This window comes from Simochromis diagramma, unplaced genomic scaffold (assembly GCF_900408965.1).
Source record: "Simochromis diagramma unplaced genomic scaffold, fSimDia1.1 OVJJ01000483.1, whole genome shotgun sequence".
Taxonomy (NCBI): Eukaryota; Metazoa; Chordata; class Actinopteri; order Cichliformes; family Cichlidae; genus Simochromis; species Simochromis diagramma.
Window position 1 is genome coordinate 3,970,151 of NW_024386835.1, and position 288,358 is coordinate 4,258,508.

Genomic DNA, 288,358 nt, shown 5'->3' on the forward strand with positions numbered 1-288,358 from the left:
AACAACACTGTAGCAGTAGACTTGCTTCTGTATGTGACTTTTTCCTTTTGTGGGCTCAGTGAAGCACCAAACATGTTTGTGTGTTAATAGGACATGATCTGATTAAAGACATCTGTTAAGTCTCAAAATACAATCACATCTGTTGTTGTGTGTCTGCACACTTTCATGAAATCATGTTTTGCACATCTATGTAATTAGATTCGTACATCTGTACATTTACTAACATTTCAAAAAGCAGTCTCCAATACTACTGTTTAATACAGATACAAAGGCGTACAATTTTGCAGTCAGTACAATAAAAAGTTCATTTCTTCAGCTAAATACAAACAGAATTTTATAGCGTGACTGCATGTCAAGACAAAGCAAAGATCCAAATTCACCCTGCACAGTGCAAATTAGACATCCATGGGTGAATACTGTTTGTAGTTGGGTGAAATGTTTGTACATAGAGAGATATACAAAGGTAAGAGTAAGGTGGGCTGATTGAGAGCGAAAACAAAGGCCTCAAATTCCCAGTGAGTTCTATAGGTCTGTCACTCTGAGCTAGAAAACACATAAAAAAAATAATAATGCAGCTTGTTCATGCGTAGCCCTGTGACGGACAGACAATCTGTCCAAGATGTGCTCTGCCTCTGGTCCTGTGACAGCTGGTTAAAGCTAACATTTGCACAGAACATACTGTTTGTGGCAAGTAAACACAGTTTTCAACTGTGGCACTTAAGGTGAAAATTTGTTTAATTTAAAAAACTAAATCTACGTTTTGAATGTCTCACCAGGGACCAAACAGCACTGTGAAGTTCTGTCAATAATAATGACTGTGAACCTAGCAGGACAGATGGCTTAAAGCATTTCAATTCATGAAAAAAAACAAGTGGCTTGTTAAAAGAAGGAAATGAGACAGGACTATGTCTCTATGACAAAAAACACCAAGTTGTCTCACTTCCCAATATAGACTGGAAGATGGAGGGGTTTTTTTTTTTTTTTTGCTTGTTTGTTTTTTTAAATAGAAGCAGCTGAGTTGGGACAGATGAAAACCGTTTCAGGCAGTGGATGGAATTATTATAGAAGTGAAATAGTGAAACAGAGACTAATGACATTTAGCAACATTTTGACTATAACCCTTCCTTTTAGCTAGCCTCAGTACCGCCTCCCTTTGGCCACCCTGTGATTCATTGTGTAAATCCCCACCTGCACTTGTGGCTTTACTATATAAATACAAGCAAAGCGGCGTGTTATCAAGTGCTTTCAAATGACAGCAGGCCAACAATGTGACCAGTTCCCGGTTAGTCACAGGTGTGAGTGTGTGAGAGTGTTTTCAGACAGACAAACTAAGGTGTTTAGCAGGACAAGTTCCCAGAACAGTTAAGCTATAAGGAAGTTCCACTCTTTTGCATATTAAGGATCCTTAAGAGTTCAGCAGTTTTATTTTGTTTCACAATTTCAAAATAAAGTTGCACAACAGCAACTTTTGCTTTTAAATGACTATAACTAGCTTCAAATCTGTGAATTACTAGAGTGTTGTGTCACAACTGACACAAAAGCAACAGATCTATGTGATATGTTGCATGAATGAACTCTGAGCAAGAGAAACCACTCACTTCCCGTTACTGTTAACACCATTCAGCACTATTTAACCATGCTGCTTCCATATTAGGAACTGATCATAAGACCCGAGCAGAAAATAATACATGAAGAAAGAACAAAAAAGTGAGGATGAATACATAAAATATGCCCAATTATGTTACATGAAAAAACTAAGAACTTGCAAGTACACAGAAACAGGGGCTAATTTAGTTTCACAAAGTACTGCATCAACTTGGAAATTACTCTGTCACATCTACAGTTGCCTACCTACATCTGGGACCATCTTTCACAACCACAATACCACATCCTTCCAAAAGCACTTCCCTCCACAGAAAGAGATGCAAGAAAAAGACATGGTCAGTATGTGTGGGTGGTTTCAGTTGAAATTTAGTTATTTATTCACAGGGGCCACATTCACAAAGAAGAGATGCACCATACCTCATTTATCTACTAGTCAAGCAACATCTACATCTTTGGGTGGTTACTACACTCGATCACAGACAACATAACTGATTAAATCATATTAGGCCAAAGAAGCTTAAACCCCTGAGATGTTTATGAGGCTTGAGCTAATCTCTTTGTTTGTGGCAAATGTCAAACACATTTTTGGGGGTAAATATGCCACCATTTTGACAGCAATAAAGATTTAAATAATGCTATGATACAGATCCCACTTGTCACTGAGCCTGTGACCTTCAGACTAAACACAAAACAAGCACAAAGAGTAGACAATGGTCTTTCTTCTTAACCTCCTGGCGTCCACATATGTGGAGATCACATTTTGGGTTGTCTAGACCAAAATTCCAATAACTAGTGAGTAACAAAACCCCAACAGGTTTTGTTTCAGCGTCATACCTATGATCTGCGTCATTGTAGCTACTGACTAAGTAATAAGTAAACAGTTGGCTCTCTGCCCACAGATAAAAGGTACATATACACACTGAGTTATAACATCAAGTCAGTTCATTTTATTCTTGCTGTCCAGACATTCCCCTTTTCCTTTCACTCTTTAAAAATGAAAAACATTACTGTCTTTCAGTTTCACACTACCTTCAAAGCAGAGTTTCAGTGGATCAATGTGCCTGTTAGCGAAATTATGTGTTCTAAGAGTGAAAAACATTTTTAGCCAGAAGTTTGGTACATCTGGTATCTGATGGCAAAATGAAAAGGATACTTTTAGAGATTTAAGGATTAAATTATTGAGTAATACATTCTGTTTAACTCACTTTCCACAGCAAATCAGTGATGACTAAATGTATGCTGAAAGCAGGGGGATTTCAATCTTGCTTAAGCAGGTAATCAGATGCATAATGGAAGTAGCTCATCATCAAGCAATGAAAAGAGAGAGAGAGGAGATGGCAAACTCATAGGGGAAAATCATAAGGGTAGAGAAATAACTCAAAGGAGACCAAAGGAGAACCTCTTCCTTCCTCCCCGTCCTTCCTTTTCCTGCCATCTCATGATTAACATGTGAGCAGTTTTTCCTCCATCAGTGATAATACTTAATCAGACCCCTTACCAGCATAAAGTCACAAGAAATTATGATGTTAGACTTTTTGTTAGCAGTTTCAAAAAACACTACTTTTAAAGCACCATTTAGACAGGTTTCCTCTGCTCTGTAGTCCAAGTGAAATTGTGGAAATGCAAACCACAAAAACACACATTTAAACTGCCTAAGATCACCACTTCCTCTTTTCTTTCTTCTGTGTCTGGGCACTCCTCTGGATACTCTTACACCAGAGAAGAGCTCCTTAACTGCAGGACTACAACGCCTGTGGATTTATTTCCAATATTTGTCGCATCTGCGGCAGATTTACTGCAGACTCTGATCAGGAAAGTGAGACGTCGAAAGAGAGGTAAGCGAGCCGGCGTACTCGTGCGTTTGAGGAGACGCGGACTGAGAACGGCTCTTCCTGGGATCTTCCTTTCCAATGTACGCTCACTCGGGAATAAGATAGACGAACTGGCCCTGATGAGAAGCATGAACAGAGACTTTGCCTCCTCCTGTGTCTTATGTTTTACGGAGTCGTGGCTCAGTGAGGACATCCCGGACTGCGCGCTCAAGCTGGAGGGCTTTCATCTGCTGCGCGCGGACCGGCAGGCCGCTCTCTCCGGTAAAACCAAAGGTGGAGGTGTCTGCTTCTACATCAATAGCGGCTGGTGCACAGATGTAACAGTGATTGCTTAGCACTGCTCTCCCTCTCTGGAATATCTTTTTATTCACTGCAAACCGTTTTATTCTCCGCGGGAGTTTGCTTCATTCATCCTGGCCGCTGTTTACATCCCGCCAGACGCGGATGCGCAAGCAGCTCAGTGCGCACTCGCAGAGCAGATTCTCCACATGGAGCGGACATACCCGGACTCTCTCATCATTGCTCTTGGGGACTTTAACAAAGCCAATCTGAGCCATGAGCTTCCGAAATACAAGCAGTATATTAAATGCCCGACCAGAGAGGAGAGGACATTGGACCACTGCTACAGCACGATCAGCGGGGCCTATCGTGCGGTGCCCCGCGCTTCACTTGGACTTTCTGATCACGTCATGATCCACCTGATCCCCGCGTACAGACAGAGGCTGAAGCTCTCCAAACCTGTCGTGAGGACTAAAAAACTGTGGAGCAACGAGGCTGTGGAGGAGCTTCGCACGTGTTTGGAGACCACAGACTGGGACACAATGAAGGCTGCTTCTAACAGCTTGGACGAGTTTACGGACACTGTCACCTCCTATATCCACTTCTGTGAGGACAGCATTGTGCCATCACGCACCAGGGTGAGTTATAACAATGACAAACCCTGGTTTACTCCTAAACTCAAAAAGCTGTGGCTGGAAAAGAGAAAGGCGTTCAGAAGCGGAGACAGGGACTGCTACAGAGAGGCCAAGTACAGGTTCACTAAAGAAGTGGACATTGCTAAACACCAGCACTCTGAGAAGATGCAGCAGCAGATCTCAGAGAATGACTCGGCCTCTGTGTGGAAAGGTTTTAGGAATATCACCAACTACAAGCCTAAAACCCCCCACTCCACTGACGACTTGCTCTTAGCCAACACCCTAAACGACTTCTACTGCCGTTTTGACGAGCCATCAGGCAGCCTTCACACCTCCAACGACCCCAACAATAGAGGCACTTTGGACACTCATTCCCCCACCTCTCCCCCCTCCATAGAACCATCACCACCTTCAAACTGTTCACCTGCAACACCCGCCTCCTCACCCCACACAAAAGAGGATTTCACACCACCTCCTCCGACCACAACTCTTCATATTCATGAAGCAGATGTGAGGAAGCAGTTTAGGAGTCTGAATGCTCGGAAAGCTCCCGGCCCAGACGGTGTGTCTCCTGCCACCCTCAGACACTGTGCAAACGAGCTGGCCCCGGTGTTTTCTGGCATTTTCAACTCCTCACTGCAGGCATGTCATGTGCCTGCCTGCTTCAAGTCCTCTACCATAATCCCTATCCCCAAGAAACCTAGGATCACTGGACTAAATGACTACAGACCCGTGGCTCTGACATCTGTGGTCATGAAGTCATTTGAGCGCCTAGTTCTCTCCCATCTCAAGACCCTCACGGCCCCCCTCCTGGACCCCCTGCAGTTTGCATATAGAGCCAACAGGTCTGTAGACGACGCCATCAACATGGCCCTACACTTCATCCTGCAGCATCTGGACTCCCCAGGAACCTACGCCAGGATCCTGTTTGTGGACTTCAGCTCTGCCTTCAACACCATCCTTCCAGACCATCTCCGAGGCAAGCTTTCCCAGATGAATGTGCCTGATCCCATCTGCCGGTGGATCACCGACTTCCTGACGGACAGGAAGCAGCATGTGAGGCTGGGAAAGAATGTCTCGGACTCCCGGACCATCAGCACCGGCTCCCCTCAGGGCTGTGTTCTTTCTCCTCTGCTCTTCTCCCTGTACACCAACTGCTGCACCTCCACCCACCAGTCTGTCAAGCTAATCAAGTTCGCAGATGACACCACCGTTATTGGGCTCATCTCGGACGGGGATGAGTCTGCCTATAGGAGGGAGGTTGAACGTCTGGTGTCCTGGTGCAGCCACAACAACCTGGTGCTGAATGCCCAGAAGACAGTGGAGATTATTGTGGACTTCAGGAAGCACACAGCCCCACTCCCCCCCATCATCCTGACTGACACCCCCATCACCTCTGTGGACTCATTCCGCTTCCTGGGTACCACCATCACCCAGGACCTGAAGTGGGAGCCCACCATCACCTCCGTCATCAAGAAAGCCCAGCAGAGGATGTACTTCCTGAGGCAGCTGAAGAAATTCAACCTGCCAACACGGACGATGATGCTGTTCTACACCGCAATCATCGAGTCCATCCTCACCTCCTCCATCACTGTGTGGTACGCTGGAGCCACTATCAGGGACAAACAGAGACTGCAGCGTGTTGTGCGCTCTGCTGAGAAGGTGATTGGCTGCAGACTCCCATCTCTGCAGGACCTGTACACCTCCAGGACACTGCGGCGTGCAGCTCGGATCTCAGCTGACCCTTCTCACCCTGGACACAGTCTGTTTGACCTGCTCCCCTCAGGCAGGAGGCTCCGGTCCATTCGCACCAGAACCTCTCGCCATAAGAACAGTTTCTTCCCCTCTGCTGTTGGACACATGAACAATAACCACATGACTGTCCCCGCCACTAACACATGACCCTACGCTGTGTCACTGCATCATTTCATGTTTGGCACCGATCACCACCTGCACTCATGTATATATCTTTCTACGTAGCACTCATAAGTCTTATTCTCATGTATATATCTCATGTATATCTCATGCACATATCTTTCTTTCTACATAGCACTTTAATTCTTATTGTTTGCACTGAAGCACCGCAGCAATTTCCTAATGTTGTAAACCTCAACATCTGGCAATAAACCCCATTCTGATTCTGATTCTGATTAAACAGACCTTGACAGGTGTTTACTTCACTTGAATAAGTCAAGCATTTTTTTTCCTTTTTACCTCAGAAGGGACAACTGTTGGAACAACTCTGAAAATGTGACCAGAGGATTTAGTTTCTCTGTCTACTGTCATTTTCACACGATGTCAAGAGAATCAGTTTGGGATATTGCTCAAAGTTGCTATTTCTGAATAGCAACTTTGCAGAAAGAGGAAGCTTGCCTCTCACTACAAGAAATACTGCAATACACAGACGATGTCCAAGTGACAGTTACCTGCACTACTCACACATGGCCACATCACGCTGACTTCATACTAGGAAGCTGACAATTTAGAGACAGAAAGCATTAGGAATAAAATTCAGTTCATGTGGAAAGTGCTTAAACACCTTAATAATGCACAGTACAGGGAGTTCCTTTCCAGATACGAACAAACTTCAGAGGGATATCTTCTTTTGAAAACATACTGTTAATTTCACATTTGTGGGTCAACATTATGCGAACATCCTAGTCTAGTGAAAATACTTGACTACAGCAAGATGACTGCTTTCTTCCAAAACAGAAAATATAGTTATAATAATATATGATAGACCCACACAGAATAAATAAATTATAAAAGCCATTGGTGATGTATTAATTCCAGAAATCGCTACAGTTTCCAAAATATCTCTGCTCATTCTAAGTCCATATAGTCTAGAAGGCCTAAAGCCCTCTCAGCCTTGTTCTGCATTCCCTTTTATGGTTTTGTTAGTTTGTTAGTGTTCATCTAACATCATTTATTTGTCTTTATTTAAATAATATACAAACTGCAGCCAACTACAATCACATAACACTAAAGTATGTCACTAAAATAACCCTTCTGTCAACCAAACAGGCTTCACTGTAAACTTCACTTCCAGCTGGAACACAGTTCAGTCATAATGTATAACAAGCCTATATAAACAGGCACAATCCTCTGTGATCTAAAAAATAAATGTACCCGGCTAGATCCTACAGGATTAAAACCTCTAAAGTGCCTGCTGTATTCAACCTCTTTAGTTACTGTGAAGACACCACTGAAATTGCACAGCAAGGAGTCCTGACACTGAAGTCCATTTTTTACCACACATTAGAGAAAGAAAAAAAAATGATAGCAGTAAAACTGAAAAACCGTGTAGCATTCTGGCATCGAGCAAGTCTAATGAATGCCTTATCCCATTAGGACTGTATGGAGGCATTTCATTTTCTTATCTGTGTCATGTAACAACTTCACAAATAAAACCCTTTGTGTTTCGATTAAAATGTCACGTTGAATTTAAGCGCTTCCAATAACCTGCTTGCTTGTCAGCATTAAAATGCAGGCATTGTAAGACAACACCTGCAGTGCTTCACACCTTGTAAGGGTTCGCCTGTGTTACGACACTTTAAAGATAAACCAATTCGTGCCCGTTTTACGGTACAGCAGATGCATCCATTAGGTATTTGCCTATGGAGAGGTACTGTCAATGTATTCAAACATGGGGGCAAATACCAGTTGGCTAAAAAGTGGGCCGAAATAGGGAAGGGTACAACAGGCTTCTCCTATTCCAGTGACCTCCAGAACGAAGCCTGTTGCTTCCATCAACAAACAAAATTGCAATTTGATAAGCAAAGACAGTGACTGCAGTGGACACAATTCATAGTTTTTAAACACTTGTTCTCACTTCTCTTTTTATGCTATAATTCGCCCTTTTCAACACCACAAGCACAAGTAGCCTGCGGACCCGGTTGCACCACATATTTTGAACACTGCCTCCAAGAAACGCTCAAACAAGGACACACAACACTGTCTCCCACAAAAGTCAAGAAGTCAAAGCTAGTGTTTCTGTGTTACAAACTATATTAAGCACAATACATCAGAAGGTTGCAACTGATTATTTAAGGGACTCTAGGGCTGCACGATTAATCGTTAGAAAATCGCGATCTCGATTCATACTTATGTGCGATCTCATTTCCAAATGACAACGATTTTTAAAAAAAAGACGACGACGACTGTACCGCATTTTGATCCGGGACGTAATCTGCATGAAAACAAGCGCTCACTCTTCCTGCTCAACAAATGACAAGGGCGGAGCCTTATACCACGTGATACAGAAGCTGGCTGCTAAAATTAGCAGGGAAAAAACAACGGAGAGCACGTCAGGGATGACGAGAAAGTGACAGGAGAAAATCCGTCCCGGTCAACCACCCAAACATCAATAACGGGAACCTTATACAGCGCTTCACGTCGAACTCCCGCAGGCACAAAGAAATTACGGAGGCTATTACTTATCACCTGACCAAAGATATGGCTCCCATCAACACTGTGCAAAACGAGGGATTTAGGAAAATGATCAACACCCTAGACAAACGCTACACAGTGCCGTCCCGCAACTATTTTTCTATTGTTGCACCACCTGCTCTATACACGCAGTGTCGAGCAACGGTGGAGACGGAATTTCAAGCAGTACAACATTTTGCGGCAACAACAAAACGTGAGACATTTGTTGTTTTTATGTTTATTTATTGTTTTTATGTTCAGTCTCAACTGTTACGAAGTTGATGTGCAGTTAATAAGTGCAATAAATATTTATACTGGAAAAGAAAATCGTGAGAGAATCGTGATCTCAATTCTAAGCCAAAAAAATCGTGATTCTCATTTTATGCAAAATCGTGCAGCCCTAAGGGACTCCACTTCTTTATCACAGTATCTCTTGCATGCGCAGCTGAATAATCATGACTTTTTCATCTGTGTTATTACCATAAAACCTGGTTCAAGAAAACATTTTACAAGGTGACGCCACTGTGGGAGATGTCGGCAGAGTCCTGAGGGTGGGGGTGGTGGTTGGGGCTAGGGCTGGGTATCGTCCCTAATTTCTATAATCAATTTGACTCCGATTCACAGGGTCCCGATTCAATTCGTTTCCATTCCATTTTGATCCAGTCAGAAATATTATAATTATGATAATTTATCAGTACATATCCACATTTTTATATCTATGTATAAAAACAAAGCTGACACTTGTGAGACTTCAGAGGTGTAAGCATCACAGCAGATGCAAAGATTATATGACCGCCTTAAAGATATTCTGCAGTAGATCAAAAACGCAAGAAAACCATGAATCAACATGTGAAAATTACCCGATACTGCTGAAGTGAAGAAGAGCAAAGTTACAGAGGTTTTATTAGAGGCGCAGCTAAGAGTTTTGCAATTTGGTGTAATTTTCAAAAAATTTGGCTTCTACTTGTCGGAGGTCATTTTTGAGAAGAAAAAACAACAAAAATCAGCAGCCGACAGTGCTGTACACAACAGTTGACTGGTGCGTAATAAGCAAGCGAATAATGCAGAAAACAGATTTGAGATGGGAAACTGTTCTTGTACACAGAGAGAGAGAGAGAGCAGTGCAGGAAGTTTGATTTTATCGTGCTGGAAGCAGAAAGCAAAAGTAACAGGGAATTAATGACGATGTTTATCAAACATGAAACCTAGATTTGATCTTTTGCTGCTGGTTCAGTGAATTTTGGTCAAAGACTGACAAAACCTGCAGCTTCACAATCTGTGACATCTCGGCTTTCAGCTCCTGTGTAGGGTGAACGATCCGCGCTTTGTGTTTACGTCTTCGTGCGGAATCCGTTTACCTGCGCTCATTTGCTGTTTTAGCTGTTCGGCAGTTGTTGAAATAGTTTTGTGAGCTTTAAACTGAGATTCTGGCGTTTCTGGCAAAATACATTTATATTTAAAAATCGATTCAGGATTTAATGAATCGATATTGCTTTATTCAATTCAAAATCGATTAGAATTGGAAAATCTATTTTTTTTAAACCAACTCCTAGTGGGGGCTCAGGGGTCTTATGAAAGAAATAAAAAGTAGCCTTTTACAATAATATTACTGTTTGAGTCTATGAAGTCAGACAGGCAGCTAACAAAGCCATCTGTCCAGATGCTAAAACATAAGAATATTTATGTGGAAGCATATTTATGTTGTCATTCAAACAGTGTACAAAGATTAGGTAAAATCTTCACTAACTTTCCTGTAGCTGTGATACATAAACAGCAAATCCCCCCAACTTCTGTCTCCGGTTAGGAGAGAGAACAAGTGTTCTGTCCAAACGTTATCTTTCATCACTGCTATTTGTTCTTCCATTTTAGGGGCTTCTTTGCAACAACATGTCTTCTAATCCAATTTTTCAATTGCATTTTATCAGTGAGGTCCTAACAACAGTTTTGACTTTGTACTATCAACAATATAATATTAATTAAGCCATCTGTCACTGTCTGCAGCTATTTCTGGCAAATATTTTTAAATATACAAGTTCATATCAGGGGAAGGACTGCTTTGCTGATGGAAATTCGGGGTTGGCAACATGACCAAAAAGGGAAAATCTACATGGCACCCCATATCTTAGGTTATGAGCCGCAAAGTGCTGCCAGTTGTAATGTGCCTTGGCAGAGATTTTGTAGGTCTCTGAAACTAATACATATTCCCCCATTTGGCGTTTTGATGATGGTGTACAGTACTGTTGAATATGCAACTCCAAAATCTCCAATAGGACTTCAGTTGGGTTGAGATCTAGTGTCTGACAATGTAATTTTCATCAACCACTTAGTGCACTGTCACCCTCGGAGGGACTCAAATCAGGATGAAAATATTTCATTGTAAGATAAAAGTGATTCCTCAGAAACTCTTTGTACTGATGTGCACCAACACCTAAAATTATAAGGCTGCGAGGTCACCTGAATTTAGGAGACAAGTGTTCAGATTTTATAACTTCAGTCATTTTAGTGAACCTAATGTGTGCAGTTAAGAAATTTGTTGTGTTGTGATTAAAAGGATAAAAATGATCCACTGTTGACAGCCTCTTGGACACGATCTCGAGTCTGACGATAACAAACACTAAAGAAAAACCCCATATTGGCCCCTAAAAAGTTGATTGCATTAGCAGATGCAGTATGACTTAGGCGCTGTGGATGTGCATGGACAATGGGGTAGTGGTAGATGCAAAAGACAGGGTTTATTATTGCCCGGTAATAAACACACCCATACCACACCATAATTACTAAGGGCTAACCCCTCCCACGTGAACCAGTCTAAAATTAAATGACCCTACCACCCACCTTCAAACCAAAACTGTTGCTCCACATGATTACACTCAGACGTCAACAACCTTTACAGCTGGCATATCAAATGAGATGTGATAATACTGCGTGCCATAAAACATTCTCAATGTAGCGGCAGTAAAAAGAAAAAGAGATAAAAAACATCTAAAAAGGATGCATTCAAGCCACTATATCCAACAGAAGAAAAAGACATCTAAATACTCAGCTTGTACACAATAACAAAAAAGAAAAACACCAAACTGCAGCATCTTTGTCATTCAAGCAATCACATGACCCAACCTCCCTTTTTTCCCAGTATCTGATGAAAGGCAATAGGTGAAAGCATTAGCGCAATTTGCTTGTTTGCTCAGTCAGCCAGAATAAATTGCTAAAACTAAGATTTTCATTAAGTTTTGCGTAAGGTCCATGTTTTTCAATTGGGCATTTACAGCATTGAACACAGTAACAAAATAGCAAAATTTCCCAGCACCTAGACCAGAATAATGAACACTCAGGACTGAAGGAATCGGGCAAAGTAAATTATAGCGCATGCAGGTAGGAGGAGGGGGGGAAAAAAAAAAAAAATTCCCTTTGGCGTCTTATGTGTATCAACTTCACTTAGTTCAGACTTGTATATTTAGTTGGAGAGATGCCACAAAACAGTGTTTGCTCAGTGTGATTCATTTTAGATTCATTTAGAATTACGTTTTCAGTTATACCAGTAAATGCTTTGGCTGATTTATGGTACTATAATAAAAAAAAAATAGCTTCATAAATTTCACAACATCAGAAAATGACATAGATGCAGACTTTCACACAACTCTCAACACAGGAATGCTTGAAGATTCAAAACAATTATATTAATGTGCAATAATGGCAACTACTCAACTTCACCAAGTGACCAGAGTCAGGAGATGCAGCAGCAGTTGCTTTATTTATTATACCTCATATTAGATTAGGATCATAGTCACAGTTTGAGAATGACAATTTTAGCGTTTTTTGTAGTGTTATGGAAACAATATTCTTATTCTTACAATTTTATCTTATTCTTATATTGTTTCTAGGTGAAACACTGTTCTGGAACCTGTCTTTGGGAGCTCGGGGTGCCATGTTTAAAGGATCCCTGAGTGGACTGTCCTGAACGCCCTGATTCACAGAAACTTGGATGAAGCGTTAGTGTTAAGCAAACAATTTCTCATTTCAAGTTATTTAAACTGATACCTACTTCTAAACCCAACCCAGCAGTTAATTTTCTGCAAGGTAGACAGTGTTCAGGAGTCTGCCTGTACCTCTGGATCAGTTTACTTACTAGACTGATGACAACCTGGGCTGCTGTGTAAAGAAAAAAGGAATATTTTTGCATGAACCACATTCTACACTTTGCTAGCATTTGTGAACAAACAGAGTGGCTAGTCATTAATGCATCCAATTTAACAAGTATCTGTCACCTTAACTAAACAAAGTTGGTAAAAAAAAAAAAAAAAGCAAGAAAGAAAAAACTACTAGGCAGCAGAAGAAAGCTCCTTTGCCATCTAATGGGGTGTTCCAGTGTTAGAGACTATGAATAGTCTGTAGTGGCTTAATGGATTGATTCAGGAGTTTATTGCTCAGGGTTGAGTCCATTTCTCAGTTGAGGGGTGTGACCAGATGGAAGTCTAAGACCCTTACAGTTGCAAAGAAATTTTCCAGTAACAGCATTTAATAAAGATTTGTTAAAAATGCTGGTGAATACCTCTGCTAGTTTGGTATTCTAATGTCAGAATTAAGGATGTCAGAATTAGTTGAACCACATCTAGTGATGTGTCAAAACATGTCATTAAGGATACAGGAGAGGTATTCAGATACTGTCTCTAAGGGGCAAGGACCTAATGTAAAAAAGCAGTTAGAGATTCAAAGATGTTATGACCCCAATGGCCACTAACCTGGGCTGCAGCTCTGACAGACAGATGCCACCCCCTTTCTGTCTGTTAATTTTTCTTTGAAGGGAAGTTGCAAACAAGCAAGGGGAAAAGTAAACAGATGACAGCCGGCTAGCATGGCTGTCACCTCCCCCCCCCAAAAAAAAGAAGTGGCCGTTTGTCAGGGTGTGAATGCTAGGATAAAAGAAGGCCACTGCTGCTAGCACTGCTACGTTTGGTTAGCTAAATTCTACGAACACTGATGTTTTTTTGTGTAGCCATTTCCCTTGTTGCTAGGTTTCAAAAAAATTGTGGTTTTGATTTTTTGTGAAGGAGCTGCTCTCATGATTCACTGAGTGACAACAATAACTGGCCAATCAGTGGCATGGAGTCTGTTGACCTCACATTTTTGGATTATTTCAGATCACTTGGAACCTTGGCCAAGTAGGTATCTGGTGCCAGGTACTACCACATACTGGAAAACCCTACAAAATGGAGTTGAGTCGAGCCAAGCAGGTACTAGGTACTAGTGGAAAAGGTCTATTAGTCGCCAGAAACATCCCTAGTTTTGGTACTGAGGAAATTAAGAAAATAGATTTATTATTACAACATAAAATTATTTTACAATGATGTAAACAAAATTATTTCATTACCAATTCCCAAGTCTCCCTCTCACAGCCTGTCATTTATCCCTCTTAAGCAATTATCTTATAAGGCAGATGTGCAAAATATCTTTCAGTTTTGGATCATTTAAACTGACACCGGAAATGGATTTAATTATATTCATATTCTAAGATGTTATGTTAACCTAACCACTGCTTTGTCACTACTTTTCTAGAAAGTTTACACTAAAATGAATTACTCACTTATGAGACAGAATCTAGCTAACACTAGTTAGTTACCAGCTGCAGTTCATATATCTTTTCTTTACTTCTTTTGAGAAAGAATTTATATATATGTGGTCTGAAACTAATGGAAAATTGACAACATTTGCAAATGTGATTTTACCCTCCAGGACACGTTCAGTCACAACCTAATAAGACTAAGATTTAATAAAAGAATGACCCAATATATTAAATCATACTTGGAAAAAAGTTCTCTACTCCCTCAGCCTTAAGCGCTCAAAAATCCTGGAAACAAATTAAGAAGTACAGAATTTCAGCCCACTTCTGTGTAATCTGTGGACCTTTAGCTTGGAAAATTTTTCACAGGGTGAACATAAAACTGATTTTTAATCGAGTGGCACCCATTTTACATGAATTACTGAGCAACTGCAACAATAATCATGGGAACCTTTTGCCAACTTCCTTTCAGCTTTGCACTTCTATTGGATATTAAATACTGCTTTACTAGAAATGTTTTACACTTCACTGTGAACTGAGTCCACTTCCACTTTAAAAACGACAACTATATTCACATAAAAGGCAACTATAGTTTTACATGCAGCGCTATCAATGTATAAGGCCCCTGCTCACACAAAACAGCTGAGAAGACAATTGAGAAGGCCTGAAAGTTCAACATGACTTTCTAAGTTTATACTTGTTACAAGTGTTTTAACAACAAACAAAAACATGGCTGATTGACGGTTGCGTGGGAGCTTGTGTGAATTTGCTGTTTCTCACACACACACACACACACACACACACACAGCTCACCTGTTTTTTCAGGTTTTAGATTTGTATTTTTCGTTTTGTCTTTCCCTAACTCATTCACTTGTGGAAGATTTTGTGCAACAGTTATGTATGCTGACAATCTTAAGATTACACTCTCTATCATAATGATGGGGGGGGGGGGAGCCTTCAGTGATATTTAGCCTCACTGGATAACATTTCAGTCACTTGTGTGTGTATAGCTGTTGTGACGTTTGTCCTTTATCAATCATTGACCAATACAGAAAATGATCTCTTAAGAGGTAGATCCTGATACTGCAGTGTCACTTTACAGCCACAACCCTAACAACCACCAGCCCCAACCCATACACGCTTTTTTTTTTTTTTTTTAAAAGCTACGCATGACATTCTTACCTTGTTACTCTACGTGGTGAAAGTAGGTGACAAATAAAACAATGACAATGTGAAATAAAAAAAATAAATAAATAAAAAAAAAAAAAAAAAACGCACACAACTGAGAAAAAGCTTTAACATCACATAGCAACCTCCAGTCACAAGAAGCAGCACTGCACACTTGAACTAGAGATACCTGTTGTGTATCAATTCATTATTTGCTTATAAGTTACTCTAGGTTCACTGTGCACCAGCTTATTATGATGAAGTTACATGTTCTAATAATAGGAGTTAAAAATCACCTGTTGGACAACATCGGGACATGTTTTAGGGTAAGAAATTATTGCCAAAGGTGATCAAAAATTTAATTCGTGGATACACTTTTACCAACATTGCCACATCAATGAAAAGGAAGACAAAAAAAAAACAGAAATTTGGTGCTCTGTAAAATGTAAGCACACTGAAAGTCGAATTTCCTGAAAGTTTGAGGTCTTGATATGTTTTATCTAAACAGCAGGCACTAGCTAAATTTAATACTTTGCAGGACAACAAACAAGGAGAAATATGTCTAAATAATAAGTCTAAAAACGACACTGTGGGATAAAAATGAACTGCTCTGATTGACTCTGCTTTCCTATTAAAGCGTCCAGTGGTGTAGAATTGAACTTTAAAAGTCTTCATTGCAAAATAGTGACCACTGCATGAACTCATAGCTGGACAAAATTGTGTTGCTTTCATTACAGATATGACCTACCTTTAGGGCATACTTGTCGCCAGTGCTCTTCTGTACTATTTCGAGCACTTTTCCATTGATTCCCAACCCCAACACCTGGCTGGTCACCTTGTATTCGTCAGTGATTGCGTTCTTCCTGATCTGTAAGGTGGGTCTGGGCTGGAAGGAGTGGAACTGGCCCGAAGGGTTCTGCTGCCCGGCTGGGTTCTGCTGCCCCGCCGGGTTGGGAAACAGTGGTTGGTTCTGTGAGTTTGATAGCATGTTCATAGTTCGGGGCTGAGAGGTAAGCAGCCTCCCCTCAACAATACTGTTCTCAATACAGAGACCGAGTCTTCCTGAGTTAGCTGGCCTCTGACAAACTGCTCACCGCGTCGCGTCCAGGCCCGAGGAAAATCTGGCAGTAGTTCTAACGATACGAGTTCACAAAGTCGCTCGGTTAGCCGGTAAAAAGCCAAGTTAGCTAGCTAGCTATTAGCATCGTAGCTCGAGTCTTTTCTGTGATTCTCGGCTAACAACTCAGCTATCGGTTAGCTTATCCATCTCCGGTGGTGTCCGCCGTCCACCGGTTTCCTCAAAGAAAGCTTCAGGAACTTTTCTAAAACATCCTCTAAGGCGGCAACAGCGGCAGAGTTTTTTTTCCAGTCGATACCGTGAAACCTCTCGAGGGAAGTAAAAACAAAAATAACAGAAACACTTCACGAAAGACAGGCAACACAGGGAGAAAAAAAACTCCGATAGCAATAGCACGACAAACACACTTCACTTTCCAACGGACAGACACCCAGCAGGTTTAGCTTCTGACGTCATATGGCCGGGGCTTTTTTTCGGCGCTTAAAGGAGAAGTGCGCCAGAGGAAACGGCTGGATTCATACAACAGACTGGAGCCTCGGCCAGGAGAGGGCACACGCACAGGCGTTTACAAGAACAGAGACTTACTTTGCCAAAAGATAATCTAAGAGTAGCCTGCATTTTTATTGTGCGTTTCCTGTGTGACAGTATGAAGCGTTACGCAGGTTTTAATTGCCAGTCTTTCAGGCAAGAGACCCCCCTCCAGAGTTTATTAGCAGTCTAACAGGGACGAAAATAGACACACTAATCTCTGACCAGAAGGACCAAAGTGCTATAGGTGACCTCAGTGCTAGAGCTTTTGTGCCTTTAAGTCTGCTGTTCCTACTTTCACATTGATTTGTTTTGAGAAAGGTACGATATTGGCGAGTTAGAACCCAAATCTGCATGAAAGTATTGAAGTTACAGAGCAACCAGGATTGTACACACACACACACACACACACACACACACACATCTTGCTTTGTCTTTTTTCTGTATGTATGTCAAAGGGCAGCAGTATATAAAATATTTTCCATGCAACTACTAATATTGTGACTGTCAAAAAATGAAACCTTATTAATTAGCCTAAAAGCAGCATTGAATGCTAACAATAGCCTGTGCAATCACTTTAATACCTATCATTTTTACATTCTAGTTATTAAATGAAAACTTCCTCAAGGATATAAAATTTCCACTTTCAACACAAGATACAGATATAACATGGTGTTTTGGTCCGTACGTTTTAATTAAACTGTGGTACCTTTACAGTAGGCTGTCTCTGAGCCTAAATCACTGCAGCATTGTTGCATTTCAGAGGGATACATTGTGTTGCTAATCTGCAAGGGAATAAGACAGCACAATAACTGTGGAAAAGAAATGATTACAAAAAATGTTAGGATAGGGGAAGGCTTATGGTAACCAGCATGACTGAGGAGGAAACTGAGCAGATGGGCCTCTGCAGGTCAGTCTGTGTAGGTTCTCAGTTGTCCATGTCAAGGTAGTCTTAACAGCTTTAAAAAAAGGAAGCTGGACTTCTTTAAGTTAGTGGAAACATCATCTAAGAGGCTGGAGAGACCTATGTCTTGAAACCCTAGTACAGTTGACCCAAGCTGTACATCACTTAAAGGAGAAAGGTCACTCTTTGAGGATGAGAATGTCCACATTTTAGACCAAGAAGACAGATGGTTTGAAAGAGGAATACAGGAGGTCATTTATGTCCACTGTGAGCAGCCATTGGTGAACAGGAGTGGTGGCTTACAACAACAGCTATCAGCCACCTACAATGCAGTTTTGATATCCCCTCCCTGGCGCTTTAACCCTCCCTCACACCTTGCCTCAGGTGACCTCAACAGGGTGGGGTGAGGTCTCAGTGTTTTAACCCTTAACCGCCATTGATGGTATTGACCTGTGCATTTTTTCACACCTTGGCTCATGTGAGAATTCAATTACTTCCTTTGGAAGTAATTGAATTCGTGCAAACGAGCTGGCCCCGGTGTTTTCTGGCATTTTCAACTCCTCACTGCAGGCATGTCATGTGCCTGCCTGCTTCAAGTCCTCCACCATAATCCCTGTCCCCAAGAAACCTAGGATCACTGGACTAAATGACTACAGACCCGTGGCTCTGACATCTGTGGTCATGAAGTCATTTGAGCGCCTAGTTCTCTCCCATCTCAGGACCCTCACGGCCCCCCTCCTGGACCCCCTGCAGTTTGCATATAGAGCCAACAGGTCTGTAGACGACGCCATCAACATGGCCCTACACTTCATCCTGCAGCATCTGGACTCCCCAGGAACCTACGCCAGGATCCTGTTTGTGGACTTCAGCTCTGCCTTCAACACCATCCTTCCAGACCATCTCCGAGGCAAGCTTTCCCAGATGAATGTGCCTGATCCCATCTGCCGGTGGATCACTGACTTCCTGACGGACAGGAAGCAGCATGTGAGGCTGGGATAGAATGTCTCGGACTCCCGGACCATCAGCACCGGCTCCCCTCAGGGCTGTGTTCTTTCTCCTCTGCTCTTCTCCCTGTACACCAACTGCTGCACCTCCACCCACCAGTCTGTCAAGCTAATCAAGTTTGCAGATGACACCACCGTTATTGGGCTCATCTCGGACGGGGATGAGTCTGCCTACAGGAGGGAGGTTGAACGTCTGGTGTCCTGGTGCAGCCACAACAACCTGGTGCTGAATGCCCAGAAGACAGTGGAGATTATTGTGGACTTCAGGAAGCACACAGCCCCACTCCCCCCCATCATCCTGACTGACACCCCCATCACCTCTGTGGACTCATTCCGCTTCCTGGGTACCACCATCACCCAGGACCTGAAGTGGGAGCCCACCATCACCTCCGTCATCAAGAAAGCCCAGCAGAGGATGTACTTCCTGAGGCAGCTGAAGAAATTCAACCTGCCAACACGGACGATGATGCAATTCTACACTGCAATCATCGAGTCCATCCTCACCTCCTCCATCACCGTGTGGTACGCTGGAGCCACTATCAGGGACAAACAGAGACTGCAGCGTGTTGTGCGCTCTGCTGAGAAGGTGATTGGCTGCAGACTCCCATCTTTGCAGGACCTGTACACCTCCAGGACATTGCGGCGTGCAGCTCGGATCTCACCTGACCCTTCTCACCCTGGACACAGTCTGTTTGACCTGCTCCCCTCAGGCAGGAGGCTCCGGTCCATTCGCACCAGAACCTCTCGCCATAAGAACAGTTTCTTCCCCTCTGCTGTTGGACACATGAACAATAACCATATGACTGTCCCCGCCACTAACACATGACCCTACGCTGTGTCACTGCATCATTCCATGTTTGGCACTGATCACCACCTGCACTCATGTATATATCTTTCAACGTAGCACTCTTAATTCTTATTCTCATGTATATATCTCATGTATATCTCATGCACATATCTTTCTACGTAGCACTTTTAATTCTTATCCCTACTTTTATTTTTTCATGTCTATTTAAGTGCTATTTATGACACTATGTTTGCACTGAAGCACCGCAGCAATTTCCTAATGTTGTAAACCTGCTCAACATTTGGCAATAAACCCCTTTCTGATTCTGATTCTGATTCTGATTCTGAGAGAAATCCCACTAGGCGCTAGGGGTTAAATACCTGGGTCTCTCCATCCTTTATTTTCAGAACTGAAGACGCTTCTTAGATGAGAGGTGACGCGTCTTCACAAACCTAAAGATGTCCACTTTCCTTCTTTCCCAGACTTTGGGGTGTATTCTTCATGTGTCCTTGAAACTAAAATATAGGTCATTGAGCAACTTTTAAAGCATCACTCTGCTCTGAAGTTCTGAAACAAGTGGAAGTGTGTTGAGGATATTCCATGCTTACATTCAGCTGTTCTGGTGAGTTCACTGATGCACTTAAGCACCTGGAGAAAAGGTCTCCTCTTTGTCTCCTGTTTGGCCTCTGAAATATTAAAAAGATAAAGTGTATGAGTGCAAGCAGTTTTTTGTTGTTGTTTTGTTTTGTTTTGTTTTGGGGGGGGGGGGGTTGTTCCAAAGGAACAGCAAAGTGACTTTAGCCAAATCCTGTCAAAATTGGTTCCCTTTTCAAGTTAATATGGTGTAGTACTGGCCTTGGCACAATAACAATGAGCCTGCAATTTGAACAACAAACAAACAAACAAAAAGCGTGCAGAAATAGATGAGCACATTATTTCTGTTTATTTTTCTGCCTCTTTAATTTCTTACTACAGTGTCAAGCACTTGGTCCGGAACTAATGGCGGTAGAGAAGCTATAAATTGAATGCAGCGCCTCTTTTTTACCAGGAGATGGCAGACAAGTCTTAACGAAACGCCTTCCTCAGAGCATATTAATATAGTGTTGTTAATCTCACTGGAGAAGAATATGAACAGTGTATAGTGTATAATGTGGGTCACATTAAAATGTTTTAATATTTGTTTATTTTTTAACTTTTTCAAAATGTTAACAGTGATCTGAAGAGCTTGCAATGCTTTTTCCATTGAAATGCTTTGGTATGTAGTTGTGTAGTTCAAATGGTAATTAGCCAAATCTAAAAACAATCTGAAAAATCAGTTTGGAACGCCATCTTCCAACAATGTATATGCTTTGGTTTCCTTTTGTGCAAAGTATTGTTTATTTCAATCATGCTGCACCGGCTCTGAAGATTTCAACTTAAAAAGTACCTTTTAATAAAAATTGGACTGTTATTGAACACAAACATTATTGCAGCATTCATATGTAGTATACAAAAACTTCATGTGGTCATTCTCATTGTGCTTCCATCAGTCGCAGGTCAGTTTGGTTAACTTTCTGTCTGTGAGTGGGATAGATTTCACCTGAAAGTGTTGCTGAATGAAATCAAAGTCTATTTCACTGCCATCAGAAATGAGAGAATAAGACTAAGATATGTTTAATGTGTGAAATCAAGATTTTAAACGTTTATCCAAAGTAGTGCCACATTATTAAAAACCTTAAATGGAAATACACATACACTCATCTGCCAGTAATTGGCTCACAATTATGTAGAAATGCCGCATTTTATTCTAGTGACATATGCTCAATGACCACAACTCTTATTGGTGGAAATCATGCTGGTCTGAATATTTCAGAAACTGATGATATGCTGGGATTTTCCCAGTAATCTTCTCTAGGGTTTACAGAAAAAAGTCTGAAAAGGAGAAAATATCCAGTGAGGCAGTTCTCTGGACAAAAAAGTGTGTCTCGTTGATGTCAGACGTCAGAGGCAAATGGTGAGCATATTTTGAGCTGATAGGAAGACTAACAGTAACTCATTACAGTCAAGGTATGCAGAAGAGCATCTGTGCTATAGCAGCAGAAGACCACACAAAGTGTCACTCCTGTTAGCTAATAACAGGAAACTGAGGCTGCAATTTTACGCAGGTTCATAATAAAAGATTGGAAAAACACTGGCAGCATTCGCAATATTCTCAGTCCAGAGCACCTTCACTACAGAAGAACAGGGCAAAGAACTGTGATGCTATCATGTCAATATGGACCCAGATCTCTCAATAGGTTTCTAGCATCAATCTTTGCCACAAAAATAGGACTTTTATCACAGATCAAGATCCAAAAATGGTAGCTCCTATAAGCTTCACCATACAGACTTAAATGGTGGCCAAGCTCTGCCAAAGCTGATTTTATATACTACCTGGACACAGCAGAAGAAATGATACAGCTGTTTTAACCAACTGCTTCCTATTACAAGTAAGCTAATATGCCAGGGATAAAGGACATCATACAAGCTTCATAAATTTCCAACCAAGAGAAATTTTCTCTGGCATGGTGTACAGGCACATCTCTGTCTTTATGCCTCTTTATCCACAGTTATGTAAGAGAAGCACATCACATGTCCTGACGGACCACCTATATATATGTATGCAGAGAGTACATCTTATAAAACACTTTTGCACAAGCACATGAACACACATACAGACTCCATATACCACATGCGGAATATTTGAGTGAAGGCTCTGAAAATGGAAACGCTCGCCTGAGCTTTTGACAGCTTTGTACTGATGAATTAACACAGTCTCTTTACATAACTCGTGGAGTACTTATAGTGTCTACCCAGACACTGGTCTGACCTGTTTATAACAATATTCACCTCGGGTTTAGTGTCCTGGCTCCAACCTTTCTTCATTATCAAAGCAACCTGAGTGACTATATGACACCAACTAAACATAGAAGATTTCTATCCATGGGTTATGCAGCAGTGTCCCAAAGTTTATCCTGTTCTACAAGAATCAGGAATGCGTGGCCGGTGCACAGGGCTGCACAGTTTGGCATGTTGACATTTTCCTTTTCTCCACTCTTTCCCAGAATGCTCCCTAGACACTCTCTCCTGTTTCACAGCACCTCTTTTAACTTCCTGACAGGGGCAGGAGGTGCATCTCCTTTCGTATTTCCTGCACCCCTCTCTGTTCTTCATTAGAGTGCATAAGTCAAAGCAAGTTTGGATCAGTTATTTCAGGCTGGCTAGAACCCGTCTTTCTCAGAATAATCCTCCGCGCAGGGCTGAAACTCTAGCCGACTCTTGATATAGACCCATGGTCAGCACTGGCTCTGATATAGGATTCTAGCACCCGAACACTTCCAACCCTCCTGCCCAACATGGGACCCGATGAACCTGCTCACCCCACTGATGCACTCAAACACACACAATCAGACACACACCCCTTATAATGCCCTCTTATGATCTTTGTCTCCCGCCAACTTCGGCTCTTTTCTCTTTGACTCTCATGTCTCTGTAATTGTTATGTGAAACAACAAGAACCCATAAATTAATGTTTTCCCATTTTACTCTGATTTAGCTGCATCTGTTTGCATGCAGTCTGATTTCACTTAGCCAAAAAACAATAATCTGTAGAATCTTCAACTAGAAATTCAGTTATTTCCATGCTTATGGTCTGGTTTTTCAGAAAGCCAATAATGAAATGCTCTCTCCTCAGGAGATCTGGTTTCTCTGTTCTAGTTTTGTTAGAAACAGATATACAGTAGCTTTTAAAGACAGTGCATTACTAAAATTTCCCTTTCTCTAGCCTCCTTTCTCACGGTATCCCTCTCTTTCTCATGTTCTCAAACATAGTAGGTTGTAAATATCACAACGATAAGTCATAGTCACTAGCTATGAGGCAGTCCAGTCATGTGGCTTGTGGTGGAGTGATACAGCGTGTGCAAAGACACGTGCAGTCTCACAACATACATTTCTGGAATATGTCATGGTCTGTAGATGATAGTGTAAGCGTGAGTTAATTCGTGAGTTGGTGTGCAAGTGTGCTAACGGAAGTGAAAATAATTCATTAATTCAGCTCATAAAGTAGTACAAGTTCTTTCACAATATTCTCATGGAGCACGTTTGTGTAGAGGGTTTACACACTCACTTAACCAAGAGGAGACACAAATCGGTGGGTTTACATCAGAAAGGGCATCCGGTGTAAAATCTGCCAAATCAAACATACCAATCATCAAGAATGAGACTTCCATATTGGGTCAGTGGGGCCTATGTTAAGAATGAACAAGGTCCTCATTCTGTTCTAGTATTGGCCGAAGACAAAGGAAGAGGAATGGGGGAGGCATGTTTGAAGCCAACTAGAGGGAAGGAAGAAGAGATGGTTGAAGTGGTAGAGAGTGTCCCCAGGGGAAGAGAGTGGTGATTGGAACAGATGTAAGCTGATATATATTCAAAAAAGAAGGTGGCAAAGAACAGTGGGATAGTTAGGGAGATGAAGAAAGTAGAAAGTGTAGTATCAGGTAAATGTTAAGAGGTAGGAACGTTTCTGCTGGGTTGTTGTGGGGGGATGAAAAATAATAAAGGACACTCATTGGAGTAATGGCGCGTCTCGTGTGTCTGTGAGTCATGCCTCCAGTCAAATAACATCCATAACCTCAACTAACGGAACATGGTGTCAGAAGACAACTGGAAACGTTAGTTGGGCATAAGCGAAAGGTTTCGGCGTCGGTGCCAGGTTAAAGGTCAGCCATAGAGGAGCTGCGCGAAAAGAGACGTGACGTCATGAGTCAGTTTCAAGTCACCCCGTCGGAGAGATTCACTTTTAGGTCCGACGACTGGACCAAATGGATAAAGCGTTTTGACAGATTTCGCATCGCGTCTGACTTGGAGACGCAAGCGGACGAAAATCAAGTGAACGCCCTTATCTACACTATGGGCGAGGAGGCAGGTATCCCTGCACCTGACTCCCGAAGAGGCGAGCAATTATGAGACCGTTAAAAGGAGGTTGGATGCTCACTTCGTAGCCCGAAGAAACATCATATTAAAGCGTGCGGGTCTAATCTGTTTTCTTGGTTATATCCCAGCATCACATTCTATTTAGTAGGGGGGTGTAGTATCAGGTAAATGTTAAGAGGTAGGAACGTTTCTGCTGGGTTGTTGTGGGGGGGGGATGAAAAATAATAAAGGACACTGTCTGTGAAGGTTCTCAGTCATCCAGGTCGTCGTAGTCAAAGGACACTCATTGGAGTAATGGCGCGTCTCGTGTGTTTTTGAGTTTTGCCTCCAGTCAAATAACATCCATAACCTCAAATAACGGAACAGAAAGAAAGAACAAAGGTGATATGCTGATAAAGCTGATGTGGCATACTTTGAAGATATGGGAACGTGTTGATGAAGCTAGGGTAAGAAACTATCAGTGAGAGTGACAATCAGTGAGCTTCATGCTTTGAAAGGACACTCCAGATGTGCTTTTTGCTTTCAGAGTGTTGATGGAGATGTATAGAGAACATCAGAAGAAGTCGCACTGTGTCTTTCTGGATCTAGAAAAAGCCAATGGCAGGATGCCAAGAGATAAACTGTGGTACTGCGTGAAGGTGTCAGGAGTCACAGAGAAGTATGTGATATTTGAGGACACGGTGTTGAGGTGTGCAGAAGGAGTGACAGATGGGTTCAAAGTGGAGGTGGGATTACATCAGGGACTGGTTCTGAGCCCCTTGTTTGCAGTGGTGGTGATGGACAAGCTGGCAGATGAGGTCAAGCAGGAGTCTCCGTGGACTATGATATTTGCAGATAACATTATGATCTGCAGTGAGAGTAGGCAGCAGGTGGAAGAGAGCCTGGGGAGGTGGAGGTATGCTCTGGAGAAAAGAGGAATGAAAGTCAGCAGAGGCAGGTCAGAATACGTGTGTGGATGAGAGGAAGAAAGGTATAAGACTGAAGCTGCAAGGATAAGAGGTAGTGAAAGCAGATGAAATTAAATATCTGGGGTCAACCATCTAAAGCATAGGTGTCAAACTCTGGCCCGCGGGCCAAATTTGGCCCACAGCCTAATTACATTTGGCCCGCGAAGCCATACCAAATTACTATTAGAGCTGGCCTACTGGTATTATACAGCTAATATATATATTGTTTAGTATATAGCAGCAAGAGTGAAAGTGAAGGTTTACAAGGTAGTAGTGAGAGCGGCTCTGCTGTACAGTTTGGAGATGGTGCACTGACAAAGAGAAAGGAAGCTGAGCTGGAGGTGGCAGATCTGAAGATGTTAAGGGTTTCACTGGGAGTGACTTAGTGCGTTAGAGAGGCAAAGCTGAGATGGTTTGGACATGTGCAGAGGAGGGACAGTGGATGCACTGAACTAATGATGCTAAAGATGGAGCTGCCAGGCAGGAGGGAAAAGAAGAAGACCTTAGAAGAGATTCATGTATGTAGTAAAGGAGGACGTGCAGAGGGTTGACATGACAGAGGAGCATACGGTGAGATGGAGGCAGATGATCCGCTGTGGCAAACGCTAAAGGGAGCAGATGAAAGAATAAAACATAAAAGCCCTCATGACAAAGACCAAACATTAAACTCACTTCTCTCTCTCTCTCCCTCTAACACACACTTATGGTACATACCTGTGGAACTAAAGACAAAAAAGGAATGCGTTAAGCGTAGACTGACATTGACCTGCACAGCGCTATAGAAATGCTGTATGCACATGCATCCAGACACAAAGGAAAACCATGTACGGCTTATTTTCCATGCAGTAGTTGGCCTCTTCTATAGCGCCGCAGGAAGCATGTGACCGTCACTGGAATCCCCCTTTCATAAGCGAACAGAGACTATATCACAGAGGTCCCTGCAGAGGCACGAGAGCCCTCAGGGTCACATAGTCTGGCCTTTTTCAAACTGGCCCTCTGTGGAGCTGAGGAGGGATATTTTTAAGCTGGTAAAAGAAATAAGCAGATGAACAAGACTTCCTTCTTTCTTTCTTTTCTCTTTCATGGATAGAAGGACAACAACTTGTGGGTTTCATGTGTGACCAGTTGCTCTCACGTTTTAGTCACATGAACATTCCTGTCCCCCTCTGCCCCCCCCCCCCCCCCCCCCGACCAATAAACAAGAGACTGTTTGATGATAGGACATGATTATTTAGCCTACTTCTGCTGCCAGCTCCTCTTTTGCCCTGCTCAGCTGTAAAGAATGCCCTAATTTCAGTTCCACCCTACTAACAACCAGCCTCACACGCCCCCTTTTCCTTTTCATTTTACAGCTTTGGCCATCTCTTGTTTCTTTCTCACTTTTGGGCACACACACAGATATGCAGGTCTGATTCTGCTGACCCAGTGGCATGTGGCTGCAGGATGCTCCAGTTATTCTGCACAGAGAGTTTCTGCATTTATTGGTTCACTGGCATAAGGCCCACTTCCAACCAGACACAACAATTCCATGCTGCTTTTTTTCCCAATGATTCACTCCTGTCCACTGACCCAGTCTTGGAAAGAAGATACACTCTCACACTCACTCAGTTATTGCTGGTAGTTAAATCTGTCTGATACGACGCTAGGACACACTCAGCACCTTAAGATGACTCAAAGGGCTGCTTTGACCCCAGGCGGTTGTTATTTTGTCACGGATGGAGATGCATATGCAGAATATCCAAACAGCATGGTACACTAACCGCAGTTCTGCTTGTTCCTGAGATATCAACATGAAGCTCACAGTGTATGTTTATGTTTACATATTCAGTTCAGTTCAAGTTTCCATGCTTTAAATCAGTGTTCTCTCACTGAGCCAAGTACATGGCATGTTTATATATCAAACTTGGCCCGTTTCTCCTTTGTTCAGTCGTCCATTTAAGATCAGTTACAGCTGTAATAAAACATAATTAAGCTTTCAGAAGCCATATAAAGGTGCAATACCTTAGGATCCAGCTATAAAAGAATTTATGCCAACCTGGCAAGTTGTTTCAATACATGATCAAAATCTAAGCGACATGGATGTCAGTAAGATAAAAACTCATGGTGACGTTACAGAGATTCAGTAACAGAGTTCTCGAAGTCAGTTTTAGTGATTAAATGTTTGGCCCTAGCAGATCAGCTACAAGTCCATCCCATCAGGCATTGGTGGAGGTGGGTGGCGTCCCTTGCCATTGTGGGAACTTGATTATGTGACTCATTTTTGTGTATATTATAGGTAATTTTGAAAATGAATGTGATGTCCTCTGTCCTCTGGAAATTTAATATTGGTAATCACAGGACTTTTGAAAAAGACAGTGATTCCAAGCATATTTGTTATTCACAGTAAGTTTCAGGAATCGGTTCAGGAATCTCTTTGAGCAGCTGTCTCAGTGCTCAGATATGAATCCCATGAAAATAAAAAAATCTTTCATGGTATTTAAGGCTGGCTCGTAAATCACTTTATGCTCTGCTTCAGCGTAAAGTCCAGTTCACCATTAACTTTTTATAATTTTTTGAACATTTGGCAGAGACACAACTGAAGAAAAAACGCTTTAAACTGGAAAACAGGAGAATCTCATTTGTGTTGGAAAATTTAGAAAAAAAATATTAGAACCTTTAAATGTAATGTGGACCAAAACTTTATTATTTTACTACACCAAAGTTCTGTGTTTCCTTGACTGTATACTAACAGCTTATATGATGTTCTGATTAAAACTCATCTTCTGGCAGGTTAGCATTGTCCTGTCTGTCTGCTACATATGAGCCTGCTTAGCTTAGCTTAATAACTTTGTGTTACAGAAACATGCCATTTTAGGTTCTATACTAAATTATTTAAACAAGTCACTGTATGAATTTTAGTTCAGTCACTTATTGGAATTTGTTACCCTTTAAGAGCCAGGTTAGCTATTTCCCCAGCTTCCTGTCTTTATGCTAAGCTAAGCTAAGCTAAGCTAAGATATGTGGTTACTGGTATCAGCTTCATTCTGCAAGTGTAAGTTTCAGCTGTCCATCTTTTTTTCTCTCAGTCTGTGTCCCTGCCTCCCTGCAGGGGGGGGCTCGTAATCCAATAATCCATCTTAATCCAAACTGAGATTACATGAGGTGAAAGAGCCACTTTGTCCATGGGAATATGGTCCAGTTTAAATCAGCCCGACATTTTATATAGATTACATTTGCTGCATGTTTTGTACATAATCAAATGTATTAACATCTGTGCATGAGTGTTGATTTGTTATGGAGAAGAGCGCTGTGCTTCTTTTTAATGAACAGCTGTTCCTGCAGCCTAGCGGTGCTTCTTCCTCCCTCCACTGTGTTCTGCGTATTAGCAGAGGTCAGCCCAGCCAGTGCTCTTTAATCCTGCCAGTCTGATCCTCATCACGTTTCACCTCCTACACTCAGCCTACTGCCCCACTGCCCTAACACGTCTGATCGACTAGATTTGCTTCAGAATATTCCATATTCTTGGCGTACTTGCTCTGTTAATACAGCCCTACCTGACTTACAGCATCACCTTAACCTGCCTGCATCACACTTCTGCTGGTGTCTTATGATTGAAGAAAGAGAGCTGAGATGAATCCTAGGACATAACTTGGTTTAATGATCATCCTCTTTGTCTCAGCAGACATCACAAAGCTGAGAGAAATCTGCTGTGATTTACTGGACTTGCGGTCATGTGTTCTTAGAGTCCCATGCAGTTGCAATCCTCCACTCGGCACTATTTTTAAGCTGCCCAGCTGGCACCACCACCCCCCACACCACACATGCACACACCCACACTGATGTATGTGCTTGTGCAGGGCTGGTATGACCATTGCCTCTACTATGTCCTTGTATGGTTGTGTGACCCACACACCCTGCTAGTACAGCTTTCCATTCCTGGAGTCCACTCCTAAAACATACTGTATATTCCTCATTGCCAATATTATGTCCTGTCACGCCTCTTGCTTACTATTTGGCCTACCCCTGACATGCATATACAGTAAACCATCATGGGCATGCAGCACTAACAGAAACAACCACACCTGCTTATCTAGATGATGTGAACCCATGCCATCTTTACGGATAGATGACATAAATAGACCATTTTGGACTTTTAGTATATCCATACTGTATATACATAATATCTCCCTCCCTGCCTCACGTTTCCAGTGTATCTTTCACCAACTGACAGGATTAGTAACATTAAGCCCTGAACTCTTGAACCCAGGACTGTCAGGGAACACGACCAGTGCACTACCACTGTTAACTGCAGCAGGCCTCGCACACTGTTGTATGCATGCTTTTTTGTTCTGTGGTGAAGATGAGTCGAGGAGATGCATGCCACTGTCATATCTGCCCATTAAAAGTGAAGAAGATACAGTCAACTGCTAGTTAGCTTCACTTAGTCTGAAGACTGGGAACAGTGGAAAGAGCAAGCCTGGCCCTGTCTAAGCAAAATGTTGTGGGTTATGTGCCAGACTGTTTCTTGGCTCTGTGTATTTTCCAGGAAACCAGCAGACACTCCATTTAATTACTTGCTCCAAACCAAAAAAAGAAAACTAAGGAGGAAAAAAAGTCAAAGGACACATAAAACCAGGAACCAGTAAACAAGGAACTGTCTTTTTTTAGTTAAAAAAATAGATTCATCAAAGAACACAATCTGCTGTTAGGCGGTTTTAGAGGTGCTCTACTGATCTCTAGCTCTATAGCTACACTAAATGGCTAGAACTAAAACTAAAGGACTTACAAACCAAATGATACTGCCACGTCTTTTCTGTTCTGTTCATTTCTTTTTCTGTCTCTCCCTTTATTAGGATTTTTTTTACCCTGCAAGGCTTTCAGAAGCCAGTTTGCCTCTTAACACAATGCCTTAGGCCTTAATGTAGCACTAAGTCTGCGCTCAGCCGCCAGTGAAACATAAACATTAACACTTTGCAGAGCACTTGAATTATTAATGCTCAGCTGATGGATTGTGTTCAGTCGTTGCTTTAGCCTCTTCCAGTGTGTGTGTATTGGTGTGTATAAGACAAAGGGGTAGGATAATACAGAAAGAAGAGGCTAATTCAAAGTGTGCTCTTCACTGTTTTGGCTCCTGTGGGAGACGCTGCTCTCCTCTCGTCAGTAGGTCAGGATGTTTCCTGTCAGAAGCAGACAGTAACAGCAGCTCCTCACACTCTGCCATGGAAAAAACTCTTAGGACAACAATCCACTCAGCAGCTGCTAACAACAGAGAGAGAGATCAGAAAGAGGACATAGAGAAGAATGAGGCCAGTGGGGCTTCCCCTGAAGACGCAAACTTACAAACATATGCACAAATATCTTTGTACAACACTGGTGCCACCCTGTCCCGCAAACGCCAGCATATAATGTACTGTGTAATACCTTCAGGGGTGATTTCAGTGGAGCTTTTGTCCCTTGTTACAAAGTAATGCAGTATGCCCTCTTCAAACTAGATTCAGTGTAATCAGCATTGAGCTGACTTCTCAAGTAGCCACAGATAAAGAATTACGGGTGGTTATGAAAGCGTTCAGAGAACAGCTGGCCTGACTAAAGGACACTAAATCGATTATCTTGTTGTCCAGTAGAAATACAAAATTGAAATTTCTCAGAATTCTTTGTTCCAACACAACAACACTGGAATACACAGATTCCCATACTTGGAAAGCGGACTCTGTAGAAGTACAAACAAGATAAACCATGTGACAGAAAGTGATGAGTCAGTGTTTACTCTGTGCATCTACTGATGCAAAGACAGTCACAACACACATGAATGTGTTAAATATATACAAGCAGCACCCGAAATTACTTTATTATTTATTTTACAAATGCCAAACCGCTTCCAAAACTATAGGCCAGTGAAGGTGGTGTAAACTGATTGTCAGTGCTGATGTTTACTAAAGGTTCACACCAGAACATGACTGTCTTCCAAACTCCAAAAATTCCCTGCTAAAGGTTATCCTGTCTTTTAAAGGAAACCCGAAACCCACCATAAATATACCATTTACCCAGCAACAGAATAGATGGGACAAGAGTTTCCAGGCTGCAGGTGCCTTACCAGAAAACACGAGTCTGATGTTTTACTACAGATAACCTGCAGGTCGCGTTCTCTTAGCGACAGCTAAACATCGAGCACAACGTACAATGATTTGCTGTGCTGCCGTGACATGTTTAAAGGGGACAGACTTGGGTCACCAGGCTTATCGGAGCATACAAGGGAGTGCATGCATGTTTGATGGGGAGGGAAAGAAGATAAAGAAAATAAAAGAGAATAGATGGGTGATATCATTTAGGAAGACTTTTAAGGATAGGAGCTTGCCACCACTTGGTCAAGGAGCCTTTTATGGCTTTTAGAAGTAATTTTGTAGGTGTAGTTATCATAAAGCCTGAATGAGTCAACCACATCAGCATACATTCCCGATCACACAAGATAAATATCCTTTATGGTGGTTTCTGTCCTGAAAGTCAGGGACTAAAGCTTCCCTGTTTATTATCTGTTTATTTACGTTATCTGATACTGAATTTCAGTGTTTCTTAATCATTTTATATAGTTTTAAGATCCAATTTGAGTAAACAATTTTATACAACCTCAAGTTTATCTTATATTATGTTTTTTCATGCAAACTACCTGTTGTCGAAAGACACAACACAAATACACATGCCTGACACGTTATTGGGTGGATGAAAACAAAAATGTCAGAAGAAAAACACTCTCGAGCGCCTGGTTAATAATAAATATGTTGAGCAAGACCAGACTGTGGAAAATTTCCCCCACCGCGAAGCATTTGAGTAGGTGGGCAGACAGATTTTGAGATAGGATTGCTTTGATGCGCCCTTGGAGCGTCTTCCTAGAGTGTTGCTGTGCAGACCGGTTACTTAAGGCTATAAGAAAGCACACACTAACTTACATACACATATAGAGAAAAAGACACACAGTCAGATTCACCTCTGCAGACAGGGGGATGAGTCATCCTCTATTCCAGTCCCAACTGTGATCCAGCCGGGGTCATGTAAACAAGTCTAGCAAGCTGGCAAACTAAATATGGGGGCTGTATGTACAGGCAGCAAATACATTGAGGAATAGATACAGTTTCAACCAGAAAGATTAATTTAAAGGTTGCAATAGGATGCTTTTTAAAATAAATTTTAAAAAATGGGGGGGAACAAAGTGTGCACACGGTGTATCATGCAGTCTGTGTGGAATGTAGATTGGTGGGTTGGGTGGGCAAATGTTCTTGAAGTGCTACCCCACCTCTCGCAACGATCTGCATCTGTTCAGCCTGTATAGACATGTGCTCAGCTGTGCATGTGTTTGTGTGTGTGACTAGTGCGAGCTCAGCTGTGAGTGTGTCATTGTGTGCACATGAGTAAGGAACAGTGAGCTGTAGTCAGTCTGCTTTTGTGCATGTGGAGGCATGTGTTGTGTTTGTGTGTGAGTTTGTGTACTGGTGCAACAGCAGGGACTAATGTGGCATTCGCCTGCTGCTTCCCTCGCCTGGTTCGTACCTCAGCTGTTCCAGTGGACCGAAGCCAGACGACACTCATAGCTCTGGTGTGTGTCTGCACTCCGTGACCTGGGGCTGTGTCTGTGTGTGTGTGACAGTATTGTCCATTCCAACATCGTGCAAAAAAAGAAAGGTTTGTGTAACTGGAGAGCTGAAGTGAGCCTACTGAGGAATAAGAGAATGAGCTATGGAGTTCACCAGAGAATCACCATTCCCGTAGACAGTTCAGTTCAGGCAGCGTTAATAGGCTGCCGCTGGCGGATCATCACAGAGCTCAAAATTACATAAAACGAGCTTCGTAACGAAGTTTTGTAACATGCAAATATGTGAACAAAGTAAATCAAAAAGAGGCTCGACAGACTCCTAAGGGCATCCTTTTAATTTACCAAGAAACATCAGTCTCTGTCTCATCCTTAAACACTGGCTAGAGAAGTCTGCAGTCACAGACGACTGTACTAGAAAATAAAAAACAAATTCTTGGCCAATTCTTTGGGTAAACCTGATATTCTACTTAATAAATCACTAGAATTACTAATGACCTCATTCTTTATTAAAACCATGTTTTTCTTATTTATGTTTCTTAATATCTATCAATGAATCCAGCTTTGGCATATCCTCTTGTCCCTATGCTACCCCGAGTGTCTTTAGAAACACCATTTATTTTAAAAGAAGGAGGTGCCAGGGCCTAACAACTGCTGCTGAAACTCCAGCCAGCAGAACCAAATTCTGGTGCAGATACAAGTTGCAGATTAAGCCCTAAATGTATTCTTGCGTCGACTGAAAGTTAGCGTTCTATGTCCAGTCTAACTGCAACATTGTGTTTGATTAAATGTCATTTTTCACACAAACTAAAACTTTTATTTTATTGGGAGCAAGACAGAAATCTGAGACAAATGAACTGAATTTCTGAAAACTGGCTACATGGCAAGAAACAACTGGAGGCAAGGCTTCACTTTTTATGTATTTGTACTGCTTCCACAGGTTTTAAGAGGGTATAAGTAGCAGCCAGGAGCTACTAATCAAATGCATTTCAGCACCTGATCATCAGCAAATGTGAGCATTTTTGTGAAAGCAGATATTTTGTTGTTTGCAGTTTGCTTGTCTGGAGCATTTCCACCTGTGAGTGTCGCAACAAATTCAGTCTATGGCTGTATAATAATCTGCAGAAAACCCACAAGCTACATATCAGAGCCCTCAGCCAGCAATGTTAAAGTTGATGACAGTACAATTAGCAAAAGACTAAACAAGTACAGCTCCTTTGAAAGGGTTGCCAGGAGAAAGGCTCTTCTCTCTCAAAAGAACGTGGCAGCACGGCTTAGCTTTACAAAGCGGCATCTGAACAAACCACAAGACTTGAGTGTCCTCTGGACTGTAGAGCAGAGATGTTGGACCACGAAGGCCTTTACACACTGCAAACAACCACATTTTCTGGTTGTGTAACACGTATATATGATCCCGATGTTTCTAAACAAGAAAAGGAGGAAAAGGAGATTCTAGGTTTATCCAGTTTTCACAAGAAGGAATCAGCAGGGAGAATTTCTAGGTTTGATCCAGGAGTTGAAGCGGGATGACTGCTGTCGTAGATAGTGCATGATTTCAGTTGGGCAGTTAAGCTTTTCTTGGTTCAGGACTGCATCTGAGGAGGCAGAGAAATAAATTCAGAGAACCAACTGACCCAGAGCAGCATTTAGCTGTGTGTCTGAGGTAAAATACCATTATTTAAATATTTCTATATAATTATATAGTCAATACTGGTGCACATTTTGAGCTACGAATACATTTACTTATTCACATCTGCAAAAAATGGGAAAAATCTAGCTCAGAAAAAAGGCGTGAAATATTCACACGAATCTTTTTACACGTCCAGTGTGTGAAGGCCTTAACACACGGCGTCGTGTTTGCTGAAATTCAAACACATATCGGCACAAACATGTCATACCAACTGTCAAGCACGGTGGTGGAGGGGTGATGATTTGGGCTTGTTTTATAGCCACAGGAGCTCAGAAACCTTGCATTCATTGAGTCAACCTTGTACTCTCTGTATGCCAAGGTGTTCTAGAGTTATATGTGAGGTCGTCTGTCTGACAGGTAAATCTTGGCTTAAACTGGGCAATGAAACAGGGACAATGCCGCCAAGCACGGCAGAAAATCTACAACAGATTGGCTGAAAAAGAAAACGATCAACATATTTCAATTTCCCATCACAGTCCAGACCTCAACCTGATTGAAATACTGTGGTGAGACCTTAAGAAACAAGAAGAAACATTTTAAGAAGCCAGGCCCAAATCCCTCCACGATGTGAGAGACTGACAAAGTGACATACACAACCATTACTTCAAGTTACTGCTGATGGAGGTGGTTCCACAGGCTACTGAATCATGAGGTGATTTATCTTTTTCACATGACTGTAAGCAACATGCCTAAATTATTAAAATCATTGGCAGATGACACTAATTTATATTGCTCTGGCAAAGGTTTGCAACAGCTTCTGCACACAAATAAAGAACCTGAAAGTCTTAAAGGAATTAATATGTTTTCACTAAACTACAGGGAAACCTATTATGTATAATAACAGGCAAATAAAAATAAAGTGATCCGATCGAATCTACGGCATAGCGGAGCTTGTAGAGAGACAGAAACACATGTTTACACTTAGAGCCAAACTTTTAGAAAGAAGCAGGTCAAGATTTCCTAACCTGCAAGGTAACCAGAAACCTGTCACCACTCTGCCCCTCCTCGTTCAGACTCAGCACCAAAAATCCTGCTGTGGCTCCATATGGTCTGCAGGGTTAGACTCACTGGGAGATTCTCGTGTGGGAGAGAGATGTGTGGGGTTGACAGAAATAGAAATCAGTGTGTCAAAGTGGATGTAGGGACAGAGGAGCTTTACACCATATGGTCAGAAGGTGACTGGGTTGATGTCTAATGGGATTGGTTTAATCTGCTTTTACATTAATCAAAAGAGATGAAGAGAGAAAGATTCAATCACTTAGCTTTAGAGTCTGTCAAGTTCGACTAGCTGATTGTACGAATCATTTTAAAGGGAAAGCTGAATACAGGAGAAATGCATCCCTGTAAAACCTGTTCTTCTGCTACAGCGCAAACAATGTGAGATGAGAACGTTTTTACAAGGACGGGTTACCACATCAAAACAAAGACAGAAGAAGTTTTCTTGTAGGCTTAAATTCCCTGAACAATAAAATGCGATGGTCTGTCTTTTCGCATGCATTGTCTGCTTGCTTATTTGTTCTGCTTAGCCTCATATTTGAATAAAGATTTTAATAAGGGCACCCTTACCTACTGCTGATGGAAAGAAGGTGCCACACCCAGGCTCAGGCAAAATAATGGTACACACATCATTTTTACCCTAAGGCAACCCTTGTATTTTCAAGATCAGCTGGCAATAAACACCTGTGTCAAATTCTGTTACGTATACCCGGCTACCTAGTCATCACAAACCACTTCTCTAGTTTCTGTATCCAGTCATTGTATCCAGTTGCTCAACCGGTTTCTCCTCCTCCTCCTCCTGTTGCGTGTGTACCTGACTTTTTCATCCCACTGGACACCAGCCTGCACAGTGTAAACAGCCATGAATCACCAGTGTCTGCGATCACGCTGCCTTCGTTCTTACGAAAGCAGGCGTCTTCTTCCAGATTTTTCTTGACAGGATTATTTTTAGCAGTCTTGTGTTTTGGTTTTGTGTCACATCAGGACACGAGACACAAAGGACATAAAAGGACATGAGAAAAGTTGAGAAATATCAGGAGGAGGGGCAATTTAATCTATATATAATGAGATCTAATCAGCTAATCACATGACAGCAAATCAGGCCATTCAGGCATGTAGACACGGTCAAGACGATCAGAAGTTCAAACTGAGGATCGGAAAAGGGAAGGAAGGTGATTTAAGTGACTTGGAATATGGCATCTTTGTCTATGTTAGATAAGTGTTGTCCAAAAAGGAGAAAGCATTTAGTGAGCTGCTGCACTCCTGCCAAAAGTCCCCCGCTGACGTCAGAGGTCACACTGCATCGAGCTGGTAGGAGGGCAGCAGGTTATTGGTATGCAGAAGAGCATTTCTGAGAGCACAACACTTAGATCCGTGGAGCAGAAGACCACACCGGGTGGCACTTTTGTCAGCTAGGAACAGGATTCAGACAGCAGGGTCATAATTTAGCATAATCAACATGAAGTTTCACATGTCACAGAAGCTGTAAATGAACAATAACAACAAAATTACTGTCAGCACTTCCTCATCAGTTTACTAAGATAGCCTGTACTCATTGTTAATTTTGTTGGCAGAGCAGCTGTTTCGGCTCTGGCACAAACACAAGTAGCAGGTACACTTACTTTGTTTCACTACCTAGAACTAAAACGCAGTCCAATAGCCTGGAAGACTGAATCGTCTTCCCGTATGTGTGCTGCGTATTTTCTCACATCTGTTCCTTATATCTTTATGACTTTAATAAAGGTGGCATAATAACAAGGCAGCCTCAGTATAAAAGGCTATTGACTCATTCATTACCGTCTGTAACCTGATCGCTGACTGAAATCCAGTTCACTTAAAAGTGATTCATTGTGCTGACTGCAGTGTAAGCCACTGTTTTCCTGACACAAGCTCCTGATGTCAGGCAGAAAAAAGACCCAAAACAACCCCCACCCCCCCACACCTGGTTTCTTTGGAGATGAGAGCTTCACACTAGGTGACAAATGAGCAATACATGTCTCATGGAATTAAAAAAATTAATTAAAAAAGCCCATTTCAATCCAGAAATCACCCCAAAGCCTAACAGTTCACTGAAATCATTTTTATTTTTTCTTAGAAAAAGAAACTATCACAACTTCATTTGGTTACTGTACAGTTTCTCTCATAGTCACTCAGTTTTGATAACAGGTTGTGATTTCATGCTGAACACCAAACACCCTCCCTACTAACTCACACCACTAGTACAACATGACAGTATATGACTTTTTTCTTTTTTTCTTCTTCTTTTTTTCATTTTTTTTTTTTTTGCATTTGACATCCTTTGATATTTAGGAGTGAAAAGCATTTGAAACCACTTCTATAAAAAAAAAAATGGAGACAGAGTAGAAATCCCTGACAGTTTCACTTAGAAAATGAGGGACAAGAGAAAGAACTCTTTGAATGGTGTGGTCCATACCAACATGCACCTGACATGTTTCTGTGTGCGCGTCTGTACGTGTGCATTCTGGACAGCACCATTATTCACTGTGTATGTGAGAGTTTAAGAGGTTCCCTGCCCTACATGAGACAGAGTGAGAAAAAAAGAGGAGTGATAAAAGTGAATGTGGGGGAGGAGAGAGAATCTAGGTCAGATTGTGGAGCATGCAGACCCCCTTCACAGACTCTCGTAAATGCTCTCGCTCTGAGCGGACTGGGCTTGCATGCCATCTTCATCCACAGTCGGGATACATGACTATAAGTGGAACACAGTAAATTTTAAGATTAAGGGATGTATCAAGTATGTCTCCCTGAGAAACGTTTCTTTCAACAGTACCATTAAAACCGTTCGTTTTGTCACTGGCTCGTCTTCCACACATCTCTCCTCCAGAGAATAAAATATCCTGGCTCATATTGAACATACTGCTCTTTATTTTATCCCGTGATCTATCTTTCCTTGCACTACCCACCCATTAGGACCACTACCGCTAACAATCTCGGCAGCCAATTACAGGCACGGGCAGGTGACATTCATACAAAACTTTCCAGCCAATCAACCCAAAGGTGTTTAGGTGCTTTGACTTACGGCTCTCTCCCTCTCCCTCTCTATCTTGCAAACCAGTTGTGAGGTACCGAACGCGACGCCTTTGTGACCGAGTCCGAGTAGCTCTACTGTTCTTCCGATTCCCCATTTTTTCCCCACTCGTGTACGGTGAAAATAGGAGGACAACAGTGGGCTATAAATAGGTTGTCCTATGCCCTCTCAGCGTTTTCCATAGTATTAACATCACATACTGAGCTGACACACAAGCGCAAGGGATGAGGAAAAGTGGTGTATGTGTGTGTGTTTGTGTGTGTTTGTGGGGAGAAAAAGGAAAGAGGAAAAAAAAAACTTCTTACTGCTGTTTTCAGAATCTGTCGCTACATAAAGCCAATCCTGTATTACCAGTCTGAAGGCATTTTTGTTGTATATATGAGGGATAACTGAGTTAAGTGTTCGCAGAACCCAAAAACTAACAATTTGTCTTCTAGTTAAAATCCATTGGCTGAACAAATCTCGCTAAGTCTAACTTGATAAGAGTAATCTCTGTAGCCCTTTTCAAGTTTAAGAGAGTGAAGTGAGGCAAGTGACAGTGCAGGTGTGCTTCAGTGCGTTTTACCAAAACACAACACTTACGTGAGATCGCACACAGGTTAAAGATATTTTCTCATTGAACAAGCTGTCCACTCACACGAGGAAGTTTTCTTTTGTTTTTAAAAAGCATTATCTAATATCAAACCACGTCCTGTGGCTGTAAACGGAAAATCCACAGCCGCTGTATAAAAACTTTTGAGTGTTTCTTTTATTATTCCTCTCTTTCTCTTTTCAACTATTATTAAAAACCAAAGACTGGGGTGTCGACACCTCGCAGTAGAAAACAAATAAAAGAACAAACAAAGCTGTTTTAAAACCACTTTCTCCTTTACTCTGACTCCTCCTGAGGAGTGGGAAAACGTGGCGAGGGAGGAGATTAGAGGATTCTATCTCTCGCTTTCTCTCTACGAGACAAGTTTAGGTAGGACCGTGCGAAGAGGTATGGCCTCTCCTGAATCTCCCATCATGTTGCTTCTAAGTTTGTTGTTACTGGCAGTTGTAGAGCTTAAGCCAGGCCCCCCCTTGGCCAGAATAGAGGGAAAGGAGGTGCTGTGGTGCTCGGGGAGTCGTTTCACAGAAGCTCCTTGGCTCTTCTCTGTCCCGGGTATTGGTTTGGGAAGCCTGCGATACAGCCAAGGGTGTCTGAGGGCCTGGCTGGGGGTGAGGCGAGAAGACGGGTCCCAGTCCAAACACTTCTTTATGAAGTCAGTAAAGGCAGGGTCCTCGCAGCCCTTGAGTGCAGCACTCCAATCCTTGCTACCTGGAGGGCCTCTCATCTTGCCACGGCGCGAGCGGGACCCTGTCAGCACAGTGGCTCCGGTGGGCAAAGTGTTTGCACCGCAGTACCGAGGGTGGCCCTTGGAGTTGATGAAGTTTTTTGCTCTTTTGGCCTGCTCCAGGACCTTCTGCGGCGGCATCCCCAGCAGCTCCATAACACAGGCCAGCTGGTCGCCCTCATCTTCGCCAGGGAACAAGGGGTAGCCAGTCAGCAGCTCGGCCAGAATGCAACCAAAGCTCCACATGTCAATAGGAAGGCCGTAACGTGAACCGAGGATCACCTCCGGAGCTCGATAAAAACGAGATTGAATGTAGGTGTAGACCCGCTGGTGTTCAAAACAGCTGGAACCAAAGTCAATCACCTGGTAGGGGCAAGAGAATAAGAAATGATATAAATGAAAATGAAAACCAAACGCACAGACCCATTACAGCACAGACCGGGACGAGAAGGCGCCGCCTTTACCTTGATGCCGCTGCGACCCTGCTGTTTGAGCAAGATGTTCTCTGGCTTGAGGTCACAGTGGATGATTCTGTGCCTGCTTAAAGCCTCCAGGCACTGCAGGATGGAGTGCGCAAACTTCCTGACCAGTGCCAAACTGAAGCCCTGGAACTTGTTGCGTTTGATAAGCTCATACAGGTTCATGCTGAGCAACTCAAAGGTCATGCAGATGTGGTTGCGGAAGGTGAAGTTCTCGAGCATGTGCACAACATTCATGGTGCCGTTACGATCCTGCTTCCGCAAGTGCTCCAGGATGCGGATTTCCTCCTGCGCCTGCCGGTGGAAACGCTTCTCGTTGCGCACCATTTTCAGAGCCAGGTGTTGCTGCAGTTTGTGGTCATATACCTTCGCAACCTGGCCAAAGCTACCTTTACCAATGATCTGTAGAGAGTAAGAGAAAGGACAAGCATTTGTTTAGCTAAAAATGAAAGAACAAATTTAAAGCCACAAACATCAGAACACATCTGACCTTGAGGAACTCGTAGCGGTAAGCCAGGTGGTCGTGGGCGACGTGAATATAACCTCCTTGCTCGTCATCGTAGCCGCAGTTGTTGCTACCTCCGGCAATTGCGGGCCTCTTCTTTGCATTGGGTCCCACAAAGTAAATGTCTGGGTAGGAGTGGATCTCCGCCTGTTCCAAGGTGGTGAGCTGAGTTCGGTACAGTCTCAGAGCCTGATCAGGAGTGAGTGGGCCGCACACTTTGCTGCTGTTGACGCCATTCCCGGCTCCATGCGGGCCAGAGGATTCGACAGAGCCCTTACTGGATTCAGTGCTGTGACAAATGAGGATGGCACAAATGTGTTAACCGACAGCTTGACTGGTCATCATCTCGCCTGTAACATTTTACTTAGTTAGCATGTCCATCTTTCTCACCTGTCCACACTGTGCTCTTTGGACAGGCTGGAGGCTGGGGCAGGTTTAGTGGGTGTCTCATGGGTGGTCCCACTGTTCAGTGTGGTTGCTGTGGTTATGGCGTTGACCTTGCGGTTGCTAGTCGAGTCATCATACAGGTACTTCACCTTTGACGGGGCACCTCGGATGGTCACCTGATCCCTCATTACAGCCTTGTTACTGACAACCTATTGACACAGAGGCAAAACAAGACTTTACAAGACGCAGTCGGTGAATATCAGAGCAAATGCAGTTTATTTAGAAAACAGTTTCTTAACTGAGGGTCTTCTAAAAATGACTCAAAACTCAATATTATCCTGCATCATTCCAGCTCCACATATAAGACAGAGTCTGCAACATTTTTAAATCCTGATTATTAACAAGAAAAAAAAGGTTGTATTTGATGCAGATCAAAATATCAACACCCAACTGTAGAGTCTCAGGTGGAGAGGAATGAGCAGACATCCAGTTTGCAGTTGGTTAACCAGCACGACAGGATCCAGATCCAGTCTGGCAGCAAATGCTAATGCGCAACGTCCCCTCTTCTCCTACCAACACATGCAAAACGACCCAAATCCCCACCTACTTGTTTGTATCCTTGCTTAGATGAAAGATACCACTAATCTTTGTTAGTGCTGTCATAATCTTGCTATAAACATTTAACTTCTAAATTACTCCTTAATTACTACAAATGGCAACTGCGTACAAAATGAAGTTCAGAATAAAAGAAAGTGATCGCACAGTCACTAGGCGATTTCCCCCCCCAATATAACTGTCCACAAACTTTAAAAGTGCCAGTTCCACCTTTGCTTGGGGGTGAAGGTTAAAGGAGTTTAAAGAACGGTCTCGAGTCTCGCCGGAGAGCAGCTTCGTTTCAGCAACCCCAAGAATTCATTCCTCCTCGCTCTCTCTCTCTCTAGCGGAAAGAATGCTCCGCAAGATTATGGAGCGCAAGGGAAATGACGGTCATTAAAGTTGAATTATATTGTTAAACTATAGAAGATGTGTGGCTGTTAAGACATGAACTCACCAAAGCCTTCGTACAAGGACTGGAGAGGGATATATCCTCGCGCTTTTTGTCTCTCTCTTACACATGTACACTTTTTACTCTAAGGGCAGACCGATTTTGCGAAGATTGTTTTGTTTTGTTTTTTTAGGAAACGTGAGTGTTGATCATCCACGGAGAAAGGACTCAGCTGAGAGTGTGTTTTTGTACCAGGTTTGGGCTCTCTAAAAATAGAGTGGGAATGCGGGATGGGTTTCCATACATGTAACTATATAGTCTTAACTTATTACAACAGCTCTGCTGCTGACCCAGGGTCTCTTGCAGCTGTTGTTCCAAAGTACACAGTGAATGTCATTGATCGAGCCCCTTCACCCAGACACATACACAAATATTGACATACATATCAAAGCTCTCCACACGGGGAACAGCGTCTGTGATGGATTACTGACTGACCCGGCTGAAAAATACAATAAAAATTCAAACGTAAGAGGGCTCCAAACGGGAAGAGAAATCTTCTCTCACTCAGGTATTACAGAGGGTGGAGTCCCCTGTGTGCAAATCTGCATGGTGCAACAGATGGAGGAGAGCTAATCCCTTTCTGCTACAGAAACACCTCAGTATCTTTTTCTCCTCTCTCTGAAGCTCACACAAGGTTGCAGCAACCACACAAACCTCTGTCACAAACAAAGCAAATGTTGGTATTATTACGCTGCCGTAATTTGGGTGACAGTCAGAACACGGCTATAAAAGGTGGGGGCTCATGAATTCAACTTACTATGAGTACAATTTATTAAAGCAGATCAAGCCCTCATCTATCAGTTTATTACTTTAATAGAGCATGAGGCTAGTGTCTGAGGACTGAACACGCTGAACTGGGGCGAGTTACTGTCAGTCACATTCACCGGAGGACAGTAACTCTGTGAGCGTGACACAAAACACAAAGGAAGAAGGATGGGACTAGAATAGAAAACTAGGCCTAAACTCTGTCCAAACCCACTGATGGAGGATTACATGAGCTAGGGGAAGGGGAGGAGAGGGGGAGAATGCTGATTGGTGAGTTTGTTTGTGGGTCACATTTTCAAGCCCAATAAATCTTTACAATATATCAAACCAGCCTTTTTCATCTACTGACATGTAGGCCTGTGGACTATTGTTGTTTGTGTGTATGTGCATTTTATTTTGCCATAGGGGACATTTATAAGATCACATATATATATTTACCTAGGCTAAAACAGATCATTTATTTTTGGTAATAACCCTCTTTTAATGTAAAACTGTCTAAAAAACTCAAAGCAAATCCCTAATTATCTTTCAGAATGAATTAACAGAACTGCAAAAAGTAATTATGGTATATGGGTCAACTTATTGAGATTAATGAGGTCGTATCCTCAATGAAAGTTACCGTAAGCACCGTAAACATGCATATATGACCTGCACATTAACATGGTTTGAGTCAAATGACGAGTCCAAAAACAGATGAAGGCAAGATAAGCGCACTCTGTATTCACTTTAGCCGAAGAAACAAATTGGCCAATTCACCGTAGTTTCCCTGACGCAAGCACCGAGAACTGCCGGGGCACCAAACTTTGATGCCCTAGGACAATAAATGAGTCTTACTCACACAATGCTATTAAATGAAGGGTATAAAAATCTACTGAAAGTCACATGTTGGAGATAAGGAAACAGATAAGCTGCCCATCCTACGCAGCCAGAACACAGTGGAACGAAGGGGGGGGGGGGTACAAATGTGATGAACAGGAACACAGGCAAGGGAATATCTCTCAGAGGAGCAGGAAGTCTGGAGACAGAGTGTGCTCCAGCACAGGAAATAGGGCTTAACTGGCTATGCGCGTATGCGTGCGTGTTTGTGTGTGTATACTTACTGTGTGTTTGGGCATTGGGGGTAGCCCAGACGGACTGTTTGTGTCTGCTTCGTCTTTCAGGATGTGGTCGGTCCTCATGTACGAGTCGTACAGACCGTCACCATGGCGAGCTGCAGGGACAATGATGAACAAAGTCAATCAGTGTGATGATGTGAGGCTATTAAATCTGCAGCAAACGTGCGCTCGGTGGTAAAAGCACAGAACGATCCTCGAAGGTGACGTCAACAGAATGCAATTTAATTTTCTCCACTGAGACGCACTATCCTTGTTTGACCAAATCAGGCAATGTCCTATTAATCATCTCATCAATCACACCAGCAGTTCTAGTTACCCTGATGCTAAAACAAACTGCATTGTACAACTAGACAAATCCCTTGAGCCACCACAGCAAGACATCTTGCATTACACCGATCTCTGTATGCCAGTGGGGATGAATACGGTCTCCCACAACAGGCTAGCTCACAGTTGCAGTGAAAAGACCACCATTATCAGATACATCACTGTAGCTATTGTACCCAATACATTGTGTCTAAGGCCAGCGCTCCAACCTGACCAGCTTACACGCGGCTTAGGGTCCCAGATCGCTAGCGCTGCAAGTGGTATTATTGGCCTAATGGGGGTAACAGATGCCTCTGTGACGACAGCATCTTTCCGTCTGCCCATCTGTCCATTCAGCCCAAATCATGTGGTGCACACACCAGGTGTGTTTGGAATTAGAGCTAATATAGAGGGATGCTTGTGCCTGTCATTCAATAGTGCTGTGTTTCATGCTTACCTCTTTGGCATTGAGCCAAACACCTAATACGAGATGATACGGCCACAGTAGATGGACGACCACGGCATTTGGGACTGTGGGTGGAAGCCAATTACAAAAATGGCAATCGCTCCCATTGGCCAACTGTTTACCACAACAGTCATCGAGCTTACATGCTAGCTGATACACCAACTGATTAAAACTAACTGTGTAAAGTGCAGCTTGAAATCAGGGTGAGTAGCTCATTAGCCGAAGTTGTGGCGAGTTTGGCGTTCTCCCTCGTGAGTCCCAGAGAGTGCTGTAACCATGTGTAGGTGCGTCAGAGACTATGTTCCCAGCACAGGCTTGCTTCTGGACAGATTAGACCTGCTGCCTGGATACGCACGCATTAAACCTGCACAGCACTGCAAACAGTGGCATTAGGACTACACACACAATATTAGCCAAGCACAGACTCCATTAGCCCTTAGCAAACTCCTAATCGCTCAGTGGGTGCTCAGCACTTTTTGTACAGAATCTGAATTTGTTGTCCAAGCAAAGCTTGAAAGGGAAAAAAAGAGAAGAAACAGAGAGCAAACATCTGTGTAACCCCAAACATCCAGCCCACTACGTCCAGCTCTCCCCACTATAAAAACTCTCCTCGGCACTGTAAAGGATAGAGAACAGGGTTCAGGCAAACAAACACAGCAGCTCATGTGTCATAAAACGTGTGAGCGTGGCTGTGGTGGGGGAAAGGCTCAGCTTTTTGTCCTCTTCCTGGCATTCTGGACAAAGTGTGTTTTACAGAGGCAAGGTAAACCACAGGGTTCATATGACATGACATAACGATGACAGCCCTGTCACTTTTTCATTCTTTCTTTCTTGGCTTCTTTCTTATTACCAGCTAAAAAAATAAAATTAAGAAAAAAAATCAGCACATAAGCAAACAAAAACAGATCAGTCACAGTGTCATAAAACAATAATAACACTGGTCATAGTACAAATTCCAAAACCGCGTCTTAAAAGGATGCCAACTGAGATATTACTGCTTATCAACCCTTTGATAGAACAATAAAAGTTTACGAGAAAGATGAAAATAAGAAAATAAAAAAAGCTTCCTGGTGTGACATTCAAAACCTTCTTAGATAAAAGTCTTGTAACTGATCAGGGTAAGCAAAAGGAAAAGAAAACTTGTTAACATGTCGGGTCTTGTGAGAAGCCCACGGCACTGTTACAGTAGCTTCATATATACGTGCTCTATCCCCACAGACGCGACGTGACCGCGAAGACACTTGTGAAACTAACCAGTTCTGCAGCTACTTGGAGGGCATTTTTTAAATCCCAATCATATTCACCTCTAAATTACCCCCAAATAAATCCTATTCACACGACCACGAGGAAGCGAACGTACAGACAAACAACGTTTTACTTTGTTTTGGTTACCTGTTGCTATTGGGCCCTCTGGTTTCCGGCTTATTATCATCATGATTGCAATTAATATTAGATGCCAGCATCCAAAGTGAGGGGAAAAATCAGATTTTAAAAAAAGGAGAATAAAAGTTCAAACTAGCAAACTGAGCTACTAGTATTAAAAAGTCTGCTGTTAGTGTTTTGATAGCAGTCCGAGTACTCGTTAGTTGTCTTTTCGACTGAACTCAAGTTGTTTTCCTTTCTGTATCAGCAAGCTTTCTTCCCAGTGTAAGCAGTAGTTTCTTCTTAGTTTTACTGTGTTTTCATGTGTTGCTCTCACACTCGTCTTGGCTAACATGGGCCAAGCTACAATTAAAAAAATGAACAGGCGGTGGGGGTCGTTTCCCTCAGCTAACTAGCCAGCTAGCTCGCAGAGCCACGAAACACTCGTCCGCCGGAGAGCCGCTTCCTCCGTTAGTTTGAGTCCAAATATCACAACTCGATGGTCTGACCCATGTGCCCCTCGCCTTTCTCTGACAGTACAATGAGTCGATCCAGAGCACCATTCCCGTGCCTATTCCTGGTAAGCTGGCTTGGTAGTTAGCAAACAAAAGCCCCCAGGATTTGTCCTCCTTCGGGACAGCTTGGGGGATGCTTCGCTCGTCTTCGGGGATGGCTAGCCCAGAGCAGGCTAACTGTATTCACGCCTCATGTTTATACTGCACTAATAACCGGAGCAGAATCCCCGTCGCGTAAAAGCTTCACCTGAGGTCAGTGCAGTAACGCTGCACTGTTAAATCCTTCTCCTGTGCGCTGCGAGTATCTTATTCGACGGTGCAGCTGTGTGTTGTTGCTAAGGGCGTCTTCACTGAGCTCAGAGTCAGCAGGCGGACGGAGGGAGGGAGCAGGGCGGCGCTTACCGGGCATCCAGACGGCAGGCAGAAGGGCGCCCTGCAGCGTCCACATGGAGGTCTACAGAGGAGCCAACAGGAAAGTGGTCGAGCTTCTGCATGCATAAGAACATCACAGGTCGTTTTTTCTCACATCACTGCGCGAAAAAGCAAGGGGGAAAAACAAACAAACAAAAGACTGATGTAAAGAATTAGCAAGTGGTGCACTTGTGTAGAAGAGAGCCATAAGTTTCAGAAACACCCGGGCTATTCCTGCGGCAAGAGTCCTGTAAAAGGCTTATAAGCAACACTCATTAGCAATGCTATTATCTCAAAGTAATTATTACATATTATAAAGCAATTATAAAAGTGGTTTTTATTAGAAAGTGGTGCAAAAGGGTCAATAATTTGCTAATTCCTGTATTTGAACTGTGGATACATGCTAAATGTGTTTTTTTGTTTACTTGTTGTTGTTGTTTTTGTTTTGTTTTTTACTGTTTTCAGACATTTCTACAGCACAATAAGTCCACTGATGGGCTAATAAAGTCAGATGCACATATATGGCATAATATACTGTGCCAATACCCTTTTCGTGCTTGTTTGTTAATGTTTTAAGAATATGATTACCTGTGATCTGCAGCCCAAGAATTAAGCATGGCTTCTCCTCTCCCTCTCCATACCCTATGAGGGAAAGCTGTGGATTGAAACCGGAGTGTGTTTGGAGATCTATACAAGGCTGGATATAGTTAGAGGCAGGGCAGAGGACAGACGGAGTGAGACCCAGCAGGCATGAGAAGGGGAGCAGGCTATATTCAGATAGTGATACATGCTGGGCAGAGGGTGATTCTAATCTTAGCTCTTTCTCAGAGGTGAGAAGAGGAGGTCTCTCTATATTTGCTGCCACAAATACATACACTGACACACTTTCATTTAGACCCCCCCCCCCCCGGGGCAGCAACCGACCCTTAAAACCTGTTGCTTATTCTTAGATGGTGGTGTATAGAGTGAGTAGGGTGACAATGCCTATAAACTGATCTGCTTATTGCACTTGCCTCTCAAGAGGTTTCAAGGTGTAAGCTTGTGGACCACGTGCCACTTTTAATCGCAGTGAAGTGAATTTAAAACTGCGGCCCAATGGGACCAGGTGCAAAGCTACCTATAGGTCCTCGAGGTGGGGGTCTGGGGGGGTCTGGCTGTATTTAGTCTGAGGCTGTGTGACAGACACTGACACTTGTGGGTTTATTCACCTGACACCACATTTTAAATGCTCTTGAAAACAATCTCATCTGGGAGGATACGTGTCAAAATGTGAATACTTTCTTACCAGAACATATAAAAACAAAATAATGGAGCTGTGCATGAACTCACACTACCTGTTACTACACAGTGATTACTAGTGATTGCTGTTGTTATAAGAACCCGCCACCTGCTGGTGATTTTGCAGCAATGCAAGCTGGTTCTGGCGGAGAAGGCATAATTGTCCTGTTAGAAACAGCAAGACAAGAAGAACAATTACATTTTTTAATATTGGTAATAGTAAGGCTATTTTTATGCTTATATGTGTAACGGCAGTACACTATTAAAATGTAAAAACCAGAAACTCATTATTCAAATATTGATCATAAAAAATGATGTCAAATTTTATTTCCATTTCATTCTTTTCACCCTTTAAGATCTTTAAAACTTATAGTACCATCTGATGGGTGGAGTATCCCACAGAGTTCACAGAGCAAATCTTAAGTGGTTCAGCAGTTCCTTAAAATGAACCACTGTGCATCACCCAGTTTATGGGAAAAGGGAAGCAAAGGGACTGAATGTCACCACAAAGGTTTATTTCCTTAATGCTGCCTCTGATGCGCTGCATACAAACCCAGCTCTCTTATGCCCAACAACAAACAAGGAGTTTCTCCGGGTCAGTAGTGATCTCATCTTTCTTTTGCTCTTCTTGAGAAAAACTATACTGCCGAGATCAGACAGTAACTGGGTCAGTCTTATCAGCTACTACCTCTGTGTTGTTATTTTGTCGTTGGTTTGTACACAGGAAACAAGTTTCACGCTGCATGTACATAAATCTGCCAGTAGGGGGCACCAAAAGATGTATTTTTACACACTTTTATGTGTTTTATGTTTTACGCAAACATTTGATCCGTGCTCAGGACCACTTTATGTTCTTGAGCATCTTTTCACCCAAAGTAAAGTCCACTATGATGGTGTTAAAATGATTTTTGCAACAGTTTATTCATTTACTCAGTGTAAATAAAGCACAGATTGTGTGGGCCGTTATATTTTCATTAACATTTAATAATGCATCTGTATCCTCAAACATCATCTTTGATTATTGTTCATTTTTACTTAAACAGTTGCATAATGAGTGAATCATAGTGCAGTGGCATAACGCCTGCCTGCTTCAGCATGTGCCACAACTCTCATTCACAGGGTGTAAGATCATTGTACAATCTACACATGTCTGTGCTTCGTATATATTTTACTTTGTCATCCACCATCCACAGAGCCTCTTTATTCATATCAGAATATCAGAGTGCTTTGTGATTTTTTTATTTATTATTACATCTTGAATGAGAATGTAGGATGTTCCTCCTTAGAGAGCAGCACTGGATGGTGTTCATTTACAAGGTTTTCATCCAACCGTGGCCGGGTAACCTCTGCTCTTTGCTTAAATTTGAATACAGTGCTTAGAGTGCAGGTCACAGGACTTTCCAACATCAGCTGGGCTTCGTATTGACACTGAACTTGGAAACCCTGATTTTAAATGTATAATTGCTCCCTCAAATTTGATAAAAGACACTGTGTCTGATTTGATTTAACACTTTATAAGGTTATATTTATGTGTCTGGAATTACTCATGCATGTGCTATTTGTAACTGATGAGCATGAATGTGCTTTATAGTTTTTTTCTGCTTTTATGTAAAACAGTAAATGTGAAAAGCCAATGGATAAAAACAATAATCATATTTTAGCATTAAAAACATCGATAACACTTTATAATAAGGCCTGCAACTAAGGGCATACTTGGCTTTTTAAGTCTTTACTTAATGTTCACTATGTTGATGTGCATGATGGATGTTTTACTGTTCAGTTGTCCATTTATTTCTCCCTTATTAACCTACAAGAAAAAATAAATACCATAACATTTTGCAGGGCTATGTGACCTTACATTGATGGAGCTAAGGCTAATGTAATGTTTTCCCTTTCACATCACTGTTCAAGCCATCAAAAGGATTTAACAGGAAAGGAGTGTCTCTTTCCCTGTAAAATACCTGGAAGTCAGGCAAAGTTAAACCACTCCCTAAAACGCCCAATCCAAAAAGTACAGTGTGTTTACAATGTAAGCCTGGGAAATGTTGTTTGTTTTTCCACAAAATTACCAAGAAATTACACAAAATTACCAAGTACTGTATAAAATTATTCATGCAGTACTTACAATTGCAGGAGCATCAGTATAATTTCTGTCTCCTTTTTTGTAAAACACCCAGAATTTAGGCAGAACCTAAAATTACTTTTGCACTACTTACACTTACTTACAGTATAGTTATGTGTTTTGAGGGTAAAAACAAACAAACAAACAAACAAAAAAACCTTACTTGTTACGCCCTTATTCTAGCATACCTACCATTAGGTAAATATACAAATTCATAATTCAATTTAATTCCAGGGGAATTATGACCTTAGTTATGGGACATATTATAAAGTGTTGCCAAAGTATAATTTTGATTAAGGAGCTTGCACATACTGGTGAGTACTGTTGATTTAGAGCAGCTGTGACTTTACATTGAGCGGTGGTATAATAAATTTGTTAAGCTCTATATTAGGCCTGCACAATAAATCGAAAATTTATTGTCATCGCGATATCAGCCTGCGCGATGGGCCCATCGCAAAAGACGACGTAAACTGCGATAATTGGGTACCTTAAAATGTTTACACACGTGCTTTAAAGAATTTACCAATCAAAGAAACCCCTTTACACATTTGACCAGTCGAATAGAGCCCTTCACGGCATTAACCAATCAAATGGATTAGAGGCCCGCCTCCTACTAGGTGGTGAGCGAACAACGCTGCAGCAACGAGTCAGAGTTGTAAAGGCTGAGAGCGAGACGCATGACGAGAACGCTACTGACTATGAACTCGTGCCTAAAAAAAAAAAAAAAAAAAAAAAAAAATAGTACCTCGCTTATTTGGAGGTATTTTGGATTTGATAAAGACGACGTTCTCCAAACACATGTACTCTGCAAAACTTGCCGAACACTCGTGGCAACCACCAGAGGAAACACGACTAATCTCCACCATCATCTTCAATACAACCACAGAGAACTGTTTGAATAGTTCCAGAAAGACAGGGCTAGCCAAACAAAGGTTGCTAATGTTAAGACAAAGAGCGCAGCAGTCCAACAGCAGTCTCTGTATCCGAGTTTTTCAGGTGGAACTCCTTATGAGAAAACGTCAAAGCGCTACAAAGAAATAACAGAGACCATTACACATTTTTTGACAAAGACGTGATGCCTATAAATACAGTTAGCAGAGAGGGCTTCACCAGTCTGATACATAAAGTGGACCGGAGATACCGCATCCCCTCACGAAACTACTTTTCCCATGTCGCCATTCCACAAATGTATGAAACATGCCGCAAGACCGTCATGTTTGAACTGAGCCAAGCTGAAAACTACGCAAGCACTACAGTAAAGTTTCCTCTCCAGTTTTGACTTGCATCATAACTACTTGGTGAGTGGTAAAATGATGAACAACTGCACTGAGATAATTTGCAGTATAATTTAAGTTATGTTTATTTAAAACTAATTCTAGAGACCGGGAAGGATGTCTTTCAGAATTCAAGCCTCAATGTTTTTTTATGGGGGCAATGTTTCAATGTTAAAGTGCACTTTGTTGTTACACTGCTAATACAGCAGCTTTCATTAAATAAAACTGTTGCAGTAAAGCGGAAATTATGTATTCGTTTTTTGTTTTTATTTTGCTATTTATTTTATCGCAAGTCATATCGTTATCGCAGTATTGATCACAGTTATCGCACATCGCAGGTTTTCCTAATATCGTGCAGCCCTACTCTATATGTCTTTTGTACACAGACCTCTCTTGTATCGCAGTAAAGCATTTAATAAGTATTGATTTAACAGTATAAGATTGTTCACTGAAATATTTTATACTGCTGTAAAGAAAAAGAAAAAAACAAACAAAGGAGAAAGTTTCAATAAAGGAATTTCCTTTTTTTTTTTAATTTCATTTTCAGATTTTGTACAATTCTACTGATATACACACACACACTTCTTCAAATAAAACAAAATAAAATCGCAATAAAAGCATCAGGTCTACACATCCCTTACATAATAACAATGTGGATGGTGTGAACCGTGAAATAAATAACACACGCACACGCAAACACACACACACACATACACACACACACATTCCCGCAGAGGGTTTGGTGGAAAGACATGAGTGTTACAGGACAGAAAGAAAAATGAGAGAAACAGCACCACCCGAGGGACACAGGTTTGCACACATGCAAAAGCACCCATACATTTAACTCGGGCACCTGTGTGCTGAAACACAGTACATAGATACACAGGGGCACAAGAAAAAAAAAAAGGCACTGCCAGCAGGAACAGCTCAGGCTTTGGGTGGTGGCGTTAAAAATAAGAAAAAACAAACAAACACACAAACAGTACAGAGGGACGCATGTGCTCATGGACAACAGGCCTCGTGTATCAGTACTTTTTTGCACTAAATGAAGAAGCATAAGAACTTCTCAAGGCTGAATGTTTTCTGTGATGCATGCACTCCAGATGTTTTAGCAGCCAGCTAATGTGCAGTTAGGATCTGTTACATTATACGTGCACTAAATGCACATCTTTGTAAGTGAGGCCCAATGATGGAGCGCTGTTGACAGACACACTCATTTTAAAACACTATTCACATTATCCTCACTGCCCTAAATGAGAGTGCAGACACACGCGCACACACACACAAACCAACTAGTAGGAATGATACCTAAAATGTTCATTTCAACAGTTAAGTTAAACCTTGTCACTCTTTTTCCAGTGTCTACATAATTCATATGCATTGCAAACACATCATTGGTACATCATAGCCATGTTCATGAATTTTATATATTATTATTTCCTCTTTTTTTTTTTTTTAGGTTGGAAGGCAGGTAGATTCAAGAAAACCTAAATGCATGCCCAGCCCCAGATGTTTGGACCATCATTAACCTGCGTCTGCTGTAAATGTGCAAAACAGAATCAGTTTTCCTCACATACACCACCTTTAATTCAACAAACTTTTGTCTGTAATCGCTTTAATCACTCTCGGCAGATGTGCCCCCTCTAAGCTTTGGCATCAAAGTCCTGTAACATTTAATATACAACTCCATCAGTGTACATAAAGTGTGTCCATAAAGGTTTGTGGTTCACCTCCCTCGGCAGGCTTTTCTCCGCAGGTGGGGTTCATGCAGTTTGCAAGTGGAATTCATGCAAGTTTGATTGCGATTAAAGTGAGAGGGGAAATGGAAATTATATGACAGTTATCATCTTGGAACATGTCTGGATTATGTGTATGTTTTGCAGGAGCATGGAGAAGGGTGCCAACTGGGTGTGGCTGAAGAAGCACTGACTGAATTTAGCAAATAAGAACAGATAAGCAGGGGCTAAAACGAGCTTGTTCTATGTGGAACAGGGCTATCTTTTTCCTCCTTTAGCTTTTCTCTGTTCCCAATTCATGCTCCCTGAGAAAAAGCCCAGAATGGATCTCGCTTTCTTATACCTGTTCTGAGATTTCGAAACTCCTTAAGAAAACATTTTCTAAGGAGAAGCACGGGTTGCCAGTACTTCAACTCCCACCCTAAATACCTCCCTTAGAACTCCAGAGAGATAAAATAGCACATCTGCTGATAACTGATATATCATTTCCAGGAACAACACAGTATGATTGTCCTTCCATCCCTGCATGATGCAGAAAAAAAGTAATCATGCCTACTGTTCTAATCCTAAGTCTATGTGCAGGGAAGATGAGCTCAGACTCATGCATAAGTAACACTTGCAGTAGCAGCAGCAGCAGCAGCAGCGGTAGCAGAAAAAGAGGGAATCTTTACAAACACCACTTATTCAAATCTATCAGTCTCAACTCGAGTTGAGTTACAGTACAGATCTTTCTGTGTGTATGTGTGTGTGTGTGCAAGCGTCCTTGGCATTATTTGTCCCATCAGCTAGAAGACAACACACACTCTGTAGCTTTTTACAACACTTTCGACTCCCGATCCCCTTCACAAGGAGGCAACGTATGGGGGGTTGTGGTGGCGGTGAGAGGGGCTCATATGCGTCCTGAGAAAGGCTATGCAACCACGTGTGAAGATGTGTGCACGTCCGCTTGTATATCTGGAGCTCCAAGAAAAGCTAGTTCGGGCTCCGCTCTGTGAATAGATCTCAAAGGTGTCGGAGTTCAAAGGGTCAGTCTCTCCCTGGGTTAAAGCCATGACGTTATGTGTGACGGGGGTCAGGGGGTATGTTGTTGAAGGGCCTGCTGTAGTTTCTTTCGGTAAACAGTGTATTTTTGCTCCACTGCTCTAATGCGCTCCGTCTCCTCTTTCTGAAGGATGACCAGGAAGTTTTGAAGCTCGGGGACAGAGAATGCATGCCACTGTGGGATTAAGAGGGAAAAGAGAAGGAGCAGATTTATAACACTTCTGGAGGCACTTACCCTCTTACTTAACATTTGCAGCTTAGTAATAAACTTGTGCATGTTTCTGTGCCTTCTCACCTCTACTTCTCCGGTCTCATTTTCCTTAAGCACAAAGCTGAGCTGCTCTGGATCTGGTCCCGCAATCAACCTTAGAAGAAGAGGGTGGTCGGAGAGGGGAAGCTTCTGGAAGAGGTCTGCAAAAAGAAAAACATAGCGTTGATATCACCAGTTACTTTTCTGGAAACCACGCGAGCTAGCGGCTCCACATGTGTTGTCCTCACCCTGTCCGTCGCGGTGCGTCTGCCTGTACAACGCAAACTTGCGTGGATCGTCCAACACCATGAACTTCTTCAGCAAGCCCTTGATGACCTCTCCTGTGGTGGTTTGAGAGCTGATGTGGAGCTGCTTCACACTGTCGCTTGGTAGATAGAAGGACGTTCTCTTCTCTGAATGCTCAGAGTCTGTAGCTTCCTGCTCCTTCGGCGGAGCTTGGAGGCGGTCGCTGACCTGCTTGGACGCACCCTCTGAGGCTGACGGGTCCACGCCATGGACGGTGACTGGTCGATTGAGCCTCAGGTGGACTTTAATGAAGCCTGTGTATGAGCCGTCTGAAGCCTACAGCAAGAGAGGGAAAGGTCGTGCATTAATGTGTGCAAAGTAACAAAATGCAGCCTAATGATGCTGTTTAGGATCTAATGTCCACCAAACTTGTGGTGGTTTAAGATCTTTCAATTTATAGACAGGTTAATGCAGTGAAACATGGAAATTAGGAAAATGTGAAAGATGTGTTTTTTTCTGAACTTAACTTACAGGTTTTAAAAAAAATGACTCTTTAGTTACAGTTATGATTTTTTTTCTAATATAAGTGGAAAAACATGACAGAGCAGTTAGTTATGAAAGACCTACTGTAGTTCAGCATGAAAATTCACAGGCCTGTCAAAAAACAAACAACAAAAAAACCACCAACCACCACCCCGAAAGCACTCTAACATGTTCAATCTTGTTTGCATAGTTCATGAGAAAAATGTTTCTCGCCGGCAGCAGCCACTTCCTGGTGAGTTGCTATTCTTGTGATGTTGCAGACCAGCAGACCAAAATGAACTTTGAATGGTCCCAGGTGTTTGCACCTGTAAGCTAAGTTAAATCAAGGCTTCCAACAGGGAAGCAATTTTTATCACCTCTTTTGTGTTTTTCAAATCATTCCCGTACTTTCTGTTTTGTTTTTGTTTTTAACAGTTAAAAGCTACATATATAAAAGTGTGTTACTTTATTTGATCAAACTAAGTATTCCGTAATACTATTCCTAATTTAATATTTTACTTTCTACACTACATCCAGGTTTGTTTGGTTGTTTTTAATATGTGTGCATTTATGAAAAAAGGGAAGCTAAAATAATAAGGTTTCATTGTGACTTTGAGACTGAATAGTGCAAATTTATAAATTTGTTTAAAAAACAAAACTCTCACCAATTTCATTCCATTTTCTGTGACTTGAGCGTTATACGCTTCAATCCTGGCCCGCACTTCTTCCACTGATAGGTCTTTTGTCGCTCCCTTCTCTTCTTCCTTTGCTGCATTCTGCTGTGAGGCAAAGAAAAAATTATTATCAGCACTGCACCACTGTCGCAAGCAGCAGGAATGTTTTATCTTTAACCAGCAGATGGTGCCGCTTCAATCTATCCAGAAAAACAAAAACGGTCTAATAGTCTTTGCTCAAGTTTCTGAAGAAAGGTGAACCACAATCAGGAAAAACCCTTTCACCTTCCACACAGACTTGCAGACCTAGTGGGTGTCATGCTTGGCTCACAAATAAGACTAAAGAGAATCTAGGCCAGTTCCTGCAGGGTGGTCTCTCTTGACACTACCCTGCCCTCCATCTTTGCCATCCTCACACAGAAAAAGCTGACTCTGACTGCAGCTGATGGGCTTTGAAAACGCGCTAAAGCATAGTTACACTAGCCCGCAGCTCTGCACGGGGACAGGAAATGTTGTGAATGGAGCTAATCGTGCATTCAGCATCTCAGTGCAAGAATATTGACAGCTTTGCCTCCCTCTTACTCATTTCCCTTTGTGAATAAGGATGAGAACGAGAGAGAGAGAGAGAGAAAGGAAGGATGCAACGAAAGGAGACGAGGGGGAGTCAAAGAGTGGGAGGCAGCGAAAGAAGGGGTAAGGAGTGATGAAAAAGCGGCTGCTGAGCCAGCCTTAGCAACACAGAGTTTGACTAGGTTATTTATAGTACAGTGGGATGCATCCTCTCTATCTCACAATAGCTTTTTTTTTTTTTTTTTTTTTTTTTTTTTTTTTTATGTAAAATTTCCTCCCTTCTACTTGTTCGTTTGCATTTTCCGGGGAGGTGGGAGAGAGAGATTATGTGTCTTTGTGTGTGTGTGTGTGTGTGAGAGAGAGAAAATGTGATGCAGCTATGGTTTCTAGAGGGAAGTCCTCAGGTTGAAGATGAAGTCACTGTTTCTTTTTTCAATGGAAATGCAATAAGTGCACCCTTATGGTAACAAACGACACAAATAAAAGGACCCATTCTGGCTAAAACTGGGCATCTGGCAGGGGAAACGCTGCACTGCTTATTCTTTTTGTTGCTCTTCTTATTGCTCTACCAGACTCTGCCCAATTATAGTCCCACAATTATGTAAAAATGCCAAAGTTGCAGCAGTGCAGCAGAATGAAGGTGGCGCCTTTGAGAATAAAATGTTTTACTAATTAGGACCCAAATACGAGTGTTTTTGCCTCATATCTGGATCATGAATGTAAGTATCTCTGTCATGAGGGAATTTGAAGCCTTCTGTTCTGCATCTCACAAGACCCATAAAAAGCCACTGAGTTTACTGACCCAGCTGCATTCATAAAAACATAAATAAAATACAGAGCACATTGTGCAATCCAAGGTTAGGAAAGGAATCTGAGGGATACGGAGGAGCGGACTCGTATCGAGAATTCCGTGCAGTGGAAAGCAACAAAATGCAAAGAACCTCGCAGGAATTCCTGCGTTTGTATGTGAGTTTATAAATGTATCAGAAGCAGTGCCCTGCCCTGCCTGTCTGCATACCAGCGAGAGTGATCAGAGGACAATAGAGCCGGACAATAGTACAGTTTTCGCTCCTGTGAGGTCGGCAAAAGCCCTGACTGTGACCAGGTCGCAGAGGCGCACAGAGTCTGCAGAGACATTCCAGGAAAACACATCTGATGGACTTGCACTGTAGATTATTGGCTCCAGAGCTAAGTGTTTCACTACATTAGATAGTTAGATATCTTTAGACTGTAAGTGCTTGAAAGTCTCTTAGCCAATGTGCAAGCACACTTCCATCATCTAATGCATACATGTAATAAGTTATCTGATTATACTGTCTCAGTCTCAAATGAAACAATCAGCTCTTGTTGCCATGTTGGTTTTTAAACGCTCCTGTTTTCATAATTTAGATCCCACACTTTTACCACATACACAGCTTTTATTATGCTACTTGATTGAGCTTCACTGTGTTGGCGAGGGTGCTTGAGGCAAACCTGAAGCAAATCAAATTTGTTCTTGTTGCTGAATGCATCTAAAAAGGTACTGTGTATCTAAAAAGCATGAAAAATATAAATAAAATATCTCTGACTGTTACATAAGAGTCTCTCACATACACAGACACAGTCCCTCCAAAGTGACGCAGATAAGTGTTGATGCTCTCACTCTTGTGAAGCTGGACAAGAGGTTTTACGACTGCTTGAAATATCACGGGAGTGTAGTCGATATGAAATCATGTATCACACCTGTCTGTGTGTATCACCTGACCACCTTTTTAACTCAAACTTGTAAGACCGACAACATGACGAGTGATGAGCGTTTTCACAAAAATACAAACATTTTGAACAGTGTGGGATGGTCACATGCAATCACATACATAAAATACACACATGGACCTATGCACACGCAAACTGTCAGCAGTTTGTTTCAGAGCGCTGTCTTTACTGGGTCAAGTGTCAAGGAGAAGTGCAAGCTGATTCTATTTCACAGCCCACAGAGCGCTGTGTGTGTGTGCCATCACTGCCAGCAGTGCAGGTCTGTGCATGAGTGTGCACTCACACAACAAACACACACAAACCTAAGCACTAGCATCAAAATAGATTTACTACCACAACTTATTGCATTTTTTTATGATGACTGAAACTGCAAATATCTACGGTTGTTGTTCGTGGTCTCACTGCGATGCTAATTTAGAGCAGGATTGTAGCTCAGTTTTTAATATGTTGTATGTTTGAGTGCAAGCAGTAACAATCATCTGTGCAATGACTAACTAACACGAGAGCTACAGTTGATTCAGCTGGTTTGGATTTAGCATCACTTGATGCTCTGGACTGGGCCCCACAGGTAGCTAGGTGGCTAATAAGGCAAGCTACGTGACACAGTAACACTTGGTTGTACACTGAAGGAAGTGAGAGATTTCACGACAGGTTGATGTGTTTGGATCATATCAGAGTTTCTATTGGCTAAGATAATGTAGGAGGAAGTAATAGACACAATATTCTTGTTTTATTAGCATAACACGGTCTGTTTCTGAATAAAAGGTTACAGGTTTCCGGGTGAATATCAGTGTTATAACTCATTTATTTGAACTATACCAGAGAACGGCACATAGCAGTTCTCTCTCTTTCTCTGCCACACACACACACACACACACACACACACACACACACACACGATGGCTGGCTAATCTGGAGCAAAAGGCTCAGCTCTGGAAATTCATAGATAAAAGAGTACATGAACTCCATTCAACTGTTTGGATGAATATGTGTGTGTTTGTGTGTGTACCTAAATGCAAACACAATCATAGAGTAAGCTTTGCCTGCACAGTGACACTTCAGTTCAGTTCCTTATGCACAAAACTTATGATAATGTCTCTATTTACAAGATGCAGCTCAGATCTTTGCATACTCCTTTTCCATATTCAAACACGAGGATAAACAGAGCACTTTGCTCTTTAAAGACGCACTGCCCCACAGGGCTGCATTTAACGCAAGCACACAATTCAGTTTCTATTGGGTATGTAGACTAGCTACCATGTTGTCTAGCTAACAGTGCTACTACATTATAATTCATATAATATTTCTTGGTTACAGGGCGTCAGGGTCATCAGTCTCAATCAGCTGGCAGCTTCTGTTCTCTCAGATCAGGCAAGTCAGCCTCCTTACCCTCCTGTGTGAGCCTGGCTGCAACCCTAACTCCACAACCTGACAGCACAGCTGGTCAATTATTCAGAGATTATACCTTCTCCAAGTCAGACACCAAAGGCAGCACAAGGCAAGGACAGCAAAGAAGGGGGATGAGCAGGTTTTACATGAACACCAACTGTCTGTGTTGGTTTGTCAGGCCGCCTCCCACTTCCTGGGTCTCTTTTCTCTTTTTCATCTATAGTATTGACAGCGCTGCTTTTCTTTCAAGTGCTACTTTAAATACTTTGGTTATGGTTTGTTACACAATCAGGTCACCGAATGTACAGTAGAGCTAAACTAAATCTCAGGAAGTGTGAAGACTGCCAGTAAAACCAGCAATGGGTTGCTATGGTAACTAGAAAAGTGCAGTTAAACAGTATACACACACACACACACACACACACACACGCAGGCTTGCTCTCGTGCAAAAGTATCAGCTTTGCCTCTATGGAAACCTCTCCACTCCCACACACTGTAGAGAAGAAGCCTCCATGAAATCAGTCGGTTAAAAACAAGCAAAACCTGACAAGCCAACAGATCAACGTTGAACAATACAGCTGTATTACAGTAACCCCTTCCTACTTTCTCACACACACACACACACACACACACACACACACACACACACACACACACACACACCTAGAGGCCTACTTAACCATGCACAAACGCCACCGCTTCCTCTCCTAACTTCTCCTTTTTGGATAAAAGTTTTGTTTTTTTAAATATAGAAAAAGTGCAGTAGAGTTTGTTTGCCAGCACGATTGGCGCACCGACTGAGCTTGCTCTGATATTAAAATTTCAATTATCAGGTTGACTGTACTCCTGATTCTGTACCTTAGTTGTTTGCCTAGGCTTGCGGAAGAACGAGGTCTTGGCTGTGAAGAAAGTGAAGTCCTCGCTCTCGTCATCCAGGCTGCAGTACCCACTGCTCATGCTGTTACTGCTGGTCATGGAGGGAGTCAGCACTGTTTTGACGGTCATGGAGAGGTCCGAGGACAGCCTCTGGCACCAGAAAAGCACCAGAGTAGCACGTTGGCAGCTCGAGGAAGCGATGGGTTGTCTCGAAGTGACGCTTGGCCACAGTCAGAGTCTACACGCGTACAACTGCCCTTTACTCATCCAGAAATAGTCTGCGCTCCTGTGCTGATGCATCCAGAGGGTTTAGATCCCACCTGCGAGGGCGAAACAGGTGAACTCTGCTTCGATTCGGCACTTTGGGTGCTACCGGAGAGACGACCAGGAAATGCAAGAGCGAGCAACAGACGTGTCACTTCCTCCTGTCATGCGTGTGAGTGTGTGTGAGAGTCACAAACAGGCCAATCTGTATGTGCACCTGAGTATTCTCAGCTAGACATACAGACACTTTTACGCAAAGCTTGTAACTACCTCACATGCACGCACGCACAAACGTAGGCACACGGCGGAGTGATGGAGTCAGCTTACAGACTGGTTTCAAGTTAAGCTCGCTCACCTGAGAGCACCTGTTATGCCCACAAACACACACTCGTTAAGGCATGCATGCAAGCAACACCACATCCTGCTTTGATCCTGCTCTGTGTCTCTGTGAAGACCCACTGAGAAGGAGCGAATAACAGTCCAACTAAAGTCCCTCATGCACAACCAAGTCAATTATGCTGGCATTTATTTGTGTAAGCATCCATCCGTCCCCAGGGTCTTGGGTAAATAGCAGCAGCAGAGCTCCTCGACTGCAGAAACGAGATGCTCACAGATCCCCTGCTACCTCCTCTCTGCTCTCCTTCCCATCGTTTTGACAATGTTACCAAAAAAAGGACAGAATCCTCACACTCAGCTCCTCTCTTTCTTATCCTCTCCCTCTTCTCTCAGCCTGTCTTTGCACCAGCTTCACTGCCTCACTCTCTTGCAACCTTGCTCAACCATCTGTGGTTGAGCGTGTTATCAGTCTGCAAGCGCCCTCCCCCTTCTCCCTCCACTCTCTCTCTCCCTCTCCCTCTCTCTCTCTCTCTTCCTGTAAGCGACTGCACCCTGCAAAGCATGGCCACTTCCTCTCACAGAGGGGAAAGAGAGAGGTATGTGTAAATAGAAAGAGAAATGCTGATGAGTGAGAGATATGAAGGCCCGTAGCTTCTGTATGACATACAAAACACGAGCACAAACAGGAAGCAGCACAGAAGCCGGGCAAGATGGCTGCTCTGCAACTGATATTCGGGTGCAGCGTGCAACGGTTGACTGGAAACCATCATAACCGCCGTAAATGTAACTTTTATGTAGAACCATCCCGACTCTTAATTTGTCAGCACCGAAACACAGGCAGGGACAGACACAGTACTACAACAAAAAGGTGCACAATCATTGCTGTTTTGGTGATGAGGGATAGGCTTATGGTGCCCACAGAGAGAGAAAGAAAATGAAGAATGATGGCTGTTAGCATAGAGATTACCGTGACCCCTAACCTCAGAGCGACCCTACAACCTGCCCTCTAACTCTGGCAGCGACCCCCTTGCCAAAAAGCAGCCGACGCTTGCTGCTGCTGAGATTGATGTGCCCATCTGTCTGTCGGCTGCTTCAGTGCATGTAGCAAGATTTTAAAATCACACAATAAGCTTTGGGAGAACTGTGGCATGCACCGACAGTGTGTCAGCCTTTTACTGGGGTGTTTTTCATCAGGTTTAAGTCAGCTGATGACTGATAACCTGCAGCTCTGCTCCTCGCTTCCATCAGCGTAATCAGTATAGGAGAAGAGTGCTAGCAGGGGGTGCTGCACACAAACTAGAACAACACACACACTACTGGTCTCAAGTCGATGAAACCTGGTCAGCGTGATGATCCTTTGTGTGGCTGCAGCAGTCTCCGTCCATATGGGGCAAAAGGCGATCAATTTCTGCTGATGTACACACAAAAAGGACTCGTACTAACCACACACACATGGTTACAGTTATAAAACAGAGCAATGGAAAAAAAGGGGGCTGCAGGAAACAAAGTGTCGTCTCTCCTCTAGCCATTCAAGAGGCTTTGTTTGAAGCACACCAGTCACTAAGTTCATATGCCACTAAAACTGACATAATCTTTTAATGCTGACATGCTGACTAATGGCCTAAATGTAAAATACATAAAAGCAATTTTGTCGTTATTTTTTTGTTCGTGTGTAGCTGGACAGATGACCTGAATGTAGGACACCAAGGCAGATGAAGTAAACACAACAGGAACCGGTAATGGCGATTACAAAAACACAGAAATACAAAGTCCAAACAGCAGCAAACCAAGAATCCAAAATAAGAGCACAAGAAATGCAGGGGAAAAGCACTGAGCACAAACAAAGGGAAACACAAAGTCCATATGGACAGATAAAGACAGGGCTATTAACCCTCCTATGAGAATTTCAGTTTTGATTTTGTTCTGGGGTCTTTAAACACATCTTTCACTAGTTTTCTTTCCAGAGTCTTTGAAATCTTTTGCTTCCTAACTCTGCCAGGCTCGTTCTGTACTGTGTGGCTCTCTTCAGTTCTTGACACTTTTTGTGACAACTTTGTATATCTCTCTCTTGTTATATGAGCATCAACAATTCTTTTTCTCGAGTCTAAACTGATGTCTTTTGCTTTTGCCAAATAGAAATAATTTATAATTTCTAAAGAAAACTAGTGTTTGTATAAATAGGAGCTGGTGTGATGAAAATCCCTTGCTCTACTAAAAATAGCACTTGGGAAAGTTTGACCAAAAAAAAAAATAAAAAATTCATAATGATTTTGTCCTCTGGGGTTAACTGCAAAATGAGACACTGGTGGGGACAAGGAGCGGGTGAAGTAAACAAAGCACATATAAAACTAATGAAAGGCGAGCAGACAATCACAAAGAAAGGAAAGCAACAAAAACAGGAAGTACATAAAACAACACCACACATGAGAAAATAAACCTTCAAAGTAAAACAGGAAATAACTGAAAGACAAATAAATAACAAACACGCTGAAACAAGGAAACTGATGCTAAACATGATGCACGGAAACAAAATGACACCAGAAACAACTAAAAACTAAGGGAAACAACTGGGACTGTGGCATTTATGTTCCACTAGAGATTTTGATTGAAACCAATAGAGAACAAGTGGTGCTATTGGATCAAACGACAAACACACTTTGCTCCAATTCTGTGCACGCTGTTTTGATCATATTACTCTCTATGCATTCGCTCACACTCTCTAGATGACCTCGGGACATAAGAGGAGCTGCCAACATTTTGCTGCAAGCCTGCTTGGTTAGCCAGAGTACTCTTGTGCCTGATATCTGTGTGTCTGTGCGTGTGTGGATGGACCACATTGCGTGGGTGACTGTGGATGGCATGCCAAGAGCAGCACACTCACGATCTTATAGGTCCCTAAACACAACCATGTGCTTACACAAAGAGTGAATGAGGCACTATTTTGAGGATGGATTTTACATAACTACTGTATCACTTGGACGCCTCCGGACTTGTACAGTAGGAGAATAGGAAATAAGGCTAAAAGCTGAAACTTTGAATTTCAAGTTTAAAACTGTTGATTTCTTCTTTATATAGGTTACTGACTTACCATCATCCATGGATACTAAAAATTACATATTCCTTTAACATCTAAAAACTCTGATATAGAGCAAACAACAAATAAGGTTCCTGTACACAGAGTTAGTGCTGTGGACAAGGAATGTCCACTAATTGCAGTGTGAGTGGTTCTCCGGCTCCTCCTTTCTGTATGCCGAACTGATAAAGTGCTTTATGGGTGTGTGAATAAAGCCATTTGAGTGGTCAATGCAACTAAAAAGCACTTAATAAACTCATTAAGCAATCCAAAAGTTAGGACATCCAGAAGCAAACCTCTACACTTCTGGAGAGAGTTGGTGGAGAGCCAAAGCTGGGAGAGAGAGGGCGGCAAGAGAAGTCATGAAAGTGGGAGAGCAGACGCTAATGTGACGTAGCATATTTTGTCCTGGGAACACTTTGTGACCAAAAAAAGCAAATGAGTGCATAAATACATTCATAAGTGGAGAGCCAAGGAGGAGAGACCGCATGCAGTCAAAGTGGAGGATGGTTATGTAAAAGTGTGGGCACGGAAGGAAAGAACTCTTCCATTACCCAGCCCTGACTCACGTACACCTCTGCTGCACACGTCAAAGTGCTTACTCTTCCTCTGTACCCCCCCCAAAAATGGCACCCATTTCCTGTCATGTCTTTTAAAATACTTACCCTGCACTGAGAGCCTGTGGAGGAGCTGTGCCGTCTGGGAGAAGGAGCTTCCTCGGGCTCTCTGTCCCTCTTGTTGCAGTCAATCTGTACTTTACTTTTACACTCCAGGTGACATGTGTAGCTGCAGTCTGTTAATCACACACACAAAAACAAAACACTCCAGTCAGAGACAAGAACAGAGGCGCAGAACCGAGAGGGAACAGCAGCGAATTTAATCATGTGGTGATTTAATAATGTGGCCCCTGTGAAAGTGTGAAATGGTGATTAGTCGCATGTAAGTTATAAATGAGACCCAGTTCTGACTTAATCAAAGGTGAAATCATGCAAAAGATCCATTTGCACAGAAATCTGGCTCCATCTAGTGGCTAAGGGCAGACTCGCAGCTTATACAGTGTTAAACTGCTAAGAGATTATATGCATGTGTGTAGTGATTCAGGAAAACTGGAGGCATTGATACCTGAACATGTGCTCTAATCAAGCAACTTTACCTGATACTGACTAATTTAAGGCCCGGTGAAATCTGGCTGTCATAATATTACTGCTCAGAGAAGGGATCAGAGAAGTAAATTCCCCTCCAGTGGAACTACATTAGTCAGTCAATAACGAACATGTCACATCCATTAAAAATCAAATGCATAATGTAACACAGTTTTAATGCACCGCAACAACTGATGGGCTTACTCCATTTAAAGGGAACAAATGGTGCAATGCTGCCATTGGTCAACTCCTATTGACCGCCCAGCTAGAAAAGAATAGATTCAACCCCCCCCCCTTAAAATGTCCCCAAATAGTCCATCGTTGTTCTTTAATTTCTAGGTGGTTCCACGTATGTCAGCGTCTGTTTATTTATGCCCTGCTGACTTTATTGTGGTCAGAGACTTTCCCCATTGCAATGCGCAGCCTCAGATCTCACTTCTCCTCCGCCGGTGAGATAATCCATGCACGAGGATAAAAAAAAAGAAAAAAAAAAAAGATTACTATTATAGAGCTGCACGGACAAAGAGAGAAGTGTATTTTGTGGAAGCTCTGAGTCAGACGCCTTTCATGGTTTTTGAGCTTAAAGCTTCATAAAGGACACACAGTGGGCTATACTGCATGCGCTCGGCGAGATCAAACCTCAAATCAGCATGTGTTGTTTTCTGTTACACCTCTTTGCTGCAGCTAGAGCTGAATGAGTAAGCCAGGCTGAGCCCTGCATGTTGTTTTTCTGTCTGCTGTTCTTAGAGGAGGGAGGGAGGAAAGAGGAGGGGGGGGGGGGGGGGGTATCACTGCGTCTCTCACACTCAGCATCAGTAACCATAGTAACAAGCTTCTTAATGAAGCACCTTGAGGCGACTTTTGTTGTGATTTGGCGCTATATAAATAAAATTGAATTGAATTGAATTGAAATTGAATTGAATTAATGACCACTGTTAAAGAGAAGGGCTTTAATTACAAAGCTGTGTGTGGAGCTTTTCTTATTAGAAAATTAGCTAGCAGTTTCACATTATTATCTGCTACTGATTAAAAAAACAAACAAAAAAAAAAACAGAAAGGTCTATGTGGGCATTAAAGACACTGGATAATGGTGGGCTTGCTTTTTAAAGCCGGGCTACGTGGGGAAAAAGTTTTCCCATGACAGTTTAGAAGTCACTTCAGATTGAGATGCCTCTCTGCAGTGACCTCTAAACTGCTGGTGTGTGTCTGTAGCTTCAGCAGAGAGAGAAGGACGTCAGTGCCTCACCGGCAGGAGGGATGTGTTGAAGCGAGAGGAGAGTTCAGATAGGGGATGCTCTGCTCGTGACACTTTAGAGGTCACTGCAGAGAAAGAGAGATAGAAAGGAAGCACGCAGGGGAAGGAAAAGGAGAAACTCCTTTCCTGCCCTGCTTTTCTTCATTCACTCCCTCCATCCACACTCTGGTTGGCACGCTGTGCCTTTTTTCCTCTGCATTTGGCTATGCTTACACAGAAAAAACACTGCTGGTGTTTGGTTGGGTGACAACTTAAAGACGGACCCCACCCTTTTCTCTGATAAGTAACTGCAAAAGTTGGGACATGCTGAAAGGAAAACAGAGCCACACTGTAAGGGTGGAACGTCTTTCCCTGCTCCACACCTACATGATACACCGCTGTCAGCAAGACGTTGTTCACCTAAACTCCACGTTATTCCCACGCTGATAGCATACCTCTGCCTCGCACATAAACAAACAAAGAATGGAAATGGCATTTCAGCGTTTTGGAGTATTTTGAAAATTCACAGAAGTGTTCCTGTACAGGTTTCAGCACCTTCCTTATCCCATTCTTTTGAATTGCTTGAGCTCAGGTTTTTCTTGTATGTTCAGGGTAAATGTTTGAGCGTCTGCTGGCATGCTGGTGCATGCAGGCCTGGTATTACATGCGACTCTTTCAGATGAGTGCTAATGAGCAGGTGGAAAAAAAAAGAGTAGCAGCAGATCCAGTGAACCAGAGGGTTTCTGAAGGTCATGCAGGCGTGCTGACGTACGCACAGGCAGAACAGAAAGAGTAAGTAGGAGAAGAGTAAGCACTTTTCTTGTGTGAGTTTTCTAAGTAATTGCAGTTGAATGCAAATTGACCCCACCAGCCCCGAGCTCCTCGCTGGGACTTGCAAAAGGGGCTTTCCACTTTCTATTCTGGAAAGTACAGTACACTCTTACACAGTCCACTCAGTGGAGAAGTTCCTCAATCTTAAATAGATTCCACCCTGCTGGAGTTTTAGATTTTTGCAGTAGGAGATAGTTACAGGAAATGCCATTTTACTTCCATATCTTTATGTGAAATTAGGCTGGAAACTACCTTTCAAAAACAAAACAAAACAAAAAAAAACTTCAACCACTGTCCACATTGGACTCTTCTAAAGCTGTGGGGACTTTTTTTGGTGCTTTCTCTCCCATCATTATAGGGTTCAGGATTTGAATTGTTGTTTTTCCCCTGTAAAATACTTCTGATTAAATGGGGATGAGGTGGAGACACTTTGCTGGCAGAGAATGCAGAGCAGGTACACGATACTCAGAAACTTTCCTGAGAATGTAGCAAAGTACACTGTCATCAGCCTAGCTTCCTTCTGCGCTATTTCTGTGCTGTTTCAACGTGAAGAAGGGCTCTGGTGTTAAGTGTCACCACGGATAGACCAGTTGAGCTTGGGTCGACAACAGCCGCTGTGAGCAGAAGAAGGAGGACGAGCTCTGATTTGTGAAGTAAATTCTGATCTCAGAGGAGGATGAGGCTGTTTTGTTTGTTTTCATTCTTTCTGGGGGGTTTTTCTTCCTTGTTTAGTTTCAGTTGAAGTACTTTGAGACGTTCCTGTACGCAATCAAAAAAATTTGACTATGCCAAGAATCGGCAGGTAGGGCATGTGGGTGGTTGTGGTTGTTTTTTCTGCGACATGGTGGGTGTGGGAGAGACAGGCGTGGGTAAAAACAGAGATTATCAGTGAGTCTTTGGTTATGGAGGATGTCTGTATGGTCCCAGATAGAAACGAGTGGGGGGGGGGGGCATATTGTATTTACTCCTTGTCTGGCTGAGGATGAAGGGGTTACACAGGGGTTAGGTAGCGATAAAAAAGGGGCGAGGATATTAACACACTAATGAACCTGAAGGGAGCTCTGTAGGATTTAGAGTAGCTTTGGGGGTCTTTGGGGGGACTTTAGCTAGTCTGATCCCATCATAGCTGATTTGAAGCAGTTATCCATGTTCTCCTACTGCGTAGCTGTTCTTCATCTCTCGGCACATTAGTGAATAAAAATATTACCGTTCCGTTTTTATACTTGTCTCCATCTCTGCCTTATTCATAACTCAAACCACCCCTCCATATGCTGCCAAATCGGACATGAACAGATCTAATCTAATCCCAAATCTGAATTTAATCTGACCCTCTTACCCCTTTGACATCTGTTTTTATTTGTGTAAACAGTCATTTCATATTTCGTTCTGACATTTTTAATCTTCATCGCGGCAGAGTCTGTCTTCTCCTCTCGCAAAACTCCCATCTGCGAGGTTACAGATGCTCTGAGAATAAGCAAAACAAACAAGACAGGAAGTGGGCTTTATTTTTGTTTGTTTTTTTTAGTCTGTGCTGTGAGCTGTAAATAAATACAGCTGAATATTTTTGTGGGTAATGATTACATCGTTAGTGAATGTTTTGGAATGACGACAGTTAGGCTGCACGATAAAAAAAAAGCAAAAGCACATTTTTAAAAAATATGAAGTCCATACATGCATGTTGGCCCCATAAATGTCAAATAAGCAAAATTTCCATATAAAGTTATGGATCCCAACCTAACCATCACCCTACTATTAACTAAATGAGTCAATCTGAAGTGCGGTCATAAATGGATGGATGGATGGATCAATACTACATGCTAAATGAAATACAGTTACGGTAAAGCAGACTGAGTGTACAGTATGTCCATATAGCGTTTATTTGAGGCTTCTTAACACATGTCCCCATCTGTTGTCACGAATGTAAAGCTTCATTCTGAGATTATGTGCTGACAACTGAACAAGCAAGCAGGCCTTGAGAGTTTTCCCATCATTCTATGGTTTTAATATTTCCCGGTTTCTAATTCACAAATGACTCTCAAACCTCAATAGAAGAACGTCCAGCGTAGTAAACTGCACTAAACTGCGTTCCAGTGAGGCAAAACTTTTAAAATGCACGACAGAAGCCTTAATAAGCCATTAATAGCTTGACTCAATGAGTGCTCAGATTTGATACTACTTGTACTTAGACTGAGAGAACAGGAAGATTTTATAGCAGCGCAATAAATTTGACACATTTTCATAGCTATATGGTGTTTTATATGTTGTGCAGTTTCTTTTTTTTCATGTTCTGTGTGCTAATGCTTAAAAAGTACTTTATGGTTAATGGAATGGCCTCCATTTGGCTTCTGAGCACAACCTCTGATGGGCTACGGATACACAGACGACGTGGTTTTAAACTGACAGAGTGCCCTTTTTCTAGTTATTTCTGTAAATATGCAGTAGCGCTAAATTATAGCCCCGTGTTGGCAGGAAGAACTGTCAAAAGCCTCCCCTGATATAATTATGTAACTGTGTCTTTTGTTTCAGGTCAGTTATTATATTCTCAGCAGGTTACAGCATCTAAGAAGACGCCCCGGGCATCCTCCACCATTTATAAGACTCTTTGGCAGACAAATATAGACTAAAGATGCAGTAGAAGACAGAACAGAGGAATCCAAATTGGACAGGTTCATTCTTAAAAGGATGAATTGGGTTTCCTTAGAGGGAACACCATCCAAAAATAGCTGCTATCTGTCTGTGGCAGCTTGTACTACTGATGGTGTTTCTAAAGCTTTTGAGGCCGCAGCATGACGTTACTCAGGTGGTGCAATGATGACCTGCTCCTTGAGTCATGTTTAGTTAGGCTCTTATCAGGCTCACACAGGAGGGCGCTCCTACACCTTCCCCCAAAAGATGTGCACACACATTCACACACAATAAGCTGAAGTTTTCTTTGTTTTTTAGTGGTGGTGGGGGTTTAAGCAGCTGCTGTCACTCCCTGGCTGAATCAATGATTCTGCAGCACCCAGCCATTTCACTCCCTGCCTCTTTTTTTTAAACCCATTCACACTTTGTGCTGATGCTACATTAGTCCTCTATTTGGAGAAAACATGGGAAAAATCAATGGCATGCAGCCTCAGGCAGGCTCACTTTAATCTCAAATTTCTGCTACAAATATGAAAGTCAATATGATAATTGACTTACAGAGGTTTTTCCAGGCAGACTGAAAATGTGCAGGTTAAGAATAAACTCTAGATACTGTGTGCTGTACACAAAAGCACACAGGGGGTGGATCACCCGTTAGGGGTACTGACAAAGACTAACACAGCTTACCGGCTCATTTCAAAGACAGATGGCTCGGTGCGCACAATACACAAATATTTTGGCCCATGGCCGACCTCTGAGGCCAACCCAGCTCAACCTGTCTACTCATCATCTTTCCCCTTGTCCAGAGCACTGACCCTAACTAATCAACGCCCTATGCCCACGTTTCCAGGTTTCACAACTTGTACACACTCTGCGGTCATCTTGATCATCTCCATACCTGAGGTGTTAAGCAGAGATCCATTGGAGGATGATCGTCGGAGGATTCGCAAACTGTCGCTCCAGGAGCGAGACTTGGGCAGCCTCTTCAGCAGCCGCCCCAGCCGCCGCGACACGTGACCGAAGCAGGCGCTGCCAGCCTCCCCTTCCGATTCACCAGTCACCTCCTCCAGACACAGTGAAACCTGGCCGAGAAATGTCCTGCCCACCCTAACGCGCTCTGCTCCCCCAGCCCCAACTCCAGCTGCTGCCTCCCCCTTTGCCTCCTCCTGCCCTGGGACGGGAGGTGCTATCTGTGCCATGGATGGAACATGGTGGCACCATCCGGCAGGCACCGTCCTGTGTGCGTAACCCTCGCTGGAGGACCTCCTGTCCTGCCGCCGGCCGCCCCTCTCTCTCTGAGGACTGCACCAGCGCCAGCCCCCCCACTGCCCCCCTCTGCCATCCCAGCGCAGCCACTCTGCCACCGGTGCCACGCTCCGAATAAACAGCCCCCTCTCCACACGCTCTGCCACCCCTCCACCTGTACTTCTCACACCCTCCCCAGTGCTCAACCCCCTTTTCTCGCCCTACACTGTCCTCCTCGGGTCTACCCCTGAAAACAGTCGTCTTCAACCCTCAGCGTGAGGACACGAGCCCCAAATCTCTGCGGTACAACTTGTTCCTCTGTCGTCCTGCTGCTTCTCTCACCGCTGCTCTCTCATCCTCTCTTCGTCTCTCCCTCTGTCTGTCTCTGCTGCAGCACCCACACACTCCGCAGTGAAGAACGGCCAGCTTAAAGAGACAGAGACCCCCAAATGCAACCACTGCCCTAGCTTCTCTGAGCCTCTCTCTCTCCTCTCTTTATAGCAACAGGAGTCTTTCTGTCCCATCAGTGGCTGACTTTCCTCACTTCATTCAGTATCTGAAGACATCTTCAGACGTCACAGGCATCACTGCAGACGCCCCCAGCGCCGCTCCCCACTTTTCTGTCTCCTCGGTTTGAAATCCACATCCTGGCGAAGAGGAAGTGAGTCAGCCATGCTGTCTAACCCCTCAACAGTGACATACTGAATCTTGTCAGTGTGAGGGATATGCTTCACCTTGTGTGCGTGTGTGTGTGAGTTTGTGTGGGTCGCTGTGACACGCAGTCCGTTGGTTCTTAATATGCACTGTGAAAGAGAAAGAGTGAAAGCTCCTGAGAGTTCTCGTCCTGCCCCACTTACAGAACTGAGCAGTACAAAGGAAAGAGATGCTCACCATTCTCACACAAATCCATTACATTACATGAATTTTCATCTATTCTCACTGCTTTTTCCCCACTGAGGTGCCTGTTTCTTTTTTTTTTTTTTTTTTGGGGGGGGGGGGGGTTAACCTGTGATGTAATGTGTGTTGCTAAAGTCTAAAATCCCCCGAATCGACCTCGCCTAACAGGTTCTTGAGAATGTTTTCTTGAGAATTGGTCCTTACTGCTCTAACCACCTCTTCCTACACAGTCCTGCTATCAATATCCACCAAGGGCAACCTAAATATAGCCTGCTTGAACCCCCCATATACATACAGCAGAGTGGCGATGCAAAGTGAGGCAAACACAAAAGACCACACGGGTCTTTCTGCAAAAATACAACAAAACCCTTCATGTCCTACATTTCTGCTTCTATTACAGCTAAATATATTAATCACCCTGATGTGTAAAGCCTCACTGAAATGACATTAAAAATAAACAGATTATAATATAGGTGTTCAATCAAGCTCTGTTCAATACTCAAAGCAGCTTTGTACTCAGACTCAACTTGATTTCAACTTTAGACACATGAGCTCCAAAGGAATGCTTTGGATGAAGTCTTATTCAAACTATATTCAGCTCAGCGCTGGCAGAGTGCAGCAGCGGTATGCAGGGACAAGAAGGTTATGAACCATTTAACACAACCCTCCTCCCATGTTTTCTTCTTCAGTGGTGAAAAAGGCCAAAGGAAAGCAGTTGCTGAGACAAGGCCTGTACTGTGTGGACCACAGGAAGAGGTAGGATAAGGATGGAGTTCAGGGAAATAATACAGTCCCTAGACAGACATGGGGTATGCCCTGAGGTGAAAGGTGTGCATGTGTGTGTGTGTGTGTACACTTACACAGGCTTCCTGTTAGACAAATACAGAGACGTGTGTGGGCTCACACACTTGTTCATGAATGTTTTTGCTGTTGTCATAAATTTGAGGATCACTGACCTCTCAGGTGCTCAACTTGTCAAACAGACCTCTGACATGAGAAGCAGAGACACGCAGAATAACCGATAGCAAAGCTCACAAACGGTGGTCGAAGTACAAGTTCATGCAAACATGGCCACCGTGAACAATCTCTGAAAAACATATTGATCTAAAATAGTTGAATTACTTGAGTAATCTAGCAGTTAAGTAAAATGAGGATTCAGGTTCTCTGGTTGTTGCTTCAAAACTTTGGGGCATTTCAGGGGTCTTTTGTTCTTTTTCTATATTATTGCACATCATACTGTGCTGGGACAACATAACCAATGAGGAAAAATGCTAACTCTGACAGTTTTCTTTTCACTTCCTTCTGGTTTCTCTTTGAAATGTTTCGTTTCTATCCCTTCAAACTGTTTATTTAACTGAATGTACAGAGAAACATAAGGACATTTAAGGGCATCCCTGCAATTGTCAGTAGTCATGTTTTCTCCTCTGAGGCTCTCATAGCCCTCTTATACAGCATATAATGGTCCCAGATAACACATTAACAAATCCCAAAGCATGCTACGCTGCATTTGACACTTATAAATCAGCTTACATCTACATTAAATTGCAAATTGTTCATCTGCTGCCTGGATGTTACGCTCAGGGATTAACTCCAAAGAGGTTAAAATAGCATTTAGGAAGAAACAGTGTAAATACGGACAGTGCCACATGTCTTATAGATGACCAGATCCAGCATATCAGTGTACGAGTGCCACAACAGCACGCTTCCCTGAAAGCTTTAATTAAATATTAATCTGACGTCTGATCCTGTCTGTTTGTAATCCCAGTGATTCCACTCTGGAGAGATAATCCCAGGGCTGGAGACACTCAGAGCTGAGATTAGTGGGAGTGCCCTACCCCTCCTCCTCCTCCCTGGTATAGTGTATAGATTTACAGATGTACGTATGTATCTGCTACACACTCATTTCTTTTTAGTGTGTTTAAATTGGCATTTTATAACAAGTCGTAATAGTATGTGTAGTGCAGCGGTGTCAAACATAAGGCCTAGGGACCAGCGTCAGCCACAGCAAAAGAAGCAGTGCATACATTTTTAGACATTTGACTGTTTTTCAGCTTTTCCTGGTGATAAAGAACTCTTCCATGGCCAGTCAAGCTAAACCAAAGGAATTAAGTAATAATAATTAAAAAATTAAATGACAGAAATGTTCCTTTTTAATCACCATCTATGGAAATATCAGTAAAGTTTTCAACATTTATCAGATAAAAAACAGACATGCTGTTAAAATTGTACTTCTTTTTCTTATCGTAAGATATTTTAAGGGTTTAATGTTTAGTTAAACATCTTTATGGCCCACTTAAGATCAAAGTGGGCCGTATGTGGCCCACAACATAAACTGTGTGCATGTTTTCTGTCTATATGACAATGAGCTTTGAAATTTTAAGATACTAAATGGAAGAACAGGGGTTCAACGGTAAGGGGGGGGGTGTCTCCTAATGGGACAGACTAGCGCCAGTAAAGCAGCTCATAAATGTCCTGACTGTCACAGTCATCAGAATCTGTGTTGGTCTTTATGCTTTCATATGTCGTGCTCCACTGAAGCCTGATGTCACATATGGCTCATATATGTGAGTAAAGTCTTTAAGCTTTACCACAAATCACATTCTCATCCATCACCCAAGAGGCGCAATAAAGATAAAGAAAACATAAACACAGAAGAAAGGCAGCAGAAGAAAGTTAAAGGCCTGTACACCAACAGAGCAGCAGACTAGAAGACTGGGAACTCTTGGGAGATTGACAGATTCCAGTGCAGAGCAAGGCCACAACTGTCCCAGGGGTGCACGCTGCACAGCTGTTTGGGCTTCGTATGCAACAAAGCAAACACAGACAAGAGTGAGGGTGATAAATTAAAGGAAGGCCGAGCGAGTGAGGCAACCAGACAAAGATGGAGAATGATGGTTGTTTATGGTTGCAGGGCCTCTTGTCTCTCACTCCCTGTCATTTGCAGGGAGCGGGGTGCGTGCGTGCCGTTTCTATTTTGGCAGTCACGGCTGCATTTCTTCCACCGCAAAAATACCTTAAAATGCCTACATTTGTATTGCCTGCTGAACTTCACGGCTGTTCACCGCATTCACCTCTGATGTCTTCTGATAAGAGAGAGCAGATGTACAACTAATTGGTTTTATCCATGAAGAGAGTAATTGTGAAGGGGAGTGAAAAAGTTAGTGAAGTTTTTGAGATGTAAAGAAACTGTGTGTTTTGTGTGTGTGCATGTTTCTGTGGGTATATATGCTCCAGTAATCTTTCTGCTCTTGCCTCAGTGAGCTCTTGCTGATAGCACACTAAATCAGACAGCTCCGCAGTGCCGGGAAAACTTGCGCTCTTTTTCCTCCATCCCTCTCTCTTGTGCACTCTCTGCTCTTAGCTCTTTGTCTCTCCTGATTCCCGTCACTTGCCATCACCCACTGTTTGCAACCACATGCCATCCTTTATTTTTCTCTTTCATTTCCTCCTGGTTTTGTTTCACTGTTTGTTTGTTTTTTAACCTGCTTCATTCATTATCCCTCCCTTTCCAATCATCCTTTATCCTGCCTTATCTCACACTACTCTGCAGCTCCAACCTCGCCATGACAAACTACTGCTGACACAATGCCTGCTCAGCAGCCGCAGCCGCATACACACACACACACACACACACACACACACACACACACACACACACACACACACACACGATGAACGCATGTGCAGTGGGTGTGCAGAGAAGCACAAAGGTACCTCAGGTTGAGTTCTAGTCCAAACTGTCTGTGACAGAGCCATGCAGATATGTTAGGAGTGGCATCGTCAGATGCTGCTTTCTGTCTCTGAACACATTCTCACATCCCACAGCATCAGACTGATGTATTTAATATATTGTCCCCATTAAATGTGTCTGAGCAGACATTTCCACTACTCAGGATTTCACCAGTACACCACTGTGGATTCCATCTCGCCCTCTTTCCCTAAGTCTGGTAGCAAAGTGGGAACTCTGGGAGGCACAGCTGCAGAACTAGATAAAGCTCTTTCCGTGGAAGGATTTTGGCTGCCTGTGGTGAAAAAAAATCTTTGGAAATGTCCTTCCCTGTCACTCACAAAGGCACATGCAAAATTTTTGTGTGTTTATCTGTGTGTGTGTACAAACACACAACCACAGCTATGGTTTGGCACCCAGCTACAACGTGCCCTTCATAAAAACTGCGCTGCAGGAACAAGACGCGGATCTCTAATTCAAAACACTCTGCATTCACGTGCGCAGTTTGTTCCACGATGTCTCGTGTGGGGAAATGAAACAGTAATCACACAAGTGAATGAAGCAGGTATACACAGAGTGTGTGGCGTGGCACCACATAAGCCTATAATCACTCATTTCCACGGGGAAAGAAAAAAAAGCAACTCACTTGCAGTAGCCTGCTTTAACTACTTACTTTGACATTTGAGTGCCTCCACAGTGACCAGCCGGCTACACGCGTCACACCAGTCCTGCTTAACGGGCTTGGCCTCGAAACGGTGTCCTTCACCCCTTTCCGTCTTCACCCGGGGGTCCGTCCCCTGAGAGAAGATGGACCAGGCCTCCATGCGGTGAGGTTCGGGACGAGCCAGCTTCACCACTCCGGTTCTGCCCTGCGTAACCCGCTCCAGTGGAATACCGCCGCTTTTCCCTGGCGCTGAATGCCGCAAGGAGATGCTCTGACGTCCGCCGTCTCCGTTCACAGAGTCTGCCTGCGTCGCGCTCCGATGCCGGTGCAATCTTTTATGTCCACTCGCCAGCGATTCGCTCGGTATGACATTAGTGCCCGGTCCCTTCAGCGAGGAGCTCCTCCGACCCCCGCGGGCGGTGTGCTTGGCGTGACAGTCCATGTAGCTGTTGCTGCTGCAGTCGCCGGTGATGTGCCCGTTGTGACTTTGCCGTGCCCCAGCGGCGGTGCCCGCGCCGCTGTCCCGCTGCTGCTCCGGGCTACGTGGCGCAGAATGGGCGGACGGAGCCCCGCATCCTTCACCGGGCATCATTCCTCCTCTCACCACCGTCCCTGTGTCTCCTCCAGCAGTGACAGACACATCTTCCTCCCCGCTCCCCGAGCTTCTCCTGAACATCTCCCAGGACTTTTTCCTCGGCAGGATGGTTTTCTTCCTGCCACCGAGCTGCCCGAAGAACTGCGGACCCGGCTGCTGCCCCACCACACTCACAGACGCCATTATCCTGTCAAACCCCCTCCTGTAAGCGCGTGTGTTCGTCTGTTTGAGGGGTGTCAGTGTGCGTGTTTTCACTCCGTGCCCTGACTGTAAACTCAGCTCTCCCCGCCGTGTCACGCCTGTAGTAGTGACGCAAGGGAAACGACACTTTTAAAGCGCGAGCGCGCTTCCCCAAAGACACGAGGGATAGTAGCGCGCATGAATTTCTGTTTAACGTTTTAGCACGCTAACCAGCCCGCATCACTGGGTGATATTGAACTTGATGACGAGTCAGTGAAATTTGTTTTACTCCAGCCGGCCACTTACTGTAAATGAAGGGAAAGCAACAATCTCCTGAAACCAGAAAATGCATTAAAGAATCACAGTTCAGGGATATGCAGAGAAATACCACGGACTGGATGTATAATGAAACGAATAGCTTAAAAATGATAAATTAGGTCTCTTATTTAAATAGTCAGTTTCAAGTGGGGTTTTTTTTGTTTTGTTTTGGTGTTTTTTCTTTTTAATGGGACAGCAAATTAAAGGCCACGATATTTGACATGCCACACGTTTACCTTAATTTTATTTTTTTTTAAGTGGAATTACCACCCCGAGATTGTATGCTTCCGCCATCCAGTCAAGTTCTGTTTATGCTGTGAGTCCAGATATATGTTACGGAAGAGGATTAGATATGTAGACTTTGAATTTACACCAAAGATTATTACCACCAATTTAGTTCACCTTTGACCCCTCAGGTAAATATTTTCATCTTGTGTCAAATCCCTTTTATATTTAAGGTTTAAATTCTTAAATTATGGACAAAATCGCTTTTTGTGATTATGTGTGTTTATTTCTAATGGGGGCTTTCGATTCTAAGTATTTTCAAATGATTTGATTTCTGTTTTGAGTTTTTTGTTGTCGAGTCTGTTTTGTTTCTGTTTGACTCTGTTCAGTTTCACTATTATTTTTAGTATTATTTTGCATGGAGGGGATTTGTCAGGGGCAAAATGAAAGGTTCTGACTCAGTACTGCAAGACAAACAGCATTTTTTGGGCAGCAGACTAACAAGTCTCTAACCCACAAGACAAGTCTCAACAGACCTTAGTGCCAAAGCCTCATCAGGAAGGGTGTGAAACCAAAACTGAGCAAACTGACAAAAACTCAAATCTTGTCCAATATATGTATATATTTATTTTAGAAGCACAGTTTTTATTTCACATAACAAAAAAATAAACCCAGAATGGCTCAGGTTACAACTATTACTGACTGGGAGGCGTAAAAAACACATTTGATGAATCTGATTTGTAGGCCTCACTCTGGACTGACAGTATCGCAAATTTTGTCTCAATGTAAAATATCACAAAGTCTGTCTGTTACACTTGTTTGTGTGGGCTAAAAACAGTAAAGTTTTCCAATTTGCCAGAAACACGTCATGAGCTGAAAAAAATAACCACAGAGGCAGCTGAGCTCATCGCCCCCAACTGATCTGAGAAAGTCCACGAGGACGCCCACGCCCTGCCCACACACTTTCTTTCATTTTCAATTTCTCACACTTGTTTTACGTTTTCACTTCAGGGTTTTTTGGTGTTTAAGAGCAACGATATTCGTTCACACCCACCATAACCTGACATTAGGGGCCAGGAAAGGATTTCATCCACTTTTCTGTTTGAAATCTGGCTCTGACTGAATTATTTTTAAAGACTACAAAACAGTCAAATAAATAAATAAAAGTTGAAAAAACAGCAAGTATTTCCCCCCTAAATACCGCCTTTCATAATCAACAAATAACAAAGCTGGGATTTCCCCAGCATACACCACAGTGGCTAATGTCACTTTATAATGTCATTTTGGTCAGCTGTTATCAAAGTGTTAGCTTTAATGCCCTTCTGCAAAGAGAAAGAAGACACTGTGGTGAGTCCTGAGTTCCCCATGGTCGTGCTTCTCTTTTACAGGGATTCCCATGATGAAACACACAGAATTATTTTATCATTCCACTTAAAAACCAACAGGAACAGAAACAAATGTGGGTTAAAAAGATGAAATAGAGCAAATTCATCATCAAGTGGAATGATCAATCATTGGAAGGCCTTTTTTCATCAAAAACACACAGACACAAAGAAAACAGAGTGTACAAGCACAACCATTACCCTGTTTATAAGCAGATTTGTACAGAAACATTTTATACTGTTTTTTAATAATGTTATAATGTTTCTATATCCCAAATATAATCAAAAACCTGCATACTAGTACACACTGTCTGGATAAATATACTATTCAAGGTTCCCCAGAGCCTACTCTTCCTCTTCTGTGAAACAAAGGACCACAAAAAACAGAGTAAGAGCTGACTATGCATTCATTTCATCCTGGCCGTCTATCTCTATGGCAGCCTATTACAAATACAATAACACTTAAGGCATTAATGAAGATTTTATTGATCTTATTACTGCTATACTCAGCCACACACACACACACACACACACACACACACACACACACACACACACACACACACACACACACACACACACACACACACACACACACACACACACACACACACACACCTGAAGCCTATCCTCCTTTCTCTTTGTGCTTATCTTATTTCTAAATTGATAAAAGACATTTCATTGATTGTTAAAGGAAGAGGAAGCAGATAAAAACAAACACTGTAGATGGTCCTTGAAAGGCCAGTACATTCATTAATGGCACTTAAGATGAGGTGATTTTCAGAGAGTGTGCGTGTGCCTTTCAGAGGCAAGATCCAGAGACAGTGCTCTTGTGTCACAGTGTAGAAGGTCTGGCCAGAGTCGGCTCCAGAGCTGCAGGAGAGTTCACGGCTCCCAGGCTATGGAACCACAGAAATACCATCAGCATCATGCTGCGTGTGCTTTGACAGATGAGATTTGTTAACAGTAAGGTGGCCACACCACTGACCTCTCTATAATACCGTTGTTACACTGTAGCTCCCTCACCAGAATCTCCATTTCCTCCTTCAAATGGTGCATCCTACAAAAAAGAAAGAAATACTGCAATGGCACTCGGGAAATGTCTTAATTTTACACACACACACACACACACACACACACACACACACACACACACCTGGAGACCATCTGGTCATTGTCTTTGGGTATGACTGCTGACTGTTGTTCTGGTCTTTTGGACTGCAGAGTGTAAAGGATTCTGTCCATAACCTGAGGGCGACAAATGAGACATGGCATGCGCGACATCACTAATACAATAACTACTGAGCACAAACAAAAAGGCAGCACAGGAAAAATGCATGTCAGACTCCATGTTTATGCATAAGGTGTCAAGACTGTGTCTAATAGGCATGAAAAGAGTGATACTGACCTTATTCTGGCACTGCTCACTCATCTCTAAGTCTGCTATTAAGCCTGCAGAGAAAGAACTGAAGTCCTGCAGTCGGGTCTGCATCTCCAGCATAAGGCTGCAAACAAATGTAGAAGCACACTTGAGTAAACCTAATTGGTAACAGACAGGTTTTCAAACCCACACCCACCATCCTGCACCATTCTTGGAAAGACCACTCTGCTTTCAGGTATTAAACACCATCATTAGGCTGGTAACTAGGCAGGGTTTAAGGCTCAACGACCTCATAGAAATAACCTTTTCTTCAAATTTTTAACCATCAAGTGAATACCAAAAATGTTGTTCACCCTTGTGTCCTTTTGGCCTCGCACTCCTTCACCTTCTTTTCCTAAGCCAGAGTTTCCTGCTGCTCCAGTTATTCCACTGCCTGCCATGGGAAAGCTATCGCTGGCCACACGAGTAAACAAAAATGCCATCCTGTTCCTGTTTTAGTTGCTCAAGCATCAAGTAATTTTCCACGGAGATTGGATATCCACTGACAGACAGTGCTGCCAAATGAAACAAATGCTTATAGATAAACAATCATGGTGGTGGTGGGTTTTCTTTTTCATTTTTATTGTCCAATCACTTTATAACGATGATGAAAGATAATTTAAAAAAGCATTACTGACAAAATGGTGGTTTGTACATGTGCAGAGGAGTTGTGTTTTGGAGATGATCACACAGGATTTAATGATATTAAAGAAGTGGTTTGATATAAAAAAGATTATCATTGAATCTAGATAAAACCAAATTTATGTTGTTTGGAAACCAAAAGAAAAATATCAAAGTAAAAATATGTGTTGACAATGTATATTTAAAAAAAGAGTAAATTAAATAAAATTTCTTGGTGTGATCATTGACCACAAGGTCTGTTGGAAACCACAAATTACTTATGTTCAAGGGAAATTGGCACCGGGCATGGCCGTCCTGGCGAAAGCAAAGCAAATACTGGAGAAAGAAAGCACTGCACATATTATACTGTGCTTTACTACTGCCGTATATGAGCTACTGTGTAGAGGTCTGGGGAAACACATACAAAAGTAATACACAAACAATAACAATAATACAAAAAAGGGCCACTAGATTAATAAATAATCCAGGGTACAGGGATCATACAAATTGACTATTTTTCAAAATGCAAGCTATTAAATTCCAAGACTTGGTGGAGTTTAAAACAGCGCAAATAATATATAAAGTAAGAAATAAAATGCTTCCAGGTGACCCTGAATCCTCCCTTAGTTATGCTGCAATAGACGTAGGCTGCCAGGGTTTCCCATGATGCATTGAGTTTTTCCTTTCCAGTCACCTTCCTCACTCACTATGTGTTAATAGACCTCTCTGCATTGAATCATATCTGTTATTAACCTCTGTCTCTCTTCCACAGCATGTCTTTTATCCTGTCTTCCTTCTCTCACCCCAACCGGTCGCAGCAGATGGCCGCCCCTCCCTGAGCCTGGTTCTGCCGGAGGTTTCTTCCTGTTAAAAGGGAGTTTTTCCTTCCTACTGTCGCCAAAGTGCTTGCTCATAGGGGGTCATATGATTGTTGGGTTTTTCTCTGTATCTATGAAGCGCCTTGAGGCGACTTTTGTTGTGATTTGGCGCTATATAAATAAAATGGAATTGGATTGAATTGAATTCCAAAAGAAATCTGATAATTGTTTATAGAAAGAGAAGGTGAGTATAACTTAAGAGGGAAATGGAATTTTAAAATACAAAGTGTTAGAACAACTTTAAAAAGTATGTCTATCTCCATAGCAGGAGTTAAATTATGGAACAGTCTAACAGAAGAAATTAAAGAAAGTAACAACATAAACCAGTTTAAAATAAAATATAAAAAACACATTTTAAACAAATATAAGAATGAAGAAAACAGGGTTAACCCGGGGCGGTAATGTTGTTCGTAATAGTGTTTTAGTTTGTTTGTTTCATAATTTGTGAATCTGCCAATGTAACCATTATGTCTTTATTTATATGAAAGTAACTATACTGTGGTGGGGCTTGTTTATTTGTTTTGTTTTATTGTTTGTTTGTTTTGTCTTTGCTTTACTTTTGCTTCATATGTTGTTTGTTTAATTTAAGACTAAAAGAAAATTAAATCAATGAGACGTAAAACTTGAGGGGGTTAGGGACTAATAAGTGTAGACTTCTGCCTACTCCTTTCAAACAAAATAATGGAATGATCTTTTGAAATGATTGTGAATGCACGTTTGAAATAAAACTGAACTGAACTGAACTGAAGGAGGGACTGTGGATATATTGGATAAAGGATATAGAATACTGAACTGCCAGCCAGGGGGAAAAGAGGAGGACCTCAGAGAAGTCAAACCTTAAGATTAGGCTTAAAACCTTCCTTTTTGATAAAAATTATAGGTAGGGCTAGATCAAGTGACCCTGAATTCTCCCTTAGTCGCGCTGCAATATGCCTAGGCTGCTTGGAGCCTCCTATGAAAAACTCACCTTTTTCCCTGTCCATGTGTTTATACAGCACTCTGATGTAATTATTAATTATTATTAATCTGTGGCTCTCTTCCACAGATTTCCTTCTCTCACCCCCAGCCGGCAGATGGCTGCCCTTCCCTGAGCCTGGTACTTCAGGAGGTTTTTTCCTGTTAAAAAGGGAGTTCTTCCTTCCCACTGTCGCCAAATACTTTCTCATTGGGGGTTTTCTGTTTGTTGGTGTTTTCTATGTTATTTCTGTGCTTTCTGTGTTATTGTAGTTTTTTCACCTTAAAATATTAAGCCTTACCTTGAGGCAACTCTTGTTGTGATTTGGAGCTGTAATAAATAAACCTGAAGAAAATTTCACTGGATTCAGCTGAAATCCAGCAACAAATTGCAGATGGCTAAATCAATCAGTATTGTGTGTCAACTATGGAGACAACTATGGAAGTAAGAATTGTTTTCTTTGTGTGTGTTTTTGTTTGGAACACATATTGTGTATTATAGAGGGTGGATAACATCTTTGCTTGCTGCTGGTGATGCTATCGTCCAAAGGAGGACGATTGGAGTAGGGAGCGAACCACCCAACCTTATTATGGTCATTACTTGAGCCAAAAAGAAGGATAAGCCACCATGTATTCACTGGATAATGACTTGTCAATCACAATAGTTTGTCTGGTCAAGGTGGCAAAAATTCTCAGTTTGAGGCTTCACAAGCTGCGTGGCTCCACCCATCTTTTATACCATATATGTTTTTAACCTGTATTTTAAATTAAAATGTTTCTACTCTACTTAAACACATCTGAAAGACAGAGAATCAAAGTGCATAAAGTACGTAACCTGTATTCCATGTTACACAAAAACACAGTGATGATGACCAGGGTTAATCAATAGCATACAATATCAGCTTTGATCAACTGTTTGAATGACTGCTAAAGGTTATTTTAATGAAGGAGTAGCTTGCTCTGACCTGTTCCATGTTTTTGTTGAGGTTAAAACCTCTTTGTATCTCTGCACACAGTCTTCTCTGAACAGAGATTTCACTCGCTTAATGTGGCTCGACAGGTGGATTCTGTCAAGGAAGAACGACAAACAGATTACACGACAGCGCAGGTACTTTACAGGCTGGGGCACAGCTGTGCGAACACAAATCCATAATCACACACACGCACTCACTTCTCAAACTTGTGGATTTGCTCATCATTGTATGCTAGCTCTGTGGGAAAAAGAAGAAATCTGTCAGATGAATAATATGAAACACAAACAAGAAATTTATAGTATCTACAGAGAAGTTGTGCATACTGCCAGTCAGCCTGTCTTTACGATAATGCTGATGAATTGCTGTTATCTTCTGTAGCAGCATCTCTATCTTCTGGCAGCTATAAGAAAAGAAATTAGTTCTAATAAACACTTAAAATAAAACCAATTGTCCATCTTGCAGGTTTGAATCCCTGCCCCCGATAGTACCTCTTATCATTGGCCAGAGTCTCTGACAACTTGGCCTGTTCTATCTGCAGTTGATCAAGTCGGTTCTGAAACTCTTGGATACCAGCGCTGTACACAGGTAGGTGTTGATGAACCTGAGGAGACAAGCATCTCAGATTCTTACACACAACACATCAACAAAGCACAAATCTGTGCAATCAGTTATGATTCAAGCTCTCACATTTAGGGGATTCAATATGAGACGCATCAAATATAAGCTATGCTGTCTGCCTGTCTCTCGTGATATTCAATTTCAGTCAACTGCGAGGGAACTCTAACTCCTTTGCATACCAGGTTTAAATCTTACTATAACACTAAGGCAATGTGCCTGTTTATATATAAATTCATAATAAACCTAAATTTAGCATCCTCTAAAATTTGAACTACAATACAGTACCTTATAATTCTAGTAGCAACTAAATATCCCTCTCAAAGACACTCAGTGTTAATATTTGCCAATAGATAGCATAAAAGCAGGATGATTATATCTGCTTTCCCTCTATGATGTTTTTAGAATAACAGCATGTAAATCAGGTGCACCACAAACTGCAGCATCCAGTACTACTACTACAGTGCCAGCAAAAAGGTATTAAACCTTCACAAAGACAAGACATAATTCGAGTTTTAATTGTACAGTTTTAATTGGGACCTGTATAACTGCATCAGTCGAGCTCGTCTCTGTTTTTTTGCTCTTGGTACTCACCTGCCGCAACCTTTGAGCATTAGCAGCTGAGCCTTGATTTTCTGAAGTGTAAGGGCCTCTAAGAAATGTAGCAGATATTGGAGGAGAAAGGAAGGTTATAGGTTAAAGAAGGCATTATTACAGTATCAGGAACATTAGAAGACCTAGCCTCATTTGTCAAGATAAAAAAAAAAAAAATCTACCTCAGGTAACAAGTATGCCTGAATTATTGCAAACAAATTCGTGTAAAAGTGCACTTTACCATCTCAAGTGCACTTTTACAGAATTAATTCTCTGTGCTTATTCTAAAAACACTTACAGGTGCCAGTGCTACCCTTCAGACTTCTAGTAGATACACTGTATGTATTCATTTGAAAATCCCAGGTGACTTCCTTCTTGAGCTATCACATTCACAAGATTTCCAGAAAACTTCCTACAACAACAATACCTCTTCAGCCTTTTACAGCTTAGGGTTAAAAAGTGTGCAGACAAACTTACAGCGTGCGAATCCTGTGTTCTGCATTGAGGCAGGACTGCAGTCTAATGGTGACCATGGCAATACTGTGCAAGGCTTCTCTGCACTCGTTGCGCAATTTCATTCTAAGAAACAAGAAAAATAGGGAAACGCAGAACATAAACTGAAGGTAAAAAACACCCGGGAGGCACAGAATTCCAAGAAGACTAACAAATAATTTTTATCTGTGTTTGTGTCTCACATGTAGCTGTAATATCCCTGCAGCAGCAACTCCCGGTGCGTGTGCAGCAGCTGTACTATCCTCAGATACTGGTGGACTACACCTACTACAATCTAAAAATAAAAGGGGATCGGGGGGGAAAGAAGGCAGATATGAAAAGTGTTTAGTATATAAAATAATATATTAAATAATATTTTAAACTAATAACAGGGAACATTTTGGAGAAATTTACTTTGGAGAAATTGTAATCTGCCATGACGTCAAACCTGGCTGGGATGACGGGACTCTCTGCTGCAGAGGACAAAAGAAATACATCGCAAAAAATATATAATTCATGAAAATGTGCAATCATGTCTGTGCAACTGTGTGATAACAACTGCATGCTCACACATTTCAAGTGTGATTGCTATGTTATTAAAACAGCTAAAATATTTCTGTTGAGACAGAAACTGACACCTTCTTTTTCCTCAAACTTAACACACACATATTTCAGTTATGCAAGTCTCGGTCTTACGTTCTCTGAATGGCAGGCTGGTGTTTGCTTCAGGTGCATAGTTGAGCAGAATGAGGGGCTGAGAAGGTGAAGTTCGTGGAAGATTGACCACCTTCATGCTGCCCTCCAAGAGCAGGTCATGTCCGAGGTACATGAGATGTTGTTGCTGTACCCCTATACCTGTTTGAGACGCCACCTCTTCGAAGAAGATTGATACTCTGGTTGAGAAGAGAGACAGATTTTAATTTTGTTAGACACATTTTTAAAATTTCAGGAGCAAGTTTCCTCCCAAGACTGTTCTCAGTGCGCCTGGTCGCTGCTGTTTGGAATGAAGCTTATTTAGTTAACGTCTTTCTTTTTGACACACAGTTTTCTCCTGGTGCTGGAGGCTTTGAATACCCTTTTGATTTGTTCTTGTCATTGGTGTTTTTCTTATTAATGTCCAAATCCCCACAAATAAAGTGTATTAAATTTCGGTGATTACATGTGTCAGTAAGTCTTTTAAACCTTTAGTTCGCTTCATAAACAATGACAAAATAATAATGGTCAGATTACCATAAAGCTGAGTTGCAGACATATTTTTATACAAAAATAAATGTAAAATAATTATTAATAGTATGTGTTTTAGCTTTTTGTCTTTTTTTCAGTGCTGGCAGAGACAAAAACAGGAAACGTGGGGTGAAAAAAGATGAGGAAATAGCAGCAACAATGCCTTACAGTTCTGTTTGCATTAAAATCACGATTTCTTAAATTACAAACGTAATATACAAATCTACTCTGTCCTCAAACGCCCTGAGTTCTACTGCACAGATTCAATGAACTGAGAGTGAAAGGCTTTAAAAAAGCAATTTGAGATTACAGATATAATCCACAGCTCAGCACAGAATTTACTGGCATTACCACATTAAAACTATAACACCTCATTATTCTGCGAGTTCTTCTGCTGCGTATTTCTTGTATAAATTCCAGAAAACAAAATGGTTTCACGTCATTGTCAGTAACAAATTCAAACTCTCATCAAGATACTGAGCTTGCACTACATTTTTTTAATAAACAAAAACAGCCAAAGGGGAAAAAAGGCCACCCATAAAGGCCTCTGCAGACATACGTGTTGTAGTGGTGTATGTAGATGCAATGTGCCATGGCCTGCTGCAGAGAAAAGAGGTGAACTGCTTGCCGCTGCAATACATCTGTGGTGGCTGTGAAGAACTGGTCAAAGCACCAACACTTTTCCTGGTCAGCCTCCATTATACCTGCTAGTACTGGAACCAGCTGCACCCTTAGACCCCTACAGCCACATGGACAGGGAGAGCAAGAAAAGGGAACAACAAAGAGAGACAAAAAAAACATGAGGGTTTGATGGTGACAAGGTGTGTATAAATAGGATTTAGTTGTTTTTATTAGGTGGCATACTGTGACAGCTGGCAGCTGTGAGGTAGGTGATAGCTCCATTCTATAGGTCCGCCCTCTCTCCGTTGTATTCCAGCTATCGCCCCCATAGGTTTCTCTGTGGTTATTTTGAACCTATAAAACAAAACCCCCAAAATGGTTCAGAGGAAATACATAAATATATGTCCTAAGGCACAGTTACTAACATTGATCATGGCTGGTACATGTAGATGTACAGATGTTAGCTGTGGTTTCAGTTGGGGGCTTGAAGAACTCTAATGTATTAACTTACATAATGGGCTTGTTCCTTCGTGGCCCTTCATATGGTGTGAAGGGAAGACTCCCAGTGGCAGCGTGGTATAAGGTCACACCAATACTCCACAGGTCGACACTCACCCCGTAAGATTTATGATGAGGCTTACGTAGCACTGCGCGCTCATACATGTCTGGGTGCTACACACACATGAAGAAGACAAAACAGTCAAAGCACCTTCATAGTGAGCCACAGTGCGCCATTTCGATCCAGCACTGTGTATCAGTCAAGTCTACATAGTTCACCTTTTGTTCTGATAACGCAGTGATTCCCCGGCTGGGGCCCCCTTGTGGGGTGCAAAGGTACCACAGATGGGCCGCAGAAACAACAGAAGTCAGTTTGAAATTCCTCAGATGTATGTACTTTTACATATTTATATAAATATATTTATTTATATAAAAAGGGACTTAAAACTGGTGATAAAAGCTTGTGAGTTTGGGATATTACTCACTATTTTAGCCTAAAGTCGCTGCTCTTGTATCAAAGTTTGTGTGCCAGTGGCAGGTGGGTCACACATTGGCCTTTAAGACGTTACGTATGACTGACTGGATAGCATTTGAAATTTATAGCCATAATCATGTTTTTTATGGTTTTCTGATAAAATTTTCAAGAAAATACATCACTTGTATTTTGATTAGTGAGTGAAGATTTAAGACTAGATGAGCCCCATGGGATTTTCTGGTTTTTAAGTGGGCTGCAGCACTCTTGATTTTAGGAATGGCTGTTATAACTAATAAATTTGACCACTAGATGGCTACCTAGTCCTGATCATGCAGGCTGCCTTTAAATATTCAAATTTGGGCTCCTGAAAATTGTCATTTAAATGTCACTTGGATACTGTCCACTTTGCTGTGAAATCGGACCCTGGTAACAAAACATTTTCACATCTACCTTAGGTTAAATCACTCGCAGAGGTGTTGGTCTCAACCTAATCTAACACAACACAGAGATTCAGATCAGAGTTTACAAGGTAAGATATTCCATTGGGGAAATTGGGAAAAGCAAAATAGTTTAGTGGGGACAAGGCTGCAAGCCGAGTGCTGAAGGAAGCATTTTAATTATTGCAATATGAAAGCGTATCGATTTAAAGCTTTTACTTTAAAAATCAACACTCCTTGCAAACATGTTATGTTATATACTTTTTATTGACCCCAGTTATTAGATGGGAATGAATGCACTCTTTCACCACTGTCCCTACAGTAAGCCAGTAAAAAGATTTTCTGATGGAAAAACTCATCATCATAAATGTTTTTAACTGTAGTGCAAATGGAGCATAAATGCAACGGACCATGTCAAGGCCACCTGCAGGCTAACCCGAACCTGAAAAAAATAATATAAGACAACTCTATGTCCACTACCCACTGGAGACAAAATTCAGTAACACAGCAGGAATGTCCAAATGTCTTCTATCATTTCATCTGACCTATTTTTATATCTTGGTAATTAAATTACTTCAAAGATTAAAGTGAAATATGGTGAGAAGATACAGATTTCTTTCATGTTATGTTTTATTAAATCTGATGCATACGGGTTTTTATATAAAGATTGTCGCTCTCTTATTTTCCAAGGGTTTGCCACAGCAGATGGATCTGCTTGTTTGATCTGCCACAGATACCCTTCCTCACTCCTTTCATTTGTCCAGGCTTGATCATTTATTTTTGACCCCTTGAGTCTGGGTTTGTGTCTCCTCCTGGTCTCAAACAGGGGATGTTTTGGGGGATGTGTCTAATGCTTGTTTTATTCTTTAGCCGGGATAGTGGACCTGCAGAGAGCGCTTGCTGTCGATGAAGGCAGTGTAAAAAACATGTATTTCAGTCAGTGAGTGGGCTACTCTTCCCTGTCCTGTTGTTCATCCCACAGACAAAAACGATGGTAAGTATCCACTACAGCTATTGTCTGTGCGTTTCCTGCTGTATTTTTTTTTTTAAATCTTTGATTTTTTTTTCCACATTCTCCCTTTTCTATTCTGGTCCACTCGTCAGTGAATCAGCATTCGACTGACTCCTAGGTGATTCAAGTCCAGTGCCGTACAGTAGGATTTTGAAGGACTGCACGGCAGCACGTGTGCGGTGGCTAAAAACTTCTCTGTTTGCTGTCCTAATGGAAGCATGTACATCTGCTGATATCCCAGCATTGGTGTTGTTTCTACATCATCATAGCAGTGTCGGTCGACAATCACCATCGCAACTGACCAATCATGTTGTCTGAGCATTCATTTAGCATTAGCCAAGCAGTTATCTAATCAGGGCTTTAGGTGCACCAGCACAAAAGTTAGGTGCACCCAAATCTTTCAACCGCATCACTTAACACGACAGTTTTACATGTTCACTTTTTTTTTTTAAAATTGCTGTCCATACAGACATATTGATTTGTAAATGATTAACTAACAATCTTGTCAGCACAAAGTTCTCTATTTTGAGCACAGTTCTACAAGAAAGATAAGTTACTGAAAAAGTGCTTGTGCTTAAAGTGCTTTGGCATTTTGCCACTCTTTGGCAATATTGTAGGCAATGTTAAACTTAATCATGATCTCTGCCTCCTCTGATGACCGGTTTCCTGCTGCCTGCTGTGAAAGGCAGTGGGGAGAGGGGACACTTGGGCAGTGCATTTATCGCGGCATATAATGTGTTTTCTGGATACACTGTGCTGTCTCAGCATTTCAGTTCGAAACGTATTAGCACCAGTCACAACTGCAGTATTGCCGACCATGGTCCTTCCACACTCACGACAGTAAATGCAGTGCATCATGTTGTCAGCTTTACTGTATCTTAGCCAGGGAAACTGGTCAGGCCACTCTCTTGTATTGTATATACTTTCCCCCTTTTGCTTTCAATGAGCTCTGGCTCGGAGTCAATCGTATGTGGCTCATTATCTGATGCTGTCTCTGGACCAGTGTTACAGAGGTTTTATTAGAGACACAGCTAGTTTTGCAATTTGGCATAATTTTAAAAAAGTTTACATTTCTTCAGTATTAAACAGCAGAAATTCGGTTTTCTTGTCAGAGGTCATTCTTGGGAAAAATACAATTTAAAAAAAAAACAGCGGCCGACAGCGCTGTACACGACTTGTTTGTAACAAGCGAACGAATAACGCAGAAAACAGATTTGAGATGGGAAACTGTTCTCAAAATAGAGAAAGAGCTGTGAAGGAAGTGTTATTTTATCATGGTGGAAGCAAAACAGCAAAAGTAAGAGGGAATTAATGGCGATGTTTATCAAATGTGAAGTGTAGTTTTGATCTTCTTCAGTGAATTTTGGTTGGAGAGAGACAACACCTGCTGCTTCACCATCTGTGAGCTGTCGGCTTTCAGCCCCGACAGCGTGGGGGCATAAGTGCCGTTGGGTGAGAAAGCCGACTGTGGTGAGGCGTGGGGTTGTGGGTTGGAAGTTGTGGTGTGATGTGATGCGTGGCTGGCAGCTTAAGAGCTGCAGCTGATAACAATAAATGGCTCTAAATGATGATCTGTGGTCCCGCCGTGACTTATTCACACCACACAGACATCTCACAGATTCTGATGCATCGGGTCCATGCTTTGTGTTTACGTCTTTGTCCGGAATCCTTTTCCCTGCTCTCATTTACGGTTTTAGCTGTTTGGTGGTTTTTGAAATAGTTTTGTGAGGTTTAACTTGAGATTCTGGCGTTTCTGATAAAATATATTTATATTATATCAGGATTTAATGAATCAAATTGATTATTGACTACTCACCTCTCTCTATCCGCCTGCACTTTCAAACGTACAGACACCTAGGCCTACAGGAATATTTGGACCAGGGCCAACCAGAGAGGTCCCGCCCCTGACTATCTCTGATTGGTTTAGACCACGATATGGGCATAATGTGTGTCTGTTGTTGACCACACGTAGACAGAGTTGCGGAGACTTTTTTTTACTCAAACGGCTGATCGCACCGGTGTGACCTAGGATATTTTTTAGTCGCACCATTCAGAAATTAGGTCGCATGTGCGACCTAATTGGTCGCACTCTAGAGCCCTGCTAATGCTACTATCACAAGCAAACCAGCACTAAAAACATAATAAACTGTAATCAGTCTTCACTTATTTGAAGGTCCCCAAAGTATTTAGGAAACCTGGCAGAGGTATGCTCAGTGAGTCCACTATCTTACCAGATACTCTTCAGTTCCATAAATGGAGACAAACTTCTCGTCATCTTCGAGCTCTCTTGCTGCTCCAAAGTCTGTCAGCTTGTAAACAGACCTGCCGTCCTCCCCAACCTGCCGCATTATGTTCCCTGGCTTAATGTCCCGGTGTACCACTCCATTTTCCCGCAGGTGATTCATACCTTGCACTGAAGAGAACAGAGGGTGGAAAGTTTCAGAAACAGGTGCATAAAATTACAGACCGATACCACGTATACACACCCACCTATACACTGCAATACTGTGAGGAACTCTGTTTCAGCGAGACCAAAGGCGTTTTCCGGCTCCTCGAGCAGGCTTAGGAGACTCCCTCCTGAACAATACTCCATCACCAGCACCTTCTGTTTAGAGGGCAGCTGAAAGGTGAGGGATTAACCGTGAGGTGTGCTTCTTTTACATGTTGCTAATATTTTTCTTTTTTTTTTTTAATATAGATATCTTTTTGTATTCTTACCTCTTCCACGGTGAATAGCTTGATAATATTGCTGTGATTGAGCTTCCGGAGCATCTCGAACTCCCTCATCTGGACCTCGTGGGGGCGGTTGTAGCTCATTATGTTAAACACCTTGACGGCCACCAGTTCACCCGACCTCTGCAAACATGCATGCACATCTGCATCACAGATACATCACAGCATTGCGCAAATGTGTCAGCAATCAACAGCATCTCTGAAACCACAGCTTTTCTTATCGTACATCCTGGTATTGCTCTGAGCAAAAGAAGAAGAAGAAGAAGAAAAGCAGGCTGAAATTTCAATAATGACGGCAGCACTGATGTGAATGACTTTTCCTGTGAGTACGATGAGATGATAAAACCATCCTGTGGTTACCTTATGGCGTGCTTTGTAGACGCTGGCAGTAGCCCCCTGCCCGAGGACATCGTCTACAGACCACAGGTAGCTTATTGTACTGGCTGTAATACCTGACATACTGGAAGAAATGAGAAGGGAGGGTTACTATTATTAGACAAGCCTTGGGAGACAGAACCAAGGTTATCCAATCATAAAACAAACAAATGCTAAAATAAAGAGGTTAGTATACTGCTGTTGTAGTATTTGTCAGTGCATTGCCATACTGCAAATTCTGGTGTCACTCTGATACCAAGTAATGCAGGGCCAGCATTACCTTTTGACTTGGGTATAGCAGTGTATCATGACATACGAGATGCACCAGGATCAATTTGCATATTCTAAACAAAACTCCTCTGTTTGCTGTCCTAATGGAAGCATGTACATCTGCTGATATCTCAGCGTTGGTGTTGTTCCTACATCATCATAGCAGTGTCAGTCGACAATCACCATCGCAACTGACCAATCACGTTGTCTGAGCATTCATTTAGCATTAGCCAAGCAGTTATCTAATCAGGGCTTAAGACTAACTTTTTGCCACGGTTGCACTGGTGTGCCTAACTTTTTTCTTAGGTGCACCAGCACAAAAGTATTCTAAACAGATTTAGAGATCACTAAATCATGGTGGTTTTTACTTTCTACAATAATTAGTTGTTAAAACAAAACCTTTCGGCTTTTCATTTATTGTGAAACTGGGTTGTTTTTTTTTTGGGAGGCCTGGAATGTAAATGTGCCTGTCTGTAAAGCACTTTTGGTCATCTGTTATTAATTAAAATGTGCTGTAGGCTATAAACAAAATCAATGTGACAGTCAACACAACAAGGTTGAGACATCTTTCATACTGCATGACAGGCTCCAACCCACACCCGAGACACTAATAAGGTTAAACGGAAAGGAAATGTTGGATAGATTGATGTTTGAGGTGAGGTTTTTTTATATTTCTAAAATAAATAAATAATTTAACACAATGCAGTGGGCTACATGTCAAACTGAGAATAGAAAAAAAAGTATCGATCCTATTATGCTAGTATCGATCTGACACCAATACCGGCGTTGGTATCGATACTTTCAATTTTTGAATCGATCCGCCCACCTCTAGTATTTGCATTTATTTATTCGCTTTAAACAGGCTAGTTGAGTTCATGTCATCACAGCAGCCATTTTTCCCATTAAAAGCAGGTGTTACATTAATTAAAGCTCTGTCAGTAGACAAATACCTCCACGGATATCTCCACTAACACGATTTTTTACATTTTACTAAACTTCTACATCAAAGGCTCTATTAAAACGACGTTAATACGCGGTTAGCTACTTGAAGCTAGGTGTTTAATTAGTTTAGCAGGGCTCGCGCTACTAACCTATGTAGGAGCTGTAGCCGTAGCTCACCTGGACCCGGTGCTGCTGCCCGTCAGTCGTCCTTTAATTTAGCCCTGACGGTAACGTGGCAGGAGCAAGAAAACAGCTTTTTTCAGCCGTGCCGCCACAAATAACTCCTGGTAATGTTGGTTACTAACTCCAACTGCCCTGTGGGTTACTGTAAATCCAGCTCGTCTGAAAACAAAATACGCCTACGTGTGAAACTTCTTCCGCAGTTAGAAGCAGCTTTCATACCTGGAAGGGCTCCTTTCCGAACAGGTGAGACGCGGAGAGGAGCTGCTGCTGGACACGGGCTCAGTGTGCCGTGGGTCACTTTTTGTAACGGGGATCCAGGAGGGTTCGTTCAGAGCCAGCAGCTGGCCGCATTGCGCTGCGGCGTTATCGTTTAGGAAGTGCGGACTTCACGTTGTGGGACGGACTTTAGATGAAGGCGGAAATGTAGTTTCCCTCTGTGTGAGTGTGACTGCCGTGAGAGTACGCAGATCAGATCAGAGAAACTGGGGCTGGAAAACCCAGGAGCCATACTGGGAATATGTTTTTGCTAGAGGGAAGTTGTAGCAAAAAATAAATAAAAAAAACTTTGCTACTCTCTTACATAACCATACAATAGTTTTAAGTGTACTTGGTAATGAATGCTCTTATTTATCTCTGTGCATTTTGCTCCTTTCACCACTGACTTCCCCAAAGAATTAGATTAAAATGAAAATTGCTTAATTTTGCTGTTTGTATGTTTTTAGCACTTTATTAGCAAGTTTCATTACAGTTTCATTACTCCTCCTTAGCATGCCATTTGTGTTATGTTTATCCACCTGTTACTCTTACACCATGTACAGCTATCACTGCTGTACATGCTGTAACTATGTACAGCTGTCACTCCTACTACATCACTGCCAGCATTAATCATAATCATCATAGTATCAGATCTGTATTTATAAATGGCATACTAAGGAGGAGTAATGAGATATAAATGATGAGTTAAGCATTTGCTAATGGAAAATATGCTGTAGTCAACTGGATTTACGGAAGGGTTATATAGAAATTACTTATTTTGCAATCGTCTTTATTACTGTGTTATTGTGACTACATCATAATCCATCCAGTCCTTATCAGACCTTTTTAGACTGATGGCAATATGATATTTTTTAATACTTTAATAAAATATTGATAATTGGTGTCCATGTATAAACATAATATCACCACACAATGCTACATTGCCCCCATTTAATGTTCATATTTGACCGACTCTTCTCCCGTTTCACAGTCTTTTCTAATGTTGAAGATATAATAATGCATTCATCCATCCTTCTGTGTGGCACTTTGCAGAGTTCTTTGAGAGTTCTGCACGGCTTAAGGGATTTTCTGACTTTCTTAACATTAAATCGATTAAACTCCCCTTTGGACAGCTGTATCTTCGTGCCGTGGATATTTGTTTATTACGTCTTACTAATGCACAATAGTAAGACGTAATAAACAAATAACAGTGGACAGACATAAAATTGGAAATAACGTTTTAAAGAACGACTTCCTGGAAGTTTCATGTTGTCAATTTATTGTTACAAACAAATCAAGAATCTTTATAGCAAGCAATGTTTATTAAAAAAAACAAAACAACAAAAAAGCAGATCTACAACAAGAACTACACGTGGAGTATTATATAAGGCCTATTTGATTAAACTACTATTGCTATTACTGTACAATATTGTACCAAAAAAAGAGTGTACCTCTGTAATGTACAACATTGTATTTACAAAGTAAATCTGAACACAGGATTCTCCAGTAATACAGAGACAACTATAAATAGATTTGACATTACGGTCTTTTTTTTGTTTTGTTTTTAAGTTCTGCCATTTTCAAACTGACACAAAAATGCATATGTAACAATATTCAACGCCTACATTATCATCCCCACACAGTTAGTCCACATGCAAGCCAAGTTGTTCAAGTGCACGATGATTGATTTGAGATCAAAAGAGGCTCCCAGTTCCCTTTGGACAGCACAACTGGGACAAAACACACCAACCACCCACATGCATGGTGTGTATGTGCGAGAGTGTTTGTGCAGACAATGTCATTTCATGTTTCTGCACCACAACCACACACACGAACACACATGCATGCACGCGCGCACAATCCCTCCAGTTCTCATGATGAGGTAAGAGCAACACAAATACACCAGGTAACACACAATCAGTATACAGTGATTAAAAATAAACCTTAACACTAACAAATCATTGCCTGGGAGAGAGAGAGCATCCATGAGTGCACTATGTGCTGGGTAATGTGAGTTTAGCATTTGTTCAACACGGTTACAAAAAAAGGCTTTCTTTCTTGGATCTGGGTGAAGACAACTGGCAAACGAAGACATTTTAAGTATCCCTGTACGCTTTTTATCTGGCGACATTTATACAGTGCATATTTGTTCAGCGCTTAGGCGGCCAGCACTCCAAAACACCGGAGAAGTTTCTGTGTGTCTCCAGGCAGTCGCTGTTGGTTGGCATCCATTTTTGCTTAGGCAAGGGCTGGGTGAGGTGCATACATACTCTGCCAATGCGTGCCTGACACAGGAGCACGCATGTGCATTTACCCAGGTGGCTACAAAACTCCACAATTTACAAATTCTGAGCATAAAAAACCCAACAAAAAAAACCCCCAAATGAGAATATAAACAAACTTTGCTTAAGAACGTATTCGATGAGGTGGTTGGTTGTGCTTTTATATAAACACACTCAGGAGGAATCTCAGCTCCGTGCTTCCAGTTATCATTGTGATTATTAAATATACACACACACTGTTAGAATAATAAAAACTCCTTTTTGTACGGCTATGTTTGAAGGATGTCGTTAAAAGGAGCAAAATGTAGCTCTGTTTGGAGTTGGACTCGGACAGCTGCTGCTGCAGTGGCTGCAGTCAGCGGCCCCCCAGCATGCAAGGAAAACCTGAAAGGGGTTTAGCTGCCACAAAACAAAAGCACTGCCACGCACATACGTTTAAAGAAAACGTACGTTTGCATGTACAGTCCAACACTACATAGGAAAATGCTGGGTCTTCAGTGGTCCCCTACACACAAAACCGAGCTGCAGGAGACGAGCAGCACATAATGCCACAAACTACCAGGGTTTAGCATTTGTATTGCTTTACGTAGACTTAAAATTATTGTTGGCCATGTTATTTTATGCTCCTGTTGTGGTGCGAATACAAAAAAAAGAAATATTAAAAAATAAGAATATTTCGAAATGATATTGAACACTGAAGGAAAAAGGCAAAGTAAAGCTCTCCATCATATGACTTGCACAGGTATTTGGACCAGTTTTCTTTTCTTTTTGTTATCATCCCAAAAGTCTGCCTTCACCTCCAGCTTTCCACTTCTGAAGCAGCAGGTCAGTGTGTGAGTTAGAGGTTAGCATTTCACAGTCTGTTCTCTGAAATCTGGTCTGCTAGTCACGGGGTCATTAAAAAGATAAAAACGCTGTCGTGTCTACTATACAAAAAACCAAACAAATAAAAAAAAAACAGTGCTTTTTATTCCTCACATAAATCTGTGTATAAAAGGCAAGTAACACTCTTGCACGCCCACTCAAATGGAATTTCATACAACGCAAACTAGTGTATGCAAGCTCCAGGGCCTGTATGAGTCCACCCTGAGTCCTGCTCCCCTGTACAAGATTTGAAAATCCAGCAAAGTCTGGAATCTCTGTGGTGGCAAGAAGGAAAAAACAGAGAGAGAAGAAGTGTCTTTTGCTTTATCAGCAATAGTTGAGCTGTAGTAAAGCAGAGCTGGCAGGAGAGGGCAGATTAAAAACTTGACACTAAATTGAACATGGCATCATAAGGAACTCATCTGGTCTCCAAGTAGTGAATGCTACATGTGAGAATTGGGTTATGGGTCCTATGTGTAACAAGCGAAGTGCTTTTGGCACCTGACAGAAGAGCTGTAAGAATCTTAAGAGTTTGCAAGAATCAGGATTTCCATTTTGGGACTTAAGCAGGGCAAGATTTATCATTAGACTGGGATGGAGGGGGAGGGGGAGGCGTGTGGGGGAGAGAGTGTGTGTGGCCTGCAGGTGGAGGAGGAGGCGTAGGGGGAACAGTGGAGGTTGGGGAGCCCATTGCTGGACTGCCGCTACCTCCTCCACCCTTTGGGAACACCACCGGCTTGGGCCTTGTTGCTGGCGGGCGCGACTCTCTGAAGGAAGATAGGGATGAGGAGTGAGAGGTGGACAAAGAAGGGGACGTGGCAGAGGGCAGGGGGCTCCGTGGCTGGCTCTTGGCAGGGCGGAAGGAGGAGGGCACGTCGCTAGCTGAGGAGGCGCTGCGCTGGAGTGAATGGGCGTGTGAGCCTCCCTCATTGTCCCGCAACAGACGGGAGTGGAGTGGACTAGAGGGCTCTGAAGCTCCTCCTCCGCTTTTCAGCTGCTCCAGGGTGTCCAGCACCACGTCAGGGGTATGTGTATGTTTCGGGGTGCTCTGTCTTTCCAACTTACTGAACTCATTTATGGTTGTTTCAATGTCCTGTAATGAAGGAATCAGACATAAAGTAAACACACACAGACAGAAAGCTGAAATGTTCCAGATGTTTAAACTTGAAGCTGAAATGAAAGCAGTACCTGTGAGAGGGGATCCACCTGGGCTATGACTTCAGGGTCCAGTGGTCTGTGGTTGCTGAAGCTCTTGGAGCGCCCTGCTGTAGTTGTCTTCCGCAACTGTGGACTCTCCACCTAAAAGCGGCACAATGGCCTCAATTAAATGTTTTCCCAGACAGCAATAGTCCAGTCACTCCATGTCTGCATACAAAAGGAGATCCAGTTACAGTACCTTGGTCTTGAGTGAGGAGTGGCGAGTAACTGAGTTGAGGATGCTATGAGCGCTCACGGGTCGCTTGTCCCCAGTTTCTTTTACAAGAGCGCCGCCAACAGGAAGAGAAGCGGTCCTCACTCCTCCTCCCCCGCCTCCGCTGGTTCCTGGACTTGTGCTGTCGCTCTCTGAGCGGAACGTTCTTCTGATGTTCCCGGGCTCCGGCCGTTTCCTCAGCCTGAATAACACAAATGTTTTACTCATTTCTTTTCTATACTATTGTGAATCATTTGGAAATGTTCAGGGAGCTAATGGAAAAACAATCTGAAAAGAATAAAACCACACACGACTAATGTCACGAACTGACATCTGACTGAAACGTATATATTATGAGACGTATCTGCACACAATACACACTTGTTCAGGTTGGCCAGATAGATGTCAGCTACATGAGCTCCTGTAGGAGAGGCAGCACTGACTCGAGTGGGTACTCTATCCTCCAGCAGATCCCTGCTGTCCAAGTCCGGCTTTGGACTTCCTCGCCCCACATCAGACCTGGAGGGAAAAAGAAAAAATGCAGTGAAATCGCATTACTCCCGCTCTGCCTCTGCCTTGCATCAAACCTACAAAGTAGAGAATATAACACTGACACATCTGCAAGAAAAAGCTCATTTTAAAGCTATATAGCAGCTGCTCTTTACTTCCACGCGAACCACGAGCAGTCAAAAAAACAGTCTTAGCTGCATTAAATAAATAATAGAAATCTGTCTTGACCTACTCTTACATTTATACTTGTACAAAAGAAATAAGGTATTTCTCTATATAAATCCCAGATCTCATTGTAGTCATTTGCAATGCAGTTGCAGAACAGTTAGCAACAGCAAAGTGAACATGAGGTTCAGATTTTTGTGCTTGGGTAGCAGGGAGGGAAAATCCTTACACTAACGCAACAAGCCACTCTGCATGCTTGTATATACAAGAGGCTAAGCTGAAGAGGAAATTGATCTGCTATGATATGCAGTCTGTATGACTGCACTTCCTTAGCAACGGGGATTTCCACTGGACTAGTTTCTGTATTTACTCATGGTCAGTGTTTGACATCATTCCAGTTTATGCTTTTGACAGAGGCCTCTTTGTTCTCTGGGTAAAATATTATTATTATAACCAACATTCATATCAGACAAAAATTTTAAAGTAACATCTAATTTAATAAATACAAAAGTCAGCCTCTTAAAATGTATGACGCTTATATTAAGATTAATTACTAGAACAGATCTTACGTGTCTTGGACCACAATATACTGGTGTGGCACCAGTCCATCCACTCCATTGTGTCGTCCCTCCCACCAGTCATCAGAGGCTCGGTGGTACAGAAGCAGAGAGGCACCTTTCTTGAATGACAGCTCCCGACCGGTCCGGCCTGTATAATCAAACCTAGCGATGGCTTCGATTGGATCAGACTCTGAAACAGCCAAGGAGCCTGAGATTCAGAGAACGGCGGAGAGACAGGGGACGTGGCAGAGGAGCGGAGGAGCAGAGGAGCCGCAAAAATGAGGGAATAGAGAGGTGTAGGAGAGAGGAAGCCTGATTAGCGCATGGCAGGTTAGTGCTGTTTCATTCAGTGACTGCAATCACGTTAAAAATTGCTGCGCAATAACAAAACAGATTAATGGGAGCAAGACGTGAGCTTGCACAAAAAAATTTAAGCCACAGTAAATGGTTAGGAAAGCATGAGATCTCCTAAACTAATGAAAAACAAGCCAGTATATAAAGCACATACAGTGCATGTAGTTAGTTTTGTATGTTACTTACCATCTTCGCTGTTATGGCTGACAGAAACAGTGTCAGGTGCTGGCTCTTCCACAAGAGGGGGCTCACAGTGTTGACTGTCACTACAGTAAATGGAGGGCAGCAGGAGTTAGAGGATGCCATACTTCTCTGATAACTCACAATCTGAGCTCAAAATCCGGCACCAAGTTATAACTGCAGACCAAGTTGTGGTCTGCAGTTATATAGAGCCTTTTAAGGTTAGACAGGTTCTACAATGGGTGTTCACCCATTCTGAGCTGCCTGCCATCAAAAACAAATTAGAGTTTTGGAAGGTTGGTGAATTGAATGTAACAGAAAAACACTGACTGCTGGAATTTCTTTGTCATTTGCAGGGATTGTTACAAGATGTTTAAAATATTGAAATGAAACTATCAACTACCCTGTGGATATATTTTCTGAAGCGATGACACAAACTCACAGAATCATTCTGGTCGATTCAAATAAAGTTAGCATATGCTAGCGTGAATGTAGTCACCATACTTTGTGTGACATACAGTCTGTACAACCGGAATGACTGCCAGCAATCATAATAACTGGTGCCCGGGCTTGTTATTATAGTAAAACTGAAAGTAACCATTGTGTGCGTTGTGGTGTGTGAGTGTGTACACGCTGTGCTCTGTGGTTAGGCGGGGCTTTAATCTTTAGTGTGACAGAGGGTAAGCTGATCCTCGTGGCCCCTTACCCAGAGTAGGGCAGACAAGCTGAGCCTCCATCACTCCCCGGCAGCCTCTAAATCAACCCCCACTCCCCATTTCTGGCCTACTCATCATCTCTAAGTCCCTTCTACAGCATTTTGAAAAAACAATTGGAAGATATATCCAGTTAGCTTCAAGAAGCTTTAGCAATTTAAGTTTCATCCCATTGTGATTTGTGGGGTTTCTTCCCCAAGCCTCACCAGAAGTCATCTCCAACTCCAGGAATAGTGTAGATGGGGCCTTGCAGGTCTTGCGGTCCAGGAAAGATGGTGTCATGGTGGATGATGATAGTTTTAATGAGTTCGTTGACATGGGCCTGGCAAGAAACCTGGTCATGACCCTCTGGGACAGACATCAGGGTGGGGCCAAAACAGATTGCCAGGTTGTAGGGGTCCATCATGTTTTCCTCGCTGTACTGAGACAGGCTGGGCAGAAGAGAAAGCAGAGTCTCAACATATAAACCCAAACAACCATGACAAGTCATTTATAACCTGGTGATGGAGAGACTCCGACGATGTGTGTGCGCGTTTCAGTGAGTGAGAAGAAGCAGGAGTTTAGGGGGTGACTGTAAATCACTCACGTAAAAGAAACTCCCCTTCTCCACATGAGCTGTCTGGGACCACTTGGTTTACCCATGAGTCTCAAATGTCACGTCTCCCACACCATATTGCTTTTTACCCTTTCTTCCTTTAACTGAAGGGTTTAGTCACGGCTTTTAAGGACGGACTGGACAGAATGGATTGCGTCTCTGCGTGCCGTACATGCACTCAGACAGTTTTTTTGTGGTCTTGCTCTTAGTTTAATATTTCTTTGAACTGATACAAGATTAGTACCTTTGTTAAAAAAAGCTTTTTTGTTTGCCCTTCACTTTTTTTTTTAAAGAGATTGGATTTTTGGCTAGTGTGATGAAACTGAGTCCATTTCAGAATATTGAACTACTAAAATAAACTCAATGGAGGAAATTAATTAATTTCACAGAGAGGAAGGCTTACAGTTTCTTGAGTAATAAAGGGCTTGTTATAGTTTCTTTTGTGGACTTTTATGACCCCGAACTTGACTTTCCATGAAAGTTGAAGGATGTTTTGATTCTGTGTGAGATGGCCATATAAAATCGGATGTTTACCAAATAATCAGGTGACTATAGGTCAGAGGTTCCCAAAGTGTGGGGCCCGCAAAAAAAAAAAAAAAGAACCCTTGGACACTGCTAGCATCATTGACAGTTTTGTGACGGGGCTCCCACACAAACGCAAAGCTGGAGATGAAGCATCGCCAAATATGTTTCCAAACCAACTTCATTCCAAGCCAAAGACTAGAAAATATGGTGAAGCATATCTTTCCTTTGCCGAGGTAGGTTTTTGCAACAGAATTAGTTTCCCTTGCGTTGGGAGCACACGCTGGGCTCTCCAAATCACAGACAAACAGTCCGTGATTTGTAATTACAAACTATTACAATAAGTGATTTATTACACTTCTTGTAATGACTAACTACTCCTGACATTTTGGAGATGTTAGCTCTTTATACAGTAAAGTTAAAGTGGGATACAAATAATATCAGGCTGATCCTGCCACGATTTGTTCCCCCGGTTCAAATCACGGACAAACAGTATCCCACAGTTGTTTATGTTTTTAAACCTATTTTGCACAGAGAGGCATTTTTTGAGAAATGTATTGACAGCAATGTTGAATATTATTACACAGGAAAAAACAACTACACGTAAAATAATCACACCGTGACGCCTCTGCCTTTCTAAATTGAGGGACAGTAACTGCGTGTGTATATGTAAGCGTGTAAAACCTGAAGATAGAGACAAAATTCTGTTAATCTGACTATCTCCCATTCTGCAATTCATCTCATGTAAACAATAACGTGCGCACAGCGTGACGTGAAAAAAGGCACATACCTTTGACGTTGCGTGACAAACTCTGTATTCCTCGTCCACACGTAAACGCAAAAAGAGGAGTTTTAAAAAATCTCCGTTTTCGGTGATTTGAAACGCCGTTTACGTGTGGACGAAACAGCTGCGTTTTCAAAAATACCCGTGTAGGTGCGGACGTAGCCTAAAAGAGTTAGTTTATTATATTGCTGCCTGTAATTTATTGCAGTTTACTTGTATTTGCTTAATTTTTTACTAAATATTTGAGGTGTGAAATAAACCGCAATGAAGTTTGAAAACAAAATATGGGTGTGTGTGGTTGGAGGATGTGTTTGTGCGGGGGGGGGGGGGGGGGGGGGCAAACACTTTTCTTGTAAAACAAAGGGGGGCCCAGCAAAAAAGTTTGGGAACCACTGCTATAGGTCAAGTGGATCAGAATAGTGCTGATTATAGTGACTTTTACACGTGGTTAAGCAAGTTTTAGATTTTATGTAGTAGATATTGTTTTTAACCATACTTCCTTTAGACTTCTGCTCTGTGGACTCTTTCTACATTGATTGATTGAACGTACATGTCAATCAATACTAATTGATTGATAGTATATTTCAATCAATTACTTAAATTTTTATACATACATTTTGAACTCTGTTGTCCAAATCAACAGTTTGATGACATTTAATTATTAGCAGTAGCTCTGTGATAGGTTTGCATGCCTACTTTTGTGCTGTTTGTTTTAAGATTAGTGAATCCACTGTTCCTACTGTGTCAAGGAGCAGGAGCAGGTAATGTGCAACACAGGAAGTGAAAACACCTGAATTCAAAGATTAAAAGGTGTGGCCCAGTATGTTTCCCAACAAAGCGTTACACTAGACTGTGCTACCACATTAATACACACCATCTATGTTCAAAATTGTAGTTAGTGATACATCTATAGCTTAATCCCAAACATCTGGCCTCTGAGCGCTCTGGTACTCACTGGTTGAGGAAGGCAAAAAGGTATCTCATGATGATGAGGGTTTTACTTGGTAGGGACTGCAAAACCTTCTTAATATGAACTGCCCGCTCTGTGAGGCTCTCCATTGCTGAAAATGAAAATGAACCCCCATGAGATTACTCACACTCTCAAATTCATAAACACACAAACAGGCAAAAGGAAGTAACACTTACAGACACAGGATATGAGGTCATGGAAGACTTCTTTAGGGAAGAGGGCGTGATCCAGGCCTCTAAAGTAAAGCTTGAGCACACCAGCAATTGAGTCCATGTCATGGTCATTTTGGTCCCCTGCGAGCGGGTCCTCACCTACACCGGATGAGAAGAGGAGGGACCGTGGGACACAACGGATAATAACGCGCTAGATAAACACAACAGAGGGGAAATGCTTGTTTTTCCTGCAGGACAGTGTTACCTCTCTCAAAAGCATTCTTGATGTCATTGACTTCCACTTGTGAGCCTGACACTCTGAAGATTCCCTCATGCTGCAGACCTACACACATACACAACCACACACAAGTCAATATCAGTTCCCTTGTTCAATTTCAGAGATTCGCAAATCTGAAATTAGAGGGAAGAATTCTGATACATTTTTTCCAGTTCAAAGAGATCCAGAACCAATCGCATTTGTAGTAGTTTAACCAATGAGCAGACAGAAAAAAGCTGATCCTAAACCTATCACTTCACCGCAGAATTTCCTCACCATGGCGACTGATGAAGCGGATGCAGCTCTCAACCATCAGGGGAATGGTTTCGCCCGACTCCTGCAATAAGAGGGAAAAGAGTTACTCCTGTCAGAGGAAGAAAACGGCACATTTCTTTCTTCTGACATGTCTGCAAATGCACATGCATGGGTGCACACATTTAGAAGGAACGGGTATCAGACATGGGGGAAGGACAGTGGGCACTGGGTTCCCAGCTGTTGCTAGGAGACAGCACCTTTTCCTTTTCCCTTTGTTTGTTTGGGGATTCCAAAAAAATCTCTGGCAGTGAGTCCAAGGAATCCATATTAGACAGTACATGCTCAAAATATAAAGATATTTCATCACAGTTATGTTTTTGGTTTTTTTTAGATGTAATTTAAAATTAACAATTACTGGGATTACATTTTAAGGCAGCGCTTTAAACAAACACAACCACAAGGGGGAGCTACAAACACCAGATTCTCTAATGAAAAGGTTGCCTGCTGATCAGCTACTACAGATGCAACTGTAGAAGCAGACATGTACGTTTGTGCATTGTTATATCGGGTTACATTAAAATGAGTAATACGATACAAATAATAGGTACAAATTCACCCTATGGGAGGAGGATGTTGTGAGAAATCACGTGGCCTGAGTTAAAAACAAAGCTGCAGTGGCTCTGACTGAGAAGCTACCCAGCCACACACACACACACACACACAAAACGCTCAAAAAATAATTACCTGCTTCCGTACTGTTGAGTTTCTCCGTCCGCTACGCAGCAGAGAGAGAAAAGGGAAAAAAAAAGAACGGCACTCTGTCATTATGTCTCCAGAGAAAGTCTATTTATACTCCCAACTCTGGTAATACTCTATTTGTATACACAGACACACATGGACATGTGTTGAGGATATCTATAAACACTGACAAGGAAAATAATAACCCTGCCTGCCAAGAAATCAGGCTTTAACACTGCTTTGGTAAATATGTGTGTGAATATATGTGTGTGTGCGCGCATGTGTGGGTCCCTATATGTGTATATTAGCATATTTCCTTCCTACGCCACACCTACCTGGCAAGGCAACAGTCAGTCTTCTGACCTAAAATAGGGAGAAGCAGGAAGGAAAAGGGGATGGGGGGGGGGGGGGGGATGGAGTGGGGTAAAGGGAGTTATGACAGAGAAGAGAGAGATAGGCAGTTATAGCAGAAACAGGACACATGAGGAAATTTGTCTGATGGAACAGAAAAAAAGAGAAACACACTTCCCACTTTTAGCTTTACACGCACACACAACTCAGGAGGGGTTCTCCCACAACGCTGTGAACTGGATGGCACTTTCAGCCCACTGTTACACCTTCCCCACACACAAACTAAGTTAAGCAAACAGCTGCATCCACATATGGTCACTGTCACTTTGACCTACCCTTGCCCTCTGTCACACACACTGAACGTGTGGATATTAGATATATTAAAGTGATTCTGCTTCCCTGCGTTGCTCACTGATGCGCCCCACTGCACCACTCATCTCTCAGATTTGTTCCCTGTTTAGCCTCTGGGCACCAGACTGTTCATGAATCCTGAATCCTGCTCAGTCCCACTGGAGGACTCCCAGCACGTAAACACTCACCCAGATGGGAAGGAAAAAAGATCAACTTCTAAAGGATATGAAGGACATTTTGGCAGTCATACTCACCCTCTCCTAGGGTCTTCTTGATGAGGTCATGCTTGGCCTCCAGCTTGGTGATCAGGTTCCTGCCTTCCAGAAACTCCTTCAGCTTCTACAATACAAAGACACACATGATGAAGTTACAGTTTGTGCAGATTATCCTTTCCAGCCAACACAAATGAACATTAATGACCAGAGTCATTGCTAGATAAATGATAGCATTAATTGGAACTGACTGTGAAGTAAAATTGCTCCGTCTCCTGCTGATTGGCCCGTCGCTTGGCCAGGCTGGGTTTGCTGAGATAGGATTCACAAGTGGATTTGACTGACTCCATGCTGTTGCTGTGCTGGAAGCACTCGGAGACATCATAGTCCTCCACAGTCACCATGTCTTGAATGGTGGACAGAGTAGCCTCCATGGTTTTCTTCACCTGAATGGCAGCAATGATATAAAACAGGCTGGGATTAACACGCAGCGCAGGTGGAAAGTGTGGGAGGCTAAATGTATAAATAAAACGAGAAGAAGAAAAGAAACATGCCCGACCTCATCATTCTCAATCTTAAGCGTGGAGAGGCGGGATTGCAGCTGCTGACACCTCTGGATCAGGTCGCTTTCAAGCGGCGACTGTGCACACATCACTCCCATCTATAAATGAAAAAAATTAAAACTAAACATATTAGAACAATCACATTTATACACTTACTCTAACACACAAACGAGCAACGGGAATTTACCGTGTCTCCCATGTGGGACTGAAAGTCAAAGCGAGCTGGTGGGCAGAAGACATTGTTGTAGGTCTCCATCAGTTTCTGTTTGTCCCCGTTGGCTTCAAGACTCTCTGTGGCTCCCTCTAGAGCACCAAGCCCTGTTTGTTTGGATGTTTCCACATTCTGTTCAGCAGACAAGTAGGTCCTCAGCGCTCGGTGGAGGCTGGCATGGTAGCCCAGGTCACAGCACTATCACACATGCAGACATATGGTATGAATAAACATTATTGGTTAAAAAAAACCCACTGTCTTTAACTTTGTAATTTTTATAGTTATGCCCCTTTGTTCTGCAATTCATTCATTTATTCAGAGGCACATGGGAAATGTTTAGAGAGAAAGCCAGAAACAGACCAGAAACACTGAATTAACATGGTATATGACAGTGTCACTAGACTTCTCCCACACACTGCTGACCTGTATTTTTATGTCAGCATCATTTATCAAATACATGTGAAAAGTGCTGTACGATCAATATCGTCTTACTACAATAACCGTAGTCTACCCTAACTTCTCCTTAATGGTATTCATTCAAAATATATTTAAAAAAGGCTGTTACAAAGAACTGGTTTAAACCTGACCCTCAAAGTCTGATGAATGAATGAACATTGTGATATTGGAGAGGAGGAATATCTTGCTAAAAGAAAAAAGAAGTGCTGATAATAATATTGGTTCTGCTGTTTTACGATAGCATATGTCCCTCTCTCTGTACCTGCTACTATTAAGTGATTTCATGGTTATTTATCATGAAGTACCATAAAGATGTGTCATTTTTAAAACATAAAACTGGATATAATCTAATACCTAAAGGTGTAGTAGCTTACTTACAGGATGAATAAATACAGAAAAAAGGCTGAATACATGCTGAGATAAGTATCCTCTTTTCCAGCAACAGGAAGCTGTCCAGTGCCATCAGGGCCGCTGGAGCTTTCTGTGACACTCAGGTCATGAGCCTGTTTTGCTGCCCTTTCAGCTCACCCTTGCAGAAACTGTTTATGCATACACATGAATAATTGCATGATTACTGCTTCCTTAATTTGCTTCACAGGCATGATAGGAACACTGTCTCCAGCTGGTACCTGCTTGCTGGTTCCAAGCAAAATTATACACAATTATTAAACTAAAACAAAACAAAAAAAAACTGTAAAAAAACAAACAAACAAATAAATAGAACTGATTTATTGCTACATGCCACCTCCTACCTAGTTAAGTGTTGCTTGTCCAGACACGTGTCAGTTTCTTCAGAAATGAAACGTGCTGATGACTGCTTCGTTATTTCAACAGGCCGTGACGCGTTATAATCAAGCAGAGAATTAACAGCTTCCGTGCAATTTAGATTTTTTTCTTTTTGCCTCTGGCTGTCAATGGAGAGGCACAATAAACCCTGTGTTATGCACTTGGGAAGCATAAGGACTTAAGAAGAGAGCCAGTACTGAGGCTAATGTGAAGAGACTGACCGAGGAGCCACCGCTGGCTCAAACGCAGACACAACAACAACGCTGTGCGCTTATACTCACATCAATGATGTCAGAGAGGTCATGGATGTAATATTTGAAGACGCAGCTGTTGGTGGCCTCGAGGGCGAGCAGGTACTCATTTCTGGCTTTGATGGCCTTCAGTCTGTTCTCTGTGTACTTAGCTTGCCTCTGATAAGAGAGAAAAGAAGAATGGGGACAGAATGAGAGAAGGAAGAGAGAGGGTTAATATGTGTTTCAGTGTAACGTCTCAGTATTGATTGCCGGTAATAAGAAGAGAGGAACCGTGCTGGTGTGACAGGCTCCAGTAATAATAAACAGGGTTAGCAATAAGCCAAGCGCGCACTTATAAATCATTCATGAGACACAAACATAGATCTGTCTGACAACAGGTGGGGAGCCCAGAAACAGCCGTCATCTATCTGCTCGCTCCTCTCGATTTGCCCTCCCCCCTTAATCCCACGCAGGCTTGCTCACCTTCTCCTTCATCTTCTCGATTTTTTTGACGCTGGAACGCCGGACGGGTTTCTCGTCCATCTTTATGTTGGCCAGGGTGTCTGGGGAGCGCGGCGTTTGGCGGTCATCCTGTCGACCAGAGCGCCCCATCTGCTTCTCCTCCTGCTTCTCTGCCTCCTTGAGCTTGGACTCAGCATTGATGCTGTCAGTGTTGTACATGTGGTATGTCTTCATCACCTGGAAACAAGGGTCGAGATTTGTAGACAAACACAGATGTGTGTCTCTTCGCTCACTTCTGGCTCCGTATCAAAAGCGGGCCTTTTGCCAGTGAGCTGCCAGTGACCTGGATAAACCTCGAGCAATGGCTGGTTTCAAAATATTGAAGAGAACGCGTCACAGCACCGTGCTGGACGGCAGAGGGGTGTGGTTTGAGTTTACCGTGAAGAGTTAAACACGTGAAACGAGAGCGTGTGCAGCGTCAGCCTTATTCAAGCGACCACCACTAGAGCCATCATTATGCTGTTCTGCTCAAACCCTCCAGCAACACTGCAGACAGACACACTGGTTTGTCTATGAGCAAGCATGTGAGCGTCACTCAAACCAGATCTATTCCTATCTCTTACTATAGACTATAATTACAGTGCAAAAGTTGCTTTTATGGGCCTGGCTGAGCCTTAGCTGAAGCTTTAAGCTGTAGTAGAAAACCCACACACGCAGACAGTGAAACACACTCAGACTGCTTTAGTGCTTTCGGCAGTAGCATGAAAATGTGGAGCCAGACTCTTAGATGCCCGTGATGGTGGAAGAAGACAGTGAGGTTTGGCATTTCTAATGTTTAACACGATCACCATTTAGCTTTGGCACATCCGCTAATTAGCTTTAAAAACAGGGTACAGTTGAATTTGATGTCATTAGTTTCGCAGGCATTTTGGTGGTGAACCAAAGGAGTAGATCGAGCAAAATATTAAATATGAATGTGACGATACTGCTAACTAAAAACTTTAGGGGCCCTGAAGGTACCATAAAGCTGATGACTGCAAGAAATGCTGCTCAAATTCACACCTGCTGGTCGTACTCCACAGAACGTAAGGAAATGACTGAGGTGACTGTAGTTAAACGGTTTACTTTCTTATGAGCTCATATTTGTCTAAATACACTGTGAAAAAGGGTAAAAGAAAGCAGTTTTAGTGTCTGCTAACACCTACCCATAGCACAACAAGGGCAGGGCTCTTTCTCATTGTTCTGTATGAAATGCAGGCGATCGTGAGACAAAAATATAATCTTGCTTGTGACTGTAATAAAAAGGGTTTTCCTTACCGAGTAAAGCTCATTAAGAACTTTCAACAGGTCTTCTTGCAGCTGTAAGCCAACCTCTTTGCTCTGATGAGACAGAGAGAGAGACAAACAGAGAACACATGTGGTGAAACAGTCCCAACCATTGACACAGTGTTATAACTTGCAGCTTCTAAGGGCTGTCCACTGATGGGGTCCCACTATACCCACTCAGCCATGTGGTCAATCAATAAATCAAGAGTAGATTATCTGGCCAAACAGCAGTGGAGAAGTGTCTAATCCAGACAAATGAGTGAGGCGGTAATGGTCCCGATGGATGTGGAGCTACAGATACTGATCTCTACATGATGGCCGAGATGGCGAGAGGACAAAAGAGCTAAGGACAGGGTGGGATGACGAAGTGGCAAAAGACAGAAAAAGAAACAAGAGAGGGAGGACAGAGAGTAATACAGGCGCTACCATTCTCCAGACATAACTGCCAGGGGCCACTACTGACTGATGACTTCACAGCAGCCCACAGATGAGTAGACTCCACACACATTAGTGCACACACATGAATAAACACACACATCCATTCAAAGCCCTTCTCAACATTTCTATGTTAGGACTTTGCTAATCTGCTAAAAGGGCACCATCCAGACTTGGGTTTAATATTATCACAAACCGAAACATAAAATTTTAAAATCACTCAGTATCACAGATTTGCCTCAAAAAAAGAACTATTTTAGAGTGACAAGAAGACACTGGAGTGTGATACATTATCAATATTTGATATTTCAAGACCATCCCACAATTTCCCATCTTTTATGCAACATATTAAACATTTGGTAGCAAATGTGGGCAGCATGGCGGTGTAGCTGTTAGCATTGCTAGCACTGGCCGGCTGGGGCCTTTCTGTGGGGAGTTTAGATGTTCTTCCTGTGCCTGTGTGGATTGTCTCCGGGTACTAAGGCTCCCTCCCACAATCCAGAGACATGCATGTAAGGTTAAGCAGTAATTCTAAACTGACAATGAAGGAGCTGTAATTGTGAGCGAGAGTAATTGTTTGTCTCTCTCTGTGACAGAGGTGCGACCTGTCCAAGTGGGTATCCCAGCCTTTTAATCAGTTTGGAGTAGGCTCCAGTGCGCCCTCGTGGACCTGATTTAAATAAGAAAAGGATGATTGGTGGATGGATGGTTGCAATGGCAGCTGAAAATATGGAAATCATGTTGTTGTTTTCTCTTTCTTTTGTGATTTTCTACTTTTTCTAAATTCATAATTGTTTCTGCAGAAAAAAAAAGAAACCGAAAAGGCCAAAAAGGCCGTTGCATTCCATTGTGACATAGTCACTGTAGCTCGGACTGGTGATTGAATGACATGAAATTACACTGACAGGGTTCAGAACCCACTCAACACAAACTCACACATGAGCTTCCTCTTTTGATATACTTCAATTGCATTGCAGCCTCTTGCAGATATGCTTCAGAGCATGTGTGCCTTCTGTAAAACGTGGCATGTACCTCTGTGATAATCTAGCCGTGGGAGTAAAAGGTCAGATTGATTGCCACTGGAACTCATAGAAATAAGGAAACCAATATCTGACACATTAACTGAACAATATCCCTTTCACTATTGGAAGTGTTTGCAGTGGTTACGATATGTGTGCACACAGATTTACACATAATGCAAATCTGTGTACACAATCTGGCTTCAATGGTGAGAGACAGCAGCAGATAGGGAGGGGGGGAATGAAAGGAGGAGAGAAATAGGACAGTGAAAGTAACAAAAAAAGAAGAGGAATGCAGACTGAAAGCAAAAGCAGAGCATGTTGAACATCTGTCTTCTCCTGGATGAGGGCGCAAAAAGGAGCAGACAAGGCTCGGAGGCTTACAGGTCAGCGAAAACAAAAAAGGTTAAGGGTGGGAGGTTTGAAGGTGGTATATGAAAAAGACAAGGCGAGGTGTGTAGGGGATCAGATATCATAATGTCGAACCTATTTGACATCATTACAAGGGACAAAAAGGTCAGGAACAGAGGCGATAAAGTGGTACGGAAGGAGATTTAGGATAGCACGGCAGACAAAAGAGGTAACAGGATAACTGTAGTTTTCCTGCCCTCTAAAGAGGTACACATTAGGTGACAAAGCCCAGACCACAGCCAATCAAAAAGCAATAGTCATGGCTGAGCTCTCCTACCGTGGATGTCGACCTTTGAACTTCCTGTTTTGCCTGTGGTCGCCTACTTTACACTCTACAGGTACTACAAAGCAGAAACTAGCAACGGCTTCATTAGTCCTGATGTTTGTGGCTTAGGTGGAGATTGTGTACGTGTTAATAGTGCAGCTTGATTCATTATTGCTTCCTGTTGGCCAGTGACTAAAATCTCACACACTCCCACTCTATTTCAAGAGCCTGAGATGAATGTGTTAGCTTCTCTAATACGGGTTGTGCTTTGCATCTCCATGAGTTGTGTTTGTGTATAACAGCCCCTGGCACTACTGGTATTCATGCCACTGACTGGAAATGTTATAAATGAACCAATTATCCACTTAATTAGCCATCAGAGCATTCTCTGTGCAGCCTGCTTATGGCCTAGACATGATGGAAACAACCCACATGCACATGCACCCAGTATTAAAAAAAAAACGTGAAAAATTTAAATCAATGTCCAAGAGGCTAGAGGGCAGGAATGAGTGCTGCATGTCGGACAGGCAGAGAAATGAAAGTAGAGGTTTGTGTGCGCTCCTGCCACTTGGGATCTGATTGTAAATGTAGTTCAAAGACAGCCTATCGGGTTGGAAATCAGCAGCCTCTGCCGTGACATTCCACTCACAGATGGCCTCACTTTGCTGTCGGAGCAGACACTTATCTTTCTATACTTGGAGCGGCTTTCCTCTGATTAAATTTTTTCCCTTCGCCCATCCCTAGCCTTCTTCAACGTGACCTTTACCTTAGAGTCAACTCTTAATATCCAAACTAACACTTACTGTAAATTTAAATTCAGCCCTTTGTGTCCATCGCTCAAAGCTCCAATACGGCTGCTAAAAAATGCCAGAATGCCCTGCAGAAATGTTCACAATCTGAAGCTCACACAGAGCAAAAAGGAAGCGCTGGAGAAAAGTAAGTGGTTGTATTAAACAGATTAGAAATTTTATTTGCATTTTTGTCACTAAGGGCTTGTTTATTTGGTCTCATATCCTGGAGATGAGCAGCAAACTCCCAGGGGAGAATACTTCCTTGCCATTTGTTGTCATGTAAAGCCCACTCGCTCTGTTCCAGTTCTTTCGTTTTATTCTTTTTTTTTGTTCTTCCTCCACATTTTTACTCTTTCATCTCTCAGACTATAAAGGCAAAGATCAGGGCGGACAAGGAGGAGGTTTCGGTATGAAACAGACAGTATAAACTCTCCTGGCCTGAGGTTCTGCTGCCTCGCTGTCAGTCAATAAATCAGCCAAGACAGAAAACAGATGCTGGGGGGGGGGGTTGGACATGGCAAAATATGACATGGATGTAGCACATCGGGCTGAATTCTTTCACTTCTTTACGTGAAGTGAAAGAATGGGGAAGGAGCATCTACCTAGCAGCAGCATGGATTTAAAATGTATTCACACATGAGAACGGCAAATCCTTACGCCGTTAGGTTCCCCACATAAATCAAGCTAACCGCGATGGACAATTAAACAAAATTACAGTGAGGAAAAACAATCAGAGCGAGGCTCTGATGTTTCTGCGTGTTTGAGTGGGTGCTTACCTTCTTGAAGAGGCGCCCTGAGTCCTCACTGATCTGTGCAAAGCGGGGAATGATGTTGTTGAGGTAGAGGTCAGACAGAGTGGCGTGGTCGCGGCTCTCCCTCTTCACCTGTTGCAGCAACAGGTTCCAGCAATTCACCGGAGATAAAATGCTCTGCTCCTTCCTGTACGCACAGAGAGAAATGACATGTCTTTATTCAAGGGAAGCTGTAATCTAAATTCCTTCATCTAACGTTCACTGCAAACTTGTACACACAGGTCTACTTTATGTTATATGCAAAATCAAGCAAACGGTACACCCATAATACAGCTTTTACAAACATGAGACAGGGCACTGGGATAACAGGGATAGACAGAGAGTTTGTAGACAGACTCTCTTACACACATACATACACAAAGGGTTGGTAAGCCAGCCCCAACGCAGGATTCAGCCAGGGTACAAAACCCAGCAGGAAGAGGTAAGGCTCCCCTGCAAGCACAGCTGTTGTCGAGGGAAATAAGCAAGAGCAGAAAAAGATGGAAAAAGAGGGCAATCTGAAGACTGTAATCATTTCACTAACGATATAATGGTTCAGTGGTGTTGCGCTCTTTGTTTCAAAGCCATTACACAAATGCAAAGCTGTTAATGCCCTGCTTACATGACAATACAACAGCTTTTATGGGGTGTGCACACTATAAAAGTGTGTGTGTGTGTGTGTGTGTGTGTGTGTGTGTGTGTGTGTGTGTGTGTGTGTGTGTGTGTGTGTGTACTATAGTATGAGTTATGGATGATCTAGTGGGTAAAATGGATTATGAGTGAGTGTAAGTGGATGAAAGAAGGCCTTTGTGTTGTTAAGAGGAGCTTTAACTGGATAGAGACAGCAAAGAGCTGCAAGGCAATTATATCACACACACACACACACACACACACACACACACACACACACACACACACACACACACACACACACACACACACACACACACACACCATAGGGGTCAGGGAAAGTAGAACAGTGACCCCAGCACAGACGATGCCAGACAGAGAAAGTCTTTGATTTGACTAAGTGGGGGTATACAGCGGGGGTGGTGAGGGGACTGTGTGCATGTGTGTGAGTAAAGAAGGTTTTCTGGGGGTGTGTAAGGGTGGTTCGAATGAGATGACTCAATGGTGGTGATGTGATAAACTGGTACTGGGTGACACTGGTCTCAATGTCATATGACTAACTACATGAGTCTAACAGACAATCCATCCGCACCACCTCAATACTGAAACCCGTCTCGCACTTGTTATGTGGATGTACCTCACTTTCCTTTCAAACTTCTCTCTTCTGTCTGATTCATGTCCGGTGCGTCTGTCTTTACTGGTTGCACAACAAACACAAAATGTGACTCCAGTTCCTCCGTAAGCTCAAGAAGACAGCCTCAACGCCACCATGTGACTCGTCACCCTGAATCCACCAGCGATAACCATGGCAATGACACTGCGGCACTGGGTGAAATATCATCCAAATCCCTCTCTGACCTTCAGCTACTGCAAGGTAAACACTGAAACATAATTGGCCCCCCTCAGGTCACATGGTGCAGATGCTGTTCCATACTGTTACAAAGGCTTCATCCCCGCATGAAGTTATTTTCATTACTTCCTCGCAGGCATTACAGCTTTTGCAGCAATGCATCTGTGCGTGAGGATTACTTGAGCGCCTGATTTAGACAGTGACACTAGACAATACAAATTACAAAAAAAGAAAAACGGGGCAATCTGTGAAATCTGGGAGAACTAAAATGTGCTTTCATGAATCTGTGTGAAAACTGATTTTAATTCCTGGTGCATGATTTTTGATTTTGTGGTATTTTAAAGGAGCAAATAGATAAAGCCGTGGACTTAAACTTAAAAAGTAACAGCACATGTAAAATGGATTTTTACTTTTTTCATCCCATGGGTGGTCATGCAATCATGTGATCAGATCTCAAAGAATCTCATTCAAGTACTGGACTGTGCAAGAGGCTGCATCGTATTAACAGTCAAACTGTCCTAATATTTAACATAAGGGCAGGCTTTGAATGAGTGCACAACTTGTGAGGGCTTCTCCATGTGACCAATCAGCCTGTCAGCCTAAGGGCACGCACACACACACACACACACACACACACACACACACACACACACACACACACACACACACACACACAAGGACATACACAATACGGCTAAACCGTGCAGTCACCCCCCAACCGCTGCTGTATGCAGTCTGCCAAATAACTCGAATACCAGGGGTCTCCACGGGATCAACACACTGACAACCCTCACACCCCACATTGCTTAGAGCACCATCAACGCCTGGCTGTGCCGAGAAACATCCACAGCACCCTTCTACACACACCTACACACACATAAATAAGCACAAATAGCCGGAAAATAACTGAAATTCCAGCATTGCACCCAGACTGAGCAGCAGCAGATGCAGCAAGACTGTTAAATACACAGATGTTGGGAGAAAAGAAAAGCAAACGGGGTGGGAGAAGAGCACAGAAATGAATGAAAACTACAAACTGAACAGTTTTCAGTCATACTTTTGGTGCCTTACGAGGACTTAGTGGATATGATGGGAGAACACCTGCTGCTGCTGGAGCTCCAGTCGAGCAGGTAACCTACATCTTCTCTTCTGTTTATTGCTCTCCCTTTTCCTCATCATCTTCTTTCCCTCGCCCACCCCACCAATATGCATCGCACAATCTGAAACTGTCTCAGTATTGATCAGGGCTGGAGGGTGTGTATGAGGCCGAGTGAATTTGTGTGTGATGTGGGGTATGTCCTCACGGTCGGAATTGGGTTTCGTTTAGAGAACCTATTGATCCTTTTGAGTCTGCGAGAGAGCACGTAAACATGGGTTTGCCCCCAGCAGGGATATTAATATCTCTGGAAGGGTGCATGATGCTTAAGAAAAGGGAACAGTCACTCTATGGAAGAAAGAGGAAGGCTGGTATTTAGGAGGTAATAGTTTAGAGGAAGTCAAAGAAAATATAGAAAAGCTGAGCAGGAAAAAGTCCCTGTCCTTTGTTACAGTTTCAGTTAACTTGGAAAATCCAGAGTATCGAAAATTAAAAAGATCATTTCTGTAGAAATGAGCTATACCTCTAACACTTCTAAAACCAAAAGCTGGTAGCTAAAAGCGCCTCTGCTAATGATTTTTTGATTATTGTTATTACCAGTTAGTTTCACAAACACAGGGTTAAACACTGTATCTGTCCATTATTATTAACAAAATGCATCAATTAGCATTTGAACATAAGCTGCTGCTCCATGAATGAATTCCCATTTTCTGAGCATGACAGACAAACATATTAATCTGTACGATAGCCTTAATTACATCAAGGCAATGCAAATCAAAGTACTAAATTATGTTTCTGTCTAATCAAATGCTTGTTTTTGTCCCTTAATGTAAAACCTTCGTGACAAACATAAAAAAAAAACATAAAACCTGAACGCTGGTTTGAAACCCTATGAGGGTAAATTTCAATTTACAGAATCTGTGTGTCTCTTTGTTTTCTCATGTGACTCTTTTAATTGGGCCTTCAGTCCTAGCAGGGAACATGAAAGAGACAAACGCACAGAAGGATGACGATATTGTTTCTGCAGAAAGGGCTGTCTCTGCTCATTTAGGAGTAAGCAGTTACAGATGACACACAGCTGTGTGACAAGTCATCAGACATTTAGTGGAGCTATTTGTGTCCCTATGGGTTGGTTAATGACGTATTAATGATACTGCAGTAACGACAACAGGAGCTTATTGCTTGTTCAGCTAAACGGCAGGGATCGCCCATTATATGTACTATTGCATCTAAAGGCTGTTGCCAGCATAAACCTGTGTATTATATCTCAGCATTTAGCAATCCTCAGAGTTGGCGGTCAAATTCCTGTTCACAAGGTAAAAGATGGAAGTGAGATGCAGTGAGGCAGTACTATCCAATAGGATATGTTGTGTGTGTAGTTTATGAATAGCTAGCAGTTCAGTGAATCCTTCCCTACAGGGAGGCAGACTGCTAAATCATTCCCCACTCAAAAAGTGACAATTCTACAAGAGCACCAGAGGCTGCTAATGCCCATGAGCAACTTATGTAGTTTCATAAAGAGAGAGAGAGAGAGCGAGAGCGAGAGAGAGAGAATCCTTGGTTTGGGCAATGATCCACTCACAGCAAGACACTACAAAATAGTCAGAGCACAAAATCACCACCTGACCATTTCTGGCAAAAGTTGTCATTTCCCTCCCTCAGACACGAACACTGACTCACAGAACCGCACAGACAATCGAAAGGAGCCCTTAAAATGCAGTGTGCACGCAGCTACAAGTCAAGTAGCTATTTCACATTTATCAGGAAGGAAGTCACCAGTCTCTGAAGCAATGCTGTTTTTTTTTTTTTCTTTAAATGCTAAATATGGAAGCTGGGTCAGTTTTGTCTCACTTGAGACTTTTACAGGGGCAGGATATTAATTGCCCCAGGCACTTAAAAATACACATATGCGACCAAAAGCCATAACCTGAGGCTTACTGTCAAAATAAAACTACGTGTGTTGTCTGTGTGATTTTCTCATACTTGAGTAGATGGTCCTTGGTGCTGCGCGTCTTTGTGAGGAATCTTTCACCCAGCTTCTCCAGGTTGCGGCTGTAGTCCATCTCAATTTCTGCCTTCTTTCGAAAGAAGTCCTGCAGGTCCTGAAGCAGCTGCACCCTCAGCTCGCACTGCTGGTCCAAACACTTGAGCTGCTCCACCAGCTGAGCACGGACCTCTGAAAGGGTAAAAGGAAAAGGAGTACAGAGTCAGAGATGACGTTAGCTTTTTGGTTAACATAGCCATGGGCCAGGTGAAATCAACACACGAATCAATGTTTAATGTGCAATCGGTCTTTGCTAAAAATCAAAGGCCTTTTCATATGTTGCTGTTGGCTATACACCACTACCATTAACACACATTTCACAACGATGTGTAAGATGTTAAAACAACCCCTTTACAGCTGACTGAATGACTGGATATTCCAGTAAAACACCTGGCACTGTGTTGGCTTGGCTGAACTCCATTCCCCTCCCACCCGTCCGCAATGCACAGACGGCTAAGCGTGCGTGTGCATCATCATATTTATAAGTGTGCATCTGTGAGTGCGGGATCAGATATCATCTTCCACACAGACATATCTCCAGAGGCAGTCATTTATCCCAGCTTATCACTTTTCATTTTCCTCCTGCCTCCTCCCTCCTCGCCCTCCTCGCTCCTCCATGCTGCTCTCCAGTCTGGCCCTCAAATTAATAGAGTGCACTCAGTGCAGGCACATTCAGTAACCGTATTCAATCACGGGCCGCAAAAAAGTTCTCTGGAGAATCCTGCCCATTGCAGCTACAGAACAGGAGACACAAATCATACACAGCAGCACTTCTGCACAGCCAAGGACACACACACACACACACACACACACACACGCACACACACACACAGAGGTGATAAGCTGGATCAGTCCTGACAGCTGACAGATTAATGCTATGCTCCCATAGCTTCCTGCCAATGCCGAGCAGTCTGCATCCCTTAAACGAGTTAGGAAACAACACACGCATTTCTCTAATTGTCATCATGGCTAATCTACCACAGCTGTCATACCTCTACAACGCTGGCTGTACAGAAAGCGGATGGTTTTGGTCTCCATCCTGGCTTCAGTGATGTATGGATTCCCTTCAACAATATTCACACACTCAGACACACACATACAGACACACACGCGCAGTCATGCAGTCAGCTGCCTGTCCAGCCAGCAGCGACTGTTGATGCTGCCTTTGTGTTTAACAGCTGAGAGTGCAGTTTCTCATTACCACAAAGAGAAGTGGGATCTCTAAATGTGTCTGTGAGCGCCCCACTCCTCCCACTTCTCTCTCTCTCTCGCTCTGTCTCATAAACATATCCCTAAACACTGTGCGACCAGCCAGCGGCCACTGTCGTTCTTTACTGATTCAAAAACCAGAGTTAGGGAGTTTTAAGACACTGTGGGCAGGGGGGCAAAGGAATGCACACACCGAGCCTGTATCAGTGCTAATGACCTGGTGTGAACATTTGCTTTCACAACATGTGTTTTTGTCTCGCCGGCTGCATACGTGCGTGTTTGTGTGCAATTTTCTCGTCGCACGCCGTTGTCAATGATCCAGAGTGAGTCAATGTCCCACCCCTTAAGGCTGTGACACAAAACCTTGTAATTAGCCCATCCACGACGACAACACACAACACCTCCAACAAAAACAAACCTGTCCATCCATAAGGAACGTAAGAAGGTGACAGAAAGCATATGGTTATCAGCCTGGAAACAGCTTGAGGGGTGGAGGATATGTACAGGAGGGAATTAAAAAAAAAAAAAAAAAAAAAAAAGCGACAGGTGAGTCCCATGTGATCCAAATGTTTAGAAAGCAGATTTAATGGGGGGGAATTAATTTAATAGGGAGGCCGTGCCCTGAGCCCTGAAACCCCTCTCAGGCCCCTTACATTTACATTAGGATGAAGAGCGAGTTTGACGGCATGCTTCATTTATAAAATATATGGCTGCGTTACATGAGCTCTCCCCACTAAACCCTATTGGTACTGGCTGCTCGACACAATTTCCTTAAGGGGATGTAAAAAGCACAGACGGGTGACAAATTAAAGGAAAAATCCACCATAAAGTCTCATCACATGTGAGCAGAACTGCTTCATTGAGCTTTGATATTCATTCTCCAAGCCCCTGAAACTCTACTGCAGGGTTATGAAGCCATCCTGTATTGGGGGAGGGAGGCACTGTAAAATATGCCTATAGAAAATATCCCATCAGTGTTCAGCTTCATAGAGCACAAAAGACATTACGTGTAAGTGAGAGCATTTTCATACCAGTCACTGACCTCTCGTGCCGTGTGGATAAAGTAATCACTCAGATGTGTCAATACAAAGGGTCAAGTGGTCCCAAACCATGTCAGCATGACTGATAGGGGATAAAACATGCGGTTTGCCTTTTCATTCGATTTGCCACCACTATGCATTTCCGTTTTTAACCGTATAAATACCGTTACGACCAAAAGAAGCCGTTTGCTTAGTGAAAGGGAGTTTGCTACAACAAAAAGGAGAGGCAGCAAGTCAAATAGATTCAGCACAGGTCTTCCCTTCGGTTTCATCCCTCTGCAATGACTATCATCCCCCAGCAAGTAAGAAATGGGATGTGAAGTGGGATGTGAACTGGAATGTGACGCCTCCACCCCCTCCAGACAGTCCAGTCACATTTTCCAGGCAGATGAGAGCAGGTCTTGTAATCAGGCTCTGGGATTCTACTTTACTGATGCTCTTCTCCTTGTTTTTCTTCCCTCTCTCCCCTCCGCCTCCTCTGTCTGTAGTGCTGAAGGCTGTCTGGCTCTGTTTGCACGAGCCTCGTCCATACGCTTTTCAGTCTGTTCGCCCGTCCAGCCACACTCACAAACAGGATCAGTTTGGAAAAGGCAGAGATGACTGCTACCTTTGAAGCAGCTAATCCTCTCTTTGGTTTCTATTAACATACATAGTGTATTTGTCTCCCAATAGAATATAGTCACACTACTGCATTTTTCTTTTTTCAGGATCAGTCTTTATTATTCATTTATCTCTTTGACTCTCTCCAGACATAGCAGCCACTTGTTGGTGTGTTTGGGCAAGTTAGACGGTTGTGTATAAATGATATCAGGGCAAATCATATGCCTGGAAGATTAGTGAGCTCACAAAGTAGCAGTGAAATCTGAGAAGTTCAATGTCTTTTTCCCATTTAGATTATTCCACCTACACCCACGTCTCCCTATGGTACATCAGAGCTTATGATACATCATCATAGGAAAAGGAAGACGGCAAAAATAGATGATGGATGAAGACAGAATACTCTGAGTAAGGTGGCACTTCATTGGACTAAGAGTGCAGGCAGCTTGTCTGTGTTGCTTCAACTCAAACCGGAGACAGATGTGTCGCTGCATATTAATGCGTGGATGGCCACTGAGGAGGAAATTAAAGTAGAAAAAAAAAGGCATTACAACCATCGACCTGAAGTTCATGGCACATAGACAACCACAGCGTGAAGGCTAAATATGGCTTTCCCCCATCATTTCCTTTGCTTAGAGTTATTTCTGCAGCAAATTTCCCACCAGCTTAACGCCGTTTTGTTTTGTTACTGACAAAAGTGATGGTTGCCCTGGATGCCATTGTGTACTGGCCTACATACAGAAGCTACACATAATGCTACAAGGACTCATTATACCTGAAAACACCCTGGGCTATGGGCACACACACTCACACACTCACGCACACACACAGCAATGTGACACTCTGAGTCCAAGTTGTCACTTTGAGCTGTTTTGACAGCAGCTTTCAAGCCTGCTCCTGGAAGCCCCGCCCTAGTTCTGTCCCCCTCCGTTACTATATTATTATTCCAGACACACACACACACACACACACACACACACACACACACACACACACACACACGCACAACAACTGTTTACAAGTATGTGATGAGTGTTTGAGACAAGGCTTGAAGTGGCTGGAGGAGGAGTGTGACAGAGAGTACAGACAACAGAGGAATGACAAACTACGACAGTCCACACAGTTGTGTTGATTTACAGGGTGCAGTAAAGTTCTGGTTTACGGCTCCTATTACTTTTGGTAACCACGTTCTATGTGTGCTCAAGTATGGAAATTCCCATTTCCTTTCTCTGCAGACATTATTTATGTGACATTATTTTGTTGGAGCAAAATAATGCAAGGTGAGAAATATGTTAATATAGAGTAGAAAACCTGGCTGTATACATCAGGATTATCTCTCTGCAAGCTCTGGGCCTACAAACTGTGGGCCAGGTAATCAGTAATCACAGCAGGAACACAAGAACACACTCACACAGTACAGTTAACTAGGACTAAGAAATCCAAGTCAAACATTAGGAGATGTAGCTCCCAGCAAAGTACAATATTACCCATTCTTCTTGCTACGTTTGTGTTTATGCAGTAAGGCCTGGTCTTTGTTGCTCTGGGGACTGATACTGCAGCACAGGCTACGGAGAAGCTTATAAAAGAGGAGGGGAAGCAGAAGGGGGGTGGTAGTGGTTTTGTACCACTGTGAGCTCATACCATTGTCCTCACAAGAATGAAAGAAGCAGAGAGAAAAGAAGAGAGAGGGGGACGAAAAAGCACAAAGTAGTGTAAAGGGTGAGTAAGAGGGCGGGCACTGCGTCAGTGTGAATAATATGACCATTCATCCCATACACACAGGAAGACAGGACACAGTTGACAGGAAGTCAGTTGGACCAGTTCATTACCAGCAGGGAGCAACACGAGAGGGGAGGGTTATACTAAAACAACTACAGGAAGCATATGTGTGTGTACGTGTGTGTAAGAGGGAGTGTAGGGGTTGGACTGATGTGTGTGTGTGTGTGTGTGTGTGTGTGCGTGCGTGCGTGCGTGCGTGCGTGTGTGCGTGCGTGTGTGTGTGTGTGTGCTGTGTTTTTCTCAGACTAAAAGGCCCTGAAGAAAAACAGGCAGCTGTGGAGTTCACCAGTATAACCCACCAACCCTGAACCAGGCAACCAAAGAGAAGATGGACTGAGGGAGAGAAGATGGGCCAGGGGCTTACAGGTTGAAGGCAGTCAAAAGTGTGTGAGTGAGAGTGAAACAGAGACATGATGTTTAGGCCGCTGAATGAGTAGGTAGACTAAAGCCTCAAGTTGCAGGTAGTATTTCCTAATAAGATTCTTCAGCAGGGTGGACTCTATTAGTTCCAGACATGTCAAACTAATACTGCTTTAGTGTATATACACACACACACACACGTACGTACACGCACTTGTGGAGAGGGGAGGAAAGGATAGAGTTACAGTACAGTAAGTGTTGGAGGGAAAGCTATTGCAGGAATGGAAAGATTCCAGCCAATGCCTTTTTCTTGGGTCTGGACATTTCCTCCAAAAACAAACACACACACTCTCACTCTTTCTCTCTGCGTCTCACTCTCTGTCACACACACACACACATGCATACATTAAAAGTTATAGAGGCATTTCCTCTCTCACCCAGACCGTAAAACTTTTAGGAAAAGTAGTGTCGTCTTAAGAAGGCAAGTTAACAAGCCTCGCGACTTGTAGACATGGAAAACCATCCCGAAGCCAAACCGCTGCAAATGTACTGTTCAGCAGAGGAGAGGAGGGACCGACAGTGAGTTCGACGGCAGAGAAATAAACGCTGGGCTATGGTCGGGCATAAAACATCAACGTTTACTGGTGTCACTATGGTACTTTATTAGTTTCCCTTTTCAACTAACGTCATAATGCTAGTGAATATATAGTGATACTTTCGGGAAGGCGAGGATGCAAGCTCCTGACCTTTCTCACACGCACACACACTTTCATATAGCAAAGCAGCATTAAAGCTTGATTGCTTGGCAGGCAGGGTTATCATTTTCTTTGTCAGCGTTTAGAAATCCAAAACACGAGTGCACGTGTGTCTGCATTCGAACAAACTCAAGCAGTGATTGGCCCCACGGCCGGACAGCTATGGGGGAGTAGCTGTTCATATTGTGCTTATTGCTTATCTGAAGTCTGGAGAACATATGCATAGTTGCCGCATTATAGCAGAGTGACATCTGCACAGAGCCTCTTGCCGACTCTTTTGATGACCAAATTTACGTCACTCTGACCCAGGCGATAATTAAACACTGCCGTCAGAGAGGCCTTATTTATTTCACAATTCTAAAGAAAGTATTTTGGATCTCCAGCAACACTTAATGGATTTCTTCATTCTTCATCTCCACCAACCTACTCTACCTCTGCTCTCGCTGTAGCAAAGTCGAATATTACAAAAAAATGTTTAACATTATATTAAATCTAAGGGTGCTTTTCATAAAGCCTCTACCCTGGAAGCAAGGAAACAGCCTCTAAGGCATGGCTGAGCGCTAACAGGATTTGTATATCAGCACTCCTAAAACTCACTAATCAATAGGCAATCTTACTCTTCATTTATACGATCTACAAAAGACCCAAAGGGGGCAAATGATGTATTATGTGTGTGCTGATGCGGTGACTTCTTCTAGGTTTCCTATATTAACTTTCCCATCCAGCTCTCAGCAATAAAGGGGGAAAAGCATGCTTCTCTCAGTGACCCAGATATAAACAACATCAGAAGATTAGACATCAAATGGGAGTTTTTAAGTATCAAAGTGACCGAATGCTAAAATAAGACAAAAGCACTTCTGAAAAAACTACTAGTCATACCATGATATTGGAGATACGCTTCCCCTCCCCACTGAGTTTTGCTTGGTAACTGTTACTCTTTGTCCATGATGCCCTCTTTGGTGGTGGTTGCGAGGGAGCAGGGAGAGGGGGAGGCAGTGTGAGAGAAACATGAAAAAGAGGTGACGAGGAGGAAGGGGGGGATGTTTTTGCAGGGGGTTTAGTGCTCAGCGGGGGTAAATTCCACGGCACTGCTCCACACCTCTGTGGTCAGATCAGGAAGTCATTAACCCTTTACGTGACAGTAGGATGCTTTATGTCCAACTGTAGGAAAGACAGAGGACGTTTCTATGATCGATTACATTTTTTGTGGCCATGCAAGCTACCGTCAGGGTTCCTTGCACTCTGTGAGCAAAGAGCACAGGTCAAGGGTCAGGGGTCTGCAAAGTTACTGGAGGGGGTCAGTCTCCCATGTCAACCAGCTGGTTACAACTATTGGTTTCAGCTCCAAAGAACGCTCAGCTTGTTTCTAAGTATTCCTGCAGAGTCTTTTCTTTTACCAGATCGTTATTTCTTTTTGCAGCCATGCTTTCCAGGAGTATGTTCTACTTCTTTGCATTTACCTCTCCTGACACCCATATCTCTTTCTAGCCATCGCGTGCACAGCACACAAGCATTTGTGTGGTGGCAGACAGAATGTGGGGTTAAAGACTGGGGGCTGGGGGTTTCTACGCATAATAAAAAAGGCTGCTTATCAAAAGTTAACTAGCTTCTTTCGCTCCCTTTCAGGCACCGCCTGCTCCACTAACCCAGTCGAGAACGGCACTGGGGGAGGGGGTAGGTCCCACACATGCGGGAACTGGAGGGAAGCAATTCTGGTAAAGAAGCGAATAACGATTATCTTCCAGTTTAGTTTAAAATGCTATTGAAGTGTAGGTACTGGACTCTGACTTCACAGACAACCTAATCAGCAATCAGATATCCAGAGTCTGTGATCAACTTCTCGGTTCAACCGAGATGAGCGGCACTAAATGAGATCACACGTTATCCTATAATTTAGCAACTCGCAAGATTTGAGACTGACCATCTTGAATTCTTGGCCTCAAGGCTAATTTCAGTGTCCTTTCTGTGTGTATGTGTGTTTGTGGATGCTGTTCATGCTGAAGGGTACCATCCACCTGGTGTCACCTCTATTTCCTGTCTCTGTTGGACACAGCCATCTGGGCCTCAGTCTGTTCCAGCAGGCCTCATCTCTGTCTCTCTCTCCCTCTGTTTCCATCTCATACACTCTCCAGCTTTGGCAGGCACACACACACACGCGCACACGCACACACACACACACACACACATATATATATGCACTCTCCACAGGGATCCAAACTATTACAGTATAGAGCTCTATGCCATCTGTCTGAGGAGGTATGGACAGGTATCAGACAAAAACCCACACACGCACACATATCATATCATATCACTCTGAGCCAACAGCAATATTAAGCTGAGCTCTCCCACTGTGCATGTGTGTCCACACCCTTTCCAGTGTTTCAAAATGGCCAGTGCATAATGCGCCCCCCCATGTTAATCAGCTTAGCAGCCAGTCAGGAGATTTGACTAATCCAAAACACAAGCATGGGAAGAAGCCCACTGAGTGTATGTCTGTCTGTGCAAGTGGTCTTGTCTGACAGTGCGTGGAATAACTTAAATCAGCCTCGACATTTCCAGGCAACACTCTCTTAAAGCAACAAGCATTACCACAATCATCCAAGGCTAGTTTCAAACAGCAAAGGATGGGGAAGAGGATGCCTTTCATGTGCGGAAGCATCACTGGGTGGGTAAAGGTTCTTCCCCGTCTTTATTAGCGTGTTAACACTTGTCATAATCCCAGCGATTGAGCGGCAGCGTGTAATCATTTCTTACTTCTAGATTAAACAGTCATCAGTCGTGCAGTCATCTTCATCTTTATTTCACTCCTCAGTAAGAATTAGCCCAGTCATCACTAATGATTCACAGGGACCTTGAGGGCTGTGTAGGCATGTGCACGTTAAGGCCCCCCCGAGAGGAGTATCAGGGCTTTGAAGCATAACACAGTGCGTAATGAAAACCTTTCTGTCATTTAATAAAGAGCTATGACAGCATTTGCCGCACAGGAGAGGGGAAACACACACATGCATATTCTCAGCGAGGAAATGCTGCATGATACTAAACACGTGTGAGTGACTCGTATGGATGTCCTTATGCAGCAAAGTCTTATCGCGACACTGCATGAGAAATCAGTGGCATGTTGAAAATGGCTGAAGGAAAAATGATAGAGATCAAGATAGGACGCAGTGAGAGCTGAGAGCAGAGGCTGGGCAGCAACACATGAGTTAAAGGCCGTATCTGCTGATGGCTGCTGATCTTTATCCGAACGCCGGCGGAAGGCACGGAGGCCAGGAGAAAAAGAGCAAAGGGGACCATCACACAAAGGATGAAACCCAGAGCAGCAGATGATAACATGAGATGCTATCAGCGCATCCGACTCGAGGTCAAATCGCCACAGCCTTCAGCTGCAGCTCTCTCCGAAACAGGAGGGGCACATACGCAAGATAAAGGAATGCAGAACTACATGAGTCCTAATATAAAACGACAGCTCACCCCAAAAATCAAATAGACGTTGTTTTTATATTTTTAATCTTATCCATCTATCCATGTTTTAAACCACATATCCAGCTTATGATAGTAGGGTGCTGTTTATACATACATATCAGTCTAGGAGACAACAGCTCCCGAGATGTCTGCTTTCTCTTAAATATAATGAAACAAGATGCCACATGCCTCATGGTGCTGAAAAGGGAGCAGAAATATACTTAAAAATCTCTGCAGCATTCTATTTTTTTCCTGGAAGAATCTTTATTCTTCCATTATTAAAAAAAAAAAAAATCCCTGAAGAACAACCACTCGGCTGTGAAGAGCGGTTTAATAATGAATTCGATTATCAACAGAAAAACAACAGCATATTTTGACTGTCTGTGTTGTTTATGGAGAAAGGAAATGCAATTTGTTCCGGCTTTTAAAATCTGCTTCTTCTTTTTTTCTGTTAGTTTTTTAAAATTTGGTAAACCGATGGTAAATGACACTCTAGGAAAAATGTAGTGATGTTTTTACTACTATTTTCTTCACATTTTACCGATTAAAACAATAACGGATAAGGAAAGTAATCACTGGTTGGGGGATAGAAGTATTTAGAACATATATGTACACGTGTATTATTAAAACATCCTCTGTGTGGATGGAAACAGCGTATGTCACAATTAGACTGCAGTGCAGCTAATGCGGTCACCTGCCTTTCTGCCTCTACGCATCTCTCCAACCCGCTAGTGCAATGGTAATTTCTCTGCTGTGTGCAAGTGTGCATGCATGCACTTTTTACACATTATGGAAATCAGACATGAGTCTAACTGCTGCAGAGGGACTGGGAGTAGAGAGAGAGAGCGATAGAAACTGGGCCATGCTCCAAGAGGAGGCTACCAGCAAAGACAACAACTCCACACCTCAGCACAACAAACCACCACACGCAGTTCTGTGTAACGGCACAAAAACTTCACAGGGGATTTTTTTTGTTTCTCCTCTTCTTCTTTTTCCCTGCAGCACTGTTCGGGCTTTAACTGGCTTTCCACTGATTTTCACGATAAAAAAAAAAAACAGTTACTCTTCTTCCTTGGGGCGGACCGAGAGAGTAGACGGTGAGGACAACTTTTTCTTACACCCCGAGCAATCAATGTACGTCTGCGATTAGGATGGGTAACTTGGGGGAAAGCAATTAACCAGCTTTCATTTTAGACACTTGGCTTCCATCTATCACATTTACACCCCTTTTTTTTTTAAGCATAATTATTTCATGTGCAGACATAATGAGATGCTTGCAGCATCAACTGGTTTGGATTATCCAATCATCAACGAAGGGTTACAAAAGAGACTTCTCACAGGCGGCCAATAAATGCACTTTTTTACAGTATTTAAATACATTTTTACTGAAGGTTACTGCTTCAAGTGCGATGGAATCACAGTGTCCTGAAGACAAAACCAACTATTTGAGGCAGTGACTGAAGGAGGGCAGGAAGAGTCACAAGCGCACATACTGACCCATGAGGCTCGGATCATGGGTTATCAGATTTGGTGTATCCAAGTACCCATGTCATGAAAACAGATTCTTTTGTAAAAGGGGGAATAAAGAAGGGCCTAGGTCATTGTTCAGTTGTCCACACTCTGTCTGTTCATTTTTCCCTCTTCCATTAGCGCTGAGCCCTTTAATGAATATTTTGGGCTTCTTGACCTACCAAGGAAAGCAGCAAATGAGATTACAGAAAACACATAAGTCAGGTTATTCATTTCAGCAGGCTTAGGAGAGTGCTATGAGAGTGAAACAAGATTACAATAATCATAGACTGCAAGCAGTACTGTGCAAAAGTCCTGAGTCAGCCCTCAATTTCGCTGTGCAAGAAACTGCACAGTGACAATAAAAAAGTCTAAGTCTCATTTCTTTATATTTTGTGTCCATGGAGCCAGATTTTCTTGTAACTTTTTAAAAGCGGTCTTGCACAATACTTCAGTCCAGTCCTCACCATTTTTAAAGGAAAATTTCTCTTTCGTGAGTTCAGCAACTCAAGTTGACCTGTGAACCATTAAGCATAAAAAAATCATCTAAATTAAGCGATGAACCAGTGTTGTACATAACAGACAACGCAGCGCAGAACCAATTTTAAATTGTATCTTTAGCCATTTGCTACCAGCAGGCTGCCACAAATGTACACCATTAGTTCACACTTTTTTAGCAGAAATATGTCTGAGAGGCATAAAATAGTATGAGCTTTTAGCATTTTAGCATGCTGTGCAATTTGCCCAGAGAAACAAAACAACACAAAAACCAAAGAAGAAACTGAAAAAGCAGCTGACCTTAAAACACAATCTACAGCAGAGGAACAGTATATCTGAAAGCCCCCGTCACTGTTGGGGGTCCATTTCAGCCAGCAGTGCTGGGGCTCTTAAAATGAATTGTGTTAAATTAAAACTCATAATTATAAACACAGATATATGATCAAATTCTGATCCAGCATGCAACACATTTGGAAAGCATCTGATTGGCAACAGCTTCACTTTTCAGCATACCAGTGATCGAAAAAACACACTACCAACATACCTAAAAACATACCTAGTAAAAAAAACCACCCAATGCAACACTATCAGTCATGGACTGGCTTTCCCGCAGTGTGGGATCATCTCAACAGAGAACAGAACAAAAGGCAGCCAACATCCAAACACGAGCTTTGAATGTCCTTCAACAAGTCTGGATAATTATTCCTGAACACTACTTAAAATACTTAAAGAAAAACAAGAAAGCTGCCTAAGAGAGTTCAAGCTGTGTTGAAGAATAAAGGTGATCATACCAAATACTTCTCAAGCTTGTTAGAACTCTATACATATATTTTTAGGATTTGAGGTACAGAGATGCTAATGCAGTATGCTGATGCAAAACCAGAAAAAAAACCAAGAGACCATGCAAGAACTTCCTGACCTGGCCAGCAGTATAAAAATAATTTCTTTTCACACCTTTCTAAGTTTGATATTCTGTAACAGTCTGCAGCTGGCCAAATGTCATTAAAAGCACAGGACAGGTTGTCATTTGAACTTCTTCATAATGAAGATACAGCATCCTTTCATACACAAATGCATCAAACTAAAGCAGACTTTTGCACACCTAGCAGGACATTCTTGCACATGGCAGATTCGTGATTGGATGTTTACCAAATAAAGATCTAAAAAAAAAAAAAAAAAAAATGAACCTCCCTGCAGCAGAGCAAATTAGGGTCAGTTAAAGTTCAGTAACTTAAGCTCTTTTCTGTTGCTGAGTGAATAAAGTAAGAAAGTGCAACTTCAGGCAATTTCCAGACCTGATTCTTTCGATACCGTTTCACTCTCAGGACAAAGACATTGTATAGGCTAGTGTTACAGGCTGCATGTTTTCACTGTACACTCAGGTAAGCCTTAAGCTAATCTTCACTGTACCTCTGAAGTAAAACCTAGAAAAAAAAGAAAAAAGAAAACACGGTTCAGAAATAACTCACCTGTCAGAATTCTCTCAGATAAAGTCTGAGAGAAATGATACCTGGAGGATGTGTTTATAAGCCACTGCAGGGTAAGCCTGAGGATATGCTAATACACCGTGTCACAACCTCTGTGCTCCTCAAACACACAAAAACACTGTTATTTTTACTTTCTCACACATACTCATAACACCTCAAATCAGCATCTCAAATATCACCCTCTAATTCAATGTCAGAACATCAGCACAGTCAGACGTGCTGGATGAAAAGTCTACTTCACTTTAAAAAAAATTGACTATTTGAAAAAAGAATCAATTAAAAGTATTCATTAAACCCACCGTCTGCCCTTCTCATGCTTTTACTTTGTTCCTTGAGGTATTTTTTGCACTTGTCCCCACAGGTGGTGAACTCTCACACACATAGCATCACCCCCATCAGGCTATTTGGTACTCGGTCTGCACAAAGCACGTCTGGTACACATAATCCTTCACTCTTTGTAGTCAGATACCTAAATAAACCAAGACACTGGTGCTCCCATATAGGAATGACATCCACTCAATGCTAATAGTAATCAATCACACAGACTTGATACCAGGGAGCCAGCGGGTTAAAAACCATTTATCGTCCAAGTCTTCATGTCTACTTGTAGTTTGCTGTCACAGTGGCAGATTTCTGTGTGATGTAGACTGTGGTTCATGTTTTTGATCCTTTTAACCAATAAGCATTTGACCTATAACTAGGATCACTGACCAAACGCAAAATTCTGGGACTGTACAAACATGAGTCTCTGTAGCCTTTGTGTTAGTTGTATTCCCTTAATTTGCTACGCTAGGTCTTGAGCCAGTTGTGTTGCTGGTCTGCTAGTCTTCACCTACCCATCTGGACAGGCTGTGGATTGAAAGCTCTTACACATATTATTATGGACTATTCTAACTTACAGGTCCAAAAAGACAAAGGAGAAAATTATATCTACTTTGATACATATGAGGACTGCTGGTCAAAATAAGTAGAACCTGCTGAGCAGTGTGGTCCCTTCTCATGAGGCTTCACATTCATGGATGCAGGATTAAAACTGGACTTCCAAGTTCTTTTTTCCCTCAGTACCTTCAATAACATGTCCCAACCCACACACTTGCTGTTAGTGTGAAGACAGCCTTAATGATTAAACTTCATGTCTGTGTTGAATCCTCAATAAAAGCAAGTAAACGTCCACTAAAATGTGCATAAGCAAGACGCTGAGCAGAGGATCGCCTCTCGGTAGCTGACCCCGAGCGGTGACTTCCCCGAGGAGGAGAGACAGTGACGAGATAAACTTCTGGAAGCGTCAGATTTTTTGATTAAACTGCCAATTGTTTTCGGCCCTGTGGTTAAATGCGACTGGTCAACTTTCTCATGCTTTCTGCCCTTTGACACTTTGGAAGTCTGCTATCTAGTGAGTTTCAAACACATGACAGAAAACAAAGCTATCTGTGCTCAGGAATGGACAGCCCTGATACCAAGAGAGAATATACCTCTTGAGTGAGTGAAGAGTGGAACACGAGGTCAGTGACTCTGCACTGAGTGTGTGTTTGTGCGTGATGTCATGTGTGTTTATCAGAGAGAGGACATGGTGGAATCACTGCAACACAATAGAGTACCGCAGTGTGGGTGGCCACACCCTTTCCTCTTAGCTCCCCTTAACAGACTTTTCTCCGGCCCCCAAAAAACTGCCTTGACAAGATTTTTAAAAAAAGAAAAGAAAAGAAAAGCACAGAGGTGGGAAAAGAAGGGAGGGAATGGAATAAAATCCCTGACAATCCCTTTTTTAAACACAACAAGAGCAAAAGAAAACCATGAGAGAGAAGAGGGGAAAATAAGATGCTAATATAAGTAAGAGTGAGAGATTTGAGAGCTTATTAGCTTTAGTGGAAACTTGACAGCAAGACTCTAAAGACAAAATTGAGTAGAATGGGAGAGGGGATGGAAAGAAACAAAATGGGTGTACAGTAATAGTCTAAAAAGCCATAGATAAATACAGGGGAACCTACAGGGAAGGTTAAGACCAAAAACACAGAGCTGTGTCCTGCAAGTGTAGCTGAATTATTGATGATGACTATGAGTTAAAGGATGAGAAGAAGGAGCACTTTCAATGTAATCTCCCAGTGTACCTGTGCTCATGTACGTAGAGTCACCTGGAAAAGATACCATGACATTAATGCTTGACAACCGGATGGGCTCCAGAGATGGGAGCAGATCCCCAGGCACAGTCTGTGGCTGTCAGGAAAACAAAAAGGTCAAGGGTTGCAGCAGAACAGAGGTAGGAATGTGGTCAACACCTGTTCTAAACTTGCAATAGCAGACTCAGACAGAGTATTAGGAGTAAGCCACAAGGTACACAAAGCAAATAAGATGCTCATTAGGACCGTTTATTATTTGGCAGTTCTCATTAGCTTGAAATACTACAAAGAGCAGTCTTCTTACTTTGCTTTATCCCTTCCCTGCTCATGTTTTTTCTGTCTCCCTGCCAGGTCCTCTTTCTTATCCGCAGTGGAAGCCTGTTTGATCTAACGGAGTCCTGCTGTTCTGGCTCTTCAGCTCCCAGATACCAGGCACACACTCCTCCCTCACTCACTACAGAGGAGAGCTCCCTTTTTCTTACTCCTTCACAAAAAAAGAAAAAAAGAGAGAGAAAGAGAGAATCACAGGCCCTCCACCCCCCCTCCTTTTTAGAAATCAGACACATTCTCCCTCTTGCACAAGAAACAACTAAATAATTCATGAATTCAAAATGGCCTCGCTGCTGTAGAAGCTGCGCTGAGGCCAGCTGCACTGCGTGCATATGGACCATGTAGCTATGTAAGCTATGTTGACGATGTATTTCAATCAGAGGACAGTGGCTATCATTGTCATCACCAGCAAAGCAGGACACAATGGAGAGGGATACAGCCAGGGACCTGACTCACACATACTGTAAGGCTTCCTGGCTGTTTTCGGTAACAAAGGCACTGAACAATGTCAACGTGTCAACGTGCTGTGTGGTGATACAATAGCGGCTTTACCGCACAAAAAAAAATTGTACCCGCCTGTTATTCCTTGGTTTTACTGGATTTCCACATGCTGTTGCCTGTCATGGCTCATTAACTACAGTTTTTGTATATTTAACATAACTCTCAGCTGTCTTTAAAAAGTACAGCATCAGGAACAGACGGTGAGAAACACTGTCGAGTTTATCCACACAGCCATGTTCATTTCTCATTAACGTCCAGATTTGATTCGATTTTTTATTTTTAGTATCAATATTATTTAAGAATTAAACAAAGAAACCAATGAATACCATAAAAATATAACGCAAATTCAACCCCAGTTCTAATAGAGTGGGACACTGAGTAAAATACAAATAAAAATGAACGCTATGATATGATTCTAGCTGCTCAATAAGCCCTTGGTCTTCTTTGTAGTAGATCCCACTTCATGATGCATTGAATGTTTTCATTCAGTGATATGTTTGGACTGCAGGACGCTCAGTTCAGCACTTGGGTTGCTGTTTAGCATTACCTTGCTGAAATATGCAAGCTCTTCCCTGGATGGGAGCGTACGTTGCTCTAAAACCAGTAGAAGTCTTTCAGCATTGACAATGCCCTTCCAGATGGGAAAGTGGCCACACAGGGCTTCGTCTTTGCATGAACTAGATCCATTTAGAGGTCTTCCAGTGATTTCTATGATACAATCACTCACGCCTGTTTTTAATGCAGTGCAGCCTGAGAGATCGAAGATCACATTCGTCTGATTTTGATTTTTAGCCTTGCCATTTGAGATTTCCTCATGTTCTATCTTTTGATGAGAATATGTACTGTAGATAATGACACATTCAAAGTCTTTGCAGTTTTACACTTAGGAACATTATTGTGAAATTATGCCACAATTTTAAGGATACAATCTTACAGATTTCTGAATGTCTGCCCATGTTTCTGCCTTTCAAAGACGCTCTTTTTTAAACTCGTACACTGAGCTCATATTTCTCATTGAATAGTAAAATGTCTCAGTTTAGACGTCAGATATGTTTTATTTGTTCTCTTGTGAATAAAATACAGGTTTAAGAGATTTGCAAATCATTGGAAATGTGTTTTTAATTACATTTTACATTACATCCCAACTTTTGTTTTGCAGTTGGGGTTGTATAATACAATACTTGTAACAGTTGTGACTTGTTGTTGGTTTGGATACTCAAAATAGCCAATCTAGGTGGCACATTTTCAAGTGAACTCTTGAACCTAGGTTATTAAAAGTTATTGCCAAATTAACCAGCACTTAAGTCCTAATGCACATCTGTCTGCATAAAACTTTCTGGGATGCCACAATTTATCGACAGGATCTTTAAAAAAAAGAAAAGATAAAGCTAACGGTACAATAAATGTGCAAAGCGACGCGACCATAATGACTCCTCTTGGTCCACATTCATACTCAGACTCAGCAAGAAGGAATCCACCATTCCAGGCTGGGAAACTCTCCTCTGCATTCTTTAGAGGGAATACCAATGACACATGACAAGAGCCCCACTCACACTGAGTCACTTGCCTGCCTCCCACTTCAGCCTTTACATTACAGAGAATGCCTGTGTAGATATGTGTTATGGACAGCAACCTTTACCACGCAACACTGCCCTCAGACAGAAAGAAAACAAAGAGATGTGGGTGAAGCAAGTTACTGAGGGAAAAAGAAGAAGAGAAAAGGGATAGAGGTCACAAGAACATGCTTGTGTCAAACAGCTATGCCACAAATGTGCTGAAGTGATTGATGGGAAGGTTCTCTGTGCTGAAGGACATCCTTCATCTTCCCCCCGCCTTTAGGTTTTCTTTGGCAAAATCTCTGTCATCCAGAATTTCAGGGCTTTTCATTACTGAGTTTTGTTTGGGTTTTTGGATAGCTTTTTTTTAAACCTCCTGGTCTCAATTTTCAGTTTTGCACAGATCCAAGCAGAAGCTGACTCCCTACTTCTGTCTCTTAGACATAAACCATTATCACAGACCTCGAGAGAATCAGGTCCAGGCATTATCTCTCAGATGTAGAACACAAGAGCTTCTACATGTATTCTGGATCCTCACTGCTTCCATTTGGATTTAGTCAAGAGTGACACCTAAGCAGAGGATACAGGAGGCAGGACGCATGACACCTGTGAACACTGTGAATTCTCAGGACAGTTACCTGCTCTACTCCCACGTGGGCTCAATTGGACACGATGCACTCTTTGTACTAGAGAGCTGTCAGTGCAGACCAATAACGTCCAGCCTGATTGATTCAAATGTTTGCATTCCCAAGTACAACTTCACCAGGTGCTGTCTAGACAAGTTCAGGGCTGTAATACATGTGAAAAACAACTTCTATTATAGTACACACGGTATATTATCTGTATGGAAAGTTATATGGAGACCCACTCCAGCCCCTGTCCTGCATGCGCCACTGCACAATAGGAATGAGTGTGTGCACACGTATGAGGGGTGGGATGTTCCCGTTTCCACTCTGTTTGAAGCACATGGGCTGAGTCGGAATGTGAAGGGGGAGGAAGCAGCAGTGGGAGGGTCAGGGGATGGGTGAAGGCAGTAATCTGAGAGAGGTATCCCACGGTGATAGGCCAGCACATGGTCTTTACACACTACTATGAGCCTGGTGCACAAGGAGAGCGATGCCAGCAAAAAAGTCTTCACTATCAATCACAGGCCTCAATAGAGGAATACAGCAACGCATACTGAAGGGGTCACCACATCATACTTTAACCACCTACGATGCTTGTTTAATGACAATATGACAGTCATTGCTTCCCCTAAAAATATCCAAGTCATGTTCTCGCCTACACTTTAAACTTTAACTCAGTATTCTGCTGCTTCCAACTTTCTTCATGAGGGGATACTTCTCCTTTAATAAACAAAAAAAGGGCAAAGTCACTAGCTTTAACTTATGTGCATGTTTTGGGGGGTTTGTTCTTCTATTTTTCTTTAAATTAGACCCAGGCCCAGATATTTTTCTTCTGGCTAATAATTTGCAGTTGCATCACTGCAGCTTCAAAACTCGCCTGAATGTATGATGCGGGATTCTTCAAAACACCCTGTTTAAACCACTTACAAAGGGAAAAAAGCAGCACTAAAATATAAATAACATCTAGTCTGACAAGAGTGAGAAATGAACTACAATCAGTTTTGGAAAAAATAATGGTTCATAAATTGTTTTTCAACAAATCCCATAGCCATACATCAAAACACGCTGCATTTCCCCCAAGCCCCGTCATGCAAAGCATCTAACTCCAGCCTGAACGAACACACGTCTACCACACAATCAATAAAAAACTGACTGTGGCTACACAGTCAAATGATTGCAGGGCATTTGTGTTAAATGGCATCTGGTTGCATAAGTCAACAATACAAATGGCAAATCAGTGTATGCGATTATTGTCTGTATCAACTGTACTCCACAGCCTACAACCAGCCACACTTAAACACGTGAAGAGCACATATAAGCAAGCTCTTCTTACAGGTACACACAGAGTATTGCCCCCTGGCCATGCTCAGTGACAGTCAGCTACAGCTCCTGCATTCAGATAAATATCAGACCTTAGGTATGGTATATGTGCTTCTGCCTCTAGCCTCTGACAGCTGTAGGACAACGTGTACTCAAGGTAAACCACATTTTAGGGTGGATCATCCACCCCAGGCCTGGCACCAGCACCGACACGTCTTACTAACACAAATATATAGATGCATTCTGCAAGGTAAGCAATCAGAGGTGTTAATACAACCACACCCCCAGAAGTGTACCTGAAATAAGGCTGGAGAGTGATTAAACAATGCACATCCTAGAAGGTGTGTTTGAACCACGCTGGACCACATTCAAAAACTTGACTGGTCAAAGGTTTACATTTGTTTGCCCGGGATACACGGGTTCCTGAACTCTTCCACTTTGCAGTAACACCACTTACAGCTGGAGGGAGGAAATTTCATGAAGTGACTTGTTGCAATAGTGGCATCCTATTACAGAACAACGCTCCAATTCAACGGACTCTTTGCAACAGCCCATTCTTTCACAATTGTGTGTAAAGTCAGACAGCATGTCTGGGCGCTTTTATACACCTGTGTCAATGGGACTGAAAACACCTGAATTCAAAGATTAAGACTCCAGTATTTTTTGCTCATACAGTGTTTCGTTATAGAAACATCACACATGTTAACCAAACCCGGAGGGCACCAGAGCTACATTCCCAGATTGGTCGGATGACTGTGGGAGAGATCGACCCCCGCTGTGTCATGCAGAAAAAGCAAATGAGCCTTTAGCCTTTGTGGTTGTTTCCTACTCACATGCAGCCATGTTTTCTTGCCGGCAAAGCAGAGCCCTCTGTAATGAGTTACCGTGCATTGATGCAATAAAAGTTTAAGGCAGAGTTTAATTGACACATCTATTTCCTGCTCCTAAAAAACCAGCTAACCTCAATGTAACCTCTAGATAAAGTCAGAATGCGAGCCATTCAGCCAAAACACTGTTTAAGTAAAGCGAGTGTTTGCCTGTAGAGGTGGTGCATATGGTCTGAGTGTGGGGCAAGGGGCCTAAATGTGAGGGCTGCCTTTTTGTGTTCTAAGGATCAGAGAGCAGGGGATGCTCCCTCTTCAGAGCAGCAACCTATCCCCTAAACATTTTTTTATCATGATGCCAGCAAAAAAGCATGTATTGACTGTGGGAAAGAAAACGACAGTATTCCCACACAACAGTAGATTTAAACCAAAGCTAGGAATCAGCATTTTAAACAAGCCTACAAGAGGGGACTAATCTCCATCGGAGGAGCTCTGACGCTGGGAAAAACTAAAATAGAACAGGTTCACATAGCAGGGGGAAGAACTCTGTGTTCTCACACTCGGTTATACCGAAGAAAAGAGAGAGGAAGAGGCTGTGTGTGTATGTTTGTGTGGGCATCAGCGTGTCCGTGTGTGGAGTTTCAGAGAGAAAAGGTGATGAATGGCTTCATTAAAACAGCATTAGGAGAGGTGTGAACCCGAATGGCGAGTGCCAAAGTGCCGCGATTGCTCTGTTCCAACACACAGACACTTGTCACAATACTGAAATTCTCTCCTTGGTACCTGTAAAACTCATCCACCCCCTATTAATACTACTACCGATTTACAGTGTTTGATCTTAATGCAGGTTTAAAACACAACCTCAGGCTTTAATAATTTTCCTGCTTAAAAAAACTGATGGGAAGAGGGAGCCAGAGGGAGATGAGGAAACAGCAGTAACACCGTGCAGAAAGAGAGCAATGAAAAGAGGGAATAAAGGCAGCAGATGAGAGAAAACACAAAGCACAAGGATGCAAAGCAAGAGAAAAAAACCCCTGAAAGGACTGAGGTCTGAAGGTTCAAAATGGAACCAGCGTGTGTGTATGTGTATAGGAGTAACCTGATTAACCAGACCCTACAGGCTAGGCAAATCTACATTATTCTTTCACATTTTCCCTCAGCTCCTCACAAACCTAGAAAAATGGGGGCAATTCAGTAACCCTAGCAACCAACTCTGCCTACGTGCTGAGAAAAGCTGCTGATGGAGGGGGAAGGAGAGGCAAGAGATATGGAGATGGGGAGTGAAAAGGCTAATAAGTGTGCATACTAGACACACACGCTTATTGAGGTAAGCAGATGGATCTTACAGTCTAGTGGGGTTTCTTCACTTTTTTTCTTCACAATCCTTTGCTATTCAGCCCTCCTCATGCAGATCCCTCCTCCTCTTCTTTCACCTAATTCTCCTTCTTCCCAGCCCTGCTCCTTTTCCCCCCTCCACGGTTAGAACCCTTGCTTTTTTCTTCTCCTGCTCTCTGGTCAGTATGAGAGCTGTTCAAACACAACCTGTTTCCTCTAGCATCCCTTGGGAGTGTTATCCAACCTTCTACTGTTGTGTTTTCTCTCCTTTCTTTCTGCCTCCCTCCTATTTATTTACAGCTGGATCTCTCCCCCCCAATTGATTGTTTTATAGAGGATATGAGTGGGCTTTGTCTTTTGCGTGCTCAGCTTTATATAGATCCCTCTGTTCTTAAAGATGTTCTCACACACACACACACACACATCCTCTCTCTCTCTCTCAGCTGGTTGTGAGTCAGTGTCCGGTAGTGAGGCTCATGCACGCACAGTCCGTGTGCTGTAATCATAAAGGGATGATTATAGGTTTAAGCTGCCATAGGAGGTGTGTTGAAAATTGAAAATTTCATCACTGCTGACAAACATCATGAGAAAGAGCAAGGAGAGCAAAATAATTTAAAGGGGTGGGGGGGGGGGGGGTGGGGGGGTAAACATTTGCCTTTGGGACTGGTAGTTTTCACAGTGGTCTTGTGAAACTTGTGAAAACTGGAAGTACAATTTGGAAAAAAATGTGTGTGTGTGTTGGGGGGGCTGTTATTGACTGCTCTGCTGGTGCCATGTGTGGCAGATAAAGAAAGTAAACCTGCAAAGAGGCACCCAAACAGAGGTCAATACCTCAAAGGTGCTTGGGTAACATGCACATTCACACTGGCTGATGTGATTCTACAAACATCTGTAATCAAGAACTTGGTTTGACTCGATTTTGGTCTTTTATGCAAAAATGAACAATTACTTGGATTAACTTGGGCTCTGGGGAACATGTCTCGCCTTTTTCCTCTAGATTTTGATTATTTAGAGACAAAAAACCCTGCAAAAAGGCCAGGGTATACCCTGCCTTTTGCCCTATGACAGGTGGCAAAGGTTTCAGCCTCTACATGACCTTGAATTGGTTAAGTGAAAGAAAATGGACAGATGGGTGGATGGAGAGCAAATAATAAAAAAAAAAACCTTTAGCAAACTGATAAATACTGAAAAGAGCCTTTTGCTTCAGAGCGTGTACACAAGCAAACATTCTGACCCACAGTAATCATTGTTTGAATGTCAAGATGTTGCATCCTGGTTGAAAAATAATTACAAAATGAAATGTTGTTCTGGCTCCTGTTTACTGAATCTCCTTCATCATGGTCCTTCCTGGGCATTCTCGTTAGGAAAAGCTTGCTTATCTGAGGCTTGTTTTTTATTTTGCTTTTATAAAATTAAACAAAAAAGACAAATGATAAGATATATAACTTTTCTTGCTTTGCAAAGTGGAATTGTACCTGTAGCTTTATCATTGCTATCATACCTCAGGGGTTAGATTGTTTACAGAGGAATGATTATGCGATGTTGCACCGTTTCAGGTCTGTACAAATAAGCTCATCATGAAATAGTTGTGTTTAAATATGTCTTTTTGTGACTGTGTTTTGTTTTGTTTTTTAAAGAAATGTTAGGAACTTATTCCAGCTTAGGCACCACTACCAGCAGCACATCTGTAGAAAAGAGGAAGCAGATATTTGCGGAAATCTTTTATTGCAACTAATACATGCCAGCTGTTTTATTCTAAGGTAACCATCTACTCCATATCTCTGGTTTAAAAAAGACAGATTTATGTCATTACTGGTTTGTAATGAAGTATGATTCGACACCGATTGCATATCTAGTAATTTCAGTATCAGCCACAATCGAGCGCTTCCATCTGGTTATTTTATCTACAGAAAGTTTATCTGTTGAGTTTCTTGGAAATATATGATACAGCAATAAAAAAAACAAAGCAGATCAATATTTAAAAAAAAAAGGATTTGAAACGTATTGCCTGCACATGCACAAACATAGGCAAGTAGTAACTTCTCCAACACAACACTGTTCAGCTTCATCAGCTTACAAAAACCAACTGTCTGGGTGGAATGCTACAGTTGAAATTATGCAAAAACAAAATCTACAGCAGGTAACAACAAAGTCTGCAAGGCTTCATCTGTGTGTGTGTGTATGTGTGTGTGTGTTCTGCATGAACAAATAGCTTCCACATGTTTCAAAATGTCACAAACGAGGCAACATATTGACCAGACAAACAAATTAAGTTCAGGTGCACCCAAACACACACATGCAAACACACATGCACATGCACACACACACAAGCAGCTCTTCAAATAAAAAAAGCAGAGGCACCTGAAAAGAGGGAGGGAAGATTTCAGCCAATCACAGCATGCCTCAGCACTGTTGGCCTTGTATAGGGGTATCAGCCAAACTGTCGGGAGTAGCCAACCAGGGCAAACACAACATCTGTTACCCAATCCTTGCATCTGGAACATCTGGCAGTAGTGAACAGCAGTCATCTAGATGACTAGATGACCTCTGTCCTTACCCACTTGGCCCCTCTAACAGCTATTTTATTTCTTGTGTTTATCATTCACTTTAAAGCACCGTACATGTCATCAACTCTCTGTCACAGACATTAATGAGCTGTCACATCTTAGATCTGCTACTGCACCAGGTAAGAAACAGACATTCCTCTTTTATCTCTCAGCACTCGGCTGCGTCGTTGGTGAGACATCTCGGTCCACATCGCAACAAAACACTCACTTACTAGTGATCTGTGTTTACATTTGTGTGTGTCTGCACTGAAGGAGGCCAGATCAGCACTTACAGAGTTAGTCAATTTAATGCTGTGTGTTTTCTCTCAGGTGCAGCAGGAGCATCACGGTAAATTGTCATACTGAATAGTGAAGAATGGGGAAGCAGACAAGCAAACAGGAACAGAAAATCAATGCGATTTTTCAGCCACGTTATGTCTGCCGCTGACATGGCACAAGACGACTGCTACTGCGCACTGTCCCACACACAGAACTGAAAGGACAGTGGGACACCTGGTTTGGAACACATTGTTCTATTGTGACTTTGCAAAGAGAACTGAGGAGATATATGTGTATATATATATATATATATATATAAACTTGTTTTTAAAAATCTTTCTCTCTGTTCTTTTATATGATGAAAGGCAAATACGGTAACTGCAGGGAAAACGACCCTCACGCATGAATCGCGGTCACAGCATGTGTGTGTGTGCATGAAAGACATTTGTTTCCTTTGCCCAAACACAAAGCCATGGGTCCAAACAGGAAGCTTCACACACTCCTGTATGATCCCTGTGTGTCCCGGCCTCCGAAACCTAAGTTGCACACAAACATCCTTCCTGAGTGATTATTTTAAGCTCTGTCAGCATTTTTAGTCAGCTTACAATACAACATTCAAATCCAAGGCCCCCCTCCTCTGCCCCATTATACCAACACACACTGATAAATAAACACACACACACAAAAACACTGACACAGGATACGCCAAATAATGGCAGAGACTTGTGTGACTGACTCACGGTTGATAATTGCACCACTAAGTCAATGCAGTCAAGCTCTAGTTAGCCAGAACACACATATGAAGCTTTTCCTCGTCCTCACAACCACACACCCACAAACAGGGCCTGTGCTGCAAACAAGTTCAACACAACCAGGATATCTTTTCATCATCTGACTTAACTAAACTTAACTACAGTCATGCCAAATGGTCAAATGACACTGGTTATAAGGTCAATGAGTAAACCCAGGTTTTCAGAATCTAGGAATGAGGAGCCAAAAGAAGAGCAAACTATAATCCTAAACAAATATGAGGAAAACAGCATCAAAAACCACAGACTGAGTTAATAGATTATTGCTATCACTTCCCTGGCATTAAGCAACAGGTTATAATTTTGTTTACTGTTAAACTGATATGACACCTAGACATGTTCTTGTAGCACATAATAACCATTTCAGACTCAGTTTATCAACTGAAATAACAGATATGAGGAAGAAAACATTATTTAAAACCATAAGTAGGCTTTAACTATCTTTTATAAAGTCCAGTAGCCTAAAGAACTTGGAACTCTCCATTTTCCACTTGCCATGCCACAAAATAAATGTGACATATAGAACAATTAAATGTTTGAAATGTTGGATTCCCAGCAAGTTCATACCATTTAAGACCTGATGTTCCTGCAGTACAGCCAAAAGGTGGAGACATTCGCTAAAAGGCCTACGGTGTCTTACTATGGTTTGCAAGACCTTCAACTAAACTTGACTGGTCAGTAAGCAGTAGTTAAGAGCTTAACCCTGATTCCTGGTTCATAGTACAAACCATTTGGTATGAAAGCCATTGCAAAAGTGGGTCAGTGTTTCAAGTGTCGTTTCACTTTTCCTTCTGCCCCTTAATGTCGATAAAGACAAAACAGAGATCTCCACACTGTCCCTGCACCTTCTCTTCAAATAAACATCACTCAACAACAATGGAGTCGCAAAGAGAAATACAGGCCAAGCACAGAACCTCACATAAAACAAAGACAGAGAGCCACAGTCATGCAGACAAAACCTCTTGCTGTGACACCACCTTTCCTATTGTGTGCTAGTGAAAGCAGCCATTTATCCTAAATCATATGTTTCTCTGGCAACCGTAAACACGCAGTTTATATGTACACGTAGACAGACACACATCACACTTGCAGAGATGACTGAGCTTATTAGCCTGCTAGGAAAAGTAAGTAAAGTAAGGATACTGTTTCTTTAAATGGGTCTCTCAGTATTTACTCTAAAACTCAGCAACAGTTATTCAGTTTGACGTCAAATTGAATGGCCACTCGTACACTTTTTGTATTTTTTTTCAGCAGACCACAAAAACACCACGGCCAATCAAAATTGATCAGTGGCAACAAAGGCAGATAGTTATTAACATTCCCAGATGTGTAAAACACCAACAGCTGCTTAAGGGCTGAGCCAAAATGCATTTGAAAAATGAAACATCTGTTAAAAGACTCGGCACACCTTAATTTTCCACTGAAATATTTCTTGCTCCTGATATTAAAGGCTGCCACTGGAATAAAGGAAGTTGCTCTGTAGTGTTTGGTCAACACACATTTACAGGCTTTCACCCTAACCCTCGTTTACCTGCCTGCAAACACGTGTGGATTTTTAAAATTACAATAGAAAGATCTACTTAAAGTGCTGGTGAATAGTCACAGCTTTTTTTATTTGGTTCCCAAAAAACTCAATACTCTGAAGTCATAACCTCTCTATCCCTCTGCAAATATGTCGTATTTTCTCTTCCTCTTTCTCCATTTCTGATTCTCTTTCTGTCTGTCTTTTACTTCTCAGCACATCTGTCTGTGTGTGTGTGTGCCTCTCTTCAGGCACTTATATACACACACACACCCTCTTCCAAACCAAGTAGGAAAATTCCTTTCATCAGCCAGAATCCAATATTAGAATATCAGGACTCTGTCTGTGTGAAATAACAAAGACAAAGAGATGACAGCATTCGAGCGCCGGTGTGCATTTAAAACCTTATTCAGGTACCCTGTCAACAGATGAGGTGACCACGTCCACTGACATCGCCGTGCCTGTGGTATCGAGTCACAACATCATTTTTTGGTAATCAAAAGAATACAGAGGATTACAAATCATAATGTCAAATACAAGTATTTTCCATCTGTAAAAGTCAAACAGTCACCAGTTACTGTGTGTATTTTAAGCTTTAAAACACTGAGCCATATAAAGGGGACAAATAATCTCAAAATCTCACCAGAGCTTTTGAGGATTTTTCATCTTTTTCTGCCCAATACTGCCTAATGTTGCATGGAATACTAAAACTACATAACACGTGGATACCGTCTCTATTTCCACCAAGTAACAACTGTGCTAGAACACAGTATGATGGCACAGATGATTATTGTATGTATGTATGTATGTATGACAATACTGCAGAAGTGTGACCAGTCTGTAGACACAATAAACCACAGGCCACAAACACAAATTTATAGTAGCTAATAAGCCAGAATAATCAGCAGAAATCCATTCACCGTGTGCTTGACAAACACTGTCAAGCACACTCATCAGTGAGAGCGTGAGCATTCATGCCTCTCCCTCTCTTGCTGCAGAGCTTCATGAATGTCATCTGGGGAGGATTTAAATCCATTTCCCCCATGATGCTGCAGTGCATGGCTGCGACATGTAAAGTCTATCCCTTATGCCTGATAATAGCAGAGTCATGCAGGTACGCATGAGCCCTTCTTGGCTAGCAGGACTGAAATTTGTAGAGCGGATCTAGCGAAGATTTGGGAAACAAGACAGACACGCGTTAGCAAACACAGAGAGAAAAAGAGTGAGAGCTGCCTGATGCTTTCTACAAGAGAGTCTTTAGCAGCAGCGCACAGGATAATGACAGGCTGTAGTGAAGGCATGCTGTTGGGAATGTCACAGAAGAGACAGCATCTCGATGCATCTCTACACACACACACCCCTCAAATAGATATGAGGATGCACAGATTTACCCTATAATCAGTTCATTCTAGATAGGCTGGGGAGCAGTGAGGTAAGTGACAGGAGGAATCAATGCAGAGGGTCGCTGGGCAAACATTAAGTCCACAGTCTGACAAACCCAGCAGACAGTGCCCACAAAACAGCACAGACAGAAAGTCTTTACACATGCCGCAGGGCATAAACAGCAGTCTAAAAGGACACAGAGACAATGGCGCTAATGCCACTGTGGTGCCAGGTAAAGTTTTCAAATGAAGCAAAGAAGGAAGAAATGGTTAACTGTGAGCCAGGTTACCCTGAATTACTCTGGTGTTTTGTTCAGATGCCAGAAATACCTGTTTTAGTGCATCGCCAAATCAAACCTCTGCCAGGATTTGTTGCAGATTTAGTGTCAGAAAAATAAAATAAAGAATATTGAAAGGAAAGGTTTGAGAGGTCTAAAATAAACCTCAGTTCAACTGCTCAAATAAACAATAGCTTATGGATGACTAGCTTCAATGACCTGAGGTTCCATAAACTTGTTAAATCTATGCCAACGGGGACATCAAAGGTGTGTTTTGTCTGCTTTCCGTTGCTCCACACCTCACTGAGACACTTGACGAGCGCTCTTCCTTGTGTTTGCCACTCATATGTGCATTGACACCAGTAATTCCAGTTTAACAACCTTGTGATCTCCGATAACGCTTCAAAAGTATTTTGTTCCTTACTGACTATCAAGCTTTGTCAAAGAACGCCATGGGGAATTTCTTCGGCAGAAGAGGAGTGCTGAGAGGTGCCAGTAAAGAGGCGAGGGCGTGAAGTGGGCTGGTGTCTTCTCTTCGAAATGAAAATAAGAATCAAGCAGTCGTGGTGGTGGTGTTGGGGGATAAGCCAAGCAGTGGCCCATCTTATCTAGTCATCTGGCACTGCAGTAACAGTGCAAACATGCTGTAACACCCACTCCCCTTCCTGGTACCTCTGAGCCTGTTCCTTCCCTCTCCAGCCTCAAGTACATACCACACAACCCCTCACCCCCCAAGATCTGATAAGCACACACTGTCACTCTGAGTGACAGTGGGTGCTGGATCCAGTGTGACTGCCTGATGACAGGAAAAAAAAATCAACACACAACAATCAGCTAGCGACTAGTTAACAACTCAAACGATCCTTCCTAACAGCTGCAATCTGCTCTCCCAGCCCTCTCGTGTCCTTGATCACCGGCAGAAGCTGCACCGATGAACTGCGATCGATGAACAAGCCAGGGCACAAATCGATCATTTAATTGTAGTCTGCATTTAACGCATGAGCGAGCGGTGCCGGTGCACAGCAGCAGCACAGACACGCAGGAGACACAGAAGGGGAAAGAAAACGCCCTGCCTTGTGCAGTGTCGAAACCTCAGCCCTGTGGGTCCTCTACGCAAACATACACACATCACCTTAACGTATGTTTTGATAGGAGGCCGCGGTGAGACCACATCTGGACGACACCTCTAATTTGTGAGCGTTTCCTTTCGCCTTTTGTTGACCATCGGCGCGTTGCCTTAAAGGAGAGCGATCACACGCTTGGGGGCACGCTGATCATCATGTACCATTTATGATTGCCATTATTTATACACACAAAAAGTGATCCGCCACGTCTGCACAATCACAACCTTCTTGAATGGTTGGTGAAATGCAAAGGCAAGTCTGTCCTTTACGCCTGATAGGATAGGGTAGGATAGGAGAGGTGAGGGTAACAGAAAAAAATGGGATGCATTACGCCAAGTCAGATCAAACACAGCACGCAGTAAAGTAAGCACAGATTTAACGCTAAATCTCTCCGGGTTGTGCTGCATGAAAACATCTGAGGGGCTTTGAAAAGTTTTACCTTTAACTTGAGTCTCATATTCGGCCACGATCTCCTTGTCCTTTCGGAATTTCGCTGGAGACGTCATGGCTGAGTTTGGAGATCAACCACTTGTCCTCGCAGTAAAGTCAAATTTCTCTTAATAATTCAACAAATCAGCCGTAGATGGAAGGATTGTCAATCTGGAGCCGGTTTTTCAAAAAAGGAAAAAAGAAACAAAACAGCCAAAATGAGATATTTACAGCTCTTCAGTGTTCCCGTGGATAAGTATTGTCTCCCTGCCTCTGCTCACTCAGGGCGCATTGTGAGTTTGGCGCTGCTGCTGCTGTGTGCTCCTTCCCGACGCCGCGCCTCACCGCCTCCTCAAGAGTAATGGTGCCAACAGCTTCATGAGAAAGGAGAGTCATTCCCTTTACGAAAAAAACCCGATTAACTTCTTACTCAGCACTTTGGAAATTTTTTTCTTTTGTTACTTGCCCCGAGCGAATCTCGATGTCACTGCTGCCCGTGTGCTTGTCTAAACTAAAGTGCTGCCCTCTCTTCCACCACCCACCTCCTGAAGTGCGAAAGAGGAAACCAAGTGGAGAGATGGAGGGGCTGGCTGCTGGTCAGCCCCCAGTGCGCAGGACAGGCATGGATGCACACATTCACGAGTACATACAACTACATCTGCTACAGCAAGCCTTTAGCTTGCATGCTGCAGGACCGACGGCTATTTATTTGCCTAGGTGAGCTTAGTTTAAATGTGTTGGTAGAGGAACACCTATTTAGGAGCAGGTCACTGCGAATGTGGCTGAAGTAAGAGAGCCTCGTGCTTTATTTAGCTATGAACATTAGCGTAAATGGATATAAATTCTAACCCTTAAACTGTAACACGCTAGTTGTGAATACATACATACATTCCTTCATAAATTCAGCTTTTATAAGAACAGAATACCTGTATACATATATTAAAATGCATTCCATCTTCAGCCTATTACTACGTCAACTTTCTTTTTCTTTTACACTGACTAAACTACGACCCCGCCTCATACCTACCACTTCACCACGATTGGTCAAACGGTCACACGTGAACGACATTCAAGTCCACCAATCAGCTTTTTTCAGAATTTTGAATCAGGGTTCGTCAACTTGAATTTTTACCCAATCGCATTCAGAATCCGTAATGAATCTGACCAATAGCGTTGGTTACTATAAAGTGTATATCCAATCAAAATAGCGTATGGGGTCTTTTAAAGATAGTTTAAGGAAGTCCCGTTAAATACCAGGAAGTTGTAAACAAAGCTGACAGCTATTTAGTTAGCTGTTAAGTACATGAATGGATGCCCAGTAAGCCGTGAAAACAGGCCAGTTGTTCATCGATATCGTGGATTAATTAACAGTACAGCTTGTTTTATACATATAGAGCGGGTTTCGCGAGAATATATATATATATATCCCTCCGTATGTTCGTTTCACAAGCTAACGTTAGCTGCCTTCCGTTTTATCGTTAGGGAAAGGCTAACATTTGCACAAGGACATTGGAGCTAGCGTTGACGCTTGCAAAGTTGATTTACAGCTATATTAAACCGAAGTGAACGGTTGGTGAGAATTCTCAGTGTCTGGTTCTTTTTTCCCTTTCTGCGTTTGCTGTCCGGAGGCAGAAAGAACGTGAAAAAAAGGGCGAAGTCCGCATTTAGCAAAACAACAATGTCTACTTCAAACGCTAATTTTAAAAACAAGTGTGTGACCCAGGTGAACTGCATATTTTGTGACAGCCTGCTCTGCACGAGAGGCATGAAGGCAGTGCTACTTGCAGACACCGAGGTCGAGCTGTTTTCCACTGACATACCTCCCAATAGGTAAGAGCTAATTTTCTTAGTAGTGCTGCTAGTTTTTGTTTATGTCGGTTTCCAAGGCAAGTGACAAAACTGTGGCAAAGTGATGTCTGTCTGCTTAACCAATGCTCTGGCCAAGCTGCCGTTATAATTGATAGGGTTTGTTGTTTGACAATATAAAATGAGTGTGTGTGTTGCTGTGTTTTTTTTTGTCCTTTAATGGGTGTGTTTGTGTCTCCTTGCACGGACCCTCCCCGCAGAACTGTTGACTTTGTGGCCAGCTGCTACTCCACTGAAAGCTGTAAATGCAAACTGAGAGACATCGCATGTCTCAAATGGTATATATTATATTATATTATTCCTTTTCGTCTTTGCAGTGTTTACTTTGGAAACATAATCTGTTGATATTCATAAAAAGGACACCAAACAGGCAGTTGCATATGTACACATATCTGTACAAATTGTCGGGCCTGTCAACTGTAAGTTTATATGCTGATTATTTTATTTTTGAGCCTGTTGCTATACTAAAAATTAGGTAGAGCTTGAAAAGCCACATTACAATTTATACACTTTAGCACAAGTGATCAAATGATACCGGAAAATACTTGTTTTTACTTAAAAATGTCAGTTAAATAAATATTAAAGCCATTGCCAGTTATGTCTGCACATATTAATTTTAAATCATATTTACAGCACAGCACAGTAAACAGTGAACCTTTATAGAGTTTCATTTGTGTTCATGGGCTTTTGTTATTGTACACAGGGCAAACACAAACATGTGTTAGATAATGGAAACTCACTAGTAGTGTTGGCACTTTTCAGAAGTGCCCCCAGCAAATAGCTGACTCACGTTTCTTCTTTATCCTCGCTCCCTCCCTGTTTTAGTGGAAATGTTGTGGGCTATCATGTTGTAGCCCCCTGCAAACCCTGCCTGCTCTCCTGTAACAACGGCCACTTCTGGATGTTCAATAGCGATGCTGTTTCTACTCTCAACAGACTGGATTCAACGGGTCAGTATAAACTCACCTTTGATAAAACTGAAATGCTATGCAATTGCATAGTCCATGAGATGTGTACATAAGACTTCATAAGTCCCCTTCACATGTGCCTGCAGGCCTTAATCTGCTCCTTTGGGGAGATCTTCCCGAGCTAGATGACAGCGAGAATGAAGAATCAGAAAGCCCATCAGAGGAGGAGTGTATTAGGTAGAGTGGGATATGGACAATGTGAGAGACCTGGAGTGCCAGCTTTTGAGAGGTGGAGATTTAAAAAAAAAAAAAAAAAAGTGTATAATCCATGCTGGGATGAGACAAAAGAAGAGGAACCAAAAGGGTAAATGAACACCCAGTTACATGGGACCAGCAATCCTGCTGTACTACTCTGTGTGGGCTGAAAGATTAAACCATTGTTCACTTATGACCCTACCTGGGAAAAAAAGTGGTGTCACAGCAGGTGTTTTCCCACTATAAGCTGGCAGAGAACACCTGCCTTGACATTAGTGATTTGGTGTGTGGCTGTAAATACTGGAAGGTTTAAACCCAAAGAGAGCGGTACAGGGGAAGCTTTTGGTGCTCGTAATTGAGTGTTTTAATTACCCTTTAACCTGTGACCATGCCTTTCCTGATCACTTTTCACTGTTAAAAGCACAGACACACACATTCACACATTCTTTTCAGTCTTTCTCTCATTTTTGTAAATTTGTGTGCTATTATTTTAACAAAAAAAACCCAAAAAAACCCCATGCAGCTGAATTAAATTGAAAATAACAGACAGCTAGACTCCATAATCTAGTGTGTTCTGCTTTTCAGAGCTCATTGTTTTGATCAGCCTTATGAAAAGTTGGGTGTGGTGTGATTAATTAATGGTACATACCAGTGAATGCTGTGCTTTTTCACACCATTAACACCATCAGATTTTTCTGGGTAGGAGGTCTGAAATTTACCTATATCCTTTTTTTTTAATAGCACTTATCTTTATGTTGAATGTGCTGTAATAAGTAAAACTTCTATTAACGGTAATGTTTTAATCTCTGGAGGCCTTTTCAGATATGGGACATTAAAATGTTAAAGTGACAGCATTCTGTTCTTCAGACATGGGTGACTTTTACGTTCATGTTCCTCGAGGTTTTATTAAGATATACTAAGGGAACTGACAAAGAGACAAACGTGTGTTTGTAATATTTTGAGTGATATGTCGAATTATTGGCAGCAGCTATTGATGCGTAAAGAAAAAAAAGCTTTCTTATGAATTAAGAATGGCAAAAAAGCATCATACAAGAATATTTCTGTCTTATTGGGATCAACTCGTGAGATACTCAACTCGCACAGATGCAGCAGAGGCATGCATTCAGATTTACGCCATGTCGAATGTGACACAAATTTTTTTCTACCCGGAAAAATTACTGTCACGACTTTTGCTTAAAAGTTATCGGAGTGCTCATTCAGACACAAAGCTAACATGCTCAGATGCTGTCAAATTAATGAAAAGGCGCTAACTGAAACTTTGAGTTCTTTTTGAATCCCTCATATTGAAGAAATAGCACAATTACAGAGTGATGTATCTATTTATGTTCCTTGGTCGTAAAGGGCATATTTAATTTAGGTTACCTTACAATCTGCTCTTCTGTCATTGGTGGATTTTGAGATGCTGAAATAGTGTTTGCTACACTTGTGATAGCAGCATTTAAGTGTTTAACACCCAGCTGAGTCTGACTGTAGCAGTGTTCCTTACTAACTTACTAACCTATGAATGGGTTGTGCTTTCACACAAGCCTGTGGAGCAGCTGAGTGGAGTATTCACCCAGAGCTCAAACAATAAATAGCTCAATATAAACAAACGCTTACATTTGTGACAATTTAAAAAAGGATGCCGATCATGAAGCAAGATCGTGAAAACATGAGCTCAAATGGGTGCGAGCGTCCTAGCTCTGTTTCTGTTGCACAACTGTTCACTTTTTATGTAGCAGCATACCTGTAGCAACTGAGGAGGTGGAAAAAGTGAACTCCAAAGAATCACGGGACATATCAGTGTTTAACTTACAGGTTGCCTCCTAGTCTAGAAAGATAATTACTTCATGTGGCGCCTGATTTATAGAAAAGCCTTTGACTTTTTTTGTGAGCTGTTTGAAATGATGCTTAAACCAGTGCTACAAAGCTCCCAAAATTGAATATTTTAGCCTTACTGAAATGAACCTCTGTTAAACTGTAACCTCTGGGCTGTTGCTGTATAGTAACCTGTCATCACTGAGTGACCAGGCCATTTACTCAGCAAGCTACAAAATCCTCCATTCACAACAGACTCAACGCAAAGCCTCTTTTTCGCAGTGCCATCCTTAAGCTCTTGTTATTGTTTCACTGCTGTGCCCTGCTAATACTATGATCCTGTCTTAAAGTAACAATGTTTCTGTGGATGATTGACAACTTCCTGTGTTGCCGGTGAACATTATTTTTAAAAAAGAAAAAGGAAAAAATGAGCAAATGTTGAATGTCCCACTTTTTAGGTGAAGGAAGAGGAGAAGAAAGGAAGCAGCTTTTTTAAATGTTTAACTGGCCTGTTTGTCTATGCTATAGCCTTTAGTTGTGGAAATACACCCATAAACGAGGAAACTTTTCTGTATTTTCCACATCTATCACCGTTTAAAAATTATAACTGACAGTCTGTCACACTTTCACACCAAATACTGTCTGTGTGGATACCATACAGTGCATCAGCTAGGTATTTATTATATCCACAAACCAAATATCTATCACCACATACTTACTTTGGGGTTTTTTTTTTGTTTACAAAATTTGTTTACAACTGCTTGTTTTGTTTTGTGCTGTAGTACTTATGTTTCTGTATTTAATATTTAATTGTGTAGTGCTTTGTTTTGTACATTTAAAGACTGAATGTGTGCAGTTTTACCTCAAGAAGGTATTACTCGTGAGCTTCCTCTGGCTAGGACAATTGTCAAATGATAATCAGAAGAACTATTTAAATGGCTGTGTCTGGAGGTGAATAACTTTGATTAACATGCCCTGCTGAAAATGTATATTTTGGAATTGCACTGAAACTGCATTGGTAGTTTGAAGAAAATGATTTGTTGTTTTGTATGCTTGTTAAATTAATAAAGTTTTTTTTTTTTTTTCTCAAAGTTTCTCAGTTGCCCCAAACTTTTTTTTGTCAGTTTTTTTTTGAGTATATAACAAGTGGACACTTTATTAGAGATACTGCTCAACTGCAAATACAAGCATCTGTTTAGCCAAGACAGACAGCAACTCAATGCACCATGTTCAAACTGAGCATCAGTGAAGAAAGGTGATACAAGTGACTTTGCATATGGAGTGACTGTTGTTGGCACAGGGATCTTGTCTGAATATTAGACAACAGTAACTCAAATGATCTGTTGTTACAACCGAGGTATGCAGAAGAGGATATAGCTACAGCAGCAGAACACCACATCAGGTGCCACTTCCATCAGCTAAGAACAGGAAATGAGCTACAAATCCCACGCGCTCACCAGTATAGGACAATAGAAGACTGGCGAAACATTCTCTGGTCTAATGAGTCTTGATTTCTGCTGCAAAATTCCGATGGTAGAGTCACTGTGGGGGATATGTTTTTGGAGTATTTTGGACTACTTGGCACCAACTGAGCATTATTGCTGATGATGTCTTTTGTTTTTGTACAAATCGTCTGATTGCTTCTTTCTGTAGGATAACATGCAGCGTCACAAAGCTCATATCATCTCAGACTAGATTCTTAATATGACAATGCGTTCATTTTGCACAAACAGCCTCCAGAGTGTCCAGATTTCAATCCAACTGAGCACCTTTGGGATGTGGTGGAAAGGGAGAGTCACATAATGGATGTGCAGCCGACAAATCAGCAACAACTGTGCTATTTACCCCATCTTTTACTTATTTATTTGTTCTGTCAAATTAAGCAGATGACTCCACTGCCTTTATCATTTCACATTTTAGTCTTATTGAGCCAGGAATCCATCCCATGTCTCTGAACACCCCAGTTAGGATCCAGAAAAAGCGTTCTGCTCTGTTTTATATTCCGTAAATCCTCCGCATCCCTGGAGTATCATTTAATTATAGGGAAGACTTGCAAGTTCTTCACATATTTTTAATTTGCTGACAACAGACCCCAACGCTATCCCGGCTGCTTCAGCCAGAATTTTTAATCCCGCTTCTTATCTCATAAATTTATCATATAAAAGGTATTTCATGGCCTGTTCACTTGAGCTCTATTACAGAATGTTTTGACAAACTCACAAATCATTTAGTACGAGCCCGCCTTGAATTACCCTTTAAAACACTGGTGCACATTAAAACCAGAGAAAAAGACTTTTGCAATAGTGAAAAAAAGCGTAATATAATTAATTTTATAAAGTGGAATATTGTACTTGTTCTTCTATGTTCATCATCATAATCATCAAAACACTATCCCCCAAGTCTCTCCAATCCACACAGCTGATATCATTATCATGATTATGATAATGAATTTGTCAAATGAATATTTAACTATGGGCACAAATCACAAAGTTCATCACCATGTGTGCATAACAGAGCGCTTCCCCATCTTTAAAGTGAATGACAGAAAAAAAGCGAAGAGCAAGATAAGTTGGTGTCATTCCAAATTATTATTAAATATTAAATTATTAAAGGAGGATATCTTCAAGACAGCAGGAGGGTTAATATGCTACAGGCTGTTTACTTTGGAGACATGCTGTGGATATGGATGCAACCTGACACGACACCTTGAATACTGCATAAAAATGAGAAAAGAAATATCACCTGTAACTAAATTTGATCATTTTGTAACAAAAAGCAATTAAAAACTAATTATTGTAATTAATAATTTGCTTTGTTGATTTAGTCTTAATTCTTAGAATACATTTGATGGTGTCAGCACGCTTGTACCGATGGCATATTTTTACCCCCCAAAAACCTGTATAATCACGAGGAAAGCAAATTGTGTTTTGACTGTGAATTATTTTATTTAACAAGCACAATACGAAATCTGAATGCTATGTTTTATGTTATACCTCAGTGCAAAGGTTTGAAATTCGTAACTAACATGACACCAAAGAATATTTTTTTCCACATATTATTACCTGTGAAGTCTGTGAAATCTCCTCCACAGACAGGTCAAGGAGAAAGCCTTTGTTTGGAAAGTTTACAGTGTAAGGAGAGCTCTTTTCAGTGATGGGGATACTACGCCAGAAGATGGAGAAGCATGTCAGTAGACATCTTAACTACAAAGAGAAAGAGTATTTGCCTTGAAAGAATACAAGTAAGAGAGCATATCTGGGATAAGGAAAACTCCTTTCGTCTGCAGTTTTTAGTAGTACAGGGTGTGCAACTGTAAACTTCCACAAGAGCACAGAGGTACTCACTTCTTTTCTGGAACGGTCTGCCTGAAGTTTTGGAATTTGTTTTTGCATGCCTTCATATGAAGCATTCTTTGTTGCTGTTGGGACAAGTACTGGGCAACTCAGGTAGTGAAAAAAAGAGAAAAAAAAGATATAAATATCTGATTCTTGTGCCTTGCCCTGTTTTCACATGTTTTTGTAGCAACTGCATACATTACAGCCCATGCCCATACAGCGTCTGCCCTTTCTTTGAGTTTATCGCTTCGCAGAATGTTTCAAGCTGTCGATTCTTATCTGCAATTTAAACAACTCCACCATAGATGTCACCACAGGTCCAAATGTTAGGTTGCATCTAAATTTGACTCCATCTGCTAAACCATTGTTGTACTTTTGAAGTACAAAGTAGTTAAAAGGAGACCAGTTTTCCAGGAGAGCTTCCAGGTATCTGTAAGACTGAATGAATGTGTAGCAGGGCAAATGAATAGTGCGTAGTCTCATTTCTTAGAAAAATAGTGGATAAATTAAATCCAATATTCTGTCTTTGCCTAAGTGTCAGCTGAGCTGGTTAATCAGGCAGAACCAGGTTTACAGGAAAACGGGCTAGTGCAAGTCTAACAGTGTTGGTTTGGTTTACTGCTGTTGACACTGTGTTGATCTTGATTTATTGTGATTTTTCATGAATGTGCAAAAAATCTTCCTAATATCAATTTAGGAAAGTTAAAGTTCAATATTGAAAACACTTCTGGAAACACCAGATAGCCCTAATTCTAAAATTTTCATCCCACATGAACAACTTTCAGATGATAAAACAAACACATTCATATCAACTAACTTTCTTTAATGAGAGTTTCGTGGTGGCAAAAAACTGACATATGCAACCCCGTGGTATCCAACTATGGGTTTGCTACTTATAACGTGTGTTCGCTGCCATGTTTTCAAGGCTGAATATGTCTGTTTGTGCGCAACGATCACTTTCATGCTCTGTAAGCCACAGTTCTGAGAAAGTTTGGAAGTGAAGCCATAATTAATCTTCATAATTAGTCCCGTTCTTCTTGCTATGACTTGTGAAAAATTTCTTCCATTCAAATATTCAGTGCCTCTGGTGAACAAAGAGAGCATGTTGCTCAATCAAATCCACAAAGCAATCATAATTACTGCAGTTCAAAATCCGTTTTTTTTTCTTTTTGATGGTAAATCAGGATTGCTTTTTAGATCGCTCCAGAACTTAATTTAGTAAACCTACTATAGGTATACTTTAAGTATTCGTATAAGAAAGATAAAGATATGTGTTTTTATTTACTGCCTGTACCAATAAATAAAATAGGGTAATCTGACTGCAGCGCAGTCGTCTGCAGCTACTTCGTCACAATCACACACCTCCAGCATTTAGTTGTCCAAGCATATGATAGCACATACCTGATTCGGTGGACAATTCTCAAACAGAGCACAGTGGCTCCCTCTGTTGGATGTAAGGTGGAATAACACCCACAGAAACTTCAACAGAAACGATCTGCTGTCAATGGTGGACATTTCAGGCAGTAAATATAAATGGCATCATATGATTTCTATTTGAGTACAGACTGACCTCTTTTACAGTACACTAAAACCACACTTTTATTGTTTGTTATTCTTTTCTCTCTCTTTCTTTTCGTTTCTTTTCTTTTCTTTTAAAACATTACCTATTTTAAGTATTAAAATCTGAGAGTATTAGATTAATTAGTGGGAGAACCTATAAGATTTTTGTTCCTGTATCATTTTGGTAATCTGAGAAAAAATACAATAATGTGGTGTCATCTCTTTGATCTTTAAGACAACGACTGTAAATCAAACCTGGACTGTTGGAGGTGTCCTTCAGGGAAAACTTTTTTTTTGGTTTCGTAGGTGGACAGGTTTTTGTAAAAACGTACTTTTGATTCAGTTATGATAATTTCATGGTGATGACCTTAGTATTACTTTTATTAATGTTGTGGTGAATGACGCCCTGTCTAATCATTTTTGTGTTTTCTTTGATGGGCTGATCACCTCAGTCACCAGAGCCAGACGGAAAACTATCAAAAAGAGGCATTTCAATGAGCACACTAGTACTGTATTTATGGAGGCCATTGCTATGATATCCAATATAACAGCAGAGTCTGTGGATGACCGGCTCCATCATTTTAACACTAACATCCTCGGGGTTTTCTCCACCATATTGCACCTGTGAGGGTTAAAATTGCTGCTGTTAAACAGAAAGTATCCACAGTGCTTCATTTGTTCCACATTTTGTCACGTTGCAGCCTGATTCAAGATGGATTAAATTCATTTTTACCTCAAAATTCTACACACAACCCTGTAGTGACTAAATGAAAAAAGTTTGCTTGAAATTCTTAGATAAATATAAATTACTCTCTGACAGTCAATATGGATTCAGATCAAAAAGATCAACATCTCTGGCATTAATCGAATCAATTGAGGAGATTACAAATGCTATAGATCAGAAACAGTATGCAGCTGGAGTATTTCTGGATCTCAAGAAAGCATTCGACACAATCAATCATGACATATTAATTAATAAATTGGAACGGTACGGGATCAGGGGGGTTGTACTGCAATGGGTGAAAAATTATTTAAGTGACAGGAAACAATTTGTGAAGCTGGGTGTCCATTCCTCATCATGCTTGGACATTGCTTGTGGTGTTCCACAGGGCTCTGTACTGGGTCCAAAATTATTTATTATTTCTATAAATGATGTTTGTAAGGCATCTGATATATTAAAATTAGTATTATTTGCAGATGACACAAATATTTTTTGTTCTGGGGGGAATCTAAAGGAGCTGCTGGATACAATTACTTCAGAAATGTGCAAAATTAAAAAAATGGTTTAACAGGAACAAACTATCGCTAAATCTAAGTAAAACTAAAATTATCTTATTTGGGAATTCCCTTAGAAATGCACAAGTGCAGATTCATGTAGATGGTGTGGAAATTGAAAGAGTACTTGAACATAAGTTTCTTGGTGTGATTATAGATGATAAATTAAACTGGAAGTCTCATATAAATCATATACATAACAAAATTTCAAGAAGTGTCTCAATCTTGAGTAAAGTAAAACACATTCTGGACCACAAATCACTCCACATTCTCTATTGTTCCCTGATTGCACCGTATTTGAATTACTGTGCAGAGGTTTGGGGCAATACTTACAAATGTTCGCTATCATCAATCTTTATATTACAAAAAAGGGCCTTAAGGATAATCCATAAAACTGGTTACAGAGATCATACAAATCCACTATTCTTAAAATCAAAAATTCTAAAATTCACAGATCTGGTTCATTTTCTCACTGCACAAATTATATATAAAGCAATAAATAACCTGCTTCCTGACAATATTCTAAAAATGTTTTCTAAAAGGGAACGGGGATACAATTTGAGGGGGGAATTAAATTTAAAACATCCTCGTATCCGTACAACATTAAAAAGTTTTTGCATCTCTGTGTGTGGAGTGAAGCTGTGGAACAGACTAAGTAAAGATATGAAGCAATGTCCAAGCATGGCGCAGTTTAAAAAGCGGTTTAAGGATATGGTTTTTACAGGGTACAGGGAAAGGTAGAGATTTGATAGGGTGTTCTTGTCTAATATTTTCATGTGTGTGCGGGTGCACGGGTATGTTGGTATGGGTATATATATATATTTGTAGGTTGTGTATCCTTGAGGTGAAAATGTGTATATGTGCGTATGTGTATATACGTATGATGGATAGACAGAAACATATATGTATATATTAAAAAAAATAATAAAAATTACACATGACATATAATGTAATTGCAAGGAGGTATTTTTGTAGTCTATTGATACTATATAGTGGAAAAGGGGTGGGATTAAATAAGCTTATGCTTCTTCCTGCTCCTTTTTGAACATGAACTTTATTTGGAGTTGTGGTTGCTCGTTTTCCTTTTGTTTTGCTTTGTTCATTTGTGTCTTTTAATTCTATTTTGTTGTACTTTTTCAACATGTTCAAAATAAAGATTCAATCAATCAATCAATCAATCAAATTCTTGTAAATGCATTAAAAAACAAAACAAAACTGTGTCTCAGTTTGTTATGTATGGGACTGCATGGTCACAGATCAGTCAGGGTACATGTTATATTATACAGAAATAAAGCATTGCTGTTGCCAGGACACTCAAACGCTAGTTCAGGTGTGTTCAGTTGATCTGTTTCCACTGATCATCTGCTAGACTTTTCTAAAACTTGACTCGAGTCCACCTGTGGTAAATTCAGTTGATTGAACATGATTTGGAAAGGCACACACCTGTTTATATAAGGTCCCATAGCTGACTGATCATGTCACAGTACAAACCAAGCCGTGAAGTCCAAGGAATTATATAAAGGCACAAATCTAGGGAAGGGTACAGAAAAGTTTCTACTGCACTGAAGGTCCCAGTGAACGCAGTGGCCTCCAACATCCATAAACTGAAGAAATTAGAACTCACCAGGACTCTTCCTGGAGCTGACAGCCCGACCAACCTGACTGATACATATACAACATATCACGCCCGTATGGCAGAGTGGCCAGACAGAGTAGTCACTTCTCAGTAAAACTAGTTTTCCAAAAGGCACCTGAAGGACTCTCCTACCATGAGAAACAAAATTCTTTGGACTGATGAAACAAAGATTAGAGTCTTTGGTCTGAATGCCAAGTGTCATGCCTGGAGGAAACCAGGCACTGTTCATAACCTGCCCAATATCATCCCTGCATTGAAGCATGGTGGTGACAACATCATGATGTGGGGATGTTTTTTAGCAGCAGGAACTGGGATTGAGGCAACTAGTTAGGATTGAGGCAACAATGAATGCAGCAACATAAAGAGACATCCATGAAGATATCCTGCTCCAGATCTCTCTGGACCTCAGACTGAGGTGACGCTTCATCTTCCAGCAGGACACTTAGCCAAAAATAACAAAGGAGCAGCTTCAGGCCCACTCTGTGAACATACTTGAGTGGTAGACATATCTGAAAACGGATGTGCACAGACGTTCCTCATCATTCGTGATGGAGCTCAAGAGATTCTGCAAAGAAGATTGTGAGAAACTGCCCAAAACTAGTGTGCCAAGCCTTTAACATCATACTCAAAAAGACTTAATGCTCTTTGTGCTGCCCATAGACTGGGGACAATCTGAGCTCAAAGAACTCTTTCTGTTAAATGGAAGTTTAGTTTTTCCATCCCGCTGTTGTCAAATGTTAGCTCACAGGGACCGTTTTTTTGTTCTCATTTGTTTTCATTTTGCTTTATTTCTTTGTGTTTTATATATATATTTTTTAATGCTATAGGATGTGTAGCCTACACAGCAATTAGTTTGAGCTGTTGACTCGGCTTCCAGTTTCCCCACATCTCGATCCAATCGAGCATCTGTGGGATGAGCTGAACAAGCAAATCCGATCCATGCAGGCTCCACTTACAGGAACAGCAACTTATAGGAATTAAAGGATCTGCTGCTAAGATCTTTGTGCCAGACACCACAGGACACCTTCAGCTGTCTAGCAGAGTCCATGCCTTGATGGGTCAGAGCTGTTTTGGCAGCAATAGGGGGAACCAGCCAGGTGTTAGGCAGATGGTCCTAATATTACGCCTGATCGGTGTATAAACATCTTTGCATGTTTTCCACAGACTGTTTGATTGTTGCTGGTTCCTGTACAAAAAGAACAGCTAATTGCTTCCTTGCATTGATTGACAGTGTTTACTGTAGAACATTAAGAAAGGCTATCATCTCCAAACAATCCATAAAGGAGTTGCTCATCAGTGTTGTACGTCTACTTAAAAAGAAAAGTATAAAAATTTGGTTTTTGACACTAGATGGTGCAGTTGTACCATAAATAGAGGCCATCATTAGCCCACATGGGTAGAGGGACAGCCCGATAAAAGAACCATTTTAGAATAAAGACACCATCACTAACTTTGGCTGACTTGCCACACTGGTGCTGAAGTTATTGTATTTGGAGGATGCAGGGAAAAAAGAACCTAAAGGACAAATCTCATAGATTCTTAATTTAACCCCCCCAAAACAAAACAGAATCTGATTTCTCATTAACAGGTTGTGTAATCTGTAATAAAAAAAAGAAGAAGAGAGATTTCTCTCTGCGCAAAAAACACCAGCTTATTTTTCAGAAAGGTCGTCAGTGTAAAAAGACTGAGTTACTGCCCTTTTCACATGGAATAAATAATTTTACATTCAGACACTCCAAGCAAATGTCATAATTGCACTGGCTAGGACAGATGAAGAGGACTGCCATCAAATTAGCGGTCACCTTGATCATCAGTGGGAGCAGAATATTTTATAATATTATATTATAGCGCTGCAGTCTGTCATGGTCATCTCTTGATAGCAGACCTAAAAGGCTAGACTAATGTCCAGCTTTGCTTGATTATGCATATTAATGACACCTCAAGAATTCATCACAAAAAAAAAACTTTCTTCAGTGGGCGAGGAGGGCAAATGGTAATAAATGGCTGAATTTATTCACTTTAGGAATAATTCCTTTAATCAGGGGAGGAAACTTTCATGAGACTGGTAGGCAGGCTGCTTGAGTTCTTAAATAATTTAAGAAAATCGATTTTTGTCTGTGTGTGTGTGTGTGTGTGTGTGTGTGTGTGTGTGTGTGTGTGTGTGTGTGTGTGTGTGATGGGCTATGATTACCTATCCACAAAAACACATCCTTTAGGAACTAATCAGCCCCTGAGCTTGAGAACACTCGTTTTATGATTAAGGCATAATAAAAACAATTGCTTTTCCAAGCTTAGTCTGGGGAAAAGGAACTGCAGGTGGCATGTGCAACAGTGCAGGTTTTCAACAACTGGGCTGCCTACTGGCCCAAGATTATACTCTCGGCAAGCTGCACTGGGCTTTTGTTGAAGTGCTAGAGATAACACAAAGAAAACTTCAAACAGGCTTCTTATTGTGTTCTATTCTTCTGGGCAAGCTGATTACAGTTAAGGATAAAAGTTGTTCCTATACAGTAAACTAATGCGGAGAATCAGAGAGCACTAATTAAGTCATGGGGGATCTGAGGCGGTCGGCTTGGATGTGTTCCCCAACACCCAGACCGTAGGGGTTTAGTAGGAACTTTACAGCCCAACAGCAGTCAGCATCAAAGGTGTTTATTGTCAGCTGAATGTCCGGTGGAGGCATGAACCGCTGGGTGTTCAAAGCCAGAGGGGAAAAAAAAAAAAAGCACTAGCTACAGCTTCTTACCCTTGCTTGTCTTTACTCCTCTTTTTCGACTCTCCATCTCACCGCCCCAGCAGAGCTGAGAAAGTTGCACTAAATAACATTTTGTGTCCAAATGAGTACAGCCAGTGTCTATCTAACATGTAAATAGATATTAGCATAATGAAGCAAAAACCCCTTCATTTAACCTCTGATTTTTTTATTTCTAAAACTAAACAGCATTTAATTGGTTTTCAGGCAGGAGAAAAAGAACCTTTAGACTAATGTTTCTTTAAAAATCTGACAAATTATGAATTTATGAACTTGTCTTTCAGGTCAGTGTCAGCATGTTACATTCAGTTTTCAATTTTAATTTCAATAGAATGGATATTACTATGTTTAAGTGGAGATGTTGCATTCTTCATGATCACAGCTCTGAATAGCTGAAGCATCATTGTTTGCTCTACGACCTCGGCAGACACTGAATAGATTCATTTTGTGCAAAATTGAGTGCGCGCATTTGTGTATGTGTGTGCAGTTTATCCGTGTGTCTGTGTGTGTGCGTGCATGTGTATTTACTCACCTCGTCTTTGAAATTGTATCTTCAGTGACTGTTTGTTTGCAAAGCCACTGATGAAGGTGACCAGACCTAGAACAGGAACACTGCCTTTAAAGTGTTGGGCTGTATTTGCTTTTCTTTTCAGTGCCAGTTTTGTAATTTGTCCTTGTGTTGGCCTGGCCTCTGTGTGTACTTACATGCATCATTCTTACATTTTTTTCCCTTGTACACCTGCCTTCTGTTTCCTTCTATGCAGTTTTTATATATTTTAACTGATTTGAAGGTCTGTGAAGGCATCACCTGCCTCCCCCAACATCAGTTTCTGTATGAATAAAAAAAAGAAATGATAAAATATTCTTGATAGGACTTAATGGCTGTAATTAATTAATGACAAATTTAGTTGTTTGGCATCCTAAAGAAAATTGTGAATAGCCGAGGAGGTTCTGGATCAAAGTCAACTACGAGGTTATTAACAGTGTAAGCTAAATCTGGAGATGTGTTTTCTTTTGTTTTTTTTTAGTGTAGTGATGTTTTTAGTTTTACTTATGCCCAGTTGTTGCAGAACACACACATGCACATGCACATGCACACGCACACACACACACACACACACACACACACACACACACACACACACACACACACACACACACACACACACACACACACACATATTTCTTAACCCCTTTCCTCATTAATGGGAGGGCTTGTCCTGCTGGCTGTAGCTGCCTGCAAATTACAATTTAGTACTCCAAGAGTTAAGACTGTGTTCTTTCAGCCCATTGTGTGTTTGTGTGTGCGCGCGCGTGCGTGTGTGTGTGTGTCGGGGGAGGGGTAGAGAGTGTCTGGTAGAAAACCTTTAATCCGGGTGCTGTCAGGCCCAAACCCGGCTTGACGTCCCATTGATGTGGAACAGAACAAAACACAGGGCCCCTTGCTAAGCTCTGACTGAACTCAAACACACACACACACACACACAGACACACACACTCTGGGCTCCTCTCTAAAGCCCCCAGCTTGGGCCCCCACTCTCTAACCGGGAAGGGCATTCCTCAGCCCTTGTACACGCGTGTGCATACACAAACTCTCTCACACGCATGCGCAAATGCATGTGCCTGCACAGACACACAAACTGAGCGGAGTGAACACAATATTAACCCCTTGAGTGCTGCATTGTAATTTGCAGGTGGCAACAACTTTAGGGTTCCCCACTCTCATATAGAATATATGTCCATTCATTATCATCCAGAAACCTGAGTGTGTGTGTGGGTGTGTGTGGGTGTACTGAAGGGGATGACGATTTGAGAGTCTGGCAATCTATTTAAATAACTGTGATAGATAACTGTGTCCACTGCACGCTCACACACACACACACACACACACACACACACACACACACACACACACACACACACACACACACACACACACACACACACACACACAACATCAAATGTTTGTGAGAAGCTGGGTTACAGTTAACAGAAGCCAGATGCTCTAGTGTGTGTTGGCAGTAATGAAAGTATGTATCCGTGGTGACAACAAACAGTTATTATTGTCCTGCTGTTTGGACAGCTCCAAGCCCCCAGCATCTCTGTTTACTATTAGCTTTGAAAGAAAGAAACAGAAAGAAGAAGATGGAGAACAGAGACAGTGAAAGTGAGAGGCAGATGCATGGCTGAGCGGATACAAAAAGTGACTTTTATTAGAATAAACATGTGTTTTAGTTGATGCCGTGGAACTGTCGAGGACCTCAGAGTTTATCTGCCTGCTGTTCTCTGGGTGACCAGGAGGTGGGGATATGGACATCAGGCAGTCGTGGAGCTGAGCGTCTTGCTCCAACTTTGACCCAGCGATAGCTTTAAGGTTGAAGCATTTCACTTCATCAGTTCAGTTTCAGTCTGTGCCCTGAAAACTGAGGAGGTCCCCTTGCACTTCTCTCTGCTATGAGGACTGAAGGAATCCACTTGCCTACAGAGGGTTCAAACATCCCCTTCTGTAATACTGAGCCACCCACACCTACTTGGTGAGCTTGCTCCCCCCTCCTTCTCCAGGACTAAACTTACCCTTGATTTCCGTTGTTAAATTACACAGAACTTTATTCCTCGGTGCTAGAATTCTGCTGCTTCCGTTTCGGAAAGTCAGAACTCCGTGTGAGCTGTTTGTTTGGGCCGGGCTTCAGTCCAGAGAGGCTCAAGCTGTCCCAAGCAAAATGTTTTTATTGACGGCTGAAAGCAGTTAGACCGACAGCACCGATTGGCTGTAATTGGTCGGCAAGTCAGTGGTGTGTTTGAAATACCCTATGTAAAGTGGCAGTCTTAAGAGAACGCGCACACATATGCCTGCCACCATTCCCCCCTCACCCCCATCCAGTTCCCTTAAGAGAAGCCAGATGGGCCACGGGGAAGCAATCACCTCTCTATTTGTCTTGGTGCTGATCAGGTTAGTGAAGTGTTTTCAGGCCTGGCCAGGAGTCCGCATACTACTGCCTGTTGTCCCTGCTGCTCACTGCACTGCACTCCACGACTCTAGCCAGCTGCCTCGGTCAGATCTCTGAGGGACTGTTTAAACAGAAGTACACTAAGAGTGGGGACATGCACTATCAACTGGTAAAGGGGCAATAAAGGACAGAGAGGATGATTTTTGTTAGTTCTGGTGCATTTTTGATATATCAGGGCCAGCTGAAAAGCAGATTTTGAATTTGAGCGGTGCACAAAAGCAAAGCAGCTGACAGTTAATATATTAATATGAGGTCAGCATGGAAGCTGGTAGCTAACATCTTTCATCTGTTGATATGGACACCGCCATTTAGCACCGGGTCAGTGGATGGGAGGTGTTTAGGCAGCAATATGTGTGGAGAATATTCCACCCACTGAATACACAGATGGTTTGGTTTAAAGCAATGAAATGAGCACCAGACACAGAGCAGTGTCAGTGAATGAAAGCCTCGGTGATGCACATACACACACATACATGCGTATACATGAAGCGCTGACTGCTTGGGTTAATGGAGTGATGCAATCCAGAAGGAATTTACTCAAGGACTCGGGGAGTCAACCATAAGGTAGCCCCTGGACTGCCCTGTACACATTCTTCTTTTCACATTACAATGCATTGTCTTTGTCATATGTCTTAACAAGAATCAAGTCCAAAGACAAACAGCGGTATCAAAAAGACAAAAAGGCAAAGAATGGAAAAGACTGAGAAGCACAAGATGATCCAGCGAGTCGCCCCGCGTCTGGACAGAACCATCAGGGGGACTCCTGGGCAGAGAAACCTGATCTCGCTCAGACTTGCCCACCTCCTGATTGGCTGGCCCTCCCGTGAACCCTGACCCTTGACTTTGTCTGGGGCTTGTGACCTTGAGTGAAGTGCAGGCAGAGTGTTGAATCTCCTCCCAGACTCTCATCTGTCCTCTTTTTCCTCTCTCTTTCCTCTGGCTTTTCCTCTCTGCCCATTCGTTTCCAGTGAGAGAGGGTCGGTGGGGAGGAGATGGAGAGCAGAAATGTCAGTGAGACATTAAACAGAGTGCGTCTGTGTGTGCTCTCATAGTCCAACCTGTCTTATTTCCCTCTCCTCCACCCCAACCACCTTCCTCCTCCTTGCGTCTCCTCTAAATACGCTTCTCTAAAGAGCAATAAATTCATCCTCTTTTCTACAAATCTCCAAATCTCTCTGTCTTTTTTTTTTTGCTCCATCAACACTCTCATCACTTTTTCTACTAATCCATTCTGCCTCCCTTTGCTATCGTATGGTTTATCATACCAAGTGGCAAGGCCAGTGCCAACAGTAATTCATAAAAACTGCTTTATTTTAGTGACTTTTAGCAAAAAAGCTATCACAGATCAATAGAAATCATCTGTAAAGGTCCCATACTATTTGTGCAGTCTTAAATGCAATTCAGTCAATAATTAAGTGGAAAAGCTTTAATTTAACAAACAATGTCACAGCAGCAAGTAAGTGTCAGTAAATACAAAATAACTTTAAAGGTAAAGTGCTCTCTCTTTTGCATTGCATTGTGGGATATTTATTCCAGCGTATTGTGTTTGCATAATGGTATACACGGTATGTGTCGTTGTATTCATACTCAGATTTCAGATATAAAAAGCAGCCACATAAAGAAAAGAAAACTAGCTTACTGCAGAGTTTAGGACAAACTTTGGAAGCAGCAGGTGGAACCAACACCTGCTTGCAGTATTTCTCTGATCCACATAAAAGCGTTACAATGGCACATTATAGTTCCTGAATCAGACCAGTAATAACCTTCAATCCTGCTCTTACCAGGAGCCCCTAGCAAAGCTCAGCATCAGCAGTTACTAATCTGTCGCAGGGCTAATACAGAGAGATGGCCAACCACTCGCATTCACATCTACGGCCAGTTTAGGATCACCACTTATAGTGTCCTAAAGATACTATACATGTCTTTAGGAGAAAGTATGCGGAGACACGGGGAGAAAATGCAATCTCCACACAGAATGGCCCCAGGCCCCCTGGATAAACCAATTCATCGGTGAACTCATTTATTTATTTTAAATAAAATCAATACATTTATTTAATAAAAGTCAGTCTACCTTTATATTTCCGCACCACATTAGTGCATTAATACTAACAGACTCTTTGTCTGTTTTTTTATGGATTAATAAACTTTTTGGTTTTGTACTCGAATGTACTCACCTCTCCCACCTGTGGACACCCAGGCACGTATACCTACATGTCGTTTAGATGCACACAAAGGTCACTTTGTGCTGTCTCAGTGCAGAACATGGCAGCAGTGTGCAGCGGTGCACAGCTGAGGGGGTGTTTATTTTATTGGATGTTTATTTCGCTCTGTAAAACATGCCACTCAGGGACCTCGTGGAGCGATGTACTCAAACCCCTTTCTCTCTCTTTCTTCCCTCTCTCCTCCAGTGTAAACAGTGAGTATACTGGGAGTATTTCCTACACTAGGCTGTGTGGACATGTAATCCATCCAGTCAGACATTGTAAACAACATCTCTGCATGTTTATAAATGCTGCCCAACCACTCTAATGAATTTATGGTAATGTCTTGTTCTACTGCTCCTGCTGTATGCTTCTGCTTATGTGTGCGAGGTGTGAGTGTGCATGCATTACCACTCTTCTAGGGAGTGCTGCACACATTTTACTGGTTTCTGATGTTTCTGAAGGAGGTTTTATTTCCTGGTGCATACAGCCTGTTTAAAAGCTTAAAACCCGTGACAGCATCAAGCATTGAATGACTGTTATGAAGCAATGTGCCACAGTACGAAGTCCATTAGCAAACCAACTCTGTTTTATTCCATTTACTTCATTTCAGCTTACCGCAGCAAGATCTGATCTTTTAATAATGAAGCATATGATGATTTGACGATTTTTTTAAACACATGGCGGAGACAGCTAATACCACTTGAAATGTGTGCATATTATTAAACTTGCCATTTACTTGTTGGAGTCTTAGATCACTGCTTTTCCTTGTTTGTTAAAAAAAAAAAAACATGTATAATAAATGTTTCCAGTGATGGAAAGCACACCAAAGAGCAAACCAAGGTATGCTCATTAAAAAAGCAATTTTAACTGGACTGTGTCTTTCACAGAGTGATCCTGCCTGCTATGTTACTTTTTAAGTACAACTGTTACTTAAAAGTTCCAGTCCTCTTCCAGAACTTGGAAGCGGCATATTGGTTGGGTGGTATACCACAGCTGGGCTGTCCTGAATTAATTTTAAAAATCCTACGAGAATGACTCTGAGATTTTTAATTACTCAGTCGAAAAGAGTGCGCTGTGAGAGCACTGCGAGACATGTCTACCAAAGGCCCATTAAGAACTTTGGCAACAAAGCCAAACAATCAAAATAAAACTTTAAATGAAGCAGAAGTCAATTACTTTTTTACATTTCTCTCAAACTTTGCTAAAAAAGTTTAGCATTTTTCCATTTGACCACACATTAGCTGCTCGTTGGCAATCATATGCTGATACAGATTGCAACCATATATTTATTAAGCCCCTCTGCTGAACAAATTAGTTTGCAGTCATCACAAATATGTCTTTTAGGCCTCTTAAATTCTCTTATTTAAGTATTTGTTACTCCTACTCTGTGTATCAGTTCGAAACCTTAGCAAAACTAAAGTCCCACAGCCAGTGTCATTTGCTAGGCTCTTAATAAACGCTACTGGTGCAAATAAAACCTGATTTGAAAAAGAAAAAGGGGTTGCACATTTTGTGTAGCTGTCGCCAATCAGTCCAGCATTTATGTGACAGTACAACAATGACGTGCATGTCAGAATTTTATTTAGGCTTGTTTCCATGTGATGACGTGTGAAAACTAAAGGGGACTAAAGGAGGCTGTGGCCTCTAAACTATGGAATGCACTGCAATTATAGTTAAAGTCTATGGATGCTACTGAAAATTTTAAAGAGCAGAGTTGTGAAGCACTGTGTAATCCTTAACACAAAGATTCCTTATCACAAAACAAACTTCCCGAAACACTGTTCAATGCAAAGTGTTTGGAAGTTAAAGTTAAACCCATGCCATCTAATTGGTGCAACCCACTGGTGAGTCCTCAACAGCTTGCTTTTGTTTTTTAGGATTTTGTGACTATAAAACTGTCGTCAGTACCACACCAGTAGTTTATCCCTTGCCCTGCGTACTCAGAGAGCAATACAAAATATAATCACCGTTACAGACTGAATATGTGATCATAATGGAGTTGGACAACACTCAGGCTTTCAAAGCTAATATGATATGCGACGGGCAGATGAATACGCCTAAACACGAAATGCTCGCCATTCCCTTGATCCTCTAAATAATAATAACAAAAACATGTGTTTTGTTTATTTGATTATTTTATGTGCGTATCAGCACATGTGTGACAACATGCATGAGAGCGTGGGCGTATTGCTCTGAGACTAAGCCATCATTGCTCCCCCATCATCGGGCCTGACAGGTGTTATTACATTGAAATGAGAGCAGTGATGTATGCATCTGTAATGTGGACCTGTCCTCTTCTGCTTGATGGAACCTGACGCTTCTCATTAACGTGACACATCTGAGAAAAGAACAAAGTAGCGACACTTCGCCTGAAGTGCGGCTCATAAGGCATTACGAAGCATCATAAGCACATCTCATAAAGACGCTGACGGGAAGGGGCACATCCCATTTTACGTTTCTTTCAAAGTGCTAACAAATCTGATGTCAGTTTCATTTAGTGCAGCTAAATGAAGTTTCTGTTGCACTTTTGGTGCGGGATGTTAAAATACTTGAGAGGAGAGTGCAGCAGGGAATAATTCTTTTTTTAAGGGTTCAACTTGTGAATGTCTTAAGTTAATTATATCTAGAATAACAGTCACGAACCACAGTGATGTGAATATTAAACTAACAAAGACATGTACAACTTGTGCTAATGTTAACAAAACAGCTCCTCTTGTCTTTCAGAGAAATATCTTGACTAAATACAACCTGATATGTGACAAACACATTGCTAAGTTGGTATTTGCCTCACTATTTACCAGCTTCTCCTCTCTGCACACCACCTTAAAAGAAAGCTTCATTCAATTCATGCCTTGCCTCATTTGATTACTGATTTGTAAAAACCACAGCACTCTCTTTTGTTACTTGTTGTTCATTAACAGTGCTTTCACACGGTGTTGTCCCATCCAGTTGAAAGACTGGTGCGCCACAGAGACTAGAGAATGAACCGTGTTTTGTTCTTAACGTGCCGCAGCAGCAAACTTGACTGCCATGTTACTGTGGTCACGAACAATGAGAGGTGATAAAATAAAAGACAAAGATAAAGGTATTGTTTGGCACATAAAGAGAAGACAGAAAAGGGCAAAACAAAAGAAACAACAAACTTAGCGAAGCCTCTAGAAAGCGGTGCCAACCCATTCACTATTTGTTGTCACGGCTTTACTGTATTTACATATTGTATTTGCTTCTTTCCCACTCATCCATGTATGTTTTACCATCATTTTTTTTTATTGCTTCATGCATTTCTGGTTTCACTCCTCATAAATGAATGTTACATGCTTTAGGAAACTTTCAGATAACTCTTATGACTGGTTAATAATATCAGCAAGCAAATGTGTCACACAAAACATCCAGCAACTGCATCCAATTTACCAGTGAATTATGCAGTGTTCATAAACACAACCATGCACTTAATCCCCCCCACTTATCTTTGAACATCTAAACACTCATGAGTGCTCTTTCAAAATCATGTTCAGCTCTGCCTAAACATCTCTCTCATTTGATTTCAGTCTTTAATTACCTTTATTTAATGCAAAACAGATATGATGCCATGTCTACAACACTTTAACCTAAGCAGTCCTAGTCAGACACTAAGTATTTTAAAAACCCAGTTTACATGTAGAAACAGTTTGCAGTGAGATGTAATTGTGCTGTGGCAATATTGAAGGTTGCTTGTCAATAACACATATTATTTGCATGTTTTCACCTGACATGAATGAGATGAATGAAACATTTGCTGAACTGAGAGAGCTAGTGTGACTGCTATACAGTTTGTGCAGGAGGGACCTGTCCTGCAAACCTCTTATTTTGCAGAGACAACACAGGGCCGTGCATAGTCTCTGCTCTCTTTCATGATACCATTTATCAAGTTGACCCTGACAGCTGAGTAAGCTGACCTTTGATGAAAATCTCTCTTGTGCGTTTCTAGCAGTAATTCAGAAAGTCAACATATTTAGCCAGCTCCTCATTCATCTACCGATCAATAGTTACATTGTCACTCTAGGTTTATATATAATTTTTTGCATAAAGTTTATAAGATAACTGGAATTCAGTGCGGTCTTGGTGAGCTGAAATGTGTCTGCGTGGATGCCATGGAAGTAGATAAATAATTCCAACAAAAACATTCTGCCAGAAAATGTGTGGTTACTGTATGTAACCACAGTTCTATGATTATGAGCGTAGCTACTATCAAGCATAACTCTTTGTTTGGGTGGCTACCGGTCACCCCTCGCTATCCCTTCATTTGACAGCTGGAACTAATCAAGCGGATGTTTGCTTCTATGTAGTGAAGACAGGCTGAGGCTTGTAGAAAACATCAGGTTTAGTAAAGCTGCCCCTTAACCTTTTTGATATAAACTGTCATCACATCATATTCTGCTAGACGTTTAGCAGAATTTCTTCATCCATTCATCGATTTCCATCCAACCACCCATTTCCTTCCGTTTATCCAATGGGGGCTTATGGGCTGTGCTGGAACCTATTCAAGCTGCCATAGGCAAAATGTAAGGTACATACTGGACAGGTCACAGGGTTTTTTGGGTCTCTAAATAATCAAAATATTGAGGAAATGCAGCTGACAGCCAGTTCCTCGTGGATGTTCCAGGCTTTGATTGCCTTGGTAACCTTCTAATTTATTTCCTACCAGGTGATATTTCAGTTAATGGTATTCTTCACTTCTGTTGGTGGTTGCTTCAGTCACTCACCTTGGGTACATTAGAAGCGGTTATTTCACTCCGTGTCACTGGAAGTCGTCTTTGGTCACCACATGGCGACCAGTGTGTACGCCAGTGTTCTTCAAGTTACTTGAAAAAAGTAATTTGTTACTTATTACTAATTACTTCTCCAAAAAAAGTAATTCTGTTACATTACTGATGACTTATTTTCAAAAGTAATTAGTTACTTATTACTTAGTTACTTTTTAAAAACATGACACACAACCTGAATACCTACTAATGCAATAGACCTTTCAGCCCAAGTCTTTTTTTCTGCATCATATAAAATTGAATGAAATGAAAATCAAAATTGTTTTATTAGTTTTAATCTTTTATTTTATGCACATTGCATTAAGCAAAAATGTAATTATATGTAACAGTCTTTAACTTGAAGAAATTGAAACCATTTTCTGGTTCAAATTTCCGGTTAAAATTATTTTATATAAAATAAAATGTTTTTTTGTGTTTACACTCACTCTTTCAAAAAGATACAAGTAAAACACAGCAAAAAATAAATAAAATCAAAGATTCAGCAGCACAGTCCTGTCGCTCTTAAATCTATAGCTGTAGAAATAAGTTTTCTTCCCACGTAGAGTGTACAGCGGACGCTAATATTTTTGTCACTTTTTACGGAATCAAACTTATTTAAGTACTTCCACACTTTTAACGCTACGTGATCGTACTCTCTCCTGCACTCTATATTATCCGTTGTTGATCTACACACGCCTTTTGCTGCCACGGATGTCAAATGCGCTTACGTCAATGTCATGAGACACTCTCACAAACAAAATCACGGTTTAGTAACGCAGTAATGCAGCATGCTTATGGGAACGTAACAGTAATCTAATTACTTTTTTTGCAACAGTAATCCTTACATTACTTGTTACTTGAAAAAAGTAATTGGATTACAGTAACGCGCCCATCTCTAGTGTACGCAACTTTACTTTTTTCCTCATTATTCTGTCTTTAACCTCATAATTCTGAACTTTTGCTTGGAAAGGGATCAGGACTACAAAAACATGACTTTTTTCCCACAGAATTCTGAAAAACAAAATCATGAGCGATATTGGGGTTACCAATACAAATACATTACTGATTTGAGTCACCGCGTGCTCTGTCGCAATGACTCAAATCATTGCATAGCTTCTGTGAGTGGCCAATAGGATGTCTGTTATTATTAAATAATGGTTGCGCACCAAACAAACCGATCAAGCAGCACTTGGAGTAAAGTTTTTCTATTGTATTCAGGTCTTTAGCTTGGTAATTTGTCGTGAGTGTCAGCATGTTGCTGATTCCCTCGGAGATGGCTCGGATGAATAGCATGAAAGGACAACCCAAGTGTACAAGCGAATAAAGTATACACATTTTATTACCCTTCATCCCTTTATCTGTAGATGTGAAAGGGTCTATTCACTTGGCTGGGCTTATGCAGTGCACGAACAAGCAGCCAGTCCCATGTGTGCTAGCTGAGTTTGTCCATGTTCACTCCAACAATTGAGAGGGACAAAGGTGAACCAACTGATTTGTTGCAGTCGCTAAAATAATAGAGCAATTTCTTTCCTTAATGCTCACGATCTGCTATTGACTCACACACACACACACACACACACACACACACACACACACACACACACACACACACACACACACACACACACACACACACAGAAATACATAGATGACCAGGTCCACTGAGAACGGGCTGTTCGCTCAAATCATCCTCAAACAATGAAGTGCTGAACAGATCACATCAATCTCTCTCAAGAGAAATATTAGTTTCCCCCACCTTCCTTCCCCCCCCACCCACACATAGTGGAAGAGGGCTGGGGTTGCGTATGTGTTTTTCTGCCTGGATTTGAAAGTGTGTGTACATGGCGTCTGGATGAGTGTAGCAGTGTGCAGTGAGCACAACGACAGAAAAAAAACAACATTCTCAGCTTGTCTCAAATTTACCTCCAGTCCCCTACGAAGCTTATACAACTGGTAAGAACAGTGAAAGAGATTCCACCACCACGAGACATAAAACAACCTCTAACTGGCAGCTTGTAGCACTTCAGTTATACCTTTATTTGTTGGCTGGGAGTGAAGTGAAAGAGGCCTTATTTTCACAGATGCCTCGAAAGAGATTTTACTACAGTAGTAGTATTTAAATGATCTCAGTTAAATCAGATGAAGTTTATTTTTGTTTGTTTTTTTGCATCAAATGTCTTTTTAACATGCGGGAATCACATGGAGAGTAATATTAACTTATAAGACTTGTTTAGGGTTTAAAGAATTTTCCATCTTTATGCAGTTTTAACTTTCTTTTGTCTCTTTTTTGTTTCCAGAAAGTCATTCTCCCCCATCTTTTCCCCCCCACCCCCCACTAATCTCTGTATATTAGCTCTCAGGAAGGGAAAGCTCTCTCCATGTGTTCTGGCTGTTTTAATATCTGTCATCTTCATCCTGTGCTCCATCCCTCTGCTTCCTTCTCTCTTATTTTGGCTCTCTGTTTCCTCTTGTCTTCATATTTCACTCCATTGTTTGACTCCTCTGTCCTCATCTCCGTTCACTCTATCAGTCCTCGTCAGTGACCGGCCGTAGACAACTCTGCGAGTTAGCGTGTGCGCGAACGCGTGTGTATGTGTGCGCGTGTAGTTACGAGGGAGTACGGTGAGGTCTACGCCATGGCGAGTTGTCTTCGCATTCCTCATTTAGCTTGGTGCTTTTTGTCAGAGCTACCCAGGTTCCTTGACACTCTGTATAAACACACTGATTAGAACTAGAGCTATGGGACCAGTATGTGTGTGTTTGTGAGCATGCGTTTGTGTATATGTGTGTGTGTGAGAGGCCGGTGCCAAAAGCACACCTGTGTTTAGGTGTTAGCGCTGCAGCAGCATCTTTCAGCGGGCCATCTATTCCATTACGTCTGCTTCAAAAGCACAAAGATACACCCTTTTTTGTCGGGTTAATTTCCAAGAATGTCTAATTAACTTTGAGACTGCATAAAACACACCTGTGCATCATACTTTGATATCCATTAATCTCAAGACTGAATTGACAACATGCCCTTGGAGGCATGGGTTGGATAAATGCATGATGAAACATTTTTTAGCTGAATGAAAACTGAACTGAATCAAATGTTTCTCTTTAGAAAATAAATTCTGTGCTATGGGCAGGTTTTTCTCTCAACATGGCAGGATATTTGACACCGAGGCGTTTAGGTAATAGTGCTGCAAACTTTGTTTCAGAGACTCCGATAGCCACTTTATACACTGAATCTAAATGATTAGTTAATAAGGAAAACAGCAGGAATGTTTTCTGCATTTATCCTTGGCACGGTCGATCTCTGAAACTCGTTATTTAAACAGAGCCTAACACACCATGTTTTAAGGAACAAAGAAAGCTGGCTTGTGTTAAACTTAATGATAATGTACTTTTGTTTCACTCTGTTATGTTTTGAAAGGATTTTTCGTGAGCCTAGCAAGTGGTGGAATTTGCTCAGGACATGAAAGAGCATGCAGTCCTTCAAGTATATTGAAAGCTTCAAAATAACCATACTTGGAGACACCTGAATTTCGCTGGAAAGTGATGATACCAGGTATTTATTGGTGGAATTATCTTCTCCTCTAAATTTAGTCATAGCCAGTTTTGTGTCTCGTGACACTGCATTTAGGTCTGCACACAGGCCCGAGCAGGCGGTAAAATGCACCATCTGACAGACCTAAATAAGAAGCTGCTGCTACTTCTTTTCTTTTTCCCTCTCATTGCAGTGATTGACCCGGAGAGCACAAAGCCAGAGGTTAATATTATCCACTTGAGATCGCCTCTCTAGTGAATAGATGCCCTGACCAGACACTAAAATTGTTTTCATACGTTGTGGTTTTTTTTAGCACCTTTGCACAGGTTGATCTGTATAAAAGCTGCAATTTTTTATTAGCAGATAATTTCTAAAGATTTGAGCGAATATATAGAAAATATTTAAGTTTCTGTAAAGCATATATTTTAGTTTCTTGCTTCTATTAATATTTACAGAAATATTAATGTATTACTGTAGGGTCGTTACCTTACAATATAAAGCACGGTGAGGTAACTATTGTTGTCATTCGGTGCTATAAAAATAAAATGGAATTAAACTCAATTTTTTAGTGATGGTGGAAATCTAAAACACACCATCTTCTATGTGGTACGTGACATTTCCACTCTGCATGCGTATATTAGTTGTTGAGGCTTTCAGGATTGGCAGAAGGTTGAATCAAAAATAAAGTATTTCTATTTCAACTGAGCCCTAAAGAAACAATAGACCTCATTACCCTCCTGATTGATTTGACTGCAGTGTATTGATAGTTTTTATTGTTTAATATGCTGTTGCTGTTCTAGCCTGGCATTAATTGCACAATGAGTGTTAAATAAAGTATTCGATTGATAAATTACTTTGACCCTATAAATACATATATTTTTTCACTGTTTTCAACTTTTTTTTATTCAGTCCACACTCTTACGGCTCTGTCACACAAGAGTAACAATAGAAAGGGAAACTGTGGGTGTAAAAATTGGTGCTAGTCCAGCGATTCTCACATTTGGCAACTGACTGCAAGTAGTTGTAGTGATTATTTGCACAGATCATCTGGTATCAGGCAACCTTTTCCCTAACAATAATTCTCAGGTTGGTTTGCAAGTATTTGCTGTCTAATTTATAATCACTGACAGATTGTCGTAGTCGTCTCGTTGCAACAGGGGATTCAACTCATCTGGTTGCTACCTGGTTGTATTCTGGGTATATTTTTTATGTCATTTTGCAGTTAAATATCTTGCAACAATTACAGCAGACTGATCTTATCTTATCAATATTTTATTGCCATTTTGATGCTTCAAAGTTGCTTAAAAGATGGCAGTTGGCTGTGAGAAATTGAAGACCTGGTCTCTGTCTTCAAAGCAACCATTTCTGAGACGATGAGAGTGCAAGTCTGTTGCAAATTTTTGTCATAGTTATGGGTCTCCAACCACTTTACCCCCCAGTGTGTGTAGAGAAAACGTATAACTGATCACATGTTACCCCGTGATAACATAAGTCAATCTGCAAACGGTTTCAACCCCCATAATAACAATTTTAAAAAAGCTTTCGAAAAAAATGGTTTTGTGCCCGTCTTGTAGAGTTCCAGACTTTAATAATCAATGCCAAAGTTCTGGTAAAAAAATATTGCTCAATAAACGTATCAAGAAACGTCCCGTTTTGATTTTTTCTCTTCTGTTGTGTTCTGCTCTCCTGTGTTCTGCTAATCTGAGCTTTGGCACTTTAACATATACACATTATTATTACATTCATCAAGATATTACACACTCTTGATGGATTTATTTCCATAAACATTAACAAAAAATAATAAATATGACACATAACAATTACTCCGAGTGTTACTAGGTTATCAAACTGGGTTATCTGGCCTATACATAATAACTGTCCACCAGCAGGAATTACACTGTGCTGCACACACACACCATCTAAACAGTAATCAGTGCTCACTGGGTGTTTAGAAAGTTACACTGGTGATTTAAGAGTGATTATGTTTTACTTTGAGTAGCTGAATATGTTTTAGAAGAGATTATTGTTCAGCTCACGCAAAGAGAGTTTGGGATTTTTTCACCCAGCCCTTTGCATCACCTTGAATAGATTTATTTACGCGCCTTTCAGAGCTTTAACCGTGAACAGCCAGCAATCCACACAGACCAATATTGATTCCATTCTTAGACTATCACCCCTTCTGAATATCTGTGGTAACTGTTGTACTCTTATTGAAATTCAGTATTTTTCGTGTTCTGACTGTAAAACCTGAAAAGCCGAGGTGGAACTAATTCTCTCAGCCTTGTTAGCGAAGGCTGTCGCACTTTGTTTGCGCGCTGCAGAAATGTGTCTCTGCCTTCCAAAGCTTGCCCATTCTCATTTCTCTATTTGCTTTTATGTCTCAAGTACATTATTTTGTTATTATCATTAACCAAAAAAGCCAGGCTCTCTCTCGCTCTCACTTCCAGGAGTGCGAAAATTGAATATTGCATTTAAAAGTCAATTTCCACGATGGGATTACGCAAATCAGCCTCTCCCTGTTTCACCCTTTTGCTTCCATTCATCTCTCAGTCATCCTCCTCCACCTTGATGCATCTCTTCATTTGCCGTGGTTTACTCTATTCATTTGAAGACATCTTTTTTCACGCTCAACAGCCAGACTCATGTTTTTCCACTTTGCATTATTATGTTGCTCCAGGCCAACCTATCTGTGTGTGTGTGTGTGCTGCTTATTTGTGTGTGTGTGTGTGTGTGTGTGTGTGTGCATATACAAATATCTTGTCCAGGCCCTTTTAATGGTTAAAAAAACCCTAAAAGCAATTACAACTCTAAAATTTAATGCTTTTGGTCAATGCAGTTTTATGATTAGAAGAGGGAGTTATTTATTTATCTTTCTATCTATTCATTAGTATATATCACCTTGAAAGAGTGGGAAGTGGTGAAATTGTGTCTGTGAAATGAGTTAGGACAAGAAGACGGGGGTGCACAAAGCACACATTATTTTCCCACAATCCCATCTCACTCTGAATCAACCTTTCTGTCATTCAGTGTAGGTGAAAATCTACTTTTGTGCATTAAGAAATTCTGATCATAACAATCTTTCAGTCTGGTAAAAGATGTCACTATGGTACCGGTAATACCTGATGCACAGTGGATAGATTATTTTAAATTGTCTTGATGTGAAAACAGATTAATTTTTACTTGCGATTGGTGGCGGGAAGATCTGAAAGACAAGAGACCAATTTAAAGCATTGCAGTTGTTTACAATAAACTCATTGTCTGATCTCATTGCCTTTGAAATGGTTGCCTTGAAGATGGCACAAATGTCTCTGACCACTTGCATTCAGTTGTCCTCTTTAAAGCAACTTTGGAACGCCAGGACGGCGATAAAACAGCGATTATAGGAAGTCACACTGCTATCAGTTTGTGACTGAATGGAGTTGAGTTGCATAGTCAAAACCTCATAGTTCAGGTTACTTTCATTTATATACTTCAAAATCAGAACAATAGTCACCTCGAGGCACTTTATATTGTAAGGCACAATAACACAATCAGACAACCCCCTATGAGCAAGCACTTGGTGATAGTGGGGAGGAAAAACTGCTTTTCTTTTCTTTTTTTTTCTCACTAATGACTTCATGGCTTTAAATATATTATCTCCCCCTACAGGTATTTTCTGTATACAATAACGCACCTTGTGCATGGGTATCCATTTCACATTTTGGAGAGACAAAACATGAAATGCAAAAAGGTGAGTGAAGAAGAAACAAGTGCATCATGGGAAGCTCTCAGCAGCCTAGCCTGTTACAGAATCACCCGATGCAGTGCTAGCTATAAACTTTATCAAACAAAAATTTAAGCCTAATTTTAAAAGTAGAGAGGGTGTCTGTGTTCTGAATCCAAGCTGGGAGTTGGTTCCACAGAGGAGCCTGAAAACTGAAGGCTCTGCCTCCCATTCTACCACAAGTAAACCAGCAGTCTGAGAGTAAAGTATTTTGATGGGGTGATATGAAGTTATGAGGTCTTTAAATAAGACGGGGCTTGATGATTCAAACCTTGTATATGAGGAGAAGGATTTTAAATTTGATTCTGAATTTAGTCAAATAAAATGAAGTCTGCATTTTCAAGTGAAGGTGTTTCAGGGAGTATTTAGGACAAGCTGATAATGATGAACTGCAATAGTTGAGCCTAGAAGTAATAAACAGATTTCATGCAGGGTGGTGATTTAACTGCAAAATTACACAGGCCCCTTGGTATCCTGGCTTTTGTTTACCAATACATCAAGATGGCAACCACTTGAATCAAATCCCCCACTGCAAAGATGCAAATCACAGACCAGTTGTACTCATTGATGTAGAAGAAAACAAAAAAATATATCTATTTATAGGGTCAAAGTAATTTATAAATAAAAAAAAAGTATTTAACTATAATGGTGCAATTAATGCCAGGCTAGGAAAACAACAGAATAGACAAAAACTATAAAACTATCATTAGAGTGCAGCCAAATCACTCAGGAATGTAATGGTAATTAGGTCGGACTGATTGCAAACTGGTGGAAATCTGGCTGAATTTATTAATCAGACACGAATTAAACCTTTGCCAATCTGTCTGTGAGTGACTGCATCCTAACAGGTGACCTAAGCAATGGCTATCACCCAGAGGTTGACGGTGTTGCATGTTCAAACTCTGGGAAACCAGCTGATCATCACAGGTGCTTACAGTTTTTTGCCAAAGTGAATAAATTGCACTGGAGAGCCATCGTTTTTTTTTTCTTGTTGCAAAGAAATTGTCATCCTGAGCCAGTAGTAAGGCTTTACACCACCACTCCCCACTGGCTTTATTGCACCTCAGCGATTACTTTTGAGCTCTGCAGCAGAGATAAAACACATCAGTCCAAAATCTAACAAATAATAAATATAATCCATATTATTTTCATACTCATCAAAGCATTCAATTACTTTTCCTTGCTTTTCAGGTGGGGGCTTCGTCATCCTGGAAGAGATCAGCCCATAGAAATGCTTTATCATAAGATCAGTCTTTCAGGATAATTTCTGTGGGGAATGCAGTGACACTTCCCTCTAGTAGAATCAGCAGACACAAACCATGCCTCCTTCACAGCAGGACGATCAATAGTTGTGAATTTAAGCGATGGATAGACTCATTTTGTTGTCATTTTTAAATTCATACACAACATCCTGGATACAAGATATAAATTTGAGTTGCATTTAAGTCCATCTAGGCTGTGCATATATGTATCCCCAACACAATAACAAAAACCTAATTCAGTCACACGCAGCATTAAAGTCCCTGTAGACTGAATGAACAAAATAATTGTGTGATAAAAAACAAAAAGATGATTGAATTAACTGACAGCTATGGCCGCATGTATGCAAAATTAACTCTGCTCGTGGGAATTGGCGCACAAATTGACATTCTCCCTGATCTTTGAACTTCTGTCCACCTGGAAATTGAGGTGCAAAATAATGTAGTGGAGTTGATTTGTGTGCATTGCAAGGAAGGTTTGTTATTGCCTTGAACTGAGAAAAAAAGTCAGATAAGGCCAAAGCTGGCTCAACATGCGGAAAAAAGAAAAAAATAAACATATTGAGTGGAAAATGGAAAGAACGGTCTATTCATTATGTAACGTAAAGCAATTCACGTGGATGCTGTTTCTATAATGGTTTTCTAACTGAGGAAACATGAGTGAGAAGTTTGCTGCAATTTTCTACTTATATGTTAGTTGAGGTTATGTGGTATAAAACTGATAATTGACAACATTTTTTGGTAAACATTCATTTGATAATCAAAATTTGGTTGTGTTCTTTTAAGCACTTAAATAAGACTTTGCCACCCGGGTGAAACAGCTTTCGAACTCTGGCCTCATCATCAGCGCTGTGCCCGTCCCCCCTCCCCCCTCTCCTCCACTTCTTGCTGCTTTCTTCATTTTCCGCACCTCTCCAGACGGCATCTCTCGCCCGCTCCACTTTCCTCTCTGCTTGTTTACAGTAAGCAGGTCTGAGCAGGATGGTTTTACCTTTTATGGCCATTCTTCATCCACGGTAAAAGTTCGCTAATACAACGGTATGTTACCCACCTCCCCCTCCTTATTCTGACCTGCTTGACGGGGTACCAAGGGTTGGGTGTGCGTGTGCACTTGCGCGTGTGTGCGTTTGAACGTGCACAGACCATGCCTGCGAGGCATTCAATATCTGATGTATGGTAAAAGCACCTTTTAAAAATGTCTCACTTGTCTACATAGACAGATAGTGGCTGAGGCAATGGTTTGTTTTGAATGTCGGGCTGCATAAAAAGCTTCTCTCTGAAGTGTTTACGTTAGATTGGGGGTCCCTGTGTCTGACATACACATGCATTCACACATGCACACGTTCACAAAGCGGACAGGTGTTATTGAGTGGGACCTGCTGTGAACGTGTCCAAGTATTCAAGGGAGGAATGAGCATGAGCAGGAGAGAAAGAGACGACATGCAGCATTGTGCAGGCATAGTAGGCACGCAAAAGAAATGTCATGTTTCAAAGCAATGTTAATTAATATGTAAAGACAGAATTAACTCCCTTTCTTACTTAAGCCCTGTAATTCCACCATACACTGCATAGCATCAATTAAAACCCTTCAGACCTTCTCCACTGATGCTCTTTGCTGCGTGTCAAGGCCGGCATGCTGGCAGGATTCATCTCCGTGAATTCTCACCGCCACTATGAGCTATAAACATCTCTAGTTAAACTAATTCAGGAACAAAAAGTCTTATGCTGGTGTATATATGGCGCTTTTGTGAGTTTGTATGCTTTATTAATATGACTGAATAGTTGTTTAGGGGCTAAGTGCAGGAGAGGGTACTTAAGTTAGCCACAGGGTGTGATGGGATTTGACCTCCAGTGCTTACAAAATGCTGACCTGCATATGTGTGTGTGGTTCTGGAATGCCAGTGTCAAGGGCCTGAGAAACAGCCATGTACAAACAAACACAGGCTCGTCTTTCCCTGTTGCCCTCCTCCGGTCCCTATCACTCCCATGAAAACACACACGGACACAGTGTGACTGCATGAGAGCGCTGTTTATTGTCTTAGTGTTAACTCACATTGATGCCATATCTGCCCTGTGTAATTAGATTTACCTTTCCTTGTTTTTCTTTCTTTCTCGTTCAGCCCTTTTCCTGCCTGTTGCCTCGCCTTTCTCCTTCAAAGCTGTTTTTCTTCCATGAGTGGCCTGCAAGCAGGAGAGAAGGATTCAAGCTCCACCCACTTCTCTTGCATTCCATCTAATTTTATTTTGTCCTCCTCAGTTTATTTCTCTCTTTTTTTCCTTTCCTTACCATAACTATATCATCTGTCCTCTGCTGCTTTCATTTTCATGGGATTAGCAGCACCCTCCGGTTCCTCCCAGAGCACCGCCAGCGGGATCAGCTCTCTCCATTTCACCTCACCTCACCTCACCTGAGGGGGATGTCACCCTTACCTGGAGGGGTGGTATACCTTGCTGTGGGGCATACCCCCCCCAAACACAAACATAACGCTACATTTCAGGGTGAAGAGCCTCCGCTGAGAGCGCAGTGCCTCTGTGGCACAGTTGAGAAAGAAGCACGTTAGCGTGTTTTCCCCGCAGAGCTGAGGTTGCAACCCGCTGTCAGGAGACATGTTGCGATCTCTCTGTAGTTGTTTTGCCTTTTATGCATTCCCTCCTTCCATTACATCTTTCTTCTCCTCACCAGTAATGCTCTCTGTGCTTTTAGATTGGAAACACTCACACTTTGAGTCTCCTCAGGTACTCAGAGAAACATGCACATGGCAACAGCAACCCCAAAAGTTTATTTTAATAGTCATTATCTTATGACAAGAAGAAAACGCTTCCTCACAGTTTAGTTTAAAGTAAACGGTAGTGCGTCTGTGTGTGGACACGAGTGTTTCTGTTTTTGTGGGTTGGCAGCTGATTTTAGCAACACTCTTTTTCAGTGATACAGTCTTTGGCTCTGTTTTGGAAAGAATAACTAAAAATGTCCCAGTGCTGGTTGAAGTCACCCGACATGCCAGCTATAAACTCCTCTTATGGTAGTGTGTACAGTACTCTGTGTGTGTGTGTACATCTATGAGGGCTATGCCACTTTGTTTTTCCCTCTAGATTTAAAGCCTTACATGGAGACAAACAGACACCAGAAGCTACATGGAAGTTCCCCAGACAGGTTTTTGTTGTGTGTGCATATGTGTGTGTGTGTGTCATTCTGTGTCGTTGTATACACAAACCTTAGAGGCCCATGGGTGAAGGCTATCATATCAAAGGTTCAGTGAGTGGGGATTAAGTATCACTCCCCTGCTAGAGGAGGTTTGGTCCAGTTTAGATGTGACAACAATAGCTGGCAGAAGATTAGACTGTCACTAGAGGGGTGAAACCCAGTCTGTCATGCCCTGAAGTGCATGTGTTTGATTCTCTTTAGTGAAAATGTGATGGGCCCTGTGTTGCCAAAAATGAACATCTATCACATCATTGCCCCCCCCCCCGTTACTCTCACCTGGTCTGCTCTTGTTTTTTAATATGTCTTTGAATAGTAAGGTCTGGAAATGAAAGACAGGAGAGTTAAGTGCAAGAAGAAATGAAAAGAGAAAACTACTTAAGCCCCCCCTCCTTTTCTCTCTCCCTCACCTCTTCCTCCCCAGCCCTCCCCTCTGGGGAATGTTTTGGGGCCCAGCTCATATTTTGTTTGCACAATGCATTCCTGCAGGCTCTTTATTTATGTCAATCTTCCTTTTGATCAGAGTCCGGTTACCACCGGTTACCCACTCGCTGCTCCTGTGAGTGAAGGAACCCACCTGTGATGCAGGACTTGTGTGTTTGTGTACGTGTGCGTCTTTGTGTGTGTGTCTGCTGGAGTCTGGGGCCTTCGTTCCAGGGCAAGTTTACCATCAATTAATATGGCTAAATGATTCCCTCACGTGGTAAAGTATTTATGTAAGGTGATCTGGTTGGTGGTGGAGCCCCGGACATCTGGCTGTGATCTGAATCACAGATGGTTCTACCTGCACGCAACTAGGTACACACACACACAGACACACACACTGCAGTGAGGTATGTTTTGTGTTTAAGTGGAGAGCCCTGTGCATGTTCTCTGTATTTCGGGCACTACTGCTGCTGGTTAAAAAGAAAGGTTCAGCTTGATGCACGTACGCACTGCTGAGAGCAGAGGTCACGCATGCTTGCTCTCTAGGCTTGGTGAGCAGAACCACTTAAAAACAAAGGAAAAGCAAAAGAAGCATGCAAAATCAAAAACTAGAAGATCCATATTTTTCTAAACAACTACATCCAGCTGCTCATATTAGACTATAAATCTGCTGCGCAGGTCATGATAATAATAATTTTAATGATAGTGGAGAAAAGTTATGGTTTTCTAGTACAGAAAAGCTTTTTTTCTTCTTCTTATGCAAGCAAGTTTCTGCCTTGCCGTGTTTATCTAGCTATAAAGTCTTCCTCTGACAAATGACAAATGCTAAATGTATTTAAACAAAAGAGTTGTGCAATGTCTGTAGTTTCTGCGTGTTATTTTACAGTCTGACTTGAAATGTTCTTATCCCTCCTCCTTGTTTATTTTTGCTCTTTCACGTCCCGGCTCGCATAAAACAACCCGTGTCACACTTACGTGCACATTCGTGTGCCGATAAAGAGTCTTATCTCGAATGGCATTTACTGTACATCGATCAGTAACCTTTCTATTCGTGCCCAGATGGAAATAATCTCATAAATAGAACAATTAAGGTCTTGTAAATAGAACGACACAAGGAGCATGCTTTCACCTCTTACATTAAATGTTATGTTATTAGCGACATACTTTGTATATTTGGTGACATATATGGACATAAATACTGCGATAAGTTTCTGTATATTTTCTCCTAAAAGTTGTGGTGAAGGTTAAATGTCAATAACAGCGACACAGACTGAACTTCGGGGGTTTGTTGATGCAAAAATGTTCCCTTCTAAAAACTTTAAGACCACCGAGAGCATCAGACATTACATACATTGATGGAGTAACAGTCAACCCCTAAAATGTCACAATTTTACACTTCAGCATAATTTTTTTTTTACATTACATTGAAAACGCTGCTCATGGAAACCAGAAGAAGGATGTGGCCGTACCGCACAACTCCCGGGTGTGAAAGAGAGAGCTTCTACAAACATGGGCTGTTGGTGAAAAACTCTAGATGAATAAAGGTGAAAATACTAAAGTAAACACGACTAATTTTAATTTGCTCCCCTGTTTTCCCCTCATGGACGATCCTGTAAGTGTAAAAAATAAAAAGGAGGCTGTTCTTGGCTTGAAGAAAGATGAATGCCTGTGAATCTTTCCTTGAAAACAGCCCTCTCTTCTGCACTCTTCCTCATCTCCCCCTCCTCTCCATCCCTCCATCCTGAAAGAGCCCTCAAGAGATGTGTGTACCCTCTCGCCGCCTGTATCCAAATAATTAATCCAAAGCAATTACTCTCCTCCTTCATCTGTCCGTCGGCCCGCTAACAAAACATTTCGACACGTGTCCTCATCACTCCCCTTTAATTAAGGCAGAACTATTTATCACTCCCCTTTAATTATCCTAGCCTGTTTATCAGTCCGCCTTTAATGGAATAGGCACCAGAGAGATACTCGTACAAAACACACCCCGCTACGCTTTCCTCGCTTCTGCCAGTTTTGAACTCGAGAAGGGAAAGAAAAAAAATACCCAAAACAACAAAAAACAATTAGTCAAGGAAGGAAAGAAAACAGAGAATTAAAAAGAGAGAAAATCAGAGAGCTGAAGGAGATATAAGTTGTTGTTTTGCTTCCTCTCCTGGCAATCAGGGTGATGGCCACACTCACACACTCTGCTGTGCTTTTGTTCCCCTTGCAGAAAGCTTCCGCAGACTCCATGCAGTTCACACTGAGTTCAAACGCACACACACACACACGCACGCACATACAAACGCACACACACAAACTGAGATCAAACACACCTCCACAATAGTTCTTTTGTGTTCAGTAACCATGGTTTCTGTCAGGTTTAATGCCTAGCAACATGTGTCACAGGGCAACCACTCACTGGGAAGGGGAGGGCGCCTGATACACTTCATAACGGCACAAGTGTTTGACCATGAAACAAATTTTACTGTGGCGGTGCTAGCTTAGCGGAGCAGAGTTTAAACGCGGAAGTAGAAGTTTTGTTGTTGTTTTTTCACTCTCAGCCTACACATAATGCATGATGTCAGCACCGTCTGACATCATGCATTATGACACATACATTTGTGTATGTGTGAACAGCACACACTGATCTCTATCACAACCACATTAAGGATGTTGTTTTGCCTGTCCTCGCGAGCCGTATATTAACAGAGTTGTCCATCAGCCTTTAAGCAGCTCAGACAGCACAGAAACCCACAGCAGCTCCTGAATCACACCCAGATAGAGTGCTCCTCCCCTGGATCCAGAGCTCATAGGCCTGGCTGAGGCTGGCTCTGCCTGGGAGCAATTTGGTGAATGGAAATTGTAACCACACACGGACTGGGTCGCATACATACACACCAGGACAAACATACATGTACATATACACACACACAGACACACATGCAAACAAGCTGTTGGTAGGGTCAGAAGTCTAGGTGTCACACCCTGTCATTGCAGATTAAGTTATGCAAAGTGAGGTGGTCAGGCAGCCAACCCCCAGGGCTTAACAAGCAGGAAACACTAATTGGGTCGGCTTGCTGATTGCCATAATTGCTCCTGTGAGTGTGCGTGTATATGTGTGTATGTGTGCATGTGACTGACTGAGGGAGGAAGGTTGAACAACCTGCGAGGTGGCAGCTTTCAGCATGGACTGTTACCCTCTGAGGGGTAGAAGAAGAAAAGGAGACTCTGAGGAAAGAGAAGGAAGGAGAAAAGCAGGGCTAAAAATGTAGGAGATTCACAATAAGCCTTAAAAACTAAAAACATTAAAAGGTAATTTATTTAAAAAATGTGAACAACGTATGCCACAGGAGGCAAATGTGCATTTTTTAAATGCTTGATAATATAATATATGATGCGATCACAGCACTATGCGCATGGCTTTGTAGAAAAGCCCTTTGAATTTGCAGTATTTTGCAATTTGAGAGCTTGTTTTCAACCACACTGAGTGGTCAAAACGTGTGATTATAATTATTTTATCTCATAGTAACCAACAAAAGGAGAAAAATAATCAAGGGATGAATACAGACAGAACAAACTGTGGTATGTAATAAACTGCAAAAATACATTCTGAGAGTCGTTTTACCTGAAAACCTTAAAAGCCGATGCCTTTGAATAAAAACGATTAAGAGCTAGCTCAGAAACAATCACAATTTTGGTAATCACCCACATCCAGCTAGCATTTGTTTTCAACTTGTGTGTAAAAATGTTGAATAGACGGTCACATAATGATGTAAGGAGTGGGGAAATGAAGCAACAAAACAAAATCACAACAACAAAAAGAAATTCGTATTTCAGGTCACATTTCAAGAAAGTGCTGCGGTAGTTTGATCAATTTTAACAGCACTAAGTTCATGGATATTAGCACGAAACACTCTCACACTGTAAACCTTATGCTCTTTATAGTACAGCAATATAAGATTTTTCCATTAAGAGTTATTGTAAATTATAAAATGCTGACTGTGAAATAATACTTTCTCTTTAGTTTTGAAATAAATAAAGGAATAAACAGACATAGAAACAATACCATAAAAGATACTGCAACACAATAAGAACATCATTTTTTCCCCCTTATACCTTCTCTGTTACCCTTTCAGATATGTTCTTACCTTTTATTGTTCTGTAGAAAATGACAGGAATTGTGTCAAAAAAAAAGTTTCCCAGTCCTTCAAAATGTTTGGACACGGCACCATTATTATAGACATAGTGGGGAAAAAGCTGAATTTCTAATTGAAAAGCTTTGAAAAGAGAATGAGAAAAGCATCTCATGTACACTCATCTGTCTTCTCTAGGACTGAAGAAACACAATGCTTACATAAAAAATAAGAAATACCTAACATATATGTGAGGTGACTTTATTAACATAGTGATTAATTCAAGGCTGAAAAAAACATTCAGTAAATCGAGTTTTAAATAAGCTAAATTATGGCAAATTACAGCATAGAAACAGCTGGAAAAGCCACATATTTTTCTATTGAAATTCCACAAGTAATCAAACAGATGCTTCATGTCCTCATGGCACACTGTTTATTAGGAGTAAAATAACCCTTCAGTTCATTTATCATTGATTGTTATAGTAAAATGTTGCCAAACACTCCTTTAAAGCTTTATTCTCTGGTATTCCAAGTTGTGCCTTTGACCTAGAAAGAAGCTTCCCACTACTAGTATTCATCAGTATTACAGCATAAATAATCTCTATATTTTTATTCTAACACATGTCACTGCATCTTCTTTGCAATTTCTTGCTTTTCTACTTCTTTCTCCCTTGCCTTTACCTTAATCTCTCTCTCTTACACACAGTAGTACACACACGGATGTCCCCTCCCGCACTGCCTGTGTCTAACTTCCTCACTTAAAGTGTTCTGGATAGTTCAACTTGTGAAGCTGAAGTAACCAGCACGCTCCACTAATTGCCTGCTTTCGTCAGCCCTACTCTGACATGCACACACACACACACACACACACACACACGCATACGTGCACTTACACACTTCCTATGAGTTGCTAGCGCCCAGTGTGGCTAACAGCGCATAGCTACAAAGGCAGCGTTGGACCCCTTTACTCGGTTTGCCGGTCTCTGTGCAAGTGCTCCCAGCAAGCCTGCTGGATTTTAGGGTTTAGTATCCCACTGAGCGAGAATAATAAGTGTATGTTTCTAATCTGTGTGCATGGTTGTATGTGTGCAGGTGTGAGTGTGTGCGCATGTGTGTTTGTGTGCAACTGCAACGCTGGAGAATAATGAGTGTGTGTTGCTAATCTGGGCCCTAGGAGACTACCTCTCTTTGCTCCTCGAAGACTGTCTCAAATCAGTGGCCTCTCTCTCACTCCATCTCCTCTCACTCTCTGTATGTAGGCTAATTTAGCACTGGCTTTGATGCGTTTTCCTGCGGGCCTGCTTTTCTCATATCCAAATGCAGGGATTAGCCGGCTTTTATTCTCCAAAGCCCATCTCATCCTGTTCTCCCTTTTTCTGTCTGCTTGCAGTCTTCCCGACCCTCGGAAGCAGTGGCAGGGACTTAACAACCTGACAACAACTGCTTTGTTGTTGTGTTTTTGTGTATCGGTTGTTAGCTTAGGCACTTAGCCCTTTGTGGGCCTGGTATTTGCTTGTGCGTTCTGGGGATACATGTCAGTAGGGAGCAGAATGGAGAGGAGATTTACCAGGGATGACAGGAGAAAGAAAAGATGAGTTGAGGTGAGGAGAAACGAGTGTAGGAAATGAAAAAGGAGAGTAATTTAACAGCCACTATCTTGTTTTAAGATTCATTAGGAGGAATAATGGGAAATTATGTGGAACTAAGTTACGTCTCTGGGTGACATCATGAATCCCTTTGTAGGGAGCTTTGTGCGGGTATTTCTGCATGTTTGTGTGTGTGTGTGTGTGTCTGAAAGAGAGAGAAACGGAAAGAGATGGCAGGTCTCTTGGTGATATTCTAAATCCCTTTGTAGAGACAGGGACTGTCACTTCTGAGTGTGTGCGTGATGAAAGTGAGTGTTAAGCAGCAGACGCAGCCAGCATGCTCCCACAGCGACAACACACACACACACACACACACACACACACACACACACACACACACACACACACACACACACACACACACACACACACACTTAGATTGAGAAAAAGTCTCTTGATGATCTTTCAACAGATCTGCAGAAGTGGCTTAGGCAGCTAGGGCACCTCTGGGACTCTTCACAGACACACACATTATGTACCACACATAAATACACTCACCTTTCAAACGTATCCAGCACTCTGTCACACGGGTGGAGATTCATTTATATATGAGGATGACAGCGATGGGGATGAAGATCCCACTTTCAACAATCATCGTAAATACTGACATGTTAAGCACACCTCTAAATAGGATTGATTTTTCACTATAAGCATGAACTACAGGTAATAAAGGAAATATATCACAATGGTCATATGAATTGTGCTGATTATATTTGATAGTTTGATCGGTTTTGATTTGATTGTACATTTCTGATAATGTGAGTTCCCATGGTCAAGAGTCTGAAAGAATGGACAAATTCAAAATAATTACATAAATACATAAAGTCGCTCCATCTCGCCCACCTGACTGTTAAATTAAGTTTTGCATGCAACATCTAAACATTTAATAAAAAAAATAATAACATACATAATTAGCAATTTTGGGAAACCATCAACTAGTCAGCTGACCTGTCATCTGAAGGAGTGGAGCAGTGTTGTGGGGGAGTTCCAGTGAAGTCAGTTTATCCAAAGAGGGGATTATGGATATCTGGCTTCAGGCATATGGACTGTTTACCTGAACAAAAAGCATACTGAAAAGTGATTGGTCAAAAGCACTCTGCATATCAATATGTATAATCTGTTTATAGAGATCATGTGACAATGAGCAGTCATAATGGTTGTATATGTCAACATGCTGCAATTTTTAATCACACCCCCTGATGACAGTGCTTTTTTTTTAGGTGTTGGCGCAGGCAATGTTTGAGATGAGTGTCAAGAAAGAGATCCGAAACAGGGTGCTAGTTTTCATTAATGTAACGTTAACCTGTGATGTTTCAAGGGAATAAGGGGTCAAGTGTTTAGAGCCATCAGCTATGAAGGTAGCCGACCTGTAAATCATGTTCACGGTCTTTGCATTTATATAATGAACAATACTACTTATGCACTACTTATTCTTCTTAGTGTTTTCTTTTTGTATTCTCCTGTGCTCTTGTTAGATCTTGTTCCTTTTTTGGGGATTTTCATAATAGCTTATGGCCTTTTGAACAATGTGGCACGGAAGGCTGGGAAATTAGGAGGTACATCTGCGCAGGTTAATAGTGAGCAGTGGTATTTACCTTCATCCTTACATGAAAAAGCTCCCTGGTTCAAGAAGCCAGAGGTCACAAGCTAATGTAGTCCTAGTGCTGGAGTCAGGTCTGGGAAAATGGGAGTGTTGTGTCACAAAGACCATCCAGCTTGAAAAGTCTGTGCCAAAGCAGATTCCAGCAGGTTTCAACAGCTTACATATAAATAAGCTAATGTATTATAATAAATGATCACTAATCTGAAATGTAATTTATTTGTAATGTGCCAGATCATACTGGGAGACTAAAGACCCCGCCCTTCCATCCACGTTCAGATAAATCTGTATAAAGTCATCATCTCAGACTATTTTTAAACATCACTTACCCATTATCGCCCTTCTGCACTAGCATGCTGTCTCTTTCTCCCTGTTGTTGTTGTGTGCGTAGCCTCATGATTCTATGCTCTGTGTTGACGGTGATTGAGAGCGACCTTTGACCTCTCCAGCTCTATGGAATTCCATACATGGTATGTCTGTGACCCTCTAACCTCCAGCTGCGCTATGATTCTATTGGCTGAAAGGCTCCCTGTGCTGTGCAGCAAAGTGCCACCAGTCAGAATCCAGAGGTCAGAGGTCAAGACTTGTGGAAATGAGGCAATGAAGTATAGTCTGCCATTTACAGCAAAACCACAATACCGTCATTCTGTACTGACAGTGAGAAGAGCATGACAGACAGAGGAGAGAATTTAAGAGCAACAGAATGTAGAAGACTGTTTTTTGTGTGGTGAAACTAAATTGACATAACTGAGAGTTGTTGGCAAGCCTTTTTTTTCTATGATCCAAACCAGGCTTGAGTTTAAATTGACGGTGCTGGTTTTCTGCAGCGTGCATCTTTTTAAAAAATGTTTTGTTTTCTGTAGAAATATCGCAATGAAACATCTTCAAGAAAGACACAAGCTGTTTAGCTGCATTATCTAAATATAAGGTGGTTTAGGTTACCATATTTAGTGGTAAACCCAAAAGTTCATTGAGTTCATTGTGAAAATTGGCAAGCTGTCACGAATATTTACAGCCAATAATGACGGACAAGGGTTGAAGTTTTATCTAGTGGTGTAGCAGAGTAATTGGATTCATCTCAGAATAACTCCCGAGTTGAAATGTTTTCTTTGTGGACAGTGACCTGGGCTGCTGCTGTGGCTCCGAGGTTCACTGCTCTTTGTGGAAATAAAGAAACTGCACAAATTGACCACATCTGAAAGAATTTCCCGTAAGTGATGTGATCTTTTACCATGCAAAGCTCATCTTAACATATCAATGTTGCATTAAAATCAGACCTTATTAACCAATGTTGTCGTTTCTTGAAACATCTACTTCAGTAAATAAAACAGTGCATGCTCCATACAACTCCATGCTCATTTAACCTCCAAATGTACATCAAGTCCACAAAAGCTGTGACCTCTAAGTATTGCCTTTGAGGTTATAGACACTTCAAAGATATAATAACTTGCGCACACAGCACAGCATCAGTGTCCGGATTGTCCAAAACTTTTTATGATTCCTCTGTAGTCAAAGTGTACATCAAGCACCCTCTCCCCCAACAACCCCACCCCAAGCCCCAAACTTCTTCCTTTGTCAGAATGAAATTGCCCTCCATCTCCCTGACGGAGGCACGTGGGGGTGGAGGTGAGGCTGTCAGTAGTGGCAGCACCTTGCTTTGGAGTAGCCTTGATCAAGGCCCTAGATTGGACGTGAACACGAAACGCTCGTCTCCTCAAACCGCTCGGCCTGTGACACTGTTACAGGACAGGTTGACAGACAACGCCTTCACCGTCTCTCTTCAAGGCCTTTGAATGTCCTTTAAAACAGGCAGGTGAGGCAAGTGGAGGAGAAAGAGAGAAGTGCTTCCTCTTTTTGTGTTGAATCTGACATGTCAAAGAGTAAAGATTCTTCTAGGTCTGGTCTTGGGACTTGCTTTTACTTCTTCTCTCTATTCCTTTCATGTCCTCTTAAAGATAAGGAGTGATCTATCTATCTATCTATCTATCTATCTATCTATCTATCTATTAGGGGTGCAATGATACACAAAATTCTCGGTTCGGTTTGATACTTTGGTGTCACGATTCGATATTTTTTCGATACAAAAAAAAGTTCATGCCTTTTTAATTTGTTATTTTTTTATTAAAATTATAAATATATATTTTAACTCAAAGGTACAGTTTTTAAATTTAATGTTCCTGAAACAACAAAATAATAATAATAAAAAAATCTATCTGATCAAGAAATCACTCATCTTTGGAAAAGAGAGTTTATTACAGAGAAATGGCCCTTTCCAAAATAAAAGCTATACTATAAGCTTCTTCTGAGCTATATTCTCAGCAGCATATTAAACATATCAGGTCCCCATAAGGAGAATCATGTGCTAACGGCTGTCTAAATGACTCGGGTAAAGTTTGTAGCATGCGTGCTTGTTGTTTTTGTCTGCTTCCACTTGTCTTTGCACTAGGATGATGTCGGCATAAATGTGCAGTCATATTCATTGTGTTCCCACTAGTGCTGTCAGCGTTAATCTGAAATGACATTAACGCCACAACACGGCAAATCTCCGTTAACGAGCTACCCCCGATCGCTCCGTGCGTGGGGCTGGACGGCGTCAACATGTTAACGAGCAAACTGCGCTAACGCAGTAGTTCCCACCCATGTAATTGAGCATTGCGTGGCACATCCGACATATTGTTTTACTTTTGTCCATGACGCGCTTACCTTCAGGGTCATACTTCACATGAAGACCAAAATAGTTCCAAAGTCCAGATCTGAATGAGGGTGGGGGAGGTTCAATTTGCCATGTTGCAATGAGCTTAGCTTCTGTCTTGCTAGCTTGCGCTGCGCTCAGTGGATCTGCGCTCGACAGTGCAGCCTAGGCGGAGTAGTAGAACGCAGATCCACTGAGCTCTCAACACAGACAGCATCATCAGAAGAAAAGTTGATAAAATAAATTAAAAATTTTATATTGTTCGATACATATGCATACCGAACCGAAAGCACTGTATCGAATGGTTCAATATCGATACGAGAATCGTTGCACCCCTACTATCTATCTATCTATCTATCTTAGGTATATAAGTTACTCCTAAGCACTCTGGGCTCCACAGCATGCTGTTTTCTGTTGCTTGTGTTGGAGGGAGGCAGTTAGGTGGAGAGCTAGAAAGAGAGAGGAAAAGGTCCAGAAAAGAGCCCTAAAATAACTGTCATGCAAGTGGACAGGCAGTGATTAAGGATTTAACTGATCATCCTGCAGCTGACAGTGAACTAGCTATTATCTAGCAGGAATCAAACACAGCTCAAAGCCCTGGGAGGCTCTCTGCGCCTCTCAGCATCTCTCAGCTCCTCTCAGAGGCCTGGCCAACATGAAAGGAGACGTCAGGGTCTGGCAGCTGACAAGCCATGGATAGTGAGAGAGAGAGAGAGAGAGAGAGAGGAAGAGTAAAGTAATGAGATCTTTATTTTGGCCGTTACCCCTGGGACTGTTGATCTTTGTTGTGGTGATGTGCTGCGGATTACAAAGACCCGCACTGTTTGTTTATGTGGGAATCCACTGCCTGTGTGTGTACGTGTGCGTACGAGTGTGTACATGTTGCGCGTCACTCAAAATTAGTGAAGTAAAAGTCATTCATTAATCTTGCACCGCCTAAGAAATGACAGGAAACTAGATGCTACCAGATGAATAAAAGTAAGTCTTATTGAGATGGTGGTGAGAACATAATTACAGTCAGAGGGAAATCAGTGAATTGGTCTGTTTGTGTGAGTATGTGCGTCTGTGTTATGTTGGTGTGGTTACGCTGTTTGTATTCTTCCTCATCAAAGGCCTTTCCATTACACAAGAGACTTTACACTTGATCCTTCTGCTGATCTCCCTATTGAAGTATGTGCTTCTGTATGTGTGTGTGTACTATGCAGCACCATGCAATGCTTAAATCTTTGCACTCCAGTCGTTCGAGTTTGCATCTTGTAGTTGTTATACGTTGATTAATACCAGCACTGGTTTTCCTCCATTTGAGATAAAGCACTAGTAATTGGATAGAAGAGGCAGTGAAGAGAAACCCACAGGATTTGCTGAAATCTGAACTATAATGTGAGGTAATAGGGAACTTTTTGATGAATTACTATCACAGTCTTCACGTACTTGTACTGTGATGTTTTCGTAGTATACTAAGTGCACTTTGTAGCGTATTCTCTTTTGTCGTGCTAAAATTTCGACAGGGGTGGCGTTGTCTTAAATTGAACAGAGCGAGCTGTGCACTTAGCAGAAAATAAGACTGCCAGGCTAGCTGTAACAGTCTGTGAAATTTGGAAACTTGTTGAGCCTGTGACCACACATGATTCTAAATGATTCTACAGTGAAGACAGCAATTTAATTTACAGCATAAACACCAAACAACTCATCAGTGGTTTAAAAAAAAACATGCCGCTTCTACTTGTGGCTCAGTCACACCAGACTGAAAATAGGACAGTGACCTTTTTGTGACTGGGAAAAATTGGTAGTTACTTAATGATTGCATTCAGTGTTGGGAAGGTTACTTTTAAAATGTATTCCACTACAGATTACAGAATACATGCACCAAAATGTATTTTGTAATGTATTCCGTTACGTTACTCAATGAGAGTAACGTATTCTGAATACTTTGGATTACTTAACATATTATCATGCTTTTTTACAACTACATAAATGTACTATTGCTGTGTGATTTATTACTATTACTGAAGGCTATTCGCCATCCCAATACCAACTAGATTTTTGAATCTTAATATAAAATGAGTAACAGTAGGGTGGACATTAGGTAAGGCTGCACTTTTTGCAGCGATCTCGTACAGAAAACTATTCCACGCGTATATAAAACAACAGAACTTATTGTTTCAGAGGAAAACACGAACACAGTGTACAGTTGAGTCTTAATAGCTTACTTACAGCTGGGCTTGTCAGGCACTCTTTTTGGCTGCAGTGGTTGTTATTATATTTACATGCTTCCATCTCTCATTTCCGGTCAGTGACAGCTCAGACACATAACGTGTATGGCAGTCCATTCTCCCTGCAGCACGGACTACACTGCCCATGAGGCTACATTCTTTAGGGCGATGCCTGTAACACTCTGCTATTGCCTTCATATTAAATCATTTTTATAATATTTCTTCACATCATTATGAGACGCGAGATTGAGACATGGGCATTTGAGCCTCTTAATGCGTGTTTTGTTTGGGTTTCCACCGGTGTGGAATTACCAAAAATAGAGAGACCATAGCCTAACATATGAAACAGGAAAAGACCGCCATGTAATCCCTTTATTTCAACAAAGTAACTGTATTCTGAATATCACCATTTTAAACGGTAACTTTAACGGAATACAGTTACTCATATTTTGTATTTTAAATACGTAACGACGGTACATGTGATCCGTTACTCCCCAACACTGATTGCATTGGATCTATTTTTGTCGCTGGTTGAGGTTGATTTTAAGCGTGCAGATTGTGTATGTTACCTGGTTGGTTGTGCGCCATTGTCTTTGAGGTTCTGTAGTTTTTGGGAATTTTGATGGCAGATGTTTGATTTTTATCAATTCATCACAGTTAATCTCAATATTACTGCTAAACGATCACCTTCTGACAGCAGACCGACTCCCTCTCATGGTTGTTTTATCGCAGCTTTGTCACTTTGACGATCGTAACTGACCTCAAGAGGTTGCAGACAAAATCAATGAAATCGGCAGTTCATTGCACACATAATAATAATAATGATAATTGTCATAATAATCATAATTTTGGTTGTGCTGCAGTCTCCAGCCAACGTATTCCTACGTGTGACTGTAGCATTAGTTATCTAAAAGAGGTGCTGCCTTCAGTGCTGATGAGGGTTTACATTTTTTTAGTGCTCCTTCATAGCCAGATTTTAACCATTTCGGTAAAAAGTGGTGTACACCATTCCAGGTGACCTTTTGACCATTATTGACTGTTAATTTAAATTTACCCACTCACTCAAACTAGCAAAAAACCAAACCAAATTCTACTCACTCAAACTGAGAAAAAAGCAGGCAGCAAAGGTCACCAGCACAAAACATAAAGCATCCCAAAGACCAGACCATCCTACACATTTTTTCTTTCATGGTTTCTTTCCTTAAGCTATAACAGGTTAGATAAGAAGTGGAGATTTGTGTATGAACTTAACTTTCAAGTGCATTGCAGTAAGTCTCCAAAAAGACTATTTATAGCTAATTTAAGGTTTAGCTAAAGCACTGGAGTTTGAGTATCTAAAATCTGCTCCATGTACCTGACTGATGATCTGCTGTCAAGGAAACGGTGTTCTGGTCAAGAAAAGATGTTATAAACAGCATCAACTCATGACACACTGTATGAAAAAAGAAAACACACAGAAGAACTTTTTGTTTCTGGTAGCGGGGTTGGGGTATGGGTGGTGTTTCAGGTGTTCCAGGAGTGAATGGCAACGTTGCAATGGGCTTAGTGCACGACATCTTCTCAGCATGCTTTGCCTCATTGTGGCCAGTGCCATTTTTCTATACCAGTTTATTCTGTTGTTCACACAACAACAGCGCCACATTCCTGTGCAGCTGCTTTGAACTTGGCATTTCTAATTTCTCGGGGTCTTCAAGGACCATTGCATTTTCAGTGTTTTAGCTGCAAGAACACCAACACGCAAACACACACAGACATACGCCCATGTAACCACATAGCCATACACACAAGCTCACTTGCTCATGCAGAGATGAGTGCTGTGTTCCTTCCTCAGGTCCCTTCACACATTAGACCAACTCTAATAATAAAAGGGAGAGGAGTCAGAGTGGCTCCTTTGAGTGTTCAGTTAAGGGCAGGTGACCCACTTATCCATTCCTCAGGCTTTGTCTGGGCCTCTGGGTTAACCCACTTACCCACTCCCCAGGCTTCTGCCGGGCCCCGGAGTGAAGGCCGGCTCCTTTTCTCATCAAACAACTGCTCTTAATAAAGGCCAGAGGCTGGGGAGCCTGAAGCCCGTGGAGCCCTGTGTGCTCTCCCTCTCTCTCTCTCTCTCTCTCTCTCTCACACACACACACACACACACACACACACACACACACACACAGTGCATCCAGAGGATCAGAACAAAACCCATTTACATGGTCCTCAATAGTTTTTTCGCTCTAACAGCAAATTTGTTCAAAACCTTTATCGTCGTTTGCTGTTCTGACACACGGAGCTTCAGAGTTTCTGCTTGTGCATGTTTTCTGTAAGGGTTTATCTGTGTTTGTGTGTGTGTGTGTGTGTGTGTATTTCTCCTTCTGCGCGTCTGTATCTGTGTGCATATCAGCTTAGAGATCTCTCTCTGTCTCCTTCACCACCAAACTGCATTTGCATTTTAATTATGTCAATGTTTGTTCAAAAGCATGACAGGCACTCAGACATGACAAAATGGAAATAAGGGACTTAAACTGGGGAATTACAGCCCATTCGCTCATGTTTTGTGCGACACTAACATGATGTCGATTCCTGTGTGCCGCATGTGAAACCCTTCTTTTTCACGCCTCTTAATCCTGCTGTTGGGGTTACTGAGAAGGCTCACTCAGGGGAACCTGAACAAAACAGATACACAGGGAGGGATCTATTATCTATTCTCTATTAGTATTGTTTAGTATTCTTTTCTTTCTTTACAGTCTATACTTTACTTTCTTGTGGTTCTTCAAAAGTGAATGTGGGCTCCTGTTAAGTTCAGGCTTTTTTCTTGATTTTTTTCACCCATGCAATGGAGTCAGCATAAACCATATGGCTGGCATATAGTTTAGCACAAGGGCGTTAAACACAAGGTTGAGGGTGATAATAGGCCAATAGAAGACTCCAATATGGCTCATTGAATGACTTTGGAAAATACGAACAATATAAATTTTGGACTTTTACAGTTTTACAGCTTTTCCTACTGTTAAAGACCTCCTACATGGCCATTTATAATACACCAAAGTAAATAAATTATAGATTTCTATAATTTTGCACATTTACTTCTGACAAGTTCAGCCCAAAGAGTCTGCTGACAGATTTCTTTCATTTACTACAGCAGCATTTCTTTATCATGTCAAAAAACCGAGACATATTGTTGAAACTGCACTCCTTTGTCCTATATTAAGATATCTCATTGATTAAATGTGCAGTTAAACTTCTTTACACTGACTGGTTCTATCTAATTAAAAAGTTTAGTTCTCTACTTAAAATAACTTTTCTTTAAACTGTTTGATTGTTGAATTTTGTGGCTTGAAACCAAGACATGAGAGTGACCTGACAATCTTGATGAATCTATAAATAACACTCAACAGAAAAAGTAAAAAAAAAGAATGAAAAAGTTTTTGAGAAAAACAGTTCATAAGTGGTCTGAAAAAATGTGTTTATGCATTTATACAGGGTGGGCCATTTATATGGATACACTGTAATAACATGGGAATGGTTGGTGATATTAAAGTCCTGTTTGTGGCACATTAGTATATGTGAGGGGGCAAACTCCTCAAGATGGATGGTGACCATGGTGGCCATTTAGAAGTCGGCCATCTTGGATACAACTTTTGCTTTTTCAATAGGAAGAGGGCCATGTGACACATCAAACTTATTGGTAATGTCACAAGAAAAACAATGGTGTGCTTGGTTTCAACGTAACTTTATTCTTTCATGAGTTATTTACAAGTTTCTCACCACTTATAAAATGTGTTCAATGTGCTGCCCATTGTGTTGGATTGTCAATGCAACCCTCTTCTCCCACTCTTCACACACTGATAGCAACACCGCAGGAGAAATGCCAGCACAGGCATCCAGTATCCGTAGTTTCAGGTGCTGCACATCTCGTATCTTCACACCATAGACAATTGCCTTCAGATTACCCCAAAGATAAAAGTCTAAGGGGGTCAGATCGGGAGACCTTGGGGGCCATTCAACTGGCTGCTACACTGTGGGCTCTTGCTGAATGAAGCTAGGACAGCCACTGATGTTTCTTCATTAGTGACAGTTTTCTTGTGTCCACATTTTGGCAAATCCAACACTGAACCAGTTTCATGAAACTTAGCAAGCAGTTTGCTAACTGTAGCATGAGAGATGGGTGGTCTCGTAGTGTGTCTTGCATTGATATCTGCTGCAATGACCCGGTTACTGCGTTCACCAGATATCAACACAATTTCGATCCGCTCCTCACGTGTTAACCTCTTCGACATGTCAATGGCTGCGAACAAAGAGAAACTTGTAAATAACTCATGAAAGAATAAAGTTATGTTGAAACCAAGCACACCATTGTTTTTCTTGTGACATTACCCATAAGTTTGATGTGTCACATGGCCCTCTTCCTATTGAAAAAACAAAAGTTGTATCCAAGATGGCCGACTTCTAAATGGCCACCATGGTCACCACCCATCTTGAGGAGTTTACCCCCTCACATATACTAATGTGCCACAAACAGGACTTTAATATCACCAACCATTCCCATGTTATTACAGTGTATCCATATAAATGGCCCACCCTGTATTATGACTGAGTTACACTACTGTAGAAATAGAAAATGTTAAAAAATGTAAAAAAAATAATAAGTAGTACTAGGGCTATCTTGTGACTAGGAAAAATCAAATGCTAAAAGTGGTTGTTGGGACTGACAGAGGTTGAAGGTATGACAACTTTTTATCGCAAAGCGACTACACATGTTGCCTGGTGGGACGCATGCAGGGGCGGAGCGGGGGGGGGGTGGCTTACTGGGCTTAAGCCCGGGTTGTTTTGTCAGAAGCCCGGGGTCTTTTGGAGTGTAATTTTTTCATAGTTAGATGCCTGGCTGACAACTGTATAAAACAAAAAGTACACACAATATTCGAAGCACATAGTGCACACTGTGGGAATTTACGACTGTGCGTGAATCCCCCCTGATATTGGTATGATCGGAGCTCAGGCACTAAGCGACTGAGCGAGGGGGCGGGGCAGCTGCCGCCTGTGAGTGCGCTGTTGGAGAAACGGAACCAGCCATACTAAGGAGAGCTTAAGTTTGACCAGGTACCAAAGCAAACCATTCATACCGTACAAATAATGTAAATATGGCGGTGAATCACGAAAAATTGATATCAAACTGATCACTTGACCAATATTACGTTACTTGCTCTTCAAGTGAATCAACAAATGGCGAAATGAAAAGCCGAACAAATGCTATTTTTTTTTATAGAGTCTTATCTTACGTGTGTTTATTTCATATTTTCAGTTCTTACCCTCCCCGACTAAATCGGTTTCAGTTATGTACTGAAATATAAGAATGGACATTAGAGGGTTCTTTCAAAGAAAAAACTCAGGTAAATGTTATTTTATATATTGTGCTTTGTATGTTGTTCAGTATATTTCTATGCAAAACAAGAGGGATTTCAGTACACAGCAGGATATTCAGAGTTGTAACCAGATATTTACATACACTTTAGGGATAAAACATAAAACATTTTTACTGTACAACATCAATTTAGAGTAAACTTTTGTTTTAGATAAATATTGAAATATCTTTTGAATTAGTTAAATGTCAGAATAAAGAGAGACAGAGCTGTCTATTTTTATCACTTTGATCAAATTTAGGAGTACATATACACTAAGTTTGTTAATTAATAAGAAACTCCAGACGATTCCATTCTGAGCTAAAGAAGCTTCTGATAGGTTAGTAGAGTCCATGTGAGTAAATTGGTGGCACAGCTGTGGATGCATATAAGGCAAAACACAGAGCCTGTTTTTTTGAAATGGGAAAATTAAGAGATATCAACCAAAACACCAGGAAAAGAACTGTGGAGCTCCATAAGTGTGGCTCAAGTTTGAATACAGTTTGGTGCCATTTACAATTAAGAAATACAGATAGTTTCTCTCTTTACTCTTAAAGTTAACAAATATGTTTTTATATTTATCAATCTAAAAAAATAAACATTTAGTCTGATTTGATGTTACAATTAAAAAAGTGTTTGTGTTTTGATCTGAAGAGTACATAAATATGTGGTTTCAACTGTATATTTGATGATTGTCAGCACAAAGAGGGAGAGAGAGGAACAGAGAGGGAGAGAGAGAATGACGACAGAACAGAGATGAACAAGAGCAGGTGAGACACACATGTTAGTCAAATGGTTGTTTACCAAAAGTATCACCGTATCATAGGTACTCATGTATCTCGTACCTAGTGCTTCTTTTTAGGTTTGCTATTTTTCAAATTCTATATTTATTAAGTTATGCAGGCTTGTTTGCACAACAAGGCTAAATAATTATATAAACTTTTCTCAGTCTAAATAGTGTACTTTGGTAGAATTAAAAAAAATAAGTGTAGTGCAGGTCTATGATGATTTTTAGTGCTACTATCATCTAGTTCTGATTCTGGTTCTGTCTTGGTTAAATCCTCAGTAGTCCTGATTTTGAACTGTTGCAGTCCTGTTTTAATTCCGGATCAGTTCTGGGTCTGGTTGAATTGGGGTTTAGTCCTCGTGTCTTGATACAGCCCCGACTTTGTTCTGCCTTGCTGCTTAATTAAAAAACTAGTTTAAGGTGTCCTGCACATGTGATATATATTTTTCCCTATATGAAGTCATTCTTTTTTGAACAAAACTCAAAACAGAGCCTATTAATCTTTCAGTCATTTCTAACCCCCCCCCCCCAAAAAAAAAAATCCCACATGCATACTAGGGCTAAGCCCCGGGTGTTTCAAATGTCTGGCTCCGCCTCTGGACGCATGTATGTACACAGCAACAGGTTGGCAACGTATGGCTACATATTTGCTATTTTTGATGTGCTGGCAGGGCCAGATTACCAATTACAATTCCCAATTTGACCTTACTGAACTGTAAAAGAATATCTGACTCCTTATTATCATTGTACTGCCGACTTGAAGCACTAAAGTTGCTTTAATGGTCAGCTGACCACTAGTGTCTGCAGACCTGGCCCCCATATTTGAGGCAGTCATTTCAATGTCAACAAGATCGCATGTTCAATCCATGTGTTCTTAATAATTTCTATAGTGCTGCAATCTCCAGCCATTGTTTTCCCAAGTGTCTCTCTAGAATGATCTAATAGCAGTAAATTCCCTCAGTCACTGACCTTGTACTCAAACAGAGCATCTCTTACGATATATAACATTGACAAGCAGTCCCCCACACTGGATAAATACCAAAACAAGAGAGTACACAAAGTGTCCCTGAACTCCTGACACATAATCCTCCTTACATTTTATAACTGCCTGTTTTTCCTCCCTCCTCCTTCTCTTCCCTTCCACCAGTGAGTGGCAGGGCCAGGATGGCGCTTCTGTTGTGTCTAATAAATGCTGTTGTATTGAGCCCAAAGGGAAACCCTACTCTCCTCTCCCAGCCATTACTGTCTAATGGCCAGATGATGGGAGAGACACACACAGAGCCTGTCACAGACAAGCTGATCTACTGCCTCGCTATGTGTGTGTACAGGCATTTGTGTGTGTGAGTGTGTGCGTGGTGCATGTGTCATATAGAGGTTGATATACCACCTTGGCCCCTGGGCAGAAGGAGGGGGAGGGGGTAACAGTAGTAACTCACTCGCAACCTGATCAAGTAGTGATCAATCTTCTGAAGCCATCCTGTTTCCTGACACGCACGCACGCACACACACACGTGTGAACTCACAGACACAGCTCCACCCTCTCACTCCCGCCCACTAAACCCTTTGGGCGACAATGAAAAGGATACGCACATCACTTAAACTGTCCCCTATGAATGTGCTACATTAAAGGAGCGCTGTTATGCTTCTAAAACACCAGGGGTAGCTCAGAAGTTTTGAAGCAGAGGGACAAAACTCACTGTCTCATTTAAGTTGTCCTCATAATCAGTAGAATTTATTTGGATTTTTAAAAAACATGTTGATGTTGTAAATTTATACCATTTTAACGGTTAGGGAAATAGCCTTGCTTCTCATTACAAGCACTGGGCACACTTTCAACATTGTAATCACTGAATAGAGTCTGTAATGTATTTTCAGTTACTAAAGGCTGGTAATATTCTGTCTGGTGCTCAGGTGGTTTAAAGATCTCAATCTTTGCTCATGGCTATATTTTGGAGGGAATGTATCGATGTTATTCTGTACTCCAATAATGCTCAAGGACAAACAATTTGAGATGTTTTAACCAGGTCCATTCTTTGTCAACAGTTATCTCGAATCATGAAAAATCTTTTTGAATAATGCTGCAGAGAAGTTGTTGGTATGCACTGATTATTTGCGCTCGTGACAAGATAATAGCAACCTCTTTTAATTAGGGGTTATTTGTGCCCGCTTGAATATGTTATTATGTGCCGAACTGAGTTTTGGTGAGGAAAACTGTTTAAACTTTTCAAGCATGCAACCTGTATTCAGTATTTGATCTTGTTGTCTTGCTGAATGCTAAAGTGTCCTTAATGAATTCCAGACTTGGAACTCAGACTTCTTTTGTATTGGGAGCACAGTGGATGTCGATTAAAAAAAACCAAAAACGTTTTTTATTCATTTGTATATTCCTGCAAAGCACATGCATAGGAAAGCGCACACACCCACACACACTCGTGTACACATGCAAACTGCCGCACACACACCTTCACAAACACTAGAAGAAATACAAGGACTGGACAGTGCAAGGACACCAAACCACTTCAACTACAATCAGACCAACCTTAAGAGGAACTAGTTCTTTCTCCTCATCCAAGCTTAAAAATAATTTGAATACCTATATAAGGTAATAACATTTGCTTGCTACGAATGGGAAAAAAAAAAAATTATAAATACCCAAACAGTTTTGATGTCATTCGTTTAAAACCTTGTCTCTAAAGGTAAACATAGAAACGGCTTCTTTTTGAATGTAACTGTGACTTAATTTACAGCACCAGTTAAAGCTGCTTAACCCTTTAGAGCCGGTCGGAGCGGGCACGCTCTGTTTTGCGTAACTATTTTAAAATCCCGGTAGCTCTGCAACCACGTAAGCTAGCGCAATAAATTTTTTTGCATATGAAACCAGAGGAGTTGTACTTACATCTTATGCCATCAGCTTGTCCTAGGTCACAGTTTCCTTCCACATATAGCTTTGCAAAAACTGCATAAAAAGCACTTGCAGCAACAAAAACATAATATTCCAGAAACACGCTTTGCCGATCCGATCAGCTGTTCATAACACTTCCTACGTTGGAATAGACGTCAGCGCGAACTTTTGCATGTCCGCCATTACCTGCCTGAAACCGGAAGTGACGTCATTTTCGCGGAAATGTAGGTTTTTTTTTTACCCTCAGGGCCTATACTGGTATTTTTAAAAGTTATCTTTGACTTTATGACTTTCTGTCTTTTCTGGGATGCTTAGGACTCATATTGCACTGCTGGAAATAGTTTATTTTGATGCATATGCTGATTTTTTGCAAATTTGCATTATAATATTTATTTTCGTTTTTCCTGCAGTATATAAAAATTGGTGTATTTCAAAAATAAAACTATGAAGACACTCAAAATAAATTTCCTGTGGTGGGAAACTATTTTGTGCAACTTTTTTGTATTTACAGTTTTGAGGGATAAGCCTCTTAAATTTCTCTAACTACAAATATATGTTAAAAAAGCAAAAACGATTTTCAATTTTTTTGTAGTTTATTGCACTTTTTTGCAATTTATGTAATTACTATGCACTTAATGCAGACATATTATTAAAATCCGGGCTATAATTGTTGTATTGATGTGTAGCAACTTGAAATGCTCCCAAAAATGGCACCACACCATGTAAAAATATAATATAAGCTCTGGCGGACTTGGTTCTATGGTAGGTCTTAAAGGGTTAAACTAACCCCTTGAAGAAGCCAGTCGTGCAGCCCGACAAAGGACTCGCTGCTTTCAGTGGCCGTGATAAAGCCATCATAATAAAATCTCGGCACGTCCGTTAACCACTGATAAATATGTTTTTCAACGTTTTGAGACCCCCCCCCCCCCCCCCCCCCCACACACACACACACAAATTTTTTTTTTTTCAAATTTCTATATTATTAAGGAGATAACAACCACTTGCTACTGCTGAAATAATATTAATCATAGACGCAGGAGCACACCACATGGTTGAATAATGTGACACTGACATATATTTTTCTTCTGAATCTGCCAACCCTCAGTTCTATGATTCCTTGTGGTTTAATACAAGTTAATTAAATAGAAACAGAATGAACTGATTTGCAAATGTCATAAACCTCTATGTTATTCACAATAGAACATAGAGAACATATTTGATGTTTAAACAGAGACGTTTTATGATTTCATGAAAAATATGCTGCCTGTGGAATGTAGTGGCCAGTGAAAGTCAAGGATACATGTAGTTACATAAATAAAGGAAAGAAACCCTGACATGACAGTTCATTCTTCATTTGCAGTATATGGATAACAGGGTTGCACTGGCAGGAGTGACACATTCAGTCATTCAGTTTTTGAAAGTATTTGCTTGTATGGAAGTTTGTAAGTTAGAATGAATGTCTGACCATTTGTCCCGTATGTCTAAACATTTATACTTATTTATACTCATTTATACTTTTATTCAAACTGTAAGGGACTGTGTAACTATGTTTTGAAAAGTGCTATACAAATCAAATGATCATTTTTATGAATCTAGTCAGAAAAAATGGGAAAAATACAAAACATATCAATTAGGAGGCTTATAGGCTAAAAAGACTTTAGGAACAGGGTTGTTCATATGTTGTAGGACACAACATGCACTGCCAAACTACTGGTCTTTAAAATATGCTGATGTTAAATAAATTGGTTTAACACTTAAACCAGTTTTCTTCTATATTTACTTCTATATAAAAATGTGCTCTATCTTCTCTAGATACTATTCTGCAAACTGGTTCCCAGGTTCCCAGTTCAACCCTTCTTGGACTCATGTGACCAAAGAATGATTTCCAATATGTTATACGGCAAAGCTTACTCAGGATGTTTGTGCCTAGCTAGCCATCAAGTTTATATGCTGGTTGCTGTCCATGGAAGCTGACATTATGCTATGTCTTTTGCAGTTTCTGAGCTGTTACTGAAACTCATATTTCCATTAATAACTGCCGTGCCAGAGCTTGATTGTGCATGTAGCACAGTGCCTGTGGTGTCCTTTAGGAGGATGTTCACTGCATCTCTGATTAGTGCTACTGTTGCTCATTTTATAAATCCTGATTAGTGCCACAACTGTTTTTGATTTCTGATTTGGTTTCTGTTGGTCAATGATCTTCTTGTATTATTACATCCATATTACAGACATGTAGATAGAGCCAGCCTATGAGTTCAAAGTCACGGTCACTTTGGTGTCATTGAAAGGTCATGAGCTGGGTTCATGTGATTAGGTTAATTGTAAATCACAAATGTAATCAGCGTTTTGGCATTGGCATTCTGCACTGAAGCCTGTTTTTTCAATATAATCTATTTAAGTCCTAGTTTTGATTGTTCATAAGAGGAAATACTTAGTAATGAATTTATACCTGCTAGCAAATATTGATCTGTAGTACAATTTTTAATCATTTACATTTGAGTGATATCGCATAGGGGAGTACTTAATCTGTTGTTGCTAGAGACAGACTTACTGAAGAGAGACACCCTGCATGTCATCTTTACATTAACTAATGTTTCATCATTTTCAGGTATCCAGGTATTTCTTAAGAAAATGGGCTGAGACACAATTCCAAACAAATACTTACATCTGACCTGGGTGATGCAAGCAAACTGATGAAGGCACCTGGTCCACAGCAACCTTTTTTATTCATCTGTTTGCCTTTTTTTTTTTTTTTTTTTTTTTATTTGTTAAATGACATCAGAAACAGCAGTATGCGACATTACGTGATGGCAGAGCTTCAGTTCATCCTTTGTCATTTTTTTTTTTTTTTTTTTTTTTTTTTCCTTTTTTTTTTTTTTTTTTTTAATAAATAGGACAGGGGGAATGAATGAGAGAAAGAGAGGGAGGGAAAGAGAGAAAACCAAAGGGGAGAAGAGACGGTGAGAAGGGGGGGGAAGAGAGAGAAAAAAAAAAACCAAAAAAAAAAAAAACCCAAAAAAAAAAAAAAACAAACTCCTGGGTCACCTGTATGGAGAAAGAAAAAACAAACAAAAAACAAACAAACAGAGGAGACAGCAAACAACAAAGAGCAACATAATAATAAAGAAAACAAAGCACCATCACAATAAACTAGCTAGTCATAGATATCAATAGTTACTAAATAATAAACGATATTGTGCAGCACGCAAGATAGACAGCGCACAATGTGCTTTGAGGCAGCAGCCAAGAAAGCTGTAGTCCGCGTCTGTGAATACCCGTGTGTACACCTGTGTGCATACCTGTGTGGATCAGCATGCTTGCATTCCAAAGGTTTCTCCATGTAACGATCTGCTAGGGAGTGTGGGGAGCCACAGCCCCGTCCTCCAGGGCATGAAGCAGGTATGGAGGAGATCAAGACTCCAGACATCCAGAGGCCCCCAGAACACAAGAGACCAAGGAAGACCAACAGAGGGGCAGCCGCGCCACTGTCCCAGTAAGAGCTGAGGCACTCCCACCCTCCGCGACCCGCCATCTGTTTGCCTTTAAATGCTGGTTATATATGTTGTTAGCACTAGCTAGCAGCAGTGCTTACAGCCTATGCTAGTAACCTTTGGCTGGAAATATATTTTGTCCTCCAGAAGGAGAACTCCAGTAATGCCATATATAGTGGAGTACCTATCTCCACTATATATGGCAGGCCAACATTTTTCCATGGCAGATATGCCTCACTATCTGCTAGCTTCTTCACTAGATGCTGGTGAGTGACATTTTCTTGATATATCTGCAATATCTATTGTTTACTGAATGTCCAGTGTAGCTGTGCTGCTCTCCCCTTGATGCGGCAACTCTGGTAAAGATTTAGGGACTCTAGTTGAGTAGCTTATGGTAAGTACGTACAGCCATCCACAACTCTGTTTAATTTATTTTCTCTGTGTGCTTTTTTGTCTACCTGGTGGCCAAGTGTTTTATGCCTCCTTTAGCGGCACAGGAAAGTATGCACCTTGCCCAAACAAGTAAATCAGATTGCTTGCCAAGGTCACACATGTGACTTTGTTGGTTCGATATCTGCACATGCACACAGTGGCTATCCTGCTATTTCATGCCATCTCTGGGGGTCATCTAGAATTCATAGAACCTTAGTTACGTTTGTAACTCTCATCTACAGGATTTCATGTTTTTTTTTTTTTTTTTTGTGTGTGTGTGTGTGTGTGTGTGTGTGTGTGTGTGTGTGTGTGTGTGTGTGTGTGTGTGTGTTTTTAACCTTAAGGACATTTCATGTGCCCTTGGGGCATATGAGATTGCAGGTGCACTAAACAGGTACTTCTTTCACTTTTATGTTGGGTCATTCCCATAAGTTCTCATATGCAATTATTAATAATAATAACTTTATTTATATAGCACTGTTCAAAACACAGAGTTACAAAGTGTTAGTCACTTTGCCTAGAGTACCCATTCAAGGACATGTCCTCATGTTTTCAAACCTTTTCAGTTTAACAGTTATTGAGATGACTGTGTTCATGGTGATACACTAAGATGTGTCCATGTCTTGGTCTATAGATAATTTGGGGGGTTTATGGTTGCAATTTTGTCCTGGTGTCAGTGTAAATTGTAATATCACATAAATAAGTGCCTTTCTAAACCTTGTGTAGTTAATTTCTAAAGAAACAGAAAAAGAGACAGAAAAATACAATCAATGAATAAATAATTTTGATTAAAATCCTTGTAAGTTTTGTTGTATGTGGGAAATTTAGTTTTTAAACAAATCTGAAAAAATGTGTCCAAAAACTCACACATATCCACATATTCAACTCTCCTCACCGGCAATACTTGTGAGTATTGCAGATTGCAAAGAGGACATGAGTAACTGTTTAGGGTCAGATGATTGTGTGCATTTCATCCTGTCTGGACAGTTTTATTCTGTAAAGCTCTTTTCTTACAAGAAGATTATGTGGATCAGACAATGACTGACAGATGTTCGTTTTCTTCCTCCCTCTCCCTACTCTGATGTGATAATTGCTGTAAACAAGGTTTCACGACTGTATTATTTGGCATTTTATGTTGTACAAATAAAATGATCGATCATCAGCTTGAAGACAGTAAATTGAATGTAGAGTAAAGAAAAAGTGTCTATTTAGGGAATATCAGATTGTAAATGCACTAGGCATTATGTGTGGTACACACTAATGTGTGCAAATCAATAAATGTGTCCTTGTATGGTGAAAAGGGGGAATGAAAGAAGGAGAATGGCACTTTTAATTGATTTTACTGTGATTTGTGTACAGAGTTTGTGTCTGCTGCTTTTTTGTATGTGTGTATCTTGGTTTAGTTCTGTGGATGTGTGGTAAGTTTGGGCCATGGGCAATAGCTATTCCAGTGAATTAAAAGCCACTTTTTTTTTAGGTCAGTGAAAAATCTATCAATACCAGTGTAACAGCAATGCTTTTGGATGTTTTGAGTGGTGGTGGTTTTCCTGTCTGTGTATCAACTGTGAATTCCTCTTGGTAGCATTGATGCAGAGCTTTTCTTTTGGGCATGAATTGGACAAGGATGTAGTCTTCGTGTAGTCTTCGGCCCTTTCATGAATTACAAATATATTTTTTTCCACTAGGAAAATAAGATTTGACTCAACAACATCAGTCGTCAAAGCTAGTTGTAGCTCTGTGGATAATAAACTGTTAGACAAACATTTGGAGGTGGAACTAAATCCTCAAATAGAAGGAGCTGCACAGCAAACTAACTGTCAGTACATTTATTTCCCTGACTTCTGCATTTGTTTGAGCATTGATAGCTTGGTAACATATTCAAGTTTGGTATAATTGTTCAAAACGTTTTCTGAATGTTGTTCAGCAGCTAGCGCTCACAGGCCCATTTACTGTTCTTTTTTTATTGGCTCAAATTCATTTTGAGCATAGCAAAATTTCAAAAGTCTAGGCAGCATGTCTCTGTTATAGGACATCCCTGTCTTTACACATGAATATACATAAACTCTGAGGGCAAAGAACACAGACCATAGGGCAGGACAGGCATCGGTCACAACCAGCCAGTGTTGGTCAAGTTACTTGAAAAAGTAATTAGTTACTAATTACTTCTCCAAGAAAGTAATCCCATTACTTTACTGATTACTTTACTGGTTACTTATTTTTAAAAGCAATTAGTTACTTAATTACTTAGATACTTTTTAAAAACATGACATAACCTGAATACGCTGTAAAGCAATAGGGCTTTCAGCCCAATTCTATTTTTTCTGCATAATCCATGATACAAAATTGAATCAAGTGAAAAAGTATTTTTAAAACTTGTTTTATTAGTTTTAATCCTTTAACTTAATGCACATTGCAACAAGCAAAAATTAAATTATTTGCAACAGTCTTTGATGCAAGTAAAACAGCAAAAAAATAAAGACAATCAAAGGCTCAGCGGCACTAAGTCCTGTTGCTCTTATGTCTATTTTCACCTGATCAGCAGGCGGAGGTTTGCCCGGTGCTGCAGCAATCACGTCCGTGGGGGGGGTTCTGGGAGTTTCTCTGTGAATTTCACATTCCCGTGGAAGCATGCTAGGTGCTTGCTCAGATTTGAAGTTTAATTTTTCGCTGTGGAAAGAAGTTTTCTTCCCATGCATAGTGTGCAGAGGACGCTAATGTTTTTGTCTTTTTACGCTGCATGGTCGTACTCTCTCCTGCACTCCATATTATCATTGTTGATCTACACATGTCTGCTGCTGCCACGGATGATGCACGCTCGTACGTCATCAAAAACAAAATCACTGTTTAGTAACGCAGTAACGCAGCGTGCTTACTGGAAAGTAACAGTAATCTAATTACTTTTTTGCAATTGTACTCCCTTACTTTACTCGTTACTTGAAAAAAGTAATGAGATTACGCGTTACTGCCATCTCTGCAAGCAACATGACATGAAATCAGACTAAGGCTAAGTAGCTTGCTGCTGCAGCAACTATGATGCTAAAGCAAAAACTATGTCTAATTATAGTTATATGTTCTTTTTTCTTAGTATTAATTTTCAGGTCGTATTTTTTCAGTTCTTTTTTGTTTTTCTCTTTATTCTTTTAAAATATTTACATTTAATATTTATTAATTTAAGTGTTTTAGTTTGTTTTTATAATTAATATGTTGTGGGTGATATTTCTAAGAGGCAACACTATGAAAATCAGATGTCAACAGTCCAATGATGACAATAAGAGATATAACCTTAAAATAAGGACATTTCATCCATTCAGAAATTTCAGTATGACAAAAACAGGTATTCATTTCCGCTCATCTTCTCTGCTGCTCTGGTCCTCAATGTTGTCCATCAAATTGTTTGGAACAACGGGATTGTCTGTTTTAATTGCAGTTCGTAGTAGTTAACATATGAGAATCTAACATATGAGAAGGTTCTCAAGCTTTCATTTGCTCTACGGTTGAGCAGCATAGCTAGCTACATTGGTTGCTTCTGCATTTGTCTTAGGTGCTCTTGAAAAACTTATCATGTAATTTTTTCACTTGCTGCTAAAAGTTGACACAAATTTTCCCAAACTATCAACACAATCATCAAAACATTTTATTTTCAGTACTTTTGTTCAATTTCATAACACATACCTCAGGGTGGCATTGCAGCTTCCGGGCTATGCTGTAGCTACTGCTTAGCACTGTCCCTGCAGATGTTTGAGTATACTTGGCAATAAGCATTTACATGTCTGTGTATATGTGGTATTTGAATGTCTGTGTGTTGGTAACAGAAGATGAAAGGTGTGTGTGTTGAGCCCTGCTGTCAGTCCCTGCCATGTTTTACAGCCTGTCCGCTCTGCACAGTGATTAGAGCTGTCGACTCTGATGTGATGACACGGGCTGAAACCACAGCAGGGGGGTGAGAGAGGGAGAGAGAGGTAGACAGTGAGAGGCAGTTTGGGTGTCAGATAAAGATCAGAGGGAAAGTTTGAGAGAGGAGGTTTAAGAGAGAGAGTTGACCTTGACAATAGCTGCAGCAACAGCTCATAAAAGTGCGAACTGGCACTAAGCTGTGGCTACAAGCCTGATAGTTCTCAGCATGCAGGTCCCCACCTGCCACTGCAGAGTGCCTGGGCCACCCATTGCTCACGAAAAGTGAGCACTCAGAAAAGCATCGCATTTCAAGGTGACAAGCAAAACTGATAACATAGGTGCACCTATGTAACGGGCATTAGCCTTTTAAAAGAGAGGACATTTTTTAAGTGCATAAACTTGTGCATTAGTGCCTATAGGAAGGCCAATGTAGTTGTTGGCATTACTGCTCATATGTGGTCTTCACAAGCACTCCCCTCTCTTTCACCTTTAGGATGTCCTATTTCCATATGTTCTTAATTGAGCCAGAAGGAGGGGGTGGGAGGTGTGGGGGTGCTCAGGCCCATTTAGGGTTTAACGTCTGCTCCTGCTCTAATAGTAGATAAATAAACACCGTTGTGGAGTGCACAGCTCCTATAGAGACACACGCTCGCACGCAGGCCCACAAGACTTACCTTCTGGTTGCATGTCCAGTCAGGGCTAATACGGCAGAAAATGGCTTGCTCCCCTGTCCCTTGCCCCCCCCCAAATTCACCGGTGCTGTTATTACTGGAGCCTAATAAGGCCCAGATGCCTAATATTAGACGTAATCTGTCAGGATAGTTTTGTTTATGTAATTTAATTTTTCCAGGCAGTTGTTTCCAATTAGGTTGTTTGAAAATTTTAATTGAATTAAATGGGAGATATCTACATGGCAAAAAAAAAAAGAAATCAGGGCAAGGGCCAGGGTAGACATGTGGAAACAATGCTTTTTTGGCTTGTGTGTGTGTGTGTGTGCGTGTGTCTATCTGTATGTGAGCACGGGTGCCATGATACACACCTATCATTACAGCTTTCCCATTATTGTCAAGCCTCTCAAAAGTGAGGGCTGCAGCGTCTGTGGTAATTATGACGTTATGAGGTGGCAATTACATTGAAATGTGTTTGACTGTCAAACGCCCACTACAATGACATGTCAGCCTGCTGAGATGGGCATAAAATGGTTGAAATAGAGAGAATGAAAGAAATAATGTTGAGTGACTGCTTGGCTAAGAAAGTGACACAGAAAAAAAATCGAGGCACGAAATAAAGAGCCTTGCATTGTACAAGGTACCATTTAATAAGCTCTGGTTATGACAGCCTAAAATAAAGCCTACTTGTAACTTGCAGTGTGTAACTTTGTGTTGAAATTTCACAGTTCAGTGAGGGTTTTTTTTTTTATTAAAGCACAATAAAACTACATTATGGTTATATTCTATAGCTGAAAATTTAACACCATTCTCTGTGAACACGGAATTGTGATAATTTTACAAGAAAAATGGAAAACAAAAATCTTGACCTGACCCTAATTTGATATCTACTCTATACACAGGATTGAGTAATGATCCTTTATAACCACGAGGGGCAGTCATGAACAGAAACATGTGACTACCCATTCCCTCAGCTCAGGCCTCGGGCCTGCTGTAGAGCCAGTAGAGTCAGTGTAGTAGAGTGTTGTGTTGGTGAATGCACCTTCCCATTCAATGTACTAAAAATGTGATGTTACAGCTCAGTGGCAGAAGTGGGGGTAGGTAGTTGGTGATGAGACAGCGAGGAGTCAGCTGTGCGGTTTACATCTCAAATGCCCTGAAGAAGGCATAGTTGAGCAATTGTAAGAGTGAATTCCACAGAAAAAAGAAAAAAAAATAGAAAGACAAGCATCCTTTCAGCAGTCAAAGCAGTGTTGCGTGACTGGTGTTTTATAAACACACACACACATACACACACTGAAACAGAATTGTGCTCCGATGTGTTTTCTCTCACTGGTAACTGTAGTATGGATGATTTAACACTTAACTGCAATCAGTGTTAAAGCGTTCCACAAGGCTCACTCAGACATAGCTGCTGTGCATATGTGTGTGTGTGACTCTCCCAGCCATAACACACTCCTGGGCTGTTTAGAGAGGCTGGCTACAATGCGGAGGACAGATGTGGAAAACCCCTGGCTCTCCAGACAAGGGCCTCCTTCATCCCTCCTTCTCCTGTCCTTCTCTAAGACGGAGGGATGGAGTTACTGAACTAACTTCCTGGATTACATCAAACACCCTTCTGGAAGCAGGGCAGCCGAACCTCCCTCCTCCTCGCTTGCGCTCTCTATCACTTTGTGTCTCTCTCTTTCTTCCCATGGCTTCCTCTGCAGCGAGTGTATCTCTCCATCTTTCCATCCAGACACATGCACAAACAAAGCAACGTCCAGCTTTTCCTACTCTACAAACAAAAAAAGCCCATATGGCCTTTTTCAACCCCCGCTATGCGAGTATGTAAGTGTGTCTACGAGCACTTCAGGAAAATACTTACTCATTATGACATCATCACGAACTGGATGAGAGCAGTAAGATTATACAACTGCCCGTTGAAGACGCACATTAGAAGCATGCCCGAAAATATACACGTAGAAAAGTTTTATGGTACTATTAGAAGAACAACTTTGCAGTTTGACAAGGGATCATGTAGTTGAATGAGCTGAAGCATTAAGCAGCAGGTGTTTGTGCTGTGTAGAAGGCATGGCCAAGGCAGCGAGCTGCAGAGGGCAGTCAGTAGCCACTGAGCCACGGAACAAGTTGGGGATTGGGATTGGCTGTTATCTGCCCAGTCGTCTGCAGCTGTATTTACAGCCTTTGTTTGTTGTTCCCTAAGCAGTCGGAGATATGCTTATGTGTGTGTGTGGGTGTGTGTGTTTAAGTGTGTGTTTGCTGTTCCCTGTGCGGCCCAGGGAGGACTGGGAATTTTCTGTGTCAGTGCGTCGGAGGATTTTGGCTGGAGCTTTGTTGATCCTGTCTTTGTTGATCCCGTGTTGTTGTAGCAAGGGGGGCAAGAAGATTGAAGCATTAGCCATGGCAGCCAGGACTTAACCCTCTCCCTGCCTCTTCTCTGCCTTTACTCCACCCGTGTGACTGGCCACTGGGCAGGGCCTGACACCCTCTCTGACCTATCCCAAGTACTTACTAACTCCCGCATACAAGCGGTGCGAAAATGCTCTTGGTTCCCCTCTTGGTTTTGTGTCATGCTCTCTGAAGCGAGCCAACTTTCAATTATTGTCCCTCCGGTTCACCCAGGCACCAGTGGCCAGAGGTGTGTGATGCTGAATGTGTGTGTTAACGCAGAGTTTGTTTGTGGCTGGGAGCCAAGTGATCCAGACGCCTTTATGCTTGTCTGACCAGTTAAGAGATAGTGAGAGTTGTATGTTTTTGTGATTTCAGATAAAGCCTCTGTTTTTATTAAACTACAGTTCTCCACATCTGAGGGGCATTAAGGTCTTGGCACTATGTTTTTGGCATTGTAAATGCACATACATACTGTGACTTGTTTTAAATTGACTAGTTCTCAAACCTCTGTGAGCTGTGACCTATCCCAGGTCAGGATAAAAAGTAGTACATCTAAAGTTGAGTGGAGGTTGGAGGCTTTAGCTTTCCAGTGTGACCCAGCAGTTCCGACCCAGCAGTGGAAGACACACTGCTCTGCTCTACAGGAAAATCCTAATAACACAGGAGCAAGAGGAGATGACAAAAAGGAGCTTCGGCACCTTGCAGTTTAGGCTGCATGTTTGTTAAGAACCCAGTAGAAAACATAAGTGTGAGAGAAAACAGTAAATGACAGGCAGAGACAGAGAAAAGTGCATGATAGCAAGATTGTTTTTTTTCCTTTTTAAAAATAATTTTGTATCTGTAAACTACCACTATCAATGTTAAATCAAACAATCAAGACGTGACTGAAGTTCAAACATTCAGCTTTAATGAATTCAATTAAGCAATTACAACCATTTATACAGTTCTGTGGAAAAGTTGTGACAAACCTCTAATTCCTGTATATTTTGTTAGGAAGATGGGTAGTAAGTGCAATGATTTATTGAAATGTGCTTACATGGAAATACAGCATGTACGGTATAATTGGCCAATTCTAAGGAGTTTGAAAGTCTATATCTGGTATGAACACCTTTATTCTTCAGCACAGTCTGAACTTTCTTAGGCAACACTTCTTCTATTTTTTAAAGTAGTCTTCAGGAATAATTATCCAGGCTTCTTGAAGGACATTCAAAGCTTTTCTTATTTGTATGTTGATTGCCTTTTGTTCTGTTCTCTGTCAAGATGATCCCACACTGGTTCAATAATGTTGAGGTCTGGGCTGTGGGAAGGCCAGTCCGTGGCTCATAGTGTTCAGATGTGGTTTTTTCTATCCTGGTATGCTTTTACTACATTAGTGGTGTGTTTGGGATCACTGTTATGTTGAACAGTGAAGGCGTTGCTATCGATGCTTTCTAAATGGTATTACATGATGGATCAAAATCTGACTGCACTTTCCTGTGTTCATAATTCCATCAGTTTAGAAAAGGTAAAGGTGTAACAGAGCTTCCACTCTGCTTTACAAATGGCTGCAGATACTCGCTTTTATAATGAGAACAATTTGAACCAAACAACCAAAACAATTTGATCCTTTTCTTCCTGTTTTCCTTCCTTAAGAATGGCTTAAGGAACAGCCACCCTTCCACTGAGACCATTTCTGATGAGGCTACAGTGAATAGTAGATGGATCAACTGAAAGGCTGGTTACATTTCTCAGGTCATGTGTGGGTATTTGCTGGATTTTTTTTATTATTTTCTTAAGGACATGACTTTCAGGTATTGTTCATGTGCTACAAATAGTTTTTTGAGGGGTCTACCACTTCTTTTGTCATCCACGTGTCTAGTTTCCACAAAGTTTTGAGGTCATTGGTTTAAAACTACTAAGCTCAACTTTTCAAAGTGGCATTTTCATAGATAACAGACCTGAAGAAATGGAAACAAATGAGTGTTTTTTTCAATAGGACACTAATAACAAAGTGCTTAAAGCTATGACAAGCTATGATTTAACAAGAGCTTTGAAAGTTATTGGACAATTGACTGATGGACCATTTCATGGACGCATGATCCTTCATTATTCCATTATAAAATGAAGCAGGTAAAAGATCTGTAATTGATTCTAGGTGTTGAACTTGCATTTGGATGCTTTCAGTGGACCTCTCAATGTGAGACGGAGAAACATGCAAGTGAAGGCGGCAATCATGATGCTAAAATAAAAGAAGCAAAAAATAAACCAGCCAGAGAGAGACCAAAAACTTGAGAATTGGCCAAATCAAATCAAACACACTCTTATTATTATTATTATTATTATTATTATTATTCTCAAGAAATACCTCCATGAATGAAGTTTTGAGGGTTTACAACAAGGTGTAAACCATTGGTTACATTCTAGAAGAAGGGCAAAAACGCCTAAAAGAGCCTGTGCAGTTTGGGGAAAATATATATATTTTTTTGCTCAGCTAAAATTACAATAAATGCATACCAGTGTGATGACAATACATTTATATTTACATTTTTAAAAAGAATATTTACAGAGATCTCCAAAATGGCCATTTACATGAAAAGGGAAAGACCATCTCTGAATCGAGGAGGGGGCCTAAGGGTACATCTTTCACCATCTTACAATGCTGTGATTGCAGCCATTCCCCAACTCTCTATGAATGGTACTTATGGCCATTGATCAGTGGGTTTTGGTCAGTGGTTGTTGATCAATGGTCATGAGAATTTGCATAATTAAGATTAAGGAACTGACCTCCCAGCCCATTGTTCCTTCAGTGGGCTGGTTTCAGTCATTATGCAAATATACTGTTTATAAGATTGGGGAAACCTGCAGTCAGCTGAGACTGAAAAAGTCACTTGGATGAGTGACGAAATGTTTCTCCCACAAAACGCTACGTCCAGATGAACAGAATCAACTTTTAGAGATTTACTTTCCTGGATGATTGAGAATGCATCAAGATATTTACAGAGATGTTTTATTTACATCTCAGTAAATGTTTGACTATTAATGAGAGTGGCTGAGATTCTGTACCAGTTAACACAATACTTTTGCTAAACCCCTTGTATTAAACTTCAATTACATCTACTTTTTGAAATGAAACTCTCTGGTTTTTTTTGAAAAGAGTACATTATAAAAAAACAAAAAACAAAACAAAACATGCCACTGTCCAAAAACTTATTGATCTTATTGTAATGCAGGTGCAGTTTTGGTATAAAAAGTCTCTTTGTACAGTCTTGGCCAAGTTCACACATAGATACAATTATATTTGTCACACCTGCTATTTGTAAAATGAACACTGTATAATTTTAATTACTTAATTACTTAATTATATATAATTATATATGTATATATACATACATATATATATATATATGTATATATACATATATATATGTGTGTGTGTGTGTTCATTTTACAATAATATATATATATTTTATATATATATATACATATATATTTCCAAATTTCATTGTTTGTTCTTCTCCGCAATAAAGCTCATATACATACATATATATATATTAAGGGTGCAACGATACACAAAATTCATTCAATTCAATTCAATTGAAATCTATCTGATCTATCTGATCAAGGAATCACTCATCTTTGGAAAAGAGAGTTTATTACAGAGAAATGTCTCTTTCCAAATTAAAAGTTATACTATACGCTTCTTCTGGGCTATATTCTTAGCTGCATATTAAACATATCAGGTCCCCATTGTCACGGTTCTGGGTCATTTTGACCCAGCTTTTTCTGTTTCTCATGTTTTGGTGTTTTTATTATGATTACAGATTATGATGTATGTTCTGATTAGTCAGTGATACTGTTTTGATTATTATTATTATTATTATTATTATTATTATTATTATTATTATTATTATTATTATTTTAGTAGGTTTTGGTCAGTGTCAAGTCTGTCTCTGTCTAGTCTGTGTCTTAGTAAAGTGTGTTTTGTTTCCTGTTTTACTTTGAAGGATCATGGTCTTGTGTGATGTCAGTGTGTTCAGTTTTACTCCTCCCTTGTCTCATCAGCCTAATTTCTCCCAGCTGTGTCTCCCTCCTGTTTTCCATTCCTTGATTGTCCTGTGAGTATATAAGCCCTGTGTTTTCTCCTGCTGTTTGCTGGTCTGTCTGTCTTTTTATGTACCTCTGTCTCCTTGCGTTCAGGTTTGTTGGTTAATTCTTAGTTTTTCCCAGTTTAGGTTCTCAGTTATGTTCTCGCCACCCTCGCCTTTCATCGTTTGTTCTTCTCCGCAATAAAGCTCACTCGTTTCATTAAAGTCAGTGCCTGCGTTTGGGTCATTACCTCACCTCCACACGTCTGCCCTCGCAGCCGTGACAGTCATAAGGAGAATCATGTGCTAATGGCTGTCTAAATGACTCGGGTAAAGTTTGTAGCATGCGTGCTTGTTGTTTTTGTCTGCTTCCACTTGTCTTTGCACTAGGATGATGTCGGCGTAAATGTGCAGTCATATTCGTTGTGTTCCCACTAGTGCTGTCAGCGTTAATCTCGTTAAAATGACATTAACGCCATACCGTGGCAAATCTCCGTTAACGAGTTACCGCGGATCGCCCCGTGCGTGGGGCTGGACAGCGTCAACAAGCTAACTGCGTTAACTAGTTCCCACCAATTGAGCATTGCGTGGCACATCCGACATACTGTTTTACTTTTGCCCATGATGCGCTTACCATCAGGGTCATACTTCACATGAAAACCAAGATAGATCTGAATGAGGGTGGGGGAGGTTCAATTTCGGGTAGCGTTGAGGCAGTTGCCATGTTGCAACGAGCTTAGCTTCTGTCTTGCTAGCTTGCGCTGCGCTCGGTGGCTCTGCACTCGACAGTGCAGCCTAGGCGGAGTAGTCGAACGCAAATACACTGAGCGCTCAACACAGACAGCGTCGTCAGAAGAAAAGTTGATAAAATAAATAAAAAAATTTGTATAGGTTCGATACATATGCGTACCGAACCGAAAACACTGTATCGAACGGTTCAATATCGATACAAGTATTGTTGCACCCCTAATATATGTATATGTTAAATGCTATATACCCAAAGTAACAGTAGTAGTTTCTATTAACAACAACTACAAAAATCCTAAAATTTCATAGTTCATCATTTAAAGATACTATGTCACTGTCATTAATAAACAGGGATGGGTCACTCAATGTTTCTGTTGGAACATACAATTTTCCTTCAAAAACTTCCTCAAACTCTTTTTTTTTTTTTTCCCCCCCCAATAAGTTTTCCTAATATGGTTTTTCCTATCCAGCACACACAACAGTCACCTGCAAAGGATTAGGGGGGTGTGGAGGTGATGGGCTTTTGGCTACTCTGTGTGTTACTGTTGTCGGTGTGCTTGGTGGGTGATGTAGTTTGCTAGGTGTTCAGTGACCTACATTGTTAGTCTCTATTAAAACCTTTGACCTGGTTGATTCTGACGTTCTCGCTCAGACTAGTTGATCTAATGCCCATTTTTGCCTTCAGTAGTCCCTCAGATTAAAGTTAAGTGTAATAATTTCACTTCAAAAAGCACATCAGGGCAATATGTTGCTTGCCAAAAGAGCAACACTGGGTCTCAATTTTTCCATGTGATGTGCAGCAGACGGTTCCTCAGTCTGTCCTGATTCTGGATACTTGCATTGCTCAGACATGGAAATCAAATGTGTGTTAAGCTGCAGGATTCAAACACAAGTCTAACATGTAAATACATGTTCATATTTTCATTTAACAATCAGAGAGAAGGGAAAGGTGCAGGACAGACAGAAAGGAGACAGTCTCAGGTGGTATACACTACTACAAAACAGCAACAGAGAAGGAGTACTTCCTGTTTGTGTTATTTAGGAGTACTAAATAAGAAGAGTTTCCAGATGGTACCGTGGCCACATGTTTTACTCCTATGAATAAACCACCTTTTTTTTTTTTTAGCTTTTAGCTTATATTACAGACTTTAATTACCCATAAAATCGTCACATTCTCTGTAAGATTAAATTCAACCATTGACTGGCGTATATTTTACAGTAGAACCAAGTAGAAGCTGAGATAACTTCGCTGACATGTGGCCAACAGTTAAAACAATGTTTTAGTGCTGTCAGCGTTAACCGTAGACTTATAACTTTAATTCTTTTGTAATGCTAACTTTTAAAACAGAAAAGAAACATGACAGAATCTTTCAAACTTTGTTTAATCAAACAATTATCTTCAGTTAGTTTAATCCATTTGGAATGCCCTCAGTCTGATTTTTCATTATTATTTACACAATGAATTTATTCATTTAAAGTTCCAAAACTCATATTGTAGCAGAGAACCAAGAAAAAGAATCACTGTTATAGCTGACCATTGTGCTTTTCCCTCTTAGTTTTTAATATGCAAGGCAGGACAGGGTTCAAGGATTATGTTCTGTTTGGCTATGCTTTTGTCTGGACGCATTATAAAAAACAGCCCGATAAAGTTTAAACAACAAACTTCTGGAACTCATGAAGTTTTAGCAGCAGGCAGTGTGATCATTTGAAGGTTAAATTTTCACAAAAATACAACAATCACTGAGAGGACGAGCGCAGCAGTGATTAAGTCCAGAAAGAAAGACATCTAACCTTTGTCAGTGCAGTGCTGAGGTCTGAAGTTGGGTGACCGAGGTGCATGTGTGGTTATGAGCACATCAGCCTTTGTGTGTGCTTGTGTGTGTGCTGTGTAAAAAAAAAAAAAAAAAAAACAGGAAAAAAGAAAAAGCAATCACACAAACAAATGAATTAGTCTCACTGAGTTTGACAAATTGCTCATCTCCTCCACAACCTCCACGCTCCCTCCTTCATGCCCACAACCCTTTTCGCTCACTTCACCCTTTTTTCATGTCCTGGTCTCTTTCACGCAATAAACATCTTGTTACATTGTCACACTTTTAATTATATTTGCTCATTGTCTGCTGTTTTAGTGCTTTGCTTCATCCGTCCCACCCCACATATTCTTTACATGCACACGCTCAGTCATGTTGTTAAGCCTACAGGAAGGCACATAAGAACTCCCAGAACATACGGGCTTATTTCCCCTCAGCCCAAGTGGCTTATTTAGGCCTTCACGCTGCAGAGCCATACTCCACCTGCATTTAGATTAAGTAATACGTTTTAATTATTCATATTTCCAATTTTTATTAGACCACTTAACTAAAATATTATTCCCCCAGTTTGTCGATGGGCACTCTGTATGCCCGTCGTCAGAAAGCGGAGAGAGAGCAACTCGAACAACAGGAATATGCAACAGACGCACAAAACGAATTCATGAGTTATTTTCCCCGTGTGGGCGCTGGGGGCTGGAATGAAGACTGAGTCTCTATTCAATTATCACACTCAGACGCATGCACGCAACCGGCCACACACACACACACACACACACACACACACACACACACACACACACACACACACACACACACACACACGGCGGCGTTAAGCAGTGTGCACTCATTAAACACTCTCATTATACACAGGAGGAGATCCCTGCAGGTGCAGTTTACCAGAGTTTAGTTCATTTCCTGCTCCTCCTCCCTCCTCCTCTCTTGCTTCTCTTTTTCTCTCCTACTCTGTCTTCTTCTGGCATTATTTACTTCAATAAAATAAAACTTTAACCCAGATGGTACGTCTGGCCTGAGGCTTTTCTGACACCTTTACCTTTGGGAAGCAATTTGCCTGATATACAAGACTATTCTAAATTTGTTTGACATAGAAGCCAGCAGAGGCACGTACATCAACATTTAATAAACCTCAATGAACATAATAGAAACCTGGCAAATACCTGAGCACGACAACATCAGATCTTTATCGCTGCGCTCATTTCTTCTGTTTTGCACCACTTAATGCTGCTGCCATCTAATTTAAAGGCCTTTCCCCTGTTAGAAAGCCGATTATTCACTATGATTCATATGCTAAAGTGAGAGAGTCTCTGAATGGCTGTTGAGCGGTATTATTTTAGGCGACTGAATGTTTCTTTGCGGCAAACCTCTCATTTTCTCGGCGTGCTCGTAGGCTTTCATACTTCCCTGATTGACACGCACACAAAAAAGCCCTTTATACCTGACCCATTACAACTTTAGATGAGCCTGTTCAGAAAGCGTTTGACTGTGAACGTGCGTATGTGTGTGTGTGTACATTTCGAGATTGTGAAAATAAGGACTGAGCACGCTCTCAGCTGGTGGTGCATCTAGTTTCACTGGACTGTGGCTACCTGTGCTCAGATAGCTGACGAGCCCCGCAACCACCCAGATTTGCTTCTGATGGTTCATAATCTTGTCACTCCTGAGGAGACCAGATTTTTTTTGACCTTCAGAGGAAGGTAGCTGCAAAAGCTGTAACATTTTTTTTTATCTCTTACTAAACGAAGCATAATGAGTGACAGCTTTTGTTAAAATTAACTTGGGTTTTTATTTTCAGGTTCTAGTGCTACATTCATTCCTTTCACACTGCATTTCATATACTTTCTAAAAGTGCCCACAACGTCTTTGTACTCCCGAGGAGAAAAAAAAATAGAATTCGCATTTTAAATTTAGAGGAAGGTCCATGCTAGATGTTTTAATTAGTGTCTTGGCTTTTTTCATTTGCAAAGTGGAGAAATAATCAATTTGTCTCTCATTTGAAGCGCTGTAGTCCATCTGACCTGCTTTTCTTTTCTTTTTCCGCTCTTGCTGCCATCTTCTCTCTACAGCTGTGAAAGAACAAGTTTGCCATTGTTTTTGACAATGGTTGTTTGAGTGCCTTTTCTTTTACCTGACTGGTAAAAGTGAATCAGACTTTCTGTTTGTCTCCATGTGTTTGCATAGCATATATGCAAAATAAAATCTTTAAAAAGACCCTAAAATAAGCAAGAAATTCATTTTAAGGAGGATAAAAGTCTCCAAGGCTTCCACATAATCTTTCATTACTAAAGTATTTTGTGTTGGTGAGTAATTCTTAATTTCTCATATTTAGTATTTGCTTTTTTTCTTAAGTAAAAATTTCTGTTTCAATTTTCCATGCTTTATTTCTAGTATGTCTTGGCTTTTCATTAAGATTTCTAGCTACCTGTCAGTCTCTTGGATGTGGCCGTGAGAGTTGCACATGCATAGAGGTAAGTGCAAGTACAAAAGGAAGTCAAACAGCTACCTTGGCAAAGAAGAGTCAGAAGTGGATTTTTTAAAGTTGTAAATGCCGCATAAAGTATCATCGAGCCGCTTCCTCCCCACCACTCGCCCTAGTCTGTGTTTTAGTTTGTGAAAAAAAAAATCCTAACTCTCCCTGAGCCTGTTGTCACCTATAACTTATTCCTCACCTCACCTGTCTTACTCATCTTTTTATCATCTAATTCAGCAAAACTGGAACAGAACTTCCGCTGGAAGGCTCAGGATGTCAGCTGGCATAAAACCCCTGTTCCACAAAAGGTAAACCCAACAACCCTTTAGGTTCAAAGCAAGAGACACACTTCACATGATGCAATCATTTTCCATTGATTGTTCCAATTCTCACTTGCATTCAGCTGCTTTTTTTTTTTGCTCACTGAGAGATAACATTCAGGGAGAGAGTGATTGTGTGAGTGCGTGTGTGTGCGCAGAGAGTTGGGAGTTGAGGAGGCAGCGTCCCATCAGGCTTTGGATTCTTAAACATGTCTCACTGTCTTTTGTTAAATGTGATGCAATAGTGATGCAGAGTTGTCAACGTGCGTTCGTGTATGTGTGTTTGTGTTATCAGACAGTAAATGAGTAAGAAGTTGGGAATCGGTGCTGATCTGAGCATGTTTTCAAAGCTTTTTTTTTCAACCTGGAGGAAATTATAGGTTCTCTATTGAGGGAAACCCCTCCCAGCTCGAACCTTGCTATCTCTTGATATTTGCGTGCGTGTGTGTGTGGCGGTGTGTGCGTGTGGATAAAAGCATGTGTGTCTGCTTACATGCACATAGATGTGTTTGCACGTGTGCGTGTGTGAGTGGCAGGGCTGCTATCTGTGCCATCACACGTGGATGTGTGTGTTAATAGAGAATGCCCCACGCTGCCACTGCCTTTGTTTGCCAAGGACATACATATGCATGAAGCCTTGTGCGTGTGTGTGTGTGTGTGTGTGTGTGTACATGGGGGGGTTACTAATTACTAGATTTCTATCATGAATATGTATGGCTGCATCCTTTATTATGGGATGGGCTTAAACACATTACACAGACAGGCAAGTGGCAAAAAGAGGAAAAGCAGGGGTGAGGGCTTGAGAGGGGAGACGCTTCTTCAGAAAAAAACAAAAAGGAGACAATAAAAAAAAGGATTTTTGGCTGCTGGGATTGTATTAATTTTACAAAAGTGTTCACGTTAAAACAATGCACAAAAATGAGCTGTTGATGGTAAAGTGTGTCTTTTTCTGTTGAATAGCTTTTACTTATCCCACATAGTGAGCAGTGAGGGCGGGGGGCTGCATATTTATGGATAACATATGGTGACAGTAGAGCAAAATAAACACATTTTTACTGTTACACTCACAGGTGCAAGAGCTACTTAAGATCCATTATGTAGGGAGAAAATAGTGACATCATGGTAGAAACCAACCGTTTTTTTTTTTCAACCATGCTGGTTGATATTTAACGTAACAAAAATACCTCAAAATGGTTCGATTATTCTTTCTTTGTAATGTAAAATCTTGATCTGTAAAATAACCTGTAATGAAACCCTCAGATCCATTTACTGGGGGTTGAAAAGTACAATGTTAACCTGTGAAGTAAAGCAGAAACGCAGCATGAAAAGTCAATATTAAAGTAAAGTAGACATAAGTACGAGGAAGTACAGGAAAAGCGTACTTAGGTACTTTCCACCACAGCTTACAGATTATTATGGTCGGTGTAGTTTTTTTTTTCAGTATGAACACAGTCACACGTACAATTTCTGAAACACTCACTGAGGATAAAACCGAAGCTTTACTCGTTCATGTGTGGAGCATTTAAACACTCTGCCCCTTCATCTCTGAATCTCCCCGTTTGTGATTTCCTCCCTACTCAGCTCTTCAGCCTTCTTTTTCACACCCACAACGCGCAAGCGCTCCCAATTTAAACTTACACTCATGCGATCTGACATGTATACAAAATACCAGGCAATAAGTATTTTTTTTCTGTCTTCTATTTTTTTTCCACATGGACAAACTCAATTACAGCATTTGTCTCTTTTGTTGTGCAGTTCGTTTCATGTGAGAGGTGGGGGACCAAAAAACAGGAAGACGTCATGAGGGATGTAAACAGTTTACATAGAGCCAACATTAAGTAGATAGGAGAGGGGGAACAAATGTCACAGGTTCACAGTTACTTATGTTACTTTTACCTCTGTCACCTTGGACTCTCTTCGGTTCTCCTGCATTTCTCTTAATCGCCATCTCGACACGTTGCCGACGGTTTTTATCGATGTTCCACATCTCTGCGCGTTAGTCGCTCAGTTTTTAGTAGAAGGATAAAAGCAGGTTATTCCTGCCATCTGCATCTGTACTTACTCTTTGTGTATGTTTAGTCTTTCTTTTTCATTTTCCCTTTTGCTCTATCTTGCTTCAACTCACCCCAGCCCCAAATCACACAATCAGAACACTATGAAAGCTCCTATATCAGCCTGCAAACTCATTCTCCAGTACACACACACACTCACACATACGCACACTCACACACAGTGCTATCTGAGCAGAGGGAGGGAAACAAAGGAGCAGGACAGGTTTTTAAAGAAGAGAGAATGTCAACTGTCACTCTGACTTCTGATGTTGGAATCGATGAAAGCCTCAGATTTTTACATTGAAGGAGAAATCAAAAAGGAAACAGGAGGAGAAGAAAGTGTTTTTAACACAGCTGTAAAAAGAATTGAAGGGGTAGGGGGCGAGGGATGGGGGAGGTTAAAAAAAAGGCCAGCTGCACGAGTACATCGTAGGTAAAGAGCCTGGTCATCCTTAGTTTGGAGCGCTTGATTTATCATTTTATTCCAGAGCTGCTCTCAGCATCTCTCCACCTCATGCAGGGACTGGTGTGGTGGTGGTGGTGGTGTGGGTTTGAGTGTTTTGAGAGGGAAAGCTCTTTTGCAGTACAGATGTGAGGTAGAGAGAGAGAAAGTGGACGAGACGAGGTCCGGGGTGCTGGTGTTTGGGAGCGTTAACACAGACATCACAAGTTCCTAGTGCAAGAGGGCAGCGGGGTGCAGCAGGGCATTGAGCTGGAGAGAAAGAGAGGTTACAGAGGAGAGGAGAGGAGGAGGAGAGGAAGAGAGGCGGCTATGTTTGAAGAGAGCTGTTGAGATAAATCAGTATGTTTACGTTCTGGAGGAACAAAGTGTTCCGTTGGCAGAAGAGCACTCGACTGTCCGTTTCCCCTTGGACTGTTTTTACTGGACCCTTTTGTGCGTGTGCATATGAGTGTCTTTATGTGTGTGTGCGCCTGTGTGTGTATGTGTGTTTTGGGACAGCGTCAAGGCCGGTTCCTGTGCCATTAAAGTCTAAGCAGCTCAATATTTAAGAGATTTTCCCCTTGTGGACAGTAATATGAGTACATTAATATTAAGACTCAATGGGAGTAAAATGAAAGTTAACATTAAAAAAAAGAAAAAAAGAAAAAGCCATGTCGTCTGTCTAAAAGCACCATAAATGACAAGGTCACTTACTGACTTATTACATGTGCCTGGTTTTTCTGACTATATTGAATTGTGGTGTATGTGTGTTTAAAGTTTTGTGTGCGATAAAAAAAGACTTCTGTACTCACGTGGCGTAAGATGGTGGGATACAAGGAGACACCACATTTATTAACTATTTTAAAGGCTTGTTGAAGGTCCAGGTTAAACTCAAGAGGGTTCTAAGGCTCTTACAGACTTCTTTATGTGTTAAAAACACACTTTAAAGGGTATTCATGCTAATCAGGCTGGGTAAAGGAAAACACAGATGCTATTTTAACATTATGGATTGAGTATATAAGCTAATCTCTTTTTCTGGTGTTTAAAAATGTCTATTACCAGCATTGTTTCTTTCTTTACATATGTATATATTTATGTGTGTATATATATATTGAAGAATAAGCACAAACTGTGCTTATTCTTCAATTGTAAAATGGGAATTAAAGACCTTGGGGAAAAATATTCTCATATTAATCAAAGCAAGGAATTAGTATAGACATGAGCTGACAGAGTGTGAATTGGGACAGAGCCGAATAGCCGAATAGGCACAAAGTGTGGAGCGTAAGAAAGGCAGGACAGAACAGAAGGACAGAAGCTTGACGTGATAGCAGAACTTGAGCATATCTTCTCCTGCCTCTAAAATGTGTGCCACCACCACCAAGTGGAACAGTGCTGCACTAATGCACGATATGGAGCTAAGAGAAGAGAAGGAAACTATCTGTACGTATCTTGATGTTCCTCTCATTCTCATCCTTGTGCCATCTTCCATCCATTGTCCTCGTAGTTCGTCTATCAGTGTCCAAACTGCCCAGAGCAGAGAGAAAAAAGGGGTGTGTGGGGTGGGGCGAAGGGGCTGAGGCGCTGTTGCGTACAAGAGAGAGGAGAGAATGATAGCCATTCTGCTTTTATTATCTAGAATGTATCAACTTAATCACAGCTCCATTCTCCCCTAGTCCTCCCCTGGGCTCAGTGGGAGACACTGAAAGAAAATTGGAAAAGTATAGCGGGGCTGGAGGTAGGGACGAGTGAAGATGGACAGAACAGGGGGATGGGGACATACAAAGTGTAACTACCATAAAGAGAGGGGTAGAGAGACACAGAGGAAGCAGAGCAGATAGTGAAAGAAAGAGGAAGGAGATAAACCTGTTAATTTTTCATGGCCAGCCGGTCATAATCACAATGTTCGGTGCCCTTAGAGCCTTTGAGTTGGCCAATTCCAACATGTGCATATGTATATGTGTGTGTGTGAGGGAGAGACGAATCGAGCTTCATTACGAGGGGTCCCCCCCTCCCAAGTACCCCCACTCCAACCCCTCACGCTCCCCTGTGTGCCTGTCTGACTGCCCAAAGTTATAGTCACTATCATAAAGACACATTTTCCTCTGATAGGAGACTGCACCATCTTAAGGCTATAAAAACTTCATTTATTTGCCATATATGGCCACAGATATAGCTAATGAACTAACAGGAAAGTGTCAGAGCAATCAAAAAGAATCCCAAATAAAGTTTTTGAAGTTTGAAAATGATTCAACCGCTAGCACCGAATGTTCAGCCAGGAGGTGGTGCCCGACACAGATGACAGGATCGCTTTTTCCAAAGCTTGAAGATGCCGTCACACTTCCATGCTCGGTTTAATCTTTCATTCTCATAAATAGCTATTTTGGGTGTGAATAAACCTAAACCATAGAGAGCTCAGAGCAGTGTGTGTGTGTGTCTGTATGTGTGTAATACCTGCCTCTGTATAAACTACGCTGTTCTAGAACATGAGCTCACTCCAGCACACACGTACACACACAGTGCAGGTTAATAATGAGCATAATCACCCATCTTCAGCACACAAAGATACACACAAACACAGTTTGGCAGCACATGGCCATGTAAGGGGAAAACCACAGTGTGTGTTTACACTAAAACACCGCTTGTCGGAGTGGCTTTGGAGCCCAGGCAGAGCGGGCAGCCTTTTTAACAAGCCTTTAAAAAACAGGCAAACACACACACACACATACACACAACCTCATCTTCTGTTTCTCCTGTGAAGAGTTCTCTATGTACTCTCATCTATCTGATCACTTTGAAATTTAAAAAAGAGGTAATCGTTACACTTTTAGGCCCATCCGTGCGTCTCATCACCTGTACGCTTTACCGAATCTGTTTATCCCAAACTATGACGTGTTTAAAAAAAAAAGAAAGAGCGAGAGCATGTGGAGTGTTTGTTGTGTCAGCGACACTTAGCCGTGGCTGCTGTTGACTTTCGTCCCATTCTCGGCCTTTCCCTTTCATAGCATGTGTCTTCGTTATAAGCACTTGCCTCTGTTTCGTCTGCTCGTGGGAGTGCATGTTGTCTGTGTGCGTGTATGTGTATTTATATGCTTTTGGATGTGTATCCCTGCACTAAGGACTGTTTGTGTGTATGTGAGTGTTTCTGCAGGTCAGAAAGGCAGCATTTTGTTCTGTGAAAGCCCATAACATCTGCAATCCCTTTTAAGGGATTGTTTAGATTGACGGAACGGGAAAATAAACGTTCTCAAGGAGGCCGGCACTCTTTACTGACAGAGAAATCTCCGCTACCAGCACAAAATGTGTATGCGTGGGTAGGTGTCTATTTGTGCGAGTTGAGACTAAAATGACAGGTTCGTTTTTTTGGGCGAGAGGGGGGTGCTCTGTTTGGGTGATGAGAAGGCTCTTTTGCATGAACCCTCCATGACCTCTCTCCTTCTTCCTATTCTTTTGCCCTACTTCTTGGTAATCTATCCCGGTACATGAATACTGTTAGCAGCTCACACTTTTCCTTTTTTTTGTTCCACTCCTGGTTGTTTTCACCCCCCCCCCACCCACCATCTCCAGCTCATAACCTCATTAACTCTCCTCACCAGCAGAAACTTCTCACCGTCTCTTCACTTTTTCATAACACTCCTACTTATGCCAAGGAGTTGTTGTGTCTGGGTTGTAAGGAACATGTGCAATATATCAGAAGCCTCTCGCTTATTCACATGTATACACACACACACACACACACACACACACACACACACACACACACACGCACACACAGATCTGGTAGCGAGCGCTGGTCTTCTTGAGAACGTACAGCGTGAGGAAGTGGGGTGTCTGTCCAGCTATGATTTAGGTCAGAGGGAAGCAGGGATGGGAGGCTTCTCTGCTCTCTGTTTATTTGAAGCAGGAGCCATTACTGCTGTCTCTTAGTCGTATTTATACACAGACACAGAACAGACGTACCCTGATACAACCGGACCATGCGCATGTTTCTGTCTGTGTGTAGTTCTCTGTGCGAGTGTAAGAAAGAAAGAAAGGGCGTGCATATTATGTGGCTCGAGACCATGTCTGTGTACAATGCACAGTAAAAATAAACCGCAGTGATTTGTGATCTGGGCCTAATAGAGGAAGGGCCAGTGCTTTTAGCGGGAACAGTGTGCAGCAGTGGGCCTCAGAGTAGCAGCATTAGGAGTCTGCAGGGACTTCTGGCTTCACTCCAGCCCAGTCCCAACATTCTTGATTCACCTAATGAAAGACATCTAATCACCGAACTGGGGTAAAATAAGCAAGCAAGCCCTTCAGCTGCGTAGAGTATGAGTTAAGGCTTCACATCAGCGTAAATGAAAGGGTGTGTTTATGTGTGTGGTCCAGTTATTACTCATGTTATTGGGGCCTAAATATGTTTACACAGTCACATAATGGGCATGTGACTTCCTTATGGGGACAAACAAGCCAGTCTAAATCATAAAATGTCAAGGTGAGGACGTGTTTTAAGGTGAGCGAGAGGCTTAGGGTTTGATTAAGCGAGTAGTTATGGTTAAGGTCGGAGTAAATCTTTTAGGAAACGAATGTAAGTAAGTGAAGTCATGGATACATGACTGTGCATGTGTGTGTGTGTGTGTGTGCGTATGCGTCACTCTTATGTGCCAGCGGCGTGGTTGCGTGGAATCTGTGTGGTGTGAACTAGTCCCATGGCGTCTATTGCCTGTTTGCCATTACTGCAGGGTTGCCACAGCTTGTAAAAGCCTCGTTAACACAAAGACCTGCTCACATGTTAATTGGCTAATTGACTAATTAATTTTTGCATAAAGGCATGCACAGTGAGAAAAGCCGGCTAATTGAAAGTGACTATAGGTTTAATTATGTGAGGAAAGCACGAGGAGGAAGGAGCTGTGAAGGTGGGACGCCCGGATGCCGCGTCTGGCTCACGCGATTTCTCGTATCCCCCCTGATCTCCACATCTCAACTACCATTTGCTTCTGTTTACTGCTCTTTTTGCTGCCAAGGAATTAACACACAGTGGAAAAGGCAAGTTTGCCACCAAACCCAGCACTTTGAGTACTTTCCATATTTGAGAGAGATGCCAAGACAGATAGAGGTATTGCAGTGAGTGACAGCGATTACAAAAAAGCAAGATAAAAGCTTCAAGCAAAGGTTCCTCTTATTTACATAAACATTTCTTGTGGACCTTCAAGGCTCCTTCTGCTGAAAAATCGTTTAAGAACGACACAAGCCGCGTCAGTCAGGCAGCCATCCCTGGACTTGTGGTGCGCCGAGGCCTCGGTGTGATCATGCATTTACATCAACAGCAATCTAAGTCCAATTATTGAAAAGTATGTAAAACTGACACACACAACAAGACGGAGACAGAGGAATGTGCAACCGAACGAATTGCACGTTAATTCAATTCCTTCCCACCGCTCGCTAAAACACCGCCACAAATTAAATCGGCCAGGAGAGCAGACAGCTAACAAAGGAAATTAACAACGATGCTGTCTCTGTATTAGGGCATATGGATTCGCTGCATGTTTGCTGCGTGTGCGTAGCCGCAGCCTCACGCCTCTGTACGCAGAGAGAGGGGGGGAAAGGCCAGTTTTAATCAAGAAATCCATTCCACTTTTCTAACCTCTCTTCGCTCCACCCCCTCCTCCCTCCATGGCAGGCTTGTGTGGAAACAGAAGTGCTAAATTACCCTGGAGCAGTCAGACAAAAACATCTTGTTGGGTTCTAAATTGCTTTGCATGCATGTTAATTGGACAGAAATCCCTGCAGTGTATTTGGGTTTGTGTGTGACTTCATGGATGTGTTGTTCTGAACTGCATCTGTGTATGTACAGAGTCTGCACGGGTGTATATACAGTCTGTGTGTGTGTGTGTGTGTGTGTGTGTGTGTGTGTGTGTGTGTGTGTGTGTGTGTGTGTGTGCGTGTGCGGGTGTGTGTTGAAAAAGGCTGGTGAGCTATTATAGCTGCAACGGCTTGCACAGATTTGGAGGTTATCTGTTTTTGTTGGTTAATTGTGAAGCTGATAGTATCGAGGGTCTGGGCCAATTCAAGTGGGCTTTCAGCCAAATTACCTCAGTAATCATCTGTGTTCAAGTCCCTGGATGCTTTCACCAAGACAGAGCCTGGGAAGCCCCGAAGTTCAATGGAGAGGAGCAGATCTGACCCCAGTATTAGACAGCTTACACTGTAATTGAAATGATATTTTTTTTCCCTATGCCATTATTGGATTGCTGACAAGATTTCACCCCAAAATTCCATTTGTGGTCAATTTATCCTGTTTGTTTTTAATTAATGCGGGCAGCTAATGAACTCAGAAGGGATCTTAGCCAAACGATCAAGAACTTCCTCCATGTTTCTGTGTTATCTTTGAAGACGTAAGCTTTGAAACTGGAGCATGAAATTGTGTAAAAGTGGGAAAGGAATTCGCCTGGATGAAGCGCGCAAACACCAAATCCAATGCACTTTACTTTGACTATAACTAGGAATTCCATTGCTAATGACTAAAGATTATTTTAAACTGTAAGTAATTTATTGTGGCAGAGACACGAAGGCCTAATGAAATACACAAACTCTTATCAGGGTTCGTTTTTTCCAGTGTTGATTTAATTAATTCAGAAGTGGGGCACACTGCACTTTAGCATTTTGTGGGTGCAGTCTCGCGTCGCTTGCCTCGTCTCTGTCTGCCGTCCTCTCGCTTTCTCTCACATGAACAACTGCTGCAGCTGCCCTTGTCAGACTATAAAAAACTGTATTCCAATCATTGACTGGGTTTAGAAAATAAGTTAATCAAATGTGGTAGATGTCTTGATGCTGTGTATTTTTAATATGAACTTGCTTCAAAGGATTCTCATCTTGGCTGTTACTGTTCATTAGGAATGACCATTTATACATCTCAGATCTAATGGAGAGAAAAGGATCAAACGCAACCTTGACAGATGATCTCTCATTGTCCTCGCGACCCCTTTGACTGCAAACTGTGACTTTCTTTCCCTCTTTCTGAGTGCTTTATATGAAGCTCTGCAATTGGAGTTCGTTCTCTGGCTACACACAGTGTCTGACTCCAATACTTATTTTTCACTTGGACATCCTCATTGCACACTTACCTGCACAGAACTTGCCACTTTTGTGTGTCTTTTCAAATTTGTGTAGAGCTCGGATGGTAAGGGAGTATAAGACGTTCATGTAAAAAAAAGAAAAGAAAAGAAAAACGAGCAACAAAAAGATTTTGGGCAGTATCGAAAAGCCCGTGCCCCTGATGCAACCTCAACTTGAACCAGAAATTAGAGTCGTATTGAACAAAGTAGAATAAAAGTTAAGGCTTATCCTGTTTAGCCAGAATTGGGGTTAGCGGGAAGCTGCTGGACTGAAATGCTTCCATGGTCCTTTCAGGGAAAGAATAAGTTGTCTACTATGTGTTAAGAGTGTGCAGGCCTCCAGGCCATGAATCCTCAGACGGTGACCTCATTTGACCTTCTCACCCTCCAACACACACACACACACACACAAATAGCCGCCCTAACACACACACATAGAGTACATGTAGTGTAGTTCTGTCTTTTTCTTCTTTTCTTATGTATGCTGTAGCATCTCAGTGTGTGTGTGTGTGTGTATAACAGAGACACCTACACACGCCTCAGCTGCGCAGACAAATGAGACAAGGTGTCACTCTTTAGCTGTCATTTAGTTTCTGCCGTTCGACTTTGCTGCTGAAGGTTGAAGGAATATTCTGCTGAACACACAAACAGAAAAATAAGTGCGACAAGAGACAAACACACCCATGTACAAACACGCACACACGGCACCGCTAGAAGCTGTGAACATAAACACTTAACCCTGGAAAGATTCAATGATGGCGGATAAAAGAGTGATTTGTGTTCTGCTAAGGGGAAAATGAGTAATCCTATCATTCAGCGTGACATGCAACACAACACGGCGCATCAGTCACAGACACACGCACACACACACACGACATTAAACACTGCCTATCAGGATGATAAAAGCATGCCTCACCCACACAATAAAGCGTTTGATTTTTCTATTTTCCGTGTCATTCATTTTTCTTCATGCTCTCCCTCTCCTTCCCCCGGCGGCATTGCTTCTGTCACAACAGAACATATTTGTGTATTCATGTAAATATCGCAGCTAATCTCTCTAAATATATTTATGAGATTTAATACCTTTGTACTGCAATACTGTGCGTGCAGAGCATCAGCTTTTACACTGTCACAAAGACACACGCGCATACCCACACACACACCACGCGTGCATACGGGCACCACACATCCACATATAGCTTGCACTGGGGTGCATACCAATCCCTTGGTCTTTCTGTCTTCCTGCTGGGGCATTAATTCCTGCCCATATTTCCATCTGATTATGGTCCGGTTATACCCGCAACTAATTGAACATTAAATATAAATAAAGTTAATGAAAATGTCCTTTATCCCCTCCAAACTAGGCCTGAGAACGCATCTATTAACTCAAATTAATCTGGCCCTGATACGTGTTGCAGTGAGGAAGATATATGCATAGTTTGCTGCTCTCATCTCCGACCCGAATTATGGTCCCTCTGTCTGAGCAGGACAGTTAAATAAGAGAGACATGTTGTTCTCCTATTTCTCAGTATTCCTGTTGAAAAAAACTGTGAGGCTAATACCTTGACTTTAAGCTTGGATTTTACTGGCCTGGGCCCACTCTTTATGGACCACTAGCACACTTCTGCCATTGGTTTGGATGGAAAACAGCCTGTGTGCAGTGTGGGACAGAGCCTCTTCTGGTTAATTACCAGAGAAGGATTGTGCAGTTGCTTTAAAGGACAGATTTTGTAACACCAACTTACAATACAGTCTCCCGAAATACTCAAAAATAGTTGTAAACCATGCACAGAAATCTGCCGTGAATTGCCTGTGTTTTTTCCTGTGGGCTTGTTAGTTTTGCTCGTTGTGCTTTTCCTTTCAGACAAGCTTCCATTGCAAGCGCCTTTAACAGAAGCAAAGACACCCGCTGTGAGTGCGGTCGACAGACACACTGATGCAAGAAAAAGGAGGAAACAATGAATGGATGGATGCTTTCATTCTGATGAAAGGAATAAATGCTAAAGCATTTATTTTGTCTATTATCTCACTAAAAAGCCCTCTCCATTCCTGTCTCCCCTTGATCCCCAAGGCCCCTCATATTAGCATCTCTACTGGACAGCGAGGGGTTAACTAACCCGTTTAAGGGGAACCACAGAAAACAATACTTGGACCCCAAAAAAGACAATGGCACTGCCTTTCTCCTCCATATTTGTAATTTAACATCAAAAGGCTTCTCTCCCAGCGACCTCTGAGAGCCAGCGTCTCTTTAACGAAGCGCCCCACCCCCCTTAATCACATTCAAATTGGTTAGTGTTCAGAAAATAGAAATATGTATTAGATAGCAATAAATTTTCATCATTGGCTAAGCCTGCTTCTTAATTGTCCTGTCCCAAGGCTTGGGAATTTCATTGTTCGTTAGGTGCTTAAGTCCCCCATCTCATTCAGTCTCTCTGACATTACTGCTGAGGGCTCTAATGCCCAACTAATTTGAATGGGGATTTACATGATAGAGCAGGGAGCATTAAAATGTGGAGGGAAGGGAAAAAAGGAAAAAAGGAAAAAAGGGGGGAAACGGCTTCTTTCACTTCAAAAGTCACTTTGTTCAAAGTCAAATGACAGTGTTTAAAGATGCTCTATCTTTCTCTCCTCAGGATTTTGGACAGCAGTGCCAAGTTTAATGGTTCGTTATCTTAGACCCTCTCTGTCCTCCTCACTCTCCGTAGCGCTTTCTTCTTCCTTTGCCGCTAACCATGCGCTTTTGTTTAGTGGCACCATACTGTTTCAGAATATACATTGTTTTTAAGGGGGTTTTGAATTGCAAAACACTTCTGTCATTCTCCATTATTTTTTTCCCCTCACATTTCTGTTACTCTGCATGTCACTCAGTGGCGCGCCATCAGAGCTTTAAGAACCATATTGAATTGGCATGAATGTTCGGATTTATGTGCACGCATGCACCGAGGAAACGCGTGCACGTGTGCGTGCCTGCTTCGCTGTAGCTGTAAAAGTAGATTAGGCCCATTGCTATGACTTTTCTTCCACGCTGCCATGTAACCTGTTCTGCTTGCTGTTTGTGGCTGGCGGCTTGTGCTCTCTCTGAGAGAAAAAAAGAAAATGCTTGGAATTTTTCTGTTTGTTCTGGAGGTATTTTGGATCAGAGGTAGATTGTGTGTATGCTTGTGTGCATCTGTTTGTGTTTCTTCAAGTATGTCTATTTTGGATCGGTGTGAAATGGAAGCTGCGGTGATAAAGAGAATCAGATGTTTTCTGTTGGACTCCATGTGTGTCTGGCAGTGCAGACATAAAATGTCCGTAAGGCAGAGACGGGGCAAACAGTTTGCATGGCGAATTACAATTTTGGCAGTGTAATTGTTTGTGCACGTGGGTGTGCATGTGTTTCTCTCTCTCACTCTCTTTCTCTCTGTGTCTGTGCACATTCAAGTAAGACCTGAGGGCTTTGAATGCTCATGCAAGCATGTGCATTGGATGTACTGCCGTGTGCTCTTCCTCGCTCTGTCCATCTGTTGGTAAAGGTATTCAGAGTTTTTACTTCCTGCAGCATTGGGGTAAATATTAGGTTCAAAAAGCTGAATTATGACACAGTGTCATGGCCTACTATTTACCCCGCTCTAATTATTGTTTGCCTCTTTTTCGCTTATAAACACTGACACTTTCCACCTTCGAATCTCCATAATTAGTGCGTTTGGTTTGACCTGCGTGTCACCGGAGATGAGAGGAGGTTGCAGAGAGTCAGAACTAATGAGAGAGAGAGGGGTCGACCTTAGACATCGACTCAACTTGGGGCAAAAAAGGGCATCACCATACAAAGCGTACACAATACCACACAAAACTGTTGCAGAATAGGACCAAAACAAAAAAAAAATGCGGGGAATAAATCACTTCATTACTTTCTGAACCAACAGTGGTGGTAAGTTTGATTCCTACGTTTCAAATCGAGAAAATAAAAGGACACAAAAACAGACTGAAAATCAATCCTGCCGAGGGTCACTGAGGGACTGCCGGTTGAAAAGTATTTTCAATTTACTTCGGACTTTTCACTCTTTATGAGTACGACATCCTACCAACATATTCAAACTGTAATTTTAAAACACGCTCGGCCGTTTTTGCTTTAATGTTTAGCTTGTTATCCAAGGATATCGAGCTAAATGTCGAGCTGTCTGCAGATCACAGTAAGAAAGTGTAGGGTTAACTCTGATAATCACCTGTATTGATGTGTGTGTGTTCGAGGGAAAACTGCTGGTTCCAGAGCAGCCGACCATGAATGGTTATTGATTCCATCATAAAGACCTGCTGTCTCCTGTGTGCATGGCTCTTTAGGCAATCACCGATGCCTGCTTTCTTTCCTTCTGACAGCTTTGCATCTTACACCTGTCCTCCTCATCAGTCTTTTACAGTACCCCGCTTTAAACTCATTGCACCTAAATTAGTATGCATTTATGTCCCATTTGCCGGCACTGAATCTAAGCCCTTTGTCCTCTGGTATCTCACATCTCATCCTGTCCCTTGCTTTATCCCTTCTCTTTTCTTGATCGGTTTCCCACCAGTGCAACCATACATCCGTTTGGAAACTTTATTCAAAGCTTCACTGCGCTAGTATAGACAGGGAAGCAAACAGACAGACAGGCGACAAACGAGAAAGCACACACTAATCAGGCTTATGATGCTGGTGGGCTAATAGAGCCTTGTGCCCTGCTTAGACTGCTGCTGTAAATGATTAGCCTGGCTCAGGCTGAGCTGTATTAGCTGGCCTGCCATTACTGATAGCTCCTGGCTCCCAACTTTATCGCAGTGATAAAGCCCCCGCTAGAGCTCGCATTAGAAACAATCAACCAATCTCCTCTGGTCTCGTGTCTAGGTGGGAATGGTGGTGCAGATGTCATTACACTGAGAACTGAAGGAGGACGCTCTCCCACGATGCTTGCCTCCGATAACCAGGACCAGATGTATGAAGAACTTCAGGAAGGTGAGAGATGCTTTGTGAAAGTTGTAGAAAACATTTACCAGTTAAAATATAAGGAATAGCCCCTAATGGCTATTTGCTGAAGTAGTTTTTAATTATTTTGAGTGTTTGTCCACCTTAACACCAAAAGCTCCCTGCTTACACTAAACAAAAACCTACACGCTAGCACAAACCCAGCTCTTCACTTTTGGACTGTCGTGCAAACGGGAAGTGAGGCTGTATTTTTTTTCTGCTCAACATAAAGACGTGGGTGTGATGCTCTCTGTGTGCTCACATCGAAGCAAAAATGCAGGGAACACCCAATGGCTTAGACAAATAACACACATGCACACGCATACACACTCCGAGCCTTCATACACAAGGTGCAGACACACACAAAGACACAGACAAATGAGACCTTAGTGAAATAGCTCGTGGGTTTTCTGCTGTGGTCATGATTTCCTTCAGGGCTGTGAAAACACTGTGCATATGGAGTCCATCTCCTCTATGGCTTAGCAATGAGGCAAACTTGCACAGAGCATCAACATGTGCACACTGCCACAAGGTATAAGATTTCTTTACTGGGCGTGCTAGTGTAAAGGTATGGTTTCTGGCTTGGTGCAGAAAACAGTGTTTTTGAAATAACGTTTTTTTTTTTTTTTTTTAAATGGCCATGCAATTGTGCAAAAATGTATCCACCTAAAGGTGTAAATGCAAGGATATACTGTAGGTAGTTTTACAAGAAATCATATCATAAGGGGGAAATGCGTTAAATGATTAAAGTGAGTTAGCGCTGAAAAGTATTGTAGTGTGGCAGAAAAATCAATAAGCACAGCTGAGTTTTCTTCATCATAGTGCCTGTCTATTGAGTTACCGTAGCTCTGCTAACAGGTTATCAATTCAGGGCATTGTATGTGCGGCTGCGTATGTATTCATTAACATCCTTATCTCAAAATGGGCACATGGAAACTCCACCCAGCTCTGTGTCTCTGTCTCACTCTCTTCTTTGACTTGGCCGGCGTGTTGAGGTATTGACCAGTTGTCAGGGGTTAGGAGCTATTGATTGTGACTTATCCAGCTGTTTATATTTGAACCCTGGGTTTAACCTCCATCGATCAACACGCACCTTGAAGTCTGCAAGGTGTTCAACTCTGCCTTCTACTAATGGGGCTAAATGGTTGTGTGACTGTGTGTGCCTCTTTCTGTGTGTGTGTGTGTGTCACTTGTCCTTCAGGGAGCATGCCAAGTAAAAGAAAATAGGAAAGTGAATTTAAGTTGTTGCTCTGATTGCTTTTATTAGGTGACGTTCTGCATGCTTGTGTGTTGCACAAACTGCACAAAACAAAGCACAAGTAAAACTCAGAGGTCTCAGAGGCCAGTGGTTTAATGTGAATATTCAACTTGTACAGGGAGTGCAGAATTATTAGGCAAATGAGTATTTTGTCCACATCATCCTCTTCATGCATGTTGTCTTACTCCAAGCTGTATAGGCTCGAAAGCCTACTACCAATTAAGCATATTAGGTGATGTGCATCTCTGTAATGAGAAGGGGTGTGGTCTAATGACATCAACACCCTATATCAGGTGTGCATAATTATTAGGCAACGTCCTTTTCTTTGGCAAAATGGGTCAAAAGAAGGACTTGACAGGCTCAGAAAAGTCAAAAATAGTGAGATATCTTGCAGAGGGATGCAGCAGTCTCAAAATTGCAAAGCTTCTGAAGCGTGATCATCGAACAATCAAGCGTTTCATTCAAAATAGTCAACAGGGTCGCAAGAAGCGTGTGGAAAAACCAAGGCGCAAAATAACTGCCCATGAACTGAGAAAAGTCAAGCGTGCAGCTGCCAAGATGCCACTTGCCACCAGTTTGGCCATATTTCAGAGCTGCAACATCACTGGAGTGCCCAAAAGCACAAGGTGTGCAATATTCAGAGACATGGCCAAGGTAAGAAAGGCTGAAAGACGACCACCACTGAACAAGACACACAAGCTGAAACGTCAAGACTGGGCCAAGAAATATATCAAGACTGATTTTTCTAAGGTTTTATGGACTGATGAAATGAGAGTGAGTCTTGATGGGCCAGATGGATGGGCCCGTGGCTGGATTGGTAAAGGGCAGAGAGCTCCAGTCCGACTCAGACGCCAGCAAGGTGGAGGTGGAGTACTGGTTTGGGCTGGTATCATCAAAGATGAGCTTGTGGGGCCTTTTCGGGTTGAGGATGGAGTCAAGCTCAACTCCCAGTCCTACTGCCAGTTTCTGGAAGACACCTTCTTCAAGCAGTGGTACAGGAAGAAGTCTGCATCCTTCAAGAAAAACATGATTTTCATGCAGGACAATGCTCCATCACACGCGTCCAAGTACTCCACAGTGTGGCTGGCAAGAAAGGGTATAAAAGAAGAAAAACTAATGACATGGCCTCCTTGTTCACCTGATCTGAACCCCATTGAGAACCTGTGGTCCATCATCAAATGTGAGATTTACAAGGAGGGAAAACAGTACACCTCTCTGAACAGTGTCTGGGAGGCTGTGGTTGCTGCTGCACGCAATGTTGATGGTGAACAGATCAAAACACTGACAGGATCCATGGATGGCAGGCTTTTGAGTGTCCTTGCAAAGAAAGGTGGCTATATTGGTCGCTGATTTGTTTTTGAATGTCAGAAATGTATATTTGTGAATGTGGAGATGTTATATTGGTTTCACTGGTAAAAATAAATAATTGAAATGGGTATATATTTGTTTTTTGTTAAGTTGCCTAATAATTATGCACAGTAATAGTCACCTGCACACACAGATATCCCCCTAAAATAGCTAAAACTAAAAACAAACTAAAAACTACTTCCAAAAACATTCAGCTTTGATATTAATGAGTTTTTTGGGTTCATTGAGAACATGGTTGTTGTTCAATAATAAAATTATTCCTCAAATATACAACTTGCCTAATAATTCTGCACTCCCTGTATATGTAAAAATGCATCACAATAACATCTTTGTTATTCCATGCCCAATATTTAATAACTTCACCTTGACTTTCAAGATGGCACTCCGCCGTATGTAGCTGTACACATACAAGCTTACACACCGTACAATGAAGTCGATTCAGAGAACGTTTTGCACACTCTTTCTCCGCTATTTGTTAAACTGTCAAAAGATTCCTTTAAATGTCTTTCTTTTACAATTGGTATTCCATTTTTTTCCATTTCGCTGTGCCAAAGCTCTCATTCCGGTGCCCCAGCCTTAGCTGGTTCAAATAAGCAATTATTATGTGTGAATATATGTGTGTTCATTTTTGTCAGGGACTCAATGTCATATTTTTAGAAGAGGACTAAAAAGAAAAAGTTTAATTTAGATGATGCCTTAGATGCCTTCTACGTGGGTGCGTGTTTGTGTGCGCGCATGCCTGCGTGTGTGCGTATGTGTGCACACTTTCATATTGTATTGTCATCTATGTATGACTGTCTCCCTCCCTCTCCATTTGAAGAGTTGTAATGAGTCATCAGGGAGAGCTGATGTGAATTATTAATATTCAATCATGATGCTGCTCATGAATTAACTGGAGCTGGAGAAGGAGGGGTGGACAGGAGAGAGTGTGAAGGAGAGAGAGAAGGAAAGATGGTGAAGATTCCACTTGAAACAAACATGCAGGAAAAGAAAAGGTCGATCAGGAAGGTGTGCAGCAAAAATACAGGGACACTTATAGAAAACAAAGAACAAAAACACAGAATCTTATTACTGTCCGATATATATTATATTTGTGGGTGATGAGAAATGCAGCCGCAGTAAAAACCACGAAGACGACTCATGACAGAGTCGTCATCATCTAAGCAAAGATGACGGCTTGTACCCATACGTGGTGCCGTGTGTTCATTAAGTGTTCATTTTTGTAATTATCTTGATAAAGACACATCTTGGAGTGACATAATGCTCCATTGATTTTCTGCTCTAAAAACCTCAAATTTTATAAACTGCCGAGTGCTTTGAGATATCAATTTGAAATTCCTGGGATTGTTACCTGCTAAAGCAAATTGTGCTTATCCCTCTAAGATGCACCACAAACACAAAAGGGTTATATATTCTCATTGGCTGCCTCGACATAATGACACTGCCAATGTCTGAAATTAAAAAATAAATAAATAAAATTGATTTAATCACCATGACTACTGCAAACCTATCACGTTTAAGCACACAAGCTCCACCCAGGTTTGCATATATTGTGTGATTTCCTGCAGACACAAAAATTTAAACCTAAAGTAATTCATACTGGTGAAGCTAATACTAATTCTGGGGAAAAAATGAATGTGGAAAAGCCTTATGTTTGTTAAGTGATACAAAAGCAGCACAGAACTGTTTGCAACTCAAACTCAGCATATAAATCAGTGAGTCTATTAGCTGGATTGCAGATGACCATTTTCCAGTATGTTTTATAAATTCCCCAGATAACAGGACATTCACTCTATTCTCTTTTTTTGTACTAGTCTCCAAAACTGTGAAAGGCAAAATTTACAAGATAAATATATGTGGTGACACCTGCTGTGGTGTATGGTTTGAAAACAGTGGCGCTAATGAAAAGAAAAGTGAGTTGAAGATATTAAGATTTTCATTGGGGTTGATCAGGATGCAAAAATTACAGATGTGTGTATTAGAGGGACATCTCAGGTTGAGCAGTTTGGAGACAGAGAAGCAAGGCTGGTTTGGACATGTGCAGAGGAGGGATAGTGGATATGCTGGACAAATGATGCTGAAGATGGAGCTGCTAGGCAGGAGGAAAAGAGGAAGACCACAGAGAAGATTTATGATTGCAGTGAAGGAGCACATTCAGAGGGTTGGTGTGACAGAGGAGGATACTTAGGAGAGGGTGAGATGAAGGCAAATGATCCACGACCCTTAAAGGGAGCAGCTGCAAGTAGAAGAAGAAGAGGACTTGTCTCCATAATTTTCCATATAACTGCCTGCTCATACTGAGGCTGCTCAGCTGTGGCTGCCTCTGAGGTAACTTTAGCTTTAGTCACGCCTGTGGTAGCGTCTTTAAAATGTCCATGTTTAGTGAGGTGATTGTTGTTACGAATGCTTTTGTGGTTGTTTACTTGTGTTTCACTTACAGCGAGGAGGTTCCACGCTAATGATAGGTTAACATTTGGCTGTGCATGTGTTGTGCATGCATGAAACGGAGCGGTCAGGGAAAATGCTTGTACCTGTCCTGATTGATAAGTGCATCTCTATTTCTTATATCAGTCTTGTGCTCCACAAAGAGCCTGCAGCAAGACATTGCGTGTAATGCCTGTGTATGAGAGATGAGGTCACGAGTGATTAGTCCATAGCTTCATTTTGTTCTTTTGCACATCATTGGTAACAATGAAGTCAAAACTTTTGATAGAAGTTCTTTAGGAGTCGTCTTGAAGTCTGAAGACAACGCTCTGTGAATTTATATATATCCTGAAAATACGTTGTGTAATTCCTGGTGCTGCTTTGGGTTATAGTAATAGTAAGCCTTGAAACTCATCTGTAATACATATAGGTATGTTTGGTTTTGTATGAAACTGTGCTCTCACTGCAGAGCTGGATTGAGTTTGCAGGTTACAGGTTATCAGATGCTCAGAGACAAAACACACACATGCACACATTTATATGAACATTCACACACACTTTGTGCTTCTAAACCTGACCTGACAGTTCTGTCTCCACGAGCAGACTCGTTCCTTCTTCTCATTTGTTCTCCCCTTTGTACTTCAAAATTTGTGCGTGCATTTGCGCCGTTTGATATAAACGGTTGCATCACTGCCATCCTGTCAATCTTCATTCGATTGTAAGCCGTTTTCACACACGGACCTTGGACAGTTTCAGGAAAATCAGGTCAGGAAATTTTAAACACTTCTCCTTTTGCAGATGTAGCAGGGAGCAGGAAATAGTCCTTCCACACTGTCAATGTTACCTGGTTTTGACTCACTGACTCAGTATGAAATGCCACATTCTCACAGGCAGCTCTGAATGGTGATGTCTAAAAAGGTTCAGGGCTGCAGCGTCTGTTTGAAGACAGCTTTATTGAGCACAACATAGGCTTTACAAGTTTCATTCATCCTCTCCTTTTCCCCCACATAGTTTGATGAGTTTAAACGAAACTTTTTCTTGATTTGAAGACAAACTGATGAAGATTGTTATTATATGCTTAATTTTCATGTCTCTATTATGCAAAGTGAAAAGAAACAAAATGTAGGCTCAGTTCTAATGGATGCAATATCTATTCATTTCATACAAACCTCTTGAAATGCAAATGATTTTTGTCATCAAAGCCCCACTGTGAGATGACGACCTCTGGAAGAATTGGAGGGAATTTCTCTTTACAGCTGCGACTAGGATTCTCTGAGACTTAAGAATGATATGATTGGAGTTATGTGGTCAAAGGTAAATGTCTCTGTGGCCTTTTACTACATATGAGTCTGGACCGATGCTGGATTTACACTACAATTTCAATGTTTGGCAGAAGCATACAAGTGTGGGGCGGTAATTCCAGTTTCTTATAGTTGCATGGAAAAGTTCAAGCTCCCTGTTGCATCATTTTATAACCTGACTGTGTTTGACATATCTGGTATCTTTGGAAAGTCGTACTGTTGGCTAGAATTTAAATTAAACTTCTTTGACTTTAAACAAAGCTCAGCTGCACAACATGCATCTGTAATGATGGACCCAGGGAAATGCCTGTAGAGTGCAGAGGTTAATCTTTTTTTTTTATGAGAGATCTATGATTCTGGAACAGATGCAGTGTCTCTGGTTTGCTGGTCTAGACAGGACGGAAACAAAAACCTTTAGCCTTTTATTTAGGCCTTATAGCCTGCCTAATGTTAGCAAGACTGATCTGTGTATAAACAAAAATCTGGTACATCTGGATTTGCATTTATATAAAATTATGTTTGTGTCAAAAGTAGCACGCAAGATAAAAGATAATTGCAAGCAAATAATTCAGTTTTACTGGGGTCTCGAGGCTTGTGATGTCATGCACACATTGCTGAAGAGTGGTCCACCAAATCAGACATGACAACAACAACCGTTTGCTAGGAGAAAAATATGTATTCTCTGACTGCTTGGCAGTGACTCCTGGAGGCTGCTAGCTGTCTCTGGGAAGGTGCTACACCTAAAAACTCTCTGTGATTGCTTTGGTTGCTAGCAGATTTCCACAGTTGGCTGTAGTTTTCCACGTTTGTCTGCAAATAATCACTAACTACTAGCCCAGAGGCAGTAAAGCATGTTCTCAAAACCAGAAATATAGAAGGTTACTCTGCCTTCAGAGTAGAAGTTGTGCCTCACAGCTGCAGTCCACGTTTCAAAAGGTGCAACTTTTACTTTGAAGGTAAACTGTCTCCATTTAGCTGGACAGTATTTGTTGACAAATCTTCTACTTCCTACAACTGCAGCAATATGCTAGCAACCATAGCAATCACAACAAAGATCTGTCAACAGGTCAGGAAATTCATATTTTTGCCTCATGGCCGTGATTGCCAGGAGGCTGCAGACCAGTCTCTAATCCTATGTAACAGGGGGCCTTATTCACTTCCAGATCCCAGATTGTCACCATAATTGTCACATGTCCAAAACCATGGACAAGTTAACATCCCTTAGCTTGTGGTCATGTGTCTGCAAAACCTCAGTTCATTGCCACTCATGCAGTTAAACTCCTCATGGGTTAATTAAACAACCTGCAGGAGCACACAAAGAAGCCATCACTCAGTGGGGGTGTGTACTAGGCGAGTCCCGCAGCAGATTCACACTCTCGCAGGGAGCTCGGCTCTCAAAGCTGAATTCTGCTAACGTGAATCACTCTAACTTTTGACAGTTTAGAGGGCAGAGCTCAAAGAAAGAATGATATTAATGTGATTGGTCACTTTCAAAGCAGTGATGCCACAACATCTCTGACTGATGTGTAGTTTACGGTCCTGCAAATGTGTCCATCCGTGTACGCATTAGTGTTTGGACAGCAAACAGAGAAGTGTGTCATCCGTCGCAAACATGCTCCTGTGCAGTCCCCCAAAATCTCAACTGCAGGTTGCTGGACATAAATTACCCAGGCATTGGTTTACTGATGATTGGTTGATGAAGGGCTGGATTAAGAAAAGGAGCGACAGAAGAAGAACGGGAGAAGAGCAAAAAAATCCTGACACATTAAAAACACAGGACGAAAAGTACAGACAGTGGCTCCAGTGGGCCCTTATTGTTTTTACCACTCTGTTTCACTTCAGCTCTTTATGTGTTGTAACGTCGCTCTTCTCTGCAGCTGGCTGATGGACCAACAGCTCAAGCAAGAGTGGCCCACAAACAGGTTGTATCACATGTTTTTGACACTGCCCCTATTGACAACAAACACTGCAGAGGACCGCCTTCGCCTACGCACAAAAGAGGCATAACAGGTTCAGTTTACCATGTCAAACAGAGTTGCACCATCAAGCGACATAAGTGACATTTTACTTTGTAATAGTTTACAATTTGTAAAATGAAGTTTGGTGAATTGACAATCAACTGTGTGGGTTTTTTTGTTATTTTTTTGTTGCGTAGCAGTAGAAGCATTTTAAACATCTTTGAAAAAATGGAGAAGTCAAAGGCAAGTTTTGAAGCCTTCACACTCCTGTCACATTACTCAGTTGTGCAGTATCACATACCTTATTATGATTAAAAAAAGAAAAAACGTAACGAGGATTGGGAAAGAAAGTGAGAACCAGGATCTTGCAATTATAACTTTAAAGGTCGGTGTCCTTCACAGGAATTTAATTCTGCAAGTGGCAATGAATACCTGCACCTGTGAAATGAAATTATTTGCTCATGATTACGTTTCATCTTGTATGCTCTTCGGTACCTCTGATGCATCAGGGCATTTCATTGCTACTTTACCCCTAATATGGCATTCATGTTCTTTTTGTGAATAAAGTTCTGCTAATTTATTTATGCTTGATTTTTATTAGCTTTCCGGAGAAGCCTGAGAGTCAAACGCTGGGTGTCAGTTTTACACCAACACCACTCCTGAGAGTAGAATGTCACAGTGTCGGTGTATATTTGAGAAATCTTGCGTCAATCTTTATTGTATCCCCCCCCCAGCTTTATTTTAAAACTTTTTTCAGCATATGTTAACAAGTTGTAAATAAATGTATGTATTCGTCAAAACAAAATCAAAAGGCTTGTGCTTTGTAATATTATGTGTAATTAACTATTAGGATAATTCAGGTGCCAAAGCAGGGGATCTACCATGTGGAAGGTCGGTGGACTACGCCAGTCCACATACCAAAGTGTCCTTGGGCAGGTGTGTGTGTGTGTGTATGTGAATGTTCCAAAGTGCTTATGTGTAGTTAAAAGTACTGTATGAATGTGTGTGTTATTGAGTGAATGAGACTTGTAGTAAGGAAGCGCACTGAGTGCTCCACTGAGTAGAAAGGTGCTAAATAAGCACCAGTCCAAAGTAACACAGCACACTCTGGAGTGAACCGTGTGCTCATGGAGTCTGCAGACCTGTATATGTACAGTATGTGCTGGGTTTGCATTTGTGACAAAGTATGTGTGTATATGCATGAATATAAGTACGTGTGTGTGTCAAGAAGTGAGACAGGCCAGTGGTAGAATGGTAGAATACAGTATTCAGTACAGATTAAATGAGGGTTTTGTTCAGTTTGCTCCAGATGTTGAGTCTGTGTGTTTTATTTTTACATTCTTGGCCTGCAGCCCATATATATTTTGGAATGGGCAAGGAGTAATAATATCAGTGGAAAATGCTGCGGTCTGGTACCTTTTAAATAACATTTCCTCCTTTTTCTGCTGCTGTCCTGTTTTTCTTTCCATGTTGTCTTTTATTTGGGAATGAGCTTTGAGAGGTGATGTTTAGAAAAGCGCTGAAATGAAACTGGCTGCGGGGTTCAGGGAATCACTGGAGATCTCTCCATGAACGCACACACACATGCACAGAACATGCGGAAACCACACACACACACACACACACACACACACTGTTGGTGCTGCTAAATTCAAGGAGCGGGGAAGGAGGAAGAAGTTTAGTTCCTAAATGAGAAAGGTCAGACGGGCGGTCTTTGGTCTTTTGGTGGGCCCTCTTTAGGCTGTGTGTAGTGGGAGATGCAGTTGTACTAATATTTAGCTCTGTCCCCTTGGTCGGTAGAAGAAATTATACCAAAATGTGCTCGGGGACCCACATTTTGGACTTACCTTTCCTCTATTTCTGATTTATTTCTGAACAAATCTGGGCCGAAGCAGCCTAAAATCTGCACTGGAGCAGTTAATGGAGTTGTAAAGTTGGGGTAGGCTCCAGGGAAATATAACCACAAGGTTTAAAAAGTTCTCTCCGTCTGTCAGTCTGTATGCATGTATCTCTTTCTGTCCTGCGGTGGGGCCACCCCTGTTTGAAAAACCTCAGCTCATAGTCAAAGAAGAAAGTTTGTCCTGCATTTGTGTGCAAAGTACAGTACATTTGTGCTTGAACCAAAAAGATCAGCTGAGGTTATCATAGCACACGTCTGTTTCTCAGTATTTGACATTCAAAGAATTGCTCTTTACATTATTTTCTACAGTGACTTGCTTGTTATGTAATGTTTGTTTATTTATTGGCCTTGAAATTTGCTTTGTGCATCTGTGTCGTATCAAGTGCAAAGAGCACCGAGCACAAACTGTTTCCTGTACAATGTCATTCTGCAGCACTAAGGATTAAATAAGTCACTTCTGATTTTGTCAGTGATTTTGTCTGTTGTCTATGGCAACTTTGCATGAAAAATAATTTGAAGACAGCAGGAGATATATGTTGATTTGGAAACGTGTTCACCATGACTTCATAGTCCACCATCTTAACTGTGCTGACAACAGCCTCTTATGATGTAACTCTAATCAATGGTACTACATACACAAACAACTGTAGCAGTAATTCTAGCCAGAAAATCTCAGGCCACTTTGTACACACAAATCACCAGATTGCTAGTTTTATGGGTTAACCCTGTGTTTTACTGTAATCTGTCCCAGACAAGTTTTTAGAATGAAATATATCCAGATTATCAAACATTTTGGAGTGACCAAAAAGCCTAATTTTCAAGACTGACCATAGCTATAGGTTCACCTGCAAAAAGGATTAGCTCAAATCTTTAAATGGTTTGTTTATAAATAGGCATCAACCTAGTGTTTTCATGCTTTCACTAAAACAATGTAAAAAGACTAATGCCACAGTCACACACACCAGTGGTTGGAGACCACTGCACCTTCCTTAGTCTGTCTTACAGTGATTGCAATCACTCCAAGTGTGACCGCCATTGTTTGGAGACAGGTTGCCTCCCACCTGTGCAGTGCCTAGTAATCAAAAGTGGTCAACCAGAGGTTGAGGGTGGTGTGCTCAACCTCTTGCCGACTAGTTGGTTGCTGCAGCTCCTTGCAATCAGTTGCAGAATGCAAACGAATTCAATTCCAATAATTCCTAGTCGCAAAGAGGTTGTTGTTCTACTTTTATTCTAACATGATTGAACCATAAATATGTGTGTCCCTTGTGTTCAGTAACTTATGTTTGAGCAATTTGTTGTGTTTCTCTTTTATATCTGTCTCCGCCTGCTCCACTCTTTGTTTTCTTCTGATACTACATCTTACTGGATGACGAGTCTGAATGTTGTCTTTAGTAAAGCAGGTAGATGTTGCGAGCGCACACCTTTGTGCACCTGTTCCTAAGCACTCTAGACATGCCACCAAGACATGTCCTAGTGCTCTGCCCTGCCTACACACATTGGAAACAAGCACTGTTACTCTGTACTCTGTTCTTTATGTGTGAGATACGTTGGGAAACATGATGAAATTATTATTCACTACACCTGCTTATTTATAGTCAAATACAGCAAATGAACCAAAATAGCTAAAATAGCCGGGTCCCTTGTGACCTGTAATGATTTGCACTACTATATGCAATTTTTTATAATACTGACCAAAATACTTAATAGTGTTTGATGGAAGACAGGAGGACAAAACAGTTGTGACAGACTGATTACTCTTAGCTGGAATATTCTCACGTTCAGTGTCCTTCTTTCTTTTCCAGTGGTTTCATAAGGACAACTAAGTTATCAAAATTGTGCTGCGGTTAAGCAACGACCAGCCCCTAAAAGAGAAGAGTGTATTGAAGGGAGAAGAAGAGCATCTCTCAACTTTCATGGTGTGGAGGGAATTGAATGAGTGTTATTGAATGAGAAAGGGGAGAGGTGTTGCTGCACTCATGGTCTCCCTGTGACAGAGAGGGTGGGAGGGTGGTGGGGCAAAGGTCAGCAAAGAGGAGTGGGGGTGGGGGTGGTGGTGGGTAGTGAGGGATGAGGGAGTGAGAAAGAGACAGCATCTGGAACCAGAGCCTTTCCCAGCCAAGTTACGTTTGTTTAGTCTAAAAGATGAGTGTAGGGGCGCAGCAGAAGAAAAGTAAGGCCAAGAGAATTAAAGCATTCAGTAACAGAGAAAGGAAGGGGAGAGCAGGTATGAAAGTGTGCATGTGTTTGTGTCTTTTATGCCGCACATACTTTTGCAAGCACGGAGAGTTTCATTTCAACAGCTCGAGCTTTGCCTTTTGTTGTGATTTGTGTTCCCGATTTTAATGCCAACTGAAAAGTAGTGAGCACTCTCCGAAATGCTTTAAAGATGAAGTTAGCAGCTGCAAGCAAAATGTTTCATCAGACAGATGTAAAATTCCCCAATTATGATGCCATTATCCAAAAACTAATTGGGATGCTACGAGTGAAGATGATGACGCCCAGATGGACAGAATGGCTAATTACTTTATGAAGTGAATTTCCAGAACAGAGGTTTTGGATAAAGCGTGGGAAACACTTCTTACTGCTGTGCTCGCAGTAACCTTGTACTGACGCTGGCATAAACCACAGAAATAAGATCCAAAGTAAAAAAAAAAGTGGAGATATTGTTTTAAGGTGTATGCGTTTGCTTGTTTAGCGTGTCCAGTGCTCTCACCTCTCCCCTCCCCCTTTGCACCATATTAAGGCTTCAAGGGAGGTCAGCTCCTCTTGACCTCTGCGTTCCACAGCAAGGCACCGTAGCTGGGCCACACACACATATGCACCCAAACACTTCACACACAAAGACACTATACACACATGCACACATATGCAGCGTCTCACCTCATAAACGCCTGACTAAAAACACTAAAAGCGTTGCTATAAGCAAACACCTAAAAGAAGAAGAGAAAAAGAAGGAAAAAAAGAGACAAGAGCTGATTTAATTTTGAAACAAAAGTGTGCCAAGACATATGTCATAAGTAAAAAGCGCAGTAGAGAAAAAGAGAAGATCATCCATCTGAAGTCATCCAGACAGAGGTCAGCGTTTTCACCTATCAGGGTGTCCCGAAGCCTTCATTTTGTAGAATGTACAAATACAGCTTTGTTTGGCTGGAATTTGGTTGTGTGCTCCATGAGCATTCCCCGGCCCCTCACTCAATGACCTTTGGCCTCTAGATACACACAAACACATGCGCACACAGTGATATATGGGGATTTCTAGGTTATACAGTGCACAACAACAACAGACACAGCCAGATAGGACATGAGTTGAAACTGAGCTGGAAATGATCTCAATGCCAGCTTTTATTCCCCAATAACCTACTTCTGGGTTTGTCCATGCATACAGTGGCACTGTGTCTGAGCTCTGATACTTCTATTAGTACAATACACTCTAATGTGGTACACTATGTGCTGTGCTTACAGGGCAGTGTTATCTCAACTCAAACATGGCTCTCTCCTTGCCACATAATATAATGGTAACCTTCTACTGTGATCATCTTGTGAGACAATCACAAAAGATACCTCAACCTATTTAAAGTCAGTGCCTGGAAAAAAACAACAACATCTGAACTGTTGTTCAACTGCTGTTTACTGGCTAGCAGAGGTAAAACAGACAAAAGCTCTGACAGAGTGACTTCCACAGTCAACTATCGGAAAGTTACGAGTGCAGAATCCAGGTGGTTGTTGGGCCTTTCATGCAGTCATACAAGCAAAAGCATTCATATCAAAGCATACAATCAGAGGCATGGCTTGTGTGTGCTTTCCTTTCTCTACAGTATATATACATGTGCATATGTTTTAGAGAAGTTTTGTGTAGATAACAGTCTCTATGAAGGCTGATATGGTAAGTGACAACAATTTATAGAAACCTGCAGCTGGGGACCTATTGAACAGAGTAAAGTGAATTTTTTGTATGTTTTTTGATGTCAATTTATGTGGCTCCATGACCTGTGGCCCAGAGTCTTGTCTGTGACCTCATCAAAGAGAGACGAGAAAACAAGCTCTTGAGGACAATGGTCATTCATCTTTCCATCTTTGTTCCTTTTTAGAGCCTTCTGCCCGTCATGAGGCGAAATCAATGTCTTAACAGGATAGAGAGAGACACAAAGATGCAGACACAAAGACCACACTCTCTCACACACATACACATACAAACGAAGCACATAGAGGGAGAATCTGCGCGCGGCGCTACTTTATGAGTTTTCTGTGAGGCCGAAGCCATTGTTTGTACTCAAAGCACTTGACCTTGTAAAGAAAGGAATGAAACAATTTTGCAGCACTGCATTTAGAACCTCACAAATCGACTGGTCTCATTGTCCCCTCTGAAAGTTGTTGTGACATGAGAATGTTCTTTGAATTTTTTTGTGTACATATTAGGTAAAATGACTGCAATTTTAGTCCTTGGTAATAATACACAGGTTTATCTCCTGCATTGGGTTTTACACTCAAGGATGACACAGCCAGATTGTTAGTTACTGTATCTAGTAATAGGTAAGGAAGCCATAACTGGACTAAACTATTTTACATATAGTGTACATATACTGTAACTTGGCTTTTCTTTGCACTATGGAAGATATCTTCTATGTTCATCCATCAAATATTTGGTATTGGATATAGAGGTATATTTTGAAATTTAGTCCTCAACATGCTAAGCGATGTTTTGTCTGACTGTTTGATCACAGAACCGATTTCTGCTGATGTCATCAAAAAAAAAAAAAGAAACAATAATGTGACAAAGACTGGCTTTTCTGCATTGGTTGTGAGTTCAAGCCTCACCTGGAGTGTTCTTGATGTTCTCTATGTTTTGGGGTCTAAAAACTGAAGCCAGTGGTGAAATCTCTCTAACAGCCAGCACGGAGCAACTCCTTTGGTTGCAAAAAGAAGTCATTATGTCGTGACTTGACTAACTAACAATCAGCATAAGCTCCAGTGGCGCAATTGGTAAGCGCGCAGTACTTATAAGACAGTACACTGTAGAGCAATGCTGAGGTTGTGAGTTCAAGCCTCACCTGGAGCATCGGTGTTCTTTTTATGGTTCACCTGAACTTAAATCACTGTGGTCCAGCTCTTTGTAACCAAGCATTTAGGCATGAACTGCTGTTCTTGACATTGTGGTTGCAAGAAAGCAGTGATGTGATAAGCATGAGCACTTCTGTGTTAGCTTTTCCAACCTGGAAGCTAGGTTCATTACTCTCGATGTTTTGGGGTCTAAAAACTGTTACAGACAGTGAAATCTCTGTAACAGCCAGCACAGGGCAACTCTTTGGTGGCAAAAAAAAGTAGTGATATCTTGACTTGACTTAAACGCTTTGCGCACAAGCTCCAGGGGCGCAATCGGGTAGCACGCAATACTTATAAGACAGTACACTGCAGAGCAACGCTGAGGTTGAAGTTCAAGCCTCACCTGGAGCACCTGTGTTCTCTTGACAGCGCTGTTTTAAATGAACATAAATAAAGGTCCACTTGGTGCAGCCAGGTTATCAGAGCCTTCTTGATGAGTGCAAATAAAATTCAATGAAAAACAAAATTGATTTCTTTGCAAATTCTGCCCCTCTTTTTCTTTCCCTACTGTTTACCTGCATTTAAAAAATGAAAGAAGAAAAAGAAAAACTGAAATGTGACTGGTTGATAGAACTTGGACAAACAAGTGGAAAACCTGAAATGAAAAATCACACACTTACTTTAGATTCTGCAAATTCATATGTAGATTTCTGCTAATAGAGATTAATGAGGAAATTACCCTGCTTTGCACTTGATTTATTACCTGAATAAACATTTTTCTATTGAGTTTGTTGTTTTCGTCATTGTTAAATGGTGTTCATTTTAAAAGTCATGATGCCATTCAGAGTAAAATAAATGATAAAGCAGGCTATATTTGCCTGTAGTTATAACTGCTTCAGTGTGCTGTGTCATTTGGTGTTCTGTCAGAGTCAGAACACCAAAGTACTATTGACTTGACTTGGATGGATTACCTGTTAGGGATTAAAAAGCTAACATGGGATGTTAGCACAAAAAGCAAAAGTGTATGTAGTAGATACTTTCATCTCAACCTTCTGTCACATATAGGGTTATGAAAAAGTCTTATTTTTTTCTATATCTGTCACACTTATGTACATTCCAGATCATCAATATGATTTTTCTTATTAGACTAAGAAAACTGGGGAAAAGATGAGCCTCCTAGTAGATGTATGAGCATTGACAGCTCATACAGGGGGTCACAAAAGAACCAAGAACAACATCTAGGTTTGTCTTAGTTAAAGTCAGTGTTCATTATTGAACTATAAGAAAGAGAGTGGGTAAAAACAGCATCGGTGGAAGAGTTCCAACACAAAAACCGCTGCTGACCTAAGGCTCACATTTGCCAAAATAAAAAATCTTGGCGATCCCCAAAACTTTTTCAGTGATAGTGTGATTTTCTGTGGTTGCTTTCCCGCTTCAGGACCTGAATGAACAATCGATGGAAGCATGAATTCTGCACTCTATCAAAAATCCTGAAGGGGAAGTTCAGGCCATCACAAGCCCACTTGCAGGTTATCAAGGACAGTAACCAAAAATACACAATTAAGTCCACCTCTGAATGGTTAAAAAAATAAAATAAAAAGAATGTTTTGGAGGGGCCTAGTCAAACAGTTCATTCATGATCAAAACCCTTGAAAATATGGCTGAATTTAAATATTTTGCAAAGACAAGTGGGCCAAAATTCCTCCACAGCAATGTGAAAGACTCATTCCTAGTTATTGTTATAGTCATACTGCTTGATTATATAGTAGTTCTTGCTGCCAAGGGTGGCACAAGCAGGTATTGGGTTTAGAGTGCAATTGCTTTTTCACATAGAGCCAGGTAGGTTGGGACAACTTTTTTCCCTTAATAAATGAAATCATGATTTAAAAACTGAATTTTAAATTTAATTTTTTTGTTAAAACGGAAAGAAATAAATCAGGAAGGCAAATACCTTTCACTGACACTGGTACTCAATCTTCTACTGATTGCCAGCAGCCTTCTGAAACCACACTGAATACCTAAAAACAGCTATTTACATTAAAGCATCCTTTAGCCTGATCAAACAGAAGGATCCTGTGAATGAATGGCTTTCCAGTTAATGATAAATTTAATAAATAAAATTCTTGATACAGTAAATTTATAAAAACATTTTAGACACTTTGAAGCTTTCTCTCTTATGTTCTGACACATTTTTAAATTAATTAATTTTTTCATGAATTTGGACATAGTAATCCACAGTGAGAATGCCAAAAACCAGCTCTTTTGGTGTGTTAATTTCCACTCAAGCCCTGGTACCCTCTTTATATCAGCTGTTTCTGAGATCTGGAGTCCACCTGTCCCTTATTCATCGCACATTATTAAAAATAATCACACCAGTCTTCTTTCACTCTTGCATTAGACATACCACTTAACTGTTCTTTAAATCATCTTTAAATTTTATCTCATCAGCCAATCATATGTATGCCCTGCTGAGCATTAGAATAGGGAAGAAAGGCAATTTTAATAACTTTAAGTGTTGTTGGTGCTTTACGGACACTGTTGATCAGCTGGGATTTTTTCGCACAACCATCTCTAGGGTTTATAGAAAATGCTCCACAAAAGAGAGAATATTCAGGGGGCGGCAGTTCTCTGTGGGAAAATACCTTGTTGATCCCAGAAGTCTGAGGAAAATAGCCAGGCTGCTTCCAGCTGATAGAAAGATAACAAATAGCCACTTATTATAACCAAGGAATGCAGAAGAGCGTCTCTGAACACACAACATGTCAAACTTTGGAGCAAACCGTCTACAGAAGCAGACAACCGTAATGGCTGCCACTTTCGTCTGCTACAAACACAAAATTGGGGCTACAGTTGACACGGGCTCACCAAAATGGGACAATGGAAGATCAGAAAAGGGTTGCCTGTCCTGATGTTAATTTCTGCTGAACATTCAGATGGTAGGGTCAGAATTTGATTTAAACAATATGAAAGCACGGAGCCACCCTGCCTTTTATCAGTGCTTTAGGCTGGTGGCAGTTGCATGATGGAGTGGGACCTTAGTACCAAACACCACAGCCCACCTGAGTACAGTTGCTGACCATGTCCATCTCTATGACCACAGTGTGCCCATCTTCTGATTTCTGCTTCCAGTAGGATGATGTGCCGTGTCTCAAAGCTCAAACGGTTTCATTTGTGATTTCTTTAACATCCTGAAATGACCTCCACAGTCATGAGACCTCAACTTAACCGAGCATCTCAGAGTGTGTTTACCTTATAGAAACAATAAGTCCCTATAACATAAAACACTTTTAAGGGTGAGTGTTAGTGTAAAAGTAAAGGGTAAAGCAAATAGGTGTTATGATTAAAGTAAGTCTCCAAGAAATGAATGGAATGTCCTGGGCACATGACTGTGTGTGTGTGTGTGTGTGTGTGTGTGTGTGTGTGTGTGTGTGTGTGTGTGTGTGTGTGTGTGTGTGTGTGTGTGTGTGTGTGTGTGTGTGTGTGGCACTCTGTAATGGATCAGTATGAATGCCTCGTTAGCAAGCGCCACTAAAACCCTGTCGGCCCTTCAGAATATGAGTACCATTTTAGAGAGCAGCTTTTGCTGTAGCATTCTAACTACCACTTACACATTATGTTCTGTTCTCTCTCTCTCTTTCTATCACACACACACACACACACACACACACACACACACACACACATTAGCCCACGCACATACACTCAACAAGCACTTGCATGTGTGGGCAGCTGACTGAATTGATGAAACAGTATTCTGCATCCTCCGGGGAGCAGAAACACACCACTCTATTTAGCATCAGAAAGGCTACATTCACTCTTTTCATCTGAGAGGTGAACTGAGGAATGCCCTCAAGGTGTGGACAGAGGAATAAAGATGGTTACAGGGGTCTGGTGTAGGGTTTAGGTGGCCAGCTGACTCCACCATTGGTTTCCTGATCATTCCATTCATTTTTCTCTTTTACAGTAAATCTTGCCTTCCACTCTCAACACCCCACATCAGGCAGAGAACAGAGGTTATAACTGTAAACAGTAGCAGATCGTTTCATACCTTGCTGTGTTTGCTGTGTACTTGTTTTATCCTCATTTGTGGTCATGTTTCTCTTCTCTAGTCTCTACAGGCCATTTCCCTATGAAAAAGAAATCCACTAAAGGGAGCACACACACACACACACGCACACACACACACGCACACACACACAGATACAGGTAGCAAAGTTTCTACTGGAGTTTTCATAGCAAAGCCAAACAAAACATGAAACGAAGCAAACGCAAAAGAGTGACGGTAGTGAGGAGGAGGAGGAGAGACGAGAAGGGAAGCGATTTTCTCTGGTTTTTGAGGCTGCACCGCATGTACTTCTGACAGGTGGGAGGGGAGATGAAGCGTGCATTGTGTTCGCTTGCTAATTAGCATCGTTAGCGGGGCCCATCCACTGTGAATGGAAGAGATAGTATTAGTGAGGTTTATGCACAGTGAGTGGTAGAGATAGGAAGAAAAGAGTGTGGTACAGCCAAAAGCTGTATATGCTAACGCTACATTAAGTTTGATAAACTTGCAGGTCCTTTAATGGACTCAGAAGAGGGAGGGAGGGAAAGACGAACAGGGAGAGCGAGGACGTGTAAAGAAGTGTACACCAGGCTGCTTCAGGCTTTCCTTTCAATACCCTGAATACAACTACTATGGTTCTCATAAAACCATGATGACACATGCATAGAATAATGAGCTATTGTGTGTGTACGTGTGTGACTGTGTGTGTGTCTTTATAGAGGTTTAGGTGTAGATCAGACTTCTCTCCTTTTATCTTAGCTTTTGTTAGGTTACACATTGGGTGTAGGTTACAAGCCATTGGCTCTATGAGAAGTCCTGTTTGCATAGGATTCATATTACAAACACACTTATAACTCTTTTGAGCGAAGGGATATTTCCTCCTAGTAAGTGTTTCGGTTTATATGTAATGCTTTTATGTGTATTAGAGCAATAATAAGAGTGTATGAGTGTGCATTCATTTTTGTGTTTGCCAAACTGACCCAAGAGGTAACATAAAACTGTCAGCATCATCCAGTCACTCAGGGGTTTTTTCACGCTGCCCTTTACCCCTCCCTTCACTTGGTTCAGCTCGCTTTCTTCCAGTCTCTTCATTTTATCCCCTCCAGTGTCAAGAAAAGGCCCTTGAAGCTGTTTTGCTCTCCCTTTCTAAGTACAGCCAAGCACATGCATGCAGCGCACACATACACTCTCGCTAAAAACCCGAATGTAGAGGACCATCGTAGAAGTTTGAAGAGAATGCGAGGAGGCTGTTGTTTGTGGTGGAGTTTTCAAAGATGAACATCTAACTAAAAAAAGCTGTCTACCAGAAATTATTATGCTTATATACAAGGAAAATGTATTAGCAAACTGGTTATTTAAGGGTAGTAATCGTGGCTGTTATTGGGAACAGGTAGTATTATTATTAATTTATTAATATAGAAAATGTTCACTGCGAATCCAGATGCAACATCTGATATTTCCAAAGACTTCTCTTATATAAACTAACAAACTGAACTACATTTCATGAATAAGACTTTTTATAAGAGTCACACACATAAACAGTTTGCATATTTCATTTAATATGGTCTTATGTTGTACACATGAATTTTGGAGAGAGAAAAAAACTAATTTATGAAATTTAAAATGTAACTATACACTCATGGTAATAAAAAAAAAACATACACCTGCAGTTTGCTAGTCTAGGGCAAAGAAAAAAGATCAGCAATGGTCTTAAAGAAGCAACTGTTGGTACCTATCAACTTGAGCAGACAATTTGAAGTCCACCAAAAGTGTAACAATCAAAACAGGTACCAGTTTTCCCATGAGTGGACATCCCAGAAAATTAACCCCAAGATCAGACCATGCAATACTCTGAGAAACTGTAGTGATTTGGGATTTGGAAGTGCATAATATATGATAAACAACGTACAGATCCTTTATAAATTACACCTTCACAAAATTCTACTCTCCCCCCTGATCATCAACATAATTCTGGCCACATGCATGATAAAGAAAAGACAACAAAAGCTTGTAACTTCTTTAAAAGTTTTTAACTTTTTCAAATTTAAAATTAAAACAGTTACTGTAGCAATATGCTAGCAACCAAGGCAATTCTATAGAGGTTTTTGACAACAAGTTGGGGAAGACCACTTTTTTCTTTAGTGACCGGTGGTTGCCATGGGAGACTGTGCAGACCAATTTGGGGTTATGTATAACTGGGCCTTTAGCATGCAATTCCCAGTGACTACCATCAGCTTCCCGCAAGTACAACTGGTGGGTGAATACCTACATCACAATTAGTGGTTGGTTGTAGACCAGTCGCAGGACTTTATTCACTGATTAACCAAGATGGCGCCGCGGATGGTCGCCCTGGTGCTTCAGTGCGTTACTTTTGTTTTGTTTTTGTGCATTTCTTCTGTGTCTGGGCACTCCTCTGGATATTCGTACACCAGAGAAGAGCTCCTTAACTACAGGACTACAACGCCTGTGGATTTATTTCCAATATTTGTCGCATCTGCGGCAGATTTACTGCTGACTCTGACCAGGAAAGTGAGACGCCGAAAGAGAGGGAAGCGAGCCGGCGCACTCGTGCGTTTGAGGAGACGCGGACTGCGAACCGCTCTTCCTGGGATCTTCCTTTCTAATGTACGCTCACTCGGGAATAAGATTGACGAACTGGCCCTGATGAGAAGCATGAACAGAGACTTTGCCTCCTCCTGTGTCTTATGCTTTACGGAGTCGTGGCTCAGTGAAAACATCCCAGACTGCGCGCTCAAACTGGAGGGCTTCCATCTGCTGCGCGCGGACCGGCAGGCCGCTCTCTCCGGTAAGTCCAAAGGTGGAGGTCTCTGCTTCTACATCAATAGTGGCTGGTGCACAGATGTGACAGTGATTGCTCAGCACTGCTCTTCCTCTCTGGAATATCTTTTTATCCACTGCAAACCGTTTTATTCTCCGCGGGAGTTTGCTTCATTCATCCTGGCCGCTGTTTACATCCCGCCAGACGCAGATGCGCAGGCAGCTCAGTGCGCACTCGCGGAGCAGATTCTCCACACGGAGCGGACATTCCCGGACTCTCTCATCATTGCTCTTGGGGACTTTAACAAAGCCAATCTGAGCCATGAGCTTCCAAAATACAAGCAGTATATTAAATGCCCGACCAGAGAGGAGAGGACATTGGACCACTGTTACAGCACAATCAGCGGGGCCTATCGTGCAGTGCCCCGCGCTTCACTCGGACTCTCTGACCACGTCATGATCCACCTAATCCCCGCGTACAGACAGAGGCTGAAGCTCTCCAAACCTGTCGTGAGGACTAAAAAACTGTGGAGCAACGAGGCTGTGGAGGAGCTTCGCACGTGTTTGGAGTCTACAGACTGGGACACAATGAAGGCTGCCTCTAACAGCTTGGACGAGTTTACGGACACTGTCACCTCCTATATCCACTTCTGCGAGGACAGCATTGTGCCATCACGCACCAGGGTGAGTTATAACAATGACAAACCCTGGTTTACTCCTAAACTCAAAAAGCTGTGGCTGGAAAAGAGAAAGGCGTTCAGAAGCGGAGACAGGGACTGCTACAGAGAGGCCAAGTACAGGTTCACTAAAGAAGTAGACATTGCTAAACATCAGCACTCTGAGAAGATGCAGCAGCAGATCTCAGAGAATGACTCGGCCTCTGTGTGGAAAGGTTTTAGGAATATCACAAACTACAAGCCTAAAACCCCCCACTCCACTGATGACTTGCTCTTGGCCAACACCCTTAACGACTTCTACTGTCGTTTTGACGAGCCATCAGGCAGCCTTCACACCTCCAACGGCCCCAACAATAGAGACACTTTGGACACTAATTCCCCCACCTCTCCCCCCTCCATAGAGCCATCACCACCTTCAAACCGTTCACCTACAACACCCCCCTCCTCACCCCACACAAAAGAGGATTTCACACCACCTCCTCCCACCACAACTCTTCATATTCATGAAGCAGATGTGAGGAAGCAGTTTAAGAACCTGAATGCTCGGAAAGCTCCCGGCCCAGACGGCGTGTCTCCTGCCACCCTCAGACACTGTGCAAACGAGCTGGCCCCAGTGTTTTCTGGCATTTTCAACTCCTCACTGCAGGCATGTCATGTGCCTGCCTGCTTCAAGTCCTCCACCATAATCCCTGTCCCCAAGAAACCTAGGATCACTGGACTAAATGACTACAGACCCGTGGCTCTGACATCTGTGGTCATGAAGTCATTTGAGCGCCTAGTTCTCTCCCATCTCAAGACCCTCACGGCCCCCCTCCTGGACCCCCTGCAGTTTGCATATAGAGCCAACAGGTCTGTAGATGACGCCATCAACATGGCCCTACACTTCATCCTGCAGCATCTGGACTCCCCAGGAACCTACGCCAGGATCCTGTTTGTGGACTTCAGCTCTGCCTTCAACACCATCCTTCCAGACCATCTCCGAGGCAAGCTTTCCCAGATGAATGTGCCTGATCCCATCTGCCGGTGGATCACTGACTTCCTGACGGACAGGAAGCAGCATGTGAGGCTGGGAAAGAATGTCTCGGACTCCCGGACCATCAGCACCGGCTCCCCTCAGGGCTGTGTTCTTTCTCCTCTGCTCTTCTCCCTGTACACCAACTGCTGCACCTCCACCCACCAGTCTGTCAAGCTAATCAAGTTTGCAGATGACACCACCGTTATTGGACTCATCTCGGACGGGGACGAGTCTGCCTACAGGAGGGAGGTTGAACGTCTGGTGTCCTGGTGCAGCCACAACAACCTGGTGCTGAATGCCCAGAAGACAGTGGAGATTATTGTGGACTTCAGGAAGCACACAGCCCCACTCCCCCCCATCATCCTGACTGACACCCCCATCACCTCTGTGGACTCATTCCGCTTCCTGGGTACCACCATCACCCAGGACCTGAAGTGGGAGCCCACCATCACCTCCGTCATCAAGAAAGCCCAGCAGAGGATGTACTTCCTGAGGCAGCTGAAGAAATTCAACCTGCCAACACGGACGATGATGCAGTTCTACTCCGCAATCATCGAGTCCATCCTCACCTCCTCCATCACCGTGTGGTACGCTGGAGCCACTATCAGGGACAAACAGAGACTGCAGCGTGTTGTGCGCTCTGCTGAGAAGGTGATTGGCTGCAGACTCCCATCTTTGCAGGACCTGTACACCTCCAGGACATTGCGGCGTGCAGCTCGGATCTCAGCTGACCCTTCTCACCCTGGACACAGTCTGTTTGACCTGCTCCCCTCAGGCAGGAGGCTCCGGTCCATTCGCACCAGAACCTCTTGCCATAAGAACAGTTTCTTCCCCTCTGCTGTTGGACACATGAACAATAACCATATGACTATCCCCACCACTAACACATGACCCTACGCTGTGTCACTGCATCATTCCATGTTTGGCACTGATCACCACCTGCACTCATGTATATATCTTTCAACGTAGCACTCTTAATTCTTACTCTCATGTATATATCTCATGTATATCTCATGCACATATCTTTCCACGTAGCACTTTTAATTCTTATCCCTACTTTTATTTTTTCCATGTCTATTTAAGTGTTATTTATGACACCATGTTTGCACTGAAGCACCGCAGCAATTTCCTAATGTTGTAAACCTGCTCAACATTTGGCAATAAACCCCATTCTGATTCTGATTCTGATTCTGATTCTGATTCTGACTTGATCCTACTTGTCACCGTATTGTCACAGGTCCACAATGGCAGGTTAACGTCACATAAATATCTGCAAAACCTCAATAGAAATCAATATAACGTGCTGCACTCAATATGTACACCCGCCTGGTTGCATAGCAACATGTATTGTTTACATGCTATAACATGAGCAATAGCTAGCCTAATGTCATTGACAGATAAACATATGGGGGACTGTAGTTCGATAATAGTTGCATAATAGCTGCAGCTCTGAATAGGTTGTAGCTGTGATGCTGGCAGAGCAGGGCAACATATATCGCTGGTTGGAGGCTAAAGAGAGTCCAGAGTCCACATTGCAAAGGGCTAGTCCAAGTCAATAAAGAGTCAGCAGATGAAACTTAACAACTTAACTTCTTCAAGAAATGACTTCTTTGCCATTGCTGCTGATGTTGCAGGACAGAATCAAAATGACCTTCCCTCAAAGTTCTGGTGTTAAATTGTCATTTAGCTGCATTGACAAATGAAAAATGTACAATAAACATCAATAAGACAACCAGTAACCCCTCCAAACCATTTATATAAACTAAACTTTCCATTCAGCTGTTTAACCCTCAGTGACAATTTAACGATTATTTCTTGTTTAAAAGAAGACTGTTTATACCAACACATGCAATTAAAGATGACAAAGATACGCTGTGGTTTATGTCCGGGTAAACAGCAAAATGAGCAGCACATTTTGATTGAGAAATCAAAGGAAGTACATAAAGAAACCGCTTTATAGTAATGCTGCATGTATGGGATTACAGTTTACAATTGCTTTTTAGCTCTGATGAACACTTCCCTCATTATCCCCAACTTCAGTGCATTACAAATCCCTTCTGATAACAACATCTTGCAGGCCTCTATCATCCTTATACAGTACAGCACAAGAGCTTTTCATTACACTGTCACCCGTCATAATCCGCCGACCAGCATGGCCCTCACGGAGCATCAAACAGATGACTCTGGAACAGAGGAGAGGAGGAGGGCGCGAGAGCTGGAGGCGAGGACGGGGGTGGTGTAATGCGGTGTGTTTGTAAATAATCTCTCTGTCACGGTGGTAAATAGCAGTTTATTTAACAAGCATCATATCACAGGAGCGCTTTCACCCTCCGCCACCCCGTCCCTTCTTCTTCCTGCCTTCATCCCTTTCTCCTTTCCTCCTCTCCTCCGCTCTCATCTTTGGCTCTGCGGTTACAGCAGAACATTAATAATAATAACAATGATAAACAGAGAGGAGAGATAACCACAGTAGTGTGTGTATAAGAGGCCCTCGCGCTCAGCCAGCTTACAGCGCTTAGGCCCCATTAAAGATGGGATGCGGAGGTGGGGGGGGGGGGGGGGGGTGCAGCAGGAAAATAAGAAGCTGTTATTTTGCATGATATTAACCACATGAAAGCATACGGCTGCCGAGGACAGTAAAAGTCGCTGAAGAAGACAGAGGGAGGGTGCAAGAGAGGGAGGCTTGGTGAGGGAATAATGTAAATAGTGACTGGCTGTGTTATTGGGCATAGCACTGTCAGACGTGTGTGCATGTGTGTGCGTTATCATATGCAGCGCTGTCAGACGGTCCATTGTTTGGGAAGCGATAAAAGGCAATTTCCCAGAGTCCCTTGTAGAACCACACGCTCGGCTTAATTTGAGGGCCATTTTCCGTGACAGTGTTGACAGTTTATACATCTCTCTCCCTCATTCCCTCTCTTTTCCTATGTCTCTCTCTCTCTCCCTCTCTCTCACCGCCTTTCCTGCATTTCCTTGCTTCCTCTGCTCATCCTGTGTGCATGCTCACTTTGTAGGAAAGAAGCTTGTATTCATGTCTGTGTTTATTAGTATCTCACCCCCATGTTTGGCATGTTCCCTTTGAAAAGCCAACAATACCTGATACTCTAATACCTGTCAGCACGCACACACACATAACCACACACACGTGCGCGCACACAGAGCCCTCCACGTCTGATGGGAATGTTTTTCCCTCTGCCCTGTCTTAATCTTGCCCTGACACGGAGCATTGTGAGCTGTGCTGCGCAGCCATCAGAGGAGAGCATGTCCTCTCATCATCCTGAGAGAGGGCCTATTAGGAAGCTGAGGATGATGGGAGGCAGAAAGGAGAGAGGGAGAGAAGAGAGGAGATCGCAGGTTCAGGGCAGGATAATTGACACGGAGGCTCCTGTTGCCTGCGGAGGAGGTTTATCTGTACAATGCCTTTAGTGAGAGAGCAAACAAGACACTGTGAACAAACACGCACACAGGCAAACACATGTATAGTACATTCACACACACACACACACATATCTGAGCAGCTTATTCCTGCTCTTGAGGTTGGTATGATCTGCACTGGTTGTTTAAGTTTAGGGCTTGGCACCTTAAGAAAAGCAGGTTAATGAGTTCAGTGAAGTGTTTTTTTTGTTTTGTTTTTTTACTTTAACCTTTTATTTGCTTTATATTGATTTATTTTTCTACTTACAGGAAACAAGATTATCTGGCACAAAGTATTCTTTAAAGTTTTACACCCTTTCACATCTGAAGATTAGGTGTTATAACGCTGAGTTTTTAAGACATAAAATATACGATTTTGTAAAAACTGGGGATCGTGGAAAGTTGCTATGTAGATGAAGAAAAACAGTTGAACAATGGAAGGAAGAAGCTACCCATCTGAAAAGTCCCAAAACTAATAAACAGGTAGAAGAGAAGAGAAGTGATGTAAAGACAATATTACAGAGAAAATCCCCAGATGTTCCCCTCTAAGCATTTGCAATGGTGGGGAGGAAGAACCCATTTTAACAGGAAGAGAACTCGGGCAGAACCACTACCTAGGGATCGGCAGGGATCTACTGTGAGACAAGAGCAAAAGATTATAGAGAGACAAGGACAAAACTATGGGACAGAGCACACACAGTTAATGATTTGCAGTAATGGTATGCAAACACATCAGGAGTCACGTTCAGCACACCGTAGTCTTTAGCAGCTAAACTCAGTGATAGCCTAGCGTCACCTGATCCAGTCCTAACTATAAGCTTTATCCCCAAAAAATACATCTTTAAACTTAATCTTAAAGAGAGAATGGAGAGAGCTTGTGTGACTATGTTGACACAAGAAGTTTAATATTTGCATGAGCCAAAATCTTAAAGGTGTTTCATTTTGACAAAAGGGAAGATAATATGACCACCTTACATGAAGATAGCTGTAAAATATGCCACGTTAGCTAAACACGAAAAAAATAGCTACACAATTTCATTTGTCGGTGGCGCTGAAATAACTTGTATCAGGCTACAGTAAAAATTAAGTATGGATTTAATGAAAATATAGATAGAAAGAAGAAGTAATAAAGACGGTGGTAGTGGATGGAGATAATGTGACAGATTGGTAGCAAGCTGCAGTCTCACATGTTTAAGTCTGAAGTTTTACTTACCTGTCCATTCTCCCCAGCATCCTCCCTAGTTAATATCACTGTGACCACACTTAGTCACATTATACATGTGTTTTGGGGGAAAATAACTGTTGCTGCGATACTTCTTGAGAGGACAGTCTCTCCTAATCATTTCACTCTTATACATCACTATGTGCATCCAAGCTTTAATAGAGAATGTGCGACATATATCACCTCAGCAGCATAGGTGTAACACTGTTTGCTGCACCTATATTGGAAGCACAGTGTCGCCGCATAGCATCCGAATCTGGACAAAGGTAGGGTGAGACTCTGCAGGAGTTGTTGCATTTCTTCTTCTAAGCCTCTAAGTCAAGTAGCAACGGAGTAGCTCAGACAAAGATAAAGCTGTGCGGGTATCTGCTTACCATAATCTATAACCTACAAAAAAAGATGAAAAGGTTCCTGGCCATTCTTTTCTTCAGCTGTGTTATCATTTTTCAAAGCTGAGCTCTCTTGCTTTCTTTCTTACTGCGAGGCTGTATTATTGTATTGTCATGAAAAAGTATTCTTATTGTATGTATTTTTTTATTATTATACTTCATTGTCTGTGGAGAATTCCCCATACCAGCAGTCTGGTGAGCAAAGCCAGTGGCAGGTGTTTGATAAAGGCACATTTTGAGTTTGATGGGGCACTATCTGCCCTTTCTGAGTGATAAGTCACTCCTCAATGAAAAGTGGATTTAAAAAACTGTATATGCCACAATCTATTCAGTCTCACAAAGTTGCAGACAGCAGAATAAAGGCCAAATACCATAAAGACTTTATAAAAGTAACACAAAGGGTTTTGCTTATTATCTGGAGCCCACAAGCTTTAACGTAACAGACGTTGGTAGAAAGACTCAATACATTCTCTGTTGTTGGAGGGACCGTCCTGTGTATAGACTCCTCTCCTCGCCACATCACGCTTCCTCTCTGTTACAAATTGCTCCACATAGGAAATAAGAATATTGTTTCAGATTTAATAATGTTATAGGACTCCATCAAGACAACACTGCTCTATCAAACTCCTGCTATCTCCAGAGATAATTTAATCACTAAATGCCAAACTGCCACACCACATTTAGGTGTAATTTTCATCTATGCAAAGGTAATTTGTTTCAGTATTATGAATTAATTAAAGCCTAACGAAGATGGAGAAGGCTGTAGAATGTCTAATCAACGGGCCCTTGAAGACTGATTGATTGTCTCTCCTGCACACTGTGGCCTATCCTGCTTACTCGTTCTTGTTGTCCCATCTTGTGCGTCTTCTTTTCTGTCATCCCTCACTTTGTGCCTTTTCGTGGCTGCATATGTCTTTATATGACTTTGTCTCTGTGAGTATGGTGATGTAGACATCCCCAAAGAGCTGAAGTCTGGTCTTATCAAGTCGTAATATGGTTCTGGTTTATTAGACTGACTGTTTTCACAAGAAGAATGACACCATTAGTCCTTTCAGCAAACACCCAGGAAATCATGTGACAAAAACAAATTACATTTTATTTCAGTTCTAAGGGTTTTTTATATATCAGGAAATATTAAAAATATCATCTGTTCCTCTTAAATCAAGTCAAAATAAAGACGTAGTATGGAATAAAGTAAGTACATCCCATCATTCAATAGCTTTAGAGCCACCTTTAGCAGCAATGACTTGAGATAGTAATTTTCTGTATGACTTTAGCAGTCATCATGGAGGAATTTTGGCCCACTCCTCTTTACAGCATTTAGTCCATTAAAGTTTGTGAGAAAAAGTTTACACACAGCTCTTTAAAGTTCTCACCACAGCAATCGGTTCAGTCAAGTTTAGATCTGAGAACTTTAACCTGGCTGTCAATTCTTTTGTTTTTCAGCCATCCTGTTGTAGTTCTAGTCCGTTTGCCCAGGTTTGATCCAGCTTTAGCTATCAGACACACAGACTCACATTTGTCTCTAGAGTACTTGGGTACTGAGAGGAATTCATGATCAACGAGGGCAATTTGTACTATAGTACTATGCATTATGGCCAATCATCTCCACTTTGTTCCTGTCTCTACAAACGACATTGTGGTTGATTCAGAGGCAACTTTACAAACCATGCTCCCATATTCTTTATTAAACACAACCTTTCCAAACAAGCCATATTTGTGCAGTCTTGTTCTAATTGTGCTGTAATTAATTTTAACATTTAATATTCTACTGATAACATCCTGTAGAGTCTGAGATGTTTTTACATCCTGAGCAAGAATATCTTTTTTTCCTGTTTATTTTTAAATTTGGAAATATTGCTTGTCCCAATTGTCACTGAGTTTCTGTTTATAGATCATTTCTGTCTCTTTTCCTGTTTGTTACTTGCTTACTCAAAGTGGACCCAATGTGTTCATTTCAAGCTCCGCATATTTATTCTGGGAGTCCAGTAGAATAGCTTTGCATGACTCACAGTTCCAAAGAATCCTTATTTTCAATTCAATTCCATTTTATCTATATGGCACTTATTTATGTGCCTCAAGGTGCTTTATATTGGAAGGTAAAGACTCTACAATAATAAAAAGAGACCCCGACAATTACACAATTACGACAACAGGAAGGAAAAACTTCCTTTTAACAGGATAAAGTCTCTGGCAGAACCCGGAACAGGAAGGGGCAGCAATCTGCCATGATCAGTTGGTGGTGAGAGGAAAGAAGAAAGCAGAAAGAGAGAGAGAGGACTTATTTACCCTATAGCAGCTCTGCATTAGTCGCTCATAAAACTATAAATAAAATAGTGTCTAATGCAACTTATGGTAACTGTCTGTTACCATGTGGGGGCAAAGTCGAACTCTTGCTCATATTTGTGCTATTTTTGGTCCTTTGACTTAGCTAAGCCACAGGGAAGAAAGAATTAATAGTAACAAAAACCTTCTTGGTGGTGAAGTGAAAGCAGTTAAACCAGTTAAACACTCAGTAAAAGCCCTTTCAGCTCTGCCTTAGAGTAGAAAAGAACTTCATAAGGGCCGGTCCATTTACCAAAACAAAACTGCTCGCTGCAGTCATAACTTGTGCTTCTTGTCTGCCTTCTTTGATCTTAGTAGCCTCTGTTTTGGTTGAATTCCCGTACGTCCTCGCTCTGTGTAGCCTGAGATTTATTCAAATGGAGACCTGGCAGAACTGTAAATCAAGCTTTAGCTCACTGTTACCACCGATAACTTTCACAAATATCAAACAGGTTTCGAGAATGGACAGAATAACAAAAAATAAATAGCTTAGCCGGATTGTTTATGCTCAGTATCCTCACTGAAACAGCACTAACAAGCTATTTGGTCTGACAATCAATACAATGCAGACATTTTATTATTATAATGCAATTTGCGGCTTCCGACTCTTCAACATGACTCTAAAAGACAAGGCATAACAGCCTTGTCTTTTAGCATTATCCTGATCAGTAATCATCTCAGGCTGAAATTTGTTAACTAAAAAAATGCTTTTGGAAGTGCTGTGAATAAACATGTTGTTTTTGGCCAGTGTAGCGTACTGTTAAGTAGAGCAGTGGAAAGATTTCAGTCCGATTGAGCACGAGTTGATTGGTGGAGGTGCTCTACTTAGATAAAAACGCTGCAAAGCAAAAGTTTAGAGCAGTATTTATCTGAGGGATTGGCTCACAGGTCCACTTTAACTATACTCTCTCTTTTCACTACATCGTAATTCCCTGCGTCTTTTCTTGATCAAATGCTATTTGATATTTGCTGATGTTTAATGGATACATTCCTTTTTCCCATATCTTTCCTGTATATGCCAGAGTGAAATGCACCAGGGTGGAGCCCCGTGTCACTCAATCATTCTTGCAGCTGCTCATCCAAGGGGCCCAGGACTTTGTTTTCACATACATGTACAAGCCGCAGGGTACCTGAAAGCGTCCTTTTCAGCCCTAAACGCTCGCTCACAGCATAAAGCAGCGCAAAAAACCACACTGCACCATAAATCACGATTTTCAGACAAGCCTCTCTCACGCACACGCCACACATCAGGTGTTATCTGTACTTCTGATCTTCAGGCATGTGCACTTTGTATAGTCGCTCTGAACTACACACAACACACAGACATTCACATAAAAATGTGCACGCCCAGACACATGCAGTAAATACAACAAATGTTTTCTCATCTACCAATAACAGCATTCCTCACATCCAGACCTTAATAAAGTAAATATTTACACTGTAAGCTTGAGATATTCAACACAAGCTACGTGGTTGAGACAAAAGTTTCCAAGACCGACACGGCACAGTCAGTCCAGGTTAACAATGGATGAATGAAACTTGCAAAAACTCTGCTGTTGCAAACACAACAAACATGATCTGAGATTACAGAAAATGCTGAGGAGAGACTTTGTTAACTTTCAGCCGCTGATTTATCCTGTAAAAATAGTTTTGACATTCTTGTCTCTTGGTGAAAGCAAACTGTCAGACTTCTACAACAGCTGGCAGCTGAAATTATGTTCAAGGACCAGATGCAGCCGGAGTGGCAGGGTGACAGTACAGGCTGAAACACTCACAAAATTGTAGGCTTTTGAGTGCACCCCTGAATCACAGCGCACTGGTGAACACTGTGTATTTCCTGAATTTTGAAACAGGATGAAATCGTTGTCGAAATGTTGCAAACTGATCCATGTTCAGGTTTGTGATATGAAAGGTGTGTGTGTGTGTGAGTGCTGCTGTTGCTGTTGTTTGCATTGCTTATTTACTTTAGAAAAGATTGATGATATCTGGTTTTAGAAAAGAAAAACAGCCAAATTCAAGCATTGACGCTTCAAAACTGTTGTCCGCGGTAGACGTAATATTGATGTCACAGTGGCTTCTGTCATCTTTTATATACAGTCTGTGGTGGTTCACACATGCCTTTATTGGTTTCACTTTCAAATGGTTTCCTAATAAGTTCTGTGTTTTATAGTCTGGCCTCTCTTTCTTTGAATTTTTAGGTTTTCTACTCTTTGTTTGTGGCTCAGCCTAAATCTTGGGTCAGAACTCTTACGGTAAAGAGGAAGAAGGAGGAAGAAGTTTGTCAGTGTGAGGTGCTGCTCACTTTTGTCACAGAAGCAAAAAAAAACACTGAGATTTTTTTTTTTCTAAACAAAGTGGGAATCGTGTTGATGCGGACATATAGCTGTAGGTGTAGTCCTTTAAAAAGAAAGGCAGAAGTGGAAAAATCGAGTGGGAGACCAAGGTAATCAGCAACTCGGTCAGAGTGAAACTGGTTGAGCTCACTCTGTAAAACAAACAACACAAGCATTGTTTAGTGACAGGCACCAGGGTGTGTTTATTTGTGTGTGTTTATTTAGACTCTATGCACCACCATGGGAAATGCAATAGGGAGTGTCACCAGACAAACAAAATAGCATAACCTAGCTCTCAGCAGGCAGCTATTTAAGGGCTTAGTTCACCAAATTCCAACTGAATAGTTTCCTAATTGTGTTAAGGCCATGTGGGCTATTTTGCGACACTACGCCAAGCTTTTGAGATCATTTCTGCTGTGCGGCAGTTCAAGGGAAATTAAAAGATTTTAGGCCGTTACTCTGAATAGTCCACAGACCTTCATGTCACAAGTGTTCAAAACAGTTTGCGGTGAGGTGTGTGTTTATGGTGTCGTTTTTTCCTCCTGCTGCCTGAAACTCCATCTGACAGCTCACCAACAGCGTTGTTGTTTTGTAGACATTCATGTTTTACCAGTCTTTGCTCTAACATTATCCTTTTTTAATTGCTTTTTAATTGGATTTTTTTTAATTGTTCACTTTTGGGTCACTGCGCGGGAGCTTTATTTAAAAAAGGGAAATAGAGATATTACTCTATTTTTAAGCTTGGTTCGACTACAGCCATGGCAGGCGTGGATGTTGATGATACTCAATTGATATCAGTGCATTTTTTTTTTTTTATATACGTTATTGCTTTGAATTATTTTTTTTTTTTTAGTTGGAAAAGGATGGACCTTTCCACTCAAAGTGTACACACTAAATGTCCATTAGTATTTGGACAATGACACGTTTTGTAATATGACCTTTGTACAGCACAGCACTGAATTTTAAATCAAACATTCAAGGTGTGATGGAAGTGTTCATTTGCACTGATACCTCTGTGGATATCATATTGAGAAGTCCAGTGTTAAGATGCAAGTTTCAAGCTCCGCATATATCAAAGTTTAACATTAGGCATGAACTCCAGATGTTTTATATGTTTTGTTTCATGAAATCATGAGGGAAACAACCTCTCCTCCTGCTTGTCAGCCAAGCGTTCAATTAGTTTTGAGCTGCTGAAAATCGGGGACTGTGTATATAAACGGCTGTAATTCCTAAACAGTTAATGTCAGAAAATGTCAGCTATAAATGGCAATAAAGTGGGCGGGACTTCACGAAGTCCTTAAAGATTATAGCCTCAGTGACCTAAAAAAAGCCTTTTCTTTTAACATTTCGGAGCCTTTCACTTCCATTTATCCCAGCTTGCTCTGTGCATGTGTGTTTGTATTGTCATGCACATATAGTTAAATTGAGCTCCTGCAGTTAATCTTACTATGGTGACAGGAAGCAGATGACCAATTTAAAATTCTTGGGCAAACATCCAATCAGAATTGAGCTCTTTGAGTCTTCCACTCTGCAGTCTGCCACTGCTTTTTCACAGCTCTTCCCTTATTCTGTTCTTTCCATCACACTGAGCGACAGGGGTCTTTTCACCGCGCGTGGACACACATTCAAGGAACACGTGCACACACGCACACATAAATGCAATACACCTTATTACTCTTTATTAATCTGCTGGGCGTTAATTGAAACCCCCCTGAGTTTGAGCCATACCTGCAATTCCTCTCTCATTATCAGTGAAGGTGCCTTTGGGGGGGGAGAAGGGGGAGGGGTGGTGGAAGGAGAGGACTCCCGAGTCTCCTGTGACAGGCCACTTGTGCATCCACAGTTCAGGCTGAATTAAACTGCCAACCGCCACTCAGTGTCTGCTTCCCCTTTCCACCGTAGTGCTGGGCATTTTACTGGTGCCCTCCCACTCAGGAGTCACTCATACCAAACTTACCCAACATATGTGCATGCAGGCAGATCAGGATCCAAAGGATTCATTGAACTATGTGATTAGATCTATTATATACATTCATCAGCAGCAGTTTTTTTTTAATTAGCTGCTCCCTTATTAAGAGATTTTTTTCTTTCTCCTCACTCCATGAGTCTGGTTCCACCACAGGTTTCTTCCTGTTAAAAGGAAGTTTTTCCTTCCCACCATTGCCAGGTGCTTGCTCATAGGGGGCCATGTGATTGTTGGGGTTTCTTTCTATAATGCAGGATAGTTCCCTTACAATATAAATCACCATGAGGCAACTGCTGTTGTGATTTGGTGCTATAGAAATAAAATACAATTAAATCAAATTACTTTTCCATCAAATTAGAGTGTTAGCCAAATTAAAAGCTAGTAATTACTGTTTGTTCCAAATCTAAAATACAACTTTTTCACAGCTGAGACAACAAATCCACTGTGGATTTCCTATTTGACTTCTGCCTCCTCCTTCCCCCCCCCCCCCCCCCCCCCCCCCCACCCTCAATCACTGTGATTCAGTGTTTTACTCAAGCATGATCTTTTCAAAAGAGTTACAGTATTTTAAAAAGTTATAGGTAATGGGCTTTGAATATAAATCTTCTCTATCTCTCACAGCACATGGGTGATTACTGTTAATTCAGTTTTTTTATCCAAGCTGAATAACATTGTATGAGTATCGTATGCCACTTGTGCCAGCATTAATCTGACGCACAGTGTGAAGAACTATTAATAATTACAAACTCAAAAAAGACTACACAGAATTTCTACTTGGCTTTTCATTTAAGCATTCAAGCAGCGGTTTAAATTTTGCAGCAGCAATGGTCCACCTCTACACAGGTAAGGATTGCGTCTATGCTGGCACTGCTGAGAGTGTGTATACACTGCTGAAGAGAGGAAAGTGTGTATGAGTAAACTCCGTGTGTGTATGCGTGCATGCGTTTACGCCAGGAGAGAAGAGGATCCGATTAGTACTACTCTGAAAGTAATTACCTTAATTAAAGCAGTAATGTGTGGAGACAGAGGGGAGGAGGGGAGAGGGGAGGCAGGGGAGAACCTGCCATCTTTTATGGGACAGTTTAGAGACTGTGTGATTTAAGGGGCACACTCGACAGAGAGAAAAGGGCTGGGGACAGAGGGATGGAGAGCCCGCTGGGGATGAAAGAAAATTGTTGCAGATTGAGGATGACAGTCGGGTTCTGTTATTTTTGTTGGAGGAAAATAAAAACATGTGAGGGTGAATGCAGAAGACAGGGATCGGGGAGCGAAAGAGCGATCTGGCCAAATTCATTTTCTCATGTCTTTCCTGTCTCCTGTGTGTATGTTTTCACTTAATCTCTAACTATGCTCTCCCCACCTGTGGCAGATTTAGAAAAATGTACATGAACATTTACAAATATCCACAAAAACACTTTAAAAAAATCACCTTGTCTTGTAACAAAACAAAAACAAGGTGATTTTTTTTACAAGCATTAAAGTAGAAAAACTTTGCTCACACCCTGCAGTACTCACTAGCAAAACAATAGCAATTGTGCAGAGGTGAAAAGTATTTTAAGTTATAAAAGGTGCTCCCCACACACACGTAAGCTTTGACAAACGAAACCCAAGCACACGCATGGAAAACAATAGAGAAAAGCTTTGATTAGACACTGTTTAACCTCATGTTGCAAAGTACCAACACTATGCTGGCCCTTATCTGGCCGGGCATATTTCTCAACCCTCCTAAAGCAGACAAACTTCCTCTGCAATCTTTATGTACAATACCACACACAAACTCACACACAGTATATCAGCAAGTGTCAGCAAAGTGATCTGTTCAGATATTGTACACTGTGTTACACAACCATGCATTTGTTGTTTTGTGCGAGCAGTAGGCAAACCTCTACAGGCCTTTATTCAGGTGAAGCCTTTGGCACATCGCTGTAGGAAGGTCACAGTGGAGGCTAAACACACACAGACATCATTACATTTAACTGTGAGTGTGTGATGTTGGGGCGGTGCCACTGACCCACTACTCAGTCACCTCATATCTGCATGTTTTTATACTTTCCAAGGTCCCGCTCTGTCTGAAGTCTGTGTTTTGACTTGGCCTTGCATGTCTGTACATACATGTATTAGAAAGTGTTTGCGTGTGATCCCGTACCTGTGCGTTTGTGTGTACATCTTTGGTTTTGCATAACCAGACAAAGGGATGGAGAGCAGCTCACACATTTGCATGAGCTGGAGGTCTCACTAATGGTTTCTAATGGAAATCAAATAACAACTTGCGGAAGTAGCGTGTCCTTGCACCGCACACAGCCTACAGGTGTGGGTGTGTGTGCGAGCGTGTTGTGTGTCAGCATTTGAATCGTAAGTGAAAAAGTATCTTTTTGATAGAGTGATAATGAAAATAATAACATCCATGACAAAATATTCATAAAGGTAATGATGAACGCCATATTTCTGGGAAAGATACATCAGAGGCGTCTTGGTTAAAAGAAAACAGTGGCCGGCGTCTCCCACACCCTCAAATTATCTGCTGCTTTCACATTTCACTGATAGCATAGATGAGAGCTGAGGAAAATGGACACACAATTATGCTCACTTGTCGTATATTAATACTGCTTCTTGACATCTTCCATGGACCCTGAGCTGTCATCTCTTTGTCTGCTTTAATTGAAAATTAATGGTTAGTCCGTTGCCAAGGCAACAGCAGCAGTGGTGGTGGGTAGTGAGCCACATTCAGACAGACACCAGTGGCATTGTTTGTCCTGTCTGACCTTGGAAGTCATAGGGAAAAAAAAGAAAGAAGAAAGGCAGAGGAGGACAAAAAACACATTATAAAGAGAATAGAGAGGTAAGGGTTGAATGTTGTCCATTGGAGCGAGGGAGAAAAATAAAATGAAGTTATTGTGGTCGTGTTTTGGCCAGGTAGAGAGAAAGAAAACTGTGGTAGGGTGACTGAAGAGAGGACTGAAGATATGATGTCAAAATGCCAAATGGGGGAGAATTATGTTTGAGTAAGAAAGCAGAAAAGGGCCTGGTGATTCTTCTCTGAAGTGACAGGATTACCTTTGTGCTGATGGAGTCAGAGGGCACCTCGTGGCCCCGTAATCATCTGGACACAGGTGTGAGAGTGAGCGATTGCCAAAGGGAAAAATTGTATGTGTGTGTGTAGAGGTGCGCGTGGACATGTTGGTCCTACTGTTTACAAATCCATCAGTGTGGACACAGTGCCAAATGGACACTGACTTCAAGGCCAGGCATCCGTAGATTGACAGAGAAGCTTATGGACGACATACAATTTACTTCATTGTAAAGCTGTCTAGGACAAGATGAGGAGAGAAGCAAGGGGTTACAGTAGGCATGATAAAAATCATTTATAAATGTATAGAATTCATTTATAACTCTGATTTACTCTTGAGAGATGTCAACAGCTCTGCTGCTTCTCATCATTAGCTGATTTAGAAAAGGTGCTGTGGTGAAAATAGACAAGATAAAAAAGATATCTTGATATGTCTAAAATAATCATCGATGGCATATCCTTTATTTTCTTTCTAGAACAGAAAACAACTCTTAAAAGTTGTAGTTTAATTTATGGGGCATGTAACATCACTTGTTTATGTTCTTTTTTTTTTTTTTGAGATGATGGGTCAATAGTGGGCCTTTATGAACTCCAGTCACACAGGCCTAGGGACTGGTTAGCAAGCGTCTGGCAACCACCAGTCATAAGGTACATGTGTTTTCCCCAATCAGTGGTGAGTGGTTGCAAGGGCTTTCTGGTATCCACTGTGAAATGCACAGCTAAAACCCCATTTAGTCCCATCCTTGAAACCAATCAGTAAACCCCAGGAAACCATTGCTAGGGAAAAGTGTATGTTCAGCAACTGATGGGAGAGTGGTTTCTGGAGGTCGCTCCTTGGTAATGTGAAACTGATTGCAAAGAGGTGTGAGGTAGTGCATTGAAAACCTCCTTGTGATTGCTTTAGCTGGTGGTAGATGAATGGCTGGAAACTGGTAAACTACTTGACTTCGACGATATGGCACAACTTTTACGCTGAAGGCAAACATTTCCTATTTCTGGATTGGCAACAACCAAATCTTAATGGACTCTTTGGTGAATGCTTATTTGTTTCCGCACTTTTTACAACCTTATAATTTAATTCCCCTTGGGGCACAGACGCTTTAGAGAAACAACATCTGGATGTTGCGTTACATCCAGATGAACAGAATCAACTTTTTGGCATTTTTTTACCTGGATGATTGAGCATGCATCAAAAAACATCATCTAAAATTGTTTTGCACTCACTGCTGTAGCTGTATGTGAACAAAGCTTGTGTATTTTTAAGCGATTGCTTGATCACAGCCCAAATACACCCACCAGCCTCACAGCAGCTGTGAAGAGATGTGTTGGAATGAATCATGGTGATGTACAATATATACAAAAAACATTTACCTCACAAGCATGCTCTCTATACTGCATACACAATACTGCCTTTCTTAAGGTTACAGGCTTCCAAATGTAGACTTGTATCAAATCTAACACAGTCTGCGCATGTATGGACATAGATGTCAGCTGAGCATAGTTCAGTGTGCATATTTGTGTGTTGCGCATCACTGTGGCCAAGATTGAAAAACTCTCCAAGGGCTAGAAGGTCATGGCACATTTATTGATTGCAACTTTCTTATGCAGACATTCTGTGAAGGTTGAGTGCCTTTCCATTCCCATTGTGCATTCTGTTACAAATGTGACAAAACAGTGCATTTGACAGGTCACATAACATTTTATTCTTTAGCAAACTCATTCAGAAAAGGTTTTTTTTTTTTTTGGCCACAATCACACAGCGTTTCTTCATTGTCATAACCCAGAGCAGACCAATCAGTGAGTCACACACAAACATTCTACACGCTAAAGAAGACCAGCATGTTCTGCTAATGGGACAGTCACAGTAGGGAAAACAGAGGTCAGAGACTGCGATTCACTCCAGCTGATTGCAATGTGTTGGCAATCTGTCTTCATTCATAAACGCGTTATTTGCAATCCTTTGCTTACTTGTTTGAGAGTGATTTCAGGGGATTGCGATTGTTTGGAGACAGGTTGCCTCCCACCAGGCAATCACCTTGTGATAAAAGTGGGCGCACAGAGGTTGAGGGTATTGATCAGCTACTTGTAATCATTCACTAAATATTAAAAAAAAATGTTTTAATGCAGTCACCGAGAAACTGCTGATTTCTTTGCTAGTTGGATGCAGTTCCTGTCCTATCTTTACTCTGATGTGACTGTGGCCTAAACCGTACTGACACATAGGCATCACTTTTCCACACAGATGTCAAAGTTTGTTTGGCAGACATCTTCAGTTTTTGCCATAAGTGATATTTTTACTTGTGGGTGGAATTATCAACATCATCTGGTGGTGGTCAGAGGGGCTGGTAGCGCCAGTGTCCGGCAGCCTCGCCTCTGTCAGTGCGCCCCAGGGTGGCTGTGGCTGCAATGTAGCTTTCCATCACCAGTGTGTGAATGTGTGTGAAAATGGGTGGATGACTGAATGTGTAAAGCACTTTGGGGTCCTTAGGGACTAGTAAAAGCGCTATACAAATACAGGCCATTTAAATCCCAACAATGGTTTTCGCATTGCCTTAAAAAGTAAATAAATAAAATCATCATATTGCATTATACATCAAGAATATTTTTAGGTATCTATCATTTGCTTTGCTCATTTGTTCATTTTATGTTTATGACCCACCTCATCTGAACTGGATTTGCCCTTAGAAACCTTTGACTATCGCATAATGCCATTTTATTTAGAAGTATATGAGATCTTATGTGTTAGACAACTAATATTATGAAACCTGCCCCCAAACTATAGTGCATTGGATTATATTTGAATATTAAAATTGTGATGATGATGATGATGAGACAAAAGTCAAATATACACTGGTGAGGTAAGAATTGTCCTTAGGGGAAGAATTGGACATATTTAAGAGGGGACAACGCCCGCTGTAACAAATCAATATCCTTAGGCTGTCAGGTTTTTCATCAGCATGGGTATTGCTTGGAAACTGTCTGCAATTACATCCTTATATTATTATATAATCCCAAAAGATCATGTTTGAGAAGTAGTTAGTCCTGTAAAACTATCAACTATACAGTATTAAGACTGACAGGCATGACTTCAGATCAATTCAGCTTTTAACGCAGCGTCAATTCACAGCAAGAAGACTTTTCATTGTAAGGTAAAGACCCTACGATAACTGTCAGGCAGGTGTTAAAAGAAACTTCAAGCATTAGAAATAAAATCACCTTGATTATTTATCTTGATTAATTGATTAAAATTAGATGTACAAAGCTCAAAGATAAATAAGTGTCCCATGGAGTGAGTGAAGATTCGTTTTCTAACATCTAAGGAACATCAAATGAATCTTTTCAAACTACCAGAATAATTGATTTTATCAATAAGGTCTAATAAGGGTGAGGAAGGATTTTCAAACAGTGTTGGGACTGTTTAAAGAAGTGTGTCAAGAATCACCTGCAAAAAAAAGGAGTAATGCATTACATAATTACTCTTTGTAGAAAGCAATTCCTTACACTACTTTCCCACTCACTGACATAAATCCCAGCCCTAATGAGGACACATAAGGAATCTTTCTTTTAATGTTTAAGTTTAAATAGAAGGATGACAAAACAAAGCAAAATTGAAAAACAGCAAAAACAGACTTCACAGAGATTCTGCTGTAGAAACATGTACAGATGGAAATGGAGGTTGATGTTTTGTTACGGTTAGTACAGCTGTTTTTTTTTCCTGGATGCAGTTTGTGCTTTACCACTCTCGTCCTTTTGTGCAATAAAAATAAAGGCCCCCATATACCTCCTTTCTGCACACTAATTGAAATCAGCTGATTGTAGTGCAACTGCACAGCAGAAAGGTTTTTCTTTCCTTTCTGTCTTCCCACTGTGCAGATAATTGAAGCACATTTGTAGCAAAGTAATAGCATTATTATAATTGTAATCTGATTACTGAATTTAGTACAGCAATGCATTTCATTATTGTGTCACTAAAAAATGTAATGTGATTACAGTAACATATTACAGCCAACACTGCTGCATAAATCCCACTGAGTGATTCTTTTATTAACTGCTTGTGATTGTTTAATAATACAAGCAAATATAAAATATTACACCACATGTGCAAAGTTATTTTTTAGATGTCTGCTCCAATTTGCTTTTACAACGTTGATACAAATACAGGCCGGTATGTTTTTGATTAGGAACGAGCATTCCCGCCGATATGACAACACTGGCAGGTTACTCGAAAGTCTGTGCACACATAAATTAAATGTACATCCAAGCATGAGAAATCATGTTTACATTTTTCTTTTATAACGTGTGTGCAAGTTTGCTTTCGGTTAACTGATGGCAGTAGCAATTATAAAATAAATTAAAATGCATAGCAATTACTGGCGCACAGGCCGACATCAGTGTGTTTATAAAGTCACCTCTATTTCAGCCAGTGCACAGAAAATTCCAGTGTACTGGAGTTTGTGCATCTCACAGCACAGACTTTTGATTTATGTGTGACTGTGAACTGTTGTCACAGTTTTGCAACACTAACAACCTGTTGGATTATATTTCTGGAAAAGGGAATGGATGGTCTGGCTGCTACAAACTGGAAACTATGTAGATTTCTACTTTGTTATTATAGTTGCAGCAATTTTACCTCTGCAGTTTAAAAGTACGTAAACAGATACAAAACAGTTCAGAGATGAGTCATCTTCACTTGAGTACTGCTATTCAACGGATTCAAGTGAAACTCCTGATTACTGATTCCACATATGTAATACTTCTGTAATACTGTATATGGTTCACATATTGTTTTAGGTCAAAATAAGAACATTTATCTTTAAAAAAAAATTGTGCTTCGTAATTAAATCTTATACTTAATACATACTTAATTTGAATACTACTGGTGTTTTTTTAACTTTCTGCTCACTTTATGAATTTCTTTTGTTACATGGTACAAAATGAGCCATCCTGTCTGTCACACCAACCCAAGATACATAATAAACATCTGAAACACTCAGCTCAAACATTTGGTTCCGTCTAGAGACCACGTAGCTTGCATGCAATGAATCTATTTACCACAGTTTCAAAAGCGAAAACTAGATGTCACCGATGTTCATGGAGGTTTATTATTAAACTAAACTATAACTAAATGTGGACATCATGATTTTGCCATAGGAGAGTAGAAGTGTGAAGTCACAAATCAAACAAAGTGGTGCATATACTGCAAATGGTTGCAGCACTGGTATCATGCCACCGAAATACAGTGAAAATAACATGCAAATGAGGAAACAGAGGGAAATGAGGGTAACAAGGTAGAGAGTTAAACGCAGCTTAAATTTGAGGTGACTAACTGAAGCGACTTCCAAAGAAAGCAGGGGCTGCAGTTAGCCCCATAATGAACATATTTGGACAATGACACAATTCTTGTAATCTTTCCCTCGCCACAGTGGATTTTAAATCAAACCATCAATGTGTGATTAAAGTTCCGACTTTCAGATCTAATTCAAGGGATTTAGCAAAAAACATTACATTAACTGTTTAGGAATTACTGTCATTGTTCTACATAGTGACCTATTTTCACAGGCTCACAAGCTACTAGACAAACATACTCAAATCATCTTACTCAAAATCTCTGCCCGTTTGTATGTTTGCGCACAAAGTACTCAGACAAAATCAGTTAAGCAACCAAATCTGGCGCACATGTACATCGTAGGTACCATAGATTCTTATCTATGTCAGATATTAGGACGTCTTTCATGTTGCAGTAAGCACCTGAAAATGTTATAAAGGCCTCACAAAGTACATCAGTTTGTCAACAACACAAACAAACCAAACAATGCTGTGGCATGGGGATGTGGATGGAGGTCAAGGTGCATCCAAGTATTTTTTTTAATGCTTGAATAAAAAGCTTTTGTAGTCATTGAAAGGTCTAGAAGGTCTAGAGGTAAACGTCATATTTCCAACTTGAGATGCTCTGCATCCACTTTTACCGCAGCCACTTGCTTGTTTGTGGGACTTTGTCCTTTCAGTTTTGTGTTGTTCTATTGTGTTGAGTTCTGATCTGGCCATTGAAGAATATTGTTATCCATTTCACTGTAAAGTACTGGCTGATCAGTCATTCAGCACTT

General features: G+C 41.6%; 6 protein-coding genes, 1 long non-coding RNA gene and 1 other non-coding gene across 17 annotated transcripts in view; 2 read left to right on the plus strand and 6 right to left on the minus strand.

The window, feature by feature from the left end:
* The window catches only part of LOC120731954, a 7,048-nt gene extending 3,766 nt beyond the window's left edge, over positions 1-3,282 (minus strand). The window contains exon 1 of the long non-coding RNA XR_005695447.1: positions 1-3,282. This exon is cut by the window's left edge and continues 2,726 nt beyond it. This is a non-coding gene — a long non-coding RNA (uncharacterized LOC120731954).
* The window catches only part of LOC120731923 (MAP kinase-activated protein kinase 2-like), a 33,802-nt gene extending 16,711 nt beyond the window's left edge, over positions 1-17,091 (minus strand). Inside the window, exon 1 of the mRNA XM_040029326.1 lies at positions 16,252-17,091. Within this exon, the coding sequence (XP_039885260.1) occupies positions 16,252-16,497 (246 nt within the window). The 5' untranslated portion in view covers positions 16,498-17,091. The remainder of the gene's footprint in view (positions 1-16,251) is intronic.
* Positions 17,092-38,007: 20,916 nt separating this feature from the next.
* Positions 38,008-47,718, minus strand: dyrk3 (dual specificity tyrosine phosphorylation regulated kinase 3). 2 transcript variants are annotated; one of them, XM_040029270.1, is made up of 6 exons: positions 47,658-47,718; positions 44,595-44,704; positions 41,688-41,893; positions 41,283-41,586; positions 40,778-41,194; positions 38,008-40,676 (listed from the first exon to the last, which is right to left on the minus strand). In XM_040029270.1, the coding sequence occupies exons 1-6, from the start codon at positions 47,701-47,703 to the stop codon at positions 39,942-39,944; spliced, it is 1,818 nt and encodes a 605-aa protein (XP_039885204.1). In that variant the 5' UTR covers positions 47,704-47,718; the 3' UTR covers positions 38,008-39,941. The 2 variants fall into 2 exon arrangements, with proteins under 2 accessions (XP_039885204.1, XP_039885206.1); XM_040029272.1 differs by lacking the exon at positions 47,658-47,718 and adding an exon at positions 46,771-47,628.
* A 6,016-nt stretch (positions 47,719-53,734) lies between these two features.
* rassf5 (Ras association domain family member 5) lies at positions 53,735-78,392 on the minus strand. Of its 5 annotated transcripts, none has more exons than XM_040029286.1 (6): positions 77,444-78,392; positions 65,735-65,862; positions 56,801-56,911; positions 55,616-55,949; positions 55,413-55,528; positions 53,735-55,292 (listed from the first exon to the last, which is right to left on the minus strand). In XM_040029286.1, the coding sequence occupies exons 1-6, from the start codon at positions 78,210-78,212 to the stop codon at positions 55,149-55,151; spliced, it is 1,602 nt and encodes a 533-aa protein (XP_039885220.1). In that variant the 5' UTR covers positions 78,213-78,392; the 3' UTR covers positions 53,735-55,148. The 5 variants fall into 5 exon arrangements, with proteins under 5 accessions (XP_039885220.1, XP_039885219.1, XP_039885223.1 ...); XM_040029285.1 differs by having other exon boundaries at positions 56,801-56,914; positions 77,444-78,388; XM_040029289.1 differs by lacking the exon at positions 77,444-78,392 and adding an exon at positions 71,800-72,361 and having other exon boundaries at positions 56,801-56,914.
* A 967-nt stretch (positions 78,393-79,359) lies between these two features.
* ikbke (inhibitor of nuclear factor kappa B kinase subunit epsilon) lies at positions 79,360-95,865 on the minus strand. Of its 3 annotated transcripts, none has more exons than XM_040029253.1 (21): positions 95,672-95,865; positions 94,043-94,142; positions 93,668-93,805; positions 93,440-93,569; positions 93,181-93,362; positions 89,039-89,199; positions 88,771-88,881; positions 88,466-88,645; positions 87,379-87,575; positions 87,097-87,155; positions 86,886-86,977; positions 86,668-86,769; positions 86,191-86,248; positions 85,470-85,582; positions 85,305-85,381; positions 85,179-85,218; positions 84,973-85,074; positions 81,543-81,639; positions 81,291-81,382; positions 81,123-81,194; positions 79,360-81,033 (listed from the first exon to the last, which is right to left on the minus strand). In XM_040029253.1, the coding sequence occupies exons 2-21, from the start codon at positions 94,139-94,141 to the stop codon at positions 80,970-80,972; spliced, it is 2,166 nt and encodes a 721-aa protein (XP_039885187.1). In that variant the 5' UTR covers position 94,142; positions 95,672-95,865; the 3' UTR covers positions 79,360-80,969. The 3 variants fall into 3 exon arrangements, with proteins under 3 accessions (XP_039885187.1, XP_039885189.1, XP_039885188.1); XM_040029255.1 differs by having other exon boundaries at positions 95,447-95,865; XM_040029254.1 differs by having other exon boundaries at positions 95,419-95,865.
* Positions 95,866-97,010: 1,145 nt separating this feature from the next.
* Positions 97,011-150,677, minus strand: srgap2 (SLIT-ROBO Rho GTPase activating protein 2). Of its 3 annotated transcripts, none has more exons than XM_040029233.1 (23): positions 150,007-150,677; positions 120,262-120,454; positions 115,688-115,850; positions 111,982-112,044; positions 110,686-110,901; positions 110,251-110,379; positions 108,704-108,925; positions 108,513-108,614; positions 108,205-108,399; positions 107,996-108,080; positions 107,375-107,402; positions 107,046-107,076; positions 106,323-106,383; positions 106,035-106,112; positions 105,794-105,928; positions 105,603-105,708; positions 102,953-103,177; positions 102,040-102,119; positions 101,509-101,707; positions 100,646-100,783; positions 100,250-100,466; positions 100,042-100,152; positions 97,011-99,946 (listed from the first exon to the last, which is right to left on the minus strand). In XM_040029233.1, the coding sequence occupies exons 1-23, from the start codon at positions 150,071-150,073 to the stop codon at positions 99,416-99,418; spliced, it is 3,375 nt and encodes a 1,124-aa protein (XP_039885167.1). In that variant the 5' UTR covers positions 150,074-150,677; the 3' UTR covers positions 97,011-99,415. The 3 variants fall into 3 exon arrangements, with proteins under 3 accessions (XP_039885167.1, XP_039885165.1, XP_039885164.1); XM_040029231.1 differs by lacking the exon at positions 150,007-150,677 and adding an exon at positions 121,315-125,119 and having other exon boundaries at positions 101,509-101,689; XM_040029230.1 differs by lacking the exon at positions 150,007-150,677 and adding an exon at positions 121,315-125,119.
* A 560-nt stretch (positions 150,678-151,237) lies between these two features.
* On the plus strand, positions 151,238-155,250 carry fam72a (family with sequence similarity 72 member A). The gene is made up of 4 exons (XM_040029369.1): positions 151,238-151,826; positions 152,063-152,140; positions 152,688-152,812; positions 152,917-155,250. The coding sequence occupies exons 1-4, from the start codon at positions 151,675-151,677 to the stop codon at positions 153,009-153,011; spliced, it is 450 nt and encodes a 149-aa protein (XP_039885303.1). The 5' UTR covers positions 151,238-151,674; the 3' UTR covers positions 153,012-155,250.
* A 103,695-nt stretch (positions 155,251-258,945) lies between these two features.
* trnai-uau lies at positions 258,946-259,039 on the plus strand. The gene is made up of 2 exons: positions 258,946-258,983; positions 259,004-259,039. It is a non-coding gene; the product is annotated as a tRNA-Ile (tRNA).
* The last annotated feature ends 29,319 nt before the right edge of the window (positions 259,040-288,358 follow it).

Excerpts from the sequence above, each read along its gene's own strand:
- rassf5 (XM_040029285.1), bottom strand. The coding sequence starts at position 78,212 with ATGGCGTCTGTGAGTGTGGTGGGGCAGCAGCCGGGTCCGCAGTTCTTC. Across the intron at positions 56,915-65,734 it reads CCACAGGCTCTCAGTGCAGG|CAGAATGCAGCAAAGGAAGA; the intron begins GTAAGTATTTTA and ends TTTGCCTCACAG. Across the intron at positions 55,950-56,800 it reads CAGAAAATGGAATGAAATTG|GCTTCAGACGGCTCATACAC; the intron begins GTGAGAGTTTTG and ends CTCTTGCTGTAG.
- dyrk3 (XM_040029270.1), bottom strand. The coding sequence starts at position 47,703 with ATGTGGACGCTGCAGGGCGCCCTTCTGCCTGCCGTCTGGATGCCCG. Across the intron at positions 41,894-44,594 it reads CCCCAATGCCCAAACACACA|GTTGTCAGTAACAAGGCTGT; the intron begins GTAAGTATACAC and ends CTGTGTCAATAG. Across the intron at positions 41,587-41,687 it reads AAAGAGCACAGTGTGGACAG|CACTGAATCCAGTAAGGGCT; the intron begins GTGAGAAAGATG and ends CATTTGTCACAG.
- srgap2 (XM_040029230.1), bottom strand. The coding sequence starts at position 121,420 with ATGTGTGTGTCTGAGTGTGTGAATATTGTTGAAGGGAATCCATACATC. Across the intron at positions 106,113-106,322 it reads CCGCTTCATCAGTCGCCATG|GTCTGCAGCATGAGGGAATC; the intron begins GTGAGGAAATTC and ends GTATGTGTGTAG. Across the intron at positions 101,708-102,039 it reads CAGCCATAACAGCGAAGATG|GCTCCTTGGCTGTTTCAGAG; the intron begins GTAAGTAACATA and ends TCTGAATCTCAG.
- ikbke (XM_040029253.1), bottom strand. The coding sequence starts at position 94,141 with ATGTCAGGTATTACAGCCAGTACAATAAGCTACCTGTGGTCTGTAGAC. Across the intron at positions 93,570-93,667 it reads AGCTATTCACCGTGGAAGAG|CTGCCCTCTAAACAGAAGGT; the intron begins GTAAGAATACAA and ends CTCACCTTTCAG. Across the intron at positions 86,249-86,667 it reads GAACACAGGATTCGCACGCT|AGGCCCTTACACTTCAGAAA; the intron begins GTAAGTTTGTCT and ends TACATTTCTTAG.
- fam72a (XM_040029369.1), top strand. The coding sequence starts at position 151,675 with ATGTCTACTTCAAACGCTAATTTTAAAAACAAGTGTGTGACCCAGGTG. Across the intron at positions 151,827-152,062 it reads ACTGACATACCTCCCAATAG|AACTGTTGACTTTGTGGCCA; the intron begins GTAAGAGCTAAT and ends CCCTCCCCGCAG. Across the intron at positions 152,813-152,916 it reads CAACAGACTGGATTCAACGG|GCCTTAATCTGCTCCTTTGG; the intron begins GTCAGTATAAAC and ends ATGTGCCTGCAG.